This window comes from Notamacropus eugenii, chromosome 2 (genome assembly GCF_028372415.1).
Source record: "Notamacropus eugenii isolate mMacEug1 chromosome 2, mMacEug1.pri_v2, whole genome shotgun sequence".
NCBI classification, from domain to species: Eukaryota; Metazoa; Chordata; class Mammalia; order Diprotodontia; family Macropodidae; genus Notamacropus; species Notamacropus eugenii.
This window is the reverse complement of record NC_092873.1, coordinates 238,176,981-238,465,338: the sequence shown is the minus strand read 5'-3', so window position 1 is coordinate 238,465,338 and position 288,358 is coordinate 238,176,981. Positions and strand designations below refer to the sequence as shown.

Here is a 288,358-nt window from a genome sequence, read left to right as displayed (position 1 = left end):
TTTAAATGGCACTTACTGTTTACTTTGTGCCTTGGAAAGGTGTATGGAGTATTCAGGGAGGACTAACACCTCTGGTGTGAGGCCTTGCCAAGCCCTTCTAAGGGCTGCTTATCCACCTTTAGTAGTCCACCTTCATCCAACTCTTACCAATATCTCCACATGCCCAGTGGTCACACCCAGGTAAAACTCTCCTGATAGACAGGCTAAACCAGGTGGAGGGTAACCTACAGGCTTCAGATCGATCAGTGAACTTGGGGGATGTTTACCCCAAATATGGGAAAACTTGCCCTGTACAGCAGGAAGATGAGAACAGTTTGCTACAATAGCTATGGAGGCAGCTGAAGTAGGCTCTGTGAAGCACTTAGAACTTGGTCAGACATCAAAGATGCCAAGGTCACCCACTATATCCCAGGTCATTACCAGCTGTCCTGATTTTTGTCTCGCCACTGGACTTTGATATCTTAGGAAGAGAGTGAGACTGACAACTTTGTACCATTCCACCTTACTTCAATCCAGTTCACTCACAAGTCAAAACATTAATCTGAGACATCACTGGTCCTCTTGGAAAGGCAGGATGAACAGCAGAACTGCCTTATATTATCCATCCATGTTCATTCACTCAGCAAACACTTGCTAAGCACCTACTGCTCATGACACTTAAGACACTATACTAGAAAATAACATTATAAGGTAAAACAAATGAAAAATCAACAACCAAAAAGTCCCTAGTTACTGTTGTCAGTATGATTCAGTTGAAAGGGAGCTGGATTTGGGATCAGAAGATCTGGGTTTAAATCCCAGTTCTACTACTTTGGGCAAACCACTTAGCCTCAGTTTCCTCATGTGTAAAATAAGGGGATAGAAGTAGATTACCTCATGACCCCTTCCAGCTCTACTTCTATGATCCTACGAGCCTACAACAAGTACATAGATAAACACAATGCAATATAAGAGTTTAAGGGGACAAAAGAAAAAAATCAAAAGACCATTTTAAGCATGGGAGGATCAGGAAAGATGCATTGGTTAGAAATTCACGTATTCACATTTTGTCTACCCAACTTGAGTGCAAACTCCTTGGGAAGTAGAATCTTAACACATTCAACTTTGTATTCCCCTGCATCTGTCTATCAGGAACTCAATAAATATTTACAAATTGTTTAATAATGAATGGCCTAGACCTCACATCCTAATTAATTAATGGGAACCCAGTAATTCCAAAGGCAAGTCATCACACTTTTGAATAGTTTTAATTGTTAGAGAATTTTTCATTCCATCAAATCTAAATCTGCATTTCTACCCATTGCTCTTCCTCCTTTCTCCTGGGGCAAGAAAGAATGAGTCTCTTCCAGATTATAGGTTTTCAAATACTTGAACCTAATTATCATGATCCCTCCTCCCCTCCCATAATCTTTTATCTGGGCTAAACTGCTGTGTATGGAATCATATCACTATTTCTCACCATCCCGGTTATTCTCCAATTGGTCAGTGTCCTTCTTAAAAAGTGTAATTCCACCGTCTATGTTGTAGACACCATACCTTTTTCAACACATTAATTTTTTTAGCTAGCATGTCATGCTGTTGACTCATATTGAATTAAAGACCAATAAACCCTCATATCTTTTCAAGATAAAATGTTATTTAACCATTTCTTCCCCATCTCATAATTGTGAATTTTTTTAAAGTAAGTATAGGACTTAACATTTATTTCTATTAAATTTCATCCTAATGGCTTTAGCCAGTAATTCTAACCTGTTGAAAGCTTTTTAGATCCCAATTCTTTCATCTGTTATGTTAACCATCCCTTCTATATTTTTGTCATTTGCAAACCTGACAAGCATATTGTGTATGGCCTCATCCACGTTATTGATAAAGATGTCAAATGATATTGACAAGGGACAGATTCCTGGAACATTCCACTAGAGACTTCCCTTCAAGCTGATATAAAACCTTTAATGACTTGTCATTAAATTCATTCATTTAACCTTTTCTCAATCCACCAAACTTTACAATCTAGTCAATTGAACTTTTTGAACCTCAGTTTTCCCATCTATAAAGTGGGAATAATAGTACTTGCAATACATCCTTCAAAAGCTTGTTATGCAAACCACAGAGAACTACATGAAAGTTTTGAGATTGGTAATATTATTATTATTATTATTATTACCATTATTATTAAACAGGTGATGGCATTCATCCCCATTAATTCTATCTCCAGAGGTCATTTTTGTCACTGAAATGCTGTTATTACTCTTGTTTAGACAGAATGGATGTTTTTATGTCAATGATTTTTAAAAAATTGTCTAGGATAGGATTATTCAATATTTCATTTCACCTTTTTATTCAGAGCTTGCAAAGCAATTCAATTATTTATTGATTTCCTGGGTTTTTTTGCAAGGAACTGTCCTATATGTAGGAGATGGTGAGGGGGTGGGAGGGATACAGTGAAACAGAAGGCTTAGTCCCTGTCCTCAAGAAACATCTAATTAAGTTGGAGACCAGACATACATTAAATTTAAATTAAATAACGTTAAAAGATTTAAAGTGGTTCCAGTAAACAATAGAAAGATATCACTTCATGATTCATTCCTGATTTAATTATACAAAGGATGATTATAAAAGATATTCAAATAAACAGTAGGTTACCTCAACCTGGGAAAGCTTTATAGAGATATAGGATTTAACCTCAGTCCTGAAGCATTGAAGGAGTTTGGATCATACATAGAGTCATCACTATGAATGAGGTACACCCAGCTCCATCCTTCCCCCCTTCCCCATCCTTGTCCCTATCTATTTCTCTCATTTTCTCTTCATTTAGCTTTAATAAAGCTATATTGGAATGGGTGGGGGATGCTGAGGAGGGTCCAAATCTTTGATTTCCTTTAGTGTAAAAATTTCTAGGAAGGAAATTGTGTCTAGAGCAACAATTCTGCAATTTAAGGTCTTAGTTGTTTGGGACCACTGAGGGTTTTCAATGATTCTCTTAGGGTCACCTAAGCTAGATGTTGTACACCAGACTCAGACTTGTACTCAGGTCTTCCCAGGGACAAGGCTGCTTATACACTATACCACATTGTCTTTAGTGGATGGTGAAAATGAAAATATTAAAGCTTTAGAATGGCTAGGACCTGTTTTTGGTAGATACCAACAGCTTCACCACCAGAAAGATGAATTTTTAGAACTTGGACTTGATTTAGAACACAGGCAAAGAGCCAAAGGCTATCTTAGTCATGACCTTTAGCATAGAGCAAATTGCAAAATAAATTTTATTTTGGAATCATACAACCACAATATGCTTATAACTAAGAAATAGAGATTAATCAAAACTGACAGTATTTCCCATCCTCAGCAGAGCTAATAAGAGTACATTTAAAGAGTTTGGCTGCATATGAAATAAGTGGGGGAAAGATGGTAGAGGCAGAGAAACAAAATTGCCTTAAGAAACAGGAAAAAAAAACCTGGTATGGTGCCCTATACACAACATGTGCTCAATAAATGTCATTCTTACTGACAGAAAGGGGAAAAAAACAGGAAAAGGAATAGCTAAAAATTTCTATTACTAGCACAAGAAAATCAAAGAAATGCTTCCAGAAATACTTCACAGTTGGAAATTCAGCCAATTCATAAAATTATAAAATTTGGGAGCTAGGAAAGACCCTAGCTCAAAGGAACTTACAGTCAGATGTTCATCCTTCCATATTCTAGTAGGGACAAGGGGACTAGGTAGAAGGAAGGGACAGATGTTATAATCATTATCCAAAGAATGAGACTGAAGTTCAAGGGTGAGATGACTTTTCTTTAGTAAGCATTATTAGACAATAGGTTGGAAGCTATATCAGGACTGGTACACACGTAAATTTAAAGCTGCTTAGAGGCTACCTATTCCCACCCCTTCATTTTCTAAGTGAGGAAACTGAGGCCCCCAAATTGAAATGACTTCCCCAAGGTAGCCCAGGTTCTCTGACTCCAAACAGCATTATTTCCACTAGCCCCATGCCTTTGTCTTACTGATTCACTCTTCTTTCTAGTATGCTATTTGTTCTGCCTTCTTCTATATCATATAAATGTAGACCACACCAAAGTTAGTAGAATTAGCTTGTCTCTATCTTGGCTAAATGGTGCACCCCACTCATTCTTAAAGAAAGTACTCTTTATTCCTTACTTCAGAAGTACTTCCCATTATCATTCTCGGCCATTCCTCGGTTTCTTTCTCTAGACCTCACTTTTCTAATCTGTAAAAAGAGTAGGTTAGATTAGGTGATCTCTAAGGACCCTTTCAGCTCAGTCTAATAGTCTATGATTTCTATATATTATGCTACTTCCATGAACTTCTATCAACAAACCCACATGTGCATCTGTTATCTGCGTGGATCTGTCAAAGTTTTCATGGCTCCAGTCTATCCCCAAATGCTAAAAAGGAAGTTGGAATGACTCCATTATGACAGCTGTACAACCCAAAATTGGATCTATGTGTACATATGTATATACGTATATGTGTATGTATGCATGTGTACATGTATATGTGTGTATGCATATATAGGCATATTTCTCTATATATGTATGTATGCACATATATTTTCCCTTTGCTTATAGCATTCCTGGTTCTGAAGGAGTTTAGCAGGAACACAAGTGGTGATTAATGTACTTAGCACTAATCTTGGTGAGACTTCCTATCATGTTGTTTTTCTTTTTAAATAGTTTTTAGTTTTAATTATTCAAACTTGACAAACACCAACAGATATGAACATTTCCATATATAAAGAAGAATAGAAAAGAGAGCTGGACACAAAGCCTTGAATCTCTAACACAGTACAATTTTTAAAGTGCATAATTCTCTTCATGCAATTTAAAAGTTGTTTTGCTTTTCTCTATCTTTTGTTCATTTTAAACATGCCTTGATAGCCCTTTTTTCTTTTTTCTCTTCTTTAAGGGGCTTCACTATCACTTTGCCCTCTCCCTACCAATAAAAAAAAAACCTCTCTTATAACAGAGAATTATAGTCAAGCACAATAAATCCATACATGGACTATGTCTGAAAATGTATGTTTTATTCTGAATTTGTAATCCATCAGCTGTCAGGAAGTGGCTTCAAACCTAGTTTGACTATATCATCTTAAGCCTTTTTCCATTTTCTCAGGTATGGGAGGAGGGTTAATCAGCTGAAGCTTTTAAAAGACTCAGAATCCATTAAAGGAAGACCCTGTGTAAATACAAATCATATTTTATTGGGAAAGCAGCACTAACTTCTTTGTTCACCAAATAAACACAACTCCCAGAGTCATGAGAGATCCTTATGTGAGACCCTCTCCACCAAATGATCAATGTCTCCACTTAATTGGCTGAAAGCCTCTCCCTACTTTTGCTGGCTGCACTTCCATAATTAAATTTCCATGAAACCCTCAATACAACATGACTGCTTATGTCTGGCAGTGCTGGACCAAGGCACATGACTAAACAACAGAGATCAGGGTTGAATAAGAATAGCATGCCAGTCTCTGTTGTCAATTTCACTGACAGAAACTGAGTCATTTGAAAAAGGGGCATCTGAAATGATGAAGCTAATTTGGTTTCTAAAGATTAACTAGCAATTTGATAAAGGCTGACAGCAGTTTTTCTTGCAACTGATGTAGGCAAAGGCCTGGATGGTTTAGCAATCTGTCTAGTTATTTGAAAAAGTCAGAGATCAGTTGTTAAGTTTCCAGATTCTAAAAACACAGGGATTTTTAGGCTTTCAAGATGAAAACACTCTGTGGAACAGAAAAAAGTATTTCATCATCTCTGGTCCTTTATGCCAATGTCATGTCTACATTCTGGTAAATGTTTTTAGGAAGCAATTATTTGGCATATGCAAGGTGAGGTAGTACAGTTCAGGGCATGGTACTTGGCCTCATGGAGCTCACCATTTAATAGAGATGATATATGATAATAATAATTAATAATGAAAATAACTGGCAAATATAGGGTTTTAAAGTTTTCAAAGCATTCTTCATATATTACCTCATTCAAATAATTTCCAAAACTTAAGAGATATATATATATATGTATACACACACACACACATAGATAGATAGATAGATACAGATATAGATATAAATTTTGTTTTGTTTAGACCTGTGATTTCATTGATAGGAATTCCTGGTATTTACTAGGGACTCTGGTACTCCCTGTGCCAAGGTAGATTGGCACAGTCTTGGAGAATTGCCTGAATTATGTGACTTGTCCAGAGTCATACAGCAAGTATGTGACAAAAGAAAAATTTGAACCCATGTCCTTAGGACTCCAAGGTCAATGCTCATCCCAGAGTCAATACTCCATGCTGCTCTAGGCATTAGCTACATTTTATAGATGAGGAAACTGAGGCAGAGAGAAGTTAAGTGACTTATTCATACTCACATAGCTAGTAAAACAGAATTTTACTCCAGGCCCAGGACTGAATCCATTAGGCAACACTCTCTCAAAACATGCAAATAATATTATAGCACATTAATGTTAAATGAGAGCTACATAATAATTGAGAGTGGGAGAAATGATTTCTGCTGGAAATTAAGGGATGCTTTAGTGGAGAAGAAACATTTGAACTAGACTTTGAAAGGAGAATTTGACAGGCTGAGCTAAAAGGGCTAGGAACAAAGGAGGAGGGTACAGTGTTAATGGAAAGTTTGAGATGTAATTGTACAATAAGTACAAAGATAAAGCTGGGAGAGACCTGACATGATTTACCTGTGAAGAACTGTAATATAAAGCACAAATCACGTGGAAGTACATATAGTCATCTCATGATGCATTTTCATATGGCATATTGATTAAAAGGCAAATAGGCTTCTAGGGTGAGTCAGTTACAAGAGCAAAAATTTTGGGGTCTTGATCTGATCTGCTTCTACAACTCTTTTCAAAGGAATGATTTAACCTATCAAAACCAGAATACTGTCTTACATTTCACTCCCCGAGACTGGTTTAATCAGAGCCTTAATAATCCATTAAGACCTTTGTTCAAAAAAAATATGAAGTATTAAGGCCCCAAATCTTTGAAAGGATAAGTTGTTATTTAAAAATTCATTCATAGGAGACAAACAATTGGTTTCAGATTTTTAAAATGAGATTTAAAAATTCTGTAAATTACTTCTATTTAAAATGTTTTGGCACTCAGATGATTAAATGGAATAAAAATGATATACCTTGATATGCAGTTTATAATGCTCTATCATTAGCTCAGGGGTAGGGCTGAAAGAAGCTTCTTCTTGAGGGCAGGGAATTGCTTCACTTTTGCATCATGGTGAAAGAGTATTAGGTTGGGAATCAGGAAGGTCTCAGCTAAATTCTGCCTTAGACATTTAGAAACTGTGTGACCACAGCAAGCCAATCTCTCAGTCTCATTTTCTTCCTCTGAAAATAGGATAATGATAATAATGGTATCTAACTCACAAGGTTGTTATAAAGATCAGTGGAGACAACACATGTAAAGACTTTTGAAGTCTTTAAAGGTGAATTATTGTTTTTGTTCTTGTTTCGGTATTATCCCGAATGCCTTGCCTAGTATCTGTTCAATAAATGCTCATTGATTGATTGATTGATTGATTTTAGTGAAATTTACTTCATTTGGGAGAGGGACCTCCCTCAGGGAATTTGTATTGTGGTCTTGTAAAGCCCTGAAAGAAAGATCCTGTTAAAAAAAAAAAAAAAGAAAGAAAAAAGCCCTCATAGAGAAAGCTAGAGAGGCACCTTAATGGCTAATGTGTGGTACTGAGCCATATGAGCCATGAGTGTTTCACAGCAACGTCAATTCTGTCATTATAAGTTACTATGGTTTCCAAACTCCTTATCACAGTCTACCTTGGTAATGAGGACCAATAAAGCTTGACCCAACTGGTGTATGGCGAGAGAAGGATTGGTGGAGAACAATCTTTTTATGGCCTCATCTCTTATAAAATACTTGAATGGCTACTTGTGCCTGGCCTATCCTAAAATTTACTGTACAGTATTGTACAAAGTAATTGGCTTTCAGCATTTTAGCAGTGCTCTGTACTGCAGTGAGATCAATATTATGTGCCTTTGTCTACATTATTAAGAGGAAGGGAGAGTCCTTCCTTTGGAGTCCAGGGTAGAGATGGAGAAAATGAAAAATAATGCAAAGCAATTGGGACAGTGCCTAGTGTAGTTAATGTCCATAAAAATTCATTAAACTCAATGATGGTGATACTGATAGATCCTGCCTGGTATCGGAGGAGAGTTCTGTGTGCTTCATTTTAAATGGATGGCGTTTCAGAGCCCTTACGAGCTCAGGATACTCTATGTTAAATTTTCACTCTTGAAACACAAGTTAACCCACGAAAAAAGACAATGGCTAGCATTAATGAGGGAGATTTTTAACCAGCCTTTTTGTCCCTTTTCCCTCATACCTCTGGTGATTTTCTTTATAAAGTATAGTCTTATCTTAGTAATACTCCATCCTATTTTTCCTCTTTGCATGTACCCAGTTTTGAAAGATGTATAGATCCTCTTTGCACTGCCCTATATAGGAAAATCACAGATTTGGAGCTAGAAGTGACCTTAGAGGTCCAACCTCCTTATTTTATACACAAGGAAACTGAGTCCTATAGAGGCAAAGTGTTTTTGCTCAAGGTCTCACAGCCGCTAAGTGGCTCTGGCTTAGATTTATAACGTGGGCATTTGTAATTATGAAAACTGACATGTCTATACTCCTTGGAGAGGAGCTGCCACTTCTCTGTTTTTTGATGTATGCTGTGGGAGATCACAGACACTTGGCCTCGCAAGAATTTCTGTTATTATTGAAAGATCCCTGGCCCAAAACTTTCAACAGGGTGGCTCAGACATGAGGAAGCAGCCTGCATGGCTCCCTTTGGCAGCACTAGCCACCACAGGCTTCCTTGCACGTAAGAAGTTCTTTATTGCAGGCTAAGTGTGCATTGAGTAGTCCTATCTGATCTCTCTCAAGGAGCATTCAGATAGTTGGAGAAAGCTCCCTCTAGTGATTTTCTGTGGTAAATGCAGGAAACGAGATGTTTCTGAAAATTCAGTCCAGAGAATGGGGAGGATCTGATCTTCAAACCTATACAGACAGGCAGGTTCCTTGTCTTTTTCCACACTCAACTGTCTCAAAGCAAAAGTGAACTAGGAAGGAATGTTATAGGAAACCCTATAGCACATGGCTTTGAACCTCACACACATACCCCTCCATCTACTAAAAATAGCAACTATATATGTATAATATGTATATATGTATGTATGTATGTATATACACATACACATATGTGTGGGTGAGGCTTAAATCCAGATTGTCTATGTGTATACACATGCATGTATACACACATGTGTGTGTGTTCATGTATGTATATGCTCCAAGAGCAAACCAAAATTGAAACATCTCAAAGGAAACACAGGATGTGTAAATTTAGAGTATCCACCCCAAACGTTCACACGGACTATTTGGTAGAGCATTCCAAGCTTATATTGGTCTGATCCGCCACAGCTGGACACGTTGAAACTTGACTCTAGCACAGTGATGGCACTTTGGTCCTCTTCTAGAATGAAAGACAGCAGCCAACCAACCAATGTGTATATTTGTGTTTATATATATATATATATATATATATATATATATACTCACACACATATGTATGTATGTATATGTGTGTATGTGTGTATGTGTGTATACGTGTATGTGTAATCTCATAATAGCAGCCTATGCCAGAGATTCTTTCAGAATTTCAATACTCTTGTTGACATCTCCTCAAGTACCGAGGGCCAGCAACTGCATCTACTCCTGGGATCTTCACCTTCCCTTTACCTTACTGGGGAAGAGAAGAAAATGTCAACTGGACTGAACCAGCCTCTAACCTGGGGATGGCTGGAGCCAAACAGAGCAGGTTACAGATAGGAGAGTCAGGAATCAAAAAGGAGTTTAATTTCAAAGTGAGGGAAACGGCTTTGCAAGCAAGAAAAGATCTAGAAGACACATGTGCAGGGGCCTTTCCCCTAGTGGGAGGACCTCCTTTAGTGTGGGTAAACCTTGATACTTACACCAATGACAACACAGTGAGCTATAGCCCTGACAATGAGCGGTGACAGCAATAACGAGACAGGTTGGAGTCATAGCACAGCTTCATGACCAGAACATGAGTACTTGAGCTTGTCCAGTGCTTGTCCAAGCTCAGAGAATACCTGGTGCTGGTCAAAGCAATACAATAATTATGTGGAATTTTGCCAGAGGGTACAATTATCCATGGGGGTGAGTGCAAAGGATTATTGTTATGCCAAGTTCAGGGCACAGTCTTAGCTCTGGAAAACAGGGCCTCTCCTAATTTTTTGACAGAAACAAGCATGTATTAAATGCTGACTATATGCCAAGCATTGTTCTATATACAGTTTACAATTTTTTATCTCTTTTGATCCTCACAACAACTCTGTGAGATAGGTGCTATTGTTATTCTTTTAACAGTTGAAGAAACTGAGGCAGACAGTTTCAGTGTCTTGCCTGAAGTCACAAAGCTACTGTTTGAGGCCAGATTTGAACTTGGGTCTTCCTGATTCTACGTTGAATGCTGTATTCACTGTGCCATCTACTTGTCATGTGAAGGGGTGGCAATATCCTTGATCTCATCATCAACTATGGTTATTCTTCCTCCTTCAGCCAGAACTCTGAAATTCCTCTCTTGTTATCCTTTCATCTCTTTGTCTGCCTCACTCCTCTTGAACCTATTCTGCTTCCTCTCTACAATCTCTAGTCACTCTACCCACCAGATACACACACACATACACACACACACACACACACACACACACACACACACACTTATCTACCCACTTGCTATGGCCTCATTTTCCTCTCTCCACAATCTTGACCCAAGAGTTTACATTATCTTCTCTTACCTCTCCGGTTCCCTTCTCCAAGCACACTCATGCCTTTCCAAACCCCAGCCCTGACTTACTTATAATATCTGTTTTCTCATGCTACTTAGCGTTGGCAGAGAAAATGTAGTTCCAAGAAGCTACAGTGTATGCAGTGTCCAAACCCCAGTAAAATCATCTTAGTTTGATAGACTAAGCCAGGTTGAGGGTAACTGCCAGGCCGCAAACCCATAGATGATTACAAAGAAAACCAATTAATTATGCTGAAATACAGTTGTCAAAATATTTAAAGAACAAATTCAGAGCCTACCAGGTTAAGAACTGGGGGGTTCTTAATGGTATATAAGCTCCTTGGGGGAAGGCACTTTCATTTTTCTCTTGGTCTCCATATGTTTACCCCCAGTACCTAGAATATCATGTTACATGTAGTAGGCACAGAACATGCTTATTGAATGGAATTTCCATTATTTGACCTTTTTTAGCAGAACTAGAGACCTCACTAAATGGGAACCCATCCAGTGAAAGCTAAGCTAACCAGTTTCTCTGATCCAAAAACCTGACAGAGAACAACAGCTCATCTTGGGTTTAAAAACTCCTGTCAAACCATTTTGAATCAGTGTTGGACACAAAGACTGAAAAAATGAACATCCCTGATATCTGGGTCAAGGTTCTCATAGTATTTAAATATTTATTCCTGGGGTAAAAAATGTTGGTTTGGTTTGCTTTCATAAAATGTAACCTGTGCCAGGAGAGGATAACATGAAAGCATATAGATATGGAACAATTAATCAAATATTAATATAATAATGTATAATAACATATAGTATAAATAATATATAAATATAATCAAATATTAATCAAATATCATGTATCTACTACATGCAAAGTATTGTGTAAAGGGCAGAGTAGAGGAAAGAATCCTGGACTAGTAAATTGTTGAAGGGCCTGAGGCCTTATTCTATTTCTGCCACAAATTAGCCTTGGGAATTAATTCTTAAAGTAACAGGACTGGATTAGATCATCGATAATGTCTTTCCAATTATAACATTCTTCGTTTTTAAATATAGAAAACAGTCTCAGGCTTCATTGTGTTTAATGATTTTGTTTAGAAGATAAAAAAAAAAATGTACTTAGCCTATTTGCATAGGTATGGCCAGTATATGTCAGTGAACTTATAGTAATGGATCTCTGACAAATGGTAGCACAGTACAAGGAAAAGAATGCTGGACTTGAAGTCAAGAGACCTGGATTCAAATTCTGATTTTGATAGTTATTAGCTGTGTGATCACAGGCAAGTCACTTTGCCTCTAACTCACAATTTCTTCATTTGTGAAATGGTGATGGTCAGGTAAACATTATCAGCCAGTCCTTATTAAATGTTTACTTTGTGCCAGCCCTGGAGCATACCTATGCTAGGTATTGGGAATTCAAATTTTGTTATTGTTATTCAATAAATTGTCATGTCCAACTTTCCATGACCCCATTTGGGTTTTCTTAGCAAACATACTGGAGTAGTTTGCTATTTCCTTCTCCAGTTCATTTTACAGATGAGGAAACTGAAGCAAACAGGGTAAAGTGATTTGCCCAAGGTCACACAGCTACTAAGTACCTAAGGTTGGATTTTAAATCAGCTCTTCTTGTGTTCAGGCCCAGTGTTCTATCCACTGCGCCATCTTGCCTCTTTCATTTTCCGTTGGTATGAATACAACATTTTTGCTGTCCAGCTGTCTTCTCTTGCTTATATACTACATGACTAGTCCAACTCCTTTTTCAATCATCTGTTAGGTCTTTGACAAGAATATTTGCATATAAGTTGTCATTAGTGATATGCTCCAGGCTACTTATGCCAAACATGGATCTCTTCATTGCCCCTTGAGTCACCTACAATTTTGGGTCTTCCAAATTTCTCATATGATCACAGCCACCTAGCATCACTGGAAGAATATTGGTGTTAACTCATGAGTTTTCATGTCAGGGAGCAGCTTGGTATCATTTAGGGTTAGAGCTATATAGTTATGTAGTTAGTTATATAGTTAGTATAGAGAAAGAACTATACAATTTCTCAAAAGCGATCCACCATGCTCAATTGTTCCTGTCCGATTCTGAACCCAGCTCATAAGCTCATGCATTTAGAGTAGGAAGGTTATGTCAAAGGCACCCTCATTTTGCAAATAAGAAAACTCTGAGGAGCAGAAAGGTTTGTAGACAAGGAAATTGAGGTCCAGAAAGGTTCAGTAATATGACCATTTTACATATAAGGAAACTGAAGTCCAGAGAACTGTTAACTTGCCCATTTTTCACGAGGAAACTTGAAATCTAGAGAACTTCAATGACTTATCTGAGTTCACTCATGTAAATATGTGCCTGGAAGATTTAAATCCCAAGATATATGCTGGGGCATTTAGGTTGCACAATGGATACAGAAAGAACTAGTCTTAGAATAAGGAAGACTTGAGTTTAAATCTAATCTCAGATGCTTGCTACCTGTGAGACCCTGGGCAAGCCACTTAAAAAAAATCTGTTTGCCTCGGTTTCCTCATCTGTAAAATAGAGATAATAATAGCACCCACCTCTAGGGTTGTGTAAAGCACTTAGCACAGGGCCTGGTATGTAGTAAGTACTACATAAATATTAGCCATTATTATTATTGTTGTTTACTAACTCAATAGCCTGCCTATCTAACTGGATGTCTTAGTGTAGACAATAGTGACTCTTTATTTATTTTTCACATATAGATCACTATATAAGTGCTACACTGGTTTTCATGAAAGGAGACCTCACAAGGACCCAAAATTGTTAGAGAAAAGGAAGACTGTGGACAAAAATCTCATAGGATGAGAAGATATGATCAGTTAGGGATCTATATTAATGTCAGATATAACTACTTTTTTCATTGTTGTCAGTAAATAGTAGATGTTGATTGAGCACCTGCTATGAGTCATGAATTGTACTAGATGCTGGCAAAAAAAAATATGAAAAAGAGACAACACTCAAAAGGAAATGGAAAAGTGGGAAGAGGGAGAGGCAGAGGAGGATGGGAAGGTAACAGGTTCAGGGGCATGTTGAAGTCTAGTCCAAAGGGGTATATCTGGGTTGGGAAATGAAGAGATGGTTGGCCTTGGAGCCATCTTTAAATGTTGGCCTTGGGAGGAGATCTTTGGTCCACCCTCTAGCCCTCTAATCCAAGGGACAGAGGCTACTGAAGGTCCTTGGTAAGATATGGACACCAAGTCTGATGTAATCTTGCAGAATGATGAGTTTCCTGATGGTGAGATTCCTGGAATTATGATGGTGGAGTCCAAAGGAATGAAGTCAGATGGGAAATGAAGATGATGAGATTATAAGGCCTCTGTTGTACGGAAATACTTAAAAGCTGTCAGCATAATAGTTTTTAAAAGCTTTTAAAATGAGAGTTGTGGGTTGATTTTAGGGAGCAGAGCATGGGAGAAGTAGAAACTTCAGTCCCATCTCCATAGGCAAAGTTAAGAAGCAATCAGGGAAGGGATGAAACATTAGGAAACCCTAAGTAAACCTTCAAAATTCTATCTGAAAATTAAAACCCTGGGTATCATGGTAGCTAGGGTGGCACAGTGGATAGAGTGCCAGACCTGGATTTAGGAAGACTCATCTTCCTTACTTCAAATCTGATCTCAAACACTTGTTAGCTCTATGAACATGGCCAAGTCATTTAACCCTGCTTGCCTCAGTTTTCTCATCTGTAAAATGAGCTGGAGAAGGAAATGGCAAACCACTCCAGTATCGTTGCCAAGAAAATCCCAAATAGGGTCACAACAAGTTGGACACAACTGAAATGGCTGAACAAAAAATAAAAGTGTTACTTTTTTATTGAGGGCTTTCATTAAAAGTACTATTTTTAAAAGCATTCCTAAACAGTACCTATGGGGTTTGTTGTTCCCTAGGCATCTATTCACATTGTCTCTTCTAAGTTCTGACTCTGGTGACAAGAAACTCAGGAGATGGAGGTGACAAGGAGGAAAAAAACACATAGCTGGAATCTCACAGTCAAGTTGGTGGAAGATCCTGCTGATGGAAGAAAAATGGGACCCTGACAATACAATAGGTTTACAGCAACTTGGATGCTCTTTGACAGTTATGATGACAGACCTCCTAATAATTTCAAAAGTATACTTTTAAACTTGAATTTGGGTGGTAATTGATGGGTGGAATCATTTTCCCTTAAGAGCATTTCATGTTTTAGTTCTTTGTGCCTTGTTCTAGTAATAGCTATATTTGCTGCCTTAATTCTACCCTCATAGTGTATACTTTTAGCTCAGTGAATCCTTTGCATTGTTTATATGATTGTGGAAATTTGTGTATTTTTGTTTTCTTAAAGCACCTTTATTGTGATGAAAATGTTTAGGATCAAGCCATGTAGCAACAACAAAATATCACCTTCATTTAGTACTCAGACTTCTCTTCAAAAGTATAAATTATCTCATTTTATCTTCACAACACTCTCATTAAGTGATTAGGTAGGTGTTATTGTCCTCGTTTCATAGATGAGAGAACTGAGACACAGAACTTATGTGACTTGCCACTGACTCAATGACAGAACTGGAACTTAAACCCAGATTTCTCTCAAGTCAGTTCTCCTGACTTCTCAAGGTCCTTAACACACATTTCTAAAGAAGATAATGGAAATTAAAGCACTTTGCAAATTGACTATGTATTGGATTCTTGGGTCTCCAGGCCAGGCCACTGACTTTCATTTTTCTTGTATTTCCTCTATCAAGGAGAATAATCTATGGATTGGGAAAGATAAGAGAAAACCGTCAACCAAAGAAATGAAATTCATTAATTAAGAATAAATGGAATGAAAGCTCTCTGAAGACAAGGATTGATTTCTATCATTCTATCTCTAGTGCCTAGCATGGCACTGTGCTTGGAATATGGTAGCCAGCTTACTAACTCCTTGTTGAATTGAATTAAATTACAAAGTAAGTTGGTAAGAGGAGATCTAGCGATCTCCATAAGATAATTTAAAGCTAATTGGTCCAAATTAACTATATTCCTATATATAGTATATATATAATATATTAATAATATTAATAATTAATTAATAATTAATAATAAACTATATATTATATATATTAATATATATTAACTGAAAAAAATTTGCCATTGTATTTGTTGAGCTACTCTTAGTGATCTTTAAGAAGTCATGGAGCATCCAAGAGGCACTAAGGACTAGAGGAGGGGCAAACTAGAAGAGGTCAGTGGCCTTGCCTTCAATTTTAGCAAAATTATTGAATTTATTATTAAAGCAATTATTGAATTTATTATTAAAGCAATAAAATTTACAAAATTTGGAAGATTGAGGTGACTTTGAAGAGACATTATGTATTTAAGATCAAATCATACCAATACAAACTCATTTCCTCTATTGCTAATGTTATTAGACTAGTAGGCAAGGGGAGTGATAGAGAGATAGATACCTAAATTTTAGTAAGGCATTTGAAATAGTTTGTCATTCCACTCTGGGAGAGATAGTGATTCTGTAGTAGACTACTGAGTTAGGTTAAGAACTGTTTCACTGACTTGGCCCAAAGAATGTTTATTAATGGATCATTTTTAACCTAGAAAGAGGTCTCTAATGGAGTAGTGGGTTTTGTCCTTGACCCCATTATATTCAAAATTCAGATAGGATCATAGATTTAGAAATGGAAAGGCCATTAGAGGTCATTCAGTCCCATTCCCTCACCTACAACTGAGGAAACTGAGGCCCAGGAAGCTCACATGACTTGTCCAAGGTAATTTCAGTAGTAAGATAGCAGACTGGAATTTGAAATCCAGTCTTGACTCTAAGCTCAACATTCTTTCTGCCTCACCATCATACTCACTTGAATGATGTTCATCCTTGTAGAAGCCACAAAGTTAGGAACAATAAACAGTATACTTTGGATATCCATAACTAAAACTGCGCAAAGCTCAAGGCAAGCTAAACTGAGAGAGTAGAAAAAAGAAATTTAACATGCACACATTTAATATCCTGTGCCTGGATTTAAAACAAATAAAATAAGTATAGGATATAGAGAATAGGTATGAGTATAGAATATAAAGAATGTGGCTGGAAATCAATTCATTTAAAAAGAAAGTTAGAGATTTTAGTGATATATATCAGTGATATAAGTAAGCGACCTTAACAACATGTATGCTTCTAGACAACACTAATTGAGATATTGTATCTGGAGGAAGGGAGATAATGGTCCTGCTGTGATCTTCCCTGACCAATGCCCTGGAGAATAGATTGAAAAATATTTATTTTGTATGTGAGTATATTTTTATTTGGAAGTGAAATTAGAACTTTTCACTATTAATACAATGCCAAGATGCTATACAAAACATCTACAGATACTTTTTAAAAATGAGTTTTTGAATTGTTCAAAAACATTCCAGGCATAATCCAACATACAATGGAAATTTTAAAAGTTTAACTAGTAGATACCAGGCAAGTTGACAGTTTTATGGTTGGAAGGCATTTATAGCAACATGAGTGGGTATAATACACAGCCACTTCTAGTTCAATAGAAAGAAATGCTTTCTAACCACTAAATATGTCCAAAAGCGAAAAGGGATACCTTGAGAGATAATGAGTTCTTCATCACTGGAAAGCTTCGAATGGAGCCTAGGAGATCACATACTGAGGGTATTATAGACTTAGTACATACCTTGGATTGGGGTTAGATTAGATGACCATTAAGGTCCTATTAGTGACCACTAAACTGTGTAGCTCTATGAGTCTACCATTCTGTACTTTGACACTGGTAGTTATAAGTAACACCATGGCAGGGGCTTAAGTTTAAATTCTGGGCCTATGGGAAAACTTGTCCTTTGCAAAAATTAATTGGAGATTTGAGGTTATGTCTAGTTAGGGTCAACAAAATTTAACTGAAGTTGTAGAAATACTAAAGCCATGTTTGAAAGAGTTGTGAGGGGAGGAGAACTTAGCATTTAAACATAACTGGAGTATTCAGAAGAGAGATAAAGAGAACTTAAGATAATCTAAGTCTAAAATGATGACCAGACAATTTAGAAACCTGTCAGAATGGAAGAGACAAGCAGGGAAGGGAAGTTCTGTAATATATTTTCTGGGACCAAGATGGGTTTTTAAAATAACTTCAGCATCCTTTTAGTATGGAATGAAGAAGCCAAGTATGTGACTGTGTGCCCAGAATTGGGAGGAGGCTGGCTCATTCCAGGAATGTCCTTAAGCAGATCCCAGATCATTCCATCTGAGGGTTGGTTTAGTTGTCTACAAAGGGAGCAGCTTCTACCTGAAACCCAGACAAAAAAATGCCTTTGACAAATCCAAAGAGAGTTGTGAGGAGTAGCTCTACCTTCAGACTGGATAGTAAATATTAACAACATAAGATTAAGAGAAGCTAACATTTCTGTTTCTTTAAGGTTTATAAAATACTATGTATACACCTATCATATATAATATATAAAACATATCTATGTAATCTCTCTCCATACATATATATATATATATAAAATATGATTTAATTTTCACAGTAAACTTGTGATGTGGGTGCTATCATCATCCCATTTTTACAGATAAGGAAATTGAAACTCAGAGAGATTAAATTGCTTGCCCAGGATCACCTAGCCAGTAAGTATCTGAAGCAGAATTTAAACTCGAATATTCTGACTCCAAGTCTGAGTCTGTAACCAAGGACAGGCCCCCTGAAGAAGAGACAAGGGTGAAGGCTAGTGAAGTCTATCAGAGAAAAAGGGAGAAAGAAGTAAATGTCTATAAGAGACTTGATAACATTTTTTAACCTATGCAAAGATAATTCAGTATGTGAAACTGTGCACTGAGAATTCACTTAATCTACATATAAATTGTGCTCTAAGATGCCCTTGAACTTCAATGAGATAAGTACTTTCAATACTTCAGTACTCCAGGGATCCATACTTTCATTCATGTGAGTATTTTCTCCTCTGGGTGGTTTGAAACTCTTGTATGAATTAGTAGATATTCATTCGGTGTGAATAAAAAGGTCATCCCCCTGTAGGCTACTCAGTGACAAGCCTCTTCTAACTTAGCCACACTGATACTTGGACTATAATGTATAATATCTTTTGCCAGCCCTCTCCTTGAAGCCTTTCTAGCAAGGGAGAATCACCTGGAGCTTCTGATTCACCATTATAGCTTTCAAACTCAGAGTCTCTGCCATGCTTCAATGAGGAATTGAGGCAGAAATGTAATGGATGGTAAATTAAAGGAGTGTAGGTAGATATATACTTTTAAATAGTGGATATGGGTGCTAATGTTCCGTAGGTAGGAAATTAGAGGATGCAGAAATAGACAGCCTGGTGGCCCCCTGCTTCTCGGCGGAAAGGGAAGGAAAAGCTCACCATATTGGTGCCAGGTTTAGTGTGTACACCCAATCAACTTAGGCCATTACAACTTAGAACTCCTGCATTCAAGAGATCCACCAGCCTTAGTCTCCCCAGTATCAGAGATGAAAGAAGTGTGCCCCCATTCCCAGCCACTTACTTGTCCTCATAGAGTTAATAATCTAGTAGGAGGAAGGTCATGAATCCAGGAGTGTGACCTTTGGAGAAGAAAGCATTCTTCTTTATTCTCCAAGTAGCAGTAGCAGAATATAGCCCAGAAAAACAATTTGGAATTATGCAATAATGACTAAGCTTTTCATATCCATTGACCTAACAATCCCGTCACTGGGTTATATAATACCCCAAGGAGAGCAAACACAGAAGGAAAAGCTTCATCATTCCAAAATAGTCAGAACAGCACTTTTTTATGATAGTAAAGAGAGGTTTATAAAGTAAGTGTCCATTGGCTGGAGAATGACTGAACATTATTGCAAGTTCCTTGAAAGTAAGGACTGGTTTTTTTTCCCCTTCTTTGTATCCCCAGAGCTAAGCACAGCGTCTAGTACAGGAGTGGGTTACCTGCAGTCTTATGGCCATATGTGGCCTTCTAGTTCCTTAAGTGCAGTTTTTTCAAAAGTTGGTACTTGACATAGAAGACTGCGTGTGACCTTAAGGCAGCAGGTTCTCCACCCCTGGCTAGTACATCCTGAGTAGTACTTGATACATGTTTGTGACTAACTGACTCACTATTGCTGTTCATTTAGTGAGTCCTGAATATGAGAAATTCAGAAAAATATGGAAAGATTTGTATAAACTTATGGAGGGGGAAGACACAATTATATTAAATAAATTATATTAAATAATTATTAACTTATACAATAAACTATATAAACCATTGTGAATGGTTTACAATTACAATTGTGAATGATTTTAATTTAATTTAAAAGATTTGTGAATGATTTTAATAATAAACTTTGATCTTGGAAAACAAATAACGAAATTTAACCCTGCTCCTTTCGGCAAACAATATGGGGGAACTTCAAGGATAGAGGTTTGTTTATATTGAAAAATAGTGACAGTATTGGTTGTTTTCATTTATCTATTTTTCTTAATTACAAGGAAAGAAATGCTGAGGTAGAGTAGGAGAATGGTGAGACAGTGTGGAATATGTCCAGAAATGACTGAAATATAAAGCAAGAAGTTTCCATTAAAATACTTGAAACAAAAGAAACTCATAGAGACTGAAACAGGGCAAGAAAATCTTCTTTGGGGGTGGTGGGATAAGGATGCTTTTCCTTAGGACTCTCAACCTGGGGTATCCAAGCAAAAAGAAAATCAGAAAGGGCTCTTTCTTTATTATAAAATAAGCACATTTACATTGGGAAGGGAGCCTTTCTATAATATCTTTATTACCAAGGTTTCCCGGGTTCTGTCCATAACTTGCAGAGTAGGAAGGGAAAGAAATGTATTTCATTTAAGAGAGGTCATTGGAGATATTTCAAAAAGATACAATGGCTCAGAAAAAGATGTGGAAGGAATCTGTTGTCCTATTCTGTGTGTTTATTCTCTTTTTTGAGGCATAACTGGAGCTTTCCAGATGTGCTCCCTGAGCCCACAGGATACACATCTGTCTTGTATACTGCTGACAGGATAACGTATTTGGGGCAGCAGCTGTGGGACAATATACCACTGTGGCTTACAGATGTCTGAGGAAATGCTTCGGTAAGTTGTTGTTTACTAGGTGAATACTAAGTATAAGGCTCAGACTTCCCTGGAGCGCTGCTTAAGTCTGAAGACTGGAAGTTGCTCTCCTAGAAGATTTCTGCTACATTTACTCAATTCAGCCTCCACTCTTTGTATCCATAAAGCTACATTTGGTTGTCCAAAGGACCACTCAGAGGACTTAAATAAACGTATGGAATGAAGGGGATGCTGACGGGGTAGAAATCTATGGTTTCATCAATGTGTCTAACGCCCCCACTGGTCCACATTGCAATTCTCCCAAAATTTGTCTTCCCATTGGTCCATTACCCCCATGCCCCACCCCCACCCACTGCCAGTTCCCTAAAGGAATTCCTGTTCTTCTTTATCTAAGGGACACCAATGTTGGGATCTTTCAATACTGAGAGCATCCATTTGTTCTGTCTCACCCATACATCAAGGCCAACCATGTACTTTGCTCACGCCATGTCCTTTACAATTTAGTAATAGGTTGAAGTCTGCTTGCACCCACCATCCATCTTTACATTAACCTGAAGCTTATTTGCAATTTTAATTCTTGTGAGAACACAGTGCCTTATAATTTATAGACATATAGCAGCCCTGAGGAAATACTACTGTTTTTAAAAAAAAGATGGTTATTGAAAGGACAGTTTGGGAGCATTGAAAACACTTTTCTGTTTCTCAAGTGCAAACCAGCCTGAGTTATTCCTATTCCTCCTAATTCATCTCATTACAAATCTGCACCATTTAGCCAAGTTACACATCATTTAGGGTTTTCTTGGCAAATACACTGGAGTGGTTTGCCATTTTCTTCTCTGATGTATTTTACAGATGAAGAAACTGAGGCAAACAGGATTAAATGATTTGCAAAGGGTCATCCAGCTAGTAAGTATCTCAGGCTGAATTTCAACTCTTAAAGATGAGTTTTCCTGTTTTCAGGTAAGGTGTTCTATGCACTATGGCGCCACCTAGCTGCTCCACGGCACATTACCATACCTCAGACTATCCATCTTCTGCACAAGATGAGGGATGATATTAAAGCCCAACTTTGTGTCTCCCCGAGTGTTTAACATAGTGTAATGCTTAATAAGTATTTGTTGAAAGTAATTGGATTGGATTGGGTAGTTAAACAAATCTTTCAATTGCTGTGAATTTTACAAAGGAAGTTTTGCACTGTTTTAGGGTTCAATGCAATTACTACAATGTCATCTGAAAATAGGAGTATTTGGGGAGCCTTGCCTTTTTGATTTGGATTCTGCACAGTATCTCCTCCCGACATTGATAAGTATCTTCAGTGACTACATGCCTCCTGTTTGGAAAACATTTGAATGCTGATTTCAGTCTTCAGTAGTTCATTGAACAAAATTATCTTCTGGGATTCTATAATCTGCATAATGGTATCTATCATACAATCTCTGCTGTTTTCTCTGTGTATTTCTTTATCTCTATCTGTCTTCCTCCTCTTTTCTCCTTTTTATCCCGTTTCTATCTTTGTATCTCTATTTCTGTCTCTTACCGTGTCTCTGTCTCTCTTCTCTGTCTCTTTGTGTCTCTGTGCTTCTGTCTTTGTGTTTCTCTGCCTCTGTCTCTATGTGTCTCTCTGTTTCTTTCTGTGTCTCTGTCTCTGTCTCTGTCTCTGTCTCTCTCTGTCTCTCTTTCTGTCTCTCATTCAGATTTCTGATTCTATTAATGTAAAGAGTTCCTGTGAGGGAAACTCCCTGAACCAATACAGATCAGCAACTGCTTTGCATGCCCCATAATGTTAAAGTATACTTGAGAGATATGTACTCTGAGCTATATTTAGTTTAGTCAGGTCAAATGATTTTTAAAAAGTCAATAAAGACAGACACAGTGAGATCTATATTCACCACACCTCTCTTTCAGTTGTGGTAGACCATAAAAACACCTGCAGAAGTCTGTTTATTCTTATATCATATTTTCATGTACTATATGTCATCAGTGTGTGGATTAATCATTGCCATAGCATATAGCACTGCCTTCATTATTCTTGTCATTTGCTAAACCACTCATGATGACTGTTTTTATTCTCTTAGAATCTTTCCCATTTTTTCTTGAAAACTTTTAAGTTATTTCCCATGAATTACTTCACTATGTCAGGTTCATTGCTCTTACTGACTTCATCTTAAGTATAGTTTCCACTTTCTCACAAAGTATATTAGGTACAAAACTTGGTAGAGCTCAAAAATGGTACTTGTACTATTGAAAAAAACTGACCAGTATGTTTCATTTCAAATCTATTTGTTATCCTCTTTCTAGCTTCATTTACAAATATTTTTGAGATGATTTATATAGTTTATCTTCAATATAACAAGTTCTGTTTAGGCTCATTTTCTCCTCACCCTCTCTCTCTCTCTCTCTCTCTCTCTCTCTCTCTCTCTCTCTCTCTCTCTCTCTCTCTCTCTCTCTCTTTCTAACAGTAACAGCAAGGACCCCAGGATACACAGGAGAGCCTGCTATACAGCTTCTTAGATCTGCTTTTCTAAAAGAAAAGCAACTATTGAGGGGTCAGCAATCTACTTTAATCAAGCACATATATCATTCACTTAATTCAGGGGAAGAAGTCAGTACCCTGAACTTCAAAGAAAATACAAACAGAAATTACAAACAGAAAGACCAACAGACAGGGCTTCCAACTGTCTGACCATAGACAATACATACAACATTACCAGAGAGAAACACAGACATCTGGGTTTTCAAAGCCGGGGGCTCTTTAGCAGCTACCCTGTCTCATTTGGCACACAAACCTTCTTCCAAAAAATTAGCCCCAAAACAAAACATCATCTCTGAGTTATATATTCTTATCAGGGCTGGAGGGCACAACCCTTAGGACCCTGGGCCTCATTAGAAATAAACAAAGGGTGCCTGAGACTTGTTAATGGGCAGGAAAGATCTTTAACTCTTCCCCCCACCCACCATTAACCTTATATTAACATTATACCGACTTTCTTTTTTTCCTTCCTTCCTTCTTTAGTTCTTTCATTCTTTCAATTTTGTTTTGTGAGATACTATTGCTTTTAGTTTTCCACCATCATCCTCTGTTATATTTTTCAGTTGATTTTTTATTCTTAACTGATACTTATATCTTTCCATTTGGTAAGGCTATCCGATATATCCTGGATAAAGTAACTGTAACTGGCTTTAAAAAAAGTGGTTTTTTAATGTTATGATAATTTCCCAAGTTATATTACACCTCCCTTCACCACAATAGAAGACTACTTTGTAACAATGAAAAACTAAGTCAGAATGACTGGGTACATCTGCTTGAATATGGAATATTCCATACTTAGAGCTCCCTTCCTTTCTAACAATAAGAGATAAGCATTTTTCATCATGCATTCCAAAGGGACAATATTTCATCACTGAATTTAATGTGAATTCAGCTGCTTTTACCTCTTTGTTCTGTGACTATTTTTAATCAGTTTAACTTCTTTTGAAAATGCTGATGGAGTCAATGACTTTTTAAAAATTTTTGATCCATTTCATGTTTTACCAATAGCTTCTTTAAACCAACTTAGGAGGAAGCTTTTATAATGAAAAGCAATATCTTCTTTATGTTTTCTTCTAATTTTGTGTTTACTTTGACCTTTATTCTTTCATGACTGCACACAATTAATTTTAAATTCACTGTTACATTGGTAACTAGTTATTTCTGGTCTGTTAAGATAAATTTAGTTCATTTCTGCGTATGACCTTGCTTAGGGCTCCCAATGTCTTCTGATTCTCTTGAATAAATATCCCTTATGCTGGCTTCTCTCTCTCCCTCTCTCTGTCCCTCTCTCTATCTCCCTCTTTGTCTCTCTCTTTCCCTCACTTCCCTCCCTCCCTCTTTTTGATTCGCAGAGACTTGTCACTTCCCAAATGACAACGTATCCCTAGCCATCCTCTTCAGCTTAATATCACTATTCAAGCCTTCCACATCTCTCCATTCTCCCACTTCCTCAGTTGAGGACTTTTTAACTTACTGAGAAAATTAAAACAATTACCACTAAGTTCTCTCTTCTCTTTCTTCAATTCAAAATCCCTTGAATTTCACACACACACACACACACACACACACACACACACACACACACACTCTCTCTCTCTCTCTCTCTCTCTCTCTCTCTCTCTCTCTCTCTCTCTCTCTCTCTCTCTCTTCTTTTCCTTCAGTTTCTGACAATGAGGTGGCCCTTCTCCTTGCCAAGCTTATTTACACGTCTTTAATCCCATCCCTTCTTTTTGAGTAGCTCAAAAACTCAATAACTTCGCCTTCTAACCTTTTATCTCTCCATATCTTCTCATTTCTCTCCTATTGCTTATAAACACACTGAAATCTCCTCCTCAAAGAAAAAAATAAAAACAACTTTCTCTCAACCCTACCATCTCTAGCTATTATCTTATATCTTTCCTCCTTTTCTCAGTGAAAATCCTAGAAATAGCTATGTATCCTTATTACCACTATTTCCTGTTCCTTCACTCACTCCTTAACTGTATGAGGATTCAACACCTAAATCTGACTTCATCATTCAGTGAATGAATAAATTTCACCATTCAGTGAATGAATGAATGAATTTCATCGATTCAATGAATTCAACTGAAACTACTCTCTTCCAAGTTACTAGTGATCTTGTAATTGGCATGTCCGATGTCCTCTTCTCAATCTTCTTTCCATCTTGATTGCTCTGCTATAGCTGACACCGGTGAGCACCCTCTCTTCTTGGATAACCTCTTCTCCCTGACCTTTCACTGAAGTGCTCTCTCCTGATTCTTTTCTTATCTGTTTGACCACTCTTTCTCATCCTCCTTTGAAGGAGCCTCGTTCATTCTCATTCATATCACACTTTCTAACTACCAGTATTCCATAAGGTTCTTCCCTGAGCCCTCTTCTCTTTTCTTTCAAAATCCACTCTCTTAATGACTTCATCAATTCTCATGAGTTTAGTTATTATCCCCATGCAGATTAATTAGAAATGTCATATATAGATATATGCATGCATATATACATGCATACATATATAATGTACATAAATACATATGTGTATATTATGCATGTATATATGTATACATCCTGAATTCTCTCCTGCACTTCATCTTTCTGTATTACTGATTTTTAGTGGTTATATCAAACTAGATGTCCCAGAGATATCTCAAACTCAACAGGTCTAAGACAGGACTCAATATTGTTCTTCTCCAAAACCAACACTCTACCACACTCCCATTTCTGTCAAGGACCAACACAATTCTTCTATTCTCCAAGGTTCCAAACATTAGTGTCATCTTTGACTCATTACTCTCTCATCCTCTCTATATCCACTCAGTAGCCAAATCTTCCTCTTTCTATCTCTACGACATCTCTCATGTCTAACCTCCTCTCTCTACTAATGCATACACCATCTCAATTAAAACCCTCATCACCTTTCACCAGGACCAGGGATGGGAGCCTGTAGCCTTGAGGTCACATATGGTCCCTGGGTCCTCAACTACATGACTGAATCCCACTGGAGTCTCTAGAGGGTCTCATGTAGCCTTGAGGCCACAGGTTCCCCACCCTTGACCTGGGCCATTGACTCACACAGTTCTCAAAGTGATTTTTCCTCTTACACAATAACCATGGTTTTCCTCTAAATTCCAATGGATTCCTATTCAATCTAGGATAAAATATAAGCTTCTCTATTGGGATTTTAAAGCCCTTCACAACAATGCCTCAAACTTTCTTTCCAGCCTCAATATTCACAACTCTCCATTCCAAATTTTTGTGCAATCAAACTTTGCTTTTCACTGTTCCTCACACATGACACTTCACCTCCCACCTCTGTACCTTTTCACTGGCCATCATCCCCCATCACTGAATGTAAAATCCCAACATCTCTGTTATAGACCTCTCCCTTCCTTTATAGCATAGCTCAAGTACCACTTTCTATGTGAATCCATTCTGATTTCCTACCTTTTATTGCTCTCCTTACTTAATTACCTGGTATTTTGGATGGATAAAGGAAAAGGACAAGTATTCATCAAGTGCCTCTTATGTGCCAGACTCTGTGCTAAGCACTTTACAAATATTGTCTTATCTTATCCTCATAATATCCCTTGGAAGTAAGTGTTACTAATATCCCCATTTTACAACTGGAGAAACTGAGGCTGATAGAGATTAAATGATCTGCCCAGGATCACATATCTAGTAAATGTCTGAAGCTGATATAATGTTTATTTTGTATGTCTCTTCATAGGTATATTTGTTTTCTCTCAATAGAAACAGAATGTAAACTCCTTGAGAAGAAAGATTGCTTCCTTTCTTTTCATTGTTGCTTGTTTCTTTAGGCTTTGTATCCCTAGCACCAGAAAGAGCATCATTCACGTAAACTCTCAGGAAATATTGGCATTCATGTGATAAATTTCTAAAGACTCTTCATCTACTGCTATAATCACAAATATCTGTAGAACCCTGCCTGGGGCAATAGGGCAAGATAGATGAGGGACACAGGGAGAGTTGGAAGGAATCTACTACTCTCATCCATTCACCTCAAGAAGAGGCTTTAGAAGAAGAATAGAAGACAGTGGGAAGCTAGTTGATGTGGTGGATAGAGCACCAGCTCTGGAATAAGGACCAACTCATGTTTTTCTGAGTTCAAATCTGGCATCAGATACTTACTAGCTGTGTGACCCTGGGCAAGTCACTGAACCCTGTTTGCTTCAGTTTCTTCATCTGTAAAAATGAGTTGGAAAAGTAAATGCAAACCACTCCAATATCTTTTCCAAGAAAACCCCAAAAGGGCTCCCAAAGAGTCAGATACAACTTAACAGTAGTAGACAGAGAGCCCATATCCCCTTATCTGATCACAATCTACTGGCTTTCTACCTTCCTGTCTTCCCTTACCAAATCCTGTTCTTCATCTACGCTGACAGCCTCAATCCCCTGATCTCTTAGTTCTCTCTAGACTGTTACCCCTGCACTAGCTGCTCATCTCTCTTCCCCATCTTGACCCTTTGGACTTCAGAGAGAGTTGTTTCAGTTGAATGATGTCAGAAACTAGTCTAGATAAAATTACAAAGAGAGCAAGAGGAAATAAAGTGAAAGAATGGATTATTAAGATGAATTTCTCAAAGAGTTTAATGGGAATGGGAAAAGACATAGAGGCAGGGATATGCCGGAGCAGGCTGAACCCACCCATGAGAGTCAACTGTTAAATTTTCAGTAGGGTCAGAAGTCTTCAAATGCTGTAAATCCATGCTTGCTTTATTTTGTTGATTTCTAGGCTTGTTGTTGTGTTCGTCCTTCATTGCCAAAGAAGACCGTGCCATCAGAGAAATGATGACATGACTTGCACTTGACTTTGTTTTGAGTGAGGCAGGGATGTGCAAGGTCACCAGTCTCACTTCTCCTCCAGAGCCATCTGAATCCAGATATTCGTCAGGATGACTGGACTTGGCCCAGGATACAGTGGGACAGCTTGGCCACTTTAGGCCAAGGTCTATTCAGGTATTCACTTAGGGTGAGGTAATACCCATTCAGTGCACAGGCCTGTCTAAGAAGTAGTCAGGGGATGGCCCCTTTAATAAGGCAAAGAAAAATAACTACATCAGGCTGGGAGGGAAACAGCAACAGTTACTAGATTTAAGAAAATGTGTAAAAATGCTAATAATGCCTATTAAACTTAAAGGTGTATCTTACATACTTATTTTTTTAGAAAGCTGGTTGTTAAAGATTGCCAACATGCAGAATGATAGTTAGAAAGATAGTCTGATCATTAAGTGTCTTTTGGAGAATGGGAGAGAAATGGCTATGTTGTAATTACAAAGGAAGCATCTAGTGGACAGGAACGGGTTGCAGATTAGTGAGAGAGTGGGGATTTTAGACGGGGCAGTCTTCTGGAGAAGACAAGATTAAATGAGATCAACTGTGCATAGAGAGGGATTTGCTTTGGCAAAAGAGATACTGGTGAGCAAGAAGATAGTGGCAAAAGGCATCTGAGTGATGGCAGATATGATAGAGGGAAGAGAGAACTCTCATAAAATACCTCAGTTTTTCCAGTGAAATTTGTCGTAAAGTTCTCAGTTGAGGTGGCTAGAAATCCATGAGAGCTTCCTAGAGGGACTAAAAAAGGTATTGGTAGTGGGATGATTTGGTGTGATGAAAGGATGAAGCAGGTAGTAGGACCAGAGAAGTCTAGGGGCCTTCCTGAGAAGCTCTTCTGGGGACAGGACCAAGATATCTGAAGACTATTTTTCTCCAGGCTTTTGTTGTCAGGGCTTAAAGAACTCTAATGTTATAGTCACCAGGAGGAAAGAGATTGGATTTGAATGGATAGATAAGCAATATGTAACTGAGGTTCTCCATTGGCAAATCCCCTTTTTAATGTCAGTGTCCTGAGCTTCCATACTGACTACTTCCCGGGCATGAATGTGCACAGACAGGTGTTCTATCAAGATGCCATCTCCCAAAGGAGGTACCCATCCCTGAACACTTGATCAGGATGACCAAACCTCACAGAGGCATAAAGAAAACACTGGAACATAGGAACTAAGACTACCCAAAACCACTAGGATCCCATTGAAATGGTGTGCTATAAAAGACTGTTCTCTGTCCTAGTCATGTGCAACACCCTTAGGGTCCATGCTCTGTTAGTATAGAGAGAGCTTCAGTATCATCTGAAACCCTAATTCCAGATTGTAAACCTTAACACAGTTTGCAGACTTTTGGGGAAGGAATTACCTGGAAGTACACTGTCAGTTGTCTGAGACTACACACTGCCCCACACTGGGCTGTCCACCTCACTGACTGCTAGACTGGTGCCATTTGAAGCTTTAGAAGGAACAACTCATTACCCATCCCTGAAGATACCATCTCTCAGAAAGTTATGTGCCATCCCCAACCCTCCAATATCACACTGTGGGCTTAACCCAGTAAGTGGTGGTGGTGGTGTGGGGACAGGTGCAACTTAGCCAGGGAAACTGACATCTTGTAGACGTCAATAGAGAACTGGATAATAACAATGACAAAGAATATATTTATTCTCTCCTATGGTCTCTTCACGTCTCTACAATCCATATTCTCTAGGGCTTTATATTCTCTAGGACTTTTTAAGACCCCATCTTCTGATTGTCCTGTAGTCACCTCAAGGCTCCATGAAGTAATGACTCAGACAGGAGAATGGCTAGTAGTAACGATCTAACACCAGACTCAGCCTTGTCAGAAGTATCCTTTTCTTTCTAATACCCTGTATCCCACATCTGTTTGGCAACTCCTCTGTGCCAGTCTCACCTCTGGGGCATTAAGGTAATCCAGAGGTCTCCTGTCTTAGACATAAGTGAAAATACTTTTCTCCCCATTAAATAAACTGAAATACAGTCAAGTTAAAGAAAACTTTATTTGGAAGTTAGGAGGCAGTGTCAACATCAAATAAGATAATGATCAAATTAATAAGGATGCATAGGTAGACATTCTTCCATTTAACTCTTCTGAATATCCCACCCCCCAATCGTGGGGCTAATGTGTCAAAGGAGTCAATAGGGCTTGGAGCCTTTAGGAAGGCACCATGTTGGATTGGTGAAGGGGATGAGAGGGGAGAGGGTGCAATTACTAATGAGGTGATATTATTGGTGTATAAGGTGAGTTATACTTGTCTTTATCATTACAGCAAAATGTGAAAACTGCCCTTATTTGTATTTTTCTGTAATTTCTCTTGCCATTCTTAGCACCATCCACTGAAGTATGAGAATAGAGCCACTCTGAGAAAGGAGAAAGAGTCAGCTTTGAAAAGGCTTCCACAAAGTCAACCCATAAACTGGAATGGGGAATTCAAACCCAGTCCCCTTACCCCTGCTTTTGGTAACATAAAATACCTCCTCTGCTGAACTGTTTCCTCTCCCCTACTCCCCCTTTCTATCTGCACACCCCTACCCCATTTCTGTAGTCCTTAGAACAAGAAAAGTACATATGGTTCCTCAGTGCGAGGAACTGGAAAGAACAGTGAACCTATGCTCTTTCACATACTAACTGTATGATTTCAGATAAATCATTTTAATCTCTCTATCTATACAAGAAGAATAAGGAAATTCTGAAAGTTGAAGTAGAAATTATTATGACTGTCCCCACCCCCAAAAGAACAAAAAATGTTAGGCAAGTCAACATCATACCCCCCCCCAAATCCCCCTCTCACCCCACCCCACCCCACCCTTACACACACAGACACACACACACACATACACACACACACAGAGTCTGAGAAGGTCAAGTCAGAGGCAGCTCAAGCTGGTACTCTGCTTTTCTTACCGTCATTTTTGACATGGTAGCGAACCTGGGTTCAGCATCCCATTAATTTCCTTGTAGAACATGTAGTGTCATTCACCAAGCAGCAAGTAAATACATATCAGCTGCAGTCACTGCAAGTGAGAAGTTGATCTCTGCTTCCCCATCTTAGAGGTAACAGAGATGATATTACATTATTTCCCTTAGTTGCTTAACTCCTGTTGTCTCTTCTTCCTCCCACCCACCACCCACCCTGACTGCTTGTTGTCTTGGACCCCCCCACCCCCCAAAGGAGCTAGATAGGGTGAGGATGGGAGAAGAAACCTAAGGATTCCATGTTGAAGGAAAAAAGAGCAGGTGCTGATTTGTGTTTTATCCCTGCTCTCATATTTAGAATGAACTTTGGGGGAGAAATAGAAGAAAACTGATTGCCAGATCCCCAACATTCTGACCCAGGACTCACCTCCCAAGAGGTAGAGCAGGGAGAGGCCCAACAGGAACACTGTCCATCTTAGTCCTTGACTGCTTCCTGGTTTTTAAGCCAGGAAAAGAACTCAAACATAGAGTGACAAGAGGAAAACTCTTATATTTCCCAGAGTCTCTTAATTTTGTAGAACCCTAGGTTGTAGGCAGCAACCACTTGGGACAGGGGAAAGGGGTGGGTGGAGAGTGAGCTACTAAAAATGCTTTCTGTAAACCTTCCATATTCTCACTTCCATCTTTTTCCCAAGGGTTCCTCACCAACAAAACCGTAAGATATCCCAACTTCCTGTGCCATTATCACCTAGTTCTGCTCTATGCATGGAAGGAAATGAGCAAACATTTAATTGATCCATCAATAAGTGAGTATTTGCTTTGTGCCTAGCACTGTACTAAATTCTGTGAGTGTTACAGAAATATGAAACTCAGTCACTGACTTTCATATTTAGTGCTTAATGAATACTTTTTGTCTGACTGGTAACCAATGAGAAGCTTTATGGGGGATGGACTTCCTTGATGGCTGGGCTACAGGACGATCTTCATAACATACTCCCCACTTGCTGGGGAGATAGACCTCTGAGGAGAAAGAATGTGGTCTGATGCTATCAGAACTAGAAGCCAGGTCTCCAGGGATTCATTCTTAGTTCCATTGCTGTGATTAAGGTGGGGGACATCTCTGTACCTCACATTACTAAGTGTTTTCACATAGAAAAGGGACTCTTAGGAGTATAGGGGGAGATTTGTGGGAAAAGAGATGAGAAGACATACTCCAGAGACAATTGATTTATGCTTCTTGGGATCTTTCCAAACTTCCCAGATAATTCCTTTGTCCTTCTTTCCCTGGTGGATCTATGGACAGGCCTATACCTCAGCTATTCTCAACCAAGTAGAACTCAGTTAATCTCTGTGCTCTTACTCACCTAAAGGAAACTAGCCATCAGATTCTGAACTTAATGTCCCATGCCTTCCGTCCGATATCATTATTGCCTGGAAAGGGCCCTTCTGTCCTTTAATCTGCAATATCACCTGGATGTTTAACTCCTTCCAATACACAGGAAGCCCTCCAAGGGATCTGTGTGTCAGAGGAATAGATGAGATTTTGAGCAGGCCTGGATGCTCTATTAGACCATTGGTCAGATCAGCTGATTCAGGGATAACACCCATATCAATAAGAAGTATTTTTCTACCTGTCAAAATAGAATTCATTTTATCTTTTATTTTGATAATTGACTTTCACCATGACTAGTGCCTACCAATTATTTTCTTGAAGTATTCATGATTTAAAGGTATGAGACTTCTGTGTAATCCATAAGACTCTTTTATTCCTCTTCCTAAACCAGGCTAAACCCAGATACTTTTCTCCATCCTCAATTTCCCATCTTTGCACTGAAATCACCAAGTAAATGGCTATATTTCAGGCACTTCTGGCTCAGAGTGAATGTCAGTAGTAACTATTTCTCTTTTGACCAACAACCCTGAGGGTCTTCCCCTCCCAGTTTGATTTTTTTTTATTATCATTAAAGGGGTCATCTCTTGACTTACTTCTTAAAGACACTATTCATTGAATAGGCATTACCTCACAAAGTGAGAACCCATCCCCAGTCATACTGATGAATATCTGGTCACTGGATCCTGATGGCTCTGGAGAAGAAAGTGAGGCTGGTGACCTTGCACAGTCCTCCCTCATTCAAATCAAAGTCAACTGCAAGTCACGTCATCATCTCCCTGATGTCCTGGCCTTCTTCAAAAAAGAAGGACAAACACAACAACCAAGTATCAATCAATCAACAAACATTTATAATCTACTATGTGCTAAGTACTGGGGAAACAAAAAGAGACAAAAGGCAGTCCCCTGCCTCAAAGAACTTACAAGCTAATGTGTGTTTGACATCATACAAACAAGTACAGAGCATTATGCAAAGGACAAATATGAATTAATTAACAGAAGGAAATAACTAGAATTAAGAGGAGTTAGGGAAGGCTGAAGGTAGAGGATGAGATATTAGTTGGGACTGAAAGGAAACCAGGGAGGTCAATAGTCAGAACAAAGGAGGAAGACCTTTCCAGGCATTGGAGTCATCCAGAGCCAGGAGTCAAGAGAAGGAAAGTCTTGTCCATGGAACAGTCAGGAGGCCAGTATCACTAGATTGAAGAGTACATGTTGAGGAGTAAGGTGTAAGAAGACTGGAAATGTAGGAGGGGATTAGGTTATGATGGTCTTTGAATACCAGGGTACTTTGTATTTGCTCCTGGAGTCCAATAGGAACCCACTGGAGTTTATTCAGTGGGGAGAGGTGACATGATAGGACCTGCATTTAAGAGAAATCACTCAAGTGGCTGAATGGGGAATAGATTGGAGTGTAGAGAGACTTGAGGGAGACATCCACCCATAGGCTTATTGCAGTAATCAAGGAAAGAGGTGATGAAGACCTGCACTAGAATGGTGGCAGTATCAGAGGAGGAAAGAAGACATATTTGAGAAATGTTGCAAAGGTGAAATGAGCAAAAGCTTCGATACAGAAGGGTGAGAGATAGTGAGGAATCCAGGATGACTCCTAGGTTGTTAGTCTGAGGAACTGGGAGGATGGTGTTGCCATCTACAGTCATAGGGAAGGGGCAGTTAGGTGGTGCAGTGGATAGAGCACCAGTGCAGAAGTCAGAAGGACCTGAGTTCAAATCTCACCTCAGACACTTGACACGCACTAGCTGTGTGACCTTGGGCAAGTTACTTAACCCCAATTGCCCCATCTTGGGTCATCTCTAGTCATCCTGATGAATATCTGGTCACTGGATTCAGAGGGCTCTGAAGGAGAAGTGAGGCTGGTGACCTGCACAGACCTTCCTCACTCAAAACAAACCAGAGTAGGAATCACCAACATCTAGGTTTTCAAAGCCAGGGGGCTGCTTAACAACTTCCCCAGAGTCTCATCTGGCACACAGACCTTCTTCCAAAAACTAAGCAAAGAAACAGATCAGTAAGAGGAAAATCAGGAAAGGGTAGTATCCAGAAAATCTACAAAGAAGAAAATATCAAGTGAAAGAGAGTAATCAACAGTGCTGAAGGCTGCAGAGAGGTCAAGGACAATGAGGATTGATAAAAGTCCATTAGATTTGGCAACTAAGAGATCACTAATAACTTTGGAGAGAGTTTTGGTAGAACGCTAAAGTCAGAAGCCTGATTATAAGGAGTTAAAAAGAGAGTGAGAGAAAAGAAAATGAAGACACCTTTTGCAGTCCACCTTTTAAAGGAGTTTAGTTACAAAAGGCAGAAGAGATCTATAGGACGATAGAAGGGATAGAAGGATCAAGGGAAGGTTTTTTCAGGATAGGAAGGATATGGGCATACTTGTAGGCAGTATGAAATGAGCCAGTAGAGAGACAGGGATTAAAAGTAAGAGAAAGAGTGGGGATAACAGAGGGGGCAATCTGCTGGAAAATATGAGATGAAATGGGATCACTTGAATAAGGAAAGAGGTTAGCCTTGGTAAAGAGTAAGGTCACTTCATCATGTGAGAAAGGGAGAAGATAGTGGCAGAAGGCATCTGAGAGTTAGGAGATTAGGAAAAAGAAAGAAAGAATAGAGAGTGAATTTCTGTATGATATAAGGTAAGGTTCTCAGCTGAGAGAAGGGAGGAAAGAGGAGCCATGGGAGGTTTAAGAAGACTTGAAAGAGTTGCTATGGAGAGTGCTATAATGGGTTGGTAAGAGAGGTAGAGTAGGATTATCTAGCAGCAGTGAGGGCTCAGTTGAAGTTATTAACATAAATTTGTATCACATCTGGTCAGAAGAGTTACATGATTTTCTCCACCTTCATTCAGCAGTATGTGTGTAGGCATGATGGCAGTGAATGGTGGGAGTGGCCAGGAATCATCTGTTATAATTAACGGGACTAGGGATGCAAGAAAAAAGGACCATGTAGAATTGAATCAGTTTAGCAATGAGTCAAGTTAGGGAGAAGAGGAGAGAGTGGCTAGTACAGGGGAAACAGCCTGAAAGAAAATTAAGGGATCAAGAGATTGGAGTTCACAGTGTATTGTTGTTTTGGAGGCAACTAGATAATTAAGTGGAGAGATCACAGACCTAGAATCAGGAAGACCTGACTTCAAATCTGGCCTCAGACACTTACTAGCTCTGTGACCCTGGGCCACTTAGCCTTGTTTGCCTCAGTTTCCTCATCTGTGAAATGAGCTGAAGTAGGAAATGGTAAACCACTCTAGTATCTTTGCCAAGAAAACTCCAAATGGGTTCTTGAAGTAAGACATGACTGAAATAACTGAACAACAAGCTGCTGAGGATAAAATGATAGAGAAATTCTGTGAAGAACTTTTTAAGATCACCATATTAAACCTCAGTAACTGATAGCTGGCAAATACTTTCATGGGTGTCTTGCTAACTCCCCTTCAAGAGGACTCCTCTTCCTGGGTTAAAATCTGGCCTCAGACACTTACTAGCTGCATGACCCTAAGCAAGTCATTTAACTTTGTTTGCCTCAGTTTCCTCATTTGTAAAATGAGCTGAAGAAAAAAATGTCAAACCACTCCAGTATCTTTGCCAAGAAACGTCCAAATGAGGTCATGAAGAGACTGACATGACCAAAAATGATTGAACAACAAATTATACTTCTGCCTGGAGTCTACCTTTCTCCAGCAAAGCTGGACCTAGACATTATCATGTCTTCAAAAATTACCTCTTCATGCTTTGAAAAGAATGTTGCATTTTGATTTAGAAGATTTAGGTTCAAATACTAGGTCTGCCACAGATTGATTTCCAGTATGAATTTGGGAATATCTGAACCTCACTTTCATTTGTAAAATGAAGAAGTTGAACTAGATGGCTTCTGAGGACAATTCTAGCTCTAGCTGTATGATCCCATGATATGGCTTTGACTACACTGACTATGTAGATGACTTGGGCAAGTTATCTAACCTTTCTGAGTCTGTTTCCTCAATCGTTAAAGGATTAGTTCCCTCAGTCTCTAAATTTGTGAACATTAATAGGGATAGGACAATAGTATTATTAAGCTCTTTGAATCAAGAAAGCCATGAATTACAGAGCATTAAAGTTAAGATTTGGGTGTGGGAGAGGAGAGATAGAAAAAGTCAGATTTACACCTGGAGATTGTGAAGAAAAAAAACCTTCTATTTTTCTGTGTTATTTAACGTAGTTTAAAAATGTGGCAGCAGAAAAGATCAACTTTGTTAGACTTAGCTCTTCTCAGGAATACAATGATCTAAGATAATTCCTAAAGACTCATGGTGGTATATGCTACCCACATCCAAAGAAAGAACTATGGAGACTGAATGCAGATTGAAGCAGAATATTTTCTTTTGTTTTTCTTTCTTGTGGTTTTCTCCTTTTGTTCAGATTCTTCTTTCATGACATGACCAATGTGGAAATATGTTTAATAGGTTGCTTGCTGTCTTGGGAAGAATTTGAAAACTTGAAAATTTGAAACTCAAAATCTTATAAAAGTAAATGTGGAAAATTGTTTTTACATATAATTGGAAAAAATAAAATGCTATTAAGTCGAAACACAAATAAAAAAAAATGTAGCAGCAGCAAATGAGCTGTTTTAAACTCCACAAACACACAGCCATCCAGTTCAGTTGTCTTGCCATCTGGCTTGCTGCAGAAACTTTCAGACCACTGGACCTCCAGAGACTATTCCCTGAGGGAATTAATCCACTTTGCTTTGGAACTCTTGCCCTGGAGCCTGAGTAGCCCTGACTGGTGAGGGAGAGAATGCAAACTGACATTGCCCTCTATTTTTAGCCAGCCCCCAACTTAAACCATGCTTGACTTCCCATCCAACCATTACTGGCGCCATCTTCTCCCAATCATCTATCCCATCCTTTCACCATCACCAGACACCCAGAAACCATGCCCTGGGGAGTTAAGCCATTTAATTTTGGAACTCTGATTCTGAGACACAAACTGTCCTGATTGGTGAGTGCAGAATCACACAGTCTACTAATATGTATCCCATCATAGACCAGAGCATGCTTCACAACCCTTCTTGCCATCTACCTGAACTGTCTTTTTTCCATCTATTCTGTCACCACTCCTCACTTTCAATCAATTGCCCTGAGAACTATAATAAAATCAGTACCCTCATTACTTCTGGAATTATTCAATTCCATCATAGCTTTCACTCATCAGATGTGTGACAGATAATAAATACTTAATCTTTATGACCAATCAATGAATATAAGACTTTGGGATATGATTTTTTTAAAAAAAGATCTTAGATATAGGGTGCTAGATTGTAATTACTACATATAATTTAATTGGTGCTTTACATTTTTAATGTAAGTTCTGTTATCTCTTGGAGAAGACAAATCCTATAGGAAACATTTAATCAGCATTTACCTTAGGCTCTAATTTGATTGCAAGTTAAAAAGGAGGAAGATAGTACCTACTACATGTCAAACATTTTACAAATATTATCTTTGTGAATGCTCACAACAGCCTTATGTTATTTTCCCCATTTTTACAGTTGAAGAAACTGTCAGATGACTAGAAGGTATCTGAGATTGATGTCAAGCTGAGTATTGCATGACTATTCATTGTGCCTCCTAGGATTTGAATTAGAACTTGAAGAATTCTGAAGATTCATAAGATAAAGTAGAGGGTAAGGGCATTCCAGACCTTTATTTTTTTCCCCAGGGCTTAACACAGTGTCAGGACATTTGTTGTTGTTCAGTCATGCCTTCTTCATGACCCATTATGGGGTTTTCATGGCAAAGATGCTGGAGTGGTTTGCCATTCCCTTCTCCAGAGGATTAAGGCAAACAGAGATACATGATGTGCCCAGGGTCATACAGCCAGCAAGTGTCTAACACCAGATTTGAACTCAGATCTTCCTGACTCCAGGCTCAGGGCTTTATCTACTGAACCACCCAGATATTGTAAATGACTTGCCCAGGTTCACAGAGCTAATAGTTGTCTAAGGCTGGGTTTGAATTCAGGTGTTCCTGACTTTCCTGACTCCAGGACCAGTCCTTTATCCATTGTTCCACCTAGCCATAATATGTGCTCAATACACGTTTGCTTCTTATTTCTTAAACCTAAGTAGCTCTTTGTTATATGTTGCATTCTTCTCAATAGGAGAGAGGGAAATGGAAAGAAATAAGCATTTATACGGCACCTACTATGTGCTAAGCACCTTAGACTTATTAGCTCATGATACTTACAACATTGTAATTATATATTTATGTGTATATGTGTATACATGTATATATACATACAAATGTACATATAAACAACCCTATTATTATACTCTTTTTTCAGATTAAAAAAAAAAAACTGAGGCAAACAGGGTCACACATCTAGTGAATATCTGAGGTCAAATTTAAACTTGGGTCTTTCTGAGTGAAGGCCCTACATTCTATCCACTACCCATTATAGCTGATGTTATAGACAGTGTATTATTGGGGAAGGCACCTCACACACTAGGAATCCCAAGCTCTTTGAGGGCAGAATTGGTTTCTTTATATCCCTAACTTCTAGCACGTAGTAGCTACTTAGCAAATACTTGCTCATTGATATTTAACAATTGTTTTCCTTACACGATAATATGACCAGGCAGTTCATAAGTAGGCATGACAGTAGTTATACTATTGGCTGAAAAAATACATAGTGACAAAAATTTTTACCAATTTAGTATTGCTTTTAGTTGAATCTGTATTTTCTTAATTATAACAGCAGCAATGTTCTTTGCAAATTAGAAATACATACTACTCAGTCGTTAGAAAGTTATATTTGTTTATTTATGGATTTCCAGGCCTCCTGCAATAATCTTGTGAGACTCTCCATTGCAGTTCATGAATCGGGATTTAAACTTTATGCTCCACTTCCAGTGATTATTCCGATAGTTCCAGGGACTGGGCTTGGCAGCGGAACAGAATAGGCTACTGATGAGTTCCTAGAAAACTTCTCCCCAGGCCAACCACCCAGACTTTAGTGCTATTTCAACAAGAACATGAAGATTTTTCCCAGGTAATACCTAATCTCCTCAAGATTGAAATGGGGTTAAGGTAGGAGAATAATAATTCTTTACAGAAGGGAGACTCTAGTTCAAACCCAATGAGGCAAACAAATCTATGAATTTAGATCTACTTTATATTATTTATCTATATCTATCATAGAGTTCTATCTACTGTGGCTAGGTCACACAGGAGATAAACTGCTAAGCCTGGAGTCAGGTTGACCTGAGTTCAAATTTGACCTTACTAGCTGTGTGATCTTGGGCAAGTCACTTAACCTCTGTTTCCCTCAGTTTCTTCATCTATAAAATTGGGATAATAATAGTGCCTATTTCTCATAATAATATTATGATAATAATAATAGTGCCTACTTACTGATTTTGAGGATAAAATGAGATAATAGCTGTAAAGTGCTTAGCAGAGTTCCTGACATAATAGCGACTATATAAAGGCTTATTTCCTTCCTTCCAAATGATGAAATACAAGTGGATAGCAGGTATACAATAAAATGCTTTTTATTTTTTCAAAACCACTTGTAGAATTTAAGGGATATAATAGTTGAATATTTTATGGGCCCACTAGAAACTATTTTTTAAACTAAAACTATTTGTACGACAGTTTAGAATTTCTTACTTTTCCCTGTTTATTTCAACATCTCCAGGTTAGTACTGCAGCTTAGTCATGTACAGGATGGGAATAACAATAACACACTGGGCCCTGACTTAGAAGAAATAAAAGAATCCCTTTTGCCTTGCATCTAGAGAGCTTCAGCATCTCTTCTATCACTTAGTGTACAAGGGGCTATATAACTTGCTTTGTATCTATTTGTATGCATGTTTTCTCCCTATTAAGATTGTAAACTCCTTGAGGGCAGACACTGTCTTTTACCTCTTTTTGTATCCCTAGCACTTAGCGCAGTGTCTGCCCTATCAGACAAGGACCCCAGCATACACAGGAGGGCTTGCTGTATAAGTTCTTAGATCTGTTTTTCTAAAAGAAAAGCAACTTTTGAGGGGTCAACAATCTACTTTAATCAAGCACATATGCCATTCACTTAGTTCAGGGGAAAAGTCAGCACCCTGAACTTCAGAGAAAATAAAAACAGAAAATAAAGACCAACAGACAGGGCTTCCAACAGTCTGACAATAGACAACACATACATCGTTACCAGAGAAAGAAGCACCAACATCTAGGTTTTCAAAGCTGGCCAGGGGGGAAAGGGAGGGGTGGAGGGGTCTCCTTAGCAGCTACCCAAAGTCTCATCTGGCACACCAATCTTCCAAAAAAAATAATTCCCAAAGCAAAACTTCACCTCAGAGTATTTATACTCTTTTCAAGGCTGCAGAGCATGACCCTCCTGACCTAGTGCCTCATTAGTAATTAACAAAAGGTGTCTGAGGCCTATTAATGGGTGGGGAAGACCATTCACTTTATAAGTAGATGCTTAATAAATGTTTATTGAATGAATACATATCAAATCATGGCAAATAACAATGTGGTATTCTTTCAAGTTAAAGGATATCCACCTAGATTACCACAGATAGGAGTTTCATAATCAAAATATTTAGAAATATAAAGCTGCTCCAGCTAGAGTATTTATTCAGAATTCTGATGAATTCCCTTAACATTTCTTGACTGTCTCCCAAATGGTGGCAAAATAGACATTCTCTCCCAGAGCAAGGACTAGGTATTTCTTCATAGAGGACAATATTTCTCTATAGTCAGCCCTCCTTCTGCTGAAAAAAAAAAATGGTCTTTACAAGGAAACATTTTCACCCAATTTAACCTCACTGGATGATTCTGCAAATCCACCATAACTCATTTAGTCTTACAAGCTGATAATTTTCTCTGTTCTAAAACCTACTCCCACTACAACCATAAGTATACTTAACACCAACCAGTATTATCCCAGAACATTATTTTTCTTGGAGAGAACTAAAACCAATGGGAAATAAAGCCAAGAACTCCAAACTACACCACAGCTACCATCCTTATCATCTTCAAAATACAATGTGAGCCCAGCCATATTCTAAAAAACTTGCTATAGAGGCTGAGAAGTAAACAGGGAAAATTCAAAGAACTGAATCTGACAACAACTTGACCATAAAATGTGGGTGCCTAACTCTCTAGCCTTGCATTTTATAGTGAAGTGGAAAACTATTTAAAGAGGAAATAATCTCAGAAAAGTAATTGAGATGGATTTGAAGTGTGAAGAGTGAAGAATGGAAACTTAGATAAATCTTGTGAAGTATAAGGTTTCTAGGGGTCTGGTAGACTTAAATTGCTGATTGGAATGAGGAAGTGAAGTATTTCACCTTGAGACTTGAATACAAATTTGGGACTTATGTTAGTGGCATAGAAAGGTGAGGATGGTAACAAGTGTTTTGTTTTTGTCTTTTTATGCCCAATGCCTAGTATGATGTCCTGTCCATAGTAGGCACTTAATAAAAACATTTATTGAATTAAATAGAATGACTCACCAAGTGTGGTAGTGCACACCTGTAGTCCCTGCTGCTGACAAGGGTGAGGTTGATGAGCTCAGGGCTTCTGAGCTGATGTGAGCTGAAGTCTTTGGGACTGGTAGGACTACTAGGCTGCTGAAAGGGGAAACTGGAAAGCGGAAGTGTCAGTAAACTCATCCACAGCAGAAAAAAATTGAGCAGGTTAAAGTTTCCCAGCTGATTGGGATTGGGACTGGGCCATGAGTGGCCATATCACTTCAATCTTGGGCAACCCAATTTCCCTCTTCCTTTCTCTACCCCACAAAAATGTCTTAATATTTGCATGTCAAGTTTTTCAGGCACCAAAGATTTTGCTGCAGCCGTTGCTACCAATAAGTTAAAACCCTGGCTGTCAAAATTTCCTTTTTTGTCTAGGCTTCCATTTTCCACCTAGGAAAATTAATTTAAAAATTTTCATCAAGGCTGTGCAACATTGTTTGTTCTCTCCTGAACCAATGAATTAGCCCCCACAGGAAGATCTTTAGTGTGTTCTCACAATGATCAAAGTCATTTGTAGAATTTACATGGTTTGGGACTTATAGTAAGTGAAAGAAAGTTTGGCCCTTATTTTTTAAGAAAAGGTCAGAAACAATAATCCCAAGTAATTCTTTCATCTATTATAGTCTAGAATATATTCCTTTAGTTAACTTGGGATATATCACGTCTAGAAAGGATAAATAAAGATAAGGTTTCAAACATAAATTATTTTTTATATTTTATATCAATATGAGATGTTTTATATTTTAGATATTAAAATGTGAATATAAATTATCTAGGTATACATGAAATATATTAGTGCTTTCTTTATTTAAAATTGTGTTGCTTTGAAAAGAATAATTTTGGAGCAGGCATTGAGTGTGGTGCCAAAGAAATGATCAACATTGGTAGGTGGCAGAATGTCAGAATTCTGTCTGAAATAGTGATATAATAATAAGAGATATAAGTCTGTGTTGTCAAAATATGAATCCAAAATTAGTATCAAAGTCCTCTCATACCTTGTCACAGTATGGAAGTGACACTGAATTCTCAAAGACTTTTTATGTAGAATACGAGTTTTGGTGGGTTCTGTCAAGGTGGAAAGGCTTCAGGTAACATTCTAATAATAGATTTATCTGCTATATGAAAACCAGCCTAGCTAAGTGTGCAGAGACTTGTTACCAAACAGCTGACCACCAAGCAATGAGTTATTTTAGATACATTGATTAATGAAATAGACAAAAATGTAGAATGATCCTCAAATCGTGCTGTAGTGGAAAGAATACTAGATGAATCTGAAAACAGAGAAACTGGACTTGCTATTTAATAACTGTACAAAGAAATTGAAGTCTCTGGTTCTTCCATCTCTATATCAGCACAAGTCCTATGTACCTTCCTTCCCCTGTGACAGACATGCTGATATAGTAGCAATAGAAAAGAAGACCAAGGATGCTAAGAAGGACATAATTCTTAGGCTGTCTGCAGACATTAATGGTTAAAGCTAATAACTGGGAGAAAGAGTGTCTTATCCCAGGAACAACAAGCAGATCAATGTCATTGCATCATATATGTATAAAATGAGAAGAGTGGTAAGTTGTGGGATGGTGTTAGGAGAGAGAAGTTATAGAGAGTTTTGGATTCCAGACAGAGGCTTTTGCATTTGATCCTGGGGTTGATTGAATGGAGAGGAGGGTGATATGGGCAGATTTGTACTCATTTAGGAAAATCACTTTGACAGCTGAATTGGAGGATGGACTGGGGTGGGAAGACCCTTGTGGAAGGGAAACCAACCAGCACACTAGTAAAATAGCCCAACTGTGAGAGGATGAGGGCCTGCATCAAGATGGGGGCAGTGTTAGAGAAGAGATGTTACCAAGGTAAAATCAACAAGTTTTGGCAGAAGATTAGATATGGAGGACGAGAGAGAATGAAGAGTCAAGGAGGACAGCTAGATTGCAAGCCAGAAAGAATGGGAGAACGGTGGTACCCTTATTGATAGCATTGAATTATCTTGGTCAAAAGGTACTGAAATCTTATTTAGTTTATTTGTGTGTTCCAAATTGCTTTAAAGAATGGTTGTACGAATTCACAGCTTCCACAAGAATACATTAGTATGCCTATCTCTTTACAATTCTCCCAACACTGACTCTTACCGTCTTTTGAAATCTTGGTCAATTTACTGGGTATGAGGTGAAAATTCAGGATTGTTTTGATTTGCATTGTTGTTAGTAGTAGTAATTTGGAGTATTCATTTGAATGATTGTTCACATCTTTTGACCAGTTGTCAACTGATGAATGACTTTTGGTCTTGTATATTTGCTAGTTGTCTACATCTCTTGAATTCCAAATCCTCATTAAATATACTTGATGCATTTTTTCCAGTTGACTGCTTCCCCTAATCTTAAGTGCATTAATTTTGTGGATGTAAAAACCTTTCCATTTCATGCAATCAAAATTATCTTTTATCTTCTGTAATTGCCCCTTGTTTCTTTAAGAATTCATCTCCTTTTCATAGTTCCTTCTCTCCTAATTTTTTTATGGTATGATCTTTAATAGTTGAGTCATGAATCCATTTTGAATTTATTGTAACCTATGGTTTAAGATAATGGCTTGAGCTAATTTCTGCCAGACCTTCCCAGTTTTCCCAGAAGTTCTTATCAAATAGAGAATTTATTCTGAAATATTATATATTTTCTAGTTTGTTAAACACTAGATTATTGAGTTTCATTATTTCTGATTTTCATTCTTATATGGTTGACTCTATTGATTTACTTTTCCATTTTTTTTGCCCATTACCAAATAGTTTCTATGATTGCTGCTTTATAATAGAATTTGATATAAAAGTGCTATTGTCCCTTCATTTCTACTTTTTCTCATTATTTTCGTTGATATTCTAGTTCTTTTGGTTCTTCAAATGAATTTTATTACATCATCTAGGTATCCCTTTGGTAGTTTGGTCTAGTATTGAATTTGTTAGTGAAGTTTGTTAGTATTGTCATTCTTATTATATTAACATGGCCTATTCCTGAGCACTAAATATTTTTCGATTTGTTTACATTGTTCATTATTTCTTTTTTAAAATATTTTTTAAATTCATTATTTATTCACTTTTAAATTTTTTATTTTTTAAATTTGAGTTCCAAATTTTCTCCCTTTCTTCATACTCTCTTGCTCATCAACTGAAAAAGCAAACAATATTGTTATCAATTACACATGTGAAATCATACAAAGTATTTCCATGTTAGTCCTATTGCAAAAAAGTAAAAAAAAATTTAAGAAAGCAAGAAAATTATACTTCAGTTCCCACCCAGAGTTCATTATTTCTCTCCCTAGATATGTATAACATGTTTTCATCATAAACCCTTTGGAATTATCTTGGATCATTGTATTGATTAGAGTAGTTGTCTTTTATAATTGATCATCATTATAACATTACTGTATAGAAAGATTTCCTGGTTTTTCTCACTTCACTGTGCTGCAGTTCATATAGGTCTTGTCACATTTGTTTGTTTTGTTTTCCTGAAACCACCTTTCTTGTCACAATCTGATGCCTCAACTTGTTCAGATGTTCCCCAATTGATGAGCATCCTCTCAATTTCCACTTCTTTGCCACCACAAAAAAAGCTGCTTAGATATTATTGTACATTTAGTTCCTTTTCCTTTTGCTTTGATCTCTTTGGGATATAGATCTAGTAGAGGCATTACTGGGTCAGAGAGTACGCACAGTTTTATAGCCTTTTGGGCATAATTGTTAATTGTTCTCCAGAATGTTTGGACTAATTCACAAGTCCACCAACAATTATTATTATACATATCCATCCCCATATCCATATCCATCCCTTCCAGCATTTGTCATTTCTCAGAGATAGGAGGCGGTACCTTAAAGTTGCTTTAATTTTCATTTCTCTAATCAGTAGTGATTTAGAATATTTTTATATGGCTATAGATAGCTTTGATTTCTTCTTCTGAAAATTGCCTATTAATATTCTTTGATCATTTATCAATGGGAAGGACTGTTATTTTTACAAATTTGATTATATTCCCTATATGTTTGAGAAATGAGGTCTTTATCAGGGAAACTTGCCCTTAATTTTTTCTTTTATATTGCTTCATTGTCTATAACATCTTTTAGTAGAGTGTAGTTTCTTTGATTGTCTCTTTTATTTATTTTTACGTTTGCTTTGTCTGAGATCATGATTGCTATTCCTGCCTTTTTTACTTTACCTAAAGGTTAATAGATTCTGCTCCAGTCCTTTGTTTTAACTCTCTGCGTGTTTTTCTATTTCAAGTATGTGTCTTATAAGCAACATATTACTGCATTCTGTTTCTTAATCCATTATGCTATTTGCTTCAGTTTTATGGGTGATTTCATCCCATTCACAGTTACAAATACTGTGTATTTCCCTCCATCACATTTTCTTCTGTTTATTCTTCTCCCTTGTTTTGTCCCTCTTCAAAAGTCTGTTTTGCTTCTGACCACTGACTCCCTTAATTTACCCTCCTTTTTTATCTCCCCCATATCTCTTATCCCCTTTACCTCCTATTTCCCTATTGGGTAAGAAAGTGTGTACACCCCACCAAATGAGTATATATACTCTTCCCTCTTTAAGCCAATTCTGGTTTGAGTAAAGTTCAAGCATTTTCTGCCACCCTTTCTCCATTTTCCTCTCCGTTCTAAAAGCTCCTCCTTGCTTCACACTTCTTTAACGTGAGAAAATGTGCCCCGTTCTATCACTCCTTTCTCTCTTTATCCAGTGCTTACCTCTTTCTCACCTCTTCATTTTTTTTAAATCATCCAAACATAATCAGGTCATACCTGTGCACCCTGTATATGTAGAATCCTTCTAACTTCCCTAATAATGACAGAGTTCTAAGGAATCACATGTATCATCACAAAAGAATGTAAACAGTTTAATTCTGAGTCCATTTGATTATACTTTCATGTTTACCTTGTTACACTTTTCTTGAGTCTTATGTATGAATGTCAGGTTTTCTATTTAGCTCTGGTCTTTTCATCAGGAAAGCTTGAAAGTCCTCTATTTCATTCAATATCCATTTTCTCCCTATATGATTATACTCAGATTTGCTGGGTTTGTTATTTTTCATTATAATTCTAGTTCTTTTGCCTTCCAGAATATTATATCCTAAGCCCTCTGCTCCTTTAATGTGGAAGCTGCTAAATATTGTGTCATTCTACCTGTGACTCCATAATATTTGAATTTCTTTTTCTGGCTGCTTGCAATATTTTCTCCTTGACCTAGGAGCTCTGGAATTTGACTATAATATTCCTGGGAGTTTTCATTTGGGGATCTCTTTCAGGAAGTGATTGGTGGATTCTTTCAATTTCTATTTTACCCTCTGGTTCTAGATATCAGGGCAGTTTTCCTTGATAATTTCTTGAAATTTGATGTCCTCTCTCTCTCTCTCTCTCTCTCTCTCTCTCTCTCTCTGTCTGTCTCAGCTTTCAGGTAGTCTAATAATTCTTAAATTATCTCCCCTAGATCAATTTTCCAGACCAGTTGTTTTTCCAATGAAATACTAAGCATTTTCTTCTATTTTTGATTTTTTTTCTTGTTTTTTTGCTTCTTGATGTTTCATGGAGTCATTAGCTTTCACTTGCCCAATTCGACTGTTTAAGGAGTTATTTTGTTCAGTTAATTTTTGTATATGTTTTCCAATTTTACAAAGCTATTGACTCTTTTTTCATGATTCTGTTACATTACTCTCATTTTTTTCCCATTTTTCCCCTCTACCTCTCTTATTTGGGTTTTTAAATTCATTTTGAGTTGTTTTAGGAGTTCTTTTTGGGTCAGAGACCAATCCATATTTGTCTTTGCAGCTTTGCTCGAAGACTTTTTGACATTGTTGTCCTCTTCTGTGTTTCATTTTGATCTTCCTTGTCACCATAGTAATAGGTCTATGGTCAGGTTCTTTTTTTGTTTTTTATTTTGGGGGAGATGTTTTTTGCTCATTTTCCAGCTGATTTTGTGACATTAAAGTTGGGCTCTGCTCCTGAAATGCAAGGGAAACTGTCCCAAGCTTTTTATTCATGGGGCCTGGCTGCTGACCTGCTATTCCAGGGACTCAAGGTCTCGCCACTGATTTGCTGTGCAGTCAGCCTGCTGCATCAAACCCAGAAGGCCATGTGGCCTTGATGCTGACCAAGGCAGAAGCCTGGGGCCTCCCACTGGCTTGCTGGGGCAAAGCCTGCTTCTGACTTGCCTGGATGCTGCCTACATTGGACTGCATTTACCTTTTACCCAAGTGAGACAGACCTTTCCTATTCATCTAAGTTGTCTTGGGCTGAAAAATTGTTCTACCTCATCTTTTTGTTGGTCCTGCTACTCCAGAATTCATTCTGAAGCATTATTTTATAATTGTTTGGAGATGAATTCGGTAGAGTTCAAGTTAGTTCCTACTTTATTCTACCATCTTGGCTCTGCCCCTCCTCACTCACTGCTTGTGTTCCCATCATTCACTGTCCTTGCAATTATCTTTTGTCATTCTCTCCCTCTTCTGACTCATCCAACTTCACACAGCTCCACCTACGAAAATCCTAGCAATTCACCAAGTTCCACATGCCTTTCCTGATCTCTTTGGCTACAAGTACTCTCTTCCTTCTAAAGCATTTAGTTTATATTTTTATATGCTATTCATCAATGCTGCTCTATATTCCAGTTATTTGTGCATGTGTCTTTATCTCACACATTACACTATAAAATTCTAGAGGGGGGAAGCCATGCCATACCTCTCTCTGTTAATCTGGTACCTTGTGCATAGTAAGAATTTAATTAGTGTTTGTTTGTTGAACAAATAATGTATTTGTGTTTTTATGTCAAGCTAAGAGATCCTACTGAACCATGATAGTGTACATATTGGTAAATATCAACACCTGTCATGAAGAAAGGTAAGACTCCATCCCATAAGCTTCCCATCCCTTTCTGTTCCACCTCCTAGCATTAGGCAACCAGGTATGCTAGGCAGATGAATAAGAATTCTTTCATTCCCATCTTAGATAAATCAGAACTTGAAGTGTGAGGTCAATACATGTGGCTAGGGGACTCTACAGTCCTTAGAGGTTTATGGAGACTCCCTTTTCTAAATAAGAATTTGTTTCTTTTACTTCACCTTCTCCTCCACCTACCCACCTAGATTTCAGCCAAAGGAAATATGGGCAAAAGCATGGAATCGGTACTAAATTTTAGGTCTGCTCTGGTCTAGGTCATCTTGTTACATGAAGTGAATGATCTGAATTCCTCCTGACTTAGTACTTCTCCTTTGTATGGGCTTTCCTTTTGCTGTTTGGGTGAGATCCTGACCTTCAAGTTCAACTAGAGTGTTCAAGAAGGGTCTTTCAGAAATCTTGGGCCTTGATGAGAGGAGAACACAAGATAAAATCTAGAATAATTTCTTCAGTTATAAGGAATATCAACTAATATTTTCCCATCTCTAAAAATTCACAATTCTTTTCTTCCCTTAAGGTTTACAATAACAAAAGGGATCAGAAATGAGCACAGATGTATTTGTTGATAACTGAACTTAAATAGATGAAATATATATGTATGTATATTATATTATATATATGTAATTTGTGAAATATTATATTCATATACTATATGTGCATATAATGTATATTTAAAAATCTCCTTTTTAGTTTAATTATCAACACATGATGCATTATATTATGTATGATATATGATACAATATTTCATATACATATTTCATTTCAGTTATCAACAAATGTCTGTGATCCTTTTTGATCTCTTTCATTATAGAAACATATGTATACATACATATATGCATATTGTATGTATACATATGTGTATATATGTGTACATTCACACATGTATACTCATACCTACACTCGTGTGTGTGTGTGTGTGTGTGCATACTCAGCAGAAGATGACAAGGTACAAGGAAAATGAGAACATAATTTAAAAGAAAGAAAAGTCCTACGTATCTGCCATCTTAGATATTCCCCAAAGTTAATTCCCTGACTGATCACTAAAACAGATTCAGGAGGGGACTGATTTTTTCTAATTATCTGTCTCTAATGTGAAAGGAGACATTAAGTCTGAGGATTCTCTAAATAATAGACCTCGGCAAGTCCATTGCGGAGCACAGACACAAACACTGAATGCTCTGTGCTCAGTGAGTTGACATTAGACAGGAACAAATCAAACAGAACACCTGAGCCGCTTCTGGAATCTCCTTTTCTAGCAAATTAGAATCCCTGAATGAGTCTCTGCCCCTCCTCTGAGGAAAGAGGTCAGTTGGAACCCAGATGTCAATCCCTTTTCCTGACTCAGGACTATGTCAGCATCCAGGGGAAATATCAGTCTCTCCCTTTTCACTAGGGACTTAAGGCATACAGACCTCTGTTGCATAAGTTACAAGCCCTGTCTCTTCAGGGAAAGGTTTCAGGTAAAGAGGCCAAATAATGAAGCTTAGACACCCCCTCCTGGAGCAACGTGAGAAGAACATTTCCTTTGAAATCTAGTTATGTCTTTTCTCTACAAAGGTGAATGAGCATCAAGCTGGCAAAGACAGAACAAACCTGATTAGGTCAATAGCTAGTTAAGTGAAATAAAAGGTGAAATTAAATCCTAGGATGAGTGAGAACATGCTAAGAAAGCACCGAGCCATGCTCAAGGAGGTTGTCATGAGGTCTAGATGAACTAGAAACATGGAATGAGAACTGTTTGCTGTTCAGACATGTCTGACTCTCTATGACCCCATTTGGGGTTTTTTTTGACAAAGATCTTGGAGTGGTTTACCATATCCTTCTCTTGCTGATTTTACCAATGAGGAAACTGAGGCAAACAGTGTGTGACTTGCCCAGGGTCACACAGCTAGTAAGTGTCTGGGCCAGATTTGGACTCAGGAAGATAAGCCTTCCTCACTCCAGACCTGGAACTCTATCTCCCGTGCCACCTACCTAGTTGCCCTGGAATGAGAGCTAGAAAGGATCTTAGATTTAGATTGGACATTTAGTTCATCCTTCTCATTTTAGAGAGGAGGAAACTGAGTCACAGAGAAGTTGAATGGTAAATGGCAAGCTGAAATTGGAACCTAGATGCTCTAACTCCAAAATAGGTGTTCTTCCCACTGTTTCACCCAACTCCTTTTACACTGCCCAATGAAACTCTACCCCACCCCTACAAAAGGAGATCTTTTTCTCTATTCTTAGCAATGTTTCCTCAGTTGACGTTCCCAAGATTAAAATTTTCCACCCAATCAAGATCATTTTGATTATTGAATATTGGCCCCCAAATCATTATACTTCTGCTCTTAAGGAGTTTGACACCTGAAAACTATCTTTTCTTCCCCAACTCTTACCTTCATATTAGAGGACTTTAGTATCTATACTGATGCTCTCTCAACCTCTTGAGATCAATTTCTTGCTTCTTCGATCCCCTCTAGTTCCATGAGCTGCTCATCCAGAGCACCTGACTCAATAAATCTCCTCATTACCCACAAGGATTCCACACTCTTCAACAAAACCTCTGATCATAACCTCCTCCAGTTCCAACTCTCTATGCTTCACTCCTTTTTGCCTCCCCAATTCCTGCATTATACTAGACAATTTCAACATACATATTGATGCTCTCCCTTAATTCTTTGGTCTCTTTAAATCTCTTCACTTCTATAGCCACATGGAAGCATGATCTCACCCAGTATCTCCCCGTTAGCCACATGGACCCTGCCACTTTAATGAAAAATTCTAACATTGCTCTGTATTTAATCAAAAACTCCTGGTATTCCATCTTTTTCTATTACTCACCCCTCCTAAACCTTTTCTTCAACCTCCAGTTCTTCTAACCCTCAGTAATTTCTCAGTCTATTAACCTGCTCTGACTTCACTTTCTCGCTTTTCAATCTTACTTCTGTAGTAAATCAATTTAACTCCATTATTGTCCTACGCTCTCAAATTCTCCAACAGTTGTTCTATTTCTACCTATTTCTTTTCAGACCTCAGCCCTAGATTACACCAATTATTCACCTCCTCTGCTCCTTCTTCCATAGTGTTGGAGTTGGAAGAAGTCACACACTTTTGCTTACTTGGTTGAACTATAAATTCATGTTATCTAACCTCAACTGGGTCCTCGATTGCAGTAACAAAACAATCTTTTATTTCTCTCTGAATTAATTCTCTGTCTCACTCATGACAAAAACAACTCCAAACTTTCTCCTCTTCTTATGCCTCCCATGACTCCCCTTTTCACCTTCTCATTTAAGATTTCACCTCTTTCTTTACAATGATGTGTTGCAGGGGGCAGAGCCAAGATGGTGGAGTGACAGCACAGACTATCTAGAGCAGTCTGTCCAAGCCCAGCCAAATACCTATAAAAATGGCTCTAAACAAATTCTGGAGCTGCAGAATGCACAGAATGACGGAGTAAAGCAAGTCTTCAGCCCAAAACAGCCTAGAAGGCCACCAAGAAGTGTCTATCATGCCACACTGGGAGCAGAGCACAGTCCAGGGAGGGCTGCAAGTGGGCAGAGGGGACCTGAGCAAGGCTTGGGGAGACTGAATCTCTCAAACCTATGGTGATTTCCAGACATCATGACCTCAAAACGCTGAGGATAAATTGGAAGGTCAGTGGGAAAAACCTGTGGGACCAATGCAGGATAGTGGAATGATCCAGATCCAGCCCCAGGATGGCAGAGGGAAGGGGGAGTGGAGGAACCTGCTGCAGCCACGGCAGCAGCAGGGGCAGCTGCAGCCACTATTTCTGGAGCTCTAGGCCCACAGATTGTGGGGACCTGAACAGCTGACAGTATGCCCCCCACCCCCAATGGAAGCAGATAAATACCTTGACAAAGAGCTCAAAAGTCAAGTAAATGGCTAGGGAAATGAGCAAACACCAAAAGAAAAGAATCAGACTATAGAATTTTACTTTTGTGACAAGGAAGACCAAAGCATGCAAACAGAAGACAACAAAGTCAAAGCTCCTCCATCTAAAGCCTACAAGAAAAATATGAATTGGTCTCAGGCCATGGAAGAGCTCAAAAAGAATTTTGAAAAGCGAGTAAGAGAAATAGAACAAAAATTAGAAGGAGAAATGAGAGTGATGCAAGAAAATCATAAAAAAATGGATCAACCAATCACTAAAGGGGACCCCAAAATGCTGAAGAAAATAACACTTTAAAAAATAGACTAATCCAAATGGCAAAAGAGATCCAAGAAGCCAGTGAGGAGAACAATGTCCTAAAAAGCAGAACTGGCCAGATGGAAAAGGAGATCCGAAGTCTCAATGAAGAAAATAATTCCTTAAAGACTAGAATGAAGCAGATGGAAGCTAATAACTTTATGAAAAATCAAAAAACTATAAAACAAAACCAAAAGAATGAAAAAATAGAAGACAATATGAAATAACTTGCTAGAAAAACAAGTGACCTGGAAAATAGATCCAGCTGAGAAAATTTAAAAATTATGGGACTACCTGAAAGCCATGATAAAAAAAAAGCCTAGACATCATCTTTCATGAAATTTTCAAAGAAAACAGCCCTGATATTCTAGAAGCAGAGGGTAAAATAAATATTGAAAGAATCCATCAATCATTTCCTGAAAGAGATCCCAAAAGGAAAACTCCTAGGAATATTGTAGTCAAATTCCAGAGTTCCCAGGTCAAGGAGAAAATATTACAAGCAGCCAGAAAGAAGCAATTCAAGTATTGTGGAAACATAATCAGGATAACACAAGATCTAGCAGCTTCTACATTAAGATACCAGAGGACTTGGAATATGATATTCCAGAAGTCAAAGGAACTAGGATTAAAGCCAAGAATCACCTACCCAGCAAAACTAAGTATAATACTTCAGGGGAATAAATGGTCATTCAATGAAATAGAGGACTTTCAAGCATTCTTGATGAAAAGACCAGAGCTGAAAAGAAAAGTTGACTTTCAAACACAAGAATCAAGAGAAGCTTGAAAAGGTAAACAGGAAAGAGAAATCATAAGGGACTTATTAAAATTGAACTGTTTACATTCCTACATAGAAAGATAATATTTGTAACTCTTGAGATTTTTCTCAGTATTTGGGTAGTTGGAGGGATTGTACAAATATAGACCGAGGGTACAAGGTGAGTTGAATAGGAAGCGATGATATCTAAAAAAAATAAAATTAAGGAGTGAGAGAAGAATATATTGGGAGGAAAAAGGGAGAAATGAAATGGGGCAAATTATCTCTCATAAAAGAGGCAAGAAAAAGCTTTTTCAATGGAATAGAAAAGGGAGGAGGTGAGAGGGAAAAAGTGAAGCTTACTCTCAGCACATTTGGCTTAAGGAGGGAATAACATGCACATTCAATTTGGTATGAAAATCTATCTTACACTACAGGAAGGTAGAGGACAAGGGGATAAGTGGGGTATGGGAGATGATAGAAGGGAAGGCAAATGGGAGGAGGGGGGTAATTAGAAGTAAACACTTTTGGGGAGGGACAAGGTCAAAAGAGAGAATAGAATAAATGGGGGGAAGGATAGGATGGAGGGAAATACAGACTTTCACAACATGACTATTATGGAAGTCAATTTTGACGTTACCAAATAGAGCTTAATTTTCCCCAAAACCTTCTAGAAACTTTTATATATCTACCAAAAGCACCACCAAACCTCAGCATTACCCTTAGCGCCTCATTCCCTTTCATCCCACATATACAATCAGTTGTGAAATGTTGCTACTCCTACTTCCACAATTTCTCTTGCATATGACCCCTTCTGTTCATAGTTACCTCCTTATGTGAGGCTCTGATCACCTCTCACCTTGATTACTGCAATAAACTGCTAATTAGTTTAGCTTCCTCAAGTCTTTTCCTACTCCAGTTGATCTTCCTCATTACAGCCAAAGTAATTTTCTGTAAGCATAAATCTGATCATGATACTTCTTGACTTAATAAAATCCAACAATTCTCTATTTCTTCTGGAAAAAAAAAAAACTTCTACTAAGTTTTTAAATCCCTTCACAACTTGACCCCAACCTATACTTTTAGCCTCATTGGATATTGCTATCCTATTCATTCTGTCATCCATTCAAAATGGGTCTTCTCTCTCTTTTTAACACATGATAGTCCACCCTCCATTCCTATAGCTTTTCATTAATGAGGTCCCATGCCTAGAAAGCACTCCCTCCTTACCTCTGCCTTATAGAATTTCTCTTTTTCTTTAAGATGCAGCATCTTATATATTAAGTCATTCCTGATCCGCTCCTGGCAGTGCCACCCCCATTCAAACTATGTTGTATTTAACTGCTTTATAACTTATTCTCTTTTTTAAAATTCTCAATATATGAACTTAAAGTCTCCCCTATTAGAATGCAAGTTCTGTCTTATTTTTATATTTATATTCTTAGCACCTATTTCAGTACCTAGCACACAGTGGGCATTTAATAAATGCCCGTTAACTTGGCTTGGCACATAGCACATAATAAATGTTTATTGAGTAAGTAATTGATTCCAGGTGACTAGAGATATGTTTATGGAGCTGCTGCTAATCATCTTTGAGGAATCATGTGACAGAATAGGGAGAAAGAAAATTTTCACTTCACTGAGATATTTCTAACTATAGGTCAGTGAGTTTGATTTTAACTCTTGGAAAACTTCTCAAATTATAAAAGGTTGGTGAGCACCGAAGAGAAAAAAGGGAATCATGATGAGTCAATGTGAGTTCATAAAAAACCAAGGTATGCCTCATCATGATTTCCCTTTTTAGCAGATCTACTAGATTGTTAGATCAGGGGAAAGCTATAGGCATTTTACGTCTGGATTTCAACCAGACATTTAACAAGATGTCTCATGATATCCTTGTGGACAAAATAAAGAAATTTTGTCTGCATGATAATCTAATTAGATGGATTAAGAAAGGGTTGAAAAATCAGATCCAAATAGATCAATAACAACCTGGAGCAGAGTGCACTGTTCTTGGTCTTATGTTGTTCAAAATTTTAGTCAATGACTTAAGAAGATGACTTACTTATTAAATCTCTAGGTCATGGAAGGCTGTTATAAATAGATAACATAGTAGATGATGTAACTAGGATTCAAAAAATCCCTATATATTATGATGACGAGTGAATATAAGAACATTAAATTTAATGAGGATTCAAATAAAGATTTTATTTGGGTTCAGAAAGCAGCTCCATAAGTATAAGGGGATATTGGCTTCCTTCCAGTCTCAGCCAAAATTCCACCTTCTGCAAGAAGACTTTCTTGGTCCTCCTTAATGTTCGAACCTTCCCTCTGAGATTATCTACAATTTGTCCTATGTATAACTCATTTGTATGTTTGTTGGCATGTTGTCTCCTCTTCCCCCACCCCACCCCCACCTCAGATTGTGAGCTCCTTGACAACAGGGGTTACTTTTGCATTTCTTTGTATGCCCATCATTAGCACAACGCCTGGCACCTTGTAGATACTTGATAAATGCTTATTTGCTTTCCTTGCTTTGACATAACTAGAAAACAATTTATAGGTAAGCAAACTGTGGTTTTTAGTGGACTTCATACTCAGTAGGAACCACTGTGTCATGTGGCAGCCAAAAAAGCTCATTTGGTCCCATACCACCTTAATGGAAGTATGGTAGAGTGTCTGCAAAAGGAGAAACAACAATCCTGCTGTATTTCTGCCTGGCTCAGACTACATCTGGAATTTTGTGAAGAGTTCTGGACACCATGATTTTAAAGAGACATTGACAAGAGAGAAAAAATTCTATTCACAAACACATACTCTCTTCCTGACTCCATAAGGAAAAACACCTCATAGTATGATATTTTTCAAATGTACTTCCAACTTCCAGATTCCAGCTTAAATTGTTTTTTCTGCATCATGTCCACTTGACTTTTAAAGATACAGTCTCAGTGTCTATAGCAGGAGCTCTTAACCTAAGGTCCATGACCTTTTTTTTTTTTTTAGGTGTTGATAACTTTATTTCAATGTAATTTGTTTCTTTATAATCTTATATATTTTATTTTATGCATTTATAAGCATTTTTATAAGAGGCTTATAGGTTTCAATAGTTTGCCAAAGGAGTCTGTGACATACACACAAGAGAAAAGTTATGAAACCTATGGTCTGTAGTTTCTATGATCATGTATATATATTATTATTATATTATATATAATATATATTACATAATAAATATTATATATTTATATAATTATAATATTAATTAATCTATTAATAATATCAATTAGCAATGTAATATACTTTGTTCTTAATTAGTATTAATAATTTCTATAATAATATTTCTATTAATTCTAATTATATTAATGTCCAATAACTAATTACATCTAATGATTAATATCTAATTATATTAATATCTGATAACATTTCTATTAATAATTTCTATAACAATAGTTGTAATAATAATGTCAATTAGCATACATATAGTGTTTACAGTTTGCAAAGCTCTTTACAAATATTATCTCATTTCATCTTTACCTTAACCTCATGATGTAGGCAGGTGTTATTATTGTCCTTGTTTTGCAGATGAGGAAACTGAGGCATAGAGAGACTAAGTGACTTACTCAGAGTCACACAGTCAGTAAATATCTGAGGCAGGGTTTGGACTTAGATCTTCCTGACGCCAGGTTTAGCACTGTATCCTTTGTGCTACCTAGCTATGTCTTACCCCAGGTCCAGCACTATGACCTAGCAATGTGAAAGTGTCACCATTTGCCACAACACCTCCACCTACCTGTCTCTATCTATGATAGAACCTTTTTGAAACAAAGGTATGTGTGTGTGTGTGTGTGTGTGTGTGTGTGTGTGTGTACACATGTACAGGCATTAAAGATCAACAGTTAGGTCTAAAAGTGAATGGAAGAAAAAGCTAGATAGACTGCATTTTGGAAATTGGTTAGTACTTTTATTATTGATCCCAAGAATTCCCGTTACACACTTGTGCATGCACAAGCACACTCACACCCACACATTTTAAGACAAATATATTCGTAATGATGGCATATAACTTGATCCTAGACCACCATATCTCCAAAGAATCAGAATCACAAATGACTCAAGTCATAATGGAGAGACACATGGAGGGCATAAGTAAGCATATCCTATTACCAAAATTGACACGCAGCCAAAGAGTCCTATAAAGGATATCATCCCACAAATGTGTGATCACCTGAGGAACTGAGCTGGTGAATATAGCCAAAGTGAAGGATAACAGATGGATAGCCTGGGTGCTCAAACTGGATGCACCAAATCCTGAAAGACCCAGAGGTAGCTTTTCACTGCACTGGGCAAATCCTCTACGATTTACTTATGGATAAGAATAAGAGTTATATGCAAGCACAGATAAGTTTCTATCTACATGGATTGAGTACATACATCACTGAGATTACAAACTCTTTGAATCACTGAAGAAAGTCAAAGGGGATGGAATTTAGTTAGGAATAGCTAGACAAATTGTGCTACCTGAATGTAGCAGAAGGACTTTGCCATAAAAAACAAGGAAACTGAAGGATTCTTAGAGGCATGGGGAGACTAATATGTAATGAAAACTGAAGTAATTTAATGAAACTGAGTAAAGTAAGCAGAACTAGGAAAATACTGTGTATGATGATTGCTCAAACCTTCTTGAAGACCAGTTCTCCACCCACTGTGCCACACTGCTTCTCCATTTAGAGACCTTTTAAAGTGTCTTCACTGACACTGTGCAAATGTAAGCAATGTAGCTGTTCCCTGTTCAAGGCAACCTTGTAAGATTGTCAGCTGAGCAGAAGGTGACGACCTGCCACGGTAGAAGGATTTTCCTGATTAGTTTCTTACATCAGTGAAATTGCAGGTCTAGTCCCTGTCCCCTACCCCTATATTCAGCACCTCTTACTTTGGGGAACTGCATCCAACCTCCACTCTGTCTACTGACCTGCCTGGTTTCCTTTAATGCCAGGCCTAGAGGCCTGTATTGGGCTACCCGAGTCTTTCTTACCTGTCCCAGGTCTTCGGTTGGCCAAACCGGATAAACGTATGAGAGAAAGGTCATTCCAGAGTCGAACAAGGGTTGAGCTTTATTACAGGGTCTAGTTACAAGTGCAGGGGGTCTTCCTTAGGAGGAAGAGGGGGAGATTTCCTAAGGAGGCTAAGCTTAAGGGATTGGAAGTAGAGGTACAAGCGGGGAGAGAGGGGGAGGGGAGAGAGGAAAGAAGAGGAGCGGAGCCTACTGTCCTCTTGGCTCCACACGTGCTAAGAGAGAGCTTTCAGGCTTCCTCAATCCTACTTAACCTTCAGCCGCACAGTTTGCATCTCAATACCGTGCTGTTAGGTAACTAGGTGTGCTCCAATCCGGGACAATCTCGAGGGCAGGGAGACTCCACCCATCACGTTACCTGCCCGAGACCATCCACACGGAATTGAGCTTCCAATCCCAACACTTTAAGTCCCTTCCCTCTTTTAATTCTTCCCCTTAAGTGCCTTTTAAAACTTCCCCTTAAGTGCCTTCCCTCTTTTAATTATTTCCTGTTTATCCTGTGTGTCTTTCTTTGTATGCCCCACCTCCTTGGAATATAAACTCCTTGAAAGAAGAGACTATCTTTTGCCTCTTTTTGTATCTCTAGGTCTAGTACAGTTCCTGGTTCATGGTAGGCACTTAAATAAATGTTTATTGAATTGAATTGTACAATGAAGAAATCAAAGTTATGTAAAATCAAAAGGATAATAGTTCTTTTTTTCTAGTAAAGTTAATTGGGAAGCAATTAGATTTTTGTTGTCGTGTTGCTTCACTCATATGCAACGCTATGTGACACTATCTGGAGTTTTCTTGCCAAAGATACTAGAGTGTTTTTTGCCATTTCGTTCTTCAGCTCATTTTACAGGCGATGGACTAAGGCAAACAGGGTTAAGTGACTTACCCAGGGTCACGCAGCTAATAAGTGTCTGAGGCTGATTTTGAACTTAGCTCCTCCTGACTCCAGGACTGGTGCTCTGACAAATGGACCACCTAGCTGCCCTTAGCAATTGAATACATAAACATATGATACCTGAAATAGAAAAATCAAAAATCTCACATCTTTTTGTTATGATGCTCTTACTATAACTCTAACCTTGTGTGTGCTTGAATTAGGTACTTGCTTTCAATAGCTCCTAAAACCTTTAGTGAGTGATGATTAGTTTATATTTCAACTGAATTTAATATAGAAAAAACATTTATTAAGTGTCTACTATATACAGAGAAGATATAGAATTTAACTAAGATACAGTCCCTGTCTTAGACCATCATATTTTCATATATCTTTCATTTTATAGCAGGGTCACTGGTTAGAAAATATTTTTGCCTTCTAATCCTTAAAATTAGGGGGCCAGGTTGAACTTAAATAACAAATTTCACAGTCTAAGAAAACCACAGAAAGCACAGAAACCTTAATTAAAACAAACAAGCCTAGAGACATAAAATCAAAATGGCTAAATTGTATTATGAGTTTCTTGAAATAAACTGTTTCTCTCACTGCTATGAATACATTATATTTCACTCTAATAATTTGACTGGAAATGTACTGCATACCTAGTTTTGTTGAATCATTTATATGTCTCTGAAGCATTGTTAACACATACAAAGAAAAAAATGTGTTTTTGCCTGAGGGAACTGGGAATATTCTATTCCCCAAAGTACTATTGGCTGACTGAATTGTATCTTTTGCCCTAGAATGTGGGACAAAATAGACCTTTTCATCCTAAGTTGTCATAATCTTTAATGTTGCTTGGAATGTTTGTATTTAGAACTCCCTTTGTTTTCTTCACCAATAATACAAATAACTGTCCCTTGGGTGTCCCTACTTCTGCCTCATTTTGTTTTCTGTTTTCCCTTTTCAGGGAAGACATCACAAGAATGGAAATTCCAATTATATGGATATCTAATGACCTGGATACTATTCCACTTGAGTCAAAGGTAGAAAGTCTAGAACTCAGGGAATTTTATTCCCATAAAATAGGAAAGGAAGTAAGCAGATAAGGGAGAATATCAGGTTAGAGTTATGAAAAGAGCTAGATGAGGCATAGCTTATTTAGGCTTAAAGACAGAATACATAATTTTTTCAGTATAAGAACCTCCCTTACCCAATGCAGAAAGGTTAAGTGAATTCCTCCTTAAGAGGTCATACAGCCAATATGTTTCAGGAATGAGACTTGAACCTAATCCCAATCCTCTACACACTACTTCACAATGTTTTTTATAGCTGCTCCAACTAGGAAGAAACAGTGAACTGAGTCTTGAATTTATATTATGCCTCACCTCTGAATGTCTCAAAGGACAAACAGATAAGCTGTCTTTATTTTTATTCACTTAAAATCATCTCTTCTTCCAACCGTATGCGCTCCCCATCTGAGGATGGGGAGCTGAGAAGAAAGGAAGGTGGATGTTAGAGAGGGCAGAGGGAACGCTATACAATCAATGATAAAGGTGTTCCATGAAGATGGCTTCTTCCATTTTATTGGAATTTGGTCAGATTCTTCTCTACATTTCTGTTTTAAGGAAAAAAATAGTGAACAAACAGTGTCTTTGATAACTAGACAATATTTATATGCAGAAATAAATCCTACTTTTCCTATTCTCTTGTTCCTCAAGGATGGTGAGTTTCTTCAGATACTTTGTATTGTAAGCAGTTGTTAATCTTGGCATCTTGAGACATTAGATTAATTTCACTTTGCAACTGATTTTCAAATATAAAACCAAGCCCTTTGTAAATGACTTATCTCTAGTTTGCATAATACACAAAGTTCTATACAAATTAAAGTATAACAGTAAAAATACAGTTGTAAATATGAACTTTTTTCTTTATTTAGTATTTTATTTTTCCTGTTACTGTAAAAACAATTTTTAACATTCATTCTTAAAGCTTTGAGTTCCAAATTCTCTCCCTTCCCCCCACCCGTTGAGAAGGCAGGCTATTCAATATAGGTTATAGATGTGTAGTCATGCAAAACATATCCATAATAGTTATGTTGTGAAAGAAAACATAGATAACCAAAAAAAAACTCAAGAAAAATAAAAGTATGCTTCAATCTGTATTCAGATTCTTCCTCTGGGAATGGACAGAATTTTTCATTATTAGTCTTTCAGAGTTGCCTTGGATCACTGTATTCCTGAGAATAGCTAAGTCATTCACAGCTGATCATCTTACAATATTATTGTTATTTTGTACTCAGTACATTTCACTTTACATCAGCCCATGCAAATGTTTCCAGGTTTTTCTGAGAGTATCCTGCTCATCCTTTCTTGTAGTACAACAGTATTCTATCATAATCACGTGCCACAACTTGTTCAGCCATTCCCCAGCTAATGGGCATCCCCTCAGTTTTTAATTCTTTGCCACTCAAAAAAATCTGCTATAAATATTTTTGTACATATAGGTCCTTTTCCTTTTTTTTTTTTTTTTTTTTTGTCTCTTTTGGGAAATAGTGGTCCTGGAAGATCAAAAGGTATGCATGGTTTTATAGCTCTTTGGGCATAGCTCCAAATTGCTCTACAGAATGGTTGAATCAATTCACAACTCCACCAACAGAGCATCAAAGTCTCACTTTTCTCATGTCCCTTCCGAAATTTGTCATTTTCTTTTTCTGTCCTGTTAGCCAGTTTAATAAGTGTAATGCAGTACCTCAGGATTCTTTCAATTTGCATTTCTCCAATCTATAATGAGTTAGAATATTTTTTCAAAAGGCTATAGACAGCTTTGATTATTTCATCTGAAAACTGATCATATCTTTTGATCTTTTATCACTTGGAAAATGGTTCTTATCTTTATAAATATGACAGTTCTATGTCTGAGAAATGAGACCTTTATCAGAGAAAGTTGCTTCAAAATTTTTTTACATTTACTGTTGCTAACTGTATTTCCTTCCATCCTATTCACTGCTACCTCCACCCCACCTAGTTTATTCTATTTTCTCTTTTCTTTCACCTTGTTACTCCTCAAAAGTGTTTTGCTTCTTACTACCCTCTCCCCGCAATCTGCTCTATCACCTCCCACCTTTCTCTTTGAGTCAGTTCTGATGAGAGTAAGTTTTACTCACTCCCTCTCACCTCTCCCCTCTTCTCTTTTACCATAAAACCTTTTTCTTGCCTCTTTCATATGAGATAATTTACCCCATTTTGCCTCTCACTTTCTCTTTCTTCAAGTATGTCCTGACAACTTTCTAAGTTGTCTTGGCTGGAAATTTGTTTCAATCCATCTTTTTGTGGGTTCTGCTGCTCTAGAATTTGTTTAGAGTCATTTTCAAAGGTATTTGGATGAGTGTGGGGGGGAACTCAGTTGAGTCCCCTCGGTCTCAACTTTCCTCTTTAAAAAGATAATCACTGCCCTGATTTCAACTAGTTAGAGCTACTCTCATTGACCTTGTGTATGGGATGACAGGTGAGGGTGACGGTGAATAGCTAGAACATTTCAAGCAACAATTAATATTTACTGTGAAATACTAGTGGAAAACAAATTAATCTCCAATGTTGCATCATCAACATCTAATTTAATTAATATTTATTGAAGATGCCCTTGTGCATGGCCTCAGTCCACTTTCTGGGAGCTGTAAAGCCTTTGCAAATTTCTGTATTCCTATTTCATAGAATGTCTGAATCTTAGAGTTGGAAGGGACCTTAAAGATCACTTTATGCCAGGCCTAGAGGCCTGAGGGCTACCCGAGTCTTCCCTTACCTCTATTGGAGGTCTTCGGTTGGCCAAACCGGATGCTCGTATGAGAGAAAGGACGTTCCAGAGTCGAACAAGGGTTGAGCATTATTTCAGGGTCTAGTTACAAGTGCAGGGAAATTCTTCCTTAGGAGGGAGCGAAGAATCTCCCAAGGAGGCAAAGATCTTACAATAAGAGATTGGAAGTAGAAGTGTAAGTGGGGGAGGGGAGAGAAGAGAGAGGAAAAGCGGAGCCTTGTGTCCTGTCCGCTCCACGCCCCTCCGCCCAAGAGAACTTTCAGGCTTTTCTGATCCTACTTAAACTCTCCAGCAGCATAGTTTGCATCTGAATACCGTGCTGTTAGATAACAATAGTGTGCCCAGATCCGGGACAATCTCGAGGGCGGGGAGAGCTCTCTCCCATCACGTTTCTCATGGGAAGAGGTGGAAATACATGAGATAGCTTGGTTCACCTCGATTCCCAGTAATTTCCTGGGGGGGCCTCGTGAGAACTCTAAGATTTAGAAGTTCCCACCTTTACCCGCCCGAGACTGTCCACCTGGAATTGAGCTTCCATCCCCAGCAACTTTATTTATTGCTTAGTACAAGAAGTTTTCTGTAATAATCCTGGCAAGTGGTCATCCATACTCTGCCTAAACAGTTTTAGAGAACAGAAAATCATGAGTCAGCCCATTCATTTTAAAATAGCTCTGATTGTTAGAGGTGTCTTCTTCTAGTTAGTGAAAATTGTTCTGTCCCTAGGCTTATTTCAGATCTCTTGAGTTCCTAAGATATCTCTCTTTTCCATGGAAGACATCCAAATATCTGAAGGCACAGATTGTGTCTCTCTTAAAAGACTGATGGGGATCTAACCAATGCTGATACAATTAAATTTATTTCCTTAATGAATTTGGGCACTTCTCTTCATGTGATCACTATCAAACCCTGTTTGTCCCCTAGACTAGATAGAGGGTTTGTAGTGATAATGGAAACAATAGGATGGATTGCAAGAGCTATTTCCCTTCCAAAATGTGGATTATTTTAATGCTATTTTTACTTAGATGAACAAAATCAAGTCACTGGTTAGCCCAACAGCACTCAACCCGCATAAACAAGCGCATGCAGTGGGCAAATAGATCCCCCTTAGAGTCTAAGAGGAAAAACACATACAACTATGCAATGATGGGGGAAGGAATAGTATGATACATGCATCAAAACGTTTTCAAAATAAAGCTGGAATTGAGTTTGGGACTACTAGATTGCACTCAAGAAGTTGAGAAAAAGTTCAAATATTGTATAACATATTATTCTCAAGTATAATTAATCAATCTTTCAATCAATAAACATTTATTATGAGCTTACTATGTGCCATATATAGTGTTAAGTGCTAAGGACATAAACAAAGGCAAAAACATTCTCATTCAGGAGCTCACATTCTAATGGAAAGACAACATTCCAACTATTATGTACATATAAGATATATATGGTACACTGTACATTTACAAATGGGAGGTAATTCCAAAGGGAATTGTGGGAAACAAAGATCAGGAAGGGGACTCTTGAAGAAAGTGGGATTATTTGAGTTGAGTCTTGAAGGAAACCAAGAAAGCCTAGAGACCAATGTGAGGAGAGAAAAGCCTGAGGGAAAGCCAATGAAAAAGCATGGAGTTAGGAAATGAAGCGGCATGTTTGAGGAACAGCCATTGTTTCCACTCATGAAAGAGTGTGGAGGGGAGTAAAGGGGAGTAAAGTGTAAGAAGACTGAAAAGGTAGGAATAGCCCAGGCTGAGAAGTACTTTAGAAGTCCTAAAGAAGACTGTATATTTGATCCTAGTTAATGGAATGCCACTGGAGTTTTTGAGTAGGGTGAGTGATATAGTTAGACTTGTGCTTTAGGCAAATCACTGGCACAGCACAACAAAAAAAGCTTTTGGACAGGACTCATCACTTAACTTTGCAAGTCTTATTTCATATTCTCATTTGATATTCTAGCCAAATTAGAATGAACTATTCCCCAAGCTCTACATTATTTCTTGTATTTGCACAAGTCATTCTTATCATACATCAAGAATTCATTCCCTTAGTTAAGCCTAACTAAGATTTTCATCTTCCAGCAGGTAAAACATCCTCTGCAACAACTGAATAAGTTCTAAGCTTATCAACCAGTAAAAAAAAGACTAGTTAAGACAACAAAAAGTAAAAGCCTCCAAGGTGAGAACTTTGCAGCACTCTTTCCAGCACATTTTATTGACATTTAAGGTGTCATTTGTGCAGAATGGATAATCAATAAGCCAGTTATTACCTACATTCTAGCTATTATTATTTTTGGACCTTGCATAAATTTAAGCTAGCAATAGAGAGAAAAGAGAACCAGGGCTCTGTTCTCAGAGATACCAATGACAATCTGTGCAACCTTGAGCAAGGAAGCTATGCTCCTTAGACTTCAGCTTAATCATTTTCAAAAGGGGAATAATAATTTCATAATCTACTTTGTAAGTCTCTTATGAGGATCAAGTGAAATAATGGAAAGTGTGTTGTAACTGAAGAGCATTATATACTTTTTAACTATTGTAATTGTTAATAATAGCATGTCTTAGACATCAAAATCACTTACCGGTCTGAAATCTGCTTCTTACAGTTAAACTAGTGTCTGAATAATGCATTTTATGACTATGAACAAAATTCACCTGGAACTTGAACTTGGAACTGAGAGTGAGATTTATGAATTTTGATCATCTATTTAGTGTTCTGATGACATACTTTGGTCTCTGTAATTCTGTGGTTGATTTGGGATTCTCACCACAGTTAAAAAAATTAACTCAAATTCAAGAAAAACAAGAAATATATGACTTTATGATCTCACTCTTTATCCACTATTCATTCTACAGTTGAATAAAAGGATTTTTCCTTCAGAATTCATGAACATAAATCAACAGGTTAAATTTTTTTAATTTTATTTATTTTTAGTTTTCAACATTCACTTCCATAAGTTTTAATTTTTCTCTCCCTCCCTGCCCTCCCCCCTCCCCAAGATGGTGTGCAATTTGATATAGGCTCAATGTATACGTTCTTATTAGACATATTTTCATATTAATTATGTTATATAGAAGAATTAGAATGAATGGGAGGAACCACAAGAAAAAACAAAACAAAACAAAAAAAGAGACCAAATAGTGTATATTTCAATCTGTCTTCAGACTCCATATTCTTTCTCCGGACATGGATGGCATTTTGCACCATTAGTGTTTTGGAGTTGTCTAACGTCCCTGCATTGCTAAGAACTAAGTCTATAAATGTCAGTTATTGCACACTGTGGCTGTTACTGTGTCCAGTGTTCTCCTGGTTCTGCTCACTTCACTCAGCATCAGTTCATATAAGTCTTTCCAAGTTTTTCTAAAGTTCACCTGCTCATCATTTCTTATAACACAATAGTACACCATCATATTCATATACCACAAAGTTGTGGTATTCAGCCATTCCCCAATTGATAGATATCCTCTCAATTTTCAGTTCTTTGCCACCACAAAAAGAGCTGCTATAAATATTTTTGTACAAAGGAGTCCTTTTCTCATTTTTATGCTCTCTTTGGGATATAGCCCTAAAAGAAGTATTGCTGGGTCAGAGTATACACACATTTTTATAGCCCTTTAATCATAGTTCCAAATTGTTCTCCAGATTGATTGAATCAGTTCACAACTCCACCAACAATGCATTAGTGTTCCAATTTTCCCACATCTTCTCTAACATTTATTATTTTCCTGTTTTGTCATATTAGCCAGTCTGACAGGTGTGATGTGGTACCTCACAGTAGTTTTGATTTGAATTTCTCTAATCAAGTGATCTAGAGCATTTTTTCATATGATTATAGATAACTTTCATTTCTTCCTCTGAAAATTACCTGTTCATATCCTTTAACCATTTATCAATGGGAGAATGACTTATTCTTATAAATTTGACTCAGTTCTCTAAATGTTTTAGAAATGAGGCCATTATCAGAGACACTGGTTGTAAAAAATTCCCAATTTTCTGCTTCCCTCCTAATCTAGGTTGTATTGACTTTGTGCAAAAACTTTTAAATTTAATGTAATCAGAATTATCCATTTTGCATTTCATAGTGTTCTCTATCTTTTCTTTGGTCATAAATTCTTCCCTTCTCCAGAAACATGACAGGTAAACTATCCCTTGCTCTCCTAATTTGCTTATAGTATTGGCTATTATATCTAAATCATGTACCTATTTTGACTTTATTTTGTATATGGTGTAAGATGTTGGTCCAGACCTAGTTTCTGCCAGACTATTTTCCAGTTTTCCCAGCAGATTTTGTCAAATAGTGAGTTCTTATCCTAGAAGTAGGAGTCTTTAGGTTTATCAAACAGTAAATTACTATAGTCATTGACTACTGTGTCTTGTGTACTTAACCTATTACACTGATCCACCACTTATTTCTTAGCCAGTACCAAGTAATTTTGATGATTCCTGTTTTATAATACAACTTAAGTTCTGGTCTGGATAGGTCACCTTCCCTAGCATTTCTTTTATTTTTTTTCCTAGCGTTTCTTTTATTAATTTCCTTGTTATTCTGTACATTTTGTTTTTCCAGATATATTTTCTTGCTATTTTTTCTAGGTCTATAAAATAATTCTTTGGTAGTTTGATTACTATGGCACTGAATAAATAAATTAAATTTAGGTAGACTTGTCATTTTTATTATATTAGCTCAGCCTACCCATGAGCAACAGATATTTTTTCAATTACTTAGATCTGAATTTATTTGTGTGAAAAGTATTTTATAACTGTGTTCATATAGTTCCTGGGTTTATTTTGACAAGTAGACTCCTAAATATTTTATAATGTCTACAGTAACTTTAAATGGAATTTCTCTATCTCTTGCTGTTGGGCTTTGTTAGTAATGTATAGAAATGCCAATGATTTATGTCAGTTTATTCTATATCCTGCAACTTTGCTAAAGTTGTTTATCATTTCATCTGCAAAATATGATAGTTTAGTTTCTTCTTTGCCTATCCTAATTCCTTCAATTTCTTTTTCTTCTGTTATTGCTAAAGCTAATATTTCTAGTGCCATATTGAATAACAGTAGTGATCATGGACATCCTTATTTCATCCCTGGTCTTACTAGAAATGATTCTAGCTTAACCCTGTTACATATAATGCTTGCTGATGGTGTTAGGTAGATACTGCTTATCATTTTAAGGAAGGCTCCATTTATTCCTATGCTCTCTAGCGTTTTTAATCTCAATGGGTGGTGTATTTTATCAAAAGCTTTTTCTGCATTTATTGAGATAATCATATGATTTCTGTCAGTTTTTTTGTTGATATGGTCAATTTTCTGATAGTTTTCCTAATACTGAATCAGCCCTGAATTTCTGGTATAAATCTACCTGATCATAGTATATTATTCTTGTAATAAATTACTGTAATCTTTTTTGCTAATATTTTATTTAAAATTTCTGCATCTATATGAATTAGGGAAATGGATCTGTAATTTTCTTTCTCTGTTTTGAATTTCCCAGTTTAAGTATCAGTACCACATTTGTATCATGAAAAAAATTTGGTAGGACTATTTTCCCAGATAGTTTATATAGTATTGGAATTAATTTTTCTTTAAATGTTTGATAGAATTCGCTTGTAAATTCATTTGGTTCTGGAGATTTTTTCTAGTAAATTTATTGATGGCTTGTTCAATTTTTTTTCCTGAGATATGGTTATTTAAGTATTTTACTTCCTCTTCTCTTAATCTGGGTGATTTATAATTTTATAAATATTCATCTATTTCACTAAGATTGTCAAATTCCTTAGCAAACAGTTGGGCAAAATAGTTTCTAATTATTGTTTTAATTTCATCTTCACAGGTGGTGAATTCACCCTTTTCATTTTTGGTACTGGTAGTTTTGTTTTCTTCTTTCTTTTTTTAAATCAAATTAACCAAATATTTATCTATATTATTGATGGGTTTTTTTTTCTCATAAAACCAGCTCTTAGCTTTATTTATTAGTTCAACAGTTTTCTTAATTTCAATTTCATTAATTTCTCCTTTGGTTTTTAGCATTTCTAATTTGGTAATTCATTGGAGATTTTAAATTTTTTCTTTTTTCTAGCTTTTGTAGTTGCACACCCAATTCATTGATCTCTTCCTTCTCTATTTTATTCATGTAAGCAATCAGACATATAAAACTGCCCCTAAGAATCACTTTCACTGTATTCCATAAGTTTTGGCATATTGTCTTATTATTGTCATTCTTTTGCATGGTTATTGATTGTTTCTATGATTTGTTGTTTGATTCACTCATTCTTTAGGATTACTTTATTCAATTTCCAATTAATTTTTGGTCTATCTTCCCATGGCCCTTTATTACATATAATTTTATTACAGCATGATCTGAAAAGGATGCATTGACTATTTCTGCCTTTCTGTATTGGATTTGAGGTTTTTATGCCCTAGTACATGGTCAATTTTTGTGTAGGTGTCATGTACTGATGAGAAAAGGTATATTCCTTCTGTCCTCATTCAGTTTTCTCCAGAAGTCTACCATATCTAACTTTTCTAACACTCTGTTCACCTCCTTAACTTCGTGTTTATTTTGTGGTTAGATTCATCTAGCTCAGAGAAGGGGAGGTTAAGGTTTCCCACTTGTATAGTTTTGCTGTCTATTTCTTCCTCTAACTCCCTTAACTTCTCCAAGAATGTGGATGTTATACCACTTGGTGCATATATATTTAGTAATGGTATTACTTCATTGTCCATGGTGCCTTTTAGCAGGATTTAGTTTTCTTCCTTATTTCTTTTAATTGGATCTTTGTTTTTGCTTTGTCTGAGATTAGGATTGCTACCCATGTTTTTTGTTTTTTTGGTTTTTTTTGACTTCAGCTAAAGCATATATAACATTCTACTCCAGCCTTTTACCTTTACCCTGTGTGTACCCCCATTTCAACTGTGTTTCTTGTAAATAACATATTGTAGGATTATGATTTTTAATTCATTCTGCTATCTGCTTCCATTTTATGGGAGAATTCATCCTATTCACTTTCATAGTAATGATTACTATCTGTTTCTTTTCCTCCAGCCTATTATCTCACCCATTTATTCTTTTATTTCTCCTTTGTCCCTTTCCTTCCTCAAAAGTTTTGCTTTTGAACACACTCTCCCTCAATCTTCGCCCCCTCCTATCAGACCCCTCCTTTTCTTTTTCTTTTCCCTTACTACTTCTTCCCTCCGTTTTAATAACCCCTCCATTTTCTTTCCCCTTTCCCCTCCTACTGGAGCTCATTGATTGGACAATAGGTCCCTGAGGAAGCACCACTTAAGGGCTATATTTTGGGCCTTCCTGGTTCAGATTGAATGTAAATAGTGACTGTTTCTCTTTTGGCCACCAATCCTGAGGATCTTTCTGTCCTAGTTTGATTTTTTTTTTTAATTAAAGGGGTCATTCTTTGACTCACTTCTTAAAGGGGCCTATTCACTGAATGGGTATTACCTCATTCAAAATGAGAGACTGAAAAGACCTTTGCCTAAAAGGGCCAGGGTCTCCCATTGAGTCCTAGGCCATCTCCAGTAGTCCTGATGAATATCTGTCCACTGGAACTAGATGGCTCTAGAGGAGCCTTACATAACCCTCCCTCAAATTAAAGTCAACTGCAGGTCATATCATCATGTCCCTGATATCATGGTCCTCTTTAAGAAGGAAGGACAGACATAACTACTTCTTCCATCTCTAACCACCTTCTCCCTTTTCTTTCCCCTTTCCCCTCCTAATTGCCTGTAGGGCAAGTTAGATTTCTCTACCTTACTGAGTATGTTATTCCCTACTAGAACCAAATCTGATGATAGTAAAGTTCAAACAATGCTCATCTTCCTCCCTCCTTCCCCTCTACTGTAATGATTTTGTGCCTCTTCATGTGATGTAATTTACACTTTTCTGCCTCCTCCTTTCCTCTTCTCCCATTACAATCCCTTTTAACCCCTTAGTTTTTTTAATCATCACATCAGTTAATTTATACCCACACCCTCTATGTATATCCCTTCTAAATGTGATAATAAAGATACAATTTTCAAGTTTGCCCTTATTGAATATCGTTATATTTTCTTTCCTCTTTACCTTTTTATGCCTCTCTTGAGTTTTGTATTTGAAGATCAAATTTTCCATTAAGCTCTTGTCTTTTCATCAGGAAGATCTGGAAGTCCCCTATTTCATTGAATGTCTATCTCCTTGCCTGAAAGTTTTTCTCAGTTTCACTGGGTAGCTGATCCTCAGTTGTAATCCAAGCTCCTTTGCCTTTCAGAATATCATATTCCAAGCCCTCCAGTCTTTCAACATAGAAGCTGCAAGATCTTGCATGATTCAGACTGTGGTTCCACAATATTTGGATTGTTTCTTTCTGGCTTCTTGTGATATTTTTTTCTTCATCTGGTAATTTTGGAATTTGGCTATAATATTCCTTGACATTTTCAATTAGGGATCTTTTTCAGGAATCAGAGGATTCTTTTCAATGACAATTTGCCCTCTGATTCTATAACCTCAGGGCAGTTTTCCTTGATGATTTCTTGGAAGATGCTGTCCAGGCTCTTTTTTTCATCATAGCTTTTAGGTAGACCAATAATTCTTAAATTATCTCTCCTGGATCTATTTTCCAGGTCAGCTGTTTTCAAAATCAGGCATTTTATGTTTTCATCTTTTTTTTTTCATTTTTTTTATTCTGTTTGTCTGATTCTTGATATCTTATAGAGTCATTAGCTTCCACTTGCTTAATTCTAATTTTTAATAAATTGTTTTCTTCATTTAGCTTTTGTATCTCCTTTTCCATTTGATCAAATTTTCATTTTAAGTTGTTTCCTACAGTGTAGTTTTTTTTTCAATTTTGTCAATTGTATTTTTAAATTGATATTTTTCTTCTACCTTTCTAATTTGATTTTTAAAATCCTTAAGCTCTTCCAACAAGGCTTTTTAGGCCTGAGACCAGTTCATATTCCCCTTTGAGGTTTCAGATGTGGGTATAGTGGCAATACTGTCCTCTTCTGAATTTATGTTTCGAGCTTCCCTGTCCCCACAGTAAGAATCTATGGTCTTTGTTTTTCTATGTTGCTATTTGCTCATGGTGTTTGCCTTTTTCCTAGCTTTTAAAGTTGATCTCTGCTTCTGGGGCACAGGGGATACCATCCCACACTTCTTTTGCTAGGGTCTAGGGGCCTGGTTATTGGCTTTGTGTGCTGATGTCTCAGGCTCTGGCAGTTGGAGGCTGTAGAGGATGTAGCTTACCTGGTGCTGACCTGGAACTGGTGGTGGTGGCTGGTGTGTACTGATGCCAGGTGAGATTTTACTGCATTTCTCCAGAGTTATACTGAAGCTGGCAGGATGAGGTGTGGGGGTGGGGTTTGTCTGGCTTCTGGAGGTTGCCTCCTTCCTTAGAGCTGTGCTAGAGCATGGGTAGGCTCAGCAACTGGTGGACACCTGTCCACCACTGTAAAAGCAAGGACCCTGACATTTCCAAGATGGTCTGCTCTCACAGGTTCTTTGATCTGCTTTCTGAAAGGAAAGGCAACTTTGGGGGAGGGGGGTCAACAATCACTTCAATCAAGCACACACACACACACATGTGTGCATGTGTGTGTGTGTGTGTGTGTGTGTGTGTGTGTGTGTGTGTGTGTGTATCATTCACTTAGGTCAGGGAAGAAAGTCAGTACCCTGAATGTCAGAGAAAAGACAGAGAAATACAGATCAACAGAGAGGGCTTCCAGCTGCCTGACCTAAGCAATACCTATCTGAACACACATGCATAGTTACCAGAGAGAGAAGCATCAACATCTGGGTTTTCAAAGCGGGAGGTGGGGTGAGGTGGGGGGTTTTAGTGACTGCCCAGAGTCTTGTCTGGGCGAACAAAACACTTCCAATCAGTAAGTCCCCAAGTAAAATCTCACCTCAGAGTACTTATACATTCTTTTAGAGTCAGAGGGCATCACAATCCTTGAGAACCACTGCCTCATTAACAAAAGGTGTGGGGCTTCCTACAAATCATCCCAGGTCCATTAACGGATGGGGAAGATCTTTAATCACATTATTCAGTCAGAGGCACTTGACTATACTAAAACAAAAATAGCAAAAGATCCTACTTTGCTTGCCATTACAATCATGCAAGTGGTGGTTCTCCACACTGGTGTCTGCTGGTTCTCTGTCTGTGTGAAAGCAAACAGAGTGGCAGTGGGTTAGTCCTGCTGTTGGTGCTTGCTCACTGCCCCACCCTGGGGCCCAGAGGTAGGATTACCGCTAGCTTGCTGGACACCTCCCATCCTGTACTGGTCCCCTTCAGCCACCGCAAGATGTACTTTTCTCAATAATCCCCCTAGTCTCATGAACTAAAAAACTGCTATACCCCATCTTTCTGCTTCTTCCATTGTTCCAGCATTTTCCTTGAGGTGGTATTTTGTGAGTTTTTCCAGGTCAGTAAGAGAAAGTGAGAGCAACTGCTTACTATGCCATCTTGACTCCCAGAAGTAATCAGTAGTTTTGATAAAGGGGCCAGTGAATATTTATTTTAATGTGCTAAGATACTTGTTGGCTAGTCCCTGTTAGACAGATGAAGACATGTTTATATAATTAAACTCAATAAATTTCTCTGACAATGAATAGACTTCGAATTTATAAAAAATAACTAACCTGTGATTAAACTTATAGGGAACTGGTGAAACAAGAGTTTTGTGTGTGTGTGTGTGTGTGTGTGTGTGTGTGTGTGTGTGTGTATAAATATATATACACATATATTTACATACACACAATACATATTTGTGTATTGTATGTATATACACATACATGGTGTATGTGCATATACATATATACACACATACACATATATACATATATATGTTAATTTCCAGAAGACAGCATATTGTGTGGTATGATGCTGCCATCTGTGACCATACCAAAAAAGTGAAAAAACAGGAAATGTTTTATCCTCCAGGTCCTAAGCATGTAAAACGCCTCAGTGTGTAATGTATTTATTCAATGAAAACACACCTGTGATTGGAAGCAGTTTAACTAAAATGAAGACAAACAAGTCTGTTTTAGGAGTGAGCAATCAATTTTAAGGCTACAGAAATTTAAGGCTACTGAAACTGTTGTTTTTTTTTTTACTTCATATGCTTTGAATGTGAAGAAACAGATGCAGGCCATTAAAAATCTTTGCCAGTATAAATATAGACATTGGGTATAAATAAATTTACCTTTTCCAGATGATAGATTGCAGCACCAATTTGTCCCCATGCCATTCAAATCTTTGTGACATTATTTGCCATAGAGATGAAAAAATAAGCTAGTGATAAAGTAATTCAACTCTCTGAAACTGGTTGGACAAAAAGGACAAATTTTTGATTGAATCAGGAACCGAGACATTTTTCTTAAGCTCTCCAAACATTTAACCCAATGTGAACATGTTGGATTTTTTCAGTATATACATATACGTGTATGTGTGTATTATCTCCCAAAAGAACACGTGATCCTTGAGGGCAGGAACCGTTTCATGCTTTTTCTTAGTACCCCATTATCTAGTTCAATACCTGCTATGTCATAAACACTTAATAAATGTTTATTGATTGACTGTATTCAATACAGAAGAACAGTTTAGTTATTTCCTGTAAGTAATTATGTAACAAAGGAATAGATTTGTGTAGTTGAAAACCTGTTTCATGTAAATATTTGTACCAGCTACATCATTCATATGGTGTAGCAATAAATGCTTCAAAATAATCCCCAGAAGAAACAGGAATTTTTTTATCAACAATAAAAACAGACACAAAGAAAAAATAGAAAATCAACTTTTTTATAGTCTACCATGTTGGAATAAGACATAAGCTTGTCATGGAGTATTATCTGTCCTTAGAGGTCCATTAGCAAATCAATAAGAAGCCTGAATACATTTGAGAGAACAAGGAGAATTGACTTGGAGAGAAGCTATAATAGGTGAACATGTTTGAGATCACTGAAATAATGACCTATCAGAACATTTTTTAGATGTACAATAGGTCAGAATAATACTAATTTAAAACACTTAAAAAGGGAAGTCTGCATGCAAGGATACACATTCAAATAACTTTTGACAAAGTCTGTATATAGCCCCTTAATGTCCTACAGTTGGACAAGATGAAAAAAAAACTAAAGAGGAAGAAAAAATTTCCATCATGTAGAAATTTCTTGAATAATTTAAATATCTTTAAGTGAAATAGGGATGTTTAGATTTTTTTTTAAAATAGTAATTAGTTCCTCATAGTTGGTGAAAATGTTCCAGTACCTGGTTCTGACTAGGATTTTTTTCTAAAAAGAAAAACATCTCAGATTGGGGGAGATAATTTTTTTGTAATATAGATAATTTTAAGGATAGCTTAATTTAAATTAGAACATCATTTACATGTAAGGCTAAAATTAGGGGGGGAAACAAATTAGGATAAAAACTAGAAATGCTTAGGGAATTATGCAATAATGCTTATAAAACCATACTTTTAATTCATCTACTATTTTATCTCATAAATATACACAACAATTGTTCATTAAAAAGTTTTCTTTTCCAGAATAAAGGAAATGTCTGACTTCCAATGATCACTTTTTTTTCCCTCCTTTTCCTTTTTTTTTCTGATGGTCAGGACTTTTCTTCTCCTGCTCTTGTTTAAGGGCTGCTTCTTCTGCTGCTAATGCCTCCAGCCTTTGGCGCTCCTCTTCCAACAACCTCTGCCTGTATTGTTCCCGGGGCAATAGAACCATGTCCCGGGTCTCCTGTAAAGATGTCTGTTCCCCCCCCCCCCCAAACAAAACAAAAGAAACAAAAAAGCAGTGAATTTGGCATCATAAAACAAATCCATTTATCGTTTTTACTATGATACATGAATTCAAATCAGAAATGGAGTCTTGCTTGGATAATACTTACTTATGGAGTTATAATTTCCTAACTCTTCCAAAAGATTTTTTTCCAATTTAGGTGCTAGTAATAATTTTACATACATAAGTTTTGTTTGCTTGTATTTCTTGAGCAAATATGTGATTTATTATTGTAGAAGGTTCCCAGCGAGGGGTTTCATCTACCAATTCAGACTAGACATTTACAATTTACAGTCTTAGAGACTTGTAAGGAGCAACAGAGGAATCTAAGTGGTCCTGACCACTCTCCGGGTCCTGACCAGTGGTCTTGGCCAGCTCTGTATCCACTATGCCACACTGTCTCACATACTTCAGTGTACATGTATAAGTAACTGGTGTTTATATGAAGCTATAAAGTGCTACAACTCTTGATAAATGCACAAGATTTCTTCTACAAGAAAACTAATTCTAATAGATCTTTAATTATATATTCGAGCTATCCTGATACAAACTCAAGGAAGAGCAAACAACATAACAAATTTTAATAAGTGGGGATACAATATGAAATAAGTTTTTCTCCACCATGTGTGCCCTGGGATAATATGTAAATAGCAACTACCATTGAACTATGAATTCCTTAAAGGCAAGGATTCCTTTTTACCTTTCTTCATATCCAGATCAATTAGCACAGCACATGGGGCACTCTTTGTGTTTAATTAATGTTTACTGACTGATTGAGAAAGAAAGTTGTATAGCCACACTAACCCTAAGGCAGCCTAACCACCTTTGAAAGACAACATAACCAAACTCACTGTCAAACTATGAACAGTGGATAGAATAGCAGACTTGGAGTCAGGAAGACTCCAAGACACTTACTAACTGTGCTATCTTGGACCAGCCATTTAACCTCATTCAGCCTCAGTTTTGCCATCTGTAAAATGGAAATAATTACAGCACCTACCTCCCAGGATTATTGAAATGATCAAGTAATATTTTAGATACACACATACATATAAAATATAACATTTACCTATTATATGTAAGATCAATTACATGTTTACATATAGTTTATATATTGTGCAAACATACATAAATGTATATGTTACATGAAACATATATAATATATAAAATTAGTTTTACCATCTGTAAAATGGGGATAATTATGCCAGCTACATCACAGGATTATTGACAAGATCAAGTGAGATAATATATATTATATATGACAATATATTATTAATGTATTCTATTATATAAGTAATATAAAATTATATACGTATATATTATGTTATACATCATCTCACCTGCTCCTTTCAACTACCCTGTGAGAAAGATGCTCTAATTATCCCCATTTTATAAATGACAAAACTGATTTTATACATACACATATATGCATATATATAAAATCACCTTGTATGCATACATATGTGAAATCATCTTGCAAACATCGAAGCATTAAGAAAATTATCATCATCATCAAGGGAGGTAATATTTATTTATAATATTATTCCCAGGGAACTAACTGCCCTCTGCAACATTATTTTACCTGTTTTCTTCTAGCCAATTAATGATGTTAGGAGGTAGAGTTATCTTTATTACTTCTTTATATTCTGTACTTGAAAAGAAATTAAATGATCATCTGTTAAAAATTCATGCTTCTTGAAGATGGCTGACAAAGTATGGAAGGGCCATGGAGGTAAGAATAACATCCTCCTTAATGAGTAATGTGCTATGATAATCCCCACTTTTTATAAAGCGAGAAGAAATGGGTAACAGTAGGAAGGTGAATCAGTGTTACTAGTACTGTATTTAAGACATGATAACAAATACCCAAAGTATTTGCTCCAGGAATATAACATTGAACAGAGTTCATTTTGACATTGGCAGGGTTTTATTGGAGCAGCTATACTTCATGCAAGGAGGACATTAAAATTCTGAAAACATTTTATAGCCCTCTCAGAGGTAGAAAACATATGAATTTCTTAAGTGATTTTAAAATGTTCCTCAAAGTTTATTAATTTAAGGGCATAAATCATCTACCTTTGATGCTAGCTGAAAATGAATATGTGCTCTCCCTGACATATGAAATGCAAGGGTGATCTGAATATCTGAAGAATAATAATGACCAAGGGAGAAAAGTGAAATTCAGGTGATGGCATATCAAAAACAGAGTTTAAGTTGGGTATCACAATGGCTCCAGGTTAGGTTCTCACAATAAAAAAAATCATTTGTGGGGAGCAGTACATCTCATGAATATAAAAAAAAGATGTTATCTCATGTGGTGGAAAAGGATAGAATATTATTCCAAAAAGGATCAGGTGCAAATTGCCATTAACTTGCTAATCACATTGATGGACAACTTAACATATAAGATGTCAAATTTTTTAAAAAAATTAAAAAAGTTTGTCAAGAGTGACATATATTTACATGCTCTTACTTACACGGATCTCTCCATAGGTATCCAAAACTTTTGCCTTTAGCTTCTTCCGTGCTGCATATTCAAGATCTCTTTTGTTAAGTATTCTTTCCCGATATTGGCGAAACTGATGAACTTCTTCTGCCTTCTGCATTTCTTGTTGCTGGGCCAAAATCTCATTGTATAATACGGGCTCATCAATTGTTTGTCTTGGGATGAACATCAAAAGAGATATTTAACTCATTTCGGAACTTAGCTTTAAACTTTTTTCTTCTAGTTATGGCAAAACATCACAAAGGTCTTCAGACAATGTTCACCATTATTTTAGTCTCTTGTGGTCATACTGATAATACAGAAACTTATACTAAATTTAAAGAAGCAAAGAGTACTAAACCATATAGGAAATTTTTACTGTCATTCATTTTTGCTGTTGTCATTCTTTTGGGGCAACCTGATCTATTTTTTTTATGCAAACAGTTGTTTGCATAAAGTGATTGTGAAATGTGTTTTGGTTTCTAGGAAAGATTATCCTTATTGGCTAAACTTCAAATAATCATAAATCTACTTAAGCACAGGAGACATAGTGTGAATACTCTATAGCTCTATTTGCCCCAGTCATCAAACTTAAAATTTATTTGAAGATGTCAAAAATGTCAACTTTGTTCAATAAACATTTATTAACAACCCACAATATGAAAGGTATTATGCTAAGCATTAGACAGTAGGAGAAAAATGAAACTGGGTTTACCCTCAAAGAGTTTCCATTCCACTGAGAGGAACAATACAGATACAGATAACTAAAAACAAATTTAAGTTAAGAAAGGAGAGAACATTTAAATACTGGGATGTTAAGGGAATATTCAGGTAATAATGCCTGAAATGAGCTTTGAAGGAAACTGAAGGTTCTAAGACATGGAGAAGAAAAGGGAGTGCCTTCCAGGCACGAGGGATAGTTTTCTATGACATCACAGATATAAAATGCTGAATCTCGGAAACAACTGGCAGGCCAGTTTGGTTGGAATGATGAATACATGAAAGGGAGTAATATGAAATCAATCTGTAAATGTAAGTTGGAGCTGAGTTGTGGGCAATTTTAAATGGTAATGTGATGAGTTTCTTTTTTAATCTTAGAGGCAAGTGGAAGCCAATGACGATTTTTGAGCATGAGTAATGTGGTCAAACCTATCCCTTATGCATATTATTTTAGTAGTTATATTCAAGAAGGAGTGGAGAGAGAAGAAACTGAAAACTGAAAGCCAAGTGAGAGGTTCTGGCTATCAGGAAAACCTGAGCTCATCTGGCCTCAGACTCTTAGTAGCTGTGTGACCCTGGACAAATCACCTAACCTCTCTTTACCTGAAGGTAGTGGCAATGAGTGAAGAGAAAGGAATGGATAAGACTTGAAAACTAATTAGATATAGGGGACAGCAGAAGAGAGAATAGTCAAGAAAGAGTCTGAGATGATGTACCTGGGTGAGGGTCCTCATTAGAAATAGAAAAGTCTGGGGGAGGAACATGTTTAGAGAAGAGGATGACAAATGAACTACTGAAAGGCCTAGAGGTCATGTCACATGTGCATCATTTGAAGGAAAAAGAGGTGTTTAACTTGAGAAGACTTAGGAGGCACATGACAACCACATTCAAGGAGCACGCATGTCAAGCAGGCCAATTAACAAAAGACATTTTCTGCTATCTGTACAAATACACTTTAAATGTAAATAATTACAAGTACATGTTACAATTTTACTTGGAAATAAATAGTTTTAATCTGTTATCTCTAGTAGGTGCAAATACTGCATTAATGGAATGTAGCCTAGTCCTTCAAAGTATTCTTCAGTGAATGCAACATTAGATTTATTCTGCTTAGCCCAGAACTAACAACTAGAAATAACGAACTGAAATTTAGAAGCAATTTAGGCTGAAAGTAATAACTTCCTAATGACTTGAGCTATCAGAAAGACAAAGGCTCACATCTGGCCTCAGACACTTGTTAGCTATATGATCCTGGGCAAATCACTTATCACCTCTCTTTATGTCTCAGTTTCCTCCACAATAAAATAGGGATAAAAATAGGACCTCTTTTACCGGTTTGTTGTATCAAATGAGATAATGTGTGTAAAGCATTTAGCACAGGGCCTGGCACAAAGCAGGTGTTTAATAAGTGTTTGTTCCCTTCCCAAAAGTCAAATAAACTACCTTGAGAATAGTGAGTTCTGCCTCTGTGCAGGCCTTCTAGCAAAAGTGGGAAGACTATTTGTGAGAAGAGAATAACCTTTACTATAGCAGAACAAAAATGATTAACAGTAAGTCAACACCTAAGAGGACATCCTTATTTACCCCTGATGAAACCAAATCAAGTGGTCCAGATGAAATACATCCTCAGATACTCAAACAACTGAGCCACTGTCAGGAGTACTTGCAACATTATAGCAAATGAGAGGTACCATAAGGCTGGAGAAAGATGTCAGTCTTTAAAAAAGGGATGGTGGGTAGTCCACAAACAAGCCAGTGAGCTTGATTTCAATTCCTGAGAATCATACTTAACCATAAAAGATATGGTTAGTGAACATCTGAAAAAGGGAAACAGTGATTATGAAAAAGCTAGCATGGCTTCATCTAGAGCAGTTTATGCCAGATTAACTTTACTTCATTTTTAAAAAGGTTATTAAACTGGTAAAGAAGGAGAATGCCATAGAAATAATTTATCTGAATTTTAGGAAAAAAAGGCTTTTGATAAGTATTTCATATCATGGGGAAAATGGAGATAGATAAATTAAATTATATAATAGATAAATTCAGAACTGGTTGGGTGGCCTCAAAGAATAGTCGTTAATGGTTCAATAGATACATGGTCTAGTGTTTCACCTTGGTCTGTTTAATTTTTTTTAACAATGACTTGGATAAAGGCATACAATCACAGGGTTATAGATTTAGAGATGGAGGGGCCATAGAGATCTTCAAATCATTTTGTAGATGAGGAAATTAATGCTTACAGTGGTTACATGACTTGCTCAAGATTGTACAGGTAATAAGTGTCTGATGGAGGATTCAAACCTGGCTCTTCCTGGCCCCAAGTCCAAAATTCTATCTATTTTACCACATTTTTCTCTTATGCATGACATGTTCTTCAAATGTACAGATTGTACAAAGCTGGAAGGATGGCTAACATACAAGATGGTAGAGCCAAAATCCTAAAAGATAGTGACAGGGTAGAATACTGAGCTAAAACTAATGATTAAATTTAATAGAGTAGAAAGTCTTACTTTTGGGTGCAAAAAAAAGAAATGGAATACTACAAGTGAAAGATGGAAGAGGCATGAAAAAATCTGAAAAAATGTTCATCTGAAAAAAAATTTAGAGATCTTAGTGTACCTCAAACTTAATATGCATTAGTAGTATGATATAGCAGCAGGAAATGTGATCTTCAGCTGAAGGAAGAAAGGCAAAGTTTTTAGGTATAAGGAAGTAATAGTCTCATGAGACCTCATCTAGAATACAAATACAAAACCAAAATTGGACATCACAATTTAAGAAGGACATTGATAAGTTAAAGGGCATCCTGAAGGCATCCAAAAAGGTGAAAAGTCTTAATTCCATGTGATATGGGGAGAGGTTGATGGAATGGGGTAGAAGATTAGTGTTTTCCTTAAAGAAAAAAAGACTCCTCCTCATGAATCTGAAAAGCTCTCAAAGAAAGATTAGATCTGTTCTGTTTGGACCCAGAGGATAGATCCAGGAGCAATGAATGAAAGTTGCAAAGGGAAAAAATTTAGGTTTGATGTCAAAGAAAAAATCCTTGCTAAAAATAGAAAGGACTGTTTAGAGAAGTTATGGGTTCTTATTCCTTACAGGTCCTTCAGTATCAATCAGAGGCTAGGTGACTACTTTGGGGATTTGGGGGAGGGGATATATATTGGGCTAGATGACTGCTGAAGTTCCCTTGATTTCTCAAATTCCATGATTCTGTAGGTTTTAGGGGGGTCTATGGACTGGACTAAATAAATGACCCTTCTAACTCTAAGATTTTAAAAAAAGAGTATCTAAAATGCTATAAATAATAAGTTCTATTTTTAGTATGTAAAGTTTGATACTTCAATGAGTCATTGAGGTAGGAGTACGCAACAGGCAGTTGGAAATGTTAGAGTGGAACACAGGAAGAAAAATGAAAGCTAACTATAAGTTATGGAGTTATCTGCATACAAATGCCTGCAGAACTCGTAGGATCTTACGGGCTCACCAAGACATAAACAGGAAAGGGCAGAGCCACAAAAGAATCCCATATTGAGGATCAAATACAACTGATAAAGCCTCATTGAAATAAAAATGCCAGCTTATATACAACTCAAGATTCACATCTGATTCATACTATAAAAATATAATGGATATTTACTTCTAATTCATCATTGCTACAGAATCAGCACTGTAATTTCAGCTCCAAGAATACAGAATTCCACATTTATTCATATTTACTACAACTTACTGGAAATATGGAGTAAGGTCCAAAGGTTCTAATTCTTTCTTCACAGCTGGTACTGTTGTGTAAGGAGTCATGGCTTCAACACCAGGGGGTCTTCCTGTTTTTTCGGAAGTCATTCCATTTATAATAAAAATACATAAAATAATTTTTAACTTTAAAGGTTGTATTGATATCATTTGTTTTTATATCACCCTCATTTCAAAATGCATATACTTCCTTTTTTCCTTTATCATTGATTTATCTTGCCTTACCTGATAATGGTTTTATTTAAAAGAAAATCTTACTTTGTGTTTAACTTCCAGCTTCTGTCATTTTACTCTACAGCTAAACAACAGACATCAAAAAAACTGTCCTACTTTAGCTTAGAGAATTTAATTAACAAAACAAATATTTATTGAATTCCTGCTAAATGAAAGGTCTTATAGTTATTAGTAAGTGCCCTCAAAGAAAACACTGACTGAGTTGGGAAGATACATACTTGTGGGGCTGGGAGATAGAAAAGAAATTGACTCATGCTAACAATTTTATACTTCATAGCCTCACACAGTACCCACAGGACCATATTCAAGAAATAAACAACATTTGCTAATAATTAGGTGAGGAAGGGACTGGGTGCTTAACACATTCTCAGTTAGGAGAGAAGAATCCAAAGGACAACCAAATAGGAGAACCTGGGTCTAGGGAAATGATATGGCTAAACTCGGGATATGTAGGTTTTTAGTAGAGGGACCTACCTTTGATCAAAGTCCCCTAGAGCTCTTTCAACTACATCACATGATCTCCCTCATGAATTAAGATTTTTAGGAATGGAGTTACTTAGAAGTGATTTTTTAAAATCACTTTAAACAAAGTAATGGGGAGAAAGGCATGGGAGTGGGGGAGATACATAATCATGCTACTAGCTGGACTGGATAGAAAAGAGGCTTTGGTATCTCAAAAGCATACTTTTAGGGGAGTCATAAGGTAAATAGAGGAAATATTTTTATTTACAGAGACTATGAATGGGAGATGAGATTCTAGAGTGTCCCACAGTATAAGCAGTGGATTCATAGGATCATAAATTTAGACTTGGAAGGGGCATTAGAAGTTATCTAATCCAACCATTTCATTTTACATATGAGAAAATTGAGGCCTAGAGTTTAGTGACATGCTCAAGGTCATGTTACTTAGCATCACTTTCAATGGACTGCCACAAATGAATGTTCTTAAACTTAAGAGACTGAAATATTTAGAATATAGGGCTCAACTGGCTCTTGTCTAGCTAATCAATCCCACTGATCTCTTTTTTTGTATGTTCTAAACACAATCAAATCATTTTGATGACTCCTTCATACCACAGTTTGAATTCTAGAATGTTTTGTCTCCTTTATGTCATTTTTCTTCATTATTGCTCTTGAGATTCTAAACCTTCATTCCAAATGAATTTCATTATTATTTTGGGTAGTTGTTTAAAATAATGAGTTGTCTGACTGGTATGTCAATTCTCCTTGGTGGACAAAAAGTGAAGTACAATAAGAATTGAGCAGTTCCACCTTGTCTCATCAATTGTAATTATTGTTCCATCCACCTCAAGAAGTCGTCTTATCCCTTATTTGATCCAACATGGCTAATACAGAAGTATTTCTTGCATGACTTCCTGTGTATAATGGGTTTCACATTGCTTGTCTTCTCAAGTGTGGAGAAAGGACTGAAGGGAGGGAGAAAATTTAGAACTGAAAATAAAAATTTTAAAAAGGAGAATGTTATAGAATGGGAGCTAGAGCTAATAGCTATTGAAAGAAAATAATCCCTCTCCTTGCAGACAAGATCATTATTATCAGGATGATAATAAAGAAAACACTGTGAACCTAAATGCAGACCATAACAACATCCTGAAACAAGTCACTAGGATGTTGTGAATACTAGAGACTGCCATTTAAGGATGAATTGAAGCAAATTAAGGTTGGATAATAACTAGGGGTATTTAGATTGGAGAAAAGAAGACACAGACAAAAAAGACATAGAAAGATGATTCTGTTGATCAGTCATGTCTGACCCTTTGTGACTCTGTGAACCCAATACTGTCCACGGAGTTTTCTTAGCAGAGATACTGGAGTGGTTTGCCATTTCCTTCTCCAGTGGATCAAGGCAAACAAAGGTCAAGTGACTTGCCCAGGGTCACACAGCTAGTGAGTGTCTGAGGCTGGATTAGAACTCCAGTCTTCCTGACTCCAAGTCTAGTGCTCTCTATCCAATGCACTACCTAGCTCTCGTAGAGGATAACAATTGTCTTCAAAACTGGAGGTATCAGGAATAACAGATTCAGAGCATCTCAGATTTGGAAAAGAGTTCAATATGGGAGTCTATTTACATAGTAATTACTCATACTCCACTTATGTTATAGAAAAAAGTATTTCTTGATGCTAAGAACCTACAACAGCAATATAAAATAATACTTCCCAAAGTAACAATGACTGAATCGTATATTTACCAATTTTGGATCAGCTTCTGACATTTTCTAGTATTAAAATGCACATCCACAGCTGTCATCCAGTCATTTTTCAATCATGTATGACTATCCGTGACCCCATCTGGGGTTTTCTTGGCAAAGATATTGGAGTGGCTTGCCATTTCTTTCTCCAGCTCATTTTACAGATGAGGCATAGCTAAGTGATTTGCCCAAGGTCACATAACTAGTAGGTATCTGAGGCCAGATCTGAACTCAGGAGTCTTACTGCCTCCAGGCTTAGCACTCTATCCACTGTTCTACTTGGCTGCCCCCACATGGACAAATTTAACTTTATACAACCAAAGCTATTATTCACCACCTCAAACAAAGGTGATTTTTAACCTCCATGGCAGAAAAAGATAGAGTAAACATTTTTAAAACAGTCACAACAGCTAGACTTTAATATTCCTCCTGAAAATATAAGAAGTGTGGAGGGAGGTATTTAGAATGTAAATACTCTCTGATCAAATCTACACTGGTGGTGTCATGGAGTCGCTCTACTCTCTAAAAATCTTGGAGCATGAGAGATCTACAGTATTTCCTTTATGGCTGAGAAATCTCTTACTTTCTCTCTCTCTGTCTCTCTTCTCTCTCTCTCCTCTTTCTCTCTTTGTCCCTCCCCCTCTTCTATCTCCATTGAAACTATCCTGGAAAGTGCACCAACAATACTTGTGAATGGTAAGACTCATTTAGTCCATGAATAAAGTTCAGTACCTTCTTCCAGGATCTTAGTTACGTCTTCAGGCTCTGCCTCAGCCTCAGACTTCTTGGCGAATTTGTTGATAAAATGTAAGCGAGCTTGAGTAGCCTGGAGAAAAAATGATAGCAGACAACATCTTTGAAAATGATGACTATAGAGTAATCACCTTTATAAAGCCTCTAAGAAAAAAAGGAAATTAGCAAAATTATTTTAGCTATGCCTTTGCAAACTGAGGTTAGCAAGTGACCAAACACACTAAAATACTGAGCATTTATTGCTTTTCATACACACATGGAACCAACAAATAAGTAACTCTAATAAATGCATACACTTAGAGAGCATATTTCTAAACAGGCTATTATTATTAAATAATATAATAACATGGTATTATAATTTTAACTTACTAGACTATAAGTTTCATGAGGATAGTACCTTTTGTCTAAATTGTCATTATACCTCTCCCAGTGCCTAGTAAAGTGTTTCATATCAAATAGGTGCTTAATAAATTGTTACTGAATGTATTATCTATTGAAATTAGTGTCATTATATAGCACATATACACATAAATTAGTTCTAAATTTGAATGACTAAACTATAAGGATTAAATATATTAGCCATCAAATATGCTTATCAATTAGTCCTATAGTATCACATTTCAAACATATATACTCCATCAACCTACTGTCATTTAAATTTATTATCACCAACAGAGTACCTACTCTATTAACAGAACTATATTAGTCTCTGAAGTGGATAAAAAATTTAAATAATATATAATCCCTGTTGTTGTAGAGCTTTACATGATAGGAGGGGGCTGGAACACATACACAAATAATAACAGAAAACATGATAAGTGCATAAGAGAAGTGCAAAGAATTTTGTAAACTCTGAGGGGGAGGAAGACTATAAGAGAGACTGAGTGTGCATGTGTTTATGAGTTTGTAAGGTTCCCTTACGTATGTACAAGTATATGTTCATGCTTCCTTTTTTTGGAAAAGTGAACTGAGGAATGGGCACAACCAGGGTTTGTAAATGAAAATAAACTTCCAGTCTTTGGGAGAAAGACTACTGTTTAAGCCCCAAAAGGATCCTCAAGAGCTAACTATTTTTGGTTATCAAGCAGACCTACAGCTGACTACAATGATGTTATCATTTGACTGGAAAAGGGAAGGAAGGAAGAACTGAAGAGACAAGTCCCTGGATGACTGCTGTTTGGAAAAGTCACTTATTTATTCAATATTACTAATCCCCCTCAGCCCCCTCAAGTGCTTGAGTATAAATCTACTTCCTGCATTTTGTTGCTTTCAGACCACTCCAGAATGAAGACAACTATAATAACCTCTCCAACTGTGATTACCTTAATAGATCTGCCTGGCTCAGCAGACTCCCAGGCTTGTTTCATTGCTCGGATTTCATCAGCTCTTTCTGTATCCTTCTTGATTTCCAGAACATCAGTCTCAGTCTGTTCAGTGACCAGGCGCAGAACCCAATAAGGTTTATTTGGATCTTGTTGCTGAGCCTAGAATTGAGGATGGGTGATTAAAAAAAAAAAGATGACTAGATTTACAAGCTTTTAATGAATGATTGATATTTTATAATTTATTTATGATTTTTCATTCTAGTTTGTTCTTATGCTCACAATCAGTAATCTCAGTGTGTTTTCTTTATATCATTCATTTATTTCTAGATCTGTTTATAATCAATATGGACCAATTTGGAGCATTGATAGAAACAAAATAAATACTTAATGTAACCTGTTATTACCACATCTGTTTGCTTTTCCAGTATTACTATACTTGAAAATCAGGCTGAAATATATGAGGAAGGACTGAGAAGGGGAACAGTATGAAACAATGCTGTTCTGCTTAACTCCTGCATTGCAAAAATGAAAAGTAGGAAAATAAGGCTTCAGAAAACTCTCACTGCTTTCAGCATTTGAGAGAACAGTATCTCTATCAGGTTTGTGAAAACAAACTTAGGATCATAGACTCAGAGCTAAAAGGTGTCTTAAAGGTTATGCGGACTAACTCCCTGGTTTTATAGGTGAAGATAGTGAAGTCCAGAGCAGATAATTCACTTACCTGGTCACAAAGGTATTAAGTGGCAGAACAGGAAACCAGTACAAATACTCTGATAGCAAATTCAGTGCACTTTCCCTTATAATGCACTGTCTCCTAATTGTCCCTAAAACCTAAAAGAATTCACTGAACAGAACATTTCCCTTTAGAAAAGGGGGTAAGCCATCATTTGAGGTAAGCCAGTAAAGAGAATTACAGGGAAGAATGATCATAAACTTACTCTCTTTCAACAAGTGAAGTCAAATATATGCCAGCTTAGCAGAAGAAGATGAACTATTTCTAGTTGTAAATATATTATAGAAAGGTATAAAGATGCTGAACTATAGACATCTTCCCATCCCTGGAACGTGTGGGCAAGATATCAAAATGAGTCTAAAATAATAGAGGTAATAGGGCTCACAGGAGAGAGAAAGGGAACTCAGTGGAATCTACCATGACTTAAGAGACACAATCTTTGAAAACACTTAACTATGGAATCCAATAAGCTATTCCATGCTTCCTAATCTAACATCAGGGGGACAAATGGAAAAGATATGCATATATACACAAACACACATATATACACACATAAATACATGCACACATATGTCAAATTGATCTGGGAATTTTTTTGGAAAAAATCCCAGCAAGATGAGATACAAAAACAAATTCCATGAGATATAAAAAGAAATTCCATTCAAAACGACTACAGAATGAAAATAATAGTTCATAACTGAAATATAAAGACTCATACAGAGTAAAAATGAGGTGCTGGAACTGACTTTATTATTCTTCAGGTAAGCTTTTAAAATCAGGTATGTAAATTAAGATTTTAGATAAAGGAACTATAAAAATGACATACTTAAGGAGTTAAGCAAGGAAACTACATTGTGTATTTAAGGCATCATATATAATGAAATAATATGTGTGTATATAAATATATATGTATATACACACATATATGTAGGAAATATATGCTTACTTAGGGGAAAAGTTAATAAAATTGCATAGAACAATATACAACAAAAGTATAATATTTGGGGACCTCAATATGTCTCTATAATACTTAGAAAAAAATTTAAATAAATAAGAAAGAGTACAGAATAGACCAGACTGATTATAAATATAAGAATAGAATTTTAGGAAAGTATTATGGACTTTTGATGACTACTTTACAGGAAATGACAGAGTATTCATAGTTTTCAGCTTTATGGAAAATCAACAGATAACTATCATCAATGGAAATTGCAATGAGATGATATAACAAAACTTTTGGAATATAGTGGAAAAAGTAATTAGGAAAAATTACATCTTTAATCACTTTTATCAACAAAAGAGAGAAGGAAGAGATTGTTGAATTGGACATACAACTTTTTAAAAATTAGAAAGGCAATGAATAAACCCAACTAAACAATAAAAAAAGAAAAAACCAAATTACCATGCTCAAAAATAAATTTAAAAAAAGAAATCACAATAAATGAAGAAATAAAGCAAAGTATTACAAATTATTTTTGCCCCATTAAACAACAATAAAACTGATAATAAATGAAATAAATCGTAACAAAAATGAATAATAACTAGATTAACAGATAAAGAAAAAACATTTAAATCACTCAATCTCACAAAATAAAATTGAGAAAGCCACATATGAACTAAATAAAGAAAAAGACAATTTGGACAGAGATTAACAATTGAATTCTATCAAGCATTCAAACAATTAACTCCAATATCACACAAGTTGTTTGTAGAAATAGAGAAAGCATCCTTCCAAATCTTTCAGGGGAAAAGTATTGTAGTAGTGCTGATATTACCTAAACCAAGGAAAAAATAAAGCAGAGGAAGAAAATAATAGACCAATATTGTTAATGAATATGAATGCAAAAATATTGGGCAAAATATTAGCAAAGAGACTGTAACAACATATTTAAAATACTATACCCTATGACCTGAAATGCAGTTATTTCATTATTAGGAAAATTGTAATAATAAGAATAATACAAATTATATGACCATATAAGTAATTCAGAAAAGGTTTTTGACAAAATACAATATCAAATTTATGCTAAAAACATTAAAAGGATAACTAGGCCTTTCCTTAAAATCTTTTTAAAACCCAAAACAAGCATTATCTATAATGGAGAAATGTTAAAGGGCTTTCCAATAATACCAAGGGCAAAGCAAGCATTTCCATTATCACTATTATTATTTGATATACTACTTACAGAAATAAAATGAGAAATGGAAAATTTAAGGTAAAGACTATAGGCCAGGAAGAAATAAAATTATTGCATTTTGCAAATGATATGATTTACTGAGAGAACAAAAGAGATTCAACTAAGATTAACTGAAACAACAACTTCAAAAAAGTAGTAGCATATAATGTTAATGTAAGGTTAATGGTGGATGGGGGGAAGAGTTAAAGATCTTCCCCAGACATTAATAGGCCTCAATACCTTTTGTTAATTTCTACTGAGGCACTGGGTTAGAGGTCCAGATCTGAAAAGTGTATAAATACACTGAGGTGAGGCTTTACTTTGGGGTTTACTAATTGGAAATGTTGGTTCTGCTACACAAGATACTGGATAGCCATTAAGGAGCCCCCCCCAGCTTTGAAAATCCAGATATTGGTATTTCTCTGGTAGTTATGTATGTCTGTAATGGTCAGACAGTTGGATCTGTTGATATGTGATATATGTATTGCTTATGGTCAAACAGATGGAAACCCTGTCTGTTGGTCTTTATTTCTCTGTTTGTATTTTTTCTGTTGGTATGTGTGTTTGATTAAAGAGATTGTTGACTCCCCCAAAATTGCATTCCTTTTAGAAAAGCAGATCCAAGAACCTGTAGAGCAGGCCCTGCTGTGTATGTTGGGGTCCATGCTGTTACACAGCACAGGAAACAAACTTAGACAAATCATCAAGGTTTTGCATGTTATCTAAAAATCAGGATGAGATATGGAAAAAAATCCATTTAAAATAACTAAAGAATACATAAAATATCTGAGAAGTCACCTACCAAGACACAAGAATTATATGAACATAACTAGGTAACACTTTCTAAAAATAAAAGATAAATAAATAATTGAGAATATTTAGTCATGATGGGTCCATGGTAATATAATAAAATTATAAAACAACCAAAATTAATTTATAGATTCAGTGTCATACCAATCAAACTACTAAAGGGTCACTTAAAAAATCTATAGAAAGTAATAATAAAATTCATCTGGAGGAAAAAAGGTCAAGAAGATGAAAGGGAAATATAAAAAATAATGAAAATGAAGAGGACTTAGTAAATCTTCAGCATTACTTTAACTAAATATAACATGGTACATGTATACCTTATTTTGATTTTTCATGTGAATAAATTAGGAAAATTAGGTCTCATTAATTATGATTAACAAGACATTGCCTCTATCAGCAAAAGAGAGCAGTTGACCTAAGGCAACAGCTTTTGCCAATAATCCTAAGGAAAACATTCACTTCTTATTCTGAGGATGCCTGCAGAAAGCACATAAAAATAAGGAGAGTCTGAACTTTTTAGCTAAAATTTATCCTTGTACATACACTGGGATACAGAGGTATAGTAGCAGAAAGAGAGAGAATAAGAGTACTTGAGTAAGCATCTGCAGCAAAGCAGTTTTGATTCTAGCGTCTAGGGTTTTCTAGATAGTTTTCCAGTCTTTGCGTTAACTCGAATTGGCATCAGGCTATGCTATAGGAAGCCCCAGGTCTTGTCAATGAGATGATAACCTAAGAGTAAGAGCTAGTTATAACTGAGCCATGTGGTAGACAAAAGCTGCATTCATCATAATACTTTTGAAGTCTTTTCAGTTCAATAAACATTTATTGAACACTTAATATGTACAAGGGACTGTATTAGCAATAAAATTTGGCTGGGATAGAAGGGGGCAGGGAGAGAGGTTGTTACAAACCTATGATTTCATTTGTAGGAGGAATGTTTAGTCTAGAAATTAATCAATGGAAATGGGATTTGTCTGTAACCTATAATCTTAGAATTGCTGAGGGTACTCAGTGGTTAAGTTACTTGTCCATAGCACCAGCTAGTATATGACAAAGGCAAGACTTGAATTCAAGGGCTCCTGACTATGAGACCCCAGATCTCTATACACTGCACCATGGACAGTATAATTACAAAAATAAAATGGTACTTTGTTTTGAGTAGCTTATATTTTTCCTTAGAGATATAACATGTATGCAGATAAACAAAATGGAAGACAATTTGATAGAAAATACACTAGAAACTACAGGTAACAGTAAATAGTAGCACCTGAACTGAGTCTTGAAAGAAAACAGAAATTCTGAAAGATAGAGATGAGCAGAGGTGGAGCCAAGATGGCGGAGTAAAAGCAAGAACTTCCTATAGCACTCCCCCAAAACCCAACTAAATACCTATAAAAATTGACTCTAAACAAATTCTGGAGCTGCAGAACCCACAGAATGATGGAATAAAGCAAATTCCCAGCCCAAGACATCCTAGAAGATCCATGAGAAGTATCTATCAAGCCATGCTGGGAGCACAGTGCCATCCAGTAATGGGTTGCTTCAGCATAGAAAGAAGGAGCAGGCCTTGGGGACTAAATCTCTGTTGCCTGTGACAAGTTTCCAGACTATACAACCCCAAAATGCTGAGAACAAATTGGAAGGTGAGTGGAAAAAAATCTGTCTGACCTGTGTGAGTGAGTAGAGGAGTCTGGCCCTAATCCCAGGGCAGTGGAGGGTGTGGAGGAGCCTGATGCAGCCACAGCAGCAGCAGCAGGGGACAGTAGCAGTGGTTATTTCTGGATCTGTAAGCCCACTCACTAAATGTGGGGGGATTGAGCAACTGACAGTACACCTTCCTCCCCCACTGGAAGCAGAGCACTGCCTTGACAAATAGCTGAAAAGTCAAGTAGATGGCTGGGGAAATGAACAAAAACTGGAAAAAGAATTAGATTACAGAATCTTACTTTGCTGATGTGGAAGACCAAAATATACAAACAGAAGAAGACAACAAAATCAAAGCTCCTCCATCCAAAGCCTCCAATAAAAATATGAATTGGTCTCAGATCATGGAAAAGCTCAAAAAGGATTCTGAAAATCAAGTAAGAGAATTAGAAGAAAAATTGGTTAGAGAAAAGAGAGTGATGCAAGACAATCATGAAAACCGAGTCAACTGCTTGCTAAATGGGACCCAAAAAATGCTGAAGAAAATAACACCTTAAAAATAGACAAGCACAAGTGGCAAAAGAGATTCAAAAAGCCAATGAGGAGAAGAATGCCTTAAAAAGCAGAAATTCGCCAGATGGAAAAAGAATTCCAAAAGCTCACTGAAGAAAATAATTCCTTAAAGATTAGAATGGAGCAGATGGAAGCTAATGACTGAAATCAAGAAATTATAAAACAAAACCAAAGGAATGAAAAAAAGTAGACAATGTGAAATACCTCATTGGAAAAACAACTGACCTGGAAAATACATCCAGGAGAGACTATTTAAAAATTATTGGACTACCTGAAAGCCATGATCAAAAAAAGAGCCTAGACATCATCTTTCAAGAAATTATCAAGGAAAACTGCCCTGATATTCTAGAACCAGAGGGTAAAATAGATATTGGAAGAATCCACTGATTTCCTCCTGAAAGAGATCCAAAAAGGAAAACTCCTAGGAATATTGTAGCCCAATTCCTAAGTTCCCAGATCAAGGAGAAAATATTACAAGTAGCCAGAAAGAAGCAGTTTGAGTATTGTGGAAACATAATTAGGATAACACAAGATCTAGAAACTTCTATATTAAAGGATCAGAGGCCTTGGAATATGATATTCCAGAAGTCAAAGGAGGTAAGATTAAAACCAAGAATTCCCTATCCAGCAAAACTGAATATAATACCTCTGCAAAACTGAGTATAATACTTCAGACGAAAAAGATCGTTATTCAATGAAATAGAGGACTTTCAAGCATTCTTGATGAAAAGTCCAGAGCTGAATAGAAAATCTGACTTTTAAACACAAGAATCAAGAGAAGCATGAAAAGGTAAACAGGAAAGAAAAGGCTAAAGGAATTCATTAAAGGTGAACTGTTTACATTGCTACATGGAAAGATAATATTTGTAACTCTTGAGACTTTTCTCAGTATTAGGGTGGTTGAAGGGATTGTATACATATAGACAGAGGAAACAGCATGAGTTGAATATGAAGGAATGATATCTAAAAAATAAGATTAAGGGGTGACAGAGGAATATACTGGGAGAAAGAAGAAGGAAGAAATAGAATGGGGCAAATTACCTCTCACATAAAAGAGGTAAGAAAAAAAGCTTTTTCTGGGGAGGATGAGAGAAAGAGTAAACCCTACTCGCATCACATTTGGCTTAAGGAGGGAATAACATGTATATTCAGTTTGGTATGAAAATCTATTTTACACTACAGGAAAGTAGGGGTGAAGGGGAGAAGATGGGGTGGGGGATGATAGAAGGGAGGGCAAATGTGAGGAGGGAAAATTAGAGGTAAAGATATTTGAGGAGATACAGGGTCAAAAGAGAGAATAGAATAAATGAGGTCAGGATAGGATAGAGGGAAATATAGTTAGTCTTTCACAACATGACTGTTATGGAAGTGTTTTGCATGACTATACAGGTATAACCTATATCAAATTGCCTGCCTTCTCAGTGGGGATGGGTGGGGACAGAGGAAGGCAGAGAAGTTGGAACTCAAAATTTTAAAAATGAATGTTAAAAATGTTTTTACATGCAAATAGGAAATAATACATACTGGCAATGGAGTATAGAAATCTATCTGGCCCTATAAGAAAATAGAGGGGATTGGGATAATGGAACAGAGGGCAGACTGGGGGAAGGGGTAATCAGAATGCATGCTGTCTTGGAATGGAAGGAGAGGAGAGATAGGGAGAAAATTTTGAACTCAAAATATTGTGGGAGTGAATGTTGAAAAATAAAAATAAATAAATTAACAATAATAATAAAAAGAGATAAGCAAGGAATATATCACAGGTACGGGGTGGGGGTGGGTAGGTGAATGGCTTGTGGAAAGTTATGAAGCTAGGTCTAAGATCATGAATGTTGAGTCTAAGGACCAATTACTAATTTAGTTTTTGAGGACATAAAGGAGAAATGAGTAAGGTTGTAAAGAAAGATAAAATCAGGATGTGGAAGGCTTTAAAAGTCAGACAGAAGTTTGTATTTTATTGTAAAAGCAATAGTGAACCATTGAAGGATTTTGAGTAGGAGAGTAACATTGTCAAAACAGTCCTTTGAAGAATATATTTTAGCATTTGTGAATGAAAGGGAGAAGAAATTGGAAGGATGGAGACTGACTGGGGAAATATTTAAGAAATCATTCCCATTAGGTAGTTTATGAATTTTTGCTTGTTTATTTGTTTATTTTACCAAGAAAAATTTCTTTTTAAGTAAAATTTTCAATTTAATTATATGCAATTTTCTCAATAGAATGTCCTATGAAGGGTTCATTTTCATTGAAAACCTAAACCAATATTTTTTTAATTCTGATTATATCAAGGACGCATGGCCATAAGCAAAACTGTGATGTGGGAGGAAATTTTTCTTTGGCATTGACCCTTCCATCCCTCTAGGCCTGCCCTCACTATCCTGCTGTTCTTGGGTTGCCTCTCAGTGGCTTACAGAATGTAGAAACAATTTGCTAGAAGGTGAGCAGTACATGTATGTGTACAATTTAATTTCTCTATTTTGAAAACTGGAATTATGAGAGTTATAGGGGATTTGCACATGTGACACCAGAATTTCTGCCTATGGAAGGCCAAGCATTGCCAAAATCCACATTTCATAAAATTATTCAAATGAGGAATATCATTCTTACCTGAGCTTCAACTTTAGCTGCCACTTTTTCTTTAGCTGCCTTCTCTTTTTCTGCCTTGTCAGCTCCTTTATCTTTACCTTTTCGAGTTGTTTTGGCAGCAGGTGTGGTTTTTTGCCCATCAGTGGAGCCATGGGCATCTGAAAATCCCATTGAAATTAATTCTTCATGTTTTTCTGAATGTGCTACAAAGTTATATATGATGGGAATTGAAAATTTTTGGACAAACAAAATCAATGCAGCTAGGCTAAGAAGGAAAACTGTCAATTAAAGAAAGTTTTGCATCAAATATTTCTAATGTCTATAATATATAAGATATTAACAGTGATAAACATATACACACATATATGTATATATGTATGTACATATATATGAGAAAGAACTCTTTCTAAGCTAAATAAATTGATGTACACGAATATAGTGGAATGCTAGAGAATAATAAGAAATTATGAATAAGGAAAATACAGAGAAGTATAGAATACATGAACTGATGCAAAATGAAACAGTCACAAAAACAATAAGCACAATTACTAACAATGACAAAAATTAAAACTGGACACCATGACATTATAAGGACCAATCTTGGCCCTGAAGATGAACTAAAGTGAAAATGCACCTTTCTCTCTTCACTGAAGATTGAAAGACTGTGTATGTATATAGCACACTTCCTAAAATAATGTCAGTTTTGGTTGATGTGTATGTTAATTTTGCTGAACTATTTTTTCTCTTTTAAATTTTTTTTGGCAAAAGATATATCTGGGAAGGGAACAGAGGAGGAATATATTTAGAAATGATTGTGACCTTAAAAAAAACAACATAAAGATATATTTTGGAAAAAGAAAATCCATTTCCTAATAGATAAATGATTAAAGTAAATGAACAAACAAATCTCAAAACAAGACTTACAAATAATTAACAACCATATGAAATATTCCTCCAAAGTACTATTTGAGGGAAGCTAAAAATCATAACAAATCTGAAGTTTCACTTCATTCCAAACAAATGACAAAGAAATATTTAACATCAGAGGGACTATGGGAAGATAAAGCATATGAATATATTGTTGGTCAAACCACTAACTGATTCAACCATTCTAGAAAGAAATTTGTAATTTTGTGTGTTGGAGGTGAAATGACTGTGTTTATAAACTTTGATCCAGAAATCACATTGCTAGGTATTGTTAAAGATAAATAGAAATGTCCAATATATACATATATAACATATATGTGCATATATATTCATAACAGTAGTTTGTGAATGCATGTACACATGTACACATATTGCAGAGTAGCAAAGAATTAGAAACAAAGTGTATGATAATCAACTGACCAGCTAAGCAAATTACGGTATAAATAAATGCAATGAAATATTATTATGCTATAAGAAACAATGAATTTGAAAAATTCAGAGAAACTGGAAAAGACTTGTATGAATTGTTTCTAAGTGAAGTAAGCAGAAACAACAAGACATTATGTAGAATGGCTACAACAATGTAAAGGAAAGAACAAGAAAATAAAAGAGAATGATTTATAATAATGACCAGTTTGGGCCTTGCGGAAGAGATGAAGAAATGAACCTGCACCTGAGAAACAAAACACATAGAAAGATAGGCAGGTAAGCTATGAATTGATTCAGTTATTTTGGAAAACTAATTTGGCATTAAGTTTTGGTAATTTGTGCCTTCCTAAACATTTAAAATTTTAATGATCAGTGATGAAAGGACTATAGTAATAAACTTCCTTTGTGCTACAATGTCTTTTTCCTAAAAGAAAAAAATGTGGGAAAGGAAAAGAACAGGGCTTCTGAAGATGGGCCCACAAAAGACATACCAGTTTCTGGAACAGGGTTTCCTTTTTTCTTCTTGACTAGTACCTTAGGCTGTTCTGCAGGGGAAAACAAAAACAAAAAATGCAAGGCAAGAGGCACTTCCCAGCCATTTTAGAAAACAACTCATAAGGGAAAAAAAGGGGACCCACCCAATCTCTTTAAAATAGAAATGAAATGTTTCAGAATAGCCTAATAACTCTTGGTTAAGTGCTGAGAACTGCAAAAGGCAAAGAAATACAAATAGACAAAACAGACCCAAGAGAGAAAGTTCTGAGTTGACATGGATCCCTGAAAGGTTAAATAATTTTTGTACTGTCTATTTATGTAGGAGATACATGGGGAGAGGCAACTAGAACCTCAGATGATACAAGACCACAGATGTCTTTCTGTAATATTAGTGTACTACTCTTACTCTCTGCTGGGTATGGTATCTGCTGGACAAATACCCCTGGGCTAATGATAATGGCTGAGCTGACTACTAGTCCCATGGTGACTCCTGTGCAGATAATTTCTGATGGTGTATTGCTCTGCTGCCCTTAGACTATACTGGATACATTGCTCAAATGGTTCAGGGCACTGCCACTGCAGATGTCACTCCCCCTGCAGATGTCACTCCCCTGTTCCCTTTAGTCTCAGCTGCATATTTTTGCAGTTTCTACTTAGGTATATGATGTCTGCTAAGAATTGTTCCTTGCTATTATCTTCTGAGTTCATCTCTTCCAAGTCACCCAAACCTTCTAGGTTTCTGTTTGTGAAAGTACAATGGATACAAGTTCATCCAGATGAAAGCAGGCTAAAAGCTCTCTAATAACAGCCATCACACCCAGCTTAATGAAAGCTAGGCAGAGTGTCTCAAGGCTACAAATAGGTCTTTCCTTTTTTATCTCTATGTCTGGGCCAAAATCAAAGCCCTCTGATACAGATTAACCATCTAATTTAGAATTAAATACTCCTAAAATCAGAGATAGAGAGAGAAATTCCATTTAAAATAATTGCAGACAATACAATACACTTGGGAGTCTATCTGCCAAGACAAACCCAGGAATATATGAATACAATTAGAAAACACTTTTCACACAAAGTTATAAATAATAAACAACTGGAGAAATATCAATTTCTCATGGATAGGTTTAGCCATTATAATAAAAATGACAGTTCTAACTAAATTAATTCACTTATTCAGTGTCATACCAATCAAATTACCGAAAATTATTATACAGAATTAGAAAAAAATAATAACAAAATTCATCTTGAAGAAGAGAAGTTCAAGATTATCAAGGAAATCAATGAAAAAATTGTGAAGGAAGATGGCCTATGAATACAAGATCTCAAAATGTATTACAGAGTGACAATCATCAAAACAATCTTGTACTAGCTAAGAAATAGAGTGGTGGATCCCTAGAATTGATTAGGTATACATACAATACACACTAGTAAATTAGCATAGTAATCTAGTATTTGATAAATGAAAAGATAAAAGCTTTTGGGATAAGAACTCACTATTTGACAAAAAGTGATGGAAAAACTAAAAAGCAATTTGGCAAAAACTAGACCAACATCTCACACAATATACCAAGAAAAGGTCAAAATGGGTACATGATTTAGACATAAAGGATGATGTCATATGCAAATTACGAAAGTACAGAATACTTTATCTATCAGATCTATGGATGAGGGAAGAATTTATGACCAAATAAGAGATGGAGAGCATTATGGGATATAATATGGATTATTTTGAATATATTAAATTAAAAACCAAATGCAATCAAGATTAGAAGGAAAGCAGAAAACTGGGAGAAAAATTAGCAGAAATTTCTCTGATACAAGTCTCACTTCTCAAATATATAGAAAACTGAATCAAATTTTTAAGAATATGAATCAGTCCCCAATTGATAAATGGTCAAAGGATATAAACATGAAGTTTTCAATAGAAGAAATCAAAGCTATTTATGAAATATGAAATTGAAAAAATTGTTCCAAATCACTATTAATTAGAGAAATGCAAATGAAAGCAACTCTGAGGTACCATCTCATACATATTAGTTTGCCTAATATGACAGAAAAGGAAAATGACAAATGTTACAGAGGTTATAGAAAAATTGGGATGCTAGTGTACTGCTGCATTAGTTGGTAGAGTTATAAACTGATCCAACCATTCTGGAGAAAAATTTGCAACTATGCTTAAAGAACTATAAAACTATCCAGACCATTTGATCTACCAGTACCACTACTAGGTCTGTATCCCAAAGAGATTAAGAAAAACAAAAATGGAAAAGGACCTATTTGTACAAAAATATTTATAGTGGCATTATTGTGATGGGAAAGAATTGGAAATTGAGGGCATTCCCATCAATTGTAGAATGACAAAACAAGTTGTGGTATATGATTACGTTAGAATACTATTGTGCTATAAGAAATGATGAGTAGTATGTTTCAGGAAAAACTTGGGATTTATATGAACTGAAACAAAGTGAAGTGAGCAGAACCAGGAGAACATTGTACACAAGTAACGACAATATTGTACAACGATCAACTGTGAATAACTGCTATTCTGAGCAATATGATGATCCAAGGTAATTCCAATAGACTTATGGTGAAAAATGCTATCCACTTCCAGATATTTGAAACTAAAAATTTTAAGAAACAAATGTTTAAATTTTTTTTAACATGTAATTGGGGAAAAAAACACATAAGAATATTCTTTTAAAAATACTCCTGAGATACTCCATGGCGTAGCACATAAGTTTGAACAAGAACAAAAAGTGATCCATAGAGCTGAGAACAGTGTTCTCTACTTACCTATCCCTCATTCCTTCTCTATTAAGCTTGCCTATCATCGGAAAAATCTATATGCTTAAGCCAACTAAAACTTTAGCGTCTCTACATGGAAGAGTGGATAAATGTTTGCACATAAATGCCTATTTAAATTTCTGATTAACTCTTCAGTAAGAAGGGGGCTAAGCCTAGCCACTTCTAAAATAAATTGGAGTCAAGAAATAAATGAGATTTCTTTAATAAGAAGTTTCTAAGCTTCTAAAATTTTGATATTTGAGCAGTTATTTTTATTTACACTTGTTAATTTCTCCTGATCTGGTCAATTCGAAAAGAAAAGAAAAAAAAAGGAAAAAAGATTCTCTTGTCTTTGACATCATCTATAAGAACTAAATTTATGATTCCATAAGGCATAAAGGAATCATGAGAGTTCTGAAATTTAAATTTGATAATTTAGTAATTTATAATAAAACTTTTTTAATACTTGATTTCATGCTGAATTTCCTTAAGATGCTTTTCACTGCAGACTGTCAGGCTGGAAATATAAAATTTGCAAATAAATATAACAAGGGTTTAAAAACCCTATCTTTATCTTTTTCAATAAGGGAGACTCAGTCCCAACACTTTCAGCTTTGAAAACATAAGTTTGTGTATCCCCAATAGATCATAAAAATGGGAAAGGGTCCCACATGTACAAAAATATTTATAGCAGTTCTCTTTGTGGTGGCCAAAAACTGGAAATCAAGGGGATTCCCATCAATTGGGGAATGGCTGAATAAATTGTGGTATATGAATGTAATGGAATGTGTGTGTTCACCTTTTGTTGCCAAAAAAGATCATGCCATCAGATAAGTGATGACATGACTTGTACTTGACTTTGTTTTGAGTGAGGGAGGGCTATGCAGGTCACCAGCCTCACTTCTTCAGAGCCATCTGAATCCAGTGACCAGATATTCATCAGGATGACTGGAGATGACCCAGGATGAGGCAATTGGGGTTAAGTGACTTGCCCAAGGTCACACAGTTAGTGAGTGTCAAGTGTCTGAGGTGAGATCTGAACTCAGGTCCTCCTGACTCCTGCACTGGTGCTCTATTCACTGTACCACATAGCTGCCCCACTTAATGGAATAATATTATGCTATAAGAAATGATGAACAGGAAGACTTCAGAGAGGCCTGGAAAGACTCATATGAACTGATGCAGAACTGGGAGAACTTTGTCCACAGTAACAACCACAGTGTGCAAGGAATTTTTCTGGTAGACTTAGTACTTCATTGCAATGCAAGGACTTAAAAGGGGAAAAAAATCTAAGATATATGAAGTGATTGTAGAACACTGAAAACAAGTAAAATTATTTAATTTTTTAAAAAAAGATAGAAGTTTGCAACCTTGAGAATTTAACCTCCCTACTTACTAACAATGTAATTCTAAAGATATTGTAAAGAATGCCAGGCAAACTCAGTAGAAAACTAGAATTTAGGCCCTGCTCTTTCCATCAAGTTTATTAGTTGTACCCAGAGACAAATAATTTTGTTTCCTGGTGCTTAGTTTCTTCATTTATGGTTTACAGAACCAACCTCAAAAGTGTGTTATGAGGATTTCAGATTCAGATTTCAGATTCAGACATGAGACAATGAACTGAATATTTTTAATTAAATTAAATTATTTTGAAATTGCATCTGTTTTTCCTTTTATTTTACTTAATTTTTTTAAATTACATGTAAAAATTTTAAACATTTGTTTTTCAGATTTTGAGTTTCAAATTCTCTCCCTCCCTTCTCCTCTCCCTGGGAAGGCAAACCATTTGATATAGATCATACACATAAAATCATGCAAAACATATTTCCATATTAGCCATATTTCAAAAGAGAACACAGACCAAAAAAATAAAAATAAAAATGTAAAAAGTATACTTTAATCTGCACTGAGACTTAATCAGTTCTTTAGAAAACTGCACAATGTTACTTGTATACAATGTTCTCCTGAGTTCTTCACTTCACTTTATTTCACTTCATGTAAATCTTCCCAGGTTTTTCTGAAACATACTGCTCATCATTTCTTAGATTACAAAAGAATTCCAACATAATCATATATCGCATTCTTGTTCTGTCATTCTCCAACTGATGGGCATTCCCTCAATTTCCAATTCTTTCCCACCAAAAAAAAAATCACTATAAGTATTTTTGTACAAATAGGTCTTTTCCTTTTTTTCTTAATCTCTTTGGGATACAGACCTAATAGTGGTATTCTAAATGTGTCCTCCCCAGGAAAGAATATAAAGGAACTACTACTGCTCTCATTCTAGATTCCAGTTCAGAATTTAGAGGCACGAGGCACACCATGGTTAAAGTAGCTGATCTTGGCATCAGGAAAGCCTGGGTTCAAGTTTTGCTTCTGAAACAAACTATCTGTGTTACCATGGACAAATTGCTTAACCTCTCAATGCAACAGACAACTCAAGTTATGGATAAGTTGCCAATCAACATTGGTAAAGCGAATGTCTGCACCAGAAGCTGCCCACATGGATATGAAGTTACAGATTCTGGAAACTATGTCTCTTTTATTGCAGCATTAGCGTTATTTTGTTTCTGTTTTTTATTGGCTATCAAGGCATACTTTGACAAATTTCCAGCCCAAGACAACTTGGAAGGTTGGCAGGAAAGGTCTGTTGCACCAAGATGAGAGAGAGGTGCAGTCTGGACCTGATGTAAGCAAACCCGGAAAAGGCCTCCAGGGGAATGAATCACTGGCAGCAGTAGCGGTTTCCAGACCTCTCATCCCATAGATGCCAAAGACAACTTGGAAGGTCAGCCAGAAAGACCAATTGCACCTGGGAGAGAGAGGAACACAGTCCAGCACAGGCCACTCCAGCACAACCCCATCCCTAGCAAACCAGGAACAGATCTTGGGAGTGACTGAATCAGTAAAAACAGCAGCAGCTTCCAGTCAGTTCAAGGACAGCAATGGAGTAGAACACCTGATCAGGAGATTACAAGGATCTTTTTTTCTTGCACTGAGGTAGAACTCTGTGGTTTTGCTCACTCTCAGATCTAGGTCACAGTTTAGGTGGCAGTCCCAGGGCGATGAGGTGTACTAGCATAGCAGAGCTCTCAGTCACAGTGGTAGAGGGACCCTCTTCACAGTTCCAGGGCAGAAAAGAGTGCTTATCGTGACTCACAGATCAGAATACAGGCCAGGAGAGTAGAAAATACCTCTCCTTATATCATATCACCTTGGAAGAACTGAAGAAGTATCTCTAAAAACAGCTGCACAAAACCCCTCAAGCTTGGGACAGTAAGCCCTCCACACAAGAAGTACTAAGGTACTACTTCACATCAGATTGGCTAATAGGACAAAAAAGATAAATGAGATATGTTGGAGGGGAGATAAATGAGAAATGTTGGAGGGGAAATGGAAAAATAACTCTTTTAACAAAGAGTTAAAAGTCAAATACAAGGCAATAATAGTCAAATAAGAGGAAAATGAGCAAACAGCTGCAAAAAAACTCTTGACTACTGAAAGTTATTATGGTGACAGAAAAGATCAAAACACACACTCAAAAGAAAACAAAAAAGTTCCTACATCCAAAGCCTCCAAGAAAAATATGAATTGGTCTCAGGTCATGGAAGAGTTTAAAAAGGGATTCTGAAAATCAAGTTAAGAGAAATAGAGGAAAAGCTGGGAAAAGAAATGAGAGTGATTCAAGAAAATCATGAAAAACTAGTCAACAGCTTGGTAACGGAGACCCAAAAAAATAATGAAGAAAATAACACTTTAAAAAACAGACTAGGTCAAATGAAAAAGGAGGTCAAAAAGCTCACTGAAGAAAATAATTCTTTAACAATTAGAATGGAGCAAATGGAAGCTAATGACTTTATGAAAAATCAAGAAACAATGAAACCAAAAGAATGAAAAAATAGAAGGCAGTATGAAATATCTCACTGAAAAAAAAACAACTGACCTGGAAAATAGATCCAGGAGAGTTAATTGTAAAATTATTGAACTACCTGAAAGTCATGATCAAAAAGGAACCTAGATATTACCTTTCAAGAAATTATCAAGGAAAACTGCCCTGATATTCTAGAACCAGAGGGTAAAATAAAAATTGAAAGAATCCATCAATCACCTCCTGAAAGAGATCTCAAAACAAAAACTCCAAGGAACATTATAGCTATATTCCAGATCTCTTTGGTCAAGGAGAAAATATTGTAAACAGCCAGAATGAATAATTCAAGTATTGTGGAGCCACAGTCAGGATAACACAAGATTTAGTAGTACCACATTAAAGGGTCAAATGGCTCAAATATGAAATTCCAGAGGGCAAGGGGAGTTAGGATTACAATCGAGAACCACCTACCCAGCAAAGTGAGTATAATCCTTCAGAGGGAAAAACTGAAAATTCAAGAGCTATAGGACTTTCAAGTATTCTTAATGAAAAGACTGGAGCTGATTAGAAAATTTGACTTTGAAATACATGACTCAAGAGAAGCATAAAAAGGTAAACAGAAAAGTCTTAATAAGGTTAAACAGTTTACATTCCTATATGGTAAAATAATATTTGTAATTCATAAGAACCTTATCATTATTAGGGCACTTAGAAAGAGTATATATAGATGGAGGACACAGGTGTAAGCTAAATATGAAGGAAAGATAACTAAAAAATAAAATTAAGGGGTTAGAGAGGAATGTACTGGGAGAAACAGAAGGGGAGAGGTAGAAAGGAGTACATTATCTCACATAAAAAATCTCAAGGAAAAGCTTTTACAGTGGAGGGGAAGAGGGGAAAAGTGAGAGGGAGTGAGTGAACCTTATTCTCATCAAAACTGGCTCAAAGAGGGAACAACATACACACAATTGTACATAGAAATCTATCTTACTCTACAGAAAAGTAGGAGAGGAAGGGGATAAGAGAAGAGAGGGGTGATAGAAGGGAGGGCAGACTGAGGGAGGGAGTAGTCAGAAGCAAAACACTTTTAAGAAGGATCAGGGTGAAAGGAGAGAGAGAATAGAATAAAGGGGGGGATAAGATGGAGGGAAATACAGTTAGCAGTAGTAATTGTAAAAAAATTTTGAAGCAAGTTTCTCTGATAAAGGTCTCATTTCTCAAACATGTAAGAGAGTTGAGTCAAGTTTACAAAAATATGAGCCATTCCCCATTTGATAAATGATCAAAAGATATGATCAGTTTTCAGATCAAGTAATCAAAGCTATCACTAGCCATAAGAAAAAAATACTCAACTCACTATTGATTGGAGAAACGCAAATTAAAACAATCCTGAGGTACTACTTCACATCAGATTGGCTAATAGGACAGAAAAGATAAATGAGAAATGTTGGAGGGGAAATGGAAAAATAAGACTTTAATGCATTGTTGATGGAGTTGTGAACGGACTCAACCATTCTATACAGCAATTTGGAACTATGCCCACAGGATTAAAAAGTCATGCATACTCTTTGACCTAGCAATACTAGGATTCGGTCTGTATCCTAAGAGATTTTTAAAAAAACAAAAAGTGAAAAGACTTATATGTGCAAAAATATTTATAGCAGCTCTTTTCTGGGGGTAAAGAATTAGAAGTTAAAGGGATGCCCATCAACTGAGGAATGGCTGAGCAAGTTGTGGTATGTGATTATGGCAGAATACTATTATACTATAAGAAATGATGAGCAGAATACTCTCAGAAAAGCAATGAAAAACTTGCATAGACTGGTACAAAGTGAAATGTACTGGGTACAAATAGCAATAATATTATAAGATGATCAGCTGTGAATGACTTAGCTATTCTCAGCAATACAACAATTTAAGACAACTCTGAAGGATTTAAGATGAAAAATGGTATCCTTCTCCAGACAAATAACTGATGGTGTCTGACTACAGATTGAAACATATTTTAATTTTTTTTTTAAAATAAAAATAGGGACTCTAATCTTCTGTTCCTAGTTCAAGAAGTTCAAGAAGATTGATAAAAGCTTTTAAGGAAGGGAAATTCTTGCTATTCAGTTGTTTTAGTCATTTCTGACTCTTTGTGACCCTATTTGGAGTTTTCTTGACAAAGATACTGGAGTCATTTGCCATTTCCTTCTCCAGTTCATTTTACAGATGAGGAACTGAGGCAGAAAGGATTAAGTGACTTGCTTAGAGTCACACAGCTAGTAAATGTCTGAGATTGGATTTGAACTCAGAAAGATGAATCTTCCTGAACTAAGGACTGGTGCTCTATTCACTGTACCACCTAGCATAGTTCAAAAAAACAATGATAAAGGGATGCCTTTTGAGAGAGGGAAATAATAGCCACTAAAAAACTATCAAGGCTTCATCAAGAATAGCTCATAGCAGACTAACCAAATTTCCTTTTATTTGACAGGATGACACTAATAGATCACCAAAATTACACATTGTAAACTCATATTTTAAAACAGCATTTCACAAATTTGCACATACTGTCCTTGTGGCATGATGTAGAACTTCAATCTAATTAAAAAAAAAAAACTTATTATGTGAAAAGTACTATGTTACATGATGAGCTAGATATATGCCATGTTTACCAACTGGGCCTAATAAGAAGGGCTGGGCTTATTTTAGAAGCCTCACTCCATAGAGTCCATGGTTCATGATTCCATCTACCATTGCTTTTGGGAATATAGCTTATTTGGACCCCACTCACAGTTTCCCCTTGGAAAATTGGATTTTGTTTCTTTAAAGGATTTTGGCTCTCCTGTATGTATTAAATCTAACAAGGTACTATCAACATGACATTTTATTTAGCTAGAAAAAAAGATATAGAACAAACATATCAAAGTCCCTAAAAGACAGAAAAACTCTTATCTCTTTTTTCTAGAGACAACCAAGTGACTCTCCTTCCTGAACCTTTAAAAATACTATGCAAACCTTAAATCATCCACAGCTCACAATGATCAGGGAAGGGACAGATCCAGCTTAGTCCTTGGAATGCGCAATTCCTTGCTATATAGACACCTATAGGCATTACAATGGTGGGACCTAGGAGTTTCTCCAAGAGTATGAATGAGGCTAGTCAATCTTCTCTTCCATTTTCTCATTCAGATTCTTAATTCCTTCCTCATCTCACCCTTTTTTTCTCACAGGGTGGCTCATTGCTGAGTCCTTATGTTTTCATGTAATTATAATAGCTGATAATAGCTAGCATTAATATAGCACATTAACATTTGCAAAATGTTTTATGAATAATATATTCAATTATTACAACAGCCTTGGAAGGTAGATGCTATTATCATCCCCATTTTACAGATAAGGAAAATGGGCCTAAGGCTAGATTTGAACCCAGGACTTCCTGACTCCAGGTTTAGTACTCTACCTACTACGCCATCTAGATTCCTCCACTGTCTCTGGAACCATTCTTTAAGCATTGGTCGCTAGGTAAAATGGCATCCTGTAGAGGCTACATGTATTCTCACAATTTTTTTCTAAATTTACATGCATCCTAATGTCTGTACGTATGCACTGACTCAGTCTTTTCTTCAGAAGTATCTCTATTGAGTATCCATTACTCACTTCTTGGAACTTCTGGTTTCCTCTACCATGGGGAATCCTCTCCTTTTCTGTCTCAATTTTCTTCAGTGTCTATTTCTAAGTAGAGACTTTATCTCTTTTTAAAGCAAACCTAGAGCCACAACTAGCTCCAATTCATGAATGTAGTCATTCTGAAGCAACTCAGTGGCCTGTGGTGCAGTTGCAACAAGGAAGCTGTGAATTTGTGAAGAACAGACCCTTCAAAGGGGCATGAGGAAACAAGGACAAGGAGCATTCGAAACTTGTCAAGGGAACTTAGGCCTCAGCAAGCAAATTCTTTAACTAAGAGACGTTAGAGGACACGCGCCTGGGCATGTCTGAGACACAAAGATAAGCAATTAACCACCACTGTCCTCAAGGAACACACATGTGCCTAAATGAGCAGAAAGACTGAGAACTGATTAAAGGACTAGAACCAAAGAGCAATCGTTAAGGTTTCTGTCTTAACATGGAGGGAGATTCATGATGGAATATGCATCACACTGTCCTGACCCTGTGCTGTTCCACATTTTTTATCATAGAGGACATGCTTATCAAATATACAATTACACAAAGCTGAGGAGGATCTCAAGCATGCTGGATAAGAGTCGGGATCCAAAAAGATCTTGACAGGCTGAAATAATGGGTCAAATGGAATAAAATGAAATTCAATGAAGATAAATGAGAAGTTCAGTCTTTGGGTTTCAAAACTTAACATCAGAAGTACAAGATTTTTAAAGTTCAGCTAGAAAAGCATTCTGATAGTAAAGATCTGGATGTTTTATACGTTCAATATGAGTCATTAGTGTGATTGAGGTATGATGCAGCAGTCAAAAAAGATGTTATAATAATATGTTAGACTGCATAAGAGAAGAAAAATGTCCAGAAAAAAAAGGAAACAATTATAGTACTAGCAAATAGCTTCCCCATGGACCTTTATGGTAATGTATATGTGTGTGTGTGTGTGCGTGTGTGTGTGTGTGTGTGTGTGTGTGTGTTTCACTGCAGCCTTTTTAATACTGATTCAACCCTAAAAAAACACATATACACACAATATTTTCTACAGTTTCTTTGTACCCCCTTCTACTTTTTAAGACCTATAAGAGCTAATAAATAGGTATCATCTCAGGATTCCTACCTAATCAATTCTGCATCCAGGAAAAAGACACACTCTTGGTGTGATTTCTTCAAAAATAAATATGAAACCTGATTCATCAAGTTTTCTTTTTTCGATGATGGGATTCCTTTAAAATGCCTGAATAAGCATGACCCTTATGCTCTAAGCATGCTACCCTAATGACATGTTTTTTATTGTTAAAAAGATCCTCTGTTTCCAAATATATGGTCATTTTTTACTATGGACTACACTGTCTTTGTCCTGGCCCATCTACAATCATCCCTGACATTCCTGGGATTCACAATGGCAGTTTTGGTTTTCTGAGGGAGCCACTGATAATTAAAATAATATTTTTTGGAGATTTGCAGCATACTACAAAAATCCCCAGACCACAGGCATAGGTAAAGAAAAAAAAATCTTAGTAAGTCATAAATGCATAATATTGAATATCACTGATCTATTTTATCATTTACTTCCATAAGTATACATACATACATTTATTATGAACAGTAAAATTTTATTAAAAGTTTTAGTGCACTAAAGAACTAAGGGCTGTGCACTCTCTTGGGAATTCCTCCTCTTTGTCTCTCTATCATCTAGACTCAATCATATGATTTTCTCCCATAGGGATCATTGTATCCTGTGTTTTTCATAGGAGAAGGAAATCCATGAAATAGTTGCTACAGCTCTACTGTGGCTGCAAAGACTCTGCCCAGTATGCAAGATACTAATCTCTCTCATATAGAAACTGCTACTTTTTTATGGGTGAAATGTATCATTTTACTTGTTTTGTGTGTTAAATGTTAAATATGATCAGAATTATTAAAAATAAAGTTTTGGAGTAGGGCCTAGAGTTATTCACAGTTTTTCACATTTGTGGGAGTCCAGCTCCCAGAACCCCCATGAATGTCAAGAGATGGCTATAGCTCTGTCTGCTTTCCATGGTATTCTCTCTCTTCAAACTCACTTCAGGCTTGGATTTCACTTTTGCCTCCTCCCTCACATTTGGTTTTCAAGTTTCCACTCCATTATATCCCTATATCTTTTGCCTAATTTCTTGTTGAGCATGTGGAATATATTATCTCCATTCAGAACCTACATCCCAGCTATAAAATCTAGCAATGATGCCTTGCAATATTCTGGAGGAACTTTGAAAAAAAAAGTAAGAGCATTATCTCCTGTCCTTGTCCCTTGGACAAAAAGAAATACATGTACTTCAAGGACTCCTAAAAACAATACAAAAAAAAAAAAAAAACCCTCTTCTCTACTATGTGTTCCTTATTTTTACCTAAATGGATCATTAATAAAATGCAAAATTGACACTTAGTTACTATTCTGTAGTAACCAAAAAAATAACACATTTTATTTGGAAAAGTTCTGAGATTTAAGTACTAGGGCTATTCTTCTGGAAACTGCATCCTTCCAAATGTAAAACTAATCTTTTTTTGCCTAAAGCTTGAACCTCATGGATATCTGCACTTGATTTTTAAAGAATAAACCTATTATTTCTTGCTCTACAATGTGAAATATATTACACAATATGTTGTGCATCAAAAAATCCTCTTTTATGTAGCAATATCTCCACCTGTTGAAATGCTAAAATACTGACACTAGAAATATTCAAATTTTGTAAATGAATTGTCATAAATTAAATTTTGTAAAAATCTGTTTTCCCTAAATTATTTGAAAAGTTGTCTAGCAGAGTATAATAAATTATGCTGATTTGACTAGGCAAAGTTAGTTTTCAGCTGGGTCTAAAATGTTCCATATATTTTTGGTTCAACAAATCAATTACAAAAATACTGGAATTTTTAAGAATCAAAACAATGAGGAAAACCAAAGAATATATAACATATATGCAGAAAACAATGTTTGAATTTGCATTAAAATTATAAGATAAAATACACAAACATAATGTGCATATAAATGCAAGAATTTAAGGTAACATACCTCTGAGATCATTTTTCTCCAAGTCTTTAAGTGTCTGAACAAATGCCAACTGGCTTTCTGTAAGGGGCCAACTGTTATATAATACTGTAGCTTGTATGATATACTTATAAGTCTGAAATAAAATGCAGTGTTTAGTGAAGAAGTAATGTGAACATACAATATATTAAATGCAAAAGTAACTGACCCTTAAACTGATAACTCAATACCAGTTACCTCAGTGAAAAGACAAAATGGTTGGAGTGTACAAAGAATACATGTTGAGATCATAGTATCTTGGATTCAGAGCTAGAAAGAATCTTGAAAGTCACTTAATACAATGTCTTCATTTTTAGATGAGGAATCCCAATCCTAGAGGTGAAAGGACTTTCACAAGATAAGATAGGTAGGGAAGGCAGAGACAGGATTTGAATGTAGTCTTCTAACTCCAAATTTATAACTCTATCCCAATAAATCATATCAATTATTTGCAGCTTATCACTATTGCATTCTTTCCAGCTGAAAAAATAGAATTCAATTTTCTTACAAAATAAAAGGCCTCTTCTCATCAAGATTGTATTCTAATATTTTCATATATTGATGAAATCTAAAAATTCATGGTATATAATTCAATTAATCATGACCTTGAACTTAATTTCTATAGACCTCACTTGCCTAATCTATAAAATAAGGAAACTGGTATTCATGTAACATACTTTCCAGCTATACAATTTGCTAATATACAATCCTGAGTTTTTTTTAATATCAATAAGTATCTCTAGATGTCTGTGTTAAATTCTGTATCTGTAGGGAAATTACCAGATTGTCTCATTTCTTCCCCTGACATGAGTAAAAAAACTATCATGTTATCTTTTTTTTTATCATTTCAATCAACAAAATCAACCAGTATTCCATTTTTCATTTGAGGCCTTATTTCCATTTAAGTGGAACACAAAATCAGTTGAAATACTGATCTGTTTTTAGAATAGAGAATTTTATAATTTCAATGTCTTTTTTTTTTCTTTAAATCAAGGCTGTCATGAAGAAAGCAAAATAATTGTTTTCAACTATTACCTGGCAGATACTTTTCAATGTAAATGTCTCACCTGTTGGGAACCTTGAGAGTTTTCATCTACATTTGGAAGGCTAACAGAATCATCCTCAAGAATAGGCTGACCACTTTCAACTGTACCAGAAGGCCGTGTCTTAATAACTTTCTGAGCTCCTGCAGCAGCTTTTTTCTTGGTTTGTGGCACATCTGCTTCCTTCTTGGTAACAATATTGTGAGAAAGAACTTGCTTGCTAGCTGATATAGGGGGAAATATTCATTCCGAGTTTAATAATTGATAATATGCATTTAACACTGTATTGACTTTGTTTTATTGTGTCCTGCCATAACAAGCTTCAAATGATGACCCTAATTATTTTGCTGCACTGAAATCTGGATATAATATTACCTGTCATGGTATAAATGGAAAGAAGACTGGACTTGAAAATTAAAGCCCTGGGTTTACATCCCTAGGAGTATGACCTTGGGAAAGACACTTCATCTGTCTAAGCTTGTCTTCTCATCTGCACAATGGGGAATGGGGAAAATGCTTTCATGAGCTACTTTGCAGCATCACCATCATTGCAAAGATAAAGTGAGAAAATGTTTTGTAAACCTTCAAGTACTACATAAATTTCATATATTGGTGGTTGGTTGTTCTCCTTTGTTCTTGAAGAGGACCAAAATGACATCATTATGCCAGAGTTAAGTTACAGTGTGTCTGACTGTGGCTAATCAAACCAATACAAACTCAGAATGTTCTATCGTAAGTCGAGCACAAATAGCCCATGTATAAGTAGATTAGGAAGGAAGGTACTGTTTTCTTTATTGGCCTAGATTCCAAACTCAGTTCCACATTAAGGAAAAATTTTAGGGTGACAAAGGAGAGCATCCAGGATGTCTTATGCCTGTCAGGACAATCTGGTATACCTACATGGACAACAGCAGAGTATACGAAAGGGAAAAAATACGAAATAATATTGAAAAGGCTTAATGTTTAATTATATTTGAATAGCCCAATCATAAACAGTGAATATCTTTCCAGTTGTTTATGTAGCCTTTTATTTCTGTCAAGAAAGTTTTATTTTGTATTTGTATAAATCTTATGTGTGCCTCATAGGCCAAATTTCAGGTATATTTTGTAGTTATTTTGAATGGTACTTATTATCTTTCCTTCTTGGGTTTTATAATATTATATAGAAATGATAATGATTTTTAAAGTTTTATTTTGTAACCTATTTCCTCATGATAGCTACTATTTCAGTTTCTTTACTGATTCAATGAGATTTTCTATGTACACCATACTATCATCTGCAAATAGTTATACTCCTGCCTCCTCTTTGTTTCTCTGTCCTTGATATTTTATTCTAATCATCATGGTTATCATTTGTAGAACTATTTCAAACAATATTATACAAAAAAACCATCTTTGCTTTACCCTCATTTTACTGAAAAAGTTCACATTGGATTCCATTGCAAACAATGCTAACTTTTATTTTTAATTAGGTGTTTTTCATCTTATTGTATTAGGATCCTTATATAGTCTTTGCAAATTGCACTACGAGAAATGGAAGAGCTGAAACTACTTGAAAGAACTGTTAGTTAATGGCATCATATTGCTCAGATTAGTATTACAGAAGACTAGAAAGTATAATTGTAAGTGAATAACAGCCTTTAAAGGGAACTAAACTGAACCAAAAAAACCAATCCACAAATCTAAGATACCCTGAATTATTGGCTAGGCAGTCAATGATTTTCAGTGCTAGATTTACAAAGTAGACACAATCATTTCCCTATGGCAGAAGATAAAGAGAAAACAGCTTCTACTGGCCCAGCTGTAGCCTGTAGTTTCAGCATATAAAAAAAGTTTCTCAAGGCCACAAACTTGGCAGCACAGTTTAGCAGCAGGGACACTGGCCACTAGCAGGGATGCCTTATCACTTTCAGCCTGCCCCATTCTTTTGCTGAATTGTACAAGTAGAAGTCTAAACAATATGGAAGAAAGAGTGAAGTAGTCAACACCTGAACCTCACTCTTCTCTGAACTAGTCAAAGGAGGGAATACATATATGTATATATACATACACACACACACACACACACACACACACACAAAATTGGGTTCAGAAATGCATTTCACCTAATCAGGACACAAGAGGAAAAGGCATCAAAGGAAACAGGAGAATAAAAGGTCAAGGAAGATTAAGAAAGAGATTAGTCATAAGCAAACTCTTAAAGCGGGGACAGGGTACAAAGACAAGGAAAATTATTACTGAATAGGATAAAGGTAAATACGTAGCAATCATAATTGTGAATGTGAACTCACTGAACTCAACCATAAAAACAAAAGATAGCAGAATCAATTAGAAACCAGAATCTAATAACCGGTTATTCATAATAAACATTTTAAACAAAAAATATATACATAAGATTAAAATAAAGGACGAGAGGAGATTATTATGCTTTAGCTGAAATAAAAAGGCATGGGTAGCAATCATGATCTCATGCAAAGCAAGAGCAAAAACAGATCCAATTACATAAGATAAAAAGGAAGATGATGTGGTGCAGAAAGTATGAAAGACAACAAATTAGTAATACCTATAATAAAAATATATGCACTATATGGCATTTATTAGCAACTAAATTCATAAGGGAAAAGTTTTAAAAGTAGCAGGGAGAAATAGTTAATAAAACTATAACAGTAGGGGATACTCAACCCTCTCAACCTAGACAACTCTAACTAAAAATGTAAAAAAATTAATAGATCAGAATAGAATTTTAGAAAAGTTAGTTTTGATGATCTCTAAAGATTATTGAATTAGAATAGAGAGAAGAATCCATACTTCTCAGCTGTGAACATCACTTTTACAAAAACTGACTGAATTAATGGATAAACATCTCATAAACAAATGCAGAAAATGTTAACTTCATCTTTATGGACCATGATGCAATCAAATTTATATTCAACAAAGGACCTTTGAATCAAAGAATCAAAATTAATTGGGAACTAAATAACAATATACTAAAGAAGAGGTGGGTAAAAGAATGAATCATTGAAAAAAACAATAATTTCATTAAACATAATGACAACAGTGGAGCAACATATCAAAATTTGGGGGATGCAGCCAAATAGTACATAAAGAAAAAAAGATAATAGATGGATTAATTGGGAATTTACTTAAAAATACTAAAAAAAATCCAACAAATTGAAACTCCTCAATTGAACATGAAAACAAATATTTTCAAAAACAGAGATAAACAAAATTGAAAACAAAAACCATTAACTAATAAAAATTGTTTTTAAAAAACAATTAAATAGATATGCCCATTAGCTAATTTGATTTTTAAAAAGACAGAAGAAAATCAAATTAGCATCACAAAAACTGAAAAAAAGATGCATTCATAACCAATGACTAAGAAACTATAAATAATTATGAACTATTTTCCCCAATTATATACCAACAAAACTAGCAATTAAAATGAAATAGATGAATATTTATAGCATTGTAAATCAGTCAGATTAATGGAACAGGAAACAGAAGAATCAAACTACTCTATCCCATAAAAAGAAATTGAACAAGTTGTAAATGAACTCTCAAAGAAAAAAACCCAAGACAAGGTAGATTTACAAATGATTTCTGCCAAACTATTCCAATATTACACAAAGTATTTGAAAAAACAGAAAAGGGGCAAGAAAGAGATTTTACAATGGAGGGGAAGGGGAAGAGATGAAAGGAAAAACAGTGAGTCTTACTCTCATGGAATTTGGCTTAAGCGGGGAATAACACGCACTCATTAGGATATGGAAATCTATTTTACCCTGCAAGAAGGCAAGAGGGAAGGTGATAGGAGAGGGACAGCAAATTGGGGAAAGGGATAATCAGAAGCAAACATTGTTGGAGGAAAGGTCCAGGGAGAGAATGGAATAAATGGAGGGCAGGATAGGACAGAGGGAAATGTGATTAGTCTTTCACAACTTAACTATTATGGAAGTGTTTTGCATTGTTATGCATATACAACCTATATTGAATTGCTTGTTTTCTCAATAAGAGTGGGTGGGGACGGAGGAAGGGAGAGAATATGGAACTCAAAGCTTTAGTATTGAATGTTAAAAATTGTTTTAGCATGGAATAGCTATTTAGCAGGAAAATAATGGGGTACAGAAATATATTTTGCTCAACAGGAAAATAGAGGGGAGAAGGATGGAAGAAGTGGGCTTAATAGAAGGGAGGACAGACTGGAAGAAGGGGTGGATGGGATGCATGCTGTCCTGGGGCAGGGGGTGGGGAAAGATGGGAAGAAAATTTTGAATTCAAATTTTTGTGGAAGTGAATGTTGAGAACTGAAAAATAAATAAATTATATATTTGAGTGAAATCAGGTTGAGTGAAGACCCCTCAAGCATGAATTCCCCAAAACCCCCACCCTTCCTGCCAAAGCTAAAATAACTAAGTATCCCGCTTAGGCAAATAAAATGCTAAAGGATGGAGGAGAACCACCAAAGCTCTGGTCACATAACCTGGTATACCCTTCCCCTTCACCACCCCTTATGCCAGTCACATCAGCATTCTTCCCTTAAGTTCCATATTTGGTAACAAAAACCCTCATTGGTAAGCAATGATTCTTTCCGTGTTCTTTGTCTCTGGGGTAGATTCCTGTGCTTAGACTGTACACCTGGATTCCCAGACAATGGGAAGAGAGGCTAGTGGGCTTCCATATTAGGGACTATAAAATGCTGTACTCTGCTCTGCTCAGGTGCACTCCCTTGCTGACACCACCCATGGTCTCGAGGGAAGTACCCCTTCTCATGAGATTGTAATAAATTCCTTTTTGCCTTCTACCTTGAGAAGCCTCTGAGTTTAATTTGAGCAAGAGTCACTGTATCCCACATATATTTAAAAAAATAAATAAAAAATAGGAAAAGGGATCCTATAAAAAAATTTTTGATGACTAAATATGGTCTTGGTACTACCCAAAACTAAGGAGAGTCAAAACAGAAAAAGCAAATAATAGATCAATATCACTAATATATATTGATGAAAACAATTTTAAATAAATTTTAGCAAGACTAAAGTAACATATCACAAAGATGAACAGACTAAATTAAACCAGTTAAGTCAGGAGTGGTTCAATATAAGGAAAACTATAAAAATAACTGACCATATTGAAAAAAAACAAAAACAAAAAAAACCCACCTATTTTTTAAAGAATAAGAATAAGTAGAAATATAGTTACTCTTGACTATACATATATAACCTATATCAAATTGCTTCCCTTCTCAATGAGTGGGGGTGGGGAGGGAAGGAGAAGACTTGAAACTCATTGTTTTAAAAATGAATGTTAAAATTGCTTTTACATGTAACTGGGGAAAAAATAAAACACTAAATAAAAATTTTAAAAATGAATAAGAATAAATGGAGTTTTCCTTAATATGAGAATCAGCATCTATCTAAAATCAAGAGCCAGCAGTATACATAAAAGGGATAAATTAGTGATGGGGCTCAGACTCTGGGAACTTCCTTGAGCTCCCCTGGAATCTTCTCACTTAACCTGGCTTTTCATACTCAAATTGATCTCTCCCTGTAACTGACTTTTCACACTCAGATTGAGCTCTCCCTGTATCTCCTCACAGAATCTGGCCTTCCATACTCAAATCTGTGACCATTGTCTGTTATCTCTTGATTGCCCTACCTGCTTTCCACCTAGGCACCCCCTAGTCTGATGTTTGTTGATTACCTCCAGTTGTTTCCAGCCTTTGATCCTCCTTGGAGTCCCTTCCTGAACTTCTTCTCCCATCACTCTAGACTACCAGACCCCCCTATTCCCACCCCCCATCCCTCTTATACTCTTTTCTGTATTTAAGTTCCATCTTGCCTCCATGAAGGTGCTCAGATCCAATCCAGCTCAGACTCTGTCTAGCTGGGATTCTATCTGGCCCGCTTGTGAATACAAGTGTTACAAATGCTTAGGCTCCTTAAGAGGCAACCCAATTTGGAGAATCTTTAATAAACTTTGTTTTCTTTGGCTTTAAGAAGGTTTGAGTCGAATTCATTCAAGCAAGACCCGGACTGTCGGTATTTTGGGGTCCCCATCACCCCTACACCTCTTCATTAGGAGCCTTTCTAGTAAGATTAAAGGTAAAGCAAGGATGCCCATTATGGTCATTACAATTCCATATACTGTTAGTAATCCAAGCTATAGCAATATGATAAAAAAAAAAGAAGGAATAAGCATAAGTAAAACAAATATTACTTTTTGCAGATTATTTGATAAGGCTTACATGAAGAACCCCCGAAAATTAACTACAAAGACTAACTGAAACAATTAATAACTTCAACAAAATTGTAAGATATACTATAAACCCACACAAATCGCTGTCATTTTTGTATATTACCAACAAAATCTAGTAGAGAGATAGAAAGAGCAATTCTATTTAAAATAACCAGGGATAGTACAAAATAATTGGGAGTCTACCTGAGAAGACACACACAGAAACTATATGAATACAATTACAAAGCACTCTTTAATCAAATAAAAACAGATCTTAATAACTTCATTATTCATGGGTAAGAATAGCAAATAAAATAAAAATAGTATTATCTAAAGTAATTTATTTATTGAGTGACACATTAATAAAGCTTTGTTGTTCAGTCAATTGTATTTGACTCTTTGTGACCCCATGGATTATAGGACACTGATACTATCCATGAGACTTTCTTGGCAAAGGCTGAAGTGGTTTTCCATTTCCTTTTCCAGTGGGTTGAAGCAAACAGAGATTAAGTGATTTGCCCAGGGTCACACTACTAGGAAGTATCTAAGGCTGGACTTAAACTGACATACCAATTAAACTACCAGAGCTAGAAAAAAATAGCAAAACACATTTAGAGGAAAAAAAATTCAAGAATATCAAAGAAATTAATGAAAACGAGTAGGAAGGAAGGGGGCCTAGCAATACCAGATCTTAGACTATACTAAAAAGCTCTAATCATAATCATTAGAACAATTTGTTACTGGGTAAAACATAGGGAGGTTGATATATGGCAATGGGTTTTTCCTCATTGCAAACTAAGTTTGCAAGTCTAATTGACTCGAAGAAGAATGGCAGCACACTTAACAGTAATAGGAAAGTTGGGAACAAGAGAATTTTGAGGAGAACGATAACACCAAAGTACAGAATGATGGAATTAATTTCTTATTGATCTCTTCACATGATTTTTCTTTAACTCTGCTGCAAGAATCTTTAATATTTTCTTTTGCTTATGCTTACCATGAGCACTGAAAGATGAGATGAATAAGTGTCCCATGAAAAAATGTTCACAGCAGTGTTTGTACCCTTAAAGGCAAGTCCACCAACACTTTCATTAATTATAGCACAATGGAGAAAGCCCTGAGCCTGGGAGTCAGGAAGACCTGAATTTAAATACAGCTTCAGATAATTACTAGCTATGTGACCTAGCGTATATCACTTAACCTTTGCCTATCTTAGTTCCTTCTACTGCAAAATGGGGATAATAATAGTACCTGCCTCCCAGGATGGTTATGAGAACTAAATAAGACAACATGTGAAAAGCCTTTAGCACAGCGTCTGGCATGCAGTAGATGCTTAACGAATGTTTGTTCCTCTATCAACCTCCCTTTGCCACTACGCTGCAACTTCCTTCTATCTTCTCATTACACCAAAAGCAAAAAAATCCATATTGATATCATTTGGTTTATGCAGTAAGGTGTTCCCTGATCACTAGACAAAGATCTCACATTTAGAGTGTTAAAAGTTAAATTAATGTTGATAGGAAGGTGTTCTGAAAACTCTCATTTTTTGCTACCATTTGCTACCATCACTGTCAAAGTATTTTTTGTTGTTTCCTTCGTTGTCAAAGCCAAAGAATTTACCACCCAATGTCCAGCCTACTGGTCATGAACATCTTGGGAAGACAATGCAGTTCACTAGGGAAATTAGACTCAAAATCTTTCCCGCAAAGGAGAACCTATCAGAGCTTATGCTTTACTAGCATGGCTTAAAGAACATAAGGTCGCCTCCAGAAGATATCACAACAGAATCTTTTTTGAGAAGTATTATTAACCATTTTACTGCCTGCTACATACACAGCAGCAACAGCAGCAAAATGGTTAATATATGTATATATTTGTATGGTACATAAATGTACAATATGTGTATATATTATATATGCTGTGCATATACATGTATTAATGTGATATAATGATGTATTAAATGATGACTTTTGATGATGGCTGTGCTATTTCACATTTTCACACATTTGTCTTTTTCTTGTTTTCTCCAAGTAAATGATTTTAAAACTGAAGAAGTAAATGTCTGTTCTTTTTAAAAGAATTAAAAATAAGTTACTTACATTGAGAGCTTAAAGGTTTTTCATTACTAAGAAAAAAAAATGTAGGAATTATAGCATGGCCTTTTCCAATAGTGCTTACAGCCTCTTCTTCATTTTCCAGGATTTGTAGTTTGATGAAAGCATCAGTTTTAGAAGTGCGTACCTGTACTGTAACAACGAGCCCCTGTGCCACTTTTACTGAGTACCTACGAAAGCAAAATAACAACAATAAAAATAACAATTCTGTGAATAATTTTCTAGTTTTTTCTGTAATCCATGTAAAGGCAATTATAAACTTTGCTAATATAGTAATCTACAAAAAATGCTATTTCATTAAAAATCTCTTAACTGTCAAAAGTGTTTCTTTAACCTACTAGAATAAGATATAAAGAGGAAACTAATATGAGACTTTAAGAAGATTTCATAGCAATTTGCATTAATGTACTATTTAGATCAAATTTCTCCTTATCTAGTCAAAGTTATGGAGATTATAAATAATTCTAGAAACCTTACCTGGTAAAATTCCAAGATGACTACCATTGCCATGGCACCCATTTTAAGACACCTCATATTTTTAAAGGTTCAATTTATTCCTAGCCTTTTTAGTGTTTTTAATAGGAATGGGTATTGTATTTTGTCAAAACCTTTTTTTCATCTATTGAGATAATCATATGATCTTTGTTGGTTTTGTTACTGATATGGTCAATTATGCTGATAGTTTTCCTAACAATGAATCAACCCTGCATTCCTACTTTAAAACCTACCAAATCATAGTCTATGATCTAAGTATTTTATTTAAAATATTTGCAACTACATTTTTGGGAAAATTGGAATATAGTTTCCTTTTTTTGCTTTTGTTCTCCCTTATTTAGGTATAAAAGCCATATTTTGTCATAAAAGGAATTTGGTAGGACTCCTTTATGTATTTTTTCAATAATTTATATATTATTAGGATTAACTATTTCTTAAATGTTTGATAGCATTCACTTGTAAACCCATCTACTCCTAGGGATTTTTTTCTTGGGGAACTCATTTTTGACTTGTTCAATTTCTTTTTCTAAGGTAGGATTATTTATGTATTCTATATCCTCTTCTGGGCAATGTATATTTTTGTAGATATTCATCCATTTTGCTTAGATTGTCAGATTTATTGGCATACAACTGGGCAAAATAGCTCCTAATAATTGCTTTAATTTCACTTTCATTGGTGGTACATTCACCCTTTTCATTTTTGAGACTAATAGTTTTGTCTTTTCTTTTTTCATCAAATTACCAATATATTTTGTCTATTTTAGTGTTTTTGTTTTCATAAAATTAGCTCTTTCTTTTCCCACTCAATTTTCTCCAAAGATGTATCATATCTCACCTTTCTAAAATTCTATTCACCTCCTTAAGTTCTTTCTTATTTATTTTATAGACAGATTTCTCTGGCTTGAGAAGGGAAAGCTGATGCCACCCTCTCCTCCCCCAGTAGTTTTATTGACCATTTTCTCTAATTATTCATTTATCTTTTCCTTTAAGGATTTGGATACTGTACTGTTCAGGGCATATATGTTTAGTGTTGATATTACTTCATTGTCTACAGTGCTTTCTCTTAAGTCCTGTATCTGAAAATCTAATTTTCTGTTCAGCTTTGGTCATTTCATCAGGAATGCTTTAAAGTTCTCTATTTCACTGAATATCCATTTTCTCTCTGAAGGATTATATTCAGCTTCAGTAAGTATAATTATTTGGTGATCCTTGGTTGTAACCCTAGCTCATTTGGCTTCAGGAATGTTAATGCTGCTAATTACCCTAGCTAATGTAAATATCTTTGGTGCAATCAAAAACAAATACATCACAATTGGAATTTTTCCTTCTTTTTTACTTTCCTTTTGTTATAAATAATTAATTTCATAATTATATCTATTCAATTAAACTGAAATTAACTTGAATTTATTAAAATTATATATATCAGTCACTCTGGATAACATTCTCCCCATTAAAATCACTTTTCATCTTCAGATTTCCCAAATGTCTACTGCTATTAACCCTCCAGTTTATGATTTTAGGAAGCCCTTTGCCCAAATTATTTAGACACATATTGAATCAATACCTTATACCACAGTATGACAATCGCCATGGATATACCACTTCTTATTTAAAAGGTTTTTCTCCATCAAATTAAATATTTCTCTATGAATTCTTTTAATTTGAGCTTCCAGTTCATTCATGGTGACTATAAAGTCAGATTATGTAGGCATATTGATTTCTTTAGATACTGGTACCTTATTAGAAGAAAACAATTAAATACCTACCACTGTGCTAAATGCTTTACAAATATTATCTCATTTGATCCTCACAAAAACCTTGTGATAGTTTTATATAGGAATGAACTCAAAATATTAAAATATTTCCCTTTTTGAAATAAACATATACCTGAACATAATCTGCTTGTCATTAGGAACATAATAATCTTTAATTTCCCTCATGGAAAACAAACTGCATACAGACTCTCGACCAAGATATGGCAGGGGTGTATAAGAACCAATGATACGGAGTCTCCATTTTCCAGCTGTTATATAATAATCACTTGTATAGGCTTCTGCTACAAATGAGTATCCCTTCTAAAAAAATGAAAACAAATCTATTTTAAAATCACAATCAATACAAAGGAAAAAAATAACACTTCTACATGACTCAAAGGAAAAGAAAATACTCTAACTGACATACTGGAGGCAGTCTAATAGAATGCAAAGTTAGATGTATTTGGAGGTACCAATGGCTTCTCTGGTCTGGAGAAGCACCATATTCCCAGGGAACCCTGTTCCCACTTGCTCCTCATACATCACCCAAACTGCTGGAGACCTGATGTCTATTTATCAGACTAAATGATGAATAACATCAGAAGAACAGCATGCCCTTTCAGGTTGTTGTGATCAAGTCTGCTATGGATTTATCCTAGTTATATCTGAATTTCTGCCTCAAAATTACCTGTTACAAATTTTAAGTAGAATAAAATAGCATCTACATGATGATATCCATATTTGGAGTCAGAGGAAGGATGAAATCTTGGAAGTTACTTTAACTTTCTTGCCTCAGTTGCTTCAGTTATTAAATAATGGGACTGTACTAGATTATTTTTAATTTCTATTGCAATATTAAATTCTATAACATATGAACCCTTGATTTCATATTTCAAATTCAAAATGAGAAACACTGACTTGTTTGTGAATAACAACCCAGTAAAGAAGACTGCAATGGCAAACAATCAATCCATCAACAAGTGTTCATTTATTAAGTAGACTCTTTAGATGCCGGGCATTGTGCTAAACATTGGGATATGAACATAAAAAGTTAAACTGGCCCTACTTTCAGGGAATTTAAATCTCTATGAAGGGAGAAAAGATATACATATAAAAGTATATACTGAAAAATATAAAATAAATACAACATAATTAAATTAAAGATAGCTAGGGAGAGATAGTCCTAGTACTTGGGGTAATTATGAAAGTCTTCAAGGAGAAGATGGTCCTTGAGCAGGCTCAAAGGGAATAATTGTATTAAGTGAGAATCAGAAGCATATGTGGATTAAGAAAGTGTGAGGCTGAATCAGAGATTCCAACATTGAGCTTCTATCTCAAGAAAGACTTTTAAGAAGAAAGTCTCCATTGATATCAATATATTTTGGTGCTGTTGTTGCTGTGTAGTTTCAGTCATGTCCAACTCTTTATGATCCCAGTTTTTCTTGAATATAGCTAATGCCAAAATTTATTTTGCATGCCTATACATATTCATGATGGTTTTATTTTTCTTGGCTTCTCAATGGGTAGGAGAAATGGAGGCAGAAGTACAGAAAAAAGAGAACTCAAAACTAAAAATGTAATGGCATATGAGTGCTCTATACGATGATGCGTTCAGGTTCTTTCTGAGTTCAAATATGGCAGTGGAGCTGTGTGTCCCTGGGCAAATCACTTAATCCTGTTTGCCTTGGTATCCTCATCTATAAAATGAGATAGAGAAGAGAGTGGCAAACTGCTCCAAGTATCTTTGCTAAGAAAACCACAAATGAGGTCAACAAAGACTCAGACCCCACTGAACTTTTTTGTGCATAACTCCAAAAAGCTTTCTATAATGGTTGTGCCTATTTACAGGGTACACCTGTACACCACCAAAAGTACATCAATGTGCCTGTTTTCCTAAAGATCTTCTAGAGGTCAATTTATTATTTTCTTTTTCTGTCATTGGCCAGCCTGATAGGCAGGAGAGGAGCAAACAGAGAGAAGTGATTTGGATGATGCTGTATTTGAAGTTAAGAAGAGCTGGAATCAAATCCCACTTTAGATTCTAGCTGTGTAACCATGGGCAAGTCACTGCTTCTCTCTGGGATTTGGTTTCCTCATCAATAGAATGAAGGAGTGGGACTCTATTGCCTTTAAGTTCTATTCCAGCTCTAAATATATGATTCTATTAATATTATGAGCTCCTCTAGAATCAGCACCATCTCTGTCTCAGGTCCCTTTGTGATTCCAGTTCATTTACCTATACAGATGGATGCGTAGATAGAAGGATGAATAGAAGAAATATGTGTAAGCATTTGCTATGTGCCAGGCACTGTGTCAGGCACTTGGAATAGAAAGATATACTTTAAATAATCATTGTCTTTGAGTGTATAGCCTATTTAGGGGACACAATATGTAGTTACAAAGTATTTACAATAAAAACAAAATAGAAATGAGATAATTTGTGGGAGAAGGACATAAAAGTTAGAACAAAGAAAAGCTTCCTGTACAAGAGGGTGCTAGGAATGAACCTTGAAGGAAACTTGTGATCCTAAGAGATGAGTGAGGAAGGAGTGCATTCTAGACATGGTAGACAACTAATGCAAAGGTATGGAAGTGGGAGATGGAGTACCATGTATCAGGAACATTAAGAAGGCTATTTTGGCTAGATCATAATATCTGTGAAGAGGAGTAATATACAATAAGGATGGAAAGGTAGAGTGAGGCCAGGTTGTTGTATAAGGCATACAGAAGGCCATACAGAAGACCATACAGAAGAGTTTGATTTAATCTTAGAGTCCACAGAGAAACATGTAGTTTATTAAGTAAGGGAGTGATATAGACTGACCTGTGCTTTGGGAAAATCACTTTGGCAACTATGACTGTCTTATTCTACTCCCTGAAGGTATTCAAATTAAAGAATCAATTGTTGCTGTGCATAAATTAACTTCAGCGAAAGCATTTTTGTTGCTTGGTTTACTTGGTTAGTTTTTCAATTGTGTCTGACTATTCATGACCCTAGCAAGAGTATATAGACATTATCTTACCATCGTCTATGAAAATAAAGTTTCTGTCATTGGGTGGTAATAAACTTCAATCTTACCTTATTCTTAGTATAGACATAAGGTATTACTTTGAAGAACACTCGTGGTACTTCCTTCATTGTGTCGTTATTAACAACATGGAGCATACAGACTGGAAGAGTAGTGTACACTTTAGGCACCAAGAGCATATCTTGAGCTACATAAAATGTTTCTCTATAATTAAAAAAAAAGCCTCCTTTAAAAGATGTGTTGGAAAATCAGTTGGAATTTAAGTGAATAAACAGAAACTGGAGGAAATTAAAGTAAAAATAACTTGGAAATATAAAATTCAATATATTTCATCTCTCCTGCCTTTCACAATCAACATCTAGGGAGAACTGTCTGTTTATTTTGCTGCTACTTCCTTATATCCAAAAATTTGTTCAGTCTTTGCAATATGACTTCCAACCCCAATATTTGATGGAATTTGCTCTCTAAGATTTTCAATGATCTATTACTTGCTGTTTCCAAAAGTGTTTGCTCAGTCCTCATCCTTCTTGCTTTCTGAACTGAACTATTAATGATTCTTGCTACTGACCTTATTTATCTATAAATATAAATTTTCTATATAATAATTCATATATTACATCTATTTAAGTATTATCTAGCAAATGAGAGACTTTTACCCTACTATCATATCATTACAGGTCCTCTGAGTAGTATTTCAAATCAATTTAACAAGTATTTACTTAGTAACTAGTCTAAGTAGGTACAACACTATGTTAGGTACTAAGGATACAAAGATGAAATGAGTCTCTGTCCTAAGGTACTTACAGTCTAATAGGGGAGATAACATATAATGAACGCAAAGAATTATAATAATGTCAGAAAGTTATTAAACAGAAAGTTAATTAAATGCTAACTTGAATAAAACATCTGTATAATCTACTTTTTATTTCTGTTTCTGACTAGATAAAAATGCAAATAAAACATTTCTCTAAATGGTTTTATATATCCAAAGCAAAAATGGGATGACTTTAGGGAAAGTAAGAAATACACCACTGAAGTTTTATTTTTTAAAAATAAAGTTATAAATTAACTAATTATATACTACAGTAGATTAAACAGGTGATTAAAATCAGTCAAAACATTTTTTTAGGGACTACTGCGCCAGGGACTGTGCTCAGTGCTGGGGAAACAAAGACCTAAAAAAAACCTGTCTCTCAAGCTAGTTATATTAAATATAAACAGAAAATCATTTTAATAAATAAAATGCAATTTAGAGAGGGTGAAAACATTTTCAAAAGCTTACCTAAAAACTATAAACCAAGAATTTGGTGGCTGATCAGGATAGCTTACAGAATAATCAGCAAAAGCTATCTTAGTTTCTTCATCTTTATAACACGGATATAGCTCAAAAGATTTGCATTTGCTTTTAAACATCAACCTGAAAAAAATGAAAGAGCATATCTTTCATAAAAGAACAATATTTCCTAAATGTGTCTTACTCACAAAAAAAGAAATAAGGAAAAAATAAGATGCAAAATCTATGTAAGGGTGGGGTATCTATTCAATAAGTCACCTTCCCCTCCTTATGGTAACTAATAAAGTAACTAATAATTAAAGTAACTAATAATGTAACTGAATTAATAAGCCTTGATACTTTTATCATGTGAGAATACTTCAATCAATCAGTCAAAGGCTTTAAACTAGGTTTTCAAAGTCCTTAATCAATTTGGAAGGAGTGACGGAATTAAATGAAATTATACAGGAAGTATATTGAGATTGGTAGAAGAGACACAGTCATACCCCTATGAGTCCTTGTATAATTATAACAATGAACCAGTTGAAATCTCTGCCTTCTTGCCCAGTGAGAGAGAAAATTACTAGTAGAAGAGGGAGGAGGAGAAAGCCTCTGTCTTCTCCCTTCACCACTTGACTAGAGAAAGGACTTGTGAACTTCAAAGGGGCAGATGATTTGAGATTTTTCATTTGTAATGGTATTATTCGCAAAATAGCAGTGACTAAATGGTAGTATCTATATCAGAAGCAGGAGACAAAGTAAGTACACTGAGAAATGCAGCTTCAGGACTCTTCACGTAGGACAACAGTAAGCTACACCAGGCAAAAAGATAATTTCACCAGGGCCCCACAAAGGGAAAAAAGGACTTGTAACATCTAAGAGTTGTAAATTATTTCTTTGACACATATACTCTCTATACTTGACCCTACTTTCCCTTGGGCACCTTTCATATTTGTAGGACAGTGTGTCTCTGGTTTAAGGAAATGTTCTGTAACAATTATTTGTACTTCACACAGTAGAAAAAACTCATTTCTAAAAGCTAATTAAGTCTAGCTGGATACTTGTTATCAATTGATAATCAGTGGGGAAGCATCCTGATAGGGGCTTGTGAGCAATAGCACTAGAAAAATAACTTCAACCATTCCCCTAGAACTCTAAGGGGATTAGTACCTAGGTAAGTTCTGGGATCTAATCTAACAGCGGAGTCAGGGAATGAGAAAGCAAGCTCCAGAGCATTACTTCCTCTATATTACATGATATATCTTTTATTATCATCAACAATAATTGTGTGACTATCTCTATGAAGATTCTACAAAGCAAGATAAATAAACCCTAAAGGCTAATGATACTATATGGACAAGTGAACATCTTTTAATTAAATAATAATTAGTATTCTATATGAGCAATATGTATCTGATATTCTGAAGAGACGAAGATATAACAAAGATGCAAAGAATCATAGAATGTAAATTTAGAGGTAGAAGGTACCTGAAAAGTAATCTAGTTTGGCCCCTAAGTTTAAATTAGGGTCAAAAAGATTAAAAAAAAGAATGAATGATTTGTCTGAGGTTTCACAGGTGGTTAAACTGGAGAGGAAGGAGTCATGGGAACTGATACAGGGCAAAATTATGAACCCATATCTTAGAAAAATCTCCTGGGCAGAGGCAGAGCAAGATGACTGAGAAAAGACAGGAACTCACCTGAGCTCTTCCCCAAATCCCTCTGAACACCTTTAAATAATACCTCAAAACAAATTTTTGAGAAGCAGAACCCACAAAGGATGGAGTGAAACAATTTTCCAGCCAAAGACAACTTAGAAAGGTCTGTTGCACCAGGGTGAGAATGAACACAGTCCAGCACAGGCCATCCCCAGGAAAAGTAAATCTTTAAAAAAGTCTTTAAAAAAACCAGTAAGCCTTGGGAGAAACTGAATGTGTGGTGGCAGTGGCAATTTCCAGACATGTCAGCCACAGAGAGTAGGGGGTTGGATAACTGGTCAGAAGGAGATTACCAAAGGTCCTTTTGCTGGCACCAGAGGCAGGACTCTGTTGCATTATTCATACTTGGATCTGGGTCACATTCCTGGTTTTTAATCCCAGGGCAAGGAGGAACACAAGTACACCAGAGTTTGCAGCCACACGGGAGTTGGGACACAGGTCACAGTTTCAGGGTGGAAAAGAATGCTTGTGGTCACTCACAGACCAGAGCACAGACCAGAAGAGTAGTAAACATACCTCTCTTTAGATCATTTCACTTTGGAAGAAATGAAAACACAGAGGTCTCCAGAATTACCTCTGAAAACAGCTGCACAAAAAACCCTGAAGTTTGTAAAAGTACCCTTTCCATTTTTAAAGCAGAGTCCCACTTTACATGGAGTTAAAAGTCAAGAGGCAGGCTGGAAAACTAAACAAGCAGCAGGAAAAAATCCTGACTATTTAAAATTACTATGGTGTCAGGAAAGGTCAAAACACAAACTCAGAAGAAGACAACAAAGTCAAAACTCCTCCATCCAAAGGACTCAGATAAAAACATGAATTGGTCTCAAGCCATACAAAAGCTCAAAAAGGACTTTAAAAATCAAGTAAGAAAGGTAGAGGAAAAACTGGGAAGAAAAATGAGAGTGATGCAAGAATATCATGGAAAAAAAGTCAACAGCTTGGTAAAGGAGACACAAAAAAATACTGAAGAAAATGACACTTTAAAAAACGAATAAGTCCAACGCTAAAGAGAGGCAGAAAAATCCAAAGAAAAGGGGGGAGGAGCCAAGATGGCGGAGTAGAAAGATATACATGTGCTAGCTCCTAACCCACAGCCCATAAAATACCTGTAAAGAAGAACTCCCAACAAATTCTGGAGCAGCAGAAGCCACAGAACAACAGAGTGGAGGAGATTTCTGTTCCAGTGAGACCTGAAAAACCTACGCCAAGGGTCTGTCACTCACCAGACCTAGAGCACAGCCCAGCCCTGCCTTGGCCGCACCGCACGGAGAGGAGCAGATCCAAGCAGGCTTCAGGGACAGAATCTCCAGCAGTCACAAAAGTCCCTCCATCCACAGGTGACAAGAGTCAGTGAGAGAGTCTTTTTGGCTTGCTGAGAGGGGAGCAGAGTGTCTCCATAACTCAGGCCCCCTCAGGAGGCAGTAGTGGAGGCAGCAGCAGACAGGGGATCCCAAAGCAGGCAGGAGCCTGGATCCATTGTTGAAGGTCTCTGCATAAACCCCCTGAGGGAACTGAGCCCTATGTGGCAGCCCTGCCCCCACCTGAGCACCTGAACTTAATCTCACACTGAATAGCAGCCCCACCCCCACCCTGAGGCTGGGGAGGAGCATTTGAATCTCAGCCCCCAAGCACTAGCTGGGTGGATCTGGTGGTGAGGTGGGTGTGGAAAGGAAATCAGAAGTCAAGTAACTGGCTGGGAAAAGGCCCAGAAAAGGGAAAAAAAATAAGACCATAGAAGGTTACTTTCTTGGTGAACAGATATCTCCTCCCATCCTTTCAGATGAGGAAGAACAATGCTTACCATCAGGGAAAGACATAGAATTCAAGGCTTCTGTATCCCAAAAACCCAAAATAAATATTCAATGGCCTCAGGCCATGGAAGAGCTCAAACAGGATTTTGAAAATCAAGTTAGAGAGGTGGAGGAAAAACTGGGAAGAGAGATGAGAGAGATGCAAGAAAAGCATGAAAAGCAGGTCAACACCTTGCTAAAGGAGACCCAAAAAAATGCTGAAGAAAACAACACCTTGAAAAATAGGCTAACTCAATTTGAAAAAGAGGTTCAAAAAGCCAATGAGGAGAAGAATGCTTTAAAAAGCAGAATTAGCCAAATGGAAAAGGTTTAACAGCTCACTGAAGAAAATAGTTCTTTCAAAATTAGAATGGAGCAGATGGAGGCTAATGACTTTATGAGAAACCAAGAAATCACAAAACAAAACCAAAAGAATGAAAAAATGGAAGATAATGTGAAATATCTCATTGGAAAAACAACTGACCTGGAAAATTGATCCAGGAGAGACAGTTTGAAAATTATGGGCCTACCTGAAAGCCATGATCAAAAAAAGAGCCTAGACATCATCTTTCATAAAATTATCCAGGAAAACTGCCCTGATATTCTAGAACCAGAGAGCAAAATAAGTATTCAAGGAATCCACAGATCACCACCTGAAAGAGATCCAAAAAGAGAAACTCCTAGGAATTTGGTGGCCAAATTCCAGAGTTCCCAGGTCAAGGAGAAAATGTTGCAAGCAGCTAGAAAGAAACAATTCAAGTATTGCAGAAATACAATCAGGATAACACAAGAACTAGCAGCTCCTACATTAAGGGATCGAAGGGCGTGGAATAGAATACTCCAGAAGTCAAAAGACCTAGGACTAAAACCAAGAATCACCTACCCAGCAAAACTGAGTGTAATACTTCAGGGGAAAAATGGTCTTTCAATGAAATTGAGGACTTTCAAGCATTCTTGATGAAAAGACCAGAGCTGAAAAGAAATTTTGACTTTCAAACACCAGAATGAAGAGAAGCATGAAAAACTAAACAGCAAAGAGAAGTCATAAGGGACTTACTAAAGTTGAACTGTTTACATTCCTACATGGAAAGACAATATTTGTAACTCTTGAAACTTTTCAGTATCTGGGTAGTTGGTGGGATCACATACACACACACATAGAGACTGAGAGCACAGAGTGAATGGAATAGGATGGGATCATATCGTAAAAAAATGAAATTAAGGGGTGAGAGAGAAATATATTGGGAGGAGAAAGGGAGAAATGGAATGGGGCAAATTATCTCTCATAAAAGAGGCAGGCAAAAGCCTTTTTAGTGGAGGGAAAAAGAGGGGAGGTAAGAGAAAAACATGAAGTTTACTCTCATCACATTCCACTAAAGGAAGGAATAAAATGCACACTCATTTTGGTATGAAAACCTATTTTACAATACAGGAAAGTGGGGGAGAAGGGGATAAGCAGGGTTGGGGGGATGATGGAAGGGAGGGCAGTGGGAGGAGGGAGCAATTTGAAGTCAACATTCTTGGTGAGGAACAGGATCAAAAGAGAGAATAGAAGCAATGGGGGGCAGGATAGAATGGAGGGAAATAGAGTTAGTCTTACACAACATGACTATCATGGAAGTCATTTGCAAAATTACACAGATATGGCCTATATTGAATTGCTTGCCTTCCCAAAAGGAATGGGTGGGGAGGGATGAAGAGAAGTTGGAACTCAAAGTTTTAGGAACAACTGTCAAGTACTGTTCTTGCTACTAGGAAATAAGAAATACAGGTAATGGGGTATAGAAAGTTATCTTGCCCTACAGGACAAAAGAGAAGATGGGGATAAGGGAAGGGAGGGATGTTAGAAGAGAGGACAGATTGGTGATAGGGGCAATTAGAATGCTCGGCGTTTTGGGGTAGGGGGAAGGGAGAAATGGGGAGAAAATTTGGAACCCAAAATTTTGTGGAAATGAATGTTGAAAGTTAAATAAATAAATTTTTTAAAAAATCCAAAGAAAAGAAGAATGCCTTGAAAAGTAGAATAGGCCAAATGAATAAGGATGTAGAAAAGCTCACTGAAGAAAATAATCCCTGTAAAAATTAGAATTGGGCAAGTATAAATTAATGACTCTCTCAGTCATCAAGAAACAAAAATCAAAAAAATGAAAAAAAATAAAAAATATCTCATTGGAAAAACAAATGACAAGGAAAATAGATGCAGGAAGTATAATTTAAGAATTACTGTTCTACTTGAAAGCCACGATTTAAAAAAAACAAGAGAAGGGGGGAGGGGAGACTAGACATCATCTTTCAAAAACTTATCAAGGAAAACTGCCCTGATATTCTAGAAAACAAAAATAAAATAGAAAAAGAAAAAGAATTCACTGATCATCTCCTAAAAGAGACACAAATATGAAAACTCCCAGGAATATTATAGCCAAATTCCAGAGCTCCTAGGTCAAGGAGACAATATTGCAAGCAGCTAAAAAGAAACAATTCAAATATTATGAAGCCACAGTCACAATAACACAAGATTTAGCAATTTCTACACTGAAGGATCAGAGGACTTGGAATATGGTATTCCAGAGGGACTAGATTATGTATATTAAAACAACTAGGATTATGAGCAAAAATCACCGACTGGCAAAACTGAGTATAAAACTTCAGGTGAAAAATGAAAATTCAGTGAAATGGAGAACTTTTAAGCATTCTTGATGAAAAGACCTGAGCTGAATAGAAAATCTGACTTTCAAATACAAAACTCAAGAGAAGCATAAAGAGGTAAACAGGAAAGAAAAATCATAAAGGACTCAATAAGATTAAACTGTTTACATTCCTACATGGGCAAATGATTCTTTAAACTCCTAAAAACTTTCTCATTATTATGGCAGTTACAAGTATACATGAACAAAGTGCATGGGCATGAGTTGAATATGACTGGATGATTATCTTTAAAAGATAAAATAAAGGGGAGAAAAAGAAGATGGGGAAAGGGAGAAGTATAACAGGGTAAATTATCTGATATAAAAGGGGTGTCAAAGAGATTTTAAATGGAGGTAAAGATGGGAGAAGTGGAAGGAGAGAAGAGTATGAACTACAATTGGCTTAAAGAGGAAATAACCTACACACTCAGTAAGGTGTACAAATCTGTCTCACCATATAGAAAAGTAGAAGGGGAAGAGATAAGAGGAGGGAGCCTTATAGAAGGGAGAGCTTTGGGGTAAATAAAAGTCAGAAACAAAACATTTTTGAGAATGGACAGGTTGAACAGAGTGAGAGAGTAGGATAAATGGGGCAAATAGGATGGAGGGAAATGCATAGTCATCATTAATGTGAAAAAAATTTTATAGCAAGATTTTCTGATAAAGGTCTCATTTCTGAAATACATAAATTACAGAGTCAAATTTATATAAATGAGATATTTCTCAATTGATAAAAGCATATGAACAGTTAGTTTTCAGACTCAGACAAAGAAATAAGTTATTTACAGTCATATAAAATGCTGTAAATTTATTGATTAGACAAAGGCAAATTAAAACAACTCTGTGCTACCAATTCACATCTTTCAGACTGAGTATATGACAGAAGTGGAAAATGACAAATGTTGGACAGGATGTGGGAAAACTGGGACACTAATTTGTTGATAGAGTTGATAGAACATTCAACTGTTCTAGAAATCAATTTGGAACTGTTCCCAAAGGGCTAGAAAAATATCCCTTTTGACCAAGAATACCACGACTAGGTTTATATCCCACAGAGATTAAAAAACTGAAAGGAAAAGGACTCATATGTACAGAAATATTTATGACAATTCTTTTAGTGGTGGCAAAGAATTGGAAATTGAGGAGATGTCCATCAGTTGGGGAATGGCTGAACAAGCTGTTGTATATGATTGCAATGGAATACTATTGTCCTATGAGAAATTACAAGCATGATGCTGCCATGAAAACCTGGAAAGACTTACATTAACTGATACAAAATGACATAAGCAGAACCAGAACAATGTATACAGTAACATAAATATTGTATGACCATCAACTGTGAATAACATAACTATTCTCAGCAATACAATGATCCAAGATAATTCTGAAGAACATACGATGAAAAATGCTATTCATCTCCAGAGGAAGAACTGATGTAAACCAAATGCATTTCAAAGCATGCCTTTTCTTTATTTTTCTTGGGATTTTTTATCTGTGTTTTCTTTCACAGCATGACACATGACAAGTGCTTATCTCACTTGTTGTTTAGTCATTTCAGTGGTTTCTGACTCTTCATGACCCCATTTTGGGGTTTTCTTGGAAAAGATACTAGAATGATTTGCCATTTCCTTCTCCAGTACATATTACAGATGAGGAACTAAGGCAAACAGGGTTAAATGACTTGCCCAGCATCACCCAGAGAGCAAATGTCTCAGATTAGATTGGAATTTAGGAATAAGAGTTGTCCTGACAAAAGGCCTAACACTCTATACACTGAGCTACCTCGCTACCCCACTTTTAAATGTTGTTGATCAGTTGTTTTTCAGTTGTGTCCAACTATTCAAGAGCCTATTTGTGGTTTTCTTGCCAAAGATACTGGAATAATTTGCCATTTTCTTCTCCAATTCATTTTACAGATGAGGAAACTGAAGCAAACAAGGTTAAGCAACTTGTTATGGGTCACACAGCTAAGTAAGAGTCTCAGGCTAGATTTGAACTCAGGAGGATAAGTATTTCTGACTCCAGGCCCAATGCTCTATCCCCACTGCACCACCTAACTGCCTTACTCATCTCATAGTAGATACTTAACTGATCATTAATTATAGGAATAACAGGAGATACAAAAGATGTATGTATTACGGTTCTTGCATAGTCTTGTTGAGAAGGACAAGTCTTACACATGAATAAATTAGAAAATGCTAAATTGACTATACATAAATGCAACATGTATGGAACAGAGACTGAGGGTTTTGCAAGATCAGGAAGGGAAATAATATGGACTAAAGTTGTCAAGGACTCAATCTGGACCTTGAAAGATGGGAACAAGTTGGATAGGCCTTGAGAATAAAGGAGGGCATAAATGGGGGGGAGAGGGAGAAGAAAATATGAATAATGCATATGATAATGAGGATTCTGGATTTCCTGGAAAATAAAGTTCTTCTAAGGATAGAGTGTGGCCTAAATTGGTTAAGAAGGGTCAATTTACTCAGGGCTAAGAAAGCCAAAGATGACTTGATTCTACTAATACCACCTCTATGTATTTTTATACTACAGTAATTAAAGAGATAAACAGAGGTTAATCATTTAATCAGTACGAAAAAGGAGAAAAATCATAAAATTCCTTGAAATAAAAAGCCATTAAAGAAAAATAAATAACTTTTTGGTCCTCTGTGGCCCCTTTCCCCAGTGATGATGGTCCAACCAATTCTCAGCTCTAACAACACAGTATTGTATAACTATTTTCCTGTAGCCCTTCTAACATTTATCATTTTTCTCATTTGTCATCTTTGTCAATATGATGGGCATAAGATGGAACCTCCAAGTTGCCTTAATTTACATAGTTTAGTTCTTCCCACAGTATGGCAGTTTTTTGGTCATTGGACAGAAATCTCATATTTAGAGAATCTAGAGTTAAAAAAAAAAAGCATGTTGACAATCTAAAAACTTTTATTCTTATCCATAGTGGTCCTTTTCTATCAACCTACCATCATCACTAGGGAAAGGGGCCACATAGGACTTTTATTTTTTATAAGGTTTCATTTCTAATATATATAGAGAACTGACTCAAATTTATAAGAATACAAGTCAGTCTCCAATTGATAAACAGTCAAAGGGTATGAACAGACAGTTTTTAGAGGAAGAAATTAAAGCTACCTATAATCATAGGAAAAAAATTCCCTAAATCACTCTTGATTAGAGAAATGCAAATCAAAACAATGCTGAGGTACCACATAACACCTATCAGATTGGATAACATGACAAAACAGAAAAATAATAAATGTTGGAGAAGATGTGGGAAAATTGGAACACTAATGCGTTGTTGGTGTAGTTGTGATCTAATCATTCTGGAGAGCAATTTGGATCTATGTACAAAGGGCTATAAATATATGCATACCCTTTGACCAGTAATGCCATTTCTGGGTCTGTATCCCAAAAAAGATCATAAAGAAAAGGACACACATGTACAAAAACATTTATAGTTGCTCTTTTTGTGGTGGCCAAGAATTGGAAATGGAAGGATGCCCATCAATTGGGAAATGGCTGCACAAGTTGAGCTATATGAATGTAATAGAATACTACTGTTTCATAAGAAATGATGAGCAGGCAAACTTCAGAAAAACCTGGAAAGACTTACATGAGCTGATGCTGAGTGAAGGGAGCAGAAGCAGGAGAACATTGTACACAGTAACAGCAACATTTGCCAGACGACTAACTTTGATAGAATTAGCTCTTCTCAGCAATGCAGGGATCTAAGACAACTTCAAAAGACTCATGAGGAAAAATGCTATTTACATCCAGAAAAAGGACTATGGAGTCTGAATGCAGATCAAAGCATACTATTTGCTCTCTCTCTCTTTCTTTTTATTTTTTGTTTCTTTTTTCTTGTGGTTTCTCCCATGAGTTCTAATTCTTATTTACAACATGACTAATGCGAAAAAAAAAGAGCATGCAAAGGCTGTAGTTATGCACCTGAACAGCCAACTTCTAAGACATCCAAAAATTGGGTGGCATGCTGAGGTTATATGCATGGGGACCGAGGTTAAAGAGTCCTGCTGTTAGCAAAATCATAGTTTTTACTTAGCAATTTGAAGTTTTTAAATAAAAAAAATCAACAAAATTAATTAACTAGAAGTTTTTAAAATGCAAAGGAAATGGGACATTCTGTAAATAAAAAATTAATAGGTTATATTTATGTGATCCATTAAGATTGACAAAATACTTTCTTTTCAACAACCCTGAGAGATACTTTAGCACAAATATTAACATCCCAATTTTAAAGAAGAGTAAATAGCTTCAGAGAAATTAAGCATCTGGCCCATGATTACAAAGATGTAAATGTACAATGTACAATGAATGTAAGAACCAGGATTTGAACAAGTCCAATGCTTCATCATATGGCTTAGATAGTATGAAAAAAGAGTCAAAGGAGGAAATAAGTGAACAAAGCACACATTAAATCTACTTGTAAGGAGCAGAGAGAGCAGCTTGAGGAATATTGTTGTTTTAAATATGACTTTAAAGGAACTTTAAAAAGAAGGCAAGACAGGGTACAGACTCACAGAGTAAAGGAGCTGATTAAAGCGATAGGTTATGAGGACAACCTGAAGCAGGAGCAGAAAAAATGAATCTTTCATCTGATGAAGAGAGAAATGGATTGGGAGGCTGTAAAAGATCAAAAGAGACTAAGATGAAGGAGAAGGATTGTGGTGGTAGCACTGATGTACACAGCATAAGAACTTACCCTTTTATAAACTTGGAGAGATGGAATAACCCAAATCTTTTATTTTACAGATGGGGAAACAGAGATGGAGAAGTAAAGGAGCTTGCCTAAGTGTCACACAGTGAGAAGGCAGCAAAACCAACTACAAATCTATTGCTTAGAGTCCAGCCTTTATAACTGAAGTTGGGAAGAATTTGCTTCAAATTCTGCCTCTGAAACTGAGTAGTTGTGTTATTTTTCATCAAGTTACATAACCCCAGTCTTAGTTTCCTCATCTATAAAATAAAGGCACTGAACTAGAGGGTCCCTTTAAGCTTTATATGAATGACCCTGCCATATTTTAATTCAACAGAGGGAAGAATAAAAGATTCTTCGTTATCACTTCAACATTTGGAGAGAAGTTTAAATATTCCAATGTAGGCATGGTGTTTTGTCAAACTGGTTAACTAAATTGGAAACAGCTTTATTTTGGTTTTAAAGTGTCTACTAGGCTAATACTTGGAGATGTATAAAAACAAATACACAGAAATTAAGCTTCTCATTAAAAAATGGTCATCATGATAGCAACTTATGAATGAAGGATACCATAATACTCAAATGCTGAAATGCAGCAAAGGCTAGAGATACTACTTTTAAAGCTGGCACCATACTAGATTAAAATTAGTCTGAGTCATTATGGTATTTTCTCAAATAATTTAGATAAATATTTTAGGGATTCAGTTGTTATAAAGAGATGATGCTTGTCAATACAGTATGGAAATGGCTTTACCTTAAGAGAGAGACAGAATATTGTTCTAGATTGAAATCCAGCAAATTCCAAAGCTTTTGTAAAGTGTCTGCAACCTCAAGATTTTGCCGTGTGCCTGAAAATCACAAGAAGAAATCAAAGAACTTAAAATCTATAAGGGGCTTATATATATATATATATATATATATATATATATATATATATATATATATATATATATATATATATATCTTACAATTGTCTTATCTTATAGCTGAAAATACTGAGTTCAATAGAAGCAACTTGCATGAAGTCAAACTTTGTTAGCGGCAGAACCAGTACTACAGCCCGAGTCTCAACTCCCAGTACAACCTTGTACTTCAGTGCATTTTCCTTCCCCTTTTTTCATAACTCATAAAATACCAATTGAATCAACCAAATTATTATAATCAAGATTTATATGAAAAGACCATTTCTTTTCACTCTCTGAGATACAGCATAAATTTTCACATCTAAGAAATCAGTCTAACCAACATATCATCTAAAGGACCCTAACCGCAAAAATTAGAAGCAACCTAAATATCCAACAGAGATATGGTTAAAACAATATTGGCACATTCATGTAATGAAGCACATGGAGTATAACTAAGGTTTAAAGCATTCATTCAACAAGCATTTCTTAAGCACTTACTTATGGCAATGTGTAGGTACTGAGGATACAAATAAAAAAATAAAATAAAAAAATCAAAATTATCCCAGCCCTCAAGGAGGTTAGGGGGGAGGAGGGTGTAGGAAAGAGTATGCACACAGATAAGTAAATGCAAAATAACTGGGAGGGCCACTAATAAATTAAGATGATCAGAAAAGGCATGGTATGAAATGGCATTTGAATTGTCTTGAGGAGACTTCAAAATTCTAAAAGCCAGAGGTGAGAGGGCAGAGCATTCTAGGCACAGAGGTGAGTGTTGGAATTGTTTATGCAGAATAGAAATTTTAAAAGTTTGGCTAGAATGTAGAATACATAAGGGGGGAATAATGTACAATTAGTTTGAAAAGATAGGATTGAGTCAGATTTTGAAGGGCTTTAAATGACAAATAGAATAATTGGCATATTATCCTAGAGGCAAAAGGGAGCTACTAAATTTCCTTGATCTAGAGTGACATAGCCAGACTTCTACTTTAGGAATATTAGTTAGGCAGCTATGTGGAAGATACTGTGGAGAAGGGAATGACTAGAGATATATCATTTTAAAAACTATCATGGTAGTATAAACAAAAGGTAATGAAGGCCTGAATTTAGGCAACAGCAGTGTAACTGGAGAGGAAGTGACACATGAGATACATTGTAGAGGGTGAATTCATAGGACATGACAATTAATTAGATATGGGAACTGAGTTAAACTGAAAAGTTGAGAATGACTCTGAAGTTGCAAACTTAACTACCTGGAAGGCTGATAGGGTACTCCCCAGAAACAGGAAAGTTAGGAATACAAGTGGGGAGAGGGAGGGAAGAGATAATTCTGTTCTGACTGTATTATATTTGAGATACCTATGGGACATCATAGTAGGAGGAATGTTTTTTAAAATGCAGAAAAATAATGTTAGGAAGTTTTTCCAGGTAACTCTTCATTCTCCATCAGCTGCTCTGCTTAGTTTCTACTCCATGAAACATTATGCCTTCCACTAGGATAAGCTGATCTCATGCTGAACTGACTCAGTTTTTGATATCTTTTCAACTCCCTCAGATGCCTCTCCCCTCTGGAGGGTGAGAGAGAAGAGCAATAAATGCCTTTCAAAGCCTTCCTTTATAGAAGACTCTGAACTTTCAGAACTTTCTAGGTAACTCTCCATTCTCCATCAGCAGCTCTGCTTGGTTGTAAGAGCTTACCACAGTGCCTGGCATATAGGGTAGATATTTAATTAATGTTTCTTGAATTGTATTGAATTGAAATGAAGTAATGCAAAGTACATGCATGCATGCATGCACGCACATGCATACACTCGTTTTTATGAATATCTATGAACCATTTCATGCTAATAACCATATACATGTAAAAGTGAATAAAGAATCGTGACAGAGTCTGATTGACAGGCTGAAGAAATATGACATTTCATGGGTTGAAATTACATTTATTAAAGAAATAGCCACAAAGTAAGTTTAATTGGTTATACTAATTTTTTCTATTATTTACACTAAATCACTAGCAATTTATTAAATGTGAAAGTATACCTGGTTTTCTGGCCTTCATGATGAGCCTAACATAAGCCCCTCTCCAATAAGCTTGCAGTCTAATGGCTGCCACTAATTCTTCACAAGAATAGTTTCTGTCTTCTGTTGCAACAGGATATTTAACATCTATCCATTCCACTGGGGGAGAAAAAAAATGGCTTGAAATTAAATTTATTTTAAACTTCTCTATAAAATTTTCAGCATATGCCTTTAGCCTATCCAAGCACTATGATTTTCAAGCAGTTTTAATCATTTAGGAAGTTCCATTACCACCTACAGAAAATTTCAAATCCTTATCTTAGCATTAAAAGGGTATAATGAAAATTGCATAATACCTTTCCCAGGGCTATTTATATAGCAGTTTCCCCTTAATAAATACACACACATATGTCTATGTATGTGTGTATATATATACATGTGTTTTTATATATATATACACACATACAGACATAAATGCACACATGTATATAAAGTGGACATTCTTCCTACCATATCAAAGAAAATATATACATGCAGACATATATGTGTAAACAAACATATTTACATACAAACATACATGCTAACAGACACCTTCTTTTATATATGCATATATACATATATATACACATATAACACATTGATAAATTTAAAATGTAACTGATACATATAGATTCATCTATATATTGACATCAAGATATCTAGATATCTATATCTATCTATATAGTCAGATATACATATATATAAAGAAGGTGCTATATTCACACCTATATTCACATTCTGTGTCTACCTTATATACATGTTAGGTATAACCATCAACTCCTATCTTCTCTTTTCCTGAGTTAAGGGGGAATGACTGGGAAAAACAACAAACAAAAAAGCACTGTCTATATTGAGGGTTTTTCTTTACTCTGTGTTGTTTGTCTTCTCTAGGCAATTTCTTCCAAAATACAATTCTCCTTACCACATAAAGTCAATTGTAGGCTAGCATATATTAATTTTAATAGATTATTTCCTTTTGTGACAAGAAATCTGGGGCATTACAATCTAGGTCCTAGGCTTGAGATACAATCGAATGGATGAATAAATACTATATAGAAGAGAAGTAAGCCATTTGGGAGGCTGGTGTAGGGACCTTCCTAATACTCTTCAATTGTAGGCTATTTCCTATTCTATCTATGTGCAAAACCAGGCATCAACCTTGAATCCAAATCCTCCAGAATCAAATAAATGTAGATCTAGACAGCATTATAGAGATGATTTCATCTAGGGGTTTGTAACCTGGAGTCCATGAATATCCAAACAATTCATGGATAGATTTCTGGGGGTCTGAAAATTTGTATGGAAAAAATGTATTTTTACTAAAAAAACTTTTATCTGAAATTTGGCATTTCCTTTCATTGCTTAAAAACATTATTCTGGTAAGGGGTCCATAGGCCTCATCAGACTTTCAAAAGAAAATGGACTATGACTCAAAAAAAAAAAAAAGATTAACATTTAATCCCTGCTCTAGTCCCACACCATCATTTTATAAGTAAATCATTAGAGGCCAAAACAGTTTTGTAAAAAGATTTAGCCAAAGCTATTTACTTTGAGAGCTGGGACCAATTTTCTAACTCCTACTCCAGATTCCTTTTCTGTTATGTCTCAGTCAAGAACTTTAGTTATTACAAATTCCATAAAAGAATCAAACCAATGACTAAAAATTAATACCTAAAGAAACCTCTTCTGGAAAGGTATCAAGTACGGTGAAGTCCAAAGTCAGAGCTCGGAATGCAAATCTGAAATTGGGTAGAGCCCTAAGTCCAGATATTTTTTTCAATAAGCGCCATAAAGAAACACGGAAAACCTGCAAATAGGTTAAAACAAAAAGATTTAGGATTATTTCCCTAATAAAAAACTCATTAAAAAACTGCAATGTGGTTTTATGTGCGTAGAGATCCCCTAGTGGGGAGATGTTTCTACAATAATCTATCTTGCAAGCTTAGAGTTGCCTGGTGGCACTGAAAGGTGTGTCTTGTCTGGGGTCTGGAACCAGTTTGTGTCAGAGATGGGACTTAAACTCAGTCTTCCTGACTCTCAAGCTAGCTCACTATTGTCATGCACAATTCAACAAATATGGAAGTATTTAGTATGTGCAAAGCACTGGTGATCATAGAAAAGAAACCTTTCAGTCCTCATCATCACTGTGCCATTGTTCTTGTTCTTGTTAAACTTATAATGATATCAAAAGAAATATGGAAGTTCACAAGAGTAATTCTGCATGTGTGTATGTGTGCACATGTGTGATGAAGATGGTAAGTTCAGTTTTGGATGTGGTATATTTGAGGTATGAAAGAGTTGGAAAATATCCAACAGCCTTTTGAAAACAGAAGTCTAGAGATGAAGGGAAAGACCAAGGCTGGATTTGGACCATTTGAGAGTTGTCTGCACAGGAGTCATAATTGAAGCCAACCAAAACAAATGGATGAAGTTGCTAAAATTATGATGGTAAGGATAGAAGAGAACAGATTCAGAATCAAGGCCTTGAGGGGATAGGATATCCACAATTAGAAGGTCAAAAGAGGAATATAAATCAAAAAAGAGAACATGAGCAGTCAGATAAGTAGGAAGAGAACAAGGAGAGGGCACTGTGCCACTGGCACTAAGGTAAGAGTTTTAAGATTAAGAGAGTGGTATAAAGGATCAAATTCTATTTTTAAAAAAGTCCAGGAGAGAGAGAGGAATGAGAAAAAAAAGTAATGAGATTTAGCAATTAACAGATTTTGGTGAACTCAGAAAAAGTTCTGATTTATTTAAAAGGTATTACATTATAATTAATATTCATAGATAATCTATAAACACATAGAACCATGGAATCTATTCCCTGGATCCTAAACATATCCTACTTATTCTCAGCCTTCAAAACTTAATTTCAACTGTTCAGGCAAAGGACATATACCCACTTTTCTGGTGGAAAAGATTACTGTTAAGTAATGTATTGAACAAGATGGCAACCAAGGTCCCTTATAACTTTGAGATATACTGAGAGTGGGAAATAATGAGGTCACAAAATAATTATCCAGGTACTTCAGAATATAGAATTAGATGGTTCCTTTAATAGCATACCAAGAATCTACTAATAAAAAAAACAAAATGCTATACAACTAAAACCTGGTGACTTCCTTTCAGAAACAAGACACATACATCCACTTACTTTGAAATGTTGTTCTGATAGCTCCTTATCATTAAGGTTTGGAGGATAGTGAGCCATCCGTAATTCTTTCAAAGCAACAGAAAGTTTTTCCTGATCCCTGAAATTATTCATGACAGTTCCAAGAGCTTTTAAGATTTTCACAGCATGTTCTACGAATCGTAGGCTTTCCTGTGGAGACATATGACAGACAACATTATCAACAGAATTTACTAAAATCTTATCTGAAGTGCAGCCATTTTATTTCTACTACTATAGTTTTTAAACTAAACATGGGATTTCATTCATATATTGATAAATTTCATCTAATGCAAAGAAGCATCTTTTCTGTAACTTAGCCTTACAGAGAGCTATTTGAGAAGTTAAATGTGACATAACCAGGATCACATAGCCAGTACGTATCAGAGTCAGGACTTGACCTGAATTCTTCCTGACTCTGAGGACAGCTCTCTATTCATTACACCACACTGACTCTCATATTTTACTAATATGGCAATTGCTAAATCATCCAATTATTTACTTAGTTACAGATTCATAGACTCAAAGAAGGGACATGATTTTGCTCTTTTCCACTGAGATGAAATAAGTAATATAAATGTCGTAACATGCCACATACTGAAAAATCCTGTAACATTTCAATTTTTATTTTGCTTGCCTTGTCCTAATTTATAAAAATTTGATTAGACAGAACAGGATGAAACATATGTTAGAGGATAATCATTCACACTCTAAAAGAATTCATTTTTCAAATAGTTCATATATAATTAGCCATTGTTCCCATGTCATAAAGCTAAAGTGGTGAAGAATCATGCTAACTGAATAAATCAAAAATGAAGAGAAGACAGTTAAGAAATGAAAATGACAATTAACATGAAAAATATTTATTAAAAATTCAGGTTATTTTCTGAAGCACATTAGTTGCATAAAAAGAGGTATACCTGCCTATCAGCTCTTCAAAAAAGTGAATGACTCCATCCACATCTATAATATACGTTTGGATATTTAAACCCTCCAACTGGATACAACAGACCTGGTACTGAAATGAATATTAATGATATAAAATTGAGAGGCTTCAATATTATAGACTGTTTCAAAGCACACATTCAAGGCTAATCTAAAAAATTAGTTTTTGGTAAAATTTGCAGCCATACAATTTTTAATTAAGCCAACATAATTTAAATTGGGTCTGATCACAATCCCTTGCTTAATCCTTTGTTTTGTGTCTTTGGAGGATAAACCTCTTCTTCATTTCAAGTTTACAGATTTTTAAAAAGAGACAAAAAGTTAGAGAGCAGGAAAAAAACTGTCAATCCATAGGGAGTTGAGTTGACAAGTTCACTTCTCCCCCCCTTTTTTTTTAAATCCAAGGAAAAAATAACTGAATTATTTGTTGAAATTGAAAGGTTAGGTATCAGATTACATCTCATACAAAGCTTCCACAAACTCTTTAAGTGCTTTCTTGAATTATGGTGCTTGTGGATGCTGTTCAATCTTGTTACCTTTTCAAGTGTTAATATAGGTATGCCTTAAAATCTTGCATCTACTACCCTGAGTTGGATTTAATTTCATATTGCAGTAAAAGCTAAACTCCTTGAAAGGAGGGATTATCTTATTTTTGTCTTTGTATTTCCAAGACTATCAAAATGCCTTGTTCATAATTCGATGCATTAAGTTATCACTGGGAATATCTCAGTCATATTTTGTTTTAAAACTTATGAAATTTAAATGATAAAAGAAATAATAGTTTGCTTTACTTGTTTATATTATAGTTTAGAAGTCCCTTGCATGAAAATCATATTTTAAATTTTATATTTTATCTCAATAAAATGAAGATATTTTAGTCCATCAACAAGCAATGCTAAGGTGGGCAGAGTCAAGATGGAGGGCTGAGAGCAAGTACTCACATAAGTTCTAAGACAAACTCCTTCTGATACCTCTAAAAAAAGAATCTGAACAAATTTTAGAGTGGCAGAATCCAATAGGAGATATAATGTGCCAGACTTGAAGCCCAAAAAAGCCTGGAAGGTTGACGGGAAGGATCTGTTGCACAGGGCTAGAGGAGTGCACAGTGCACAGGCTGTACCAGTGCAGACCCCACCATAGTAAAGTCGAGCAGGAAGCCCCAGGCAACATGAAGCAGAAACCACACTGCAGATTCTCAAACATATCAACCCAGGACAGGAGTCCAGGGGAACTGAGTGAGAGAACTGCAGAACCCCAGGTAACTGCAGCAGCCAATCCTGAGACTATCAGCCCATAGATTAAATGTCTGTAAGTCACCTACTTGAACTTCTGGCAGCCAATATGGAAGAGTAATGAATAAATGCTATTCCTCTCCCTTTATTGACCTTGAAAAACCCAGAGACTGCTTCCCTAGGAAAAATCCTGGAACAGTGGGATCAGCCAAAGGGGTAAACAGTCTTTTAGCCCATGAGGCTAGGAAAATCCCAAAGAGAAGTCCCTCCTGCTGTGGCTGAAGGAGACCAGTACAGGACCAGAGCTGCCCCAGACAGACCTACCTCAGCAAACTATGAGGTGGTTCCGAGACCCAGGGAGTGGAGCCCATGAGTGCCAACCCCAGGACCCCAGCAGTGCCACAGCACAGCCAGGGGAATTGGGAAGACACTAGTGTAGACAGGGTTCACAAACCACTGAGCCTGTCTATGCTCTAGCTCAGGAGACTAAACCTCCTGCAACCAGACTTCCCCTCTAGCACACTTCACACAGTGAGCTTCAGGGTAACTCCAGGGAAACTGAGAAAGACTTTATCGGGCCTCTGCTTTGGCACATCAGCCATCTCAGCACCAGGTAAGCTGCAGCATTTTAGCTTCTAGTTGAAAGAATCAGAGGCCACAATACACAAAGACTCAAGTTCTAAGCACAAGAAATGTGGGACAAAGACCCTTGTACCCCAGAAGCAGAGATCCACTTTACGAGCCAGGAGCAAGAAGCAAACCAGAAAAGAAAAGACCACAGAATCTTTCTATAGGGACAAAGACCAAAACATGAATATGGAAGAGGTCAGCATTGAGACTGTACTCCCATCTGAAACTTCAAAAACTTCAAGCCCAAAGAGCATTCTTGGAAGAGGTCAAGAAGGATTTTAAAAGCCAGATTAGAGAAATAGAAGAAAAACTGGCCAATGGTTTTAAAAATATGTGAAAAAAGAAATCAGAGAAGAATTTAATAGGAAAATTGGACAAATGGAAATGGAAGTGTAAAACCTAACTGGGAAAAATAATTCCTTAAAAGGAAGAGTTGGACAAATGGAAAAGGAGATACAAAAGTTAACTGAAAAAAACAGTCTATTAAAAACTAGAATTGGACAAGTAGAAGGTACTGATGTTATGAGACATCAAGAATCAGTCAAACAGAATCTAAAGCATGAAAAAATAGAAGAAAATGTAAAATACCTCATTGGAAAAACAACTGACCTGGAAAACAGATTCATGAAAGAAAATTTAAGAATTATTGGTCTACTGGAAAGTCATGATGAATAAAAGAACCTGGACAATATCTTCCAAGAAATCATCAGAGAAAACTGCCCAGAGGTCATAGATCCAGAGGGCAAAACAGTCATCAAAAGAATCCACCCACCACCTCCTGAGAAGGATTCCAAATGGAAAACATCAAGGAATTCTGTTGCCAAATTCCAGAACTATCAAGTAAAGGAGAAAATACTGCAAACAGCCAGAAGGAAACAATTCAAATATCAAGGAACTACAGTCAGGATCACACAGGACCTTGCAACTTCTACATTAAAAGATCAGAGGGATTAGAATATGATATTCCATAAGGCAAAGGAGCTGGGACTACAACCAAGGATCAATTACCCAGTAAAACTGAGCATAATATTTCAGGCAAAGAGATGAACATTCAATGAAATAAGATGTTTCTGATGAGAAGGCCAGAGCTTAACAGAAAATCTGATCTTCAATCACAAGTCTCAAGAGAGGCATAAAAAGGTAAACAGGGGAAAAAAACTTGTTATTCAATATGGCCAAACTGTTTACATCTGTATAAGGGAAGATGATATTTGTTAATCCTGACAAATATACAAATACTTGTATATTTATCATGATATTTAAATGGGATATACATAGAAAGAGGGAGTGGGTATAAATTAAATGATGTGATGATAAAAATGTGATTTAAGGTTAAGAAAGGATTGCAATGGAAGACGTGAAAAGGAAGAGGTAGAAAAAGGTAAATTACATCACAGGAAGAGGCACAAAAGCATATTACATTAAAGATAAAGAGGGGAGGGAGATAAGTATTGTTTGAGACTTACTCTCATCTGATTGGGTTCAAGGAGAGAACAACAAACTCAGTTAAGTACAGAAATCTAACTAGCTCTGTAGGCAGTAGGAGGGGAGAGGGAAAAGAAAAGGGAGGTGAGACTAAAAGGGAGGGAAGAAATACTAAGGAAAAAGGGAAGTAAAAGGGAGGGGAACTGAAAGAATGAAGGGAAGACTGAGGGAGGCAGTAGTCAAAAATTAAAAGTCTATTGTGGAGGGACAGAAGAAGGGAGAAGTAAAAGCATAAATGAGGGAAAGAGGATGTAGGGAAAGACATAGATAGTAATCAAGACTGCGAATGGGATCAATTCTCCTATAAAATGGAAGTAGATAGCAGAATGGATTAAAAACAATAATCCAGGGGGGCGGAGCCAAGATGGCGTAGTAGAAAGACGCACATACACATAGCTCCGAACCCACAACCCATAGAACAACTACAAAGAAGTAACTCACGGCGAATTCTGCACCCAGAGGCCACAGAACATTGGAGCGAGGGAGATTTCTGTTCCGGAGAGACCTGCAAACCTCTCGTAAAAGGTCCTTCGTGCTGCGGACTGGGCGCCGGGACTGGGAGCTGAGTACAGCCCTGCCGTGGCCGCGGCACCGAGAGGAACAGATCCGAGCGGGCTTCAGGGACGGGATCTCCAGCGGCCGCACAAGTACCTCCACCCACAGGTGATGGGGGTCTGTGAGAGAGTCCCTTTGGAGGGTTGAGGGGGGAGTGGGGTGCCCCCATGCCTTGGGCCCCCTCGGGAGACAGAAGCTGAGGGGCAGCGGCAGACCAGGGCTCCCCAAGCAGGCAGGAGCTTGGATCCATTGTTGAAGGTCTGTGCATAAACTCCCTGAGGGAACTGAGCCTGAGAGGCAGCCCTGCCCTCACTTGAGCATCTGAATTTAATCTCACACTGAATAGCAGCCCTGCCCCCGCCCAAAGCCCTGAGGCTGGAAGCAGCATTTGAATCTCAGACCCCAAACACTGGCTGGGAGGATCAGGAGGTGAGGTGGGTGTGAGGAAAATATTCAGAGGTCAAGTCACTGGCTGGGAAAATGCCCAGAAAAGGGAAAAGAAATAAGACTATAGAAGGTTACTTTCTTGGTGAACAGGCATTTCCTCCCTTCCTTTCTGATGAGGAAGAACAATGCTTACCATCAGGCAAAGACACAGAAATCAAGGCTTCTGTGTCCCAGCCCACTCAATGGGCACAGGCCATGGAAGAGCTCAAAAAGAATTTTGAAAATCAAGTTAGAGAGGTGGAGGAAAAGCTGGGAAGAGAAATGAGAGACATGAAGTCAAAGCATGAACAGCAAATCAGCTCCCTGCTAAAGGAGACCCAAAAAAATGTTGAAGAAAATAACACCTTGAAAACTAGCCTAACTCAATTGGCAAAAGAGGTTCAAAAAGCCAATGAGGAGAAGAATGCTTTCAAAAGCAGAATTAGCCAAATGGAAAAGGAGATTCAAAAGCTCACTGAAGAAAATAGTTCTTTCAAAATTAGAATGGAACAGATGGAGGCTAATGACTTTATGAGAAACCAAGAAATCACAAAACAAAACCAAAAGAATGAAAAAATGGAAGATAATGTGAAATATCTCATTGGAAAAACAACTGACCTGGAAAATAGAGCCAGGAGAGACAATTTAAAAATTATGGGCCTACCTGAAAGCCATGATCAGAAAGAGAGCCTAGACATCATCTTTCATGAAATTATCAAGGAAAACTGCCCTGAGATTCTAGAACCAGAGGGCAAAATAAATATTCAAGGAATCCACAGAACACCGCCTGAAAGAGATCCAAAAAGAGAAACTCCTAGGAACATTGTGGCCAAATTCCAGAACTCCCAGGTGAAAGAGAAAATATTGCAAGCAGCTAGAAAGAAACAATTCAAGTATTGTGGAAATACAATCAGGATAACACAAGATCTAGCAGCTTCTACATTAAGGGATCGAAGGGCATGGAATAGGATATTCCAGAAGTCAAAGGAACTAGGACTAAAACCAAGAATCACCTACCCAGCAAAACTAAGTATAATACTTCAGGGGAAAAATTGGTCTTTCAATGAAATAGAGGATTTTCAAGCATTCTTGATGAAAAGACCAGAGCTGAAAAGAAAATTTGACTTCCAAACACAAGAATGAAGAGAACCATGAAAAGGTGAACAGCAAAGAGAAGTCATAAGGGACTTACTAAAGTTGAACTGTTTACATTCCTACATGGAAAGACAATATTTGTAACTCTTGAAACATTTCAGTATCTGGGTACTGGGTGGGATTACACACACACACATGCACACACGCACACACACACATAGAGACAGAGTGCACAGAGTGAATTGAAGAGGATGGGATCATATCTTAAAAAAAAAATGAAATCAAGCAGTGAGAGAGAAAGATATTGGGAGGAGAAAGGGAGAATTGAATGGGGCAAATTATCTCTCATAAAAGAGGCAAGCAAAAGACTCATTAGTGGAGGGATAAAGAGGGGAGGTGAGAGAAAAACATGAAGTCTACTCTCATCACATTCCACTAAAGGAAAGAATAAAATGCCTACTCATTTTGGTATGAAAACCTATCTTACAATACAGGAAAGTGGAGGATAAGGGGATAAGCAGAGTGGGGGGGGATGATAGAAGGGAGGGCATGGGGAGGAGAGTGCAATTTGAGGTCAACACTCATGGGGAGGGATAGGATCAAAAGAGAATAGAAGTAATGGGGGACAGGATAGGATGGAGGGAAATATAGTTAGTCCTATACAACACAACTATTATGGAAGTCATTTGCAAAACTACACAGATTTGGCCTATATTGAATTGCTTGCCTTCCAAAGGGAAGGGGTGGAGAGGGAGGGAGCTAAAGAAGTTGGAACTCAAAGTGTTAGGATCAACTGTAATGTTCTTACCACTAGGAAATAAGAAATACAGATAAAGGGGTATAGAAAGCTATCTGGCCCTACAGGACAAAAGAGAAGACAGAGACAAGGGCAGAGAGGGATGATAGAAGAGAGAGCAGATTGGTCATAGGGGCAATTAGAATGCTTGGCATTTGGGGGGGGGAGGGGAGAAAAGGGGAAAAATTTGTAACCCAAAATTTTGTGAAAATGAATGTTAAAAGCTAAATAAAAAAAAAAAAAACAATAATCCAAAAATATGTTGTTTACAAGAAACACATTTGAAACAGGGGAATACAGACAGGGTAAAGGTAAAAAGTTGGAGCAGAATATATTATGCTTCAGCTGATGTAAAAAAAGCAGGGGTAGCAATCCTAACCTCAGACAAAGCAAAACCAGAAATAGATCTAATCAAAAGGGATAAAGAAGGAAACTATATCCTGCTAAAAGGCACCATGGACAATGAGGCAATATCATTACTAAACATATATGCACTAAGTGGTATAGTATCCAGATTCTTAGAGGAGAAGGTAAAGGAGTTATAGAAAAAAAATACACAGCAATACATAGCAGGGGACTTCAACCTCCCCCTCTCTGAACTTGATAAATCTAACCACAAAATAAACAAGAAAGAAGTTAAGGAGGTGAATAAAACTCTGGATAAGGTAGATGATAGATCTGTAGAGAAAACTGAATGAGGATAGAAAGGAATATACCTTTTTCTCAGCAGTACATGACACATATACAAAAACTGACCATGTACTAGGGCATAAAAACCTCACAATCCAGTGCAGAAAGGCAGAGTTAGTGAATGCATTCTTCTCAGATCATAATGCAATAAAAATTATATGTAACAAAAGGCCAAAAGATAGATAGACCAAAAATTAATTGGAAACTAAATAACCTAATCCTAAAGAATGAGTAGGTTAAACAACAAATCATAGAAACAATCAATGACTTCATTCAAGAGAATGACAATTAAGGGACAACCTACCAAAACTTAGGGGATCCTGCAAAGGGGGAAGTTTTATATCATTGAACACCTACATGAATAAAATAAAGAAAGAGGAGATCGATGAATTGGGCATGAAGCTGAAAAATCCAGAAAAAGAACAAATTGAAAATCTCCAAGTACATACCAAATTAGAAATACTGAAAACCAAAGGAGAAATTAATAAAACTGAAATTAAGAAAACTTTTGAACTAATAAACAAAACTAAGAGTTTTATGAAAAAACCAATAAAATTGAAAAACCTTTGATCAATTTGATTTAAAAAAATAAAGAAGAAAACCAAATTACCAATATCAAAAATGAAAAGGGTGAACTCACCTCCAATGAGCAGGAAATTAAAACAATAACTAGAAATTACTCTGTCCAACTGTATGCACAATCTAAGTGAGATGGATGGATATTTAAAAATATATAAATTGCCCAGATTAATAGAAGAGGAAGTTGAATACTTAAATAACCCCATCTCAGAAAAAGAAATTGAACAAGCCATCAAGGAATTCCCTAGGTAAAAATCTGCAGGGCCAGATGGATCTACAAGTGAATTCTATCAAATGTTTAAAGAACAATTAATTTCATTACTATGTAGACCATTTGTGAAAATTGGTGGAGTCCTGCCAAATTCTTTTTATGATACAAATATGGTTCTGATACCTAAATGAGGAAGAGCCAAAACAGAGAAAGAAAATTATAGACCAATTTCTCTAATGAATATAGATGTAAAAATGTTAAAAAAAATATATATTAGAAAAATAATACAGCAACTCATCATGACAATAATAGACTATGATCAGGTAGGATCTACACCAGGAATGCAGGGCTGGTTCAATATTAGGAAAACTATCAGCATTATTGATCATATCAATAATAAAACCAACAGAAACCATATGATTATCTCAATAGATGCAGAAAAGGTTTTTGACAAAATACAATAAACATTCCATTGAAAACACTGGAGAGCATAAGAACAAATGGAGTTTTCCATAAAATAATAAGAAGTATCTACTTAAAACCATTAGCAAGCATTATAATGGGGATAAGCTAGATGCATTTCCAATAAGATCAGGGGTAAAACAAGGATGTCCATTATCACCACTGTTATTCAATATGGTACTAGAAACGTCAGCTTTAGCAATAATAGAAGAAAAAGAAACTAAAGGAATTAGAATATGAAAAGAAGAAACTAACTTATCACTCTTTGCAGATGATATGATATACCTAGAGAATCCCAGAGAATCATAATATAATAATCATAATATAGCATAATAATAATAATAAACAACTCTGGGAAAGTTGCAGGTTACAAAATAAACCCACATAAATCATCTGCATTTCTATATATTACTAACAAAGCCTAACAGCAAGAGACAGAAAGAGAAATCCTATTTACAGCTACGGTGGACACTATAAAATACCTGGGAGTCTACCTGCCAAAACAAACGTAGGTATTATATGAACACAATTAAAAAACACTTTTCTCACAATTAAAGTCAGATCTAAGTATGTGGAAAAACATCAGCTGCTCGTGGATAGGCCAAGCTAATATAATAAAAATGACAATTCTACCTAAGTTAATTTATTTATTCAGTGCCATAGCAATCAAACTACCAGATAATTATTTTCTAGAGCTAGAAAAAATAATATCAAAATTCCTCTGGAAGAACAAAAGGTCCAGAATATCAAGGGAATGAATGAAAAGAAAGGCTAGGGAAGGTGGCCTAGCCCTACCAGATCTCAAATTGTATTATAAAGCAGAAATCATCCAAACCACTTAGTATTGGCCAAGAAATAGAGGGGTAGACCAATGGAATAGGTTAGGTACTCATGGCACAGTATTCAATGAATATAGCAATGTACTGTTTGATAAACCCAAAGATTCCAGTTTCTGGGATAAGAACTCACTGTTTGACAAAAACTGCTGGGAAAACTGGATAATACTGCGGCAGAAATTGGGCATAGACCAATGCGTGACACTGTACACAAGAATAAAGTCCAAATGGATACCTGATCAAAGTATAAAGATTGATATTATAAACAAACTAGGGGAGCAAGGAATAATGTATTTGTCAGATTTATGGAGAATGGAGAAATATTTGACCAAACAAGAGATAGAGAACATTATAAGATGCAAAATGAATAATATTGATTACATTAAATTGAAAAGTTTTTGCACAAACAAACCCAATGCAAACAAGATTAGGATGGAAGCAGAAAACTGGGAAAAATATTTTGCAAATAGTGTCTGTGATAAAGGCCTCATTTCTAAAATATATAGAGAACTGAGTCAAATGTGCAAGAATACAAGTCATTCCCCAATTGATATATGGTCAAAGGATATGAATAGGCAGTTTTGAGAGAAAGAAATCAAAGCTAACTAGTCATATGAAAAAATGCTCTAAATCACTATTGATTAGAGAAATGCAAATCAAAACAACTCTGAGGTACCATATCACATCTATCAGATTGACTAACATGACAAAACAGGAAGATGATAAATGTTGGAGAAGATGTGGGAGAGTTGGAACACTAATTCATTGTTGGTGGAGCTGTGAACTGATTCAACCATTCTGGAAAGCAATTTAGAACTATGCCCAAAAGGCTACAAAAATGTGCATACCCTTTAACCCAGCAATATTGCTTCTAGGACTGTATCCCAAAGAGATCATAAAAATAGGAAAAGGTCCCACATGTACAAAAATATTTATAGCAGCTCTCTTTGCAAGTTGTGGTATATGAATGTAATGGAATACTACTGTGCTATAAGAAATGATGAACAAGAAAACTTCAGAGAGGCCTGGAAGGACTTATATGAACTGATGCTGAGTGAAAGGAGCAGAACCAGAAGAACTTTGTACACAGCAAAAACCAGTGTGTGCGAGGAATTTTTCTGATAGACTTAGCCTTCACAGCAATGCAAGAATCTAAAAGATTCCCAATGGACTCCTGAGGCAAAATGCCTTCCACATCCAGAGAAAGAATTATGGAATTGGATCGCAGAATGAAGCAGACTATTCTCTCTTGTGTTATGTTATGTTTTGTTTTGTTTTTCATGGTTTCTCCCATTCATTTTACTTCTTCTATGCAATATGACTAAGGTGAAAATGTATTTAATAAGAATATTTGTGTAGAACCTATATAAGATTGTATGTTGTCTTGGGGAGGGAGGAGGGAAGGAGGGGACAAGGAGTGGGGAGGGAGGGGGAGAAAATCTAAGATATATGGAAGTGATTGTAGAAAACTGAAAACAAATAAATTAATTTTTAAAAAAAAACAAGCAATGCTAAGCACTACGGATAAAAAGAAAGGCAAAGAAACAGTCTCATCTCACAAGGAGTTCACAATCCAGTCTTCATTTTCTTTGTGAATCAATTCTGTACTTATCCATCAGGTTCCAAGTTTTGAGTGCAAAAAACAACTGAAAGTTTTCAGTAGCCCAAAACAAGCAATGGCCAACAATGACAACTTTTAGACTTCTAAAAGAAATTGTTATAACATGTACCTTCTCAAAATAAGGCATAACAACATCTTCTTCTCCAAAGATAAAGGATACCATGCTGCACAGGTGAATATGATGTCCTACTGGGGAATGTGCAGTAAAAATTAACATATGCCGCCTAAAAAGAGAAGACAGAATAGGATAACTAAACATTCTCTTTAAAGTAGCAAAGTTTTAGTTTTTAGTTTTAGGAAACAAATTTAGAGGGCAACTATGTGTCCCTCTAAGTCTCAAAATGCTAAGAAGTCCAGTAAACAATCTAAGCAAATGGGAATATAATTTTCTGATTGCAAAGACCAAAGAGATAAATAAGAAAACTATACAGTTGATCAGGACCACGGAAACTGAGTCCAGATCTTATCATTTTTACAGTGAAGAAATAGTTCTCAATTAAGCATTTCCATTCATTGTTTCAAATGTTTAAAAACATCTACTGGTACCAAGAGCATACTAAGGGAACTCCTTAACACTTAAATTGTTCTTGGATGGTTGTTAGCTCATTTTTGTTTTCTTAACTAGACTGTAAGCTCCTAAAGGACCCAGACTATTTCTTTTTTATTCTTTTTTTCTTTGTTTTTTTAAAATTTATTTATTTAACTTTTAACATTTCATTTTCACAAAATTTGGGGTTCCAAATTTTCTCCCCATTTCTCCCCTCCCCACACCCCAAAAGGCCGAGCATTCTAATTGTCCCTATCATGAATCTGCCCTTTCTTCTAACATCCCTCCCTTCCCTTGTCCCCATCTTCTCTTTTGTCCTGTAGGGCAAGATAACTTTCTATACCCCATCACCTGTATTTTTTATTTCCTAGTAGCAAGAACAATACTCGACAGTTGTTCCTAAAACTTTGTCTTCCAACTTCTCTTCATCCCTCCCCACCCATTCCCTTTGGGAAGGCAAGCAATTCAATATAGGCCATATCTGTGTAGTTTTGCAAATGACTTCCATAATAGTTGTGTTGTGTAAGACTAACTATATTTCCCTCCATCTTATCCTGCCCCCCATTGCTTCTATTCTCTCTTTTGATCCTGTACCTCCCCAGGAGTGTTGACTTCAAATTGCTCCCTCCTCCCACTGCCCTCCCTTCCATCATCCCCCCCCACCCTGCTTATCTCCTTCTCCCCCACTTTCCTGTACTGTAAAATAGGTTTTCATACCAAAATGAGTGTACATTTTATTCCTTCGTTTAGTTGAATGTGATGAGAGTAAGCTTCATGTTTTTCTCTCTCCTCCCCTCTTTTTCCCTCCACTGAAAAGTCTTTTGCTTGCCTCTTTTATGAGAGATAATTTGCCCCATTCCATTTCTCCCTTTCTCCTCCCAATATATTTCTCTCTCACCCCTTAATTTCATTTTTTTAAGATATGATCCCATCCTATTCCATTCACTCTGTGCTCTCTGTCTCTGTGTGTGTGTGTGTGTGTGTGTGTGTGTGTGTGTGTGTGTGCAATCTTACCAACTACCCAAATACTGAAAAGTTTCAAGAGTTACAAATATTGTCTTTCCATGTAGGAATATAAACAGTTCAACTTTAGTAAGTCCCTTATGTCTTCTCTTTGCTGTTTAGCTTTTCATGCTTCTCTTCATTCTGGTGTTTGAAAGTCAAAATTTCTTTTCAGCTCTGGTCTTTTCATCAAGAATGCTTGAAAGTCCTCAATTTCATTGAAAGACCATTTTTGCCCCTGAACTATTATACTCAGTTTTGCTGGGTAGGTGATTCTTGGTTTTAGTCCTAGGTCTTTTGACTTCTGGAATATCATATTCCACGCCCTTCGATCCCTTAATGTAGGAGCTGCTAGATCTTGTGTTATCCTGATTGTATTCCCACAATACTTGAATTGTTTCTTTCTAGCTGCTTGCAACATTTTCTCCTTGACCAGGAAAGTCTGGAATTTGGCCACAATGTTCCTAGGAGTTTCTTTTTTTTGGATCTCTTTCAGGTGGTGATCTGTGGATTCCTTGAATACTTATTTTGCTCTCTGGTTCTAGAATATCAGGGCAGTTTTCCTGGATAATTTTATGAAAGATGATATCTAGGCTCTTTTTTTGATCATGGCTTTCAGGTAGGCCCATAATTTTCAAACTGTCTCTCCTGGATCAATTTTCCAGGTCAGTTGTTTTTCCAATGAGATATTTCACATTATCTTCCATTTTTTCATTCTTTTGGTTTTGTTTTGTGATTTCTTGGTTTCTCATAAAGTCATTAGCCTCCATCTGCTCCATTCTAATTTTGAAAGAACTATTTTCTTCAGTGAGCTGTTAAACCTCCTTTTCCATTTGGCTAATTCTGCTTTTTTAAAGCATTCTTCTCCTCATTGGCTTTTTGAACCTCTTTTTCAAATTGAGTTAGCCTATTTTTCAAGGTGTTATTTTCTTCAGCATTCTTTTGGGTCTCCTTTAGCAAGGGGTTGACCTACTTTTCATGCTTTTCTTGCATCTCTCTCATCTCTCTTCCCAGTTTTTCCTCCACCTCTCTAACTTGATTTTCAAAATCCTGTTTGAGCTCTTCCATGGCCTGAGGCCATTGAATATTTATTTTGGATGTTTGGGATACAGAAGCCTTGAATTCTATGTCTTTCCGTGATGGTAAACATTGTTCTTCCTCATCTGAAAGGATGGGAGGAGATATCTGTTCACCAAGAAAGTAACCTTCTATGGTCTTATTTTTTTTCCCTTTTCTGGGCCTTTTCCCAGCCAGTTACTTGACTTCTGATTTCCTTTCCACACCCACCTCACCACCAGATCCACCCAGCTAGTGCTTGGGGGCTGAGATTCAAATGCTCCTCCCCAGCCTCAGGGCTTTGGGTGGGGGCAGGGCTGCTATTCAGTGTGAGATTAAGTTCAGGTGCTCAGGTGGGGGCAGGGCTGCCACATGGGGCTCAGTTCCCTCAGGGGGTTTATGCAGAGATCTTCAACAATGGATCCAGGCTCCTGCCTGCTTGGGGAGCCCCTGTCTGCCACCCCTGCTGCTGCCTCCCGAGGGGGCCTGAATTATGGGGACACCCCACTCCCCTCTCGACCAGCCAAAGAGACCCTGTCATTGACCCTTGTCACCTGTGGGTGGAGGGACTTGTGTGACTGCTGGAGATTCTGTCCCTGAAGCCTGCTTGGATCTGCTCCTCTCTGTGCGGTGCGGCCAAGGCAGGGCTGTGCTGTGCTCTGGGTCTGGTGAGTGACAGACCCTTGGCGTAGGTTTTTCAGGTCTCTCTGGAACAGAAATCTCCTCCACTCTGTTGTTCTGTGGCTTCTGCTGCTCCAGAATTTGTTGGGAGTTCTTCTTTACAGGTATTTTATGGGCTGTGGGTTAGGAGCTAGCATATGTGGATCTTTCTACTCTGCTATCTTGGCTCCTCTCCAACTATTTCTTATCCTTTAATATTCCCCATAGACCTAGCATATTGCTAGGCTTATAACAGCAATTCCTTGAATGATCAATTGTTGGGGAAATAGAAGAGCAAAACCAGTCCTTGATTAATTCATTAACTTTGGCTGGCCCTAGTAGTACAATCACTACTTTCTAGATTGATTAACTCCTTTAGCAGATAATAAAAAAAGGTGTAAGAAGGCTCACTTTTTTTCTTTATTATCCTAATTCTGAGCAAATTTATCCATGTCTTAAATCTCTTTCAAATTCTGATGATGCCTCCTACACATGAACACGTCAGGAATATAGCTGAATAGGGAGCAGTCATGATAACCTCGTTTCCTTGATTTAGAATGGTCTCTTCTTGTGGTAGCTGTTTCACTTTGTCTTCCCCTGCTTGCTCGTCTCCATGGAACAAGAAATTTATAGTAGGACTGAGGAAAAACTAAGGAATATCAAACTTCAGGGCAGTTTATTTATTGGACAAATAACTTTTACCTGGTTTATACTCTAGCCTTCAGAGGTAAGAAATGTGTATATGGAATAATCATATATTTACACATATATACACACTTTGTATATATACATAATTTGTAATCATCACATATGTGTGTATATAAATGATACATACATATATGGATGATACATAGATACATGTATATATATAAATGATACATATATATAATATGTATGTATGAATGATATATATCTGACTGAGGTGCCCCAAACTTAGGAGCCCAAAGAAAAGACTAAGTTTAAGACCACTAGTTAGCTAGAGTGACCCTGTTCTCTGTTCTAATGAACTTGGCATCTTGGGGCTGAAAATGTCCTTCTAGGGCAAGAGTTAACTTTTTTGGCACGTCATTGATCCTTTGGAATTCTAGTGCAGCCTGCAGACCTCTTTTTAGAAAAGTTTTTTAAAATATACATTACAAAATAAATTACTTATATTGAAATATTATCAAAATATGTATTTTTTAAAGTTCATGGATCCCAGGTTAGGAATTCTTCTCTAGGGAGATGAGTTATCACACAAGGCATATTTCCAGGGTAACAAGACATAAGAAGCTTTTGCTTGGTTCTTGGAGCACAGGTTTTTCTTCCTTTTCTAAAACAAAAAAAGTTGAAGAAAAGTATACATATGGGCTTCATGCAAAAAAAAAAAAAAAAGGATGGCTTCACCCATTTTTTCAAGAACTTGCCTTCAGCTGGAAGCAGGAGCAGACTAAGCAGCTTACCGCAAAGATTATGTATTTAAGAATATCATGAAGCAGGCCTGACAGAAGCAGCAAGATGACATCGCGAGACATCAGTGGCCCTTTCCTCCAAGTATGTTGGCCATACAGTTTCCTTACATATGTACCTCTCCAGGCACGTTGTCCATGGGTGTCAATTCTTTCTCTTGAAGTAATGTAAGCACTGGAAATGCTTATGTAGAGAACATTTTGTTGTTATATTTCTTATTATGTCACTTTATTGACTGCCTTTGCTTTAAAATAATTGCATTCTGTGACTCACAGTTCAAGGTAAGCACTCTGATAAAGGCTTGGGGACTTCAGTTTTAGCTAGTCAACTAGTATTATTAAGCAACCATGTTCCAAGCTATGTTCAAATTCTAGTTCTAAATGCTATGGATACAAAGAAAGGCAAAATCATGGTCTCTGCCCTCAAGGAGTTCACACTCTAAGGACAGATTCAGAGTATCTATGAAATACATCCTGAGAGTTGAAGGGTGTCCCTAGGTACTATATGCCAATTTTTATATAACATAATTTATTTTCTGGCTTCTGAAATATACAGAAGAATAGGACAATATCTCCCTCACACTTGATAGTGGGGGGGGGGGGGGGGGAGAAGGGGATGTCTTTGATTATATAAAGTCCACCAAATTTCTTTATGGACAAGATTGAAATTTGAATACACCAAAAACATCCTGTTTAATGTTACATTTGACAGAGTAGATATTTCTTCCACATTAGATGAATGAGTTACTACTTGAAAACTACCTAATTGTCAAATTCAAGGGAAATTATCAAATAATCCATATTTAATAAAGTTCTTATTTTTATAAGTAAAAGTTATATTAAATTAAAATTGTACAATTAGTGATCTAGCTGTAAATTGTAGAGAATTCTTTAGACTCACACTCAAAGAAAAACATATTCTTTCAGCAGCATACTGACTTAGAGAACTATGAATTAACATTTTCTATATTATATTTTTATTTACTTTGTTAAACATTTCCTAATTACATTTTAATATAGTTCAGGTGGTTTCAGGCAACCAGTTACTGAGTTTGACAACTTGGTCTTAGACAATACTATTGAATTTTACAATGGTTACTCAGAATATCAGGAGATTCTTGTAATTAGAGGAGCCAAGGCAGTTACACACCCAACAGGAAGGCGGATCATTGTAGCTTTGGTAGCATATGTATGTATCTTCAGTACAAGATTCCGCTGAGTCAGAGATTTCCAAGAAAACGTTTCTGCTGTAAGTAGGCCAGGTTCTACAACAGGACTGTCTTTCTGTAATGCTTTACGGAAAAAAATAAAGAAAATCAAGTTTAAATGGTGTGCCACTGTCTTTTAAGGATGAAGCCTGATTATTAACTCATGGGACACCTTTGAGCCTTAAGTTGTGTTCAATTTTATTAAATTCAAGAAGTATTTATTAAGCATCTATTATAGGCAAAGTACTGTACCTGGTACTGGGTCCTGAATGGGTATACAAAGACAGAAATGAGGAACACTTACTGACCTTAAAAATTTTATGTATTATTGGAGAATATGTGTCAACAGATAAGTAAACATGAGGTAATTTGAGGAAGGAGAACATTAATTACTGGGGCTTGGAAACAGCTTTGTTTAGGAGACAATCTCATCCTTGAAGGAAGATTAAGGATTATAAAAGGCAAAAGTAAGAAGAGAGTACCTTCCTGATGATGACTGATGATGATGATGATGATGATGATGATGATGATTCCCAGCATTTATATAGTACTTTAAGGTTTGCTAAATGCTTTACATATATTGTTTCTTTTGATCTAGCTTATGAGAAGGACAGTCTGTCTAAACAGTTTATGAAAAAAATGAGAATGAAATTCCTAGAAAGGCAGCATGAACCTACACTGTGTACATCTTTAAATGCCAAGATGAGCACTTTGAATTTCATTGTGGAACCAAAAGGGAGCCAGTGAAGTTTCTTGAGCAGGGGAATAGCATGGTCTGTGCCTTAGAAAAATAATTTTGACAGCCCTGCATAAAATGATTTGGAGAGAGAAAAAACAGGGAGTATGACAAAGAGATTCAACAGAGGAGGTGAGGAGTGATGAAAGTTATGAACAAAGGTGTTCACTCTACATGTGAAGAGAAAGGAATAGATGCAACAGAAGCTACGAAGGGATAAATTGGCGAGATTTATTAACTGATTGGAAATGGAAGTGAAGGAAAGAATATGGATGACTTCAATGTTCAACCTGGGGGACTGTGTAGTGGCACCATATTAATAGAAATTGAAGCAAAGAACTGGAAATTATGGGGATGCCCATCAACTGAGAAATAGTTGAACAAGTTATATAATATATGATTGTGATGGCATATTATTGTGCTGTAAGAAATAACAAGCAGGAATAGTTTCAGAAAAACCTGTAAAGACTTATATGAACTGATGCATAGTAAAGTGAGCAGAACTAGGAGAAAGAACACTGTACAGAGTAATAACAATACTGTAAGGATGATCAACTGTGAGAAACTTAACTACTCAAGTCAAGACAATGATCCATGACAGTTCCAAGGGACTCATGATGAAAAAGTTTATCCACCTTGAGAGAAAGAACCAATGAACAGTGAGTGCAGAATAAAGCATGTTTTTTCTTTTACTTTGTTTTTTCTTGTTTTTTGGTAATATGGAAATATGCTTCGCATGACTTCACATGTGTAATGGATAGCATAGTGCTTGCCTTCTCAATTGGTGAGGGAGAGACTAGAGAAGGGAGAGGATTTGGAACTGAAAATTTTCTAAATGTATGTTAAAAATAAATAGATAAATTAATAGATTTTTAAAAAACAGAAATTGGGAAGTTTGGAAGAGGGTCAGATTTGGGGACAGATCAGCTGACCTTTAGACATTAATTTTGAGATGTTGACAGGATATCTAGGTAGAAATGTTCTAAAGGCATGTGGTGATAGAGAATTAGAGTTAACAAGAGAGATGAGAACTGAAAATAAAGATTCTATATAAGATAAATAATTAGAGGCTTGACAACTGATAAGCTCTCTGAAAGAGGGTGGAGAGAAAGAAAAAAGGGACAAGAGGAGAAGAGAGTGGAGAAAGGACAGGAAGGGGAGAGGAGAAGATTCAGGATAAAGACCTAGGGGACACTGACACAGAATGAAAGTCAGTAATTTGGGGGAAATATGTGGAGGGCATTAAGAGTGCTAATATAAAAAGAGAAAAGGGGATAGATTTAAAGATGTGATGGGTAAGGGGGAGGGAAGATGCAAAGGTGCTGTTTTATTATGAGTCTGAATGACTGGGAAGGTGATAGTAACATCAACTAAAAGAAACAAGTTAAGGTTGTTTTAGATGTGGAGGTGCTGAGGTCAGGTATGGACCTATTTAGTTTGAGTCTGGGCCAGATATCCATGTGGAGATGTCTGGCAGCCAGTTAGAAATGCAGAACTGGAGTTCAGGAGAAATTTTAGGGAAATGAACAAAAAGAGATAATTTAAGTCAGAGGAAGGAATTAGAGAGGAAAAGTCAAGTCTAGGGGAGAGGAGACCTGAAGACAGAATCCTAGAGACAGTCACATTAATGAGGTGGGAAAAGTATAATGAACCAATTAAGAAGATAGAGAAGGGGTGTTCAGGCATAGAAGAACCTGGGAAAAGCTCAAGCATGCAAGCAAAGATTAAGGAAAGTGACAAGGCAGAGGTGTTGACCACAGTATTAAATACTGTGGAAATGTCAAGAAGGAAAAGAGTTGAGAAAAGGGCACCAGTTTAGCAGTTAACCACCGGTGACCTGTAAGAGAACTATTCAAGTACAGCAGTGGGTTCTGCAATCAGATTGCAAGGAGTTGAAGAGTATCAATGTGGTGAGAAAATAGAGGAAATAAGTGGAAAGTGCTCTCTCTTTTTTGTTGTTTTAATTGCATAATGACTTTCCTAGTCTCACAAAAATAACTGTACTTATTTTCTTCATAGATCTCTTACCTCCAGATTCTCCCCAGCGTACCAATGCAGAAAAGCAAACCAGAAGTTCAATAGGCTTCAGACTATCCACAAATAAATAATAAAACACTCGGTCATCCGCAGACTGAAAGAACAGGGGCAAATAATATGTAATTCGGGGCCGGTAATATTGTAATTAAACTTTTTTCAATGTTTCATTTAAAGTTCATACCATAACATAAGGCATTTTTATAAAGTGAATATAAGGGACCTTGCATTTCTTAACCTTTTCTATACAATTTCCTCATATGTAGAAAGTAATTTAATATGCAAGCAGAAGAAAAATTCCAAATACATCTTACTCTCTCCACCCCCCAGTAAGTCTTCTTTATAACAAACGTTTAAAGAAACAGTTCAGTAAAACTAACTAGTCTTGATTATTTGCTTTGTTCTATATAGTCCTCAAGTTCTTCTATATGATAGAATCTAACCTGTTCGTTGAAGGGAGGGAAGCACTTTTTTTCAATTCTTCTGGGGCCAAGTTTGCTCTTTATAATCACACATCATTCAGTTTCATGTTATTGTTTTTTTCACTGACATCACTGCAGTTATTGTGCAGAGTTTGCCTAGTTCTATTTACTTTTCTATGTATCAGTTCCTATAAATTTTCCCATGTTTCTCCCCGCTAGTAATCTATAACTTTAGAAATAACTAACCAGCTAATAGCAAAAATAAAGCATAAGGACTATCCCTAGAGAGGCTAGTTCAGTAACTATGGGCAAGTCACTTGACCTCTTGGATCTTCAGCTTCATTGATAAGATAGGAATAAAAGCAGCATGGCACCATGGAGAGCATGATAGACTTAGGAAGATCTTTATTAAAACCCTTCCTCCGAAAATAAGTGCAGGACCCTGATCAAATCACTTAACACTGCTTCTGGCAAAACCCATGACCTTGTCTACTAAGTTCACATTAATTATGAGCTGTGATTTGTGTTGGCAAAAGGAGTCTACCAGTCTGACAAAAACACATCCTTCTTATTTGCAAGGAAATTAAAATGAAGATAATATTCATGCTACTTATTTCAGAGGATTGTTAAGAGCAAAGTATTTTGCAAACCTTCCAGTATGATATAAAATGATAAATCATTATCAAATTCTCATATTTTCAATGGCGTTCTATGTGAGCCCCACTGAAAAAATAGAACTCGTTTTGAGACAAGTTACTATTCTGCCAACATCCCTTTATATCATGTTCTACATACTACTGCATATGTATAAAATAACTTTTTGTTGTAGCTGAATTGTCTTCTGAAGGATCACTGCAAGCACTGCCAGGGGGTAGAGAGATGACAGTATTCCAGTAGTAATTAGAAAAATAGGAATATTATAAATGTCATCCTTTTTCTGACATGATTTTAATCTATTCTCTATATTTTATTATAAAATATAGGTCTCTATTTTAAAAGCTGTTCATTTCATGTACTTTGAGGATTATGATTATTTGGTACAGTGATATCTACTAAAATTTTTGTTTTAAAGTTTTTATGGATCAATGTTGTGTCTGGGCAATAATATCACTGTTATGTAGTCAACAGATCAGTCTGTGATAATGGCTCAGTTCCAGGATAATTTATGCATTGAGTTCTTTAGAGCATTTGAAGTCTATATTAGTAGTATGGGGAATTATAATTTATTAAATGATGAAAAAGAGTGAGTTTCTAATGAATATATTGGTATACCAAGTTCTGTCTTCCTAGATACTTGGTAGATGCTACCTACTTTAATCATGACATCCAGGCTCCTTAAGGAAAATCCGTCCAAAACTTTTGTTGCCAAAGACCTTTTCTGAATTGTCATCAGATCCCTTTCTCTTTCCATAAGCAAATATATAAGCAAAAACTATTTGTTTGATACTTCATTGTTTTCATATATTTGATTGAGTTTATGCATGCCACCCATGGAGGATCTTTTAATTGCACTTTTGATCATTGCCATTTGATAGCTCCATCCAGAGGTAAAGCACTTCCAGTTATAGTTAACAAATCCAATGGTATAAACCTGTAATCAACCTTTATTATTACTTGGTGAAATGATATCCACTTTTTTCAAAAGTATTTCTGCATGGTTTTTTTTACTTCATTATCATATGATCAAAGAATATCTATCAAATTTCTTTTTCCTTTGTGATAAGAAGTGTTATTCTTTCTACAGTTACCCTAGGGTGCTAAGTCTTATATTTCATTAACATTGTTAGGATATCTAATGGAAGACTTTCCAAATTTGTTATTGTCCATTTTAGGGTTCAGGAAGTGTACATTAAGATGGGCATTTTATACATATTATTAATTCCTTTAAATAAAGTTTTCCCATTCAGGTATGATTTTCAGGTTGCCAGTAAGTCCCACCTATTCAGACCCAGCTTTCTGTTTAATATCTTTATCTTCATCAAGTCTTACCTGGAGAACACTAAGGCAAATGTAAGGATTGCCTTTATCCAAAGGTACAATGTAACTTTCAGATGTAAGCTTGAAGCCTTTTTTTTAGCCTTTATCTTTCCTTGATGCACATTAACAGTATTACACTGACTTGTTTCAAATATTATTTTTATATTATTGGAGAAAGATTCCATGAGATGAAAGAACTGTTTCATGTGCAGAGGTCTATTTGTTTACTCATGTAAACAATATCATCTCTGATATCATCTCTGTATGACTGGCAATTAACAAGTGTTTTGGTTCAAGACTCTGTTTAACTTGAAAATTACATTCCTAGTTAGGAAAATTATAATGAATTTACAGCTGGGAAGAAATATAATGGGCTTACTCTACCTCACTGAAAATAACAATTTTTATATACAGGCTAAGATTTATAAAGCACGTATTTTGTAATAGGCACTGTGCTAAGCACGTTACAATTATTATCTCTTTAATCTCATAACAATCCTGGGAGGTAGGTGCTGTTATTACTCACATTTTACAGATGAGGAAACTGACAAAAAAAGAGGTTAAGTGACTTGCCCAGAGTCACACAGCTAGTAAAGTGTCTGAGGCTGGATTTAAACTCAGATATTCCTGACTCCAGGCTCAGCACTTTCTTAGCTATCTTCACAATATTATTTTGGGGGCATGTTTTAAGTAAAGAATGCTTTTCCATGTCTACATTAAATATGCAAGCATCCTCCCCCACTAAAATGTGCCCCCTTTGAAAACAAAATTATCTTACTTTTCTATCTGTATACCATATTTTATATATTCACATACAAATTGTAAGTGCACAGTTCATATATACATATTATATTTGTACATTTATGCATTTATGTACTGCTTAGCACACACTACATGTAACAAATGTTTTATTCATTTCTTCTCATTATACTTGGATGTATTTTTTGTATTTGCAGTAAAAGACTAAGTCTTTAGTATAAAAGTGAGAGAAAGGCTTTGTGATAGTCAATAAAGGCAGTTTAGATGCTATGGAACTGTTGGGTGGGTTTTATTGAATAATTACTGAACAGGCCTCAATCAAATTGAGACCTGGGAAAGACTTTAGCTTAAAAAGGCCAACGTCTCACACTGCATCTAGGGCCATCTCCAGTCATCCTGATCCATGTCTTGCCACTGGACCTGGATGGCCCCAGAGAAGAAAGTGAGGCTGATGATTTTGCACAGCCCTCCCACACTTAAATCAAATTTACTTTCAAGTCATAACATAACCTCCCTGATGGCATGGTCCTCTTCAAGAACAAACAACATATGATGAATGAACAAATGACTGAGCTAACAAGTTATTCTTTACACCCTTTGGACTCTCTGACACACTCTTTCTGCATTATCAACTACTATAAACCACCAGTTAGATCTATGCTGTCATTGTTTTTAGACTTTTTAGTGACACAAGTCACAGTTGCTTTGTATCAAGTATGTAAACATGTAATTAGACTGCATTTGTAGGTAACTTGTTCTCATCTTTGAATAGCAGGTATGTAACATCTTCTGTTATGAAAGGTTGGGATCAAGTCTGTATCTGAAAGGAAGTTGGCAAATTGCTTGGAGGGTAATTCATGCACCCCTGTGAAATGTTATAGCCCATAATTATGGATCTTCTCCAGCCACTCTTTTTTTTTGTTTTGACCTTGATTTAACATTTGTTGTTCACTACATTAATTGTAGAGAAGCTTTCTGTTTCTTGTTTATACAATTTGTACTTCTGCATTGGACTTCTCATGATGAGGGATTTTTCCATATCCTCTTTCTTTAGAAGCTCTCTCTCTCCTCCAATTTCCTTTCTTTCAAGACTCTGAGGTAAATTTTTTTTTAATTGGTTTTGAATTGCTTAGTATGTCCTTTACACTATTTTAAATTCTTGCATTATCTTTTTGACACTTTGTTACCCTTTAACATATGCTTTCAATTGCTGAATAAGGGACTATGGACTTTCTGATATATACACTTTTCTTTCATGGATTTCATTCTGTGTGGGTTTTTTTTTTTGGTAATGTCTTTGTGGTGTTTGTATTCTACAGTATGTCCTAGCTAAATATTAACATAATCATCAAATGCCTTCTTGTTGAGTTGCTTCTACTACGATGTGTTCCACAACCACCTTAGCTGGCACCGATGTAAGGCAGGGGACAGAGTACTGGCCCTGGAGTCAGGACAGTTACTAGTTGTATGATGTTGGGAAAGTCACTTCTGTTTGCCTCTAGTTTCCTTATCTGTAAAATGGAGATAATACCATCTATTTCCCAGGGTGGCTGCAGGGGTAAAATGAGATAGTATTTGTAAAGTGCTTTGCAAACCTTAAGCACTATATAAATGCTAGCTAACTATTATCTGTAGAAATACTCCTCAACAGCTCTACCTTTTCTCCTGTAGTAACAGTAGTTAATTATGATTGCATGCTTGTCCTTCAATGTTTTTACACTTTCAATCAAATTATTTATGAAGGTTACAGCAAATGCTGTCTTTTGAAAATTTATTTCTCTTGAGATAATTGTTCTACCAGTTGGATCTATGCTATCGAACTCAAAAAGGGCTTTCGTAAATTCCAGTGTAGCCCATATAATCACAAAGGCATCTTTATCCCAGGTCCTACTCCCACCTATGACTCTCAGGTCCCAGAGCAACATTTTCCCCGTCAGGGTTTTAAGGATACTCTGGAGCATTTAGGGTATGGGAGGTATGCTGGAGTCAGCTCCAACAAGTTTGTGAGAGCCTAGCGTTAAACTTTGAGTATAAGCAGTAACACCTCAGAAATCTACAAAGACAATAATTCAGGGTTTGATTTATTGTTTCGTTGATTGTCTGGACTTAAGAAAATAATGGGGAAAATTTTAATCAAGAAGCTTACACTTAAAAGTTTATGGAAGCATGTATTTTTTTCAAAGATGGTGTTGTTAAATATTCACTAGCATATCACTGCATCTCTCTAGTGCAATCAACTTGAGCTCCCTCTCCTCCCTCCAAGATTATCATTTGAAATTAACTTTAGTCATCTCTATAATATTGAGACCCTAACCCAATTCTAGACTATTTTCTTATCTGGATGTTTCATCTAGTTTTGCTTCTTTGGTAGATACAAAATTTAATGTAGCTTATGAGTACAAACTGGAAGCAGATCTATCTCTAGGATACACCCGGGCTCAGACTCTGATGTAGGGATTAGAGAACCTGCCTTGATTGCAAGAACCATGTGTTTGAAAGTAACTGGGGAGGCAATCTTTTTGGGAGACAGAAGTGGTTCCTTCAATTGGTGTTAAAATAATATTTTCCTGAACCCTTCTAAACCCTGCTACCTCCTGCCCATAAATAGGAGCAGAGATAGTAGAGACAAAGAAAAAATAAGAGGCTTGGAAAATGTTTGGGAGACAAACTGTCTGTATTTATCCCTTGAAATCAAAGTCTGTTACATATAATTTGCATATAACTGCAATTTATTCATTAACCACTTGTCTATCCATATTATGAACCTAAAAGTAGCTACTTGGGAGCTACTAGGAGTACTTGTTCACATAGGTTAAGGGGTCAAAGTAGAGTAAATAAAAGTTGTGGGAGTTTGAATAAAAACCACTGATCACAAACCATAGCCTATAATATTAAGAATTAGGTCCACATAAGTGTCACAACAGATTTATAAATATTTGATTAAGCCAAGGGTTTCATGCTCTAATGTGATTTGATTCTTAAAAATCAAACAAAAAAAAAATTAATACTTCACTTACCTTAAAGTCTGACTTCTGATAGCTATAGATATATGAATTTGGTTTGTGGAAAACATACACATTCCTGAAAAGACAATTGATTCTTAATTAATTCCATTCAGATAGGCAAATATCACTTTAGGCAACAAATTACAATGGATCTTTAATCAGCCTGGGTAAATTAATATATTGAAAGGCTGAGAAAAACAAAAAAGACTGAATTGACTTAGTTGTCTTAGGAGGACCTAGGCTGAAATTATTGTGTCAGAAAAAAATCCCTTTGTTTCAGTCAACTGACAATGTTTTGAACAGAGGATGAAATCAAACAATGGGTAAGACTCAATCATTTTTCCTCTATTTACAAATTGTTCATTGTCATATTGACATAAGCCTAAGGACAATGATACTTTTTGAACAATTAATTTTATTTATTTTTTGTGACATTTTAGGTTCTGAACTGTCTCCTTCCTCTCTCTCCACCTTGTGCTAGAGAAGGTCATTTGACACAGATACATATATATGTAGATACGTAGACAGATATATAGATATGTACACAAATACACATGCATATATACATGCACACATATATAATAGATACTGAAATATAGATACATACACATATATACATGTATACATACACACATACATGTGTATGTGTGCACGTATTTATGTGTATGTATATATATATATATATATATATATATATATATATGTAAAACTTCACTATGCAAACGTCTATTTATTGGTTCTTTCTCTGGAAGCAGATATCATCTTCCCTCATAGGTCCTTTGTAGTTGATGTGAGCGTTTATAATACTCAGAATAACATTCACAGTTATTCTTTAAACAACACTTCTGTTACTATATACAATATTCTCTTGATTCTGCTCATTTTACCCTTCATTATTTCAGGCAAATGTTTTCATGGTTTTTTTTTCCTAGAATCAACCTGTTTATTACAACTACATACCACAGCTTGTTTAGCCATTCCCCAACTGATGGACGTCCCCTCAGTTTTCAGCTCTTGGCCACCACAAAGAGAGCTGCTATAAATATTTTTAAACATGTGAGACCTTTTCCCATTTTGATGATCTCTTTGGGATAGAGTTTCAGAAACGACATTGCTGGGTCAAAGGGTCCAGTTTTCCCAATATTTTTTTTTTTTATCAATTAGTGAATTCTTATCCTGCAAGCTTGTCTTTATGTTTATCAAACATAAAGCTACTATAATCACCAACTACTGTGTACTGTATGTCCACTTTGTTCCACTGATTTACCTTTATATTTCTTAGCCAGGACCAAAAAGTTTTGATAATTACCACCTTATAAATATAGTTTAAGATCAGGTACTGCTAAGTCTTCTTCTTTTACATTTTTTCTAATTAATTCCTTTTATATTATTGACCCTTTGCTCTTCCAAATAAATTATGTTATTGTATTTTCTAGCTCAATAAAATAATTTTTGGTAACTTAACTGGGATGGCATTAGTTTAGGTAGACTTGTCATTTTTATTACATTTGCTTTGCCCAATCATGAACAATTAATATTGCCCCAATTATTTAAATCTGACTTTATTTGTTTAAAAAGTGTTTTATAATTACATTCATGTAATTCTTGGGTTTGTCTTGGCAGATACACTCCAAGGTATTTTATGTTGTCTATGGTTATTTTAAATAGGGTATCTCTTACTGTCTCTTCTTGCAGGGTTTTATTGGTTATGCATAGAAATCCTGATTTATGCGGATTTATTTTATGTTCTATTACTTTGCTAAAATTAATTGTTTCAACTAGCTTTTTTGCTGAATCTCTAGGATTTTCCAAGTATATCATTATATTGTCTGCAAAAAGAAATAGTTTTATTACTTCATTGCCTATTCTCATTCCTTCTATTTCTTTTTCTTCTCTTAATTGCTACTGCTAGCATTTCTAATACAATATTGAATAATATTAGTGATAACAGGCATCCTTGTTTCACTCCTAATATTCCCGGGAGGGTCTCTAGCTTATCCTCATTACAAATAATGCTTTGCTGATGGTTTTAAGTAGATGCTTCTTATCATTTCAAGGAAAAATTCATTTACACATATACTTTCAAGTGTTTTTTAACAAGAATGAATGTTGTATTTTGTCAAGAACTTTTTTTGCATCTATTGATATAATCATATCATTTTGTTACTTTTGCTATTGATAAGTAGTTTTTCTTATACTTAAACCATCCCTACACTCCTGGTATAAACCCCACTTGGTCACAATGTATAATTTAGTTATACGTTGTTGTAGTCTCCTAGCTAGTTTTTTATTTAGTATTTTTGCCTCATATTCATTAGTGAAATTGGTCTATCATTTTCTTTCTGTTTTTATTCTGTCTAATTTAGGTATCAGCACCATATTTGTTTCATAAAAGGAGTATACACGACTCCTTTGCCTATTATTCCATTTATTTATTTAATGTTTGAATCAGTTGATCTTTAAATGTTTGGTAGAATTCACTAAGGTAAATGTTTCAAAATGGAAAACCACCAGTTAAAATGTATGAATAATACTTTAGTACCCTAGATAACCCATGACTTAATCATATGGATACTTCATTGATGCAGATGACATTCTCTCCTAATCTTAACCTTCTAATTGGTCTCCCTGCCTCAAATCTCTACCCACTCCAATCCATCCTCCATGATTCAGCCATAGTGATTTTTTTTTAAACATAGATCTGACCATAAACTATCCCTATTCAATAAACTCTAATGATTCCCTATTATCTTTCAGGATTAAATACAGATTCTGGTTTAGTATTTAATATATATTTTTTATATTACTGTATAATACTATTGCATAATATTATACCCTAGCTCCTTTCTATATTTCCAGCTTCCATATATGTTGCTCCCTTCCATGTACCCAATCATCTAATTACACTAACCTACTTGATTTCTCACATAGCACACTCGATCATGAAGTATTTGAACCCAAGTTGAAAAATGAATACTTTATAGCCCTGGTATATTAAGTATGTAGGGGTGGGAAACTTTTTAATCCTTACTGGAAGCATCTGCAGAAGTCATCATAGTCAAACCAGATTTCTTTGCATATAGGAGCATTTTCTGCTAATATTTCTTCTTGGGATTTATCCAAAGTGGATGTTAACTGGCTGAATAAGTCAGTTGTCTCTGACTGACGAACTGTAACGTTATACACAGTTTCTGCTGCATCATCTGTATACATAAGAAGAACAAATAGTAACATATCAGAACTGTCCATGGTCTGAAAGAATGGAAGTCAATGATATGTGGAAAATAAGAAGGAGAATCTGCAAAGTTCATATATATGAAGACGTGCACTGAAAAAGACACATGAACTTCACAAGTTCTACACTTACAAATACAGACCAATAGCCTCAGAAAGTCTTACACTGATGTCAGTGTGTTCAGTAATTTTGTAGTCTTTCCATTTTTCTCCCACATAATTTTCTAAAGTAGGCATCCTAGCTCATAACCCTGAAACTTGCTTCAGAATCCATCTGTAGAGAAAAGGTACTTCAGAGGCAATAGAAAGGAAAGGACTGCTAGAGGCTCCTAGGTGTCATGGGATCAGTAAGACCTGAGTTCAAATCCTGCCTTAGACAATTTTAGCAGTGGGACCCTGGAAAAGTCATTTAATGTCAGTGTTCTCAGGCTATATAATGATAGGACAGGGTTGTTTTGAGAATCAACATATGTGGATGCTAGGTACTATTATGCATTGTGACAAGAATTGTTTCCATGTTCCATCTGACTCTTGACCCTGGATTTATGGCAGTGAGTTTTCCAAGGAGACTCAAAAACTTACTAAAGTAAATTTTTACTAAAAAATGTATTTCATACTCTTAGAAGAAAAGGTCATATTGGGGGGAAGGTGAGAAAGATGAGCTACTATAATTTACTGCAAGGATTCCTTTTGTGCACAGTTTGAAAGAAATGGATGCTAAGGCCCCTTAGCAACCCTAAAACTCTGTGATGCAGTGATTCTATAATGTCAAAAATTCAGACAGTCCCAGGGCACACTTGATTACGACTTTGCACTAAAGGAGTATCCAAAGAGGAAAAAGGAATAGACTTGCATGGGATGAAAAAATTTAAGTGAAGAAGAGGTTGCACTATAGTGTATATAGATTCCCCAAAACAGCTTATTCCCTGATGCCCCCCAAAGTTTCCAGGGAAGTCCTAATGCATGCTTCTGTAATTAGAGCTTCTACAGGTGCATTCCTTTGCATACTCCATGGAGTGTAACCTCTACTACATAATTAATAATAACAACAACATTTCAAGCTGTTTACTTTTTCTTTTTCTGTTTATCTTAAAACACTATTAAAAACTTATTTCTAATTCTAATTTTGGTGATATTTTTGGTGAAGTCACAATGAACAGAGAGTCAGGACTCACTAGTTCAAAGGTGACTCATCTAGCAACTTTAATTAGTAGAAACATAGACCAAAGCCCAAAAGCAAACCCAAAAGTGACTGGCAAAGACCCTTAAGCTAATAAAAGTTATGCCAGAAAGTCACTCAGGTTTATTTACTATGATCTTTGACATAATTCTAACATGCTTGATTATCTTATTCTCCAGGTCAAAAAAATGTGGCCATGTTAGAAGCAGTCACCTTGAGAGAGGAAAGGAAGACAAAAATTGACAGAATTCAAAAAGAATAGGAACTTGAAACAATTTATTGCTAGGGATAAGCAAATTTTTTCTTCAAGTACATCTGTGATACAAAGTATTAACCTAGGACACTAGGTGATTTCCAAATTTTTTCAAGTTACAGTAGCCCATTTAATTTCAACCCATCAATCACAGAAATAGTGTAATGGTAAAAGTAGGAAATAAAAAGGAATGAGGTTAACTGGTCACAGGATCATTGAATTTAGATTAAGGAGATATTGGGCATTATTTATAATTATTTGGAATAAATCTTGGTTATTATCTAATTCTTTATTTTAAAGATAAGAGGAGGAAGATGGGGCAATGAAGATAATTTGGAAGATGGCAAATATGGGAAGCAAATGTCCTCTGAGGGTATCAATGCGTTTTAGTAGCACAGAGCAATAACTGATATTCATAATTATGCTGGTCAATAATAAAAAAAGTTAAAGTGGTTTCATGGTCTTCTGTTTGAGAAGGCAGAGTAATACTTAATAGATTTAAGGTAAATTTGCATAAATTATTTAAATAAAACTACTTGGAACACTTAGAGGAATAAACTTCTGGTATTTGGAAAATTCACTTGCATGGGACCTTGAAAAACTAATGAAACATTTTCATGATACTATTAACACAGAGAGTAACAAAAAACAATAACTCACCCTTTTATGGAACTTCACAAAATGCTTTCCTCATAATAACCCTTAAGGTAGATGGTCTAAGTGAATTTTCCTCATGTTTTAGCTGAAGGAACTGAAGCTCAGAGAGTTTAAGTGATTTGTCAATGTCACATGGGTATTGTAGTTATTTCTGCTTCATCTTTACTATATCCCCAGCATGCTGAACTATTGATAACTGATTCCTCAGAAATGCCAAATCAGCTTTTGTATTCTTACAGAGATTTCCTTCATCATTGACAAATCTGACAGTTTACAAATTTATCTTACTACCCCTGCAAGAATCCAACTTCGCTATATTTCTCTGAAACTCCTTTGTTGGAGCCCCAAAAGTTTACCATTACTATAAGAGATTATCGTTCTCTTTTCCTCCACAACTTAGTTCCATTCTCATTTTTTTTGGTGTGGTTCTCTTTACTGACCCTGGGCTCTGACAGTACACTTGGAAAAAAAAAAAAAAACCCTGCTCCCTGACTGACTGACTGTCTCAGAATTTAACTATTTTCAGGGGATGCCAGCGGCCAACATTACTGTAAAGGAAGGTAACTGTCCTCAGTGAAAGAAAGGTAAATTTGTCCTGTCCCACATGGAGCTAACTTAGAAGGCAACAGAGGAAAAAAGAAGAGGATATAGCCAGCAGGTCACAAAATAAATTCCATAAAATGCCATAAAATATTTCCAAGGAAGCTGCAATGGCCCTCGTTTTCTATAGTACTACTCTCCCTGACATTCCCCACTAACTTCCCCAGCTTTGGAAAACTGCTAAAAACACTTCATTTCCTGCCTCCTACCTCAGGCCTCTGCATTTCACACTCTGAATATCTTTAGATTTATTCAGATCGAACTTCATTTTACTCTGTCCAGGTAAACATTGTTTTCCCCAAGAGAGTCTTCCCCTCAAGCCCTATTGAACTCTATAATTACCAGTAGTGAGCAGATTGCGCCATCCATGGTAAATTCTACAGGGGGAAGAGAAGTTGTCTACCTTGTGAAAAAATGCCCTCTAATAAAATGGCCTCTGCTTTTTAAATACTTAGTGAAAAGATACCACTACATTGTTAATGTTTTCTTAAAGCAAAAAGTTTTATATGGTGGGAGGGAGAAGAAAGGGAATAAAAGTCATATCTTTACACAATAAAGCACCAAGTAAACCTTGCAGCAAACATTTTAGGTGGCTAATCCCCTATTTTAAACTCTGTAATTAGTAGACCTCATCAACCAGTCACAGTATTCTTTTACTTTTTTTTCAATAAAGTTAATGAACACTTTATTCATTTACCTTTAGAAGTTCCATTGGCAACACCAAGATTCATCTGTTGGTTAGGAAAACACACACCAAGTAAACAAAATTTATAAATGTTATTTGTTGTATCCAAAACATCAAAGGGTTTCAAATAGTTATAACAGCATTGGGCTTCTTAATAGGGAACTAAATGCAAAAGGAGCAGATTTCAACAAGTACTATTAACATAGAAGGACCCAATTATAGCTCACCTTTTTAAAGGATTTTACAAGGTGCCTTCTTCACAAAAACTAGGTAGTGGAGATACTAACCCTATATTACAGGTGAGAAAACTGAGGTTTATAGTAATTTGTTGAGGACATCAGCCAAAGCAGCAGAGGGTTTAATCTCAGGTTTTCTGATTATAAAAGCAGGTTATTGTTTTTTTTAAATGAATTTAATCAAATTCCTCAACCCCATAATAAATACATTTTAAAATAAAAAGCAACTAGATGTATTTAGTGTTTGGCAGAGAGGGTAAGAGTTCCCACATTCCAAAAAAAATCCTACAAAGCCTATTGGTTGGGAAATGACTGAAAAAAATTGGGGTACATGAATATAATAGAATATTACTATACCATAAAAATGAAGAATATGAGAAATTCAGAAAAAAATGTGGAGCTATTTATATAAGCTGATGCAAAAAAAGTTGAAAAAAAGCTAAAAATAACACGATGACCAAAATAACGTAAAGAAAGACAACATTAAAAGACATCAAAACGTGGTTTAATATAATGACCAATTTTAACTCCAAAGGATTTTTGATAAAAAAAATACCTTCTTCTTCTCCTTCTCCATAAAGAGGAGGTAGACTATGGATACAGAATACAAATCTAACCAATGGCTATAGCTTATTAATCATTGGTTAAAGTTTGTATTTCTCAACTATATTTTTCTGCTGCAAGAGAGAATTCTATTCTGTAGAAGATATGATTGAGAAATGACAGCAATGACAGTTTGGTGCCACACAGTGGATGGAGAGAGTGCTGAACTTAGGAGTCAGGAAGACCTGAATTCAATTTCAGCCTTAGACACTTACTAGCTGTGTAACCCTGGGCAACTCACTTAATTTCTGTTTGCCTCAGTTTCCTCATTTTACAATTGAGGATAACAGAATATAAGTCCCAGGATTTCTGTGCAAATCAAATGAAAAAAAGATTTTTAAAGTGTTTTGCAAGTCATAAATGCTATATCAATAACAGCTATTATTAAATAAATAACAGTAAATATAAATTTAAAAGGAAATCATATTTTAATTGCTTAAATTTTAATATTTACTTTAATTTTTATACCAACTATTTTTAAATTTCAGTAAAATTAATCAACATATCAACCAAGCCCCACATCAGATGTAATGTTCCATTTCCATAGTTCCCAACTGGTGCAAAAGAGAGTAGTGCTTCCTCATATCATCTCTTTAGGGTCAAGTTTGTCATATTTCACAGCATTAAGTTATTTTGAGCTATTGTTCTCTCCATTCATATTTTGACAATAATTTTATATTTTGTTTTCCTGGCTCTTGAAGTTTAATTATCAAGGCTCAAGCCTTCAAACATCGGAGTCATGAACAGATCTAGATTTGAGTCAATACTCTGATACCTTCGAAACCATGTAACCCTGGGCTTATTGCTTAACCTTCTTTATAAGTTTCCTCATTTATAGCTCTATAAATTATATTTAGAGACTAGTCTCTCAAGGTTATTGTGAAGAAATTACTTTATAAATCTTAAAAGATTATATAAATGTAAGTTATTATTAGTCCCTTTATCAAGATTTTTGTTATATGAAATAATTTACTATGGAAGTTATTTCTATTTTCGAATACTATGTGATCAAAATAGAACACAGAGCTATCTGAAGAAACACCAACTGTAAAGTCAGACACAGGGCTGGATCACTTCTTTGGGACTCATTTTCTTCATTTATAAAAGAAGAGTTGGACCACATGGTCCCTTTGAAATCTAAAGTTCTATAAGTCTAAATTGCTAAAGGTTCAGTAACTTGTCTCCATTTTATCTATTTTAAAATTGATTTAAATGAAGCTTTGATACTTCACCTTAAGAATAAAAAGGCACAAAGCTATTTGGCTATAACATTTTACTTGATGAAAGAATTTTATTTCTCAAAATTTTCTTTATTATTAACTTGATAAATTGATGTAAGTCTTTATAAATCAACAACATAATGCCTTTTATCCAATCAGATTTCCAAATTGGACATGATATTCACAGAATGTAGGATATACAGATAAATTTATACGCAAACTAGCAAAACAAATAGAAAATGTAGTCCCTCAAAAGGTTTAAATAAAACCCTTAACCTAAGAAAATATCCCCTCTCTTTATAAAATAACCCTTTATGGATAAATAATTACCTGAGACACATTTTGTAAAGTCAAAGTTCCTGTAGCTTGGCTCATATCTTGAATACTCTGACTTTCATCAGCTTCAATAAGAGAAGGTAAGCCAATAAAAGGCACCCCCTTCTTAACCACAGATTGCACATAATGCCTGGTGAACAAAAATAAAATAATGATTCATATAAAATATAGTCATTCAAAGTGAATTAGTAGAAAAAAGCTGTGGTTGTATATAAATAAGCAATAACTGTATATTGTATAGTTTCCAGTATTAAAAGATGGTCATATCTATTAATATGCTGTTAATATATCTATAATCCATTCAAATTCTAGATAATCTTATTTGCCTAGTAATTTCTAGGTAACATTTATTTTATATACCTCTATATCAGTATTGGGTAATACTTTCTGAAATGCAATAGCGAAAATGTAGGTCTAAAAACATCTCCATCTCTGTTCCCCTTAACAGTGAGTACAAAGATGGTAATTATAACTCTATGAAAAAGAAATATTTATGCATGCCCCATTTATACAATATAATACAGTATAAATATTTTAGGAAACTTAAAGCAAATATAAAAATTTAATTTCATGCATCTGGGTCTCCCCAATTTACGGTTCCCTTCCATTAGGAGGAAAAAAAAGAAATTTCTTTTACTTGACAGCAGTTAATAGTCTTTGAACTTCTACAAAACTGCCACTAGAGGGAAACATACACACACTTTTGAGGACATCATTCTCCAGAAAATCAAGCGCTGCCTCTGAGCCAGCCAGCTAGTCTGTCACAATCAGGTAATTGTCTTAGACACTGTCGAATTCCATCTCTATATGGTGAGAAACTCCAATTAATTTTTCATTAATTGTGTCTTTTTAGTAGGGTGTAGAACAATTATTACTTTTTTTAAGGATAGAGAGGTTGTCGTGATGTGGTAGATAGAGGGCTAACCTCCCAGTCAGAAAGATCTAGACTCAAATTCAACCATCCACCCATATGTAAACTTATTTCTCCCCACACTTAAAAATGTCTTTGCTTGACCTTTCTGTCTGTCATGTCATCAATCAATAAGCACTTACTATGTATCAGGGACTGTGATAGGTTCTGGGGATACAAAAATAAAAATGAAACACTTCCTGCCCTCAAGGAACCATATTTGATCAGTTAATATGTATATATGTGTGTGTGCACATATGTATGTACATTTTAAATGTGTGTGTGTACATGCATGTGTATTCTCAATACTTTATATACAAAATATAAAGAATAAAATCAAGGTAACTAGAGGGGAAGACATACTTAAGTTACTTCCACTGGCTTATGATCTGTTCTTTCCTAAGCCCCTTGAAACTGTGCTTTTACCCTCATCACTGTAGAAAATAAGTTTCTTCAAGTCCTCCTTATCATTAAGTGCAATGGATTTTTTTTAGTTCTCAAGTTCCTTGATTTTCTTTTTATTACTAAAATTTAAACACACAATAAGAAAAGAAAAAGAAGCACACTGTAAACTTAAATATTGAAGTTTAAATACAAAATAAGAAAAGAGGAAAATAAGCATGTCACATGCACAGAAAAACATATAAGAGGATCCAAAATATATAGCAATAAATCTCCATTTCAAGAAAGCTTATATAATAAATGCTACACATTGTGTTGAGAGCTGTCCTTGTTCTCTTTTCCAGCTCTTTAATTTCTCTGTAGCTTTTGACACCATTGACACTTTCTGCTATTAGCTCTTTCTGGCCTGAACTTGTCTACAAATACTTCTCAACAGCTATGGTTAATGGTATGAGCTCCTTACATCTTGCTGGCCACAAAACATTTCACCTCACAATTTTCCTGCCCTGTCATTCCAGTTTTCCTGTCTTGCACTGTCTCAATGAGATCTCCAGCTTCCAATGTGAGGAAGTGCTGATTAGTTGGATTTCACCACATCTTATTGGCTCTACCCACCTCATTATATTTTGCTACTATGTCTATCTTCCCCGATGCTTTACTTTCTAACTCTTGCTCTAGGAATAGTAATAAAAATAATACTACCACTGTTGGGGGTTTTTCAATTAAATTTTATTTTTCATTATGAACTTAACTACTTTATCAAAAAATAGCATCAGTGCCCTACCCTATGAGTCCTTTAACTACCCTTCTGACTTGGCCCTTCTCTGACCACCACTTCTATACATTTGTTGTCTCTCCATTCAAATGTAAGCTTCTCTATAGTAGGAATTACCTTTATTTTGTATTTGAGTCTCCAATGCTTAGCATAGTGCTTGGTACATAGTACGTGCAAATAATTTTTTTTCATTCATTCATCCAATGACTCAACATTCACTTCTGGGTTATCCTATAAGAGTATTCTTTCTTTTAATTTTTAACATTTTTATTTAAATTTTTGATTTCCAAATTCAGTTCCCACCTTTCCTGACTCCCTTAGATGATAAGCAATCAGATATGTTATATATGTGATATTATCTAAAACATTTCCATATTCATCATTTTGTACAAGAAGATTTGAATAAAAGGAAAAAATGAAAGAAAGCATGCTTCAGTCTATATTCAGTCAATATCAGTTCTTCTGGAGGTGATAGAAACTATACTTTATCTTTAGTTCTCTGGGATTGTCTTCGATCATTATATTGTTAAGAGCTGTCATTCACAATCCTTCATTTAACAATATTACTGTGTACTGTATAAACATTCTCTTGGTTCAGTTCACTTTACTGTGCATCAGTTTGTTTAAGTCTTCTCTGGTTTTTTTGAAACCATCCTGCTTGTCATTTCTTATAGCACATTAATATTTCATTACAATGTTATACCACAGCTTATTTAGCCATTCCCCAATTGATGGGTGTCCCTTTGATTTTTTGATTCTTAGGTATCACAAAAAGAGCTGCTATATTTTTGAACAAATAGGTCCTTTTCCATTTTTTTGGACATCATTGGGATATAAACTTAGCAGTGGATCAAAGGGTACGCAGTTTGATAGCCCCTTGGGCATAGTTTCAAATTGTTCTCCAGAATGGCTGGATCAGTTCACAACTCCACCAACAGTATAATAGTGTCATAATTTTCTCACATTCCCTCCAACAACCAACGTTATCTTTTCCTGTCATATTAGCCACTCTGATAGGTGTGAGATGATATTTCAGAGTTGTTTTAATTTCCATTTCTCTGATCAATAGTGATATAGAGCATTTTTTCATGACTCTAGATTGTTTTGATTTCTTCCTCTGAAAATTGCTTGTTCATATCTTTGACCATTTATCAATGGGAAATGATTTGTATTTTTATAAATTTGACTCAATTCTCTACATATTTGATAGATAAGGCCTTTGTCAGATATACCTTTTCCAAAATATTTTTCCTTGTTTTCTCCTTTCCTCATAATTTTGGTTACATTGGTTTTGTTTAAGCAAAACTTTTTTTTAATTATTTGTTTTCAGGTTTCAACAATCACTTCCGTAAGTCTTAAATTTTCTACCACTCCCTTTCTACTCCCTTCTCGAAATGGCATGCAATATTACATGGGCTCTATACATACATTCTTATTACACTTTCACATACACTTTCACATTAATCATGTTGCACAAAAGAATTAAAATGAATGGAAAAAACCATGAGAAAAAACAAAACAAAACAAAACATAATACTAGAGAAAATAGTCTGCTTCATTCTGTGTTCTGATTCCATACTTCTTTCTCTGGATGTAGATGGCATTTTGCCTCAAGAGTCATTTGGGAATGTTTTACGTCCTTGCATTGATGTGAAGGGCTAAGTCTATCAGAAATTATCCTCGCACACTGTGGATGTTACTATTTATAATGTTTTCCTGGTTCTGCTCATTTCATTCACCATCAATTCATATAACTTTTCCCAGGTTTTTCTGAAGTCTTACCTGTTCATCATAGCACAATAGTATTCCATTACATTCATATACCACAACTTGTTCAGCCATTGCCCAGTTGATGGACATCCTCTTGATTTCCAGTTCTTGACCACCACAAACACAGCTGCTATAAATATTTTTGTATATGTGGGACTTTTTCCCATTTTTATGATCTTTTTGGAATACAACTATAGAAGAGATACAGCTGAGTCAAAGGGTATGCACGTTTTTGCAGCCTTTTGGGCACAGTTCTAAATTACACACCAGAATGGCTGGATCAGCTCACAGCTCCACCAACGATGAATTAGTGTTCCAACTCTTACACATTTTCTCCAATACTTATCATCTTCCTGTTATGTCATGTTAGCCAATCTAATAGGTGTGATGTTGTTCCTGAGAGTTGTTTTGATTTACATCTCTCTATTTAGTAGTGATTTAGAGCATTTTTTCATATGACTACAGAGAGTTTTAATTTCTTCCTCTGAAAACTGCCTGTTCATATGCTTTGACCATTTATCACCTGGGGAATGACTTGTATTCTTGTACATTAGACTCAATTCTCTAAATATATTATAGAAATGAGGCCTTTATCACAGACACTAGTTGCAAAAATTCTTTCCCAGTTTTCTGCTTCTCTCCTAATCTTGGCTGCACTGGGTTTGTTTGTGCAAAAACTTTTCAATTAAATGTAACCAAAATTATCCATTCTGCACTTCACAATGTTCTCTATCTCTTGCTTGGTCATAAATGTCTCCATTCTCCATAAATCTGACAAATACACTATTGCTTGCTCCCCTAATTTGTTTATAGTAACAACCTTTATACCTAGATCATCTATTAATTTGGACTTCATTCCTGTGGACAATGTCAGATATTGGTCTATGTGCAGTTTCCACCACGCTATTATCCAGTTTCCCCAGCAGTTTTTGTCCAATAGTGAGTTCTTATCCTAGAAGCTGTGATCCTTGGGCTTATCAAATAATAGACAGCTATATTCATTTATTTGAGTCTTGAATAACTAACCTAACCTACTTCACTATCTACCCCTCTCTATTTCTTAACCAGTACCAAGTGGTTTTGATGATTGCAGCATTATAATACAATTTGAGATCTAGTAGGGTTAGGGCACCTTCCCTAGCATTTCTTTTCCTTAATTCCCTTGATATTCTGGACCTTTTGTTCTTCAAGAGGAATTCTGATTTATTTTTTCTAGCTCTAGAAAATAATTTTTTGGTACTGTGATTGGTATGGCACTGAATAAGTAAATGAAGTTAGGCAGAATTGCCATTTTTATTATATTAGTTTGGCCTACCCATGAGTAAGTGATGTTTTTCCAGTTACTTAGATCTGACTTTATTTGTGAGAATATGCAAAAACTTGTTTAATTTTATACGATTGTAATTATCTATTTTACATTTTAAAATGCTCTCTATATCTTCTTTGGTCCTAAATTCTTCCTTTATCCATAATCTGACAGATAAATGATCCCATACTCTTTTAATTTGCTTTATAAGAGGATTCTTATAAAGCAATCTACTGTCTGATAAACCCAAGGACCCCAGCTTCTGGGATAAGACCTTACTGTTTTACAAAAATTGCTGGAAAAACTGGATAACAATGTGGCAGAAACTCAGTATAGACTGATTCTTGACACCATACATAAGAATGAAGTCCAAATGGATACATAATCCAGGTATAAAGATTGATACTATAAACAAATTAGGGGAGTAAGGAAGAGTGTATTTGTCAGATTTATGGAGAATGGAGAAATTTATGACCAAGAAAGATATAGAGAACATTATGAAGTGCAGAATGGATATTTTTAATTACATTTAATTGAAAAGTTTTTGCACAAACAAACCCAATGCAACCAACATTAGGAGGGAAGCAAAAAACTGGGAAAGAATTTTTGCAACTAGTGTCTGTGATAAAGGCCTCATTTCTAAAATATATACAGAACTGAGTCAAACATACAAGAATACAAGTCATTCCCAAAATGATAATTGGTCAAAAGATATGAACAGGAATTTTTAGAGGAAGAAATTAAAGCTATCTATAATCATATGAAAAAATGCTCTAAATCACTATTGATTAGACAGATGTAAATCAAAACAACTCTGAGGTATCACATCACACCTATCAGACTGGCTAACATGACAAAACAGGAAGATGATAAATGTTGGAGAAGATGTGGGAGAGTTGGAACACTAATTCATTGTTGTTAGAGCTGTGAGCTGATCCAAACATTCTGGAAAGCTATTTGGAACTATGACCACAGGGCTACAAAAATGTGTATACCCTTTGACCCAACAATGTTGCTTCTGAGACTCTATCCCAAAGACATTATAGAAATGGGAAAGGGTCCCACATGTACAAAAATATTTATAGCAGCTCTCTTTGTGGTGGCCAAAAAATGGAAATCAAGGGGATGCCCATCAATTGCTGAATGGCTGAACAAGTTGTGGTACATGAATGCAATGGAAGACTATTGTACTCTGAGAAATGATGAACAGGAAGACTTCAGAGAAGCCTGGAAAGACATATGAACTGATTCTGAGTGAAAGAAGCATAACCAGGAGAACTTTGTACATAGCAACAACCACATTGTGTGAGGAATTTTTCTGGTAAATTTAGTACTTCATTGAAATGCATGGACTTAAAAAATTTCCAATGGCCCTGAGGCAAAATGCCTTCCATATCCAGAGAAAGAACTATGGAACTGGATTACAGATTAAAGCAAACCATTTTCTTTTGTATTATGTTTTGTTTTGTTTTATGGTTTCTCCCATTCATTTTAATTCTTCTATGCAAGATGCATTTGATAGGAATGTACATGTAGAACCTATATAAGATTGTATACTATCTCAGGCAAGGAGTGGAGAGGGAGGGGGGAATAAAGGGGAGAAGTAGAAAAAAATCTAAGATATATGGAAGTGAATGTTGAAAACTAAAATCAAATAATTCAATGAAAAAAAGAGGATTCTTTAAGAGGAATGCCTCTCTCCACATTCTCTCACTTAGCAATTTCATTCATTTTCATAATTTAAACTGCCCATTGGTCTCAAATCTCAATCACCAATACCGATTATTCTCAGTTTCAGACTGGAATTTTCAAATACCTGTAGGATGTTATTGATTCATTATTAATTGATACCTCAAACTCAAAGTATCTAAGCCTGCATTTATATTTTTCTTCAAACTTGTATCTCCTTCTGACTTCATTCTTACCTGGAGTAACATTACTCACTCGATGTTTATAACCTTGGCATTATTTCTGGTTTTTCCCTCTCTTCTTTTCTTTTATATTCAATCAATTTTAGTTTCTCATAAAGTCATTAGCCTCCATCTGTTCCATTCTAATTTTGAAAGAACTGTTTTCTTCAGTGAGCTTTTGAATCTCCTTTTCCATTTGGCTAATTCTGCTTTTGAAAGCATTCTTCTCCTCATTGGCTTTTTGAACCTCTTTTGCCAACTGAGTTAGCCTATTTTTCAAAGCGTTATTTTCTTCAGCATTTTTTTGGGTCTCTTTTAGCAGGGTGTTTACTTGTTTTTCATGCTTTGCTTGCATGTCACTCATTTCTCTTCTCAGTTTTTCCTTCACCTCTCTAACTTGATTTTCAAAATCCTTTTTGAGCTCTTCCATGGCCTGAGACCATTGAGTGGGCTGGGATACAGAAGCCTTGACTTCTGTGTCTTTCCCTGATGGTAAGCATTGTTCTTCCTCATCAGAAAGGAAGGGAGGAAATGCCTGTTCACCAAGAAAGTAACCTTCTATAGTCTTATTTTTTTTCCCCTTTCCTGGGCATTTTCCCAGCCAGTGACTTGACTTCTGAGTGTCCTCTCCACCCCCACCTCGCCTCCAGATCTGCCCAACCAGGGCTTGGGGTCTGAGATTCAAATGCTGCTTCCCAGCCTCAGGGCTTTGGGTGGGGGCAGGGCTGCTATTCAGTGTGAGATTAAGTTCAGGTGCTCAGGTTGGGGCAGGGGCACCTCACGGGGCTCAGTTCCCTCAGGGGCTTTATGCAGAAACCTTCAACAATGGATCCAGGCTCCTGCCTGCTTGGGGAGCCCTGGTCTGCTCCCGCCTCTGCTGCTGCCTCCCGAGGGGGCCTGAGTTATGGGGGCACCCCACACCCCTCTCGACCTGCCAAAGAGACCCTCTCTCTGACCCTTGTCACCTGTGGGTGGGGGGACCCGCGTGGCTCCTGGAGATTCCCTCCCTGAAGCCTGCTCAGATCCATTCCTTTCCGCACCGCCAAAGCAGGATTGGGCTCTGCTCCGGGTCCAGGCGCGAGGGACCTTTTGCGAGAGGTTTTCAGGCTCTCTGGAGCAGAAATCTCCTCCGCTCCATTGTTCTGTGGCTTCTGCTGCTCCAGAATTTGCCTGTGGTTCTTTTTTTACAGATATTTTATGGGCAGTGGGTTCAGAGGTAGCGTATGTGCGTCTTTCTACTCCTCCCCTCTATTCAATCAATTTTAAAAGTCTGTCAATTTGACCTCTGCAACATCTTTCAAATCTTTCCTCCCCACTCTGTTTTCCCTGACCTCATTACAATATAGAAAGAAACATATTTACTACATGTTTGGGTTATGGAAATAATCATCTTCCTTACTCCACTTTTTCTCTCTCCTTTAATCTCTTCTGGCAGCATGTTACTTCTTATGAAAATTGATGTAGTCATGTCATGGCTCTATGCAAAAATCTTCAGTGGTACCTTACCGACTACAAAAAGTTAAAACTCCTTTCTCAGGCATTCAAAGTTCTCCATAACTTGACATCAGACAACTAGCCTTAATGGGTCTCCCTTCCACAAACTCTATATTCTAGCCAAACAGGACTAATGTCTTCAGAATCTACAATCCATCCTTCCCTATGTCTTATGACCCCTTGTGACCTCCAGTCTTTGAGTTCTTTTCCAGGGCATCATCCTTGAAACTACTATATCTCTCTCCCTTATTAATCTTCACCCCATGGTGAACCAGCTCAATTCTACACTACTGTTTACTCTGATATCCTTTTCCCTCTTTTCTTTTCACTGATCATACCTCACCAAACAGTAATTTTGGATTAGTCCCAACATCTACCTCTTTGCTCCTATTAATGTGTTAAAGAAGAGAACTGAAAAAAGTCATGTGCTGTTTGAGTCCACTAGAAATTTATGCTATCTAATCTCAAGTGAATCCTCAGCAAATGAATCCTCCCACTTATCCCCAGTCTATTCTCTATTCCACTATCCACAGCAACTGTTTCAAACCTTCTCACTTTTCCTCAAGACTCTGACAGTATCCTCTCCTACTCCCATTCATCTGAGTACCTCACCTCATACTTCACAAAAAAATAAATGGAAGCCATTCACTGAGAGAGCTCTGCTTTTTTCCCTTTCTTAACTTACATACTTTAAACATCTTCCTCCACCATTTCCTTCACTTGTCTCTAATGAAAAAGTGGACCATGCACTTTTGACTCCATATTGTCCTGACTTCTTTAGATTTCTCCCATGATCTTTATCCCCTCTCTATAATCTTCAGTCTCCCCCTACCTACTGGTTCCTTCACTTACAACTATTAATATGGCTATGTCTCCTTTACCCTTTTTAAAAACGTCCTCTTGATCATGTTATCAGTTAAACTTCTTGAAAAAGTCATCTCTACAAGGTATCTTCAATTCCTCCCCACTTATTTTCTCCTCAACCCTTCTCCAGTATCAATTCTGTTATCATTCAAATGAAATTTCTCTTTCCAAAGTTACTAATGGTCTTTTAACTTATATAGTCTAGTGGCTTTGTATTAGTCCTCATCTTTCTTGAGTTCTGTGAAGAATTTGTTGATCACCTCCTGAATATTCTCTCCTCTCTAGGTTTTCATGATGCTACACATCCTTGGTCTATATCTTTTACAGTGCGGATCTTCATTGACTTCACATACAAATATTAACTGAAGCTATCTTAAAAGCTTCTCTTCTGAGCCCTCTTATTTTTTTTCTCTCCTCTCTCTTTTCTCTTGATACTCTCACATTTTGTTATCCCATCAGCTCCCACGTTTTAATTTTGATCTCTATGAAAATGATTACTAAATGGCTTCTCACAAGATTCAGTATAGCATGAAGTGATGAAAGACTTCACAAAGGTGGTGGCTATGTAAGTAGAAAGATATGGGAATATATGAGAGGTGATTTGAAGACACCAGAATGCACATGTGAGTGAATGAGTGAGAGGAGCCAGGGACACAACAGACTCAGAGTTGGGGAAAATATGGAAATATGACCCGTTCCTGACTAACTACAGAGCCAACTGTATAATACATTTTGACTCGATTTTATTTCCATTTTTATTATGTTTCATTTTGATGCATCTTATATTGTCCCTAAACTGCTTCAAATAATGTTAGTTTACTTTCTTTACATCACTGCCCTCCCTCCCAGAAAGATTATGAGCTCCTTAAGGACAGGAATCATATTATATACCTCTTTGTAATCAACATAGTACCAAGCAAAGTACTGATCAGGCACATAATAAAGACTGAAAACTACTTAAGGATTTTAACAGAATTAATAGTAATAAGCAAGGACCATTTTTTTCACAAATCTAAACTCAGAACTCAAAACAACGCAATGCACATGACCACTAATCATTATATTCCTTTCCCTCCTGAAATATTGGAATCTTTCTTCTGAAATGAGGCACAAAATAATGTTCTTGCTAAATGTCCATTTGTTAGGAAATAATATGATGTACTTACGTTTCTACTGGAATTCGAATTGGATTCATTCTGTAGTTCAAAAATGTGCTACAAATCTCAAGAAACTGTTCCGGTTTCTTTATTATTGGGTCTGGAAAGAGTGATTAATTGATTAGTTCAATAAGTATTTATCAATTGCCTATTGAATACTAAGTAGAAAACAAGATGCATCATAGTGGCAAAAGTTTCTAGATGATAAAGTGAAATGGTCATGGAAAATGATAAATGCATGCTGTAGTTACCTACTTGATTATAGCTATGTTCTTACAGTCTTAGTCACAGGATTCTCTTCACCTTTTTTAAAAATATATTTTTATTCCAAAGGTAGGCAAATAAAGAAGAAAATGGAAAAAGGGAGGTGAGATGAAAGGGAATAAGTGTGTGTGCATGTGTGTGTATATGCATACATACATATACACACATACACATATATATCTATAGATATAAACACACATAAGTGAAAGTGTGTATGTGGGGGGGGTGTCCTACATGTTAAGCACTTTACAAATTTTACCTTATTTGTTCCTCAAAGCCACCCTTTGAGGTAAGTACTATTATTAGTCCCATTTTACAGTTAAGACAATTGAGACAAACAGAGGTTGAATGACTTACCCAGTCTTACAGCTAATAAATGCCTGAGGCTGGATTTGAATTAAGTGTCTTCCTGACTCTGTGTCCAGTGCTCTATGCACTGTGCCAGCTAGTTGCCTACAGAATTCTGTTGGCATCTGGGTTGTAATCTACCACTGATCACAGAAACATTCATGGATCTTGATTTGGACACCTTCATTAACTAAAGAACAATGTATCATTCAGAATTACATAGCATTTGGTGACAATTGGGATTTAGACCTCTTAAAATTTGTTTTGCTTTTCTTTTATCAGTCCCTTATTACTGCAACCAGAGACCATGTATATTCTTTAGAAAGGGACCGGAGCACATGGCCTATATAAGAAAAAAGAGCCAGAATTCCATGAGAAGTACCCTAGACCAATTGATTGAGGGGTTTATAAGTTTTCTATTGTCCAGCTACATTAGCCTGCTTCCTGATCCTCATGCATGACATTCCATTTCCCATTTTTGTGCCTTGGCACTGACAGTCCCCCATTTCTAGAATGCTTTCTTTCCTCACCTTTGCCTCTTAAAATACATTAGCTCTTTCAAGGTTCAGGTCAAATGCTATCTTTTTCAGGAGACAAAATCCTGTATCCCCACCTGCTGACTCTCCCTCTAAGGTCATCTTGATCTCTGTATCTATTTTGTATGTGCTTATTTGTCTATGTGCTCTCTTCCTCATTAGAGTGAGGGCAGAGACTGAAATTGCTTTTTCTTTGTCTCATTAGCACTTAACAGAGTGCCTAGCACATAGTAAGAACCTAATAAATGCTTGTTGACTGACTAACTGGCAGAGAGGTGATGGACTAGAGGGGAAGAATAAGACATACATTTTCAGACATGCATGAACAATGTGTTCACTTGTTATGTTTACCTATATTTATTGTTTCTTGTTGCAAGCAACAGCTTCTAATAGGGGGAAGGGTGAGCTAGGAGATAGTGAAGGAGAGATTGTTTTAAAAAAGAAAGAAGTACAAAGCCAAAAAAAAAAGTAGTACCAACAAAACATTTTAAAACAAACAGGAAAAAACAAATTCATAAAGGGTCATAAAAACAGACCTTTACTTTTCAATCTCCTTAAATATAACACATTAAAAATGAAGTACATATAATGGAAGCTAATCATTTCATATGCGATAGTATTTTTGCTCTTCTCAGATACTGAAATATTTGTACCTATTTATTATTGTTAGCACCATATTTTTTCAAGTTATAAGCAGGAGGAGAACTAAGAAAATATAACATCTTAAAAGCCAAGAGAAGAGTGTTACAGCTAAGAGGTAAACAATGTCAAAAGCTGGAGGGAGGTCAAGGACAGCAAGGACTGAGAATAGAACTCTGGACGTGATGATAAGGGGAGTTAATGGTGACCTCTGAGAGAGTAGTTTCAGCTGAGTATTAGGCACAGAAGTTAGACTGTAAAAGGTTCAAGAATGAGGTGAAGATGAAAAAGCGTAAATATTTCATTCAGATTTACTATTCAGGAAAAAGGACATGTCCCAAGAAGTGGTGAAGAAAAAGTAAATGAATGGTCAGTGGGTATTAAAAATATGAGAGGAAATAGATGGATACAATAAATATTTCTATTGATTATAACAAAAATCATAACTGGAAAAATCTTGCTCCTACATTTTTGCTTCACTAAAGCCATCAATTTCATTCAACTATCTACTACATTAATAAAACATAAACACACATGTTTCCACTCATCAGAAGCTCTGTTCTGATGGAAGTTCAAGGTACTAATAAGTTCAGTCATTATTATGTTCCTCAAAATTACTTTCAAGAATGTCCATGCTAGCCTTTCATTTAAATGATGAAAAACATGTTAGAGTAATAGCTATATTAATTGAATAGGAGCATATGACAATTTTGCAACTCTACTGAAATAGTTATATTGACATTACAATATATCACATATTTATAAATAATTTTATTTAGCTTATTCATAGAGGCACAATTAAAATGTTTTAACTCTGAACATATTTTAGATCTAAAATGATATCTTTTCTTGAAAAATATGAAAATGAGGGAATCATCGGGTAGATTAGGGGCAGCCACAGAGCTGAAATCTTACAACGTATCCCTCTCAACAATTTTAAAATAATGCCTCAAATCAAATTTTGGAAAAGCAGAGCCAACAAAAGGTCCAAGTGGGGCATTTTTCTGACCTAACAAAATTTAAGAGATTGATGGGAAAAATCTGTGACAGTGTGGTAGAGCCCACACATGTGGCAGCAGTAGCAACAACAGCAGCAGCTTCAGAAGTTCTCAGCCAAGAGATGGTAAAAGCATTGGACAATTGGTTAGGAAGAGATGACAAGGGACCCTTTCCTGGCATTGGGTACAGTTGGTACTGTTTGGCAACTCTACTGACCATATGCAGTTCTGAGTAGCAGTTCCAGGATAGAGAGAAGAGCTGACAGTTAGTCAGGAGGGAGCAAAGGCACTGGTTACACTTTCAAAGCAAAGACAAGTGCTAATGCTTATGGCTTCAAGGGACCAAGGGCCCTTTCTGAGTAAAGTCCAGAACACAAATGGGAAGAGCAGTGATTATACCTCTCCCAAATATCTATGAAAACAGCTGCACAAAACAACCTGAAGTTTGGGACTGTGCCTCCCCACCTCAAGGTGAGCAAAGTTCAACTTTAATATAAAGTTCAAAGTCAAGAAAGACACTAAAAAAAAAAAAAAAAAAAAAGAACAACAACAAAAAAAAAATTTGACAAAAAAAGCTACTAGGGTGGCAGGGAAGACCAAGACGTAAGCTCAGAAAAAGACAACAATGTGTAAAGTTACCAAAAAAAAAAAGCCTCAAAAAAATAGTAATTGGAGCCAAACTCATCTTCACAATGATTCCTGAAAGAGTTAGAGAAAGACATAAGAGTGGTTGAGGAAAAATTGGGAAAAGAAATGAGAGTGATATGAGAAAATTATAAAGAGAAAATTAATAAAATTAATATAAGGGGCACCAAAAATACTGAGGAAAATAACACCTTGAAAAACAGAATTGACCTAATGGTAAAAGAGGCACAAAAATCCACTGAAAAAAAAGAAGTCCTTACAAAGCAAAACTGGCAAAATAGAAAAAGAAGTACAAAAGCTCACTGAAGAAAAACATTCCTTAAAAATTAGAATTTGACTCCGTGAGACATGAAGAAACAATAAAACAAAGTCAAAAGAATGAAAAATAGAATAAAATGTGAAATATCTCATCAGAAAAATATTTGGGGAAAATAGATTGAGGAGACATAATTTAAGAATCATTAGACAACCTGAAAGCCATGATCAAAGAAAGAGATTAGACATCATATTTCCAGAAATTATCAAGAAAAACTGTGCTAATATCCAAAGAGTAAAATAGAAATTGAAATTAGACCACCTACTGAAAAAGATCCCAAAATGAAAACTCCCAGGAATATTATAGCCAGATTCCACACCTCTCAAGTCAAAGAGAAAATACTTCAAGCAGCCACAAAAAAACCCCAAAAAAAACAATTCAAGTATCATGGAACCATGGTCAGGATCATGTAAGATCTAGCAGCTCCCACTTGAATGGAGCGGAGGGCTTGGAGTGATATTTCAGAAGGCAAAGGAGTTAGGATTGCAACCAAGAATAACCTACCCAGAAAAAATGAGTGTACTCCTTTGTTGGGGGAAATAGATATATAGAAAAGGAAAGGACTTTTAAACATTCCTAATGAAAAGACCAGAGCTAAAGAAAAAATTTAACATTCAAAAACAAGAATCCAGAGAAGTATAAAAAAGGTAAACAATAAAAGAAAAATCATAAAGGACTCAATAGATTAAACTGTTTACATTCCTAAGTGGGAAAATGATTGTAATTCATATGAACTTTATCATTATTACAGCACTTAAAAGGAGTTTACATAGATAAATAGTGTGGGTGTGAGTTGACTATGTTGGAATGATCTCCAAAAAAAATGAAGGGTAAGAAAGAGGAATGCACTGGGAGAAGGGGGAAGAGAGAGGTAGAATGGAGAAATTATTTTCTCATATAAAAGAGGTACAAGAAGAGCTTTTACAATGGAGGGGAAATGGAGGAAGTGGCAGGCAATGCTTGAACCTCACTCACATCAGAATTGATTCAAAGAGGGTAGAACACACACACACACACACACACACACACACACACACACACACACACACACACACACACTTAGTTGTATTTACCCAATAGGGAAAGATGAGGGGAAGAGGTTAAGAGAAAGAGGAGATGATGATAAAAGGGAGGGAAAATAAAGGGAGGCAGTGCTTAGAAGCACAATAGACTTTTAATGAGGGACAGGATAAAAAAGGGTATAAAAACCAGAAAAAAATGGGATGGAGGGAAATTCAGTAATTATATGAATGGGATGAACTCACCCACAAAACATAAGCAGAGAGCGGAATAGATTAGAAACCAGAATCCAAGGATATATTGTTTACAAGAGACACACTTGAAAAAGACACACACACAGTTAAAATAAAAGACTGGAGCAGAATCTGATTTGCTTCAGCTAAAATAAATAAAAAGGCAGGGGTGGCAATCATGAATCTGAGACGAAGCAAAAGCAAAACTGGATCTACTTAAGAGATACTCAGAGAAACTACTTTATGCTAAAAGGTATCATAGATAATGAAGAAATATCAAAAAATTTTACATCAAGTTGCTCTGACATAGGCCTCACTTCTCAAACATACAATGAAACCTGTGCTGACTTTATATAAATAAGAGTTATTCCCCAATTGATAAACAGTCAAATGATATAAACAGTTTTCAGAAGAATTATTCAAAGTTATTCATAGTCATATGAAAAAATGTCCTAAATCATATTGATTAGAGAAAGGCAAATTAAAACAACTCTGAGGCACCCCTTAACAACTACCAGAAATGACAAATGCTGGAAGAGATCAGGGAAAAAGGTACACTAATGAACTGCTAGTGGAATAGTGAACTGGTCCAGCCACTCTGGAGAATAATTTGGAACTATGCCCAAAGAGTTATAAAACTGTGTGTAACCTTTGACCTAGCAATAATACTACCATCAGGTCTATATTACAAAGAAATCAAAGAAAAATGAAAAGGACCTATATGAACAAAAATATTTATAGCAGCTTTTTTTGTGGTGACAAAGAACTGGAAATCAAGGGGATGCTCACTAATTGGAGAATGGCTGAACAAGTTATGGTATATGATTGTAATGGAATACTATGGTTCTTCAAGAAATAACAAGGGAAATGATTTAAGGAAGAACCTATATGAATTGATGCACAGTGAAGTGAGAAAAACCAGAAAAATCTTTGTACACAGTAACAGCAATGCTGCAGTGATGTTCAACTATGAGAGACTTAGCTACTCTGATCAATACAATAATCCAAGAAAATTCCAAATGGTTCATGATGAAAAAATGCTATCCACATCCAGGGAGAACTTATGATCTCTGGGTACAAACTGAAGTATATTGCTTTCTTAATTTTTTTTGCTTTTTTTGAAATAGGACTAAAATGGAAATATATTTTACATGATTTCATATATATAACTGATATCATATTGTTTGCCTTCTCAATGAGTGGAGTAAGGGGTGTGGACAGTAGAGAATTTGGAATTCAAAATTTAAGAAGAAAAGAATGTTAAAAATAAATACTAAATTCTAAAAATATTTTTTAAAAGAATTAAAGAACAAGTTAGATAGGTAGAATAATATTCAGGGCTCAGGGCTAGGCCTTGCTAATATAGTAGAAATAACAATATTACCAAGGTTAATTAAAAGATTTAACACTAGGCCAATCAAACTACAAAAGGGATAACTTTCTTCATTTTTTTTAATTTTTTTTAAATATAGAAATAAGTTTTGCATGACTTCACATGTATAATTGATATCATATTGCTTGCTTTTTCAAATGGATATGGGAAGGTGTGGGAGGGAAGGAGAGAATTTGGAATTCAAAATTTAAAAATAGAAGAATGTTAAAAATAAATAATAAATTTTAAAAGTAAAAAAAAAAATGAAAATAGGAAAAAAACTGAAAATGTGAGAAGAAAGGAAAACCTTGAATTTACTTTGGATTTGTGTTTGTTTTACAAACCTACCAATCTAAATCATAAAGAAACCTTCACTCAGGAGATCAGTAAATTAGAAATGATCATTTCCTAAATAAGAAACAAACCTTGAGGCTCATCTGTCACAACAGTCTCTTTCTTTTGGCGAATAAGTTTCCAAGCAGGTACAGGGGGTGGTTTTGGTGGAGCTGTAAGTGGACAAGACCTAGTTCTGGTCACCAGCACAGGATGGCTACGTATATGGAAAAGTCCATATTCTCTGAGCTTCTCAGCAGATTCTGTCTAAAAGACACAGGATCGATATGACAAAGAGAATGAGGGAAAAAGTATCCTTTGAATTCTGAGTTAAATTCAACTGAAGAAAAATTTTATTGTATTGTTTGAAAAGGGTCATATACCAGTCAGGCTTTGAAAATTGCTTTAGAAGATCATGGTAATGGCATGCATTGTAACAAAATTTGAAATTTTTTAGATATTTCAAATATTAACAACCCCATTTTGTAGATGAAGAAATTGAGGTTCAGTGAAGTTAAACAATTTGCTAAAGGTCACCATGAGGGTGGGGACCAAATAAGTCAATCAATTACCTCAACCCACTTAAAGTAACCAATATTTAAATCCGGGTCCCTGACTCCAAAGAATAATGTATTATAATATTAAAAAGTAATTAGTACTTTTTAATAGCTAAAAGGTAGACAGTTGTCACTGCTTCATTTGAAGATACTCTACATTTAGACAATTAACTGCTAACAAAGAAACTCATAAGTTGTGTCCTATTGTGAATTTCAAATTCCAATAGCATTGTCATGATAAATGTTCCCAAATATGATTAGATATCCTAATCCTACTTTTAATCCAATTGAGCCTCAGTAAAACTGAGTCATATAAGCACTTGAACAGTACCCTTTATTGCTAGTATTTATCAAGCCATAGCCTAGGATGACAGAAATAAAGTACTATTTTAAATACTATATTTAGATAAAATGTAAAGCTAAAACCATTAAAGTTCTCAGAACATTTTTAATAGGAAGAATATGTCCTCTACAGTTGATACTGATGGATCAAAAGGTATACATGGTTTAATAGCTTTTGCAATCTATTTTTAAATTGCTTTCAGAATGGCTAGATGTGGCCAACAATGCAATAATGTACCTGTTTTCCCATAGTGTCTTTAGCATTTATTATTTGCCTTTTTTGTCAACTTTGCCATTCTGAGAGATGTGAGGTTGTACTTCAAGTTTTTTTTTAATTTATATTTCTATTATTAGTAGTAATTAGTAATTTAGAACATTTTTTCCACATGGTTATTGATAACTTGTATTCTTTCTCTGAAAGTTGCCTATTCATATGCTTAAGTCATTTACCAAGTCAGTTCCCTACATATCTTTAAAAGTTATCAGTGGTTTTTTTCCCCAAATTTCTTGCTTCTCATCTAATTTTAGCTGCATTTGGATTTGCTTTAAACTTTTTAATTTTACATAATCAAAATTGTCCATTTTACCTCCTACTAACTTCTATCTCATTTGGTAATGAACTCTCCCCCATCCATAGATCTGACTGCCTTCCATTCTCCTCTAATTTTTATAGGTTTCATCTTTTTTGGGGGGGGCTGTCTAAATCATGTACCCATTTGGAGTTTGTCTTGACATAAATTGTGAGATGTTGATGTATACTTAATATCTGCCAGACTACATAAAAGTTTTCCTAACATTTTTTATCAAATAGTGAGTTCTTGTCCTAATGTCTACTATGCTCATTACTTCTATATATTCTTTATCTAATATATACCACTGATTAACTTCTCTATTTATTATCCAGTATAAAATTGTTTTAAATGATTTCAGCTTTGCAACATAATCTGAGATCTGATGCTGCCAAGTCTCTTTCCTTACCTCTTTTTTTCTCAATAATTCTTCTGATACTCTTTATTTGTTTTTCCTCCAGATTGTGTTATTATTTTTCCTAGCTCTCTAAAGTAATCCTTTGGTAATTTGGTTGTCATATCACTAAATAAATACACTAATTTAGCTAGCATTATATTTTATTATATTGACTTGCCCTATCCATGAGCAATTCATTCCAATTATTTAGATCCATACTTATTTTTGTAAAGAGTGTTTTGTAACTGTGTTCAGAAAGCTCCTCTGAGTGTATTAGCAGATAGACTCCCAAGTCTGTAGTTATTTTAAATGAAAGTTATCTTTCTTTCTCTTTCTGACAGATTTTACTGGTAATATACAGAAATACTGATGCTTTCCGTGGTTTTATTTTTTATCTTGCAATTTTGTCAAAGTTGTTAATTATTTCTAAGTTATTTTAGTTGACTCTCTAGCATTCTCTAAGTAAGCCATCATATCATCTGCAAAAAGTGATAATTTATTTCCTCTTCAACTTATTTTTCTTTTCATATCGCTACAACTAATACATCTAGCCAAGTACTTTATTGAAGAGTAATGGTGATAATAGACATATTTGTTTTATCTTCGATCTTTTTGGAAAGGCCTCTAACTTATAACCATTAAAGATAATTCTGACTCTTGACTTTATAGATAGATAATGCTTATTATTTGAAGAAAAGTTCAATTTATTCCTATAGTTTATAGGGTTTTTAACAGAAATGGCTGTTGCATATTTTCAAAAACATTTCCAGCATCAATTTAGATAGTCACATGATTTTTGTTGTCTTTGTTATTAATATGGTCAATTATGCTTATAGTTTTCCTAGAATTGAACTAGCCCTGAATTCCTTGTGTAAATTCAGTCTGTCTGGTAATGGTTTATAATCTTTGTGATATGTAGATGCAGTTTCCTTATTACTATTTCATTTTACATTTTGCATCAATATTCATTAGGAATATTTGTCTATGGCTTTCTTTCTCCATTATTCTCCCTATCAAGATTACATATATGTCTTGGGAATATAATTACCACCTTATGATACAATTTAAGATTTGGTACTGCTAAACTTCCTTCCATTAACTATAAATATTTTTTTCATTACTTCCCTTAATATTCTTGATCTTTCATTCTTCCAAATGAATTGTTATTATATTTTCTAATTCAGTAAAATTATTTTTTGATGATTTAACAATTTAAGTGAAATGCATATACTCAATTATATTAATAATCTTCTTTATGTTAAACCATCCCAATATTCATGGTATAAATCCCACTTGGTCACAAGGTACAATCTTCGTAATATGTTATTGCAATCTCCTAGCTAGAATCTTATTTTTGTATCCATATTCATTAACAAAATTGGTCTATAATTTTCTTTCTCTGTTTTTAGTTTTCCTGGTCTATGTATCAACATCTTATTTGTTCCATAAAAAGGCGTTTGGAAGGACCTCTTCTTTACCTATTATTCCAAATAATTTACTTAATATTGGCATTAGCTGGTCTTTAAATGTTTAACAGAATTCATCATTTGGTTCTGGTGATTTTTTTTCTTAAGAGGCCCATTTATTGCCTGTTCAATTTCTTTTTCTAAAATAGGTCTATTTAGATAGTCTATTTCCTCTTTTGCTATTCTAAGTTTATATATATATATATATATGTATATATATATATATATATACACATAATATTTTTCCATTTCACTTAAATTGTTAAATTTATTGGCATATAACTGGGCAAATTAGCACCAAGTCTTTAGAACTCCATGTTTTAATGTTAACTTTTTTGTTTTAGTATCACAAAATGTAGTTCCACAGAACCAGCATCATGCCTCAGAGAGGCAGCATAATACAACAGAAAGGGCATGAGTTCTGAAATCAGAAGACCTGGGCTTGAGTGCTGGCGCTGTCACAGTACCTCTCAGACTTTCAGTTTCATCATTTGTAAAATAAAATAACTGGCTAGATGACCAAAAAGGTTTTTTATAGATCCTATTATTCCAGCAATATGACAATGGTAGTGAGGAAGAGAGAGGTAACAACATCCAGAGAGAGCAACAGAGATGATTATATTATGCAACAAGGCACATCATCCAGACGGCAAATTTAAATGCAAATTGTAAATTGAACATGGAAGACCCTATGTTGGGGCTTCTCCATTTCAACCTAATTTGCATTCAATATTTATACAAGTTCTTTCTAACCTCACAAAACAAACATTCATATATTCTACTTGTGGTAAGCTTAATTGCCAGAGGGCTCAGCACAAAGCCTTTTAGGAATTAAAGATCTGGATGACAAAATAATAATAACAAAAATAATAATAAATGAAGTGACATAAAGGAAGAGTTAGACTTCCCCAAGGATAATAGGCTTTTTGCCTACATGCTTGCAGACTAATCCTAATTGTTTCACTTCCAATTTATCTTCAAATTGGAAAATACCTCAAAGCTAATTTAGCTGAACAGCTCCATTTTAATGATGAAGTAATTAAGTTTTAGGTGAGTAAATCAACTGCCTGGGCCAAAGATTCACCATGAATTAGGGGCAGATTGCGTACCGGATCCCGAATTTCCCTGTGTCCAGTTCTCCTGGTTCTCCACTATGCGAAGCTGAAACACTAGGACTTAAAATATAATCAAATCATAGCGAGTGTACTACTCACCATTTTCTCCAGTGTAAAGATCTTCTTTTCAAACAAATTCAAAGGTGTAAAAGTACCATATACCACCATCTGAGGCAATGGTGGAACAAATGGTTGAACCCCTGCTACTACTCCAGCTAAAAACAAAAAATCACATAATAATTAATACACTAAAATGAGTCTTTAAATATGTCATCACATCTGGTTCAAATCTCCATCTAAACATATCTTAGCTAATGAGAAATTGGGGGGAATAATATTTAGAAATTAATGTTAAGCTGCAAATAATACAAGTTTATTTTACATAATGCTTCATTATTCTAACCTTCATGGTAACATCATAAATACTTTAAAAGCACATTGCAGTGATACACATTGTTAAATTTTTCTCTACCTACCACCTCAGACTGCTCAATTTTGGAGGAAGTCTCAAAGGTAAGGATTGTGATGTTGGAAATTACCTTGGCTGTCAACTATAAAACCTCTATTTTGTTTCAAATAGAAGGAAAAAACAAAAAACTAATATAAATCTAACTTTCAGTGAATGACTTTTAAGAAACAATGCATAAATAGGAAGATGAATAATAGCCAGTGAAAATAGAATTTATTCTTTTTTCCCTTTTTTTAACTTGTTTTCAGTTTTCCATAAGTCTTAAATTTTCTACCTCTCCCTCCTCACTCCCTCCCCAAGATGGCAAGCAATCTTATATGAGTTCTACACATTCATTCTTACTAAACACATTTTCACATTAGTCATGTTGTGTAGGAGAATTAAAATGAGTGGGAGAAACCATGAGAAAACACAAAATATATCACAAGAGAAGACAGTCTGCTTCATGCTGTGTTCCGATTCCATAGTTCTTTCTCTTGATGTGAATGGCATTTGACCTCAAGAGTCCTTTGGGAATGTTTTAGATCCTTGCATTGCTGTAAAGGGCTGAGTGTATCATAAACAGTCCTCACACACTGTGGCTGTTACTGTGTACAATGTTCTCCTGGTTCTGCTCATTTCACTCAGCATCAATTCATAGTTTTTCCAGGTTTTTCTGAAGTCCTCCCGTTCATGGTTTCTTATGGCACAATAGTATTCCTTTACATTCATATGCCACAACTTGTTCAATCATTCCCCAATTGATAGGCATCCCCCCGATTTCCAGTTCTTAGCCACACAAAGAGAGCTGCTATAAATATTTTTGAATATGTGGGTCCTTTTCCCATTTTTATGATCTCTTTGGGATACAGTCCTAGAAGTGATATTGCTGGGTCAAAGGGTATGCACATTTTTACAGCCTTTTGGGCATAGTTCCAAACTGCACTCCAGAATGACTGGATCAGCTCACAGCTCCACCAACAATGAATTAGTGTTCCAATTCTCCCACATCTTCTCCAACATTTATCATCTTCCTGTTTTGTCATGTTAGCCAATCTGATAGCTGTGCATCTCTCTAATCAATAGTGATTTAGAGCATTTTGTCATATGACTATAGAGAGCTTTAATTTCTTCCTCTGAAAACTGCCTGTTCATATCCTTTGACCATTTATCAATTGGGGAATGACTTGTATTCTTGTACGTTCAACTCAGTTCTCTATATATTTTAGAAATGAGACCTTTATCACAGATACTAGTTGCAAAAATTCCATCCCAGCTTTCTGCTTCCCTCCTAATCTCGGTTGTAGTGGGTTTGTTTGTGCAAAAACTGTTCAATTTAATGTAATCAAAATTATCCATTTTGTATTTCATAATGTTCTCTCTCTCGTTTGATCATAAATTTCTCCATTCTCCATAAATCTGACAAATACACTATTCCTTGCTCTCTAACTTGTTTATAGTATCAGCCTTTATACCTAGATCATATATCTATTTGGACTTTATTCTTGTGTACAGTGTTAGGCATCTGTCTATGCCCAGTTTCTGCTAACTTTTCCCAGCAGTTTTTGTCAGTGAGTTCTTATCCCAGAAGCTGGGGTCCTTGGGTTTATCAAACAGTTGATTGCTATATTCATTGAATACTGTATCTTGAGTTGCTAACCTATTCCACTAATCTACCCCTCTATTTGTTAGCCAATAACAAGTAGTTCTGATGCTTGCTGCATTATAATACAATTTGAGATGTAGTGGGGCTAGGGCACCTTCCCTAGCATTTCTTTTCCTAAATTCCCTTGATATTCTGGACCTTTTGTTCTTCCAGAGGAATTTTGACATTTTTTTTCTAGCTCTAGAAAATAATTTTCTGGTAGTTTGATTGGTAGGGCACAGAATAGGTCTACTAATTTAGGTAAAATTATCATTTTTATTATATTAGCTAAGCCTACCCATGAGCAACTGATTTTCCAATCACTTAGATCTCACTTTATTTGTGTGAAGTCTTTTGTAATTGGGCTCATATAGTCCCTGGATTTGTTTTGGCAGGAGAACTCCCAGATATTTTATAGTGTCTAATGTAGCTTTAAATGGGATTTCTCTATCTGTTGCTATTGGGTTTGTTAGTAATATATACAAATGCAGATGATTTGTGTGGGTTTATTTTGTAACCTGCAACTTTGCCAAAGTTGTTTATTATTTCATGTAGTTTTTTCCTTGATTCTCTAGGAATTCTCTATAACATACTTTATTTTTTGCCTATTCTAATTCCTTCAATTTCTTTTTCTCCTCTTACTGCTAAAGCTAACATTTCTAGTACCATATTGAAAAACGCTAGTGACAATGGACAGTTTTGTTTGACCCCGATCTTACTGGAAACGTATCTAGCTTATCCTCATCACATATAATGCTTGCTGACGGTTTTACGTAGATACTGCTCATTATTTTAAGGAAGGCTCCATTTATACCCATGCTCTCCAGTGTTTTCAATAGGAATGGGTGTTGTATTTTGTCAAAAGTTTTTCTGCATCTACTGAGATAATCATATGGTTTCTATTCGTTTTGTTGTTGATATTATCGTTAACGCTGATAGTTTTCCTAATATTGAACCAGCCCTGCATTCCTGCTATAAAATCCTACCTGATCATAATGTATTATTCTTGCGACAAGTTGTTGTATTCTTTTTGCTAGTATCTTACTGAAAATTTTTGCATCTATATTCATTAGCAAAATTGGTCTACAAGTTTTGGCTTTTCCTGATTTATGGATCAGAACCATATTTATATCATAAAAAGAATTTGGTAGGACTCCTTCTTTGCCAATTTTCCCAAATAGTTTATATAGTATTGGAATTAACTGTTCTTTAAATGTTTGATAGAATTCACTTGTAAAATCATCTAGTCCCAGAGAATTTTTCCTAGGGAGTACATTGATGACTTGTTCAATTTCTTTTTCTGAGATGGGGTTACTTAAGTATTCAATTTCCTCTTCTGTTAGTCTGGGCAATTTCTATTTTTTAAATTTTCATCCATTTCACTTACATTGTCAAATTTACGGGCATACAGTTGGGGAAAGTAATTTTTAATTAGTGTTTTAATTTCCTCCTCATTGGTGGTGAGTTCATCCTTTTCATTTTTGATATTAGTAATTTGGTTTTCTTCCTTCTATCATATCTCCCTTACCCAGAGTTCTCTTCACCTCTTTAACGTCTTGTTTATTTTGAGGTCAGATTTATTAAGTTCAGAGAGGTGGGAGGCTGAGGTCCCCCACTAGTATAGTTTTGCTGTCTATTTCTTCCTGTAACTGCCTTAACTTCTCCTCTGTCTAGATGCTATACCACTTCATGCATATATGTTTAGTAATGATACACCCTTCATTGCTTATGTCTTTTAGCAGGATATTGTTTTCTTCCTTATCTCTTTTGATTAGATCTATTTCTGCTTTTGCTTCTTCTGAGGTTAGGATTGCTACCCCTGCTTTTTCCTACATTAATTGAAGCATAATATATTCTGCTCCAACCTTTTACCTTTACCCTGTGTGTATCCCTGTTTCAAATGTTTTTCTTGTAAACAACATATTGTTGGATTATGGTTTTTAACCCATTCTGCTATACACCTCCATTTTATGAAAGAGTTCATTCCATTCACATTATGATTACTATCTGTGTCTTTCTCCTTATCCTATTCCCCCATTTATGTTTTTAGTTCTCCCTTTTCCTTCACAAGAGTTTAAATTTTTGACAGTAAACAGTTTGCCATATTGAACAACAAGTTTTTCTTTTTTTTTTTTTTGTTTACCTATTTATGCCTTTCTTGAGACTTACACTTGAAAATCAAATTTCCTATTGACTTCAGGCCATTTTATCAAGATGGTCTGGAAATCCCTTATTTCATTGAACGCCCATCTCCTTGCCTAAAATATTATGCTCAGTTTTGCTGGGTAATTGATCCTTGGTTATAGTCAAGCTCCTCTGCCTTACAGAATATCATATTCCAATCCCTCCAATCTTTTAATGTAGAAGGGGTCCTGTGTGATCCTGACTGTAGTTCCTCAATATCTGCATTGTTTCTTTCTGGCTGCTTGCAGTATTTTTTCCTTAACTTGATAGTTCTGGAATTTGGCAACAATATTCCTTGTCATTTTCAGTTTGGGATCTCTTTCAGAAGGTAATTAGTGGATTCTTTCAATGACTATTTTACCCTCTGGATCTAGGATCTCAGGGCAGTTTTCCTTGATGACTTCTTGGAAGATATTGTTCAGGTTCTTTTTTTCAACATGGCTTTCCAGTAGACCAATAATTCTTAGATTTTCTCTCCTGAATCTATTTTCCAGGTCAGTTGTTTTTCCAATGAGATATTTTAAACTTTCTTTTTTTTTCATTCTTTAGATTTTGTTGTATTGATTTTTTATGTCTCATAGAGTCATTAGCTTTTACTTGCCCAATTCTAATTTCGAATACATTGTTTTCTTCAGTTAACTTTTGCATTTCCTTTTCCATTTGCCCAATTGTTCCTTTTAAGGAGTTATTTTTTCCACTTAGGTTTGGTATTTCCTTTTCCATTTGTCCAATTTTTCCAGTTAGGTTTTGCGTTTTCTTTTCCATTTGCCCAATTTTCCTTCTAAATTCTTCTGTGAATTTTTTTTCACATTTTTAAAATCATTGGACAATTTGTCTTCTACCTCTCTAATCTGGCTTTTAAAATTCTTCTTAAGCTTTTCTAAAATGCTCTTTGTACACACCTTCTGAGGCTTCAGATGGGAGTACAGTCTCAATGCTGACCTCTTCTATATTCCTATTTTGGTCTTTGTCTCTATGGTCTCTTCTTTTCTGGTTTGCTTCTTGCTCATGATGATTGCCTTTTGCCTGGCTTTTAAAGTGGACCTCTGCTTCTGGGGCACAGGGGGCTCTGTCTCACAGTTCTTCTGCTGAGAACTTGAAGCTTTGTGTGTTGTGGTCTCTAGTTCTTTCAGTTAGAAGCTAGAATACTTACCTGGTGCTGAACTGGCTGATGTGCCAAGGCAGAGGCCAGAAGAAGTCTTTCTGAGTTTCCCTGGAGTTACCCTGAAGCTCACTGTGTGAGGTGTGGGGAAGGGGTTTGGTGCAGAAGGTCTTCTTCCCCGAGCTGGAGCATAGGCAGGCTCAGGGATTGGTGAATCTCCATCTGTGCTGGTGTCTTCCCAATTCCCCTGGCTGTGCTAAGGCATGCCTGGGGTCTTGGTGTTGGCATTTAAGGGTCCCACTCTCTTGGAGCTCAGGATCTTTTCCTGGTTCACTGAGGTGGAGGCAGCTCCAGTCCTGCACTGGTCCCCTTCAGCCACAGCAAGACAGTGTCTCCTTGACGATTTTCCTAGCCTCTCGAGCTGAGACTGTTTACCCCTGCAGGTGATCCCATTATTCCAGGACTTTTCCTGGGGAAATATTCTCTGGGTTTTTCAAGGTCAACAAGGGGAGGGTACGAGCACTTATAGATATCACTCCACCATCTTGACTCCCAGAAGCATAAGTAGGTGACTTGCAAACATTTATTCTGCAGGCTGATAGTCTCAGGAGTGGCTACTGCTGTTACAGGGGTCCTGCACCTCTGTCTCACTCAATTTCACTGTCCTGGGATGATATGTTTGAGAAACCACACTCCTGCTTCTGATTCAGTCTGCTCAGCGGTTCCTTCTCGGCTTTGCCATGGCAGGGTGTGCACTGGTACTGACCGTGCACTCTGTACTCCCCCAGTCTGGTGTAACAGATCCTTCCTGTCAACCTTCTGGGCTCTCCTAGACTGGAGATCTGCTACACTCTGTCTCCCAGTGGATTCTGCCACTCTGAAATTTGTTCAGATTCTCTTTGTAGAGGTATCTGAAGGAATCTGTGATAGAGCTGAGGTGAGTCCATGCTCTCACCCCACCATCCTGGCTCTGCCCCAAAAGAATTTATTCTTAAAAAATAATTTCATCCTTTTTTATATTATTTACACAATAAAATACTGTTAATATACCATTATTGTTTTACACTGATAAAATTATTACATTTGAATTAAATTTTCTATAGTAAATCATTGTAAAGGGAATCATTCCTAGAAGAAATTTCTTTTTCCCTTTTCTCTTTTCTCATTTAAATTTTATTCTACTTTTTTAATGGATTCTTAATCACCTTCATATACACTTCTGTGACTACCCACTGTCAACTAAATAGTCTAAAATCTTCAACCCACAATTCAAGGTTCTCCTCAATCTGACTCCAAAAAATATTTCCTGCTACTCTTCACTGTTTACTTGTGTTACTTTGCCCATGCAATTTCTTCTATCCACAATAAGCTGCTCACAATTTGCCTGCAGCAGCTGGAATCCTCCCCACCTTTAAGGCCCAGTTCAAATCTTATCTCCTCCATTCAGCTTTCCCTGATCCTCCAAGCCAGAAATCATCCATCCCTCTGAATTTTCATACTTCTTTGTGTGTATCTTTCTTACATATCTTCATTCTCTGTTTTGTCATGTCCATTTGTTAAAGGATTTGTAACTCTCTTTGAACCTAGTATAGTACTTTGTATGTTGTTGCTTTTCAGTCACATCCAACTCTGTGACTCCTTTTTGTGCTTTTCTTGGCAAAGACACTGTCAAGGTTTGCCATTTTCTTCTCCAGCACATTTAGGGATAGAAATCCTTAAAGTAGCAGATGCAGTGGATAGAGCACTAGGGTTAACTCTAGTTAAGGTTGCCTGGTTCCTTATATGAAAAAATGAGCTGGAGAAGGAAAGGGCAAACCATTCTAGAATCTCTGCCAAGAAAACCCCAAATGGGATCAAGGAGAGTTGGACATGACTGAAACAATTCAACAACAACAAAAGGAAAAACTTGTTGCTAGTAAGATATATCAAAAATTGAACAAGATATCCAGAGAGATACTGGGTTCCTCTTCATAGACAGTCTTGAAAATGAAGGATCACCATTTGTCAGAGATGTCATAAAGAGGAAGATTCTTCTTCATATATGGTTGGATTAAATGGCAAATCAAGTTCCTTCCAACTCTACAATTCTAGGATTCTGAATTTATTTTTAATGTCATGGAGCCCTCCAATTAAAAGGGATCTCAGTGGTTATATCATCCAGCTCCTACATAATGCATGAATCTTGCCCATAACATCCCTCACAAGTGATTATCTAGCTTCTTCTAAAAAGCTCCAATGATGAGTCGTCTCAGGCAAGCTCATTCCACTTTTGGCCAGGTCTGATTGTTTAAATACCTTTTTTCCCCCTTACTTTGAACTCTGGATTTGTTCTCCAATGTTTCATATTGCTTCTAGTTCTGCTCTCTGGGATAAAAGTCCCCCACTAAATCTAATTTCCTTTCTACATGACAAACCTTTAAATCCTATGCCATCTATACCTTCTCTTCTGCAAGCTAAGCATTCTCAGTTCTTCAAGTGATCCTTGTCTGTCAAAGTTTTAATTCCATGATTTATCCTCAAAATATGGTCCAACTGGTCACTATTCTTCTTAAAATGTGATACCTAGAACTATATGCAATATTCCCAATGACATTTGCTAGGGAAATCATAGAGGCGATGACAATTCATATAGGTTCTACTTGAAACTTCTTCCATTTCTGAGATTCTATGAGAAAACCTACTGACCATTACAGAGTACTCAGAAACTATCAACTCCCTTCCAGCTTAATGGTTCTTTAAGAAATTAATCTTATAAGCCACTTACATATTCTACAGCCCTTCTAGGTCATTGTTTAGCATAATGAATCTAACAATGTGTTGAATTAAATCAGGGAACATTAATTATCATTATTTAGGACACATAAACATTGTGATTATTTGACTTGATTTTGTTCCAAGTAGGTAAACATTTACTGGGAGTATATTAGGAATTTTTTTTCCTTATATTTAACCCAAATTTGCTTTGCTTTAGGGCAGAAATCTAAATTGGGATATTGCTAGGATAGGATAAGAAGGAACATTTTTCATTCCTTTGATGCAAATCTGCAGGTGTACCAAAATTCACAGGCATGTTATGAACCAATAAAAGGTTTAAATAGTGACTGAGAGCTCACAGTCCTAGAGTGGTATGATACATTATACTACATACTTGACACATATAGCACATATATTTTTCATGGGTAGTTTAATATTTGGGAGTTAGCTTGCATTTTTTTTAGCTTAAAAATTACTTTGTTACATATTTGCTCAATAATGGAAATCATTTTCTTCATTAAACAACCATATTTAAAAGGAGAGCTTTACAAGTACAAACAGAAGAATGTAAGTTAAATATTACTAGTCACAAAATAGGTGCTAAATGAGTTACTTTCTTTATAATTTCATATTTAGGGCTTCATTAATAATAAACTAGCGTCTTCTATAAACACAAAATACTTCCAGCTACATAAAGGCAAATTTTATACATTTTAAAATAAAAACTTTTGGCCAACTTCACATGTATATTATATACTGAGAATGTTATTTTGCCTAAAATTGCATATGGCTCATTTTTTTCAAATAATAATCACCATTCTTACTTATGGAAGACTTGTTTGCACCATCCCTGTGAGTTAGATGGTACAATTAATTTATCATTCCTTGAGAGTTGGGACAATTTTATCTTCATCTTTGTATTTCAAGTTTCCAGTATAGTAGGCACAGAGTATACATTTGATAAATGATTGAACTGAATTTTATGAACAAGAAAACTGAGACTGTGAGAGAGTAAATGATTTGCTCAAGGTCATCTACTTAATGGCAGAATTATGAAAAATTATGTGTTTCAGAATAGCTATTAGATGATTAACTTGCATGATGGTTTTAGTGTTTACTCAAGGATATTACCAATAATTTCTTTGAAAACACATTTGAAAAAATTTAAGCTATCTATAGTCATATAAAAAATGTTCTAGATCACTATTAATTAGAGAAATGCAAATTAAAACTACTCTGTGATACCATACCATCCCACATCAGATTGGCTAATATGACAAAACAGGAAAATGGTAAATGTTGGAGAGGATATGGGAAAGGTGGAACACTAATGAATGCATTGTTGCTGGAGCTGTGAACTGATCCAACCATTCTCAAGAGCAATTTGAAACTATGCCCAAAGAGTAATCAAACTGTGTATACCCTTTGATCCAGCAATGCCACTACTACGTCTGTATCCCAAACTGATGATAGAAAAGGGGGAAAGGACATACAGGTACAAAAATATTTATAGCCGTTCTTTCTGTGGTGGCAAAGAATTGGAAACTGAGGGAATGCTTACCAATTGGGGAATGGCTGAACAAGTTGCCATATATGGAATGTGTGTTCATCTTTCGTTGCCGAAGAAGACCATGCCATCAGAGAAATAATGCCATGACTGGCGCTTGACTTTGTTTTGAGTGAGGGAGGGCTGTGCAAGTCACCAGCCTCACTTCTCCTCCAGAGCCATCTGAATCCAGTGACCAGATATTTATCAGGGTGACTGGAGATGACCCAGGATGAGGCAAATTGGGGTTAAGTGACTTGCCCAAGATCACACAGCCAGTGAGTGTCAAGTGTCTGAGGTGAGATTTGAACTCAGGTCCTCCTGACTCCTTTATTGGTGCTCTATCCACTGCACCACCTAGCTGCCCTATGTAATAGAATACTATTGTGCTATAAGAAATGATGAGCAAGCAGTTTTCAGAAAAATCTGGAAAGACTTATATGAACTGACACTGAGTGAAGTGAGCAAAACCAGAACATTTTACACAGTAACTAACACTGTGATGATCAACTATGATTTACTTAGCTTTTTTCAGCAATACAATGATCCAAGAAAATTCTAAGAGACTCATGACAGAAAATGCTACCTACATCCAAGGAAAGAACTATGGAGTCTGAATGCTGATTGAAGTCATAATATTTTCACTTTTTTGTTTGTTTTTCTGTTTCTTGTGGCTTTTCTGTTTTGTTCTGTTTCTTTTTTCACAAAATGACTAATGTGGAAATATGTTTACATACATGTATAACCTATAACAGATGGTTTTCCATCTTGGGGAAGGGGAAGGGAGGGAGGGAGAAAAAATTTGGAACTCAAACTCTTGATAAAAATCTTGAAAAAAAATGAATGTTCAAAACTACCTTTACATCTAATTGGAAAAAATAAAATACTGTTTATAAAAAAAGAGTACATCTGAAAACTGTGCATGGGTATATAACATCAGAGTATTTTTTATCTGAATACGTACAGTTCTGTCTCATTCTTATTTTTTATGTGCTTTTGTTTCATTTATTAGCCCAAAATACAGGACCAGAATTTACACTGCTTTACCAATTTCTCATGTGAAAAAGTACTTTACTCAAATAGCAACTTTAGGAAATATCAGTTGGAGCCTAAAGCTATGATACACAGTGCAGATGGACTGTGAAACACTATATTATAGGGTCCTAACAAATTATTAGTGTATATAAATACTGAAAGAATAAAACTATAATTATTGAACCAAGTGAATTTGAAATATTAAGGAAACCAATGAAAATTATGATACTTCTTAGTAATAGTAAAAAATCTCAAAATATGGTTGCAAAGAACCAACAAGGAAACCCAAGGTTGTGGGTTATTACTGTGCCAATTACCAGTCTTATCTATTATCATCTATATTTTAAATTGTAGAATGAAAAAAGGAAAGATTTAATCAGTTTGGATTTTTGTCAGTCTTCAGACAGCTAAACAGTCAAAATGGTTGAAGATTTTTTTATTTATTTTCCCACTATTTTACGATGGCAGCAATCAATTTCAGAAGAAACAAATAAAGCACAGCACATTAAAAGAACTTTGGATCTGTGACTTTTCCAAATGCTTAAAATAGTAGCTGTAGTAAATTCACCGCTTTAACAGAAGCAATGAACAGTGGAAAGAAAGTTATCTCATCCCATTGAGGGAGGACATCAGTATAGCATCTTCATTAAAAATAAAACTACTTTAAATAAGCCTTAAAACTGATTATTAATCCAAAGGACCTGTTTATTTTAAGCCCAGTTTACTCTCAAATCTTAGAAAATATTTTTCATATAGACTATTAGACTAAAAAGCAAAGTAAACTTAGAAAATAATGACTTTTAAGTCAGCTGTTCCTTCTAATAGCAGCTTATGATTTGTGAATGGCCTTTGAATTACTCAGAGTCCATTATTTGCTTGGTCTAAAGAAAATGCATGGATGATCAAACTAAAGTAAATCAAGTGAATACTATAGCAACATTCCCCCTCTTCCAATTCAGATTCAACTTTCTGAGTATTAAAGAATTAAAGGAATCAATAGTTTTTCATCAGTAACATATCCTCACAAATACACTGAATTTGGACACAAAGTCTCTCTTATGATGCCAGGGTTTACAAAAGATATGCAAATAAATGTAATAAAATGTAAATCAATGAAATAAACACTTAAGTAAAATTCCTGCAGGTAATATAATGGGGGGGGGGGGGGTGGAGGAATAGAATGATTCATTAATCAAGTACCAACTATTTACAACTCACTTAAAGTCTTTAGGCCTGAATCATCTCATTTCTAAAACTGCAAAAATAATAACTATTTTCCAGAAATGCTGTGACGATGAATGAGATAAGTATGAAGTCTTCTAAGTGCTCTGAGCACCATAGAAGGCTAGATAATTTCAAGATATGGGAGCTCTAAATTCAGAAAAATAATTAATAAGTCAAGCTAGAATTTTAATTAGAGGACATTACCTTATATTTTATAAATGGGGAAACAAAGAGAAATTATCATTTTTAAAGTGTAAATGAATTAATTAAATCTGAAAATAAGAACTAGTCCTCCACTACCGCTAAGTACCAAAAAAATAAATTTTAAGATAGAATTATGGACATCAAAATTTCATTTCATTTATAACTATACTCAGGGATGTTTTGCATTATTAAAATATCATTATTATTTTAATATTTCTACAGTATTCCAATGAATCTGTATTATCATGGATGTGGATACTCTAAGAGTATGGATCATAACTGACTCATGACTCTATCTTGTACATTTTTTCTCAATGTCCTCTCATATGGATCTACATACAGGGTCCAATTAATATGCCTTTCTCTATATTTCCTGATGCAAATGGAGTATGTGGACCGTCCTTGAGTTAGTCTTGTTTCTGATGATATTCCTGTATGCCATTTCTCTTTGGTGATTTTTTCAATAGTAATTATGTTGCAACCTACACACACACATGCACAGCATACATATACATGTGAGTGCACACACACACACGTTGTACTTCCCTATTGCTCTTTGGGTGATCATCTTCAATTCATCAAAGTCTGTGGAATTCAATGACTCTCATGAAGATCATTAGTTTTAACAAGATGGCCCCTTCATTTCAGGAAGAAGTTCATTAAAAGAACTGTGTAGTTCTCAAAAACAATTTGGCTGGATATCTTCATTCTGTTCAAATATGGGTCCAATTCATTGTCCATCTTAGTAACTTTTCAAGACATACGTATTTATAGATTGTCATTCAAGCATATCAAAGTCTAGAAAACAGACATTCTCCATCCACTCTGTTTCTTCTTTGATGTACTTAGGTCGAATTATTTTGAGTAATTATGGATTTCATATGCTACAGAGGAAAGGACCGTGGATTTTAAGTTAAAGGTCTTGGTTCAAATTTCACTTTTGTTGCACCCTATGTGATCTTCAGAAAGTTTTTTTTCCTTCTTTTGCCCTCAGTTTCCTCACCTAAAAAAGAGTCAGCCTAAATGATCTCAAAATTTCCTTCTATCTCAAAAGCTAAGATCCTAGGATTATTTAGGAGACTGAACATTTGTTCTTAGGCTTGATGAAAATCAGCAAAATGTCATTTGCAAATCTGTTTATTAATATCTAGCAGTGTAGTGTAAAACAGTAATGATACTGCTCATAAGGTTTTACAAATGAGTTTTTTACAAATGAGTTTCTATTTAAAAAAAAAAGTGTTGTCCTTGATTAACACATTCATCTACTTGGCAAGAACAACAACTATTTATTGGCAAAGGCAGTTTTTCATATCTTCTACTCTTCTTGTTGTGATATTTAATTTACCTCAGTTAAACTTACTTAGAAAACAGTGATAGCTTGCATATACATCTATTCTTCATTTTGCAATGCTAACAGCTAATTTAAATGGGTCATTTGGAGGAGGTTTAATTATGCACAAAAGCAAAGATTTTGATCTTTAACAAATAAAAAGTTGATTTAGAAATAACTCACATCAGTTACATTATTTCCTGTTTCAATATAATCAATTTATTTCTCATTTTGTTACTCAGTTCTTAAAATGTTCAGAGGCTCCTGATTTTCCTTTGTGTAGAAGTTATCCATATATCATATGAATAAACAAATATGTGTGTAAATATGTATATCTATACATATATATGCTTATACATACACACATTCCTACAATGAGTAGTATTGATATATTTTAATTGTATGCTAAATATTGCCACATATTACTTACATAGTCTACAACCGTTTGGCTTCTCTTATAATATGAAATGACCGAGTACACCATAAAATAATATTTCCTATTGCTTTTAGATGTGTAATAAACCAATTCTACCAATACTTTTGTTTTTCTCTCTAATGAAAACCAGTGAACCATCTTTCGATTAGACTCTTTTCTTCTAGGTTAACTAATAAGGATCTTAAGATTGATATGATTTAGTTCTTCCAGTATTATTTCCACTCATAAACAGTATGAGACAATGTGATTCAGTATTCTCTGATACCTTCTCTTCTATTTGTATTGTCTCTCAAGATGTCAAAAGTTGCATTATGTGACTGAGGACCATATTGTAGTATCATTTTTTTCTTTCATGGGTTTGTCATAAATAAAGAGTTCTTCATCAAGTAGACAGCCCAATAGGTTTGGGCCCCTCCACATTTTGCTCAGTTGCTTCCCAGAAAGCAGGGAGAATCTTCCGGATATAGTACAGTTGCCGAGAAACAAGAGAAAACTCCATATCATGATGAGACATCCAAGTAGGATTTTGTAGAGGATTTCAATTATCTCCCATGAATGAGAAAATCCCAATTAATATAGACCATAACTTGCTACCATTAAAATCAAAAAAGGAAAGAAAAATATAGACATCCTCCAAAATTATCAACAACAATCATATAAAAAAGGAATCACAAGGAAAATATATCTACCTTCTCTTTTTAAAAAAAAAAAAAAGAAGCACTTTCAAATGTGCACAGAAGGATAGTCTATAGGGAAAAATTATTACATTATGGATAATCTGATGACATGACAAAAATATTCCTTAAAAAGAAGTCCAATGAATTTATTCTTTTTATCAGAGCTATTTCCTACTGGAGGGATTATCCACTTAAAATCCCAATTATAAGCAACAACAAGAAGAATCACTAGCCAGTTTAGACTTGAATGGACCTGTAAGAAAAAGAATCATACAGGAAATACGAGTAACATACTCTTACAATAAATGTTGGAGAAGGCAGTGGTAAACCACTTCAGTGTCTTTGCCAAGAAGACCACAATTTAAGGGTCATGAAGAGTCAGACAATGTTGAAAAACTGAACAACAACAACTATAAGTGTAAAACAATGAGTATTTTTGAGTTCTTACAATTAGCCATGCATGGTACCAGGTGCCACAGAGGGGTGGAGAGAGAAAAGGAACAAGACAAATCTAATTCTATGTTGACATCTTTGCCCTGAGAGGCCTTAACAAGAATTTTATAAATCAATTAGGAAACTGAAAGAGGAAAAGCATTGGCTAACAATCAACAAACAACACATTTTACAATGTGATGTAAATAGGTAATCTAAATTTGAAAAAGCACACCAACAACCAATTACTCCTAGGTCTTTTTGGAGATATACCTAGACACTATGCAAATTACAAAGAAAGGGGCTAAGTAAACTTCATAGTGTCAAGATACAACACTTTTGGGGGCCTTAGAGTCTGGTAGGTATTGATTAGAACACTGAGAAGGGTTACAGAGAATCTTCACAACTGTCTGGCTATAAGCACTCTGAATTTAGCAGACGTGTCCTGCATTGAAATAGCTAGTGATGATGTCAGAGATAACATGGGGTAATGAGGACTTTTCTGTGAAATTCAAGGAAAAGTGAAATAGTAGCCTAACAATTCTGAAGACTTCAAATCAGCGGCCTAACCAGGAGAAACTGCACAATTTACTGTGTGTGTCTAATACTCACAACCTCCCACAACATTAGATCCAAAGCCTTCTAACTTCCTTGATCCTGCTAACACAAGAATGCTCTACACATTTCCTTGTACAACCAAAATATCCAGTGATTATCCTGACAGCATGGCAGCTTACTCTCTGATATGGAATGCAGATATTGAGGTAGAGAATGTTGCACATCTGATAGAAGCCTTGAATTATGAGCAGGCATCCTGGCTTTTTCCTTCTCCAATTCTTTCACTTTCTTCTTTCCTTCTTTCATATCTACTTTCTCTATTATACATAAAAAGAAAAAAAATTATATTCAGTCCTATTTCCAAACCTCAAAATGCAAATTTTATTGAAAGGACAGGCCAAAAGAAAAATATTCTTCAACTATAATAACAGAGCCTCCGAAGTCCTTTGAAACATAACTGCCCAACATTTAAAAATACCCCAACCAACCAAGAAAAATTATTATTGAATTGACTAGATACTTGAAAGTTTAAGGATACAATCTTGAAATATTTGTTACTTAGAGGTTGTATCAAAAATAATTAAATACTATGAAGATATTGTTATCATTATCATATTGATTCAAATATGGGCCACGCCTAAAGACCATATCCTAAATGAGAACTCTTTGAAAGGGGAAAAAACTGTATATAGGCATTTATGTAAAACAGATGTATTACATTTAATTTTAAATAAGGCAGATAAGGAGGGGGAGGCAAGTACAGCCTGTAATTCAAAATAATACTATATTTACTTTGAACTATGTAGCAAATTACCTTCCATCAAGATTTTCTACTGAATATAACAACATAGTTACATAACATGAAAATGCTAGAGTAAATCCTTTTTCTTATGACAAAGTTTGAAAGAATAATTTTAAGCCTTGTTCAATATATATCCCTACTAAAACACCCCCCCCACACACACTTTACCTAGTAATATTTCTCATTAAATTTTCATCCCTTCCAATCCTGGTACATTTACCCTGAGAATGGACATGGTACTTTCTTAGAACAGTGCCAACCATATTCTTCTTGTTACATTTCTTCTTGTTGCTCTTCTGATAAATTCCAATGGGTAGGACTTCCAAGGGTGGAGACAAGATGGCAAAGTACAAAAAGCATTCAGCTGAGCTCTCTCCAACACTTACCTCTAAACAACTTTAAAAAATCCACCTCAAGTTGAATTCTGGAGTGGTAGGGCCAACAAAATGTCAGAGTGAGACATTCTTCCAGTCCAAGACTATTTAGGAAGTCAACAAGAAAGATCTGTAACATGGGGATAAAAGGCTGACCTGGAGACTACATGGATGAAACATCAGTGGAGGGAATACGTGGTAGTGACAAAAGGAGCAGCAGCTTTGGGAGTTTTCAAGCCAGGGGTGGTAAGGATATCTGATAACTAGCAAGAAAGAGATTATAGGGGATGACTGTCCTAGCATTGGATGCAGGACCAAAAGTTGTTTCAAAACTTCATTGCCTATACTCAATTTTAGGTCATAGTTCAAGGGCAGACAGGAACACTTTTGATCAAGAGAAAGCAGAAACCCTAAGGATCAGCATTATTTCTGGTCACAAGGGATCAGCAATCCTGAAGAACAGTATTACTTCTAGTCCCAAAGGCCATCAAGGGTCCTTCCTGAGTAAGGACCAGAGTGTAGACCAGGAAAACAGTGACCATATCTCTCCCCAAATCATACTACCTTGGAAGCACCTAAACCTTCTAAAATCCCAGAACTAGCTCTGAAAACAGCAGTGTGAAAAAGCTTGATGCTTGAGACAGTCAGTGCCCCTCTCCCCCCAGCATTCCAGTAACAGTCCAACTTTAACATAAAGTTCAAAATCATGAAATAAGGTGGAAAAATGAGCAAATAACAACAACAAGAACATGATGATGTAAAGCTACTCTGGTGAGAGCAAAGATCAAGACAAAAACTCAAAAGAAAATGATGAAGTCAAAACAACTACAAGTAAAGCCTCAAAGGAAAAAAAAAATGTGAATTAGAAGCCCAACAAGAATTCCTGGGAGAACTAAAAAATATTTTAAAAATCAGAGTGGTAGAATAAAATCAAGTAAAGAAATGAAAGCAAAGGAAGAAAATTATAAAAAGACAACAGCTTGGTATAATGGGGATAAAATACTGAAGAAAATAATTTAAAAAACAGAACCAGTCAAATGGAAAAAGGGGTACAAAAATTTACTAACGAAAATAATTTCTTAAAAATCAGAATTGGCAAAATGGAAAAAGAGGTATAAAAGCTCACTGAAGAATCCTTAAAAATTAGAATTGAGCAAGTAGAAGCTAATAACTCTATGAGATGTCAAGAACAATAAAACAAAGTCAAAAGAATGAAAAAATAGAAGAATGTGAAACATCTCACTAGAAAGAACAACTTCCTTAGAAAATAGATTGAGAAGAGATAGCTACAGAACTATTGGATTGAATTCTATGATCAAAGAAAGAGCCAAAACATCACATTTTAAGAAATAATCAAGGAAAACTATCCTGTTATCCTAAAACCAGGGGGTAAAATAGAAATTGAAAGAATCCACTGATCATCACCTTAAAGAGATTCCAAAATGAAAACTCCCAGGAATATTATAGCCAAATTTCAGAGTGCCCATGTCAAAAAGAAACTTCAAATAGCCAGAAATAAATCATTCAAAAATCATGGAGTAACAGTCAGAATCACACAAGGTTTATCAGTTACCATGCTAAAAGAGCAGAGGGCTTGTAATATTATATTCCAGAAGCCAAAGGAGCTAGATTTACAACCAAGAATAACCTACCCAGAAAAACTGAGTAAATCCCTAGGAGGAAACAAATGGATATCTAATGAAATAGAGGACTTACAGGCATTCCTGATGAAAAAAACAGAGCTGAATAGAAAATTGTTTTCAAATACAAGACTCAAGAGAAGCATAAAAAGATAATTTTTTTTAAAAAAAATCATAAGGGACTCAATAAGGTTAAACTGTTTACATTTCTATATGAGAAGATGATACATGTACATCTAAGAATTTTATTATCATTAGGGCAGCTAGAAGGATTCAACATAGAAAGAGGGTGCAGGAATGACTCTATTATGTTGGAATGATGTAAAAAAAATGGATAACAAGAAAGAGGGATGTCCTGGGAGAAGAGGAAAGGAACAGAAATAATGAGGAAAATTATCACACATAAAGGAGGTGTGCAAGGAAGAGTGTTTTTACATTTAAAGGAAAATGGAATGGGGGCAAGGGGCTGGCAATGCTTAAACCTCACTCACATGTAAATTTGTCCAAAGAGGGGAAATACATATATGTATGTATGTGTGTGTGTGTATATATATATAATATATGTATATGTGTGTACATATGTATGTATGTATAAGTATATACATATACACACATACATACTGTAACAGTAATAGAAATCTATCTTACCAAACAGGGCAGTAGAAGGGGAAGGGGGAAAAGGAAAGGAAGGAGTAATAAAATAGAGGGCAGATAAAAAGCAATGGTCAGAAGCAAAACAGACTTTATAGGAGAGATAGGATAAAAAGAGAGAAGGAATGAAAAAGAAGAAAATAGGATGGCAAGAAATGCACAGTTGGTAATCATAACTGTGAATGTGAATGAGATAAATTCACCCTTAAAATTGAAGTATATAGCAGAAAGGATTAGAAACCAGAATCCAAAAATATTTTTGTTTACAAGAACACATTTGAAACAGAAAGAGTCAAAACAAGTGGCTCAAGTAGAATCTATTACACTTTAGCTTAAGTTAAAAAAGGCCATGGTAGCAATCATGATCTCAAAAGCAAAAACAGACTTAGTTAAAGGAGATAAGTATGGAAAATGTATCATAGTAATATAAATACTAAACACATATGCACCAAATGGCATACTTTTCATATTCTTAAGAGGAAATGTTAAGAATTACAGGAGGAAATACAGTAAAACTATACTGGTAGAAGACCTCAACTTCCTCTTCTCAGAGATATAAATCTATATAATCTAACTATAAAATAAATAAGAAAGGAGTCAAAAGGATAAACAAAATCTGAGAAAAATTAGACAGGACAGAACCTGTAGAGAAAAGTGAATGGAAATAGAAAGGAATATACTTCTTTATCAGCTGTATATTGAACCTTCACAAAAATTGACCATGTATTAGGGTATTTAAAAAGTCATAAGCAAATAAAGAAAAAACAAAAATATTAAATGTACCCTTTTCAGACCATAATGCAATAGAAAATTTAAAAAGGGCCTTGGAAGAATAGATTAAAAGTTAATTGGAAACTGAATAATTCTAAAGAATGGAAGAGTCAAAGATCAAATCATAAAAACAATCAATAAATTCATTACACAAAATGACAATGAGATAAAATTCCAAAATTTGTAGGATGCAGCCAAAATAGTATACATAGGGAAAAAATTATATCTCTAAATGAGTACATCAATTAAAAGAAAGAACAAATCAATGAATTGGTGATACAACTAAAAAAAACCAGAAGAACAAATTAAAAATATCCAATTAAACCCCAAAATGGAAATCCTGTAAAAACAGAAATAAGATAAATAAATTTTAAAGGTAAACAAAGCATAATTAATAAATAAAACTAGGAGCTGGTTTTATAAATAAAAATACATAAAACATTAGTTAATTTGATTAAAAAGAAAAAAGAAAACTAAATTACTAGTATCAAAAATGAAAAGGATGAATGTATCACCAATGAAGATGAAATCAAAGCAATTATCAAGAGCTATTTTGCCCAATTATATGCAAGTAAAACTGGCAATCTGAATGAAATGGATGAATATAAACTGCCCAAATTAACAGAAGAGGAAATGAACACTTAAATAATCCTATTATAAAAGCTATCAGTGAGCTTCCTATGAAAAAAACCCCAGGACGAGATGGATTTACAAGCGAACTCTACCAAACATTAAGGAATAATCAATTCCAATACTATATAAACTATTTGAAAAAACTAGGTAAAGGAGTTCTATAAAATTCATCTTATGACACAAATTCGGTTTTGATACCTAAACCAGGAAAAGCAAAAACAGAAAAAGAAAACTAATGGCCAGAAAACTGATGCAAAAAATATAAATAAAATACCAGCATGGAGATTACAGTAACATCACAAAAATCATACTGTATGATGAGGTGAGATTTAAATGGAATGCAGGACTGGTTCAATATATGAAAAACTATCAGCATAACTGACCACATCAATAACAAAAATAAGAAAAACCACATGATTAACTCAATAGATGCAGAAAAAGATACAACACTCATTCTTATTACAAACACTAGGAATCATGGAGTCTTTCTTAAAATGATAAGTAACATATATTTAAAACCACAAGCAATCATTATCTATAATGGGGATAAACTTGAAGCCTTCCCAATAAGATCAAGGGTGAAGCAAGGATTCCATTGTAATACTACTACCCAATACTGTACTAGAAATGATAGCTATAGCAATAAGACAAGAAAAAGACACTGAAGGAATGAAAATAGACAATGAAAAAAATCACTCTTTGCAAATGATATGGTGTACTTAGAGAACCCTAGAGAATCAAATGAAAAACTAGTTGAAACTGTTAACAACTTTAGCAACTAACCCACACACATTATCAACAAAGCATGAACCAGCATGAAGAGAGAGAAAGAGGAATTACACTTAAAATAATTGCAGACAACATAAAATACTTGGGAGTGTACCTGCCAAATCAAACATGGATTATATTAACACAACTACAACATATTTCACACAAATAAAGACAGATCTAAACAACTAGAGAAATATTAATTGCTCACACATAAGCTGAGCCAATATAATAAAAACAACAACTCTACTTAAGTTAATGTATTAAATGCTATACCAAACTGCTAAAGAATTTTTAATAGAGTTAGGAAAAATAATAACAAAATTTATCTGGAAGTACAAAAGATCAAGAAAATCGAGGCAAAAAATGTTAAAAACATGAAGAAAGGTGACCTAGCCATTTCAAATTTCAAACTATATTAAGAAGTGGTAATCATCAAAAATAATCTGGTCCTAGCTAATATTTAAAGTGGTGGATCAGTGGAACAGAATAAATAGATAATACACAGTAGTAAATGACCAAAGTAATCTGGTGTTAATAAATCCAAAGATCCAAGCTTCTGCAGTAAGAACTCACCAGCTGACAAAAATTGACGAGAAAACTGGAAAGCATTTTAGCAGAAACTAAGCATAGATCACCATCTCATACCATATACCAAGACAAGGTCAAAATGGATAAATGATTTAGACTTAAAGAATGATACATTGTAAAACTGAAGGAGCAAGGAAAAATGTAGTACCTGTCGGATCTCTGGATAAGGGAAGAATTTATGACAAGAGACAAGGGAGGACTATGGGAAAGTAAAACAGATAATTTTGATTACATAAAATTAACAGGCTTTTGGACAAACAAAATCAGTGCAGACAAAATTAGAAATAAAAGTTAACTGTGGGGAAAAAATTCCAACAAATTTCTGTGATAAAGGCCTCATTTCTCAAATATAAAGGGAACTGAGCCAAATTTACAAAAAAAATAAGAGCCATTCCTCAGTTAATAAATGGCCAGAGGACAGGAACAGGCAATTTTTAAAGACGATATCAAATCTATCAATAGTCACATAAAAAATGTTGTAAATCACTACTTCATTTGAGAAATGCAAATTAAAACAATTCTGAGATACCATCTCACACCTCTCAGACTGGCTAACATGACAGGAAAGGAAAATGACAAATGCTGGAAGGGATGTGGAAAAATTGGGACACTAATACACTGTTGGTGGAGTTGTGAACTAGTCCAACAATTCTGGAGAACAATTTGGAACTATGCCCAAAAGGCTAGCAAACTGTGCATACCCAGAAATATCACTACCAGGTCTTGATCCCAAAGAGATAAAAGAAATGGAAAAAAGGACTTAACTTGTATAAACATATTTATAGCAACTCTTTTTGTGGTGGCCAAAAGTTGGAATCGAGGGGATGCCCATTCAGCTGGGGAATGGCTAAACAAGTTGTGGTACAGGATTGTGATATAACAATAAACTATAAGAAATGATGAGCAGGATGGGTTTCAGAAAACCCGATTATATGAAATTATATGACCTCACCAAAGACAAGTGAACAGAACCAGGAGAACTTTGTACACAACAACAATAATACTGTACAATAATCAAATGTGAAAGACTTAGCTATTCTGATCAAGACAATACAAGGCAATTCCAAAGAAGCCATGATGAAAAATACTATCCACCTCCAGTGAAAGAACTGATGAATTCCAAATGCAGATTGAGGAATACTTATTTTTAATTTTATTTTTCTTGGGGTTTTTTGTCTGGTTTTTTTTCTTGAAACACGGGTAATGTGGAAATGTTTTGCATTTTTTCACATATAGAATCAATATCAAATTGCTCGCCTTCTCAAGAAGGGGAATAGAGCAGAAGGAAAGGAGAAAATTTGGGATTCAAAATTTTAAAAAATAATTTAAAAAAAATTTTACATGTAATTGGGAAATAATAAAATAAATAAAATATATTTTTTAAAAAGAAATCCAATGAGTAATGGCTTATATGGATATGTGTTGCAACCATAGAGCTAAAAATTACTTCACTTAAAAACCTGTAAATGTCACTCCCCAAAATAATTCTTACCTTAGACGTAAAGATCTTAATATAGCAATCTGACATATAATGTTAGAAATAGAAACTATTGTATAATTTCAAACACTAAGTAATATTAAGTTGAGAAGTTTTAAAATGGAAACAAAAATACTTATGCACCAGAGCCCTTATCTATAAAATTCAACTCATTTTCAAACTGGGTGATGAAGCAAGTTGTTTTTAAAAGTACAGTCAAATAGTTATCAAATTCTTATCCTAAAGTAATTTCTGAAGACATAAAGATAAATAAATATGGACTGAAACCTATGTGATATTGCTGCTTAGTCATTTTAGTCATATCTAACTCTCCATTACCCCATTTTGGATTTTCTTGGTACTGATACTGAAGTGATTTGTGATTTCCTTCTCCAGTCCATTTTATAAATGAGGAAATTGGGGCAAACAGTGTTAAGTGACTTGTCCAAGGTGAAAGAACTAGTAAGTGTCTGAGGTTGGATTTGAACTCAGGAAGATGAATTTGTCTGATTCCACACCCAGAACTCTATCCAGTGTCACCTAGCTGCACCATAGAAAGTGGAAAAGACTACTAAAATGTAATGGGTATTTTTCAAGCCATAAACTTCCCAAAAGCTGTAAAAAAAATTAAACAAGTTTTACAACACAGCTAATTTCATCTAAAATGTGCTAATGTATATTTTTCTAATAATATATTTAATTCTAAATTCCATATATAAATTTATATTCATTAGAAAGAAATATAAGGCATAGCACATTATAATCATAGTTAGTATTAAACATATAGCTAATTTTTCAATACTATTCTCTGTTTTAAAAAACTTAGAAAACTGTAGAACTGGAACTCTTTCTTTTCCTTTTTTTAGTTTTTATTGTTTCTACTTTTTTCAAATATGAAATTCCTTCCCAATAATTTAGTACTGAAGTCAAGTTTTTCTCCTATTAAATATTTTTAATTAATCAACTATATTTGCTCTTCTTTATTCCCTCTGGACAGGTAATTTTTTTTAAAAAGGTATTGGACTGAAACTGGTTATTCTAATGTCTTCTTATAAAATAAAGACCAGAAATTCAATATTTAAAATCTGAAGAATTTTTTAAAAGTTTGCTTAAAGAGCAAAACAGGAACACATCACAAAATACATTTTAAATTATAAGAACTTAGCATGCATCATGTCTCTTAACATTCTTTGTTTTTTAATAGAATTCCTATGCATATGAAAGTCAGTAAGTACTAGGGAAATAATCAGGTATTTAACTGAACAATGATTATGAAATATTTACAAACAGCATCCAGAGACTTTAACATTTTAAAATAATTGCCTACCTTTTCCAGATTTATCACCTTTATCAGCTCCTCTGCCCTGTGCACTTTCACTTTTGCCTTCTTTTCCTTCTCTTCCACCTCTCTCCTCTCTTCCATTTTTTCCACCTCTCTCCTCTCTTCCATTTTTTCCACCTCTCTCCTCTCTTCCATTTTTTCCGCCTCTTTCCTCTCTTCCATTTTTTCCACCTCTTTCCTCTCTTCCATTTTTTCCACCTCTTTCCTCTCTTCCATTTTTTCCACCTCTTTCTTCTCTTCCATTTTTTCCATCCTTGACATCTTTTCCATCCTTAGAATCTTTTCCATCTTTCGATTTTGAATCTGACAGTTTTTCAGAACTACCGTCCTCTGTCAGTTTAAATTCTGGCAGTATTTCTTTCAAGAACTCCCAAATTTTGTCCAAATATCCTTGACTTAAAAACAAATATGTTGACATTTAGTTTTTTCCCAAATGAAACTTTTTTCTCTTCATCTAAGATACACTTTCTGGCAAGTCAGTCTTACAAATGCTATTCTGTTTCAAATATCATTGCAGCTGTTTAATATTTGTTGAACTCTTATTTTATATTAACACCCAGAATGGAAAAGAAAATATTTTAAGCAGGTTTTTTATATAGTATGCTCATCCTAGAAGAGCAATTTTAATAAGTTATTAATTCCATAATGATTCTCACTATATTAATTCTTACATATTATTGAGAAAATTAGATTGGCTATCGTGTTGGACAAGATTTCTAAGGCAATCTCACTTTGACAGGTTAATAGACACAGGCCATAATCTAACAGAACATCAGATTTAATGGTTACCCCACCCTAGAAACTCCCTGTCATGCCCCTGAAATGACTACACTTCAAATGTTGGCAACAGCAGCAAGCTGCATTAGGAAAGCCCCAGCAAAGGAAACTAGTCAGATGACTTGCCTTGTCAAACTGAATTATGTTCAAAACAAGTGTCCTAAGATTGCTGCAATTTGTAATTCCTCTTTTTCTACTATAAAAATAAGCTCTGTAATTGACTCCTTTGTATCTGACTACTGCGGAATCAGATGATCTGATTTGTTGGCAACTGCTAGTCTTGCAAATATATCATTACGCTTAGGAGCTTTGAGCCTGAGACTTTTCTATTTCAGATTTTAAACTGACACAATATAAAGCCCAATGGACAGTAATGGTGTCCACAGGGTCATGAAAAATTGGACATGACTGAATGACTAAATGAATGAAGGTAGTTAACAAAATAATTAATTATACTTAGGAGGGTTTTTTTTTCCTTTTTAACCCTTCCCCTTATGTGGTTATACTATGATTTTTAAGTAAGAAGTATAGTTAAAACAACATTGTAAAGACAGACAACTCTCCTCTCACTGGCTCTGAAGTCAGAAGGCCTGGATTCAAAGATTGTCTTTGATAATTTTACTACCTATAACTTAGGAAAGTCATTTAGTCTCTCTGTGCTTCAGTTTCCTCATCTGTAAAATGAGGAGAGTGGATTAAATGATCCCATCCATCTCTAAATCTAGAATTTTATTATTCTATTTGTACATGTGTATTCCCACTCCAGGCCTACACATACAGCCTGTTGAAAGAAATGTTTCCTTCTCCCTTTGCTTAGTCAAATCCTACTAATTCTTTAAGGACTACCTCAAATTTTATTTGCTCAATAAAGCTTCCCTGAGCTCATGTTTTATACTGACTGTGTAATATGGACCTTTTAATGATACAAGAGCCTCAAGGACAGTGCAGGCCTGTTGTAGGTGTTCTTTAATTCAGGATACCCAAAGAAGAATCCAATTCTTTTGAATCTAACCAAGCTTTTCTCCAAACTTTTTATTGCCATTGGAAATATTACCATTCTTCCAGTCATCCAAGTTCATCTATTAAGCACTTCTGTGCAAGGTTTTGTGCAAGGTACTGGGGGTTCAAAGAAAAATAAGCATCTGTGTCTTATATCAACACTCTATCCACTGTGCTACAGAGCTGCCAAAATAATCTTCCTAATGCACACATGTGATAATGTTACTTCCATTAGACTCCTTCTTGCCTCCAAAATAAAACCTAAACTTCTTAGGAGGAGAGATACATGCCTGTCCTATCTCAGGGTGGGAAAGTGGAGAGGAAGCAAAAGTCCAGGATGAGTTATACATGCCTACTATGCTGGTATAGGACTTGAGTAATACTAAATCATCCATAAGCCACTATTGCTGTCTTTTACAATTTTACTCCTTTACTGAATAAACTTTTAGAACCCCTCACTCTATACCAAATAAGCTTCTCAGCCTATCATCCTATATCCTCCACAATTAAGTCTACCTAAGCCTCAGAATTAACACCCACTGAATTAGTAAAATGACAAAACATGGGATTGTTAGAGGGGCTTTGGAGGGAAAAAATGCCAATTCACTTCTTATAGAGCTATTAATTGGTTCAAATGTTCTCAAAAAACAGCACTGAATTGCTATTCAACAAAAGTAACTGTTCATTTCCTTTGATCTAGAGATCCTACTACTTGGGGAAAAATGCCTAAAAATGTTCATAGCTGCATTATTTGAGATGACAAAATTTAGAAAACAAAACATAGGCTCAATAATACAACAACAGCTAAAAACTATAGGAATACCAATGAATATTATTTAACCATAGGGAATAACAAATAAGAAGAATTCAAGGAAATAAAGGAAAGCCTTTATTAAATGATGCAGAAAGTAGGAAGCAGAGACAAGAAAACATACACAATGAGTAAAGTAATACAATTAAAGTCAACACCAAGAGACTAAAACAAAAACAACAAAGGCTTATGTGGAGGAGAAACCTCAAGGAAGATGCACCTATCTCCATTTTCCCTTCATCATTTTATACATAGGGATAATGGGGCTCAAAGAGAAGTCATGTCTTATTCAGTCACATACCATATTAGTAGTAAAGACAAATCTAGGACTCTAGTCTCATGATTACTGGTCACTGTACTACCATCAATACTGCTAGTGTTTCTAACAACTATGGAAGAAGAAGATACTGGAAAACATTAAACCTCAATCATTTACACATTTTTACTTTTTAAAATTATTCTTGCTTTACTCACACTATTTGTATATATGCAGTCAAGTGTTGTCTTTCCCCAGTTAGTTACTTTATCTCACATTATGTCAGTTTTTAGAACACTGAAGTAGTTTCCCCTAAAAACTGCTAATGGTAGCTGACAGAGCTACTCTCTAAGTGAGAAAACTTTTCTTTATTCCTTAGAATGTCTGATATTTCTTTTTTTCTCATAGCAAAAGCATTTCTGTACCTATACATTCTAACTATTTAATAATCAGCTAAGACTGAGGTGGGGTTTTTTTGGTCTCTGTGTTGAAGCAAATTAAGTTTATTAAATATGAAAATAAAACAGGAAAGAGTTCTTTTGTTGAGTAATCATTATTTTTATCATTCATAAATCAAATATTTCAGTAGTTATATCACAGTAAACAAAATCAGAAGCCTTTGTATTAATTGCTCAAGGAATTTTTAGAAGTTCTTAAAATATTATCCAGCTCTTGGCTGGTACATAGTAGATACTTACTAAATGCTTGATGACTAACTGGCTAGCTGACATTATTCAAAGTACAGTCTTTCTTGAACTTTATTCTTAAAGCCTTTTGTTTCAAAACTGTCTTTCAAGAAAGATACATTACAAACTTAACAAAGAAATTTACCGGAGAGGAATAATTTCTGGCAACCATCCTGTAAGTGCATGAAGAACTGTGAATTCCCCTAATTCTCTTTGGTCAGCCATGTGGATGCTAGAAAAGAAAAGCCAACAAGTTTTTTCACATTAACAAAATATCAAAATTTGGACAAGAAGCCATTATCAAATAACTCTTTCTTAAACATGAGGAAACTTTATAATATCCATATTAATTGCCGATCATAGTTATAGGCTTCAGACACTGAATCTAAATAAAATACAATTTTGTCAACTGATGTAGTCCTATAAAACCATCCAAATCCTATATAAGGCCCACAAAAAGAGGGTGAGAAACTCATGGAACTTCAGGAAGAAACCAGCTCCTTCATTCTTCTTCAGCAAAAAAGTATCAGTGGTGCTAAAATTTCTTTTGGCACGATTTCAAATTAAATTTTAACAGTATCTTAAATAAATTTATTGTTGAGATGACTTTGAAATGCTCATAATAATGAAACCTTTACATACATGACACTGATATTTAAATTTTACTACTTTGAATTAAGAAAAAAGAAATCATCTCACTACATCTCAGTTTCAGGGAAATTGGAATATTAACTGAAGATATATATGAAGAAAAATGAAGGAATACAAATAATCGGCATCATGGAGTAGCCATGAAGTCAGGAAGATGTGGGCTCAACTACTATTCCTGACTCATACTGGTTCTGTGACCTTTGGGCAAGTCCCTTAACCATGCAATGCTCTACGCAACGCTCTAAGTGTTTAAGTTATAGAGATGCCAACCTGTATTAGCAGAGAGAATATCTTCACCAAGGAGCTCCCTATATGAATGAAATCACAAGTCTACTCCCTATCCCTAAAGAACAGAACATATTTCCTCCCAAAAAAGTTTATGTAACCTCAAGGTATTACAAATCATTGGTAATGTTACTAATGTAATGTTAACAGGCTACTGACATAATTGTAAAACTTGTCACATGTCATCTGAGTTTTCACTTCCCAAGTAAAAGAAAAGGAATCTTATTCTTTATCAGATATCTACATATTATTTTGACATACAGAGGTAAGGCAGCAAAGTCTCAGTACAATTTTACAAGTCATTTACTTGATGATGAATTAAGCCAATATCTGAATTATCTGGTTCTAGAAGATACTGACAAGAGTACCAGTTCTGGGAAAGGCAGGATTGTTCCCCTAAGGTAATCAAATAATTAGAATGTTATATTATTCTATTGTTTGGCAGCACTCCTTGAAATAAAAATCTCGCAATGTGCTTCTCAAAGGGAAACAAACTACTTATAAGGATTCAAGTTGGGCTTTGAAGATTTGCTTCAATTACTGGCCTTATGGGGCTCACATTCACACTAGGCCCCTAATGCTAGAGTATATCATTTGAAATCACTTCAGAAATAATTAAGAGTCTTTGCATGCCATTAAAATAGGATTTTTGGTTTGTTTTTATGGAAATATTGAAAGCTTGCTCCTTCAACATACTCAACATTTGTGAGCTTAATGATGGCTTTTGCCAAAATCATTGGCCAAAGTTCAATGTCCCAAGCTGTGGCTGGAAGTAATAATCTATTCTCTTCATCAAATGGTAAGGTGTCATCAACAGTTATCTTTCTCCAACAACCCTAAAAATAAGAAAAAATTTTAAACATGTAATGAAAATTTTAAAAGTCAGCATCCATGACAGACATACAACCAAGAATTTCTAATTATTTTAACCATATTTTGTAACACTACAGACAAAATTAATTACTAGATTAGATTTTTAGCAGTTTATATTCTTGTTATAAATAATAAATACTACCATTAATTAAAATGCAATGGCCAATTATGACTATTATTAATATCATTTGATTAGCACCTGCATCTGAAAAATGAGACAATGATATCTAGTATCACCTCTGCTGACAATTTCAAATTTCTCAGGAACTGGCATTTTGCTTTGTGTATATTTAAAATGTAGGGGGGGATTGGGGTGGTTCTGAGTGTAGGGGGAACAAACATCAGTGCAATCAAGTTGCAAGATAAAAAGCCAAAGAGATGTATAGTTGAATTTTAAATAATGTTATTAATAAGTTTGTTCATAAAGAACATTACTATTTTGTAGTTTTATCCCATTTTACAATGATCAAATCTTTTGTGCCAAGTTTGAAAATTTTATGACAAAATAGAGCCTTTGCTTACGGGACCAACTGTGTTCATTTAACTTTTTAAACAAAACAGGAACTAAAATGGTTTCAAAGAGCACAACCAAAACATTGCGCTACTAAATGATAAGTATAGGTATTACCTACAAAGCATAATACTTATTTTTACTCGTTTTAAAATTCAAATTTGAGCAAGTACTTCTTATTTCTCATTCTGTTAGATTCAAATATGCCACTCCTACTATAAAGTAAAGCTCTAATATTTTTGTTTCCTAAATTCATAAATAATTTGTTTGAGGCAGCATAGCACATCAGATAGGGCACTACTGGGGTTCAAATCTTACCTCAAAAACAAATGGATACAAGAGGTAAGAAAGAGCTTTCACAGTGGAGGGAAAGTGGAAAAGATGAAAGGGAATAATTGAGCCTTACTTATAGGATTTGATTTTAGGAGGGAATAACAGACATTCAAAGGGGTATGGAAATCTATTTTACCCTGAAGGAAGGCAGGGGGGAAGGGGACAGGAGAGAGAAATGAAAGAAAGGGCAGTAAATTCAGAAAAGGAACAAAAGCAAAGGGAGGGACAAGTCAAGGGAAAGAATGGAATAAATGGAGGGTAGGACAGGACAGAGGGAAATGTGGGTAGTCCTTTGCAACATAACAGTTATGGAAGTGTTGTGCATGGCTACACATGAATGACATATATCTAATGGTGTGCTTTCTCAATGAGGCTGGGTGGAGAGGGAGGAAGGAAGAGAATAAGGAACTTAAAGCTTTAAAAATGAATGTTAAAAATTATTTTTGCATGCAACTGGGAAGTAAGATGTACAGGCAATGGGGTATAGAAATCTTTTTTGCCCTACAGAAAAATGGAAGGGAGGGGGACGGAAGAAAGCAGGGTGACAGAAGAGAAAACAGACTGGAGGATGGGGTGGATGCTTTCCTGGGGTGGGGGTGGGAGAGATGGGGAGAAAACTTGAAATTCAAATTCTTGTGGAAATCAATGTTGAAAACTGAAAAATAAATAAATTACATATTTAAAAAAGATTCAAACAATTAAGAAAAGGAATTTAATTTAAAAATGGATAAATTACAACCTCTCTATGCCTCAGTTACATCATCTATAAAATGAGGGGAATAGATAAGATGACCTCCTAGGTCCTTTCCAGCTCTAAACTTATGATACTATGAACATTCTTAAATTTACATCTATACCTACATAACAAGATTCAGGGTAGGAAATAAGTATTTCTATGATGACATTAATTTTCTGTTCATAAGAGTAGCAAGTGTTGAAATTATGTTTTAACTTGAGAGGTTAACTGGTAAATATGCCAGCACCTGTCAGTGTCAAGGTCAGAATTTGAATTAAAAATCTTCTAATTACTAGATACAATATTATTTACATGACTCTGCAGTGACTCCTGCTACTCATAGTACACTTGTTCATTTATTTTGTTCTACAATTAAAAAGAATTAAACTAAATGCTGTGGGGGATACATAAAATAAAAAGACATCTGCAGCCCTCAAGAAGTTTATAATATTGGGGAGAGAGAAAACATGCACACAAATACAAAATAGTGCATGAAATGAATGGAAGTGAGCCTGCACAGACTCATCTTAAGCCACTCCTTAGGGTACTGGGCATGTCCAGACCAAGAGAGTAAAAAAGTAAATAAATAAATAAAAGAAAAGAAACGTTGCAATCATATGACACAGCTGTAGGGATACAGAGGGGATATACCAAGGTAGCTTTCTTTCCCATATTAAAGGAATTTCAACAGAACACACATGATGGAAATGTCCCTGGGAAGCTAGAGTACCACAGGGACCCTGACAAAAGGAATAAGAACTGCTAGTGGTAAGGAGACTCAATATTTCTTTTTTTTTTTTTCCTGAGCCAATGGCACTTGAATTTTAAAAATTTTTTTTAACTAAATTATTTGCTTTCAGTTTTCAACAATCACTTCCATAAGTCTTAAATTTTCTCCCTCTCCCTCTTCCCCCCCCCCCAAGATGGTCTGCAATCTTGTATGGGTTCTAAACATACATTCTCATTAAACACATTTTCACATTAGTCATGTTGCATAGAAGAATTAAAACGCATGGGAGAAACCATGAGAAAAAACAAACCAAAACTAAACAACACAAGAGAAAATAGAAACTCAATATTTCTTAACCATTTTGTTTATTTCATGGACCACTTTGGTAGGCTGGTGAAGGCTATAGATCATTCTCATAATATTTTTTTAAATTCATATTTGGGGGTGGAGCCAAGATGGTGGAGTAGAAGGACGCAACTCTAGAAACTCTCCTCCCACAGCCCATAAAATACCTGTAAAAATGACTCTAAATAAATTCTTGAGCAGCAGAAGTCACAAAATGACAGAGTGAGATTTCCAGCCTAAGGCAGCCTGGAAGGCTGACAGGAAAGGTCTATGGCACCAGGCAGGACGTGTCAAGGCAAGGACAGGACTGGAGAGGGCTTCAAGACACCACCAGTAGAAGCTGTGGGTACCAGATTCCTCAAATCACAAACACCAAAGACAGCTTCAAAGGTCAGTGAGAAAGCTCTTTCACTTGGGTGAGAAGAGAATGCAGCAGTCCAGCCCCGGCTCCAGGCAGTGGCAGCTTCCATTGTTGGAGCCCTGGCCTAAAGCCACTGGATGGAATTGAGTAGCTGATCTGGATCTCAGTCCTAAGTGGCAGCCCTGGGGTGAGGAGGAGTGCTGGCTGGCATAGCGGAACTGGTCGAGGTTCTGGAGAGGAAATCATGCTCACAGACCAGAGCACAGGCCAGGAGAGGAATAAACTCCTCTCCCTTGATTGTGCCACCTTGGAGAAACTGAGAACTTACAGGTCCCCTTGACAAAGAACTCAAAAGTCAATTAACTGGCTGGGAAAATGCCCCAAAAAGGGAAAAAATAAGACTATAGAAGGTTACTTTCTTGGTGAACAGGTATTTTCCTTCATCTTTTTGGATGAGGAAGAACAACGCATACCATCAGAGGAAGACTTAAAAGTCAAGGATTCTGCATCTAAAACGTCCAAAATAAATATGAAATGGTCTCAGGCCACAGAAGAGCTCAAAAAGAATTTTGAAAATCAAGTAAGAGAGGTAGAGGAAAAATTGGGAAGAGAAATGAGAGCAATGCAAGAAAATCATGAAAAGCAAGTCAACAGCTTGTTAAAGGAGACCCAAAAAAATGTGAAGAAATTAACACCTTTAAAAATAGACTAACTCAAATGGCAAAAGAGGCCCACAAAGCCAATGAGGAAAACAATGCTTTAAAGAGCAGAATTAGCCAAATGGAAAAAGAGGTTCAAAAGCTCACTGAAGAAAATAGTTCTTTAAAAATTAGAATGGAACAGATGGAGGCTAATGACTTTATGAGAAACCAAGAAATTACAAAACAAAACCAAATGAATGAAAAAACAGATGACAATGTGAAATATCTCATTGGAAAAACAACTGACCTGGAAAATAGATCCAGGAGAGACAATTTAAAAATTATGGGACAACCTGAAATCCATAATCAAAAAAAGAGCCTAGACATCATCTTTCATGAAATTATCAAGGAAAACTGCCCTGATATTCTAAAACCAATGGGTAAAATAAATTTTGAAAGAATCTACTGATCACTTCCTGAAAGAGATTCAAAAAGAAAAACTCCTAGGAATATTGTAGCCAAATTCCAGAGTTATTAGGTCAAGGAGAAAATATTGCAAGCAAACAGAAAGAAACAATTTAAGTATTGTAGAAATACAATCAGCCAGCTGTATTGCATGAGATTGTTGAATCTGGCAGCCTCTACATTAAGGGATCAAAGGGCTTGGAATATGATATTCCAGAAGTCAAAGGAACCAGGACTAAAACCAAGAACCACCTACCCAGCAAAACTGAGTATAATACTTCAAGGGAAAAAATGGTCATTCAATGAAATAGATGATTTTCAAGTATTTTTGATGAAAAGACCAGAGCTGATTAGAAAATCTGACTTTTAAACACAAGAATCAAGAGAAGCATGAAAAGGTAAACAGGGAAGAGAAATCATAAGGGACTTACTAAAGCTGAACTGTTTACATTCCTACACAGAAAGATAACATTTGTAACTCTTTAAAACTTTATGATATCTAAATAAATAAAATTAAAGGGTGAAAGAGGAATATATTGGGAGGAGAAAGGGAGGAATGGAATGGGGCAAATTATCTCCCATAAAAAAAGGCCAGAAAAAGCTTTTTCAATGGAGAGGAAAAGGGGAAAGTGAGAGGGAAAAAGTGAAGCTTACTCTGATCACATTTGGCTTAATGAGGGAATAACTTGCACACTCAATTTGGTACGAAAATCTCTTACATTGCAGGAAAGTAGGGGAGAAGGGGAGAAGTGAGGTATATGGGAGGGATGACAGAAGGGAGGGCAAATAAGAGGAGGGAGGTAATTAGAAGTAAACACTTTTGGGGTGGGATAAGGTCAAAAGAGAGAACAGAATAAATGAGGGGACAGGGTAGGATGGAGGGAAACATAGGTAGTCTTTCACAACATGACTACTATGGAAGTCTTTAGCAAAACTACACATATATAGCCTATATTGAATTGCTTGCTGTCACAGTGGGGATAGGTAGGGAGGGAGGAAGTGAGAGAAGTTAGAACTCAAAGTTTTAGGAACAAATGTTGAGAATTGTTTTTGCATATAACTGGGAAATAAGAAATGCAGGTAATGGGGTATAGAAATCTATCTTGCCCTACAGGAAAGGAGAGAAAATGGGGATAAGGGAGGGGTGTGATAGAAGACAGGGTAGATTGGGGGAAGGCGTAACCAGAATGTACAAGGTTTTGGAGCGGGGAAGGGGAGTAATGGGGAGAAAACTGAAACTCAAAATTTTGTGGAAATGAATGTTGAAAACTAAAAACAAATAAATCGAATAAATAAATTCATATTTGAAGGAAGTAGTATCTTGCAGTTGGTAGTTAGTAAATCTATTTAAATTTTTCCATCCAAATTCATGGCACCCCTGAAATTTATTCATTGACCACTTGGGAATCTGTGGACCCTATGATCTCATCAATGTAGGTAACCCCACCATGGCAAAAATCACAACTAATTCATGCTTTCTTGTTCTGTTCAACTTTTGCTCATATCTTGCCATAAGCCCTCCACAACAGAATTATTCAACATGCTTTCCTTTAGGTTTTTATTATATGTAATCATTTGGGTATCCAACTGCTACTTTTTATTCTTACTAGATAGACAGCCTGATTCCTTTTAATCCATTTGCATCTTGGAAGAAACTAGGCTAATTCTTCTAATTAAGTCACCACTGGTGGCAAATCCCAGTCCATTCATAAAACCTATAGACTACTTCAGTGCCTTTTGGGTGACTTAATTTTGATTCTTCAGAATTTACAGTATTCCTGACTTGTTGCTATAGAGTCTCATAAGAATACTAATGTTAAAAAGATGGATTTTAGCTTCAGGAAGAAGCTTGGAGTTATCCAAAAAATTGCATAATTGTCTAAATGCAATCTAGCTTTCCCATTTCACTCTATTTAACTGTGGACCCAGTTCACTGTCCATCTGTGGTGTTTATCCAAAATATATGCACTGATGGACCAGTTTAATATTAATAGGCTACCCAAAATCTCTTAATAGCTGACAGTTCCCTAACAAGCAGCAAAAGAACAATCCCTCCCAATATGCCAATAAAAGGCTCTATGTCCAGCCTTGAATCTCGTCTTCTATAGTCGTAGAAGGAATAGCTTTCACTATACTATCTCCTTTTAGTAACTTTAAGAGCATTATGATAACTTTAAGAGACACTGATTAAGCAAGACTTCTGGTGAATCTCTATATAAAATCTCATCCAGGGAAAATCATAAGGTGCTTGTCATCCTAGACTTCAAATAAATCTAATTTTTCTATAGATACATAAAGTGGGGGAGGGGGGAGGAACTTGCCCATTCAACCACTAACTCAGATACCACAGAAATGAATAAGTATGGTAACATAGTGGTAACAATCCTGAACTTTGAACAGAAGAATTCACAGGATCAAAGGATAATAAATTTAGAGCTGGAAGGAATTTTACAGGTGATCTAGTCTAATACTTTTAATTTGTAGAGGAAGAAACTAAGACCTATAGAGACTGTGATTTACCTATGAGAACAAAGCTAATAGTGTCAGAAGATGAATTTGAATTCAGTCTTCCTGACTCCATATCCAACATACTACCCACGATTATCATGCTGCCTAGGTTCAAATCTGGGCAAATCACTGACAGCCTTGTCAGTTTCTTTCTTTATAAAATTAGGATAATAATGCCTGGAGGACATACTTCACAAGCGTTGTTGTGAGGTTTAAATGATATAATGGAGGTAAAGTGCTATGAAAATCAAAAAGCACTTGATAAGTGTAATCTATTTTAATTAATACTCAAGTGAACCTCTGATAGTTAGAGCTTCCCCCTAACAATGCAGTTATAATCCATCCATGTTCCCTGTATGTGTGTACAGTACACACACACACACACACACGCACACACGCACACAAATAGCCATTGTCACCTTCATGTTAAAAAACAAAAAACAGATTTTAAGGTGATGTTTTGTTTTGTACTATGAAATCAAGTGGTTTTCTTAATTAGAAAAAATAAATAATTTATTTGTTCTCTAAAAACATACTTACCGAAAATGCCTTCAATTGTGTGTAAGCAAGCATCACAATTTTTTTTTCACAATGGAAGACTAGGCAGGAAGTTAATGACTGATGCTCTATCAATCACCTTTCAGTATTAAAAGGTCTAAGATTGTTTCTACACCTATCTTTCTTTCCTTCAGATACCTTGTATATAAGACCCTCAATATCCTCACAACAGTATTCCTTTCAATACAGGTCCCTTTTATATAGACTTGGTTTTCTCTGTATATTTTTCCCATCTCTAGTTTCTTTAGTATTATTTTTAACTTCTCTATAAGAATATCTAGGATTTTGATGGTAGGGTCCAAGTATGGTGTCTCCATTGCCCTTAATATAGAAAAGTGCATTAAAAAGCTTTAATTTTTTTTCAGTTTTTATTACTTGCAACCCTCTTTCCATTTAAATCCTTGAAAGCCCTTGGAGTGATTTTGCTTAATTAAGTTGGATATGTTATCAAGATTCCTTTAAACTGTTTTACCTTCCACTCTTCTATTCTTTATGAAATATTCTCTCATAAATGTCCATTATCCTTCTTTGTAATATTATTAAATGTTTACATTCTTACCTTCCACTGCCTTTGGCAGTCATCTCTCTGCATTTAGCAAATAAGTGAAGTGTTTGCTAACATTCTTTCTGATGAAAGCTTCTTCTGAGGAAAGAACTTTTGCTCTCCCAATTATGGCAACTGATTTTCCAAAACTGATTTTGGTTTAACTTCTGGATTACATTATTTTAATCAGTGTTGTCATCTCTACTACCTATTTTAAAATTTCTTATTGTTATCTCATCTCATTAATCTCATTTTTTACGGTGTTCAGATAGAAACAGTCCTGGAACAAGTCACTATCCTGCTATTATTCTTTCATTTTTATGTTCTTTTAAAACATTCTTTTTTAATGCTCTACTATTGTACAGGTGCATAAAACAACCTTTTATAGATAAATATTAGGATATAAACATCCCCCATAAGCTCACTTCAAGCAACCTCAGTATAACTCCAGCAGTCAGGACAATAGAAATACGTACAACATGCTGCTCCCACATAGTTCTGCTTTCCTCTAGTAGGAAAACTACTTTATTTATTAATTTATCACTATTATTAAATATTATCTCATAGATATCATTGCATTAATAGAATGTAACTCATGAATAGAATATGGTAACACAGGGTATGTCTCATTTAAAATATACTAAATGGATTCATAATCTTATCAGTATGTGAATATTCCTTTAACCAGGACAGATTACAAGACACTTCTCACTCTGTACAATTTTTGTATATTTCCTCCAATCAATATTACTTAGTCAATCAGTTGGAGACCTTCCTCTAGCTTTTTAAATATTTCAAAGAGACCAGTACAACACTTAGGCTACCCATTTGTTATCACTCACTGACTATTGATCCATCTCCTTTTCTAGTCATACGTAGCCTTGATTACACATCCTTATACCACTTCTTGTTGGCTGTATTCTACTCAGACCGTAAGTCTTTCCACTGCGCTTTGTGTTCTTATGATTCTTCTGTAAAATCATGCTAAAAAGATTGGCTTTGACTAAGAGTCATTACCCAATGGTTATATGGTCAAAGAAAATGAACATATAGGTGTCAAAAGAATTACAAACTATTAAAAATCACAGGAAAAATTGATCCAAATGAATAAAAATAAGAGAAATGAAAATCAAAAGAACTCTCAGGTCTCAACTCACACCCAGTAAATTGACAGAGATGACAAAAGATGAAAATAGTTAATACTGGGCAGGGTGTGGAAAGGTAGGAACACTAATCCATTACTATTGGGATCGTAAATTGGTCCAATAATTCTGGAAATATTAATAGCAGCACTTCTTATGGTAGCAAAGAAATGGACAGTGACATAGATTCTACTAGTAAGGAAATGGCTAAACAAATTGTGGAATATTACTTCACTGTAGAAAATGATTATGAAAAATTTAGAGAAGCAGGGGAAAATGTAACTACTACAGAGTAAGCTTAATAAAGAAAATAATCCCTACAATAATATGTAAATTAATATAAAGGAAAAAAACAAAACCTAAAACTAAATGCTGCACAATTATAGTAACCAGCTAGGCCTCTCAAAATTAATTCTCTAACTTATAGAAATGGGGGGGTATGGGTAAATAATATTGTATGTACTGTCAACTAACCAAGACCTTAACCGAGTAGGACAGTATATGCAAACCAAAGACCCCCAAGTTCAATCTGCTAGCACTATGAGGAATAGATTAAAGATGAAAAGGATTATATGTGAGAAGTCATTCTGAGAATTCAGGGCTTCTAATTAGGGGAGAGGATTGCAATGTTCATTAGTTTCAGAGGATATCTATCTCAATTTTACCATTAAGTTGGGAGTCTGAATCATCCATGAAATAGGAATTTGGTGGCAAGCCAGCAAGAGAAGGTACTGATTTGAACAAGAGAAAAGATATTAGCCTGGTGGACACCCATACTAGTTCAGGAAGGCTCATTGTATGTCTTAAGTTTTATGGCACTATAGGATATTTGTACCCAAATATCAGTCTAATATGATAGAGAGATTAAAAGCAAAATCACCATATCATGCATCAGGAAAAACAAATGGGAAAGAATAGATCAAAGGTAAGAAAGACCTTCTAATGATTGGTGTCACTGAAATCTATAGAAAGAAATGGAAGTCAGGTGAGTGTAAGAAAGCTTGAAGTCCAGGAAGAAACCTCTGGAGGTAAATTGGGTTTTTCTGGTGTAGGGAGCTAGGATGAAAGGAGAGATTCAAAGGAGCTCAGGACCATTGAGACATGTGAAACAAGTAAAATAAATGGTCTGCGAAATCCTTGAAAGATAGTCTAAAGATCATGGGAGTAGTCTTTCAAGGATCATCCAGGCCAGAAAGACCTCCTACAAACCACAGGATCACATATCCAAATCTGACAATTTTAGGAAGGACAGAGATATATGAGGAGAAAAATCACAAGGAGAAGAAATAGTAAATGGAAAAAAAGAAGGAAGCAATGAGAGGGAGGAAGGATATGTTGAAATCACAGAAGTTCAAGTAGGTTTGAAAAGTCAAAGGACATTCTGGTTCTTCCCAAAGGGGCCCAGAGTATTGTGTCCTATTCTCTATGTTGACTTGAAATGTGGATTATTATATTAATAACTATTCATAGCTCTTCAGAGGTTTCAATCCTAGAGAAGCTATTCTTTCAACAGGACAATTAGTGTAGCTCAGTTTCACTTCTGCAGCAGCAATAGTTAGGAAAGTCCAAGTAAATCAAGCTAAAGGCCAAATCTCAGCCCCAGCAATCAAGGTTCCCCACTCCGCAAACACTATAGTGTTTACTTACACTTTTTTTCCACTTTTTGTATATATGTGTCTTCCAACCTGCAAAGTTTCTGAGGAAAAAACATGTAAGATGTTTTTCTTCACATCATTCTATATACTCCCACTTGTCAACAGCTTTGTCAGAACATTTGGGGGGAAAAGGTAAAAACCCTGCATGCTAAAAGTTGAAGCAAGTGTTTTAAGCTCTATTATTATGTCTTTAACTGCTCTTAAATCCTCACAAGTTCTTTAGGGGTAAACTTGGGCTCCATTCTATAGCTACATCTCTTTAATTTGATCTGAGAATAGCAACATCAATATCCTCATGCCTTCCCCCATTTTAATAATCAAATATCCACTATAAGAAGAGAAAACATGCAGGTAAATAAGCATTATTTTATTCTTTAGAACAGTGCTGTCAAACTCAAAGAGAAATGGGGAAGCAAGTGTGTGGGGACAAAATCATATACAAAGACCCCTGTGAGCCATATGTTGATTTAGTTTTAAAATATAATGTTGTATACATCTTGTTTTATTTTTATTGATTTTACCACTTACATTTTAATCTATTTCAGGCTGCACTCAGGAGTGTGGTGGACCACATGTGGCATGTTTTGACACCTGTTCTAGAAGAATAACTTTCTCAGTGACAGTCAATTGTCAGTCAGGCAGTGAACATATATTAAACCATTATTATATGGGAGACAATGTGCTAAGTGATGGGAATACAAATTCAAGCTAAAATTAAAATGGCCCCCACCCTCACGGAGCTTACATCCTAATGAAAGAAGACAATACATAAAAAGAGCTTTAAAAGGGTTGGGGGAAGAAATGAAGACAGTGGGTTCAGGGGCCTGGTAGAAAACTCTCAAGGACAGCCTGGTGAGAAATGAAGATATGGCTGACCTAGGAGTTCTCCTTAAATGGAGGTTTTCATGTGAGACATCCAATGAGAGGGAGAAGCCACTGAGAAGTGAATTCCAGGGAGGAGTTTAATAGAAAATTGCATTATTAATTCCCAAAGAGTGTTTTACTTATGCTAAATCACTACTTCATGCTGCTCCTTAAAACCACTGGCTCTGTATTCACCTTACTGTTGCTGTTCAGTCGTTTTTCAGTTCTTTCTGAACTTCCTGACTCTTCCTGACTCCATCTGAGGTATTCTTGGCAAAGACACAGGAATGGTTTGCCATTTACTTCTCCAGCTCATTATACAGATGAGTAACTAAGGCAAATAAGGTTAAGTGACTAGTTCAGGATCACACAGCCAATAAGCATCTGAGAAGAAGAATCTTCATGACTTCAGGCCTAGCACTATATTCACTGTGCCATCTAGCTGCCCTGTGTTTACCTAATTCTACCTAAAAAAGAAGCTCTGTATCAGATGTTTTATCACTCTGGAATGACACTGTCTACTGAAGTTTAAGCTATAGCAGAGGGGAAGAAAGGAATTATGGTTGGGAGATACATCTTTCTTTTTATTCCATTTCTTAAAGTAGCTCATTTCAGCTTCATAAAAACCATGCAGCAGTGTATTTACAAGTGACCAAAAGAGATAACAAAAAATGGGGTCCCTCACTCTGGTTTGGAAGCATAACCTGTCACTACTCAAATGTTTGAGGCCCTTCAGTGACTGGGTTTGGAGTCCCCAAATCCTGGAACCTGGTGGCATTTGTCATAGGATCACAACTAGGAGAAATCTCAGAGCTTATACCCTTCATCTTCCAGATTTGGAAACTAGGTTCGAGTGAACAGAAGTGACTTTCCTAAGGACACATAGGTGATAAATGTCTGAACCTCTGACTTCAGAGGCAGCAATCCCTATTCTGTACTACATTGGCTTGTTGTATAGGCTTTGTTGTATTCTATCCTATGTCATCAAACTACACACCCTGTTTGGAAACTAAAAGGGTGAGAGGCTAGTACACCACTGATACCAGGGCTCCTTCCCCAGAGACTATACATCCATTTTATATCCCATTAACAAGCTGGGACTCTAACCCTATCTCTTCTTCAGAACTGAATCTGGAGTCCTCCTCATCTGAGAGTTAATGCCATACTAGTTAATGCCATACCTAATCCAGTTGGCTTCACCAAATCCAACAGTACCTCATACTTTAGTCCACCAAAACTACAAAATATCCAGACATGAAGCCTCCCAAGGCCAGGGTCTTGTTTAGGATCAAGGACTCACATACTAAGCTAAAGCAAGAGATGAGTGCATATTCCATGTGTGCTATATTTTCAGGGCATGAAAATTCCCTAACTTCCACCACCACTAATATCACAAAGCAATGGAACTAGAACCAGAGTTCAACTAGACCTCAGGGAAGAAGCTCTCCAACCTAAATGCCCAAACTAATCACACTGACAATTCCAATCTCCTGATTCTATGTCACCTTGGAAGGACATCTCCAGTAGAGTGTCCCAAGGATCTTTGCTTGCCCTTGTGTTAAATATTACTTTTATCAATGACTTAGATAAAGGAATACATAGCATTCTTATCAAATCTGTAGATAACACAATGCTAGGAGATATAGCTAACACATTAAATGAGATAGTAAGCCAGCATCCAAAAAGATTTTGCTAAAAGATTAAGCAGTGAGCCAAATCTAGTAAGGTAAAATTCAATAAGTATAGACATAAAGTGTTATGCTTGCATTCAAAAAATTATCTTCATATAAACAATATTGGGAAGACATGTAAAGACCACAGTTTATCTGAAAAAAAATTCCAAGAGGTTCAGCTAAATATTAGAAGCATTATATGGCCTCTAAAAAACCTAACGCAGTCTCGGGCTACATGGAGAGAAGAATAGATTCCAAAACTGAAGAGTTAATAATTCTTTTGTATTGTTTCCTCAGAATAACATTTATTCTATTTGATTCCAGAAGACGGAACTTCAAGCAATGGTTAGATGTGATAAAGGGGTAAATTTAGATTTAATATGAAGGGTGGGAAACTTCCTAACAATTACAGCTACTCCAAAATGGAATGGATTGTCCTTAAAAGTAGTAGGTTCCCTCTCACTAGAAGTATTCAAGTAAATAGTTGATGACTACTTGTTGGATATGCTGTAGTGGTAATTCCTTTTCAGGTAAGTTGCCCTAGACAGTCACTGATGTGCCTTCCAGCTGTGAAATTCTGTGATTGTCTAGATGATTTCATCCATTCCCATTGGTTCTGTTTTTGTCTACATAGGTAAAAAGCAAAGGTACAGTAGGAAAAGTGCTGGATTTAGTCAGAGGACTTGAGTTCAGATACATGTTCTGCCTTATAATAAAGTTTATTCTACAGTCCCTTTCAAACTTAAATCTATGGCCCTCAACCACAATTGTCTCATCTGTAAAATGGGGATAATAAGAGTACCTCCTTTGTGGATTAAATGGGGGCATATTTGTAAAGCTCTTTGGAAAAAATATGGCTAAACAGTAAGAAACCCAGGGAAGAAAGTTACTTTCAAGACCTCTTCACTAGTCATGAAAGGTACTAAACATACACCCAAAGAATAAGAAAGGAAGAAATGAGAATATAAAACACGGAAAAAAGAAAAATCAACAGAATCATAAGTTGTCTTTACAGCTTGCTCAGTCTGGTAACCCTAGAGCCAAAACTGAACTAGACTGAATGCACTGAACTCCTTAGCATCTCCATTCATCCCTTCCTGTCCAACCTCTATTGGATTAGAGGAAGAAGGCCTGTGATCCTTTCTTAACTGATACAATCTTCCACTTTAAAGTGGCCTGAGCTCATCTCAGTGATGAGGGAGATGGCAGTACTGGTGTCTAAATTCCATACCAATCACAAGCCTAAGCTAAGTCCTCAGGCTTCCTCATTACTGGTTCCAGAGTCTGATCAAAACCCTATAACCCTACTGCTATCATGTCAAGGTAGATAGGTGTGAGGAGAGAAAAATCACCCCTGCCTTCATTTATGCCACTTGAGCAAAATCCCACACAATTGTCTCACAGCAATCAAAGGTGAAGAGAATTGTGCCTTCAAGCCCCACCCTTCAATATCAGTACATATCCCAGGATTTCAAACTGCTGGGACTCCCAACTGTGTTACCCAGCCCAGTTTCACTCCCTTTTTGTCAAGTGCAGAAGAAAGAGAAACCCTTGACACCTAACCCTTCACCGGAAAATGTGGAAGCCAGGAACTTAGGACTAACTCAGAATCTAATGTTAAATATGACATCAGAATGGAGCAGATGGAGGCTAATGACTTTATGATTACAAAACAAAATCAAAAGAATGTAAAAACAGAAAACAATGTGAAATATCTCATTGGAAAGAACAATTGACCTGGAAAATAGATCCAGGAGAGACAATTTAAAAATTATGGGACAACTTGAAAGCCATGATCAAAGAAAGAGCCTAGATATAATCTTTCATGAGATTATCAAGGAAAACTGCCCTGATATTCTAAAACCAGAGTGTAAAATAAATATTGAAAGAATCCACCAATCACTTCCTGGAAGAAAGTTGAAAAGAAAAACTCCTAGGAATACTGTAGCCAAATTACAGAGCTCCCAGGTCAAGGAGAAAATATGGCAAGCAGCAAGAAAGAAACAATTCGAGTACTGTGGAAATACAATCAAGATAACACAAGATCTAGCAGCTTCTACATTAAGGGATCAGAGGGCTTGGAATATGATATTCCAGAAGTCAAAGGAACTAGGATTAAAACCAAGAGTCACCTATCCAGAAAAACTGAGCATACTTCAGGGGAAAAAATGGTCTCTCAGGAGAAATAGAGGACTTTCAAGCACTCTTGATGAAAAGAGCACAGCTAAATAGAAAATTTGACTTTCAAACACAACAATCAAGAGAAGCATGGAAAGGTAAACAGGAAAGAGAAATCATAAGGGATTTACTAAAGTTACTGTTTACATTCCTACATGGAAAGATAATATTTGTAACTCTTGAGACTTTTCTCAGTATTTGGGTAGTTGGAGGGATTATATACATATATAAAGAGGGCACAAGGTGAGTTGAGTAGGAAGAGATGGTATCTAAAAATATAAAATTAAGGGGTGAGAGAGGAACATATTGGGAGGAGAAAGGGAGAAATGGAATGGGGCAAATCTCTCATAAAAGAGGCCAGAAAAAGCTTTTTCAATGGAGGGAGGAAGGGGGGAGGTGAGAGGGAAAAAGTGAAGCTTACTCTCTTCACATTTGGCTTAAGGAGGGAATAACATGCTCACTCAGTTTGGTAGGAAAATCTATCTTACACTACATGAAAGGAGGAGAGAAGGGGATGTGAGGTGGGGGAGATGATAGAAGGAAGGTCAAATGGGAGGAGAAAGTAATTAGAAGTAAACACTTTTAGGGAGAGTCAAGGTCAAAAGAGAATAGAATAAATGGGAGGGCAGGATAAGATGGAGGGAAATATAGTTAGTCTTTCACAACGTGACTATTATGGAAGTCTTTTGCATAACTACACATGTATACCCTATATTGAATTGCTTGCCTTCTCAGTGGAGATGGGTGGGGAGAGGAAGGGAGAGAAGTCAGTACTTAAAGTTTTAGGAACAAATGTTGAGCATTGTTTTTGCATGTAACTGAGAAATAAGAAATACAGGTAATGGGGTACAGAAATCTATCTTGCCCTACAAGAAAAGAGAGAGGATGGGGATAAGGGAAGGGAGGGGTGTGATAGAAGGGAGGGCAAATTGGGGGAAGGGGTAATCAGAATTCATGGTCTCTTGGGTAGGGGGAGGAGAGAGATGGGGACAAAATTTGGATCTCAAAATCTTGTGGAAATGAATGTTGAAAACTAAAAATAAATAAATTTTAAAAAAGAAAATATTATTTGATCAATATTAATATTAATTAAGATTAATTCACTTCCGAGATAAACAAGACATGGCAGAATTTATAAATAAAAACCCACAACTAAGAAGATCCCTATAAGCAGAGGGAAAGAATGTCTAAAACTGACAGCCATAAATGACTAACAAAAATGTGTTATTACCTTCTGTTAGAATTTATTATGTAGATACATGGACAATTTGTAAAATTCTATCTGACAAATTGAAATAATAAAACTGAAGTTTGGAGATAAAAACAGATATTTTAATGATTAATACAGAAGAATAAAAGAATACTAAAAAGAAATCCATAGCCACACACATACAAAAAAAAAACAACAACAAAAATGAAGAAGGAAAAGAAGAAAGAATCTTACAACTCCCAAAACAGTTAAAGTTCAGGAAAATATCAACAGTTTAAAAATGGAAATACAACCAATTTTATTTGCTATTTTAAGAGTTGAAATAGCTACACAAGATTAGTATAAGTTCTACTCCTTTTACCAAAAATAAGAATATGAAAGAAAACAAATCAAATGCATTGCTTGTAACAATTACAACAATGATCCAAATTTTCCTCTAAAAAAGGATAAAATTAAGATATAAATCCCATTCATATGTTGCTTATAGAAATCACAGATAATAGGAAAGCTATAACTAAATTAAAATTAAGAGTAACGCAACTGAAAATTCACAAAAACAAGAAGAGTAAAAATGGTATATATTATAGTAAAATTGACACAACTGCTACTCTGTGAAATGACACAAGTTGCACCAATGGTCTTGTTGACAATATTTTTTAGAAGTATTTTAATGCATGTGAACTTACCATCCAATAAAGTTTCACAATATATTTTCCATAACTATTATACAAAGGCATATGCCCTTTCACTGCCTTGCATAGAGAATATATATGTTCCCAGGGTTTCCAGTTTAGAATAGGAGGATCTATTGGATGGCTTATAATATTTTCATTATGTATCTTCCACACTGAATGTATCTCACTGATAATCCACCTCATCAGCTAAAGACAAAAAAAATCTGCTATTAGTTACTTTTAAATTAAAATGCTACTAAATTAAAAAATACTATTTTTCCTGAATTTTAATTTCCTAAATACTGACATGAATTTAGAAAAATAATTACTATATTATTATAATATGATCTATTATTTTTCTAAAATGTAATTAAGAAAAATTGTTATAGCTTCAGATTTGTCTATACATCTGTCTCCCAAAATAAAACGCTATTTTTCTAAAATTGCAATTTTATATACACATTTGAAATGTATTTAGAAAATTAAAATTTAGAAAAAAATAATATATAATGATAATATATTATATTTATGTATTATGAGGACATGTGTATTACAATTAAGAGCAGGAGGTTGTTTCAAAATATATCATGCACCTGAAAAGGTAAAATAAGAGGGGCAATAATGGTATATAATAAGGTGAAATTAAAAATTAGAAAAAGATAAAGACAAAGACAAAGGCAGTATGAAAACTCAGAGAGTACATATGTAATATGCACTGTTATGTATAATATAATAATAACATTATTTTATTTTGGAAGACATATGTATAGAAAAATCTGAAGCTATAATAATTTTAGAATATTACAACTTAGGAAAAACTAGATTGAATGCTCATTGAAATAGTAATATTTAATTTCTTTATAATATATTAAATTATGAAATAATTTTCATAAAGAAGTCTAGTAGCACAATTTAAACACTAGGCTTGTTTTACCTACTTTTGCAAATATACATGTTTTTACAGGCACTGATACTTATTAATTAGCTGAAAGACACTAACATTTCCCACTATTTGATTTTGGAAGACAAATATATATAGACAAATATGATGATATAATAATTTTTTTCTTGAGGAAGTTAAATTTTAGATATCAGACTTATTTTTCCTTTATAGTTAGGTAATTTGAAAAGTGTCTTGGACCAAATAATATGACAGAATAACACAAGACCACTGGGATGTTTAATACAAATTGAGTGTTTTGTTTCAGATATAAAAATGATGCCATTGTACATCATCAGTAGGACAAAAGCTAAGTGTGCTTTTTCAGTGTTGATGCTGGATGATAATAAATCATCTACTTATTTTCTTAGTGGACTCTCTTTGTTGGTAAGAACCTATATGAATAAGATCACTTTAAAATGTAGCTGGTACTTCCATAAAACTCACTAGTGGAACAAACACATGAACTTGAATTTTTAGCCTTATAAAAAAAAAAATTTCAATTTACCATTCAATTCTCTGAAGCTATTGTCCTGTCTCTTCTCCCTTTTCTGTCAAATTTCTAGGAAATGTTATCTATATTTATTGTCTCTGCTTCCTGTCCTCTCACTTATTTTTTAGTTCTCTGTAATCTGGCTTCCAACTATAAAACTAGTCCAGTTCACTTAAGAATAGGGCTCACTTCTCCTCTACACATACCTCACTGCAGATTATATGTCCACTTCCTGTAAATAAGTCAAATGAAGTTTCATCTTTCACTACTACAGGAGTCTGAAAGGAGAAAAAACAATTAGATTATTTAACATTATAAAATCAACAAAAGTTACAGTTATCAGAATGTTACAAAAATAACAATCATAAATTATCACCTAAAATACAAAAAACTATTTAATAAGTCTCCTGAATTGTGTTTTGTTCACTAAAAATCTGATATCTAGGAATTTCCTCTTTTTTCAGCTATAATGAAAAGAGAAGTAAATTACAATAGTGGACAGAAGACTAACATTTAAGTCAGGAAGAACTGTGTTCACATACTCTGATACACTAGCTATATGACGCTGGACATTTTGAATAATCTCTTAGTGCCCAATACTCTCTCATCTCCACCAGTAGTAGCGGCCTATATCAAAAAACACACAGATCTAGACCCACCCAAAGTTCCCAAAAGAAGTTGATAATATTAATTATGACATATTGCTAACAAACTAACTTCCACTTACTTTTAAACAGTCAATCAACAGATTCACATCTGGATAATGGACTAGGAAGGATGTCCTTCAAAGCAACTGAATAACTGGAAAGGATTGTGAGTTTTAGGGAAAAATAATGAGTTTTGTTCTACCGTGTTGAGCTGAAGATTCACACTGGTCAATTCATGGAAGAGGAGTGGAGTTCAGGAGAAAGACTAAGGCTGGTTATATAGATCTGTAAGTCACTTGCACAGAAATGATAACTGAATTTTTAAGAGTTAAACGAGGTCACCAAGAAAGCAAGTATATAGGAAGGCAAGCAGGCAAGCCTGGACAGAGCTTTGGGGTAAACTCATGATTAGGGGTTACCTAATCAGAAGTTACTGAAGAAGTTACCAGACAAGTGTGTCATGTACTAGAGAGGAGTTTCATGAAACCAAGAGAGAAGAAGAGATGGTGGTCAATGGTACGTAGCAGACACATCATAAATATGTGTTGATTGGTTAATTAAAGAAAGGAGAACCTTTACATCAAGAGACTCTATTTTTAAATTTTTGACAGGCTAAATAAAATCTGATCTAAACATTATACATTTATATTATTAGTGTGAATGCTTAATGTGAAGTTCAGAGTTCTTTTAAGTAAAGATATAAAGCATGATATTCCCAAGGGAAACCTTGGAAAAGGCATGAGCCAAAGAGAATTTATGAGAAACCATCTGAGATTTTATATTATCTTAGAGAATGAAAGCCCAATAGATACATGGGTCACATAAGAAACAAACTGCAACTTCACCCTGTTCAAATTTTTTGTTACATAAGAAATAATATTTTACAGGTGCTAAAAAGGACTACAAATCAGAGGAAAGCTCTAAAACTACCATTTCACCTTGATTAGTCACATAACTTCTTTGCTGTGATTGTTATTATGTCATTTTTTATCCCTGTCCAACTCTCCATGCCCCCAGTTGGGATTTTCCTGGCAAATACTGGAGTGGTTTGCCATTTCCTTCTCCAACTCATTTTACAGATGAGGAACCTGAGGCAAAGGGTTAAGTGACTTGCCCAGGGTCACACAGGTAGTAAGTGTCTGAAGCCAGATCTGAACTTACAAAGTTGAATCTTCTTGACTTCAAGTCCAGCACTCTATCCACTGTACCATCTAGCCGCCCCTCATGACCTCTTAGTTTTCTGATTTTCTAAGTATATAACATGTACAATAACATGAAATTATTAAATGGGGGAAAACATGCAATCCTGCTACAACCAAATAAATCAGTACTCTATCATTATGCATAGTGAAACTGGTGCATTCAAACTGGGACTTAGAGAACTGCAACACAACAAAGAGCTAATTCTAATAAGCACTGGAAAAAATATAAAACAAGCAAGATGTAAAGTGACCTTGGAGTTACAATGAAAGTCCTCCTGAGAAGTAGCAATGAAAAATGCTGTCCATCAAACACTCTGGCATCTCCTCAGGCTACTATATCAACATAAAAACTTCCTCAAGAATATAACTAAAATTGAAACTGTCTCGTGGAGTTGAGGTAAAGGAAAGACATAAGAGCAATAAAGTGAAATAAAAAATTAAGCTATATGTCAAGAAATAATAAATATGTGGATTATTTATTCTTCATGAATATTGGAGGAAAATATGTATTTTTTTATCATTATAAAGCAAGAGTTTGTGTATTTAGAGGCAGCTAGGTATCACAGTGGAGAGAGCACTGGGTCTGGAGTTAGAAAGACTTAAGTTCAAATCTAACCTGAGACACTTACTAGCTGTGTGACCCTGAGCAAGTCAATTAACCACTTTCTGCCTCGGTTTTCACATATATAAAATGGGGATAATAACAGCATCTACTTCCCATGGCTATTGTGAGAATCAAATGAATCAATATTTGCAATGCATGTTGCAAATCTTAAAGAGCTATGTATATACATATATACACATATATATAGAAGCTATAATCACTATTATTATTATATCTATACTTTTAATACAGTATTCAAGTTATTGATCAATGCACTTTATTGGTTATTAAAGCAAAGCTTTGTACCTTGTTTATCAAAACTTCCTGGGGACGTTTCCATGAAAAAACTTTTAGTGATGGCGGTATTTCAATCTTCCCTTCAGGGTCATCAAATAAATGCTATTATAGGTAAAAAGGTAAAGGTGCATATTAGGGAATCAAAAAGTTATTAACAACTATTGAAAAAGGAAACTTTCTCTTGATGGGCAAAATAAATTATCCAAAGACTAGCTAAGAGATGTTTCAAAAATTATAAATAAACAATTACTAAGCAAACTGAGTTTTTTAACTGACTATATATAATAATATATTATCAATAGTACATAGATAATAAAAATTTAAGGACAAATATTTAAATTACTGATTTTTATAAATTTTCTATTTCCTGTCATGTTCTATTCTTGTCAACAAAGGGAAGCCAGAAGACATAGGTTAAAAACCTCCCAGTCACTTACTATTTGTACTTCCTGTTGTTCAGTCATGTCCAACTCTTCATAACTCCATTTGGGGTTTTCTTGGCAAAGATACTGAAGTGATTTACCATTTTCTTCTCCAGCTCATCTTACAGATGGAAAACTGAGGCAAACAGAGTTACGTGACTTGCCCAGAGTCACACAGTTAGTGTCACAGGCTAGATGTGAACTCAGAAAAATGAGTCCTCCTGACTCCAGGCTCAGCACTCTATCCGCTGAGCCACCTAGCTACTACTTATTAACTGTGGGCAAATTATTTAATTTCTCTGGGTCTCAGTTCCCATATCTGTAAATTAAGGGAGTGGTCAGAATAAATGGTCTGTAAGGTATATCCCAGCTCTAAATTTGACCTGATAACAACATGACTCATTAAATTTATAACTAAATGTGATTCACATTTTACACTTTTGCAAGACTTTTTACATAGATTCATGATCATCAGCAAAAATCCTCTGGGAAATGTGTTTAGCTATATGTAATATTAACCAGTACATCTCCAGAATATTCTTTCACATGTCAGTATTTAGGATTTTATCAAACCTATGACATAACTAACAGCTGTGTATACAAAATATTCTATACAATTCATCCTTGGTCTTATAGCATTCAATGAACAGAACTCTGTCATTGCCTACAATTTCAGAATATCTTATTAAAATAATAACAACAATATACTGCTTAATATGCACTAGGCACTACACTAAGCCCTTTAAAATTATTTCACTTGATTCTCACAACAACCCTAGGAGATAGGTGTAACTTTGTCCCCATTTTACAAATGAGGAAACTAAGGCAAAGAGAGGTTAAGTGACTTCCCCAGAACCATACAATTAGTAGGAGTCAAAGGCTATATTTGAATTCAGGTCTTTCTGACCCCAGGCCTAGTGCTCTATCCACTATGCATATGCATATATATATATATGCATAGCATGTTAAAAAATTTTATGAGGTTCTAGGATAGAATTTCTCAACCTGAGGGGATTCTATGACCTTATTAAAAAAATACTTTAATAACTGTATCTTAATTCCTTAGTTATCCTATGTTTATCATTTTATGCATTTAAAATCTTATGATAAGGGGTCCATAGGCTTTATCAGATGGCTAAAGGGGTCCATGACACAAAAACAGATTAAGACCTACTCCTCTAGGAGTATTACTGTTTAGTAAATTATTGCTTAAAAACATATTTGAATGCTGAGTTCAACATAGAGGCCTGAACAAGAAAGTCACGGATGTTTTTGAAAACAAGAAAATACTTAAAGGAACTATGGTTTTATCAGTTCAGACAGTTTATTAAGCACCTACTAGATGTCAAGCACTGTATTAAGCACTGAGGATACAAAGGCAAGCAAAAATATAGTTTGAGTGCCAGAGCAAATAAGAATTCCAAAATTTAGGTAATTTTGAAAGAATTCTATGGGAATACTTCAAAAGGCCTTCCTCTTATCTCTGCAGCCTAAATGAAATTTCTTAGACAATCTTCAAGAGTAGCTGAATTCAAAAAATTAATCATTCTGAAGGTGACCTAGTGATGGGCTGCTCCAAATGACCATATATTACTAGGTATATAAGCAAACAGTAAACAAAATTTTTTAAATGAACTCCAAAATGAAAATCCAGAAAGCTTATATTCCACTTACTAAAATGGGACTTTTTCCAGATTTATCTTTTTCCTTTGCTCCTTTTCCTCCATCCCACTTTTCTGCATTTATATCTGCTTCATTCCATTCTGGCCAAATTGGGAATTTTCCTCTTTTTATTTCAGTCAAACCAGACTGTGTGCTACTCCCAAAAGATGACTGACTAGAAAAAGAAGGATAAGTTAATTAAAAACATTTGAAATTCACAGAAAATAAAGGAATTATATTATCTGAAAGTCCTATACTTAAATACATACATCAGAAGAACAACAATGGCTCAAATAAGTCTTAGGGATCCAGAGACTTAAGAAAACAATAAAGGAGAATGACAAAAAAGTCAATGGAGATCCACAGACGTAGCTACATATTTATTAATTCCCTGTAACTATCTGTTTGCTAATTCAAAATTCTACTAATTCAAATCATACAATGTTATCATAAACTTCAAAGACTTTTAATAAAACATAGAGGCCTTGAAAGACTTCTGTCCTTGACCTTCTCTCCCTTGATAAATTTATTCACTCTCATAACTTATCTCTATGAAGACTCCTAGGTCTATATGGTCACTGAAAACACTTCCTCAGAGCTCCCATATTTCCCCTATTTCCATCTGGTTACTAAATATCTTTACCTAAATGTTAACTTCATTGACTTACAGTTTCATACACTATTAGAAGTCAGTGTGGTGTAGGAGGGGAAAGGGCTAGACTTGGGAATCAGAAGACTATTTACTACCAATGAGACTTTGAGTAGGTCGCTCAACATCCCTGGGTTTCAGTTTCCTCATCTACAAAAAGATGGAGTTGGATTAGAGGACCTCTAAGTTCTCTTTCAGCTCTAAATTAATGATCTTTTTTATCTTAATTCAATTGCATATTGTCTTCCCAATAGATTGTAAACTCCTTGAGGGCAACTCCATCTTTTGCTTCTTTTTGGATCCCCAGTGTTTAACACAAAGCTTGGCACACTGCAGAGGCTTAATAAATGTTTCTTGATTGATTGATGAAAATGAAACATTACAACTGGAGTAGAACACAGAGATAAACTCTCAACCTACTCATTTTACATATGAGGAAATTAGGGAGATTAAGTACCTTGCTCAAAGTCAGCCAACTAGTGACAGGACCAAAATACAAACTCTAACTTCAAGTCCAGTACACAGAACCTCAAACAATATATTTGAAACCAAACAAAATATATCTATTTTCCCAAATCTCTCCTAATAAATTACAAATATCTTAATAAATTACATATATTGTAATTACAATAAAGTACCTAACATAGTGACTGGCATATGCTAAACACTGCATTATTATTATCTCTTTAATTGAATGTAATTGTTCTGTATGTGATACTTCTAAAGTAGTTGTTGCTGGCCCCAGCACCTGAGTCCCCAGCACACAAAGCCAGTGACCAGGTCCCTCCCTGGGGTAGGGGAAATGATAGAAGGAAGGGTAAATGGGAGGAGGGAGTAATTAGAAGTCAACTCTTTTGCGGAGAGACAAGGTCAAAAGAGAAAATAGAATAAATGGGAGGCAGGATAGGATGGAGGGAAATATAGTTAGTCTTTCACAATATGACTTTTATGGAAGTCTTTTGCATAACTACACATGTATAACCTATATTGAACTGCTTGCCTTCTCAGTGAGGATGGGTGGGACAGAGGAAGGAAGAGAAGTTAGAACTCAAAGTTTTAGGAACCAATGTTGAGAACTGTTTTTGCATGCAACTGGGAAATAAATACAGGTAATCTATCTTGCCCTACAAGAAAAGAGAGAAGATGGGGATAAGGGAAGGGAAAGGTATGATAGAAGGGAGGGCAGATTGGGGGAAGGGGTAATCAAAATGCACTGTTTTGGGTTGGGGAGAGGGGAGTAATGGGGAGAAAATTTGGAACTCAAAATTTTGTGGAAATGAATGTTGAAAACTAAAAATAAATAAACAAACATTTTAAAAAAATAGAATTTTAGAAACATTAGATACGGTGGCCCTCCGGAGAAAACTGAATGGGGACAGAAAGGGAATACTCCTTTCTCTCGGTGGTACATGGCACCTATACAGAAACTAACCATGAATTAGGGCATAAAACTTCTAATCCAATGCAGAAAAGCAGAAGTATTAAATGCATCCTTTACAATTCATGATGTAAAAAAAAATTACAAGTAATAAAGGGCCATTGAAAGACAGACTAAAAATTAACTAGAAAATAATCTAATCCTAAAGAATGAGTTGGTCAAACAAGAAGTCATAGAATCAATCAATAACTTCATCCACAAGAATGACAATAATGAGGCAACACACCAAAACTTATGGGATGCAGTGAAAGCAGTTCTTAGGGGAAGTGGCCTATCTCTAAATGCTTACATGAATGAAATAGAGAAAGAGCAGAACTCCCAAGAAAAAATCTCCAGGGCCTGATGAATTTACAAGTAAATGGAACATAAATAGAACAATTAATTCCAATACTATACAAACTATTTGGGAAAATAGGCAATGAAGAAGTCCTACCAAATTCTTTTTAATTTCCAAATATGGTGCTGATACCTAAACTAGAAAGAGCCAAAACAGAGAGAAAATTATAGACAATTTCCTTAATTAATATAGATGCAAAATTTTAAATAGATATTAGCAATCATAATGTGATAAAGGAAATGATAGAAACAAATAATTTCAGGCTAAAAATAATCTAGCATGGGCCAAACATCTGGCAAAATAACCTGGTAGCTAGAATTATACATCAGAAACTCACTGTCTTTCATATACTAACACACAACAAATCCTCACACCAGAAATATGATCAACTAGTCACTCAGTAAGCATTTATTAAGTACTTACTATGTACCAGGTACTGTTCTAAGCACTGAGTATACTAAGAAAGGCAAAAACAGTCTTTACTTTAAAAGAGCTTACATTACATTGAAAAGAAAATATATAAATAAATATAAGACACATCCAGAACAAAATAGCAGGTCACCTTAGAGGGGAAGATACTAACCACTGGAGAGATCTGGAAAGGCCTCTTATAGGTTGAGCTGAGTCTTGGGAGAAACCATACAGACCCCAAAATATGCTTTAACACTCAACAATTAAACTGTACTTGAACCAGTGTATTATTACAGACCAAGTTAGGGTCCACAAATGCCCAAACATAACACTGATCCACTATTCTCCATGCCATCTGAATAAAAAGCTTTCAAGAATACAGAGATCCGACATACGAGATCAAAATAACATAGGAACAGAATGTAGTACATACAATCATCCCTGTTGTCTTGTCTGCTACTGGAGTTCTTTTTTTGTTTTAACTTTTATTTCTTTTCAATTTATGGAATAAAACAAGCATTTCCATAACATAACATAATTTTTAAAAAGGTGATAGCACATGAAACAGCAAATCCATTATGTGAAACTTGTTATTCCTTTTAAATATATAATAAAGTTATCATGTAAATTTCATTTTGTCCTACCCTATAGGATAATTCTATCCTACCCCAGATATGGCTACCATTAGACAGAATATTTACACACACACACACACACACACACACACACACACACACACACACACATATATGTCTATAGAGAGACAGACAGACAGAGAGAGAAAGATACACATGCATATGTAAAATCATTCTATATATACTTTTATTTATCAGTTCTTTCTCTGGATGCACATGTCCTTTATAATTAATTTAGTTATTTATAATGGTCAAAATGAAATATTAAAACATATTGCTGTCCCTGTATATGACATTCTCTTGGTTCTGCTCATTTCACCCTTCATTATTTCAACCAATTCTATCCATGTCTTTCTAAGATCATCAAGCTCATCATTTATTATAGCATAGTAGTATTGCATCACAATCACATACCACAGTTTGTTTAGCCATTCTCCAAAGATGGGATTTCTCGAAATTTCTGGTTCTTTGCAACCACAAAGAGGGCTACTATAAATGTTTTAGAGCATATAGAATCTTTTCCTTTTTCCCTAATCATCTTTAGAAACAGACCTAATAGTGGTATTGCTAAATGAAAGGGTATAGGCAATTTAATAACTCTTTGGACATAATTTCAGATTGTTCTCCAAATTGGTTGGATCAGTTCACAATTCCACCAACAATGAATTAGGATCCCACTTTTTCCACATATCCTCCAACCTTTGTCACTTTCCCCTTCTATCAATGACTGCATTAGTGAGTTGGATAGGACAGAATTAAATTTGAGTGGTTAATGCTGTCAGATTGAGAATTATGTAAGCTAGAATTTAATTCATTTTGTATTGATGATTATGCTGCTTTTAAATAATTTATAAGGCAGATTTATACTATAAACATTTATAGTTTGTTATTTAGGCCAATAGAGATAGAAACTTGCTATCCTACCCCCTACCCCTTCCTATGAATGTGTCCTGGAAGCTGCTGTGCTCCAGAAAAACAAGTTTCACCTTTTTACTTTGTTCTTTACTCCTGATGTTCATAACATGCTTGTGCAAAGTCCCAGAATCCTGTTGTCTGGTCACTGAATAAACACTCATGCTTGACGACAGGTGGAAAGTCTGATGACTAAATTCAAGGGACTGATGGACATTTCCCTGAGCCAATCATGTGGATTTCCCCTTTTAGGAGCTGACCAATCAAAGAATTGTACTACCTCATTCTATTTTAAGTGATCTCACAAATTATATAAATATTTCCTCAAAATTAAGCAGAAGGGTTCATAACTTCAGAGATGAGTCTTGGATCAGTTTTTTAGGGACCATGGTTTCCCTAATAAATTGAAACTGCTTGGAGTACTTTAGTGTCCTTTTATTGCAGATTGGATTTTAAGGTCACAATGGAAACAAACTAAAGATTGCAGAAAATTGATAATTGATTAGGAAAGGTCCCGGAGGAATCAAGAGGTTGGGTAACAGAAGGATCTTGGAGATCACTGTATCATTAAGCACCCTGACAAACACAGGGTAGCTTGCTATCACAGGCTTTTAGATCTGCATTCATAAAAAGGAAAGGCAACTTTTGGGGGGTTAACAATCTTCTTTAATCAAGCACATACATCATTCACTTAGTTCAAGAAATCAACAGAAGCACTTTCAAACTGTCTGACATAAGCAATACATATATCACAAATCAACAGACATGTCCAACCGTCTGACCATAGTTGTCAGAGAGGGAAGCACCAACATATGGGTTTTCAAAGCCAGGTGGCTGCTTAGAGGCTTCCCAGAGTCTCATCTGGCACACAAACCTTCTTCCAAAAACTAAGCCCCAAACTAAAACCTCATCCTCAGAGTATTTATACCTTTTTTAGAGCCAGAGAGCATCCCAACCCTTGAGAACCAATGCCTCATTAACAAAAGCTGTGGGCCTTCCTACAATCTTCCCTAATCAAATTCCCTTTAGTGAGCAGGCCCATTAATGGGTAGGGAAAATCTTTAATCACATTAACAATACAAATACATATACTGTTTCTAGTTAATGAAACTCTGTACTTTACTCCTAGTAAGGACTCTTGGTTGATAAAGGCAAAATCAGAGGCACTAGATTATACTAAAACCAAAATAGCAGAAGCTCCTCCTTTGCTTGCCCTCACAATCATCTATTAAATCTGCTTATCTCACAAAAGTGAGGACCAGAGAAACTAAATGACTTACCCAATGTAACACAGGTAATAAGTAGCAAAATAAGCTGCAAAACAAGCTGCAAATCCAGCGCTCTTTCCTCTACACCTGTTGGACGACTATCCCAAAATAAAACTCTAAATCAGCCTCTCTGCAACTTTACCCTTAGCTGCCACATAGCCAGTCTTGATCTTGTGTTTATTGTTTTTGTTCTTTCTTCAGCAAGATGACATAATTTGTCTTTTCCTACAGCAAAAGGCTTCCCTATTTTAAAAGCAAACTGAAATGGACAAAAGTCAAGTAACTGGCCCAGAGTCACATTTAGTTAGTAAGTGTCTGAATAGGCATTTGAACACAGGTCTTCTTAACTCTTGGCCCAGCACTTTATCTACTCTACCACCATAAATAGCACACAGCAGATAAACTATTTTATTCAATCTAATAACAAACAAATCAAAGAAAATATATAAATGAGAATATCCCAGGCAATTCAAAGAGTAAATGAGATCTTTATTGGGAGCCAGATTATTTCAACTCAACCAAAAGAGTCCCAGACTTCATGCACCAAAGTCTTTAATGTAGAAAGCTGAGGCTAGAGACATGATCAAAGTACAAACTGTTCTAAGGAATGTCAGCTTCTTCCCAGTCTTTCCCTCCCTTCAGGTACCAAAAGAGAATCCAGAACTTTGTAACTTCTCTCTCAAAGCAGAAAGCCAGAAGACTAAGACTTCTTTTCTCTCAAGTTCTATACAACTATTCTTGATAATGGCTGGAAAGGTGGAAGAACCCCAAGACTGGAGTTCCCTGTGTGGGCCATCTGGAAAAGAACTCCTGGACTCAAGCATTCTTGAGGTCAAGGTGATAAAGATTTATTACGCTTTTCAGCGGGCAAGAGTTCTTAGGAAACCTGCAAACTTAGAGGGGTACAGCTAAAGCTAAATTCTATATAGGACATTCTATACATCCATACATTCTATAGTAAGACATGTGCCAAACATGCTACCTAGGTGATCCAGGACAGGATTAAGGAGTGGTTAAGGAGTAGTTAGTTCTTAAAGGAACATACACTTTCAGTATCTACTGTTGCAAGTATTTTACCCAGGGTTAATCAGGAAATAACACAAGGGGGGCTACATAACAGTGTGGTTTTAGGCCTGAAATGTCACTAAGTCAAATAATGGTCCGGGTTGACTAAGGAATACCAAGCTGTTCTCATCAATATCTTGTTAGACAAGATAAATGTAAGAAGTATACATACATCTAAGTCTAGGATACATATGATTGGTCAATGAGTAAAAAATGTCATTATGACCCAGTACATAGCCAGTTCAGCCAGTACACAGCTGGTTCAAACTAATAAATTCTATAGGTATAGCTGGCTACTGTATCAGAAAGAGAAATATTTTGTTAGGGCAGATTGTCGGGCTGGGAAGAAACTGCCAGGAATAGTGTTTTGAGGCTAGGGTGAAATGTGATTTTTAGACCTGGGGTCCAAGCACAGGCACCCAAGCATCCCATCATTCCCTTTATACAGGCAGAGAAAACTGAGTAATCAATCTCCACCAATGAAGTCTTATGAAAACGAGCTCTGAGTCAGTAATCAGATGTTTACAAAATATTTTCCAAAATCTATTTTTGCCAGAACTATGAAGAAGATGATAAACTAACCAGGTTTTAGAACGTTTATCTGTGTTGCCTGAGGAAGAGAGGCTAATCACACCTTCTTTTCAGACACCACCTTTGTACAGGTTAGGTTGCCATACATCAGTCACTCCTTTTGTCCTCTCCTTTGGGTATGACTCTTTCCTCTACTGACCTTCTTGGCTTTGCCCCTTGGGTGTATATGGAGGCCTGTGGTAACAGGTGTGGCTTGCTTTTCCTTTCAAGCTGACTGGGCAAAAAACAACTGGAAAGAAAAATGTGCTGCTCTTAAACCACCTCCAGCTCATCAAAGCTTCCCCTTACCAAAGACAACTAAACTCTTTGACTAGAATGTTCCAGATCTGCCTTTCAGGGTTTTTTTTTTTTGTCCTCTTATAAGTTATAAAAATATAAGTCAACATTTGTCTTTTATTCATCTTTTTATCACTCCAACACCTATACCATGAAATACTCCTGAGAATTTTTTTTTAATATCTCCAAATGAACTTTATCAACTATTGCTTCTCCCTCTGTGTCATCTGCACAGGGACACACACAGATCAGTTATGTAAAAGTTAACCACATTTATTCTAGAGAAACCAGTTTAAAGCAATAGTAAAACAGGAAAAAAAAACCTCTTAAGAAACAGAAATTGAGGAAGGGGCATCACTATCTCCCAAGAAGGAAAAAAAAAGAGAAGAAGTGAGAAAATACTAGTTCTGTATTGAGGAGGAAGGGAAAGAGAAGGGAAGTAGAGGAAAAGAGGAAGGGAAGAATAAAGGAAGGGAGAGTGGTGTATCCATCATGTCCTCACCAGCATCCTCTTTCCTCTGGGCTTCTTCCCCTTATCTCCCCTTGTCAGCACATTCATTCAATGGCATTTTTGTACTCACCTTTTAAGGACCTGAGAGTGAAATGTGTCAGTTAAATCCAGCTGTGTAAATCCCAGGTATGAAGAGAAGAAAGCCTGGAGGATTTACATCCTAAAAGGCACATATCTCCAGGGTTGGTATTGCTTGGGAAACCCTAAGAAGCACTACTCCTTCCATTAATGTCCTGTTCCTGATACCTCTTTATGGCTTCTAGTTAACCCTGGATTCACAAAGGCTACAGCAACAAAGCATAAACTCCCAAGTTTCTACTAAGTTGGAAAGGCTTCAAGTATGATAACAGTGAAAGTCTGTGTGGCTGTTATCCAGGTCATAGATTAAAAAATGGAGAGTAATCAGTGGAAAGCTGCCTACTAGGTGATGATTTTTTTGTATGTGATGATTTATAGCACATTAGGTGAAATAAAGGAGCCAGTGTTTTGTTCTGTTGGGTTTTTTTAAATGTTCGACAAAAGTAGACAAAGAGGTACAGTGAGGATTAAGTTCAGTCCCTTCATTTTAAAGATGAGAAAACTGAGGCTCAGAATAAGTGAGTTACCCAGGATTATACAGTATGTTAGTGACAGAGTTAGGACTCCAAGTCAGGTCTCCTCACTTTGATTTCTGTGTACTTTCCACTGCACAAGGCTACTTCTTGGAGGGGTTGTCACCTGTTCTGGTGAAAGGGATACCCATACAGACAAAATCACCAATCTTTTTTTTTAACTATCAAAATAAGTATATGTCTCTAACTGTCACACTGGTTATTAAACAGTTAATTTTCAACTCTTTGCATTTCAAAACTAGAATTCCCATTTTCAGTTTTATCTTTCAAAATTCATAACACAGCTCTACATGGCAGAACCACAGATTTTCCGGGTTGTTGTTTTAGCTCACAGGTTCCCTACCAATTACGTTCGAAGTATCAGTATTAGGAAAAGGGAAAAAACTAATTTCTTCACACCTCCAAAACTCAAGCTTCAGGCATACATTTTGAGAAAATTGAAAATTAACAGCATGTGCTACTTGCAACGGAAAAACACCAAGAGCTTTCCCAGTGAGACTGAAGTAAATGAATGCCCACTATCTCCCTTACTGTTTTGATACAGTGCTAGAAATGCTAGCTATAGCAATGACAAGAAAAAAAGATGTAAGGAACGAGTATGGGCAAAAAGGAAGCAACATTATGTCTAAATGCAAATAACAATTTCCTTAGAGAATAGTAACGATTCAATAAAAAACTAATTAAAACAATAATGATAACAAACTAGGAAAAAAAGGAACACACTAAAATCATTAGCCTCCATAAAACCCAAGAAAAAGAAAGAGAAAGAGAAATTCCACTGAAAATAACAATAACAAAAAAACAATCCCAGGATTTAATCTTCAAGACCTGTTTAAGATCCATATAAAACATTCTTATACATATGAATAAAAGAAGGCTTTAAAATCTGAAAGAGATTCATTGTTCAAAGGCAGGTCATTTCAAGAGAATGAAGATGATGCTACTAACTAAATGATTTTATAGATTTAATAAGACTACCAAAAGGCTATTTTATAAAACTGAAGAAAATGATGACAAAATAATAACAAAATTATATATGGGACAAAAAAGTCAAGAATGTCAATGGAAAAACAAGAATGACTCAATACCAAATCTGAAATTATTCTAGAAATCTGTACGCATCAAAGGAATTTGGTACTTTATTAAAAAATAGAAAAGTAGATCAATGGAACTGAACATATAAGCAAGACCTAAAGGTAAACAAACATGATAAAATATGTTCAATAAGCCCAAGAACACAATCATTGTGGTAAAGAATCCTCATTCAACAGAAACTGCTGGAATAGAAAAGTTTTTCTAAACAGAAAATAGGTTTACAACAAAACCTGTAATCTGACTGCATACCACAAGGAACTAATAGCGACATGATGACATATCATGATAAGAAGAGCATCACAATTAGCATTCTTGAAAAAAACAGGTGAAAGAAGTCACAAATGATAAAATAGATCATTTTAATTACACAAAGTTTTAAAAGCTTTTGCAAGGACAAAAATTAATAATTAAAACAAGAACAGAAGTTGCAAAATGAGGAAAAAATCTTTACATCACACATATCTAACAAAAGTATAATTTCCAAGTTATACAGGGAATGGACACAAATGTGCAAGACCAAGAACCATTCTCCAATAGGTAAGTGGGGGAAAGATATGAAGAATTGCATCTACATAACCTACATCAAATTGTTTAGTCTTAGGGAGGAGGGAGAAAGGAGAAATTTTGGAATTCAAAATTTTATAAAAAAAAGAATGTCAAAAATTGTTTTTACATGTAATTGTGAGTGGGATAGACTTAGTGAAGACTCCTCAGATTGTAATTTTTCTCCCAGGGGTGAGGTAAGGCCTAAAGGCTCAAGGCTACAATATTTTTAGAATAGAATAGTTCCATATAAGGATATAAAACTGTGTAGCATATTAGGGTCTCAATGATTGGACAACACTTACATAATTCCTCGATGTCTTCATTTCAAAATGGATTGGTTAGATTTCGTGTCTAGAATGTAAGACCATATTATCAGCTAATGAGGATAATGGTCAGTGGGGGGAGGAGGGACTTGCGTTAGGGTCTATATAAATCACTATCCTATTCTTTGTCTTAGGCTTTCCTACTCCTACAGGTGAGCCCCGCTTCTCGAGAATCGAATAAATTACTTTTCTGTCATCATTTTGAGAGGCCGCTGAGTAATTGATTTATGTAGGGACCTGAGCCATCCCACATAGTTTGGGGGCTCGTCCGGGATCTGTGACCTTTCTGAGAGATGGCTGACAGCTCAGTTCAAAGACTGGGCGCCCATGGGGAGATTTCCCCATCGTCCTTGAAAAGGGCTGCTGGGCCTCCCTCTCTGCAAGGTAACGACCCGAAGCAGAGGAACTCAATGAAGACAGAAAAGAATAGAGATAGGGACTCCAAAGACTCTGAAGCTGTGAAGTGTGTAAAAATGTCAACCGGTTGGTGTTGAAGTTTGCAGTCAGGCAACTTGTACGCGTATACGACCCAGCGGTAAGCACGGGGCGGGGGGGGGGGGTCTGGGGGTCAATTCGTTGAGTCTTAGATAGACTCGGGGAGAAGGTGACGACTCCCAACCAAATTAGTGGACTGCGGGACCCCAGGGTGAAGGGCCCCCCAAAAACCTTTTCTGGGTGACTGCTGGTGACGGGTGACCCTCACCTGAGAGCTGGCAAGAGAAGCTAGCAAGGGAGCTAGCATAATTCGTTGTGTCTCAGATTCTGAGGTGTTGGCGACAACCCTCGACCAAAATGAGACAAAAGCAGTCCAAGAATAGAGCTTCGGAGTGGAGTCAGGAAGAAATACCGGTAAATAGTCCCTTGGGAAACCGATTACAAAATTGGCATGAATTACCAAAATTATAGAGAAAAGAATGTAGAAGAAGATGATTAAGTACTGTTGTTTCATATGGGGTGAAAAGACATCGGAGGAGGAGGCACAATCTGGCCCAAATATGGTTCCTCCAAGGACTGGGTTTGACAAAAATTTAAAGCTATATGTACTATTCTATTCTGTTAAATGTTTTGTCTGTATATGTTGTGTTGGTTTTTCTGTGTGAATGAAAGTCTGTGTGTCTCTGTTTTTATCTGATAAGGTTGTAAATTTAGCCAGCCAGCCAGCAGAAGCAGAAAGGCTGAGCTGAACTGTCCTTGAAATTCCTGTTACTCCCTTTCTTCAACCCCTCCAGACTAGTTTCAGAGGGGCGGAGGGACAAGGAGGAAGAGAAAGGAAAAAAAAAAAAAAGAAAAAAAAAATCTTTTTCCCTCAGACCTAAGAGGCATGCTGGCAACCATTTAACCATTTCCTGCCTCACCCAAAAGAAGAAATTTTAGTGTAATGGGAAATAACAGAAAGTTAAGTGAATTCATTCTGGTCGTATTTGGAATTGTGAATAGGTGAAATGTGTCATTCTTAATTTAATGTTTCAGATAGGTTAAAATTTATTAAGGTTTGGTGGAAGTAAGCAGAAGATTAGAAAGTAAAAAAATCTCAAGTAAGCAACTTAGAGCTGAGAGTTTTGGATTTAGGTTTAATTAGATCAATATATATATTTGATGCCAGACAATGTATTTAAGGCAAAAAGATAATAAGTTTAGGTTTTTCTTTTTCTTTGCAGAGTGGGAGGGACAGAAAGGGGTGGCCTTGGGAATCCTGGCACAAATAAGAGGAGGGCAGAGACACCCAGCAGCATTTCTGCCAAAAATGTTAGATCCAGTAACAAAAGGATAGGTATTTGTTAGATGCAACATTAATCTAATGTAACTATTTACACGATTTTGAATTTTGTAATTTGTTACATATAGATTGGGATTTTAAAAAGATGTGATAGAAATTTGATAATTTGAAACTTACATTTGGTTATAAAAAAAAGAGCTGAATAGGTTAATGGTTTCTTTTAAGTTTTAAGTAAACTTAAATAAGTTTAAATTTTTAGGTAATCTATCTAAATATTGTATTAGAAATTGCATTGTTAAGTTAATTAATAAATTGGTTAGGAAGAGATGTTATGAATTTTTTTTATAAGAGTTTCCTTGTTGTAGCATTCTTAAGAAAATGAGAACGCTTTAAAAATGTACGGGTATATATATAGGTGTGATTTTCAAGTCTGTTTCATCTGAGCATGTATTATGTTAAAAGTTTATTTCTGTTGTTGAAAAGGAAATTTTAGCTAAAATTGTTTTTGCCATGAATCAAGCATTTACTCTAAAGTTATTTTTGTAAAAGAAAGTTTATGGGCAAATGTGAAAAGGCTTTGGGTTTAGGTCTTTTCTTGTGATTTCTGTCAATTAGTTTCAAGGGGATTGTGATAAATTGTAAACCGTTCGTAAGAGAGGAAATATTTGCTGTATGAAGAAATACTTTGTAAAATCTTTCGTATGGGTTTTTGGAAGGCCTACCTATCCAATTTGTATTGGTAAGTTACAAAAGTGGGAAGAATTTAGTTTCTCTAATAGGATATGAAAATACAATTGGTGTCATCTGAAATTTATTGTTCGGGTTCATAGATAAAACAATTTGTTATCACTTATGAAAATTATGTTTGCCGTTTGTAATTCTAATGCTAAAACCTAAAGCTGGTATACTGTGTGTATATGTGGGAAAAGAAGCAGTCCTCAGGCTAGTAACAAGTACAGCCCCAGCAGCTGAGAAGATTGTATATAGAACTTGCTTTGGTGAGAATTTGAAAATGTACAAGAAATGATCTTCAGTGATTGGCTCTTTAGGGCAAATTTAAGATCTAAGAAGTAAATAAAATCTCTGGGAACATTCTTTCTAAATCTAATGGGAATAAATAGATATTGTATCACTGTTACACAGAACAAAATTGGGATTTAAAGTTAACTGTAATTGTATTTTATTTACAGGGGGATTCAAGGAAAGGAATCCCTTACAAAACAAAAAAGGGGGGGGGGGCAGGTGGTCTGGGAGCTCCAGGAATGGTCTTGATGGGAGTGGCCAGTAAACTGGAGATTTGTACTGATAGAATTAAGAGTGGGAAGTAGAATAGACTTGGGCATAGTGATAGAGTGGATCTTAGGAGAGCCGGTTCATGTAGAAAAAAAAAAAAAAACCAAGGAGTTTTTAAGGTGAAGTTTTCCAGGGCCTTTAGACAAATGAGACTAAAACTCTTTTGGGGTAATGGACAAAGGTCCCAACTTGGAATAAGATCTTTACAGGTTACAAAATGATGTAAAAGCAATTAGTATTAAAACAATTAACTGAATTAATTACTGAGACTAAATCAGAGACATCTTCAGTTTGGGAAGAAGAATTTCAGTCTAATTTTCTTAGAGGTAGGTAGCCTCTGGTAATATTTGGCACTGAAAGTTAAATGATTGTTTTGATTTCAATTCATTACATAAACATAAATATTCAAGTTAATGTCTGAACTTATCACATGTGTAGCTCATTCTTTTAGATTGAGCAGGGTTAGAAAGGGATAAAGTAGTTTGGGAAACAGATATAAATCTATTAGAGCAATGACTTCTGATTGTTATTCAATCAGGAACTAGAACATGTATAGAAAGGCATGTAGGCTACTTAGACCTGCTTCAAAGATGTTCCTTGGCCAATGTGAAATTAGTCATGTCTGAAACTGATTATTGGAGCTTGCTATTTTAAGATTTTTGTGGGACTATTAACTGACTGTTCTTCTGAATCTAACTCCAGGTGTGGATAGCAAGAGAGGCGGTCTGAGCCACTGATCCATGATGCCAGTAAGCCTGTGAGATGCTGGTATGAACTGCAAAAAGGTGATCTCATGGGAAGGTCGGGAGAGTGGCTGTTCAGCCTGAGCTGAGGTAGGATTCTCCTGACTCAATTTCCCCACTGACACCTGGCAGACTTGAAGCCTGGCTGAACGCCAGTTGACAATCTACTCCTGCCTGGAATTGACATGAAGTGAGGGAGATGTTGTTTCCCCTGCAATGTCCCTACTCTTAGCGGCAAATTCCTAAAATCAGAAGTTTTGTAAGTAAAAATACCAGATCTGTTGAATAACAGATTGTTGGTAGGGGAACATCTGAGGTTAAGTCTAAAATTGAGCTAACAGGTTTAGGACTTTAGACCAACAACAATAAGTTAGGGTCCTTTAATTCTTAGTAATAGTGTGAAGACAATCAGGTCAAGGGCTTGTGAGGCTAGCATGCATAGTTATTATTTTGTCCTAGTTGGTTAATGCTAAATGAAAAATGGTTTGTGGACTATATTGTAAATGCTTTAAAAGAAGCATCACATGATCAGAAGTTGGAATTGTTTTATGATGTGATATACACTGTGTTAAAAATGATTATTTATTGTATTTATATAAGTACTGGAGCCTGGTATTGACTCCTTAGTGAAATCTCATCTTCCTAATGAGGGAATGAATAATGACTTACTCTGAAATGTAGAAGATGCATTTTAATGTGAATTTTCTTTTCTTTTAAAAAAATGACAATTTGTCAAAGTTTCAATTGTGATTTTTGTAAGAGTGATAGGAATGGTAATCTAAGATGGTATTAAGTTCAGTTTTGTAGGAGAGTGGACATCTGGATTTCTACAAGATGATGAAGAGAAGAAGATGCTGAGATGCTGTGCTGAAGACTGTTTGAAGGAGCATCCAGATCAGAAAACTGCATAAGATGATATTTTTCCCCAGACTGCTGTATGAGATGGAACCTCTAAATGGACAGGTCATTAGTTTCAATTTCTGTATCTGTACTTATGACAAGGGGACTGCCCCCTGTAATTTGCTAATGTGTCAGTCAACTTTGCTTCCTTCCCATATTCATATAAGAAAAGGAAGATAGATGAAAGGAAGGATTCATAAGGGAAAGAATGTGAAGAGGTATTTATTGATTGGATTTAGGTGTGGAAACAGGAATAAATAAGAGGAGGGGAGGAATATGGGTAAGATTGAACCTTGAACTATCTATTTCCCCATCCCAATTCAGAAAATGTTTAGCATGATTGGGAAGCCAGTAGACAAAGTTATGGAAGGTTATTGCATTTAAAAATTTTAAAGTTGTTTACTGTCATTTATAATTATTGCTATTAGTTATTAAACTCTCAAGCTTCATGCTTGGAGACACACTTTGTCAGTATTCAAAAGCTCCGTTTGAAGCGTGTGTGAGAACACGCAGAATTTGGAAAGGGATAGCCAATGAGGTAAATATATATATTCATTATAAGTTTTGTTATTTGGGGAACTATACTAGGATTATTATTGTTTGTTCTTAACAGGATTCTCTGTTCAGCAATTGTCCTAAGCCATTAATCACAATATCTAAACAGGACTCTTCTATTAAGACTGGGTGGACTTGACAAACCGTGGGAACAATGCAACCAAAATGTAATACCCTGGGAATGTCCCTTTTAGGCATGATCCTGTTCCCACTGCTGGGACACCAGGCCCCAGTTATCAACCCCCCCCTCTTGAAAATAGTTTCCTGGCCCTAATTCAGACCATTGCAGACACCTTTGAGGTATCCGACTTTTGGATTTGTGGGGGGACCTCAGCAGTTAAGCCAATGGCCATGGGTAGCAGTACCGCTGAGTCCAGTCTGGATTTTAAGTAATAGATCTGTAGTACATGACAGAACAAGATTCTGGACAAGCCAAGAGAAACATCAATGGTCTTTGTCCGAATCAGTTCCAGGTGAACATTGTTTAAACCAAACAGGACCTGAATTACAGGAGACATGGCTGGGAGAAAGTAATTGTAAATGGACATTCACATGAAGGCCAGAAACCCTGGTTCATATTGATTGTGCCCAGTATGCAAACAGATGGGATCAGAACAGTATTACCTGTTCAGATGGTAGGGTGATTCCCTGTACCCATTCATTTTTCCCATCCTCTTCATACGAAGAGAGAGCAAAAGGGGAATATCACGAAAGTTGTGGGTATAAGTTTTACAACCCCTCTGATCCCAGAAAACCATGTGAAGGGGGTCATGACCATGACTATTTGTGGAGTTGTATATATATGAACAGTATTAAGAGTAACACAGAATATAAAGAATGGGTATGGAAGTGGGAGAATGGAACACATAGGACGATGTTTGATACTTTCTGGAGTGTAATCAATAGAACTGGGGAGAATTATCAACATTATATATGGAAGAGGAAACAACAACTATGGAAGGGTAAGTCAGAGATCATGAAAGGGGGACCATTAGGCCCGGATCATGTGAAGTACTTTCCGGCTGTGGATTATAGAGTAAGACTGTTTCTAGAGGAAAATCCTGCTTTAAGAGGGCATTATTGGATATATGGACAGACAGCCTATACTCACCTTCCGCTAAACTGGAGAGGTGTTTGTTACATTGGATTGGTGAGACCTAAATTCTTTTTCTTGCCTGAATCAGGGAAACAGCGCCTAGGGGTCCCTCTATATGATGATCTAGCAAAAAGAAAGAGGAATATCGACACCTCCCTCACTCAGACTGGAAATGCAAATGGGTGGGGCGATACTTGGCCTCCTGAGAGGATAATCAGAGAGTATGGGCCTGCAACTTGGGCTCAAGATGGGAGCTGGGGTTATAGAACCCCTATATATCTATTAAACAGACTAATCAGACTCCAAGCAGTAGTTGAAATTATAACCAATCAAACAGCAAAGGCTTTGGACTTATTGGCTGATCAAGCCATACAAACTAGGGAAGCAGTACTTCAATAGACTTGCAGAAGAAGGAGGAGTTTGTGGGAAACTCAATTTATCTACATGTTGCTTAAAAATTGATGATAATGGAAGGATAGTGAAAGAGATCACCAAGAATATCAGGAAAGTTGCTCATGTTCCCATACAAACTTGGGGCTCCACTTTCAATACATCCTGGTGGTCCTGGTTTGAGGGAGGCTGGTGGAAGAGGTTACTGTGGTTTGGCCTTATAGCAATTAGTGGTATTGCATTACTTCCTATTTGTTTACCTTGTTTGATCTCACTAATTACTAAAATAGTTAGAAATTCTTTACTAAAACTTGCTAGAGTAGAAGAAAGGACTGAAGGAGCCATTCGACTGATGATATGAAAGAAGGAAGGTTGGGCACCTGTGGAGACAAGAAACATGAATGATCCTGATTGGGATGAGGAGATTAATAGACAATGTGAGATTATGTTACAGAACTTTGGTTGAAACATCCGTGAGAAGTCTTCAGGTTGATAAATAAGAGGAGGGATTGAGTGGGATAGACTTAGTGAAGACTCCTCAGATTGTAATTTTTCTCCCAGGGGTGAGGTAAGGCCTAAAGGCTCAAGGTTACAATATTTTTAGAATAGAATAGTTCCATATAAGGATATAAAACTGTGTAGCGTATTAGGGTCTCAATGATTGGACAACACTTACATAATTCCTCGATGTCTTCATTTCAAAAGGGATTGGTTAGATTTCGTGTCTAGAATGTAAGACCATATTCTCAGCTAATGAGGATAATGGTCAGTGGGGGGAGGAGGGACTTGCGTTAGGGTCTATATAAATCACTATCCTTTTCTTTGTCTTAGGCTTTCCTACTCCTACAGGTGAACCCCGCTTCTCGAAAATCGAATAAATTACTTTTCTGTCATCACTTTGAGAGGCCTCTGAGTAATTGATTTATGTAGGGACCTGAGCCATCCCACACAATTGGAAAAAAGATAATACTATTAAAAAGATATGAAGAAGCAGTTTTCAAAATAAATGGAAATTATCAGTGATCAAATGACCATAGGTAAAAATGCTCTAAATCAGTGATAAGGAGAGTTGTGAAATGGTACAAACTTACTTTAAAAACAATCTGGAATTATACAAGAAAAGTTACAATTTGACCTAGCAGCACCATTACCATTCCAAAGAAAGTCAAAAACAAATTCTAATGGTTAAGAAGCTCCAAATGTTAACCAAAATCCTGCCCTCTGCAGTTTCTGGGCCCCAACAGCAGCCACAGCAGTCTCCCAAACACTCAGACAGAATCCAGAGAATCGTGAGAAAACTTGTATGCACGGATGTAGACTGAAACAACCAAGAGAACACTACATGTCAATAAAAACAACACAAAAATGCTGCTTTTGTCAGAATAAATGCAACGGCCAATAGGCCATCCAGAGCTCACACAAGCTGAAGAGACAGGTCTTGCTCAAATGTGCCCCTTTTAAAAAAGAAAAAAAAGAATGACGTCATTGGGGTAGAAGCATCCCATACCACTCATGGGGGAACCTAAATTTCTGTGACACCATCACAACTGGAAAAAAGGCAGGCAGATAACAATTGCCAACACTTCAACCCTATTTCTGCTCCTTTCCATTCTATTCAACAAGCACCTATTGAGCACCCACTGTATACCAAGTCCCCGTGCCAGGTGTTGGGAATACAAGTCAAAATCAACCATACACCATACACCTCCGCCCCAGACAGACTAGAATCTCGGTGGTCCAAGAATAATCTGGGCAGCGTGTCTTCTTGGAAAACAATATTAAAATTAGCATTCACTGACATTAAGAGGCATTAACAATCTTATATTCTTATAGAATCTTTGTTAGCGGCCACTTCTGGCTGACGGTTCCCAAAGGAACTGGGGTCAGGGTCAGAAGAGCAGGACAGGGGCAGCCCGCCCAGGGTCACTCGGCTGCTAAGTGTCGGAGGGCGGATTTGAACTCCGGCCTCCCAGGCTCCAGGATCACGTGACTCCTACCTGCCTCAGCTGGGGCCTTTACAGGGCGCTGGTGGGGGAGGGGCGCTGCTTAGGTAAGGAGTGGGGGGAGGGAACATAAGTGGGGAAGAAACGAGGTTCTGGGGGGCCCGATGGGTCTGCAGTGAGGGCAGCCCGCCCCTGCCTCCGGGTGACTGTGGGCCCTCAGCCTCCTCCTCAGAAAACGCGGGGGTCGGCCGGACTGCTCTCTAGATCCACGTTCCTAAGAGATTTGGGGGCGCAGCCCCGCCCCCCCTCGCCCTGCGCGCGCGCCCGCCCAGGGGCAGGGGCCAGATCGGGGTGGGGGAGGGGAGGCGGTGAGCAAGGCGGGATGAGGTGGGAAACGCTCTCTTACTCTTTGGACTTCTCGAACCCGTGCGCGGAGTTGATGCGGTGAATCTCTTTCTTTTTGGCTTGTTTCGAGGCCATGGTGCCGGGGGACTCGGAGGGGTCGACCCGGGTCCGGCTGCCGTCGGGCGGTGCCGCGTCCCTGGGGTTGCTAGGAGCTGTCCAGGCCGAACGGGGCTCGAGGCCGCAGCCAATCCCGGGCCCGTTCCAAGGCCCGGCCCCGCCAGCCTGGAGGGAGGGAAGGGGGGAGAGAGAGGACGCCTGTGGGGGGAAGGGCGAGGTGGGGAAGGGAGGGAAGAGAAAGCCAATCACGACTGGGGCTGAGGGAGGAAGGGTGGGGAGAGGAGAGGGGAAGGGGCCTATCAGGGACCGAGGAGAGGGCGTGGCTCTCCCTGCTCCGGGCGGGGCCCGGGCCCATCTTCTGCGCGGGTTCGAGTCCAGTAGACTGGAAAGAGGTGGGGGGCGGGGATGAAAACGCTCAGGCCGGTGGCAGATTGGGCGGGAGGATGCCCAGCAGCAGGGGCAGCCCCGAGCAGGGACTGGGCGGAGCACTCGGGGTCTTTCTAGCGGTGGTGTCGGGACCCCCAGACCTTCCCGCACCCTCCTTGGTTACGTCATCAATCTCCCCTGGCCTTGGCCGACGTAAGAAATCTCCTTCTCCCATACACATCATCCAGGCTTTGCCTTCTTCAAATCCTAACCATTCGATCAGCAGCCAATCAATCAGCATTTATTAGGAGCCTGGGGTGGGCTTATGTTTTCCGAGGATCCAAATACAAGAGCATCTTCATCATGTTCCCATCCTTGTCCTGGGTACCATCCCTGCTCTCTATTTTCTTTCTCCCTTTTCTTTTTGCTACTAAAGTTTTGGTTTTTGGTGTTTTGGCATTTTTTGCTTTTTTTACTCTAGTAGACCCAGTTTCCTGCTCCCTTTACATCCAATCTCAGAATCTCCCAAACCTTTTGTCTAAAACCCAGTTTCACTACAGTAATAAATGTTCACTTTATAAGCACTCTTAAGTTGTTTTTGTTTTCCGCACAGGGCTCTATAGAAAGTATTTTATGTGTTCCCCAAAGCTACCCTGACAGAGGAGCGGATTAGGACTCAGTTTACAGATGATAGAGCTGTGGATACAGATGATGGAGAAAGGGCTCAGCTGGCACACTACAGGGCTGCAGAGACAGGTGACAGAGATGGGTCTCCATGTATAGAATGAGACTGATGACACAGAGAAGTCTCACTTCACAGAGGAAAGGCTAAATCATTTGCCCTAAATCTCATACCTAGGATCTGAGGAGTGAACCCATGGCTATCCTATCTCTGCCACTAAGCAGTATTCTCTCAACTTGCAAATAATAAAAATAAGTCCTGATGACTTTTTACAGTTCCATACACCACCACCACAGTTAATCATCACTTCCCCTTGAAGGACCCAGCTTGGAAAGCCTTGATATACTTCTAGGGATCACTATATCACCCAAGAAATTCTATAGCTCAAAGGCTGCAATGCCAAGTAAAGTAGGATCTTTTACTGTTTTTGTTTTAATATAATCAAGAAATGTAATGCCTCTATTTGAATGTGATTAGGGAGGGTCTTTCCTACCCCTTGTCAGACCCGGGAAGATTTGTAAGAAGGGCCAAGCCTTTTGTTAATGAGGCACTGGTCCTCAAAGGATGTGATGCCCTCTGGCTCTAAAAAGTGTGTAAAGACTCTGAGGTGTAGGTTTTATTTTGGGGGCTTAGTTTTTGTAAGAGTGCTTGTTTGGGCAGATGAGGACCCTGGGAAGCTGCTAAGGTACCATCTTAGAGCTGTGAAAGAGAAGGGGATCTCATTCAATCAGTAAATAAAACACTTATTAAGCACCTACTATCTGCCAGGCACTGTTCTAAGTACTAGGGTTTCAAAAAGGCAACAGACAATCCCTGTCTTCAAGAAGCTTACAATCTAATGGGGGAGACAAGAGACAAACAGATACATTCAAAGCAAACTATATGCTGGATAAATCATAGTTAATTAAAAGAGGGAAAGCACTGGAATTAAGAGAGGTTTCAAAAGGCTTCCTGTAGGTGGGATTTTGGTTGGAACTTTAAAGAAGACAGGGAAGCCAGTAGGCCCTGCAGATGAAGGAAAGCATTGCTGGCATGGAGGAAAGTCAGAGAAAATGCCCAGAAAGACTCTTTATCATTAGGAACCACAGTGTAAAGGCTGAAATTACAGAGAGGCAATCATAAGCGCACACCAGTGAGAATATTTTAGTACCTTAATTAAATAATGGGAATAAGCTAGTCATTTTAGCATAACTGACTCCATGTTGTTTTAAACCTCCATTTTTTGATCGAGTAGTTTTGAGTTAGTTTTTTTTATGATTTTTCAATAATAAGAAAAGCACTTCTGTGATATCATGTAGTAAACAATGTGTATGTTTTAAACTACTGATAAATATATGTAGCCCTCTGATAAGACAGATTGCCCAATGAAAAATATCATAAGCAACTTTATCAATAATTTATCTAGTAAACTATCAACCAAATTACATGATAAACAATTCAAGAACAACCATCACTAAACTATAAAAAAGATCCTCATGGCCCCCAGTCATTGCTTTGGTTCCTAGGTCATAATTTTGAAGGGCTGCTGCATTCCTACCCCTTACCCCCACTGGAGAGTGGAGCAAGTCTGTGTGTACATGGCCTCCACATGGGCAGAGAGAGAAATCTTGTGAGTCCTGTATTTAAAAAAAAGATTACTTTAACCTCTAAAACTTAAGTTGGTGGTCTATTCTTAGAAGAGAGTATCGTTTTATTGCTAAGCACATTTTGATTCATAAAGTTTAATGGCATACACTAAGTATAAGTCTAATTAGTGTTTCCATGGCACTAGTTAACATATATAATAGTAAAGAAGCTATATGTATCTTGGATTATAAGTGGCTTTTTCTTCCAAGCTCTCTACAGTTTGTCATTTTCATCTAGAAGATCAATATTTAAGTCATAAAATCACACAACTTTAGAACTAAAAGGTCACACAGATAAATTAGTGACAGATACTGAACTACAACCTAAGTCTGCTGACTTCGAGCCCCTAGACCTGGCATCAGGAAGACCTGAGGTGAAATCCAGCCTCAGATACTTGCCCTTGGCAAGTCACTTAACCTCTGTCTCAGTTTCCTCCTCTATAAAATGGGGATGATAAAAAATGATATAATAGTTGTAAAATATTTTACAAAACTGAAAACACTATATAAATTCTAGCTATTATTTCTTATGGATCACTTGATCTTTCTCCTTGATATTCAGCTTGTTCTATCTCCTTTTGAAGAGGACAGTCTAGACCTTCCAGCTATGAGCTCAGCAACAGGATCAAAGCTGTAGAATACTGTCTCTTAAAGTCAGTGATGAAAACAACATAATACTGTAGGAACTTGGAAATTTAAAATCCTATTTTAATGATACTTTAAAAGAACATAAAATTCCTTAAGCTCTTTAAGAAATCACTGTTTTTCCAGATTATTACAAACTGTCTTACCAGGTTACCATCAGTACTATTCAGGTTATTGTAATTATCCTTTTGAAGTAAAGAAAAAACAAGACCTTTTGTTATTTAATCCACTAGCAGTGTATCTTCAGAAATGTCCCTTTTAATCAAAGTAATTTCCACTTCATATTAGAGATAGCTCAAATAATGGATGTTTTTCATCTATTGGGCTGTCAGAATTCTGTGCTAAACATAATGGGTGTTGCTTTTTTCCAGTGGACTATTAAAAGAATAGCAAGAGGAGACAGAAATTTCACAGAAAATGGACAGATAGGTTTTTTAAAAAATCATCAATCTTACAAATTATGTCATTTATCATACACTACAAAGGAAATTTGCTTTCTTTAGGAAATGCATCTGACATCCTATTTCTCCAAAGATTTATAATGCACATTGTCCTTTGAAAAATCTCAAAAGAATTGTGCTATTCTATTAAAGAAATTGTATTGATTTCTGTCTTTGGATCAGTTTTTAGGACATTAATGTGACAGTTCTAAAAACCTTTTTTCTTTGCAAAATACCTACCAAATTATTTCCAGCCTCCAATATTTTATTTCTGAAAGAGGATTATCTTTAAAGGAAATGGAAATTATATTACTGGGATGATCTTTTTAGAGAACTTCTTTAATTTGAAAATGCTATATAGGAAGTTTTAGTTTTCCCTTTGGATATCACAATAGTGGGAAATGTAGGGGGAAACAATTTTGATTATTTGAAAAAGATTAAATAGTAAAAATCTTCTTCACTAATAATAACAGCAGTTGCTTATATGTGACTTTAAGATTTACAAAGCAACAAACACACACAAATATCCCCACTAAGCAAATGACTAGAGACTAATCATGTCTTCTCATGGGAGATAAAGTTCACCATGCCTAACACATGGGATGTGAGAATAAACTCTAGGATCATAGGATCATAGCTCTAAAGCTGGAAGGGACTTTACATATCAAGTCTAATCCCCTCATTTTACAAATGAGAAAACTGAGGCACAGAAGTTAAGTGATTTGCCCTGGTCATATAGCTAGCAAGTATCTGAGGCAGGGTTTGAACCCAAATCTTCTGTCTTTAAGCCCTGAATAATGAAAACCTAAGCTAAGAAAGCAATGCCAAAAAGAGAGCAAAACTAGATAGCAAAGAGAATCAATGGAAGCATAGCAGTCTCCTTTTCATGTCCTTGATCATCAGAAAGATATAGAAACTATAGGAGTTCTCCTAGCAAATTAGAGATGCCATGTAGAGAATGTGAATTGAACTGAATTGTCTCTATCCCACCTCCCTTTCTGTATTTCCCAATTTGATGTTATCAAAAAAATGTTGCCATCTGTTCCCTGGTGATGTGTCACATATTATTTTATCCTGAATGCATCTTTACATAAGCCATATGTGACTCCACAACCATGTAGCATGTGCAATATAGGGTGACCCTGAGGGGTTTTCTTCATCTCGCTTTGTATGTAGATTGGAGGTTTCTCTCTTTAAGCCTGGGAGCAAGAGCCAGTTAATATTGACTAATTTTATTTCTTATTAATAACTCCATAACTCTTAAAAAAGACAGAGAGCCTTTGAAATATGGAGCATTTTTTCTACCCTTTACTATGGCATGACTTCAGTTCTTCCTTCAGAAGGAAACCTAAACCCCTGTGTTCCATTGCCATACCTGGTGGTTACAAATGAATTCTCATTCAATCCTCATTAGATCTGTGAAATTATCTGCTGCAGGCATTATGACACCAGTTTTTCCCAAGAAAACAAATATTTGGAGACCATGAGTGATTTGTTTGGTCACATAGATGAGAAGTGTGAGAATTAGGATTTAATTTCATGTATCTCATCACTCCAAGTCCAGAATTCTTCCCACTATATCATACTATCTCTTATTGAGAAGATTGAGATCATGTGATGAGAAGTTCTTCACCTGTCCTCCACTCTCAAAACTTTTCTTTCTTCCTGTCCCAAAGGACACAACATCCCTACTTTTCATTAGAAAAAATATAGAATCCCTGAATCTCAGAGTAGGAAGGGATGCCAAAACCATCTAATTAAGCCTATACCTGAAAAAGATTCACCTCTACAACATATCAATCAAGTGGTGATTGGAGCATTGTTCCATGGCCTCCTGGAAGGAAAAACATAGACCTTCCAAGGAAATCCATCCTAATTTTGGACAGCCCATTGGTTGGGAAGTTTCTCCATAGGTAAATATATCAATTTATCTCTTGACAACTTCCCATCATTGTCCCTAGTTCTACCCTCTGGAGCCACACAAAATCTAATAACTCTTCCATACCATAAGTATCATGTCCCACATTGTTCTCTTCTCCCAGCTAACCATTCCTAATTCCTTTAATCAGTCCCCATATGGAATGGTCACATTTACCATCCTGGTTTGTTCTTTGCTATCTTGTTGATCACCCTATTGTCTTCATCCTGAAGCCTTCCAGCTTATCAGTGTCATCTCTAAAATGTATGTAGCAGTGTTCCTGATAGCCCCACCTCCTTCTAGAAGTAGTGACTGAGGGAAAGAGATCAATGAGACACGGATTATTTTGTTTGTTATTTGATTTCCCTGGTATATAGCACAGTGCTTTACACAATATAGGCTTAATATATGTTTATTGAATTGGATTAATAAGTTCAGAGACATTGGACTCTTTAGAAAATCGGTTTTTTTTTCTTCTTGTCAGAATTGCTTTCTATGTCCTTAGAATTACCCTTGAAAAGCTTCTCATCTTCCTGTATAGAATTCTGGACAATGAGAACTTACCTATCCTTCCTCTGACCCTCTGAAATCTGCTCTCCCAAAATCTAGAGTGCATGTCGGATTTGGCATAGTTTGCTTTTCTTCTATATTATAAGATAAAATGATCATTTTCCCCCTAAGTCCCCTATCTTTTCACCCTTTTGTGTGTGTATACTCACATACACATGAAACCACTGGTTTTATTATCCCTCTACTGGTATTGATCTCACCTTCTTCTGCCTTGTTCCAAAAATCATCTCCTCTTTTTTCTGCTGTCTCAAATCTTTTTCCCTTCATCTTTCCATATATCTTTTCAATTGGTAGTGGCCATGGCCAGGCTAGTATCTTCATCTCTGTCTTCTTCCCAGGGAGTAATGTGTATCAAGAAATGGTCACCAGAGGCAGAGCCAAAATGGCAGACTAAAAGTAGTGACTCACCTGAGCTCTCCCCCAAACCTATCCAAATACCTTAAAATAAGGACTCTAAACAGATTCTAGATGGCAGAAACCACAATAGTCAGAGTGAAACATTTTCCAGCCCAAGATAACTTAGAAGGTCAGCAGGAAAGGTCTGTTGCACCAGGGTGAGAGAGGAGCACAAGCCAGCACAGGCCATGTCAGTGCAGATCAGGCCCCAGCAAATCAAGAGCAGGAAGAGTCAGGATCACTGAATTAGTGGTAGTAGTAACAATTTTCAGACCTCTCAGCCCACAGATGCCAAAGACAAATTAGAAGGTCAACAGGAAAGGCCTTTCCCACCTGAGTGACAAAGGAGCACAATCCAGCAGGCCATGCTACCATGGCCCTGGCCTCAGCAAAACAGGAGCGGGCCTTGAAATCCACTGAATTAGCAATGTAAGAGGTAGCATCTGCTTCTGGAGCTCTCAACCAATAGACAGTAAGGGGGTTGAACAACTGATCAGGAGATTATAGAGGTCTCTTTGTGAGCCCTGAAGCAGAATGCTCTTGCTTAACCTGTACTCAGATTCAGGTATGTTGGCAACCTTGACCACTGATTGGTTATAACTTGTATTTTGTGTGTTTATTTGGAAAATAATGTGATTATTACATCTTTAACTAGATGAAAGATGTATGAATAGTTTTAAAATTTTTCTTCTCTTCTTTCCTTATGCTTCTGCCACCCCTTTATTTTTAATCAATTTCCCCTGATTACACCCGAAGCTACTACTGCCCCTATTACACATCATTCCAGTGCTCCCTCAGGAGGTGGTATCACCCACTTTGGGAACCTGTGTGCCTACAGAAAAGTAGGAGGGAAAGGGGAAAAGAGAAGGGTGGGAGAAATGATAGAAGGAAGGGCAGATTGGGGAAGGGGTAGTCAGAAGCAGAACACTTTTGAGGAGCAACAGGGTGAAAAGAGAGAGAAAATAGAATAAATGGGGTAGAGAGGAATAGGATGGAGAAAAATACAGTTAGCAATAGTAATTATGAAAAAAATTTTGAAGCAAGTTTCTCTGATAAAGGCCTTATTTCTTAAACACATAGAGAACTGAGTCAGATTTATAAAAATAAGAGCCATCCCCCAATTCATAAATAGTCAAAAGATATGAATAATTTTCAGATAAAGTAATCAAAGCTATCTATAGCCATATGAAAAAATTATCTAACTCACTATTGATTGGAGAAATGCAAATTAAAATAATCCTGAGGTACCACCTCATGCCTATTAGACTAACTAATAGGACAGAAAAAGAAAATGACAAAAGTTGGAGAGGGTATGGGGAAAATGAGGCATTGATGCATTGTTGGTGGAGTTATGACTGATTCAACCATTCTGTAGAGCAATGTGGAACTATGCCCAAAGGGCTATATGTACCCTTTGTATATCCTTTGACCTAGCAATACCACTTCTAGGTCTGTATCCATAAATATATATATATAAAAGGAAAGGACCTATATGTACAAAAATATTTATAGCATCTTTTTTCTAGTGGCAAAGAATTGGAAATTGAGGGGATGGCCATCAATTGGGGAATGACTGAACAAATTGTGGTATGTGATTAGGATAGAATACTATTGTGCTATAAGAAATGATAAGCAGGATACTCTCAGAAAAACCTGGAAAGACTTACATGAGTTGATGCAAAGTAAAATGTACTGTGTACAAAGTAACAGAAATATTGTAAAATATTGTAAACTTTGAATGACTTAACTATTGTCAGCAATATAATGATCCAAGATAACTTGGAAGGACTTATGATGAAAAATGCTATCCATCCCCAGAGAAAGAATTAATGGTGTCTGAATACAGGTTGAAGGATATTTTTTACTTTATTTTTTCTTGTGTTTTTTCAATCTATGTTTTGCTTCACAACATGACTGTAAGGAAATGTTTTTCATAACTACACAAGTATAACCTATATCAAATTGCTTGCCTTCTCAATGGGAATGGGGATGGGGAGAGAAGAAGGGAGAAAATTTGGAGCTCAAAATTTTAAAAATGAATGTTAAAAATTGTTTTTACATGTAACTGGGAAAAATAAAATGCTAAATAAGAAATGGTCATCAGATGGCAAGGACACTAGAAACTCCAGAGGCTTCCTCCTAATGAAGAGAATAGGTATAGATAAGAGCCATCACCAAACAGAAATGGAAGGGGGTTTGAGACAGCAGGCTGCAGCCTATCCCTTCACTTTGTAATGAGTCATGTGAACTGTGTAGGTGTAGAGGAATATAAGACCCACCAGAGGGGTGGGCTGCTGGACTCCCCAGTTCTTTCTCAATGGGGAGGGTTGATGAGGGTCATTTAAAATAGCACTATAAGTTGGGAGAACTGTATTAGTTCTGGAAAAGACAGAAGACCACCCAAGGGAAAATGTTTATGGAGAGGGGAGTGGAGGAGAGAGGAGAGCTCCACCTTAGGGTAGGTTCTATAATCTAGGATGATGGTATTAAATTCAAATAGTAATGGCTCCCTGCTGACTGTATATTGACTTAGAAAACAAATTAGCACTCTGTTTTATTATATTTTTGTTTATTTTGTTAAATATTTCCCAATTACATTTTAATGCGGTTATACCGTACTAGAAAATTTTGCCAGCAGGCCATGAGTTTGATACATCTGGCCTAGTGGATGATATGGGTCCCTGTTGTTACTATTGTGACACTAATAAGGTATCAAGGAAAATTTATTGCAGCAGAGTTCAGGGGAATTGAACACATTGGCCAAAGCGGGATCCCACCGTCTTTTTAGGAGGAGGGAGTACTGAGTACAGAAGCCAGATGAGCTACATACAGTTAATTCAAAACAAATCCTCCCATCACGGGATGGATTGGTCCATTCCTCTTTAGGTCACCACCTTCTTTACACACCCATTACATATCTCCTTCATATGTTTCCAATGTGCTTTCCAATTTTGTACTTTTTCTCTCCCCTGGGCAGAGAAGTTAATATGCAAATAGCTTATTAAGCAGGTGCAAAAAAGAAAAGCTTTCTCCTAGTTATTCCTGGTCATATTTCTGAACCAGTTCAGGCCAGATCACCCCCTATCCTGATTCTGCAGCTTTCTGAAGGCCACTGTCTGTCTCCTGATTGGTTGAGTCCACCTGTAATCTGCTAGCCTTCTTATTATCTGACTTATTCTCAATGACTATCAACTAACAGCAATTGCTATGGATTTGCCATCTCTCACAATCCTTTCTTTTTCTTTCAGTATGGGTTATGTTTCCACACTTTTCCCCTAATAATTTCTTCAAACCTTTTTAACATCAGTTCACATTCCTCATCTGATGGAGAGTTTCCTGTAGTTCTTTCCACTAAGATCACAACATTTCCCTCCTTAAAATTTTTTCCCCATATTTTTAATGCTCTTTTATTCTTTCATATGAATTCTTCCCTTCATCTATCTCCCCTTTAAGTAGGAAGGTGGAGAGGCTGATTGACACATTGACAAATTACAAGGGGCAGTCTCCTTCATAAGTACAGAAACAGAGACCCAAAAGAAAAAGGTGAATCGATGAATTGTCCATTTAGAAGTTTCTTTTCATACAGCAAAGGAGGGGCATCATCATATGTTGCAGCTTTCTGTTCTGGATGTTTGTTCAAACCATCTTCAGCAGAGCAGACTATCTTCTTGCCATCTTTTGTAGAAGTCCTCTTTCCTGTGTCCATTCTCCTACACAATTGATACTGACACAATTTATGAATTACCTTTCTTAAGCCTTATGTCCCTTATCACTTTTCAAAATTAAAATTAGAACTTTGGCCAATTGCCCATTATTCATTCCTCCATCAAGAGGATGAGACCTCACAAAGAAATTAATAACAGGTTCTAATACCTACATAAATACAATAAGTGATCAATTTTTAACCCAGTATATATCGCATCTTAAAATATTTCCATCTTCTGGTCATGCTATACTTCTTTAAAACATTTACAAGATAGACCACAAACCATTCTTCCTTTAACCTTAACTGAGACAATAATAATATTAACTAAGTATGTTAACTTCACAAGCCCTCAATCTGTTTCCATGCCATTACTAAGAATTAAAGGACCCTAACTTATTATTATTATTATTAAATTCTAAGCTTAATAGCTTAACCTTAGACTTATATCTTAACCTTAGGTGTTCCCCTACCAACCTATTATTCAATAGATCTGGTATTATGCTTATAAAACTTTTGATTATAGGAATTTGCCATTATGAGTGGGGACATAGCTGGAACAAGGAAACATTTCCTTAACTTCACATCAATTCCAGGCAGAAGTTGTGTAGATTGTCAACTGGCACTTAGCCAGGTTTAAGTTTGCCAGGTGTCAGTGGGGAAATTAAGTCAGGGGAATCCTACCTCAGCTCAGGTGGAAAACTTGTTCTCCCAACCTTCCTATGAAATCATCTTTTGCAGTTCATACCAGCACAGGCACCATGAATCAGTGGCTCAGATAGCTTTTCTTGATATCTGTACCTGGAGTTAGACTCAGAAAAAGTCAGTTAACATTCCCATAAAATCTTAAAATAGCAAGCTCTAATAATCAGTTTCAGATATGACTGTAATCTCACATTGGTTGAGGAACATCTAAAAGCAAGTCTTAAGTAGCTTGCATGCCTTTCTATATTTGTTCTAGTTCCTGAATAAATAACAATCGAAATCAAATATACCATTAGAATCATGTTATTGCTCTAATAGATTTATATCTATTTTCCAAGTTTCTCTATCCTTTTCTAACCATGCTTAGTCTAAAGAAGGAGTTACACATACAAGGTCAAACACTAACTTCAACTTATGTTCATGAAACGAATTCAAATCAAAACATTTAACTTTTCCATCAATGCAAAATATTACCAGAGGTTACCTGCCTCTAAGAAACTTACACTGAAATTTTTTCCCCTAACTGAATGTCTCTGATTTAGTCTCAATAATTAATTCAGTCAAATAGTATTGAATCCCAATTGCTCTTACATCATTTTGCATTATATAAAAATCTTATCCCATACAGATTTACCTTTATTACTGTTAACTTTAAATCCTAGCCTTAGTCTATAAGATAATGATTCAACATTGCTTTTCTACCTTTGTTTCCTTTCCTTTATCTAGTTGTTCCCATATCATTCAGAAAAAAAGTGTTCTTATTCCAGAGAATTTATCCTTTGCGAAATTATACAAAAGTACCAATTCACCCAATTATTGGATTGAAAACAGCAAAATTCCACATGCTTGCATTGTGCTCACATCTTCTACTTGTTTTAATTTCAGAAACATTCCATAAAAAAAGGAAAAGCAAGGACATGACTAGATAATCAGACTCAGAAATAACACTTGCATTCTCTCTCTTTGAGTAGCTAATGGCATTCCCTCAGATACTAATTCAGTGCAGACAAATATACCTAAATGCAAACTCAAAGCAAGATTAATTATGGTTCAAAGAATTCAGACAGCAAGTTTCACCAATCACAGCTTAGAACCAAATACAATTATTTTATTCTCATAGTTGCAATAAGCAATAAAGATTTACCAGGACTCCACATACATAACAGATTCCATTTAACATCTTTCCTTCTCAAATTTACATTTGTCCTGGTATAAAATCCAATTGTGAAAAATCCTTTCCTTGTTTAGGAACTACATAACCCCCCACTGCTGTATGAGATGAAACTTCTAAATACACAATTCATGAATTCACCTTTTTCTTTTGGGTCTCTGTTTCTGTACTTATAAAGGGGACTGCCCCCTTATAATTTGCCAATGCGTCAATTAGCCTCTCAGCCTTCCTACTTAAAGGTGAGATAAATGAAGGGAAGAATTCATATGAGAGAGTAAGGGAGCATTAAGAATGTGGGAAGGGAGCCAAGATGGCAGAGTAGAAAGACACACATTCGCAGGTTCTCCCCACACAGCCCATAAAATTCCTGTAGAGAGGGACTCTCAACAAATTCTGGAGCAACAGAAGTGGAGAACAACAGAGTGGAGGAGATTTCCAGCCCAGGGTGACCTGAAAGGCCCACAGGAAATGTCTGTTGCACTGGGCACAGAGCACACAGCCCAGCCTTGGCCTCAAGGCACAGCTCTCAAACAGTCCTTGAGGGTGGAATCTCCAGTTGCGGAATCCCCAGTCCCAGCAGCAGTGGTTCCCAGATCTCTCAACCCACAGGCCTCAAAGGTCAGTGATGGGGTTTTTTCAGCTGGCCAAGAAGGGAGAAGAGCCTTCCCATAGCTCCAGTAGCAGGCAGCTGCCTCAGAGGCCACATCACAGGCCCAGCAGCAATATACATTGTTGGAGCGTGAAAACCCTGGGGGCACTGAGGAGCTGATTCTTGCCTTGTCCTGTGTGGAGGCCCTGGACAAGCTGGTCTTTGACTCACACTGAATGGCATCTCTGCCCATCCAGCTTATCTGAAAATCAGGCCCCAGTGCTGACTTGGTGGAATTGGAGTCTAGGTGGCTGTGGAGATGTAACTGCTAAGATTCTGGGCACAAAATTCCCTCTCTGCATCCAGACCAGTACACGCTTGATCATGCCACCTTGGAGGAACTGAGATCTCAGAGATTCCCAGAGTGTACCCTACTCTTGACAAAGGACCTAAAAGTCAAGTAACTGGCTGG

General features: G+C 36.0%; 1 protein-coding gene across 15 annotated transcripts; it reads right to left on the bottom strand.

Moving 5' to 3' along the window:
* Positions 1–75,563: 75,563 nt before the first annotated feature.
* On the bottom strand, positions 75,564–275,483 carry ADGB (androglobin). Of its 15 annotated transcripts, XM_072643653.1 has the most exons (38): positions 275,021–275,109; positions 255,322–255,484; positions 253,663–253,783; positions 253,235–253,327; positions 250,682–250,753; positions 249,055–249,249; positions 231,738–231,877; positions 230,251–230,337; positions 226,562–226,971; positions 217,707–217,844; positions 202,052–202,167; positions 197,599–197,773; positions 190,812–190,902; positions 180,209–180,344; positions 177,832–177,865; positions 174,242–174,413; positions 171,223–171,286; positions 165,042–165,144; positions 162,220–162,361; positions 156,466–156,580; positions 144,779–144,946; positions 143,296–143,431; positions 141,607–141,744; positions 139,419–139,512; positions 127,747–127,881; positions 126,515–126,668; positions 123,569–123,756; positions 121,172–121,356; positions 120,070–120,135; positions 112,863–113,062; positions 111,781–111,892; positions 98,416–98,469; positions 96,590–96,771; positions 88,043–88,204; positions 86,700–86,793; positions 83,501–83,594; positions 79,046–79,229; positions 75,564–76,538 (listed from the first exon to the last, which is right to left on the bottom strand). In XM_072643653.1, the coding sequence occupies exons 3-38, from the start codon at positions 253,687–253,689 to the stop codon at positions 76,353–76,355; spliced, it is 4,842 nt and encodes a 1,613-aa protein (XP_072499754.1). In that variant the 5' UTR covers positions 253,690–253,783; positions 255,322–255,484; positions 275,021–275,109; the 3' UTR covers positions 75,564–76,352. The 15 variants fall into 15 exon arrangements, with proteins under 15 accessions (XP_072499754.1, XP_072499746.1, XP_072499747.1 ...); XM_072643645.1 differs by lacking the exon at positions 253,663–253,783 and having other exon boundaries at positions 275,021–275,483; XM_072643646.1 differs by lacking the exon at positions 253,663–253,783 and having other exon boundaries at positions 96,590–96,726; positions 275,021–275,483.
* Positions 275,484–288,358: the final 12,875 nt, after the last annotated feature.

Coding starts and splice junctions, on each gene's coding strand:
- ADGB (XM_072643645.1), bottom strand. CDS start 275,094: ATGGCCTCGAAACAAGCCAAAAAGAAAGAGATTCACCGCATCAACTCC. Junction 253,328..255,321: donor CTGGAAAAAGTCCCATTTTA/GTAAGTGGAATA, acceptor TACCTATAATAG/CATTTATTTGATGACCCTGA. Junction 139,513..141,606: donor CATGAAGGCCAGAAAACCAG/GTATACTTTCAC, acceptor TGTGATTTTCAG/GCACACGGCAAAATCTTGAG.